Below are 209,984 nucleotides of genomic sequence, written 5' to 3'. Positions count from 1 at the left end.
TATCCTGTAAGAGTTGATAATATATTTCCAAAGCAATATCTTCTCACTATACTGTACATTCCTGTTCACCCTGACCTGATCCCCAACTAAGTAAAATTGCTGCACTGTATTTTTGATTATGTGTGGGGTTTTTGTTTGTTTGTTTGTTTGTTTTTTTATTACAGGAAAACTGTTAAAGGTGACGCAAATATTTCACTGGATTCTTACTCTGGATCACCCTCACTCTTCCTCCTCTGGCTCACAGCCCAAAGAACTGTATGATTTCTGAGAAAATTACAGTACTGTGCTTTGAATATTCTCAACTTTGAACTGATATTAATAATAATGAAGTATATTTTATTGATCCCCGTGGGGAAATTACTCTCTCTGCATTTAATCCATTCACTCAGTGAAGCGGTGGGCAGCCACTAACCAGGCGTCCGGGGAGCAGTGTGTAGGGATGGTACCTTCCTCGGGGGTACCTCAGCGTAGCTGTTCAGTGGAACCGAATCCCCGTCCTTCAGATCGTGGGGCGACCATGCTATCTACTGAGCAATCCCGGTCCCGGCTTTAAACTAAAACTGCAAAGGGTGGCACAAATATTTCACTGGATTCTTACTGTAGTTTACCCTCACTCCTACCCTTCCAGCTCACAGCCCAATGAATTGGATGGTTTCAGAGAAATTTAATAGTAAACTCTATCCCAATTACATTGGACAGAGTTTACTATCCTGAAGTGTTGTTCGTGGCTGAAAGGATGAATCAGTTAGAGGCAGAAGGAGCTCTGCTGCTTTACAAGTGTGGAATGAAGCAACTGTGATGAGTTGTCACCTTTTGTGGCATGCTCCACTCCCACTGGTAAGCAAACTGAAGAGGATCAACACTGATGCAGGGGCGGATCTAGAGAGGTGGCATGGGGTGGCATGTGCTGCCCTAAAATGATCTCTTAATACTCCTAATGCCACTTTAGCTTTGCATATGACAGTGTTCTTTATTAAAATAAGATAACATTAACACTTTGAGCCCAGCAACAATTACAGCTGAATATACATTCTAAAATTGAATATATTGCATAATTGTACCCCCCTTCCACCATTAACAAATGGTGTTATGAGTGTTGTGAGTGAGTGTTATTAACCCTCTGTGTGCTGCAACTCCAAATCACATGACCGACATGTGAAGCTGACATAGCAACAAGCTGCAGCCACCCTGAGTCTCTATTTTATCTCATGTTGAAAGTTCTTACTTCAAAGTACATCAGTTTTAAAATTTTAATGACAAGCCACTAAATCCAGAGCAATGATTAATTTTTTTTTTATAAGCGGTTAAAAAAAAGTAAAGAAAGAAAAAAAGCCACCTCTTTCCTATTGGTGGAAAAATGTACCATGTCGACCTGTTAAAAAAATGGCAACATGCGGGATTTGGTTGTTGAGGAAGAGGGGAAAGTTTGGGGAGTTTGGGCAACAAGAGCTAACGAGTGAGAGAGTTTTGAAATGATAGATAGCTGTGTTGGGAGTGTGTAGTTAGTACATTGTGTTGTCTTATGTAGTCAGTGTGTAGTCTAAGGAGCTTCTTTAAGTTGCTTGAAGACTGGATGACTGAGAACCTTCACAGACATAGTCAGTGTGTAATGTATTTGCTGTTTTGTTGTGTGCCAGTGAGGTTATTAATGAAATAAGACAATTTGCAGGTGCAAAAGACCTCAGCCCAGCAAATGATGAAAAACATTTGTTCATGACAGTGCAGATTTCTGACATTTTGTGTAAATGTAAGCAACAATTTGAATTTTTCTAACAGAAAACAGTGTGAAACCCAAGTTAGACTTGTGTTTGTAAATGAATCGCCCCATGTTGTGTAGCTTTCTGGATTTTATACTTATTGGGATACATATTTATTTATTATTTTTTGTAACTGAGATGTTTAATTATGTGGGATACAGAAAATAATTAAGTTATAGATTACATTATGTGCTTAAAAAACGCTTTGATTTTTCCACCTCATTTGATTTCCATGGCACCACAAGAAAATTTCTCTAGATCCGCCCCTGCACTGACGACACTGCATTGGTTGGGCGTATTGCAAATATTTCAAAACTGGAAGTGGATCGAGTAGCAAAATAGTGATAAATGGCAGGATACAGAAGACTCAGGTGTTTTTAAGCCAGTCAGCACCCATACCGTAATACGCGTAAGAGGTACGGCTGGCTTGACCGTTACTTCACATGTCAGTGCTGCTCACTTGACCGCAGTCTAAAGGGAGCAGAGAAGAAGAAGATACTTAGAAGTGATTTGAACCGATTTCAATAAAACTAAACTAAACTGTCGTCCTAATATTAACACGAATTAGTACTACTACTACCAATAATATATAATTTAAATTTACATATAAAAATGCTAAAACGTAATTTCCTGTCTAGAAGGAAGTTTGGTTGTTGCTATAGCAACCCCATGTAAGAAAACATGGCTGACAAATTATGAAGTCGTCGCACCAGTTTATAAATTACTTAATCTAAGCTACGAATATATCTCTTTCTTACTAACACCTCTGTAACATTTGGCATGATCCATTTAGCTACAGTAGACGTGTCAGCTATGGAAGAGGAGCCGGAGACCAGAGGAAAGCTGCGGGCTGACCCTTCTGTGAACACTCACAGACCCGCGTGTGGAAAATCCCAGGTAAGATCCACCTGACACCTTTAAATGTCTAGGGAACATCAAAACTAATGATAATAATACTAATGAAAAAGCTAACTTCTCTTTCGTTGTATCCCAGAATATTTCTCATGTACTAGCAAGCATCTTTAAGCATCTTTACACAAACGACATAATTAGAAAAGACACTGTGTCCAACCTAGTTCAAACAAAACGTGTACGAGGCAGCTATCATGACAGATACGTTGAAGAACTCCAACAGGTAATCATATACACTCATCTACAACTTGTAAAAAAAATCACTGTCAAAAGTCAGCTGAAGAATAATACAGTGTTATTTTTCCCCTATTGCCACACAGGTTCATTCGGAGTATGAACAGCGTATTAAGCAGGTTGACATGCTGGACAATCACATGATTCAGGCCAGTGCATGTGCTGCAGCCAAAGAAAACCAGGCCTATGAGAGAATGAAGGCGACAGCAGGAGATGTCTGTGATCATCAGGAACTGCTTACAGGTGAGATACTTTTAAAAACTTTAAAAACTTTTAAAAATATAACTGTGTTATATTGCTGTAATATACTAGTGTTTCTGTCCCTAAATGTATGGCTCAAAGGAACCTAACATATAAGATGTCATGACGCTGGTGGCATTCAACAAGATTTCAATCATGAAATTACAAACAAGAGGTGGGAGCTCCGGCTAAAACAAAAGAAGAAGAAGTCTGTGAACCAACCACACAGCGGGCTATTGGATTCAGGCTTCTCTCCTAGTAGTTTTTGTAAACTAGAGTAATAGAAACGCAACAGAAAACAGGTCTGCTGGTAACTCCAAACTCAACTATACTTAGTAAACAAAGCTGATAACAGAAAGATAACGTCAGTGCTCATGGAGTTGAGGGATGAGGAATGAGGGACCAAGACACTAGTTGCTGACCACCACTGCGTTGTCTAGGTTTATATGTGTGTGGTGAGCCTTCTGCAACCAATCGGCACTAAGAATAAATCAGAGAAGTGAGAGAGTAGTAATGAAGGTGAGAATAAGAACACAAAAAGATGATGAGGGTACTGATGCACTGAGATTGTATGTATCTCTGCACTCATGTACCAAAGAGCTCATCATGCTTGCTTAATCCCACCATCTACATGTGTTTATTTGTTTTCAGAATGCCTCATTTGATTCGATTTTTATACCTATTTTCAGTCAAATCAGCCTTTTCCTGGTGTGTGGATGAAGATCTTCTTGAAATGAATAATCTGATTTCCCCAAAGGATTACTTGGCTACACAAAAACCACATGTACGAGCACCAGCAGCAGGTATCTGACCCTCTTTAACATTTATCTTAAATTTATTAGTTGCCAGTGATTCGGTGCTACAAACTTTCTTTTCTTGTCAGAAAAGTGGAATCCTGCCAAACCGACCATTGCCTTCACCATGCATGTGTCCCGAAAGCCTCAGGATGATGGTTACACAGTCATTCGCCGCCCAGAAAAAACGGGCTTTGTAGACATCCAGTTAGACCACAGTGTGACCTTTGAGTCCTGCTCAGACACCCCAAGGAGGAAGGAAACTCAAAGGGAGGTGAGGAGATTGATAAGATCTTTATATATCGCTGCTGATCCCTTTTTCCTGGGCAAAGGTCGAGTAGGTATTTTAATTCAATTTTTGTGTTTCTTCTCCAAATACAATCAAAAATAATAATGATTGGATAAAAAGGTTGTTAAACAATAGCAAAAAAAGACAACCTGGGAACAACGTGCATTCAAATTCAAAATGTAATTCCATCAAAATCATCTTCCAAGCCAAACCAGACCAAGACTAAGCCAAAATGGAAGGGTGAGCCAAGTGTGAAGGATCGAGCGGATGGCTGGGAGAAACTTCTGAAGCTGAAAGATCGACAGAACTTCCTTCGCAATCCGCGCTTCCTTCCCCTAAATTCACAGCAGGGCGGCACGTCCCTCATCAGGCCCAGAACCAAAGGGAAGGCAGAGCCTGAGAGCAAAGGCGCTAAAAAGAAAAGGTAATTAAAGAGAATAAAAGGCTTTTTAATAATTTCAAGGAACATCCTTATCATTTTGTGATAAGGAAGCATGTACAGTTAAGGCACATTGCTGATAGGACATTTTTGCATGGGAAATGCAGGAAGCTCAGGCAAGACAATCCCCTTCAATATCCACAGCAAACACGAGTATCATTTACCTCAGTGGAAAACAGCTGTACCCCCTTTGTGCCATAGCAGAGATGTGTAAGTTGATACTCTGAACATGATGTAGTCTCACATAATGCAGTCAGGCTGTTTACATCAAATGCACGTCCCCACACTCTACTAGACACACACAGAATCAATATGTACTGTACATAGATAAACTCTGCTGGTACAGCCAAGCGTCTCTAAAAAAAAGACAAGCTGACTATTATGTGTGTTGTGTATTGTAGTGTGACTGAAAGCCACAACTGATTGTTTCCTATCTTTCACTTCCCGTGAGCCTGTCTTTATTGTGAATACACACAATGCTCAGGTGCGGTTGTGTTTGTACTCTTACTTTGAAAGCCCCGCCGAGGAGCCGATTCCAGTCTTCCTAGCAAAACCTTCAGTGGTGGTTTTCACCGACTATAGTGTGGGAAACATCTATGAGGTGTGTTTCAGAGCTTTTATAACCAGACAAAAACGGAATCCTCCTTTTTCTGTGAATTGGTGCACTGTAACAAGCCCTTGCCCTGCCCTTTCCTGTCTCAGACTACACTGGAGCTTAAAAACGTGACTTCTTCAAGCCGCCACATCCGAGTGATCCCTCCTACCACTCCTTACTTCTCTATTGGCTTGGGTGAGCTCCTTTTGGTTCTGATTGGATGGTGCATATTTTCTTGTTGTTGATGTGGTGAGGAAATAAGCAAGTGTGTCAAAGTGTAAGTGACTGCATTAAACAGGAATGCCACAGAGCTTTAGCCACAAAAAAAGTTTTCATTTTGGACTACAGTTTTAGCATTCCTGTGGAGACAGCAGCTCCTCTGTATGCCAATATTAACCTCACGTTTTAACTTACACTAAGCTATCTGAAGATAAGCAGTACCACACAAAATTCAGATTGTTGTCATTGTGATACGTTTTGGCAGGGAGATTCCCAGGTGAAGGGGGCGTTGTTGCCCCGGGGATGAGCTGTAAGTACACGCTGCGTTTTGCTCCAGACTCCTTGGGAGACTACAAGGACTTTATAGTGGTGGAGACCCAGGCGGAGGGCCCATTTGTGGTACCGATTGAGGCATGGAGACCTCCTCCTATTCTCACCTGTATGTTTTCACTGCAATCTGCCCCACCAATTTTGTTGTTATTCACATTAGTTACTTCATTTGCCGATGTACTGCTGATATGCTTCCCTCTTATTCTTCAGTACCAAGAGTCCTGGACTGTGGTTACTGTCTCATTGGAGGAGTCAAGTTTGTTGAGTTTCTGTGCCAAAATGTGGGCCTCAGCACTGGGACCTTTTGCATTATTCCCAAGGACGAGTGGCCAGCTTCAAATTTTAGGGTAAAAAAACTGACACATATAAATATATCAATGTTTTAATTCAGTTTTTCTGCAACCAAACAGCTCAGTCTCATTCTCATTAGCTCCAATTTTCCTTATATAGTCTTTGGCCAGAACATACTTTTCTGAGCAGCCACCCTTTGCTGTCAGTCCCTCCCTTTTTGTACTGGAGCCAGGAGAGGCCACTGTTGTTGAGGTGAGTCTGGATTTAAAATCAGGTAGAGTAATATGTTAATTCAATTCTTCTTTGTTTTTTCCTTTCAGTTCCCCCACCTCTGACTTCTAATCAGCTGACTGTATCTATGGAAACTGAGCATGTAAAAAAAAAAGTGTTAATGTGGATTTACAGGTGGTTTTCTTTCCAACCACCGCTGAGAAGAGCTGCCAGGTTTTCACTGTTGTGTGTGACAACTGCCAGGTGAAAGACATTTCCATTGAAGGTAAATCCCAACAAGAGGCATTGCTAAGAGCTATGCTCCGCAATAAATTATGCATTGTGTGTAATGTGCGTTTGCTTCTCAGGTGAGGGCCAGCTGATCGCACTGGAGCTGGTGTCTGTGTCTGGGGGGGAGGAGCCTCCTGTGGTTGGAGAGGTGCATGACCTTACTGCAGAGCACTTTATCCGTTTCAGCCCATGCAACCCTCACTCTGTGCAACAGAAGAAGCTTGTCATCAGAAACAATGTGTAAGAGTCGCACGCCTCATGTGTTTTATAAGCAAATCTCTTCCTTTTCAAATTTTTGGCCACAGGGTAACATAAGATAGGGTTCAAGCACCCGTACTAGCTGTATTAACATTGCTGAAGTTTCCCGGATGGAATAATGAAATGCTAATAAACTCTGTTTCTGACTCTGTGTTGTTGTTTTTTGCAACAGCAAAATTCCTTTCAGAGATCAGTAAATAACACATTTTATGTCTGTTTCTTTCTCCTTTCTTCATCTCGGAATAAAGCCACTTGGAGCTTCCTTTTCACTGGCAGATCATGAAGCCCAACTTGCATCCTCTGCTTCCACGGGAAAGCCCTGATGCCTCACATATCCAGTTCCACTTGGCCACAGACGAGGTTTTCCATGTCAGCCCCTCAACAGGCATCCTGGCTCCCTGCCAGGACCAAGAGTATCTGCTCATCTTTTGTCCTAAAGAGGTAAAGAGGACTCGGGATAAATAGCTGAAAAAAATAAATAAATCCAGCAATCATTGTATCATTGTGGTAAACAATGTTGCATTTCTTGAATGAAGAATGTGTTTTCTCAAGTTAAAGGATTATCACAGTGTCTGCCACTTAGTCCTGAGAGACATCCCCCAGCTGCCACCAGAGCCTTCCGACAGCAGGTTGATAAATGTTAATATAACAAAATAAAATCACAAGCTCTCACACATGATGCTTACTAAACAATGCCTGCCTTGTTCATTTTTTATTTTTTTGTATCTAACAAATTGTATAATTTGGGGAGATATAGCGTCCTTCAGCCCGTGCAGCCTGGCTCCAAGGTAACAAGCGTCATCATCATGGAGATAGAGGTCAAGGGGTCAACGGAGCCTTATCAGATCTTGCTGGAGCCTTACGCCATTGTGATCCCCGGAGAGATTTTTATTTGCACACCCACTTCAAGGCAGTTCAAGGTTAGTTTCTAATAGTGGAGTTAAATCACTTCATTCTGCTCCCACATCGCTATTATTAATGAATTTATTGTTTCTGTGTTGTACGTGTACCAGATGTGGAACCACAGCAAAACCTTCATCTGTTTTCAATGGGAGAGAATTAACAGCAGCTGTCATGTAATAGAAGTGGAGCCATCGTCTGGCAGAATAGGTGCATTACAGAGTTGATCTGCTTAATGGTGCAAAAAAGTATAATTTTTAAATGTTTATATCTTTTTTGTTTTTTGGCTTGACAATTCTTTACTGGGCCGTATCCAGAGGAGAATGAATGTTTTGACTTCAGTCTTACTGTGACGGGAGGGAAAGCAGAGAATATTGTGACTAGTTTGGTTTGCCACATACAGCACCACCATGAGCCGGTCACTCTGGCTGTAGAAGTCTCCTTCAAAGTAAGATTGAACCACACAGCATAAATGCATTACTGTAGCGTCTATTTTTGTGACATTACTATCATTTGGTGGTGTTAAACAGGGCCCCACAGTGACTCTCAATGTGCCCAGCATTGACTTTGGACCCATAAGACCCAGAGAACAGACTCAGACTACCCTGCTCCTTACCAATACCACCCAGCTGGAAGCCTCTTGGATCCTGGAGAGAAAGCATCAAGACTCACAGGTACATAGGAAACACGATAAAATGAAAGCTAGGCTGACTGTTCATTCTGTTCATGAAGTGACTCCATATAAACAATCTGTGTTGCTGCTTAGATCTCAGTTGAACCCAGCAGGGGTCTCTTGCCTCCCTTGGCCTCTTGCAATGTCGACGTGCTCTTTAAGCCACATTCCTGCCAGCTGTTTGAAACTGAGCTGGAACTGACTGTGGAAAATGGGACAGGATGGTAAGGAAGCACAGTCACATAAAACAATGTGATTCCTCCTTTTAGTCTAGAATACAATCCACAAAAACCATATTAACCATATTAATAAGATGTGAGTAAGTAACAGCACTACCTGTGTGTTCCCTACAGTCACCTGTCAGTGCGAGCAGACGTGCAGTCGTCCCACGTCTGTCTTCTGAACTGCACGCTGTCCTTCCCTGAACTTTATGTTGGAGCTTCTGCCACAGGCACCGTAACTCTTTTCAATCAGACCCTGCTGCCATCACAGTTCAGTTGGCTGGTATGCAACACAACATTCACTGTATTAAGTTGCACTAGCGTATGCAGGAAAAGGTTGTTTCAGTACATATTATTAATGGGAAATAGATCTTTCTCCATGGACATGTGGGCTATATCAAGCTTGTCTTTTAATAGTTATTGTTGCTTTGAACAGGCCGAGCTGCAGGGCAAACAAGCTTCACTGTGTTCAGCCACCTTTGACCCCTCCTCTGGTACTCTGGGACCTAAAGTCAGCATGGAGATCACAGTGACTTTTACTGCTCACACAGACGTAAGTGCTAGTTTGCAGCATTTTTTTGAACACACCTAAAGTTTGAAAGAAAAAAGTCTCACCTTTTTTCTTCTAGCTCGAGCTGACCGAGGTTGCTGCTGTCTGTGAAGTCCAGGGAATGAACTCCCCTCTTGTTGTTGGAATTGTGGCCAAACCCAAGAAACTCAGTGTGTCTTACAGTGTGCCCGGTGTCTGGTAGTGAACTTGCCTTAAAGTCTTGCATCTAAAAATCCACTGCATCAAATAACTCCGTTTCAGATACTGAAAAAACTGTTTTTTCTCGTTCTAGTCCAAATGGTCAGAGTCCTTCAACACCAGTACTTGAGTTTGGAGATGGTGTCATTTTGAAGAGTGCTGTTAGCAAGCAGTTACTGATAACCAATCAAACTGCTATCCCGGCTCCTTTTACCGTAGAGGCAGAATATTTCACCTGCCATGCCTTGAAGCCAAATAAGCAGCCAGAGAAAAGGTGAAGGGAGCTGAATTATTGATCAAAGTATAACTCTGCTTTGACAGAAAATCTGACACTGGCTGCATCTTAATCGCAGATTTGCATACGTCACGAATCCGCTCCACTCTCTTCAAGCTAAGAAAGCAGAGGAAAAAGCACACGAGGGTATGCATCATCTTCAGATTGTGCTTTTGATATAAAGAAACAAGGAACTGACTCTGTTTGTTTGCTCGTTGCCAGAGTTTGTGAGTAGCCTGCTGGCTCATGGAAAAGGCGCCGCTTTTTTTGTCACGCCACACACGGGGACACTCGGAGCGTTTGAGAGTCGGGCTGTGGACGTGACTGCCTACACTGACATGTGGGGGGAGTACACAGACCACCTCATATGCAAAGTATGTTGCCACAGTTTAAGCTAATAAATGTGATGTAACTGATGTAATAAACTGGATATAAAACATGGATGTAGCTACTAAGTCTTAAAAGGTAAAGCCATTGTAGAACTACCTTAAATCTGCATTTCTTTTAATGGCCAGCAGGTGGCGACACCTGTTTTCTGCTCTACGATCTCAGAAAACATGTTCCTGATGAGTTTATGGTGTCATTTAGTACACACTGATGTTCATTTTGTAAACTGTGGATAAAGCAGGGAGTGATTGTGCAGTGTGTCTTGAGTTCTATGGTGAATCTAAATGGCCTCTTTCTTTATTTTAATTCAGTACTTTATTTTTGATCCAGGTGGGGGATCTCAAGCCTGTGCTTATTCCCATCCATATGACAGTGAAAGGCTGCCCCCTCTACTTCCAGATGACGGGCCCACGAGCACAGGATCAGAACCAGGGACCAATCATACAGTCTGTTCCACAGTCCTTTTCCCCAGCTATTTATACCTATATTTGTGTATTTTTAATGAGCGGCTATCTCATTTAATGAGAAATACCTCTCCTCATCATTAGGTTTGGCACTCATGTATCGGGTGGTGACACCGTTTCTCGTTCTCTTCGCATCAACAATCCCACCATGTTTGGTAAGTGTTCTCAGTAAACACTGTGTGCTGGAAAAGGACTTAATGACCCTGTCGTTTCCTGTCTGAGGGACTAACTGCATTCCAGCTTATTACTGGAATAAAAAATATCAAATGGGATTTATAATAGAGCTTAATAGATCAATATATATATATAATATATGTATATAAACAGAGCTTCGGCTTTACTGGTAGCTGCTGTTTTGGCGCTTTTAGGTGTTTTCGAGTGGCTTTCGGTGCTTTTGAGAGTGCTGTCCTTGCCATTGTGAAATCCTATTATCTGCTCATCAGTCAACTGGAAAGCACTTTGAATTGCACTTGCCCGTAGGACATAAATACAGCTTGAAGAAATAAGTTCTAAATGATATAATGTAAATGTCGGCTCGGTGACAGATATTCGTTTGGACTGGGAGACTTACAACGTAGATCAGAACGACGGTAAACTGCTGGACTTTGTGGTGGTGTTTGGAGACGCTTTCCCCCTTAAAGATGCTGATGGCAACGAGGTGCTGAGCAGCGCGCTGAGGCTTTCTAGCTTCAATGAAACAGCATGGGAAAAAACACGCACCACAGTTTCTGAGGAAACAAGTGCTTCTCTCCAAAGCTTGACTGTGAGTATATATTGAACACCATGATGCAGATGCTTAAAGATTTTACCACACATCCTGTGGGAAAACCTCATAAACGCACATTTTCTTCTTTGAATGGCTCGACCTAGCTTTCCTGTATTGATTTCAGGATGTGGAAGAGGAAGAATATATGTCTGAAGATGAGCGTGGGGAAGAAGAGGAGACTTGTCTTTATCCCTCTCTTGGAAAGAAAAAACTCATATCTGTCCACATCAGGCCTCACATGGGCAACCTCTCAGATTACCCCTTCTGCATCACACCGCAACAAATAGTACGGTCGGAGGATTTTAGCCACGTGCTTGTTGTCTGTTATTTCATCTGAGTAATGATGCTTTTCTTTGTAAATCTCAAGGTGATTCCAGCAAAGAGCAGCAGAGCCATCCATGTGTCTTTTACTCCTTTGACCCTTTCTGGGGCTGCTCGTAAGTCCAGATGTGTCGGCTTGGCTCTGGGTTTTATGAACCTAGACTCCGAGGTAAGCTGTTGTGATTCGATGTTAAATCCTGGGAAATGCAAACAGTAGATAACTGTGATCCAGCCTAAATCCTTATACTTTATTGTTGTGTGTAATTCAGCTGGCTGCTTGTGTTCCCGGTAAAGTTGGGAGGGCTCAGGGTTTGGATTTAGAGCCCGTCAGAGTGGATCTACTAGCAGCCGTTCAGACTGCAGCGTAAGCAATTATATTCCTGCTATTTATCCCCACCCGGACACCTAATGCATCCTGCTCGATTTATGTTTCTTAAATTAAAATAAGCTGAGGTTAGGTAAAAGCAGCTCAGAGGTGGTCTGATTAAGTTGCATATCTTCCTCTTGACTTCCTGTCGCTGCAGGCTTTTAGTGCAGGCGGAGGAGGACGATGGGGTGCTGGAGTTTTGTGCTTCGGCCGGTGATTTACTGATGGCAAACTCAAACAACGAGGTAGGTCTGAGAAGTGTACAACACTAATCACCAGTGCTCTGACATGCAAGTGCACACATGAGATGTTTGTCCCAAGTTAATTTTGAACAGTCTATTTTTCTTTTTTTTTTGCAGATAGTAGTGCGTGAATTTGACATCACACAAAGCTTCCAGCTGAAAAACACTTCAGAGATGCCCCTGCACTTCAGCCTGGGGACTCAGCCTCCGTTTTCAGTGGTCAAACCAAAACCCAGAGGCCCGACCAGCACCTCCAGGAATCCTCCGTCTGGGGACAATCAGTCTTTAGTGCTTAAGCCACAACACAGCATGCGGGTGAGATGAGTCATGGATGCAGCAGCATCATTAGAATTTGATTTACACAATTATTTGTAAGTGTTGCCCTCTTTTGTTTAAATACTAGGTGAAAGTGGCCTTCCACTGTTCCCTGCCTCTTCTGGACCATGTGGAACAGACAGATGAGGAAATCCCTCCTGGGGTGAAGCTGATCCACGGTGCAAACGGGCAGATGAAGCTGAGGTTCGAGCAGAATCTCCTGATTCACTACAGCAACAACACCCTGCAGGTTAGGGACATCTGTTCAATGCGTGTATAACAGCTCGGTTGGGAGCTGCTATATGACCTCACATAGTCTATTTGCTCTGTGCAGACGGTGCCACTCTGCGCTCATCTGGATCTTCCAACACTGCGTTTATCTGCTGTCAGCGTCGACTTTGGGCTCTGCTATGTGGGCCAGACGCAAACCAGAGAAGTAAATCTGTACAGCTGTGGAGCCCACATGTTCTGGAAATCTATTACAAGTAATCACAAATCAATCAGTGACCTCTATGTTGCCTAGAAATCTATCTTTCTATGTGAAGCCCAAATTGCTTTGCATAGCATGTCAGCCCTACTCGTGTCATTCACCCTGTGCAGAGTCAGTTGAAGGGGACTCCCATGTGTTCGGAGTAACACCTGACTTTGGACTGCTCGGGTCCAAGGAGCACCGCGTCACCAGCAGCAGCCAGTGTCTTCAGATCAGCTTCACTCCCGGGTAATGCAGCAAACCATTGAAAGAATTTTTACTATTGAAATCGTAAACAGTAAAAAATACCCAGCTAGCTTTATGTAACGCGTTCAAAGTGTGGTTATGTGTGTTTCAGTGACGACAGAGAGTTCAGCACTCTCCTGGTTATCCGGTCTCCTCTCATAAAGACGTCTGTCACGCTGCAGCTCCGGGGAACAGGATCCTTTGATGAAATGTCCAGGTCGAGCTAAATAAGCTAAAGGTGTTGAATCTCTTTATTTATAGTTGATCTGTAAGAATATAAATAAATATAAAAGGTCATTTCTGCTCTTCTTTTATTCTTTATGTACAGCGGCATTAAAGTGCTTGCAGCAAACACTAAGTCATGATTGTTTTCATAAAGACATTTAATTACGAAAAGATACAGACAGAAAGATGCAGCATGTTAAGACTCGCAGTAGCAAACTCCAACTTCCTGTGTTTAAATATTAATTAGTGATTTATCCAGTAAAACAGCAATGTGGCTTCTGTTGGCACATAGCCTTGAGGCCACTTCATTGTGAAATAGCTATATAATAGCTACATTCACATGTATCATACAACTCCAATTTTAAAAAAAGTTAGTAAACTTCAAAATCTAAATAAAAGGAGAATTCAGTAGTTTGCAAATGTTCGAACCCATATTTTAATCACAACAGATCATAGAACAGTTATGAAATGTTTAAAACTGCAGCAATCCACAATTTTAAGAAAAATATTGGCTCATTTTGAATCTGATGTTAGCGACACACCTCCAAAAAGCTTGGACAGTGCCGACAAAAGGCTGAAGAATTAAGTGATTCTAAAAAGAAACAGCTGGAGAAACATTTTACAGTTAATTCGGTTCATTTACAGCAGGTCAGTATCGTGACTGGGTATAAAAAGAACATTTCCCAAAAACCTTTCAAGAAAAACCACTAAACAAATTGCATCTACAAATTCTGAACACATTTCAGAATAATGTTGCTCAACTTAAAATTGTGAAAATTTTGAAAATCTCATCATCTACAGTAACATAATATCATCAAAAGATTAAGAGAATCTGAAGAAATCTCTTCTGTGTTTTTTTTAGATGTCTTATGCAGTCTGGAAAATTTGAGGCAGCAGCTAACCCTCCATTTTAGTCCCAGTGGACCTAAAAACCATGCAAAATGCCCAAGAGACAGTAGCCAGAGCAGAAAACTGCCAAAGACACTAGAAAAGCTTTGAACATTGCTTTAAAAAAAGACTTTCCCAGTATTTTAAGGGTTCCCTGAGGTGCTCCTCTTACTGACAGAGAGGCCTCATTGATTCCCAACAAATCGATATCAGCCACAGTTTGCATGTGCATTTTTTCCATTTTTCTAGGAGACCACTTAGCAAAATGTAAAAGCTAGAAGGATAAGCGCCAGTATGTAAACATGTTCATTAAACATATACTCTATTCTAACTGGTTTTCCCAGCACTCGTAAAGGCAAAGGTTCAATACTCAGCAATCAGTTTAAAATTCATTCTGCATGGTTTTTTACACATGAGACACATGAATATTAGTATGATTTTAATATTTCTGCAGATGGCCAATAGACAAAGGTTATGTTATATACTATGACCTATATGTAAGCGTATATGACTCAAGTATATAATGGTATAGTATGTGGTTTGTCTCTGGGGAACCCTCCTGATCTCCAAAATTCTCTCAGGTGATGCTAGAAAAAACCCCAAAACAAATAAAAAACATGTGAACTCCCCCACACTCACAGGCTGTGAGTGTTCATAACAGCTGCATGCCGTGTTCATCTGCAGCACAGTTTAGCATCTACAAGCACTCAAATCCATAGAGAGATGCAAATGTCCAATTGATATTCATTGCACTGAAGCAGTCTTACAGAGAGCAAGGGCATGTCTGATCACAATAAAACACTGCTGTTTGGAACTAATCTGATGCTGGGCCCAAGGTCAGTTAAGCATTCGTCATTCTGATTGTCTCCCTCCGGGTTTTGTTTTTATGCCCATTGTAAATAATTTTTGGTACACAGGTAGCCTTTTTCCCCCCAAGATACAAATGAAATGCACAATGCAAATGCTCAGCAATCAAATGAGAGGCAAACATAGTCAGTGATGTGTGGTTAAGTAGAGCATTTGATCATTTAGTGAGGTGTAATACTTATAATACAGTTAGCAATGTGCTGCCATGTGTGTGTGCTCCTATTAGCTGACATGCAGGGAAAAGATACAGATTATTATTCATGCTAATGGTAAAATAGTATCACAGTGTTTGCAGATGCAAGTGTTCGTGCTCTTTATCTGACAATTTAAAATGCTCAAATGGAGCTATGATGACAGTCAACAGGCACTGTCAACCCACTGAGATCAAGTGAGGGGAGTTAGAAACACTTCAGCTGCACTGATGAAGCAGGCATGTGTGGAGAACTGATCACTGCCCCACCACCACCAAAAAAACAAAAAAAAACCAAAACCAAACCTTTGCCAGATTGATCTTGAAAATGAGCGTTTTATTCTCAGTGGGATTTTTACCTGGATATGAAATAGTTCATATCATCCCAAATATCAGTGTTTTCCAAGTCTGGATGGATAGAAAAAAAGACTTCTAACAGCTTAGTATGGATACAATGAGACAAACACTGCTGGCCTGTCTGCACACCAGATGTGGAGTCCTGACAGAGCAGCATGATATGAAAATTTGACATATATCTAATCAGACTCATGCTTGCTCATCTTGCATAACCTTTAAAGTGGCAATCCTCAACCCATCAACAGCTGTGTCACGATTTTTGTCCTTTCTACCGCATGCTATGTATCGACATACGGATACAATTAAAATCACACACTGTAGTTAATTAAAGGAAACAAACAGGAGGGAAAAAAGCATAAATACTTCCCCCAAAAAACAATGACATTTGGATTTTAGCTCGTCTTCCTTTGGTTGGGATGGTTGAAGTTTGTCCAATCTGATTATGCCTAATGCCAACTTCATAACCTGCTATGTCCACCATATTGCTCACTACATGTATGAATCAATACCAAGGCTGGTATTGGTATCTGACTCAGTAGGATTGATACTTTGTTTCTATCGTCTAAGTTCAGCATGTAGCTTTAATTATGTCACAGTTATAGCGCAACAACACACAGCAACAGAAGAGGACCCACAGTGCTTTAGAGACAGGCAAAATTTAAAAACTATGTAAAATTCAGTGTTTTAGTGGTAATTAAAAATGTCTCAATTTGCAAATCGATGATGATTAATCTCACAAGTCATAAACACTGCCCTCCCCTACACAAGCTGTTTTTATACGTTAGGTTGGTATCAGATCAATACCAAAAACTTGCAGTATCTCCCAGCATTAATGTAAGGTCAGCTGCCTTTATAAGTTAAAAGTATTGAGATTGCTATCATCACTGTAAATGTGTTTACTTGGCATTGGATCGATAGTAGTATTTGCAGTATAGCACAGCACCTCCGTCCACCTGAACTTTGCGACACAGAGCGTAGGAGCACAGGAAAATACGTATTTGCCCCTGATGTCCACGGTGTGGCGGTACTCTCTGAGGTTTGAAGCCGCTGCCGTGGAAACGCACCACCGGACAGCGTCACCACTTCCTGGAGCTCACGTTGTTGCTGACATCAGAGGCGCAGCTCCGGGGTGAAACTCGGCTCTCTCGCTCCTCTCCGTAGTGTGTGTTGAGACAAGCAAAGCGCAGGGCGAAGAAGAAGAAGAAAAAAAACTTTACTCTGAAACACATCGGCCACTGCAGGTTATTCCCCTCTGTCCACTCCACTCTGGATTTATGCACCTCTGAAAGAAGAAGAATATCTTTGCGCCTGAGTGCAGCTTGTTCTTGTTGTTATTTCTGCGCTTAGTCCAGAGCGCAGTTTCCGGATATCAGCTCACTGTTTTTGGAAGATTTTCTCCGCATCTGTTAGGATTTTTCCGCTCTTCCTGTCGCGTGTCTGTGATAACTTACAGCCCACAATCAGTTCATTTTCAAAAATCCTGCAGCCGCAACTGGATCATGGACACACACAGATAACAAGGTAAGAACCACTGTGGGGTTTTCCCTCTTATTTGGGAGCACCGCTTGTTACTATTATTTCTCATTTATAGGAAATAAAACTCCACGACAGTACAGTAAACTTGCAGATATTAATTATGTTATTATGGGTTCTTTTTAAGTGAGTGCTCGTAACACAAATCACGTGCAGTGCATTTACAGGTAGGCCTTCCTGCAAGTGGAAAGTGTTAGTTGGAGAGCTTTCAGGTGATTTCAGTGCGGCTGTTATGATGCTGAATTTGGATTTGGACAAGGAAAGAGACACGATAAAGTTTTAAAGACACAACAAACTGTTTCTGTTGCAACAAAAAGAAAATAGTGGGGAGGGGGGAAGTTTGCTTTTTGCTAAGTGGTCGTTTCCAGTGCACAGCACAGCATCTAAAGACATCTAAATTGCATGTCTTTAGATGTGACTGATTGCTGGAAAGTCAGTGCCATCATATGTGATTGTAGAGTCATTCATAGCCCGTGTCCTTCCCCTCTCTCTGCTGTCAGTTTTCCAGTCCTCTGTGATTCACTGTGGTTACTTTAGCTGGTGTTTTTCTTGAAAAGAGGAAACCTCAGTGTTTTTGTCCTGAAAAGTCCTTCGTGTGTTACTTTTTTTTGTTTCCTGTCCTTTTGTTTTCGGTTTCGAAGAGATTTTTCTGCCTTCCTGAGGCGGTGAGAAAGCGACGAGGATGCAGGTGAGCTTCATCCAGAGATGGCAGAGCTCTGAGATGATGCGCTAAATTAGATCTAATGAGGCCACCGTCTTCATCAAATCAAATCAATTGGAAGTGCACTCACGAGAAGGAGCCTGAGCGGCACCCTGATGGATGAGTTCATCATCGCTGTGGCGTGCCCTGGAGCTCAGGAATAGCCTTAAACTGAGAGTCAAACTGTCAAGTGGAAACCACCCACAGATATGGCTGGCGTGCCTCTAGCAAAACAAACCACTGTGCTGATAAGAGGACAGAATCCCACAGTGAATGGTGCCAGACACAAACGTGCTGGGTTATTAATTGCATTTTGATGGGACTAATGAGGACAAAGGTCAGGGAGGAGGAAAAAAACAGGTAGAAAGTCTGTTAAGCAGAGTTTCACAGCGTCCCATTTAATCTGAAAAACCTTTGAGAACTGCATGGGAGTATGTCATGTGCAACAGAGTTTGCTCATGCAGATTGTATTATTATTAATATTAAGACCCCCCCCCCCCCTGCAGTTTACTTATGAGAAAGTTATGTTCACTCCTTTTAACATCATGGTGTCACCTCTTAGTGTCACACGGGAGGCTTTGCCGGTCATTAGTTCAGCATCACGGCCTCCTTTACCCCACGCTGTCCGCTCCACGATGACCATAAACCCGTGCTATCATATGCTAAATTCACGGGAGCTTCACTGCTTTCCAGATGCCCACTGAGGAAAAGCTGGCCTTTCAAAGATTACTGTGAGAGAGATGACAGAGTACAGAGAGATGGGAGGATTGGTTTCTCTTGAATCCTTGTTTTTTTTAATATATTTTTTAATATTGCTTGATTACCAGCTGTGATAATATGGCTGCTGTTGTTTTCACCGAGTGTTCATGCATGTGCTATCGAGAGCAAAATGGCCTGTCAGGGATTTATTGGTATTTTCTTAGGTGTTTCTAACAAGACAACTTTTCCCTTTGCAGACCATAATGCAGAAACTGATGCTTGTCGTGACAATCACATAGTTTATCCAGCAGAGCTGCTCAGAATCCTGTGTCAGTAATACTCTACAGTAGGGCTGTTCGATATAACGATACATATCGGATCAGTTTACGCTATCGTTTGTTTCGTTGTGTCGCAAAATAAACTGTTTACAGCAACATTTTTTCATCGTTTTGATGGTCACTGTAGTGGCTATATTCATTTCTTAAAGTTATCTCTTTCTCTTATATTTAATATAACCACACTAAGGATGGACAAGCGCCTGTTTTTATGCGTAGCAACAACGACGGTAAAACCATCACGTGTCCGCTTGTTTATTTTCCACATAAACCTTTCACAATAAAGCTCAAGATCCTGTTGAGACTTTTCAAAATAAACTGAATCACGTGAAAGAGTATGTAGATTATTTATGGATGAAAAGCAAAAAAGAGCCGTCAGGTGCTAAAAAATAAACCTTAGACTCAAACGTTAGAACAGGCTTTTCCCCGCAGCACGCCGTGTAATAAATACTCACAAAGAAACGGCGGCCGTTACAACTTATGTCTAAAATGTATCGTTTCATGCATCGGTTAAAACACTTGACTCCAGGTACACGACGCCCAGCTGGAAACACTTCACACAAGTCGAGCTGCCAGAGGTTCACAGAATTTACAGAAAATGTTAAATTTTTGTGATTTATATCGTTATCGGGACAGTAGATGTCTTCTATCGGGATATGATATTTTGGTCATATCGCACAGCCCTACTGCAGTGAGTCCTGCAGCACATGTTGCAGAGTAGCGTCACAGCTGAGCAGACAGTGCAAAGTCAAACTGTCTTCATAGTGAATCGCAATCTATTTTGTGAAGTGCAGTGCTGCAAAGTTAATAGACAATAACTCCATTATTTGTTCCTATTTCTATACAACTCTTTTATACTGTATGTACAGTACTGTGCAAAAATCTTGAGCTACCCCTAATTTCTTGATATTTTGCAATGAAAGTGCGGCGGGGCAGCAATCTATTAAAATGCGCAAACATGCAAAAAAGTACTGTAAATAGTCACTGTTGTACCTGTGTCCTGGCCCCCTCTCTACATATTGACAGTTTGAACCAGAGCTTTCAAATTTGGATTCATCACTCCATCAGACCTGTTGCCACTGATTTTTCAGTCCATTTCTTGTGTAACATAGCCTCTCCTCTCCGTTTACCTTCCTTAAGAATGGGTTCTTGACAGCCAGTCTTCCACTGAGGCCATTTCTGATGAGGCTTCAGCAAACCGTAGATGGATCTGCTCAAGGTCCAGATGCATCTCTGAGGTCACGCGTCAGGTTCTTTGATGGATTTGTTAAAGACGTGACTTCCCGGTCATGTTCATCTGCTGTAGATTGTTTTTACTTCTGCCGCTTCTTGTTTTGTCCTCTTGTTGTCCAGTTTTGTCAAAAATGTTTAAGAACAAACTGCGCAACATCCTGAATTATGCCAAGTTTTCAGCAAATGACTCATTTGGAATCATTTTCTTGGTGCCAAAATACTATTTTACGCCTGTCACACTGTGTTATCTTTGGCATTTTATTGTGAATTCAGCTAAAGAAAGGGGAACAAATTATGTTTTTCCAGTGTGCTGGTAGTAACAAAGTAACAGAAGATACCATTTTAAAATGTTTTTCAGTTATCTGTTATACTGCATGTATACAGAGTGATTCATAGGTCAGCGTTAAGTGATGTAACAAACAAAAAAAAATCTTCAAGTACAAGGACTGGACTGAAAATCTGTGAAAAAGCACCAATGTCGAAAGAAAAACTTTAAAAAGGCCTCCAGAAATCCTGGAGAACTGTTGCTCAAGACCACTTAAAAATTACAAGAAAGCCTTCAAAGCAAAATATAAAGAAATAAGGGGTATTTTGTGCAGCACTGTTTAAATCTATAAACACCAGATGTAAACAGATCAGTTTCAGATGTGTTTCTCAAAAATCTGGTTTGACTACAAAAACCAACCTTTGGTTTGGCAGCTTTTTTAATATACATTTAAACTTTGAATGTATGAAGTCAGAGTTTGACGAAGGTTGTAGTCTAAGACATGGATACTGTGTGAAGACTGATGGACCAAAAGAGAAGACAAAGAAAACCTTTTTCAGTTCAGTTAATGGAAAGGTGCAGTTTAAAAATGTGGAATTGAGCTTCGGCTATAGTTTTGTCCTTTTGATTTCCATCATTCTTTAATAGACTCCCCATAAAATCTGAGCTGAGTCCATGTCTGTCAGATTCACTTGAAAGCCAAAATCCTGGCTTTGATGCGCAGAGCAGAGAGAAAGTTTTCAGGAGCACTGCAGTTTTTATTTAAGGCTCATAATAAAAATGTTTAAATACCAACACTGTGACTCTTTCTAAAGAAGTTTAAGTGAACTTGTTGGTCATGTTGGTGCTGTGAAGTGCAAGTCACCATGCTCTGCCAGGTCTTTCTAGTAGATTGGTGAAAGACATCATTCAAAAGTAAAAGACTCATAAAAGCGTTTCAGGCTTTGATGAATCAGTCTGAGGTTGAATGAAACAAAGACTGTGTCGTCTGGTGTGACTAAAAAAGGGCATTGGCCTGATTTCTATGTACTGTATTTGCAAAGTGAAATAAAAGCCACATGGATTTCGCCAACTCTACGGCAAAGCCTGATAGTGGCAGTAACATATTTCCACAGCAGGAACTCGGAAGCAGATCCAAACCAAAGCAGCATATATTCAAATATACAAAGAGATCATGCTTAAGGAAAAATATACAGCCTCAGTGGAAAGATTGACTAAAAATGCTTTAGTGGTTTTGAGACTATTTTCTGTCTTTACCCAGCCAAACCCAGACATCCATGAAAAATCTGTAAATCGACTTCAAGATAACAGTTGTTGCACAGCTCGTGTTAACACGTCATGTTTAAAGAACACAGATTGACGCTGGACAAATACAGGTGTGTAGTGCTTCCTTTGCCACACATTGCTAAGAGTAGCATTACCATTACGTGCTGCTAGTTTGCATAGATAAATTTAAGCCTCTTTTCATTCATCTCGGACACAGTTGCAACATGTTAGGACATGTTCTGTCACGATGTAGTTGCGCGGGGGGGGGGCAAAAATACGACTCTGATCGAATGTAAAGTGAGCCTACGACAAGCAGATATATGGACAAAGTGGAAGGACTTAGTCTGGGTCAGCTTACTTTATTTGTGAAAGTGCAGTAAGGTCCGGCCCCCGCTGCTCCAGAAACCAAGAGGAAGTTGTCCTGATTGAGCTTTGTCTGCACGGCTTTTTTGACCGTAAGGACGATGCCGTCAGCAGCAGCAGAGCCCGAAGCTGCAAGGACAGGCGGCCAGAGAGCAGAAAGTCTACATACTAAGTCATACATGTTGAGGCTTGTGTGTACACAGTTATATAAAATGCTACACAAGGCAGGTGTCATTCTTTTCCATGTGTAATGGTTTATCCCTATAAACAGAAGTGAGGCCAGTTTGCAGTTTGTTGCAGAGACTTTAAATAAAAATGACTCGGGAGACTCTTGGAACTTAATTATCACTTTGCTTTTGGATTCTTCACTGTCGCACTTATTTAGCCTCTGTGAGCATCAAATGCCCAGAACCGAGACGCTCTTCATGGATAAACAGCTTGCTGGCAAAGCCGAAACGCTTCCTTTAGTCTTCCTGAACCACAGCTGTTTGACATTCTGTCTCGTGAAATGGGTTTAAGTCCACGAGCTGTCTCTGCATGACTGCCTGTGGGTGGAGAAACACAATGAATCAATGTGCTTGTAACAGCATGCCACCTCGTAACGGAAAATACAGCTTACTTTACAGATCGTACAGATTTCTCTCGGGTGGTGAGTAGGGGTCTGGTGATCCAGGGAGTGGATGCATTGTGGATGGCAGGAGAAACCACTCTTTCTTTTGGCTATTTTTAGCCACTGCTGTGCGGTTGATGATAATGGAGGGCAGATCTACTTATCTCCTAGCTAACAGAGCCATCACTATCAATGAGGAAGATCATCTTACGCTGGAATCTGATTGGTAGCACTGGACTGAGTGAAGATAAAACACTGAGCTCCAGTTCATACACCTCTTTAGGTTCTGGTTACACGCCTTTCTCCCAACATTTGTACCGTCTTCTCAGATTGCCGCAAACAGAAGTGATGAAATGAAAGTTTAAACTTTCAAGCCAGCGTTCGACCCCGCAAACATGCTAAACCTTGATTGGTTCCAGATTTATAAAGCCTGACGTTTGCTGGTAATGTCTCTTTTATACCATTGGAAACTGACAGTGTTAAGAAATTTGACTTCAGGAAATTGATATAATGTTGACCTTGCATGCTGAAAATGGTATGCTAGCTTTCGGTGGTTAACCGATCATTTTAACCATGCACATCATCTGTTACCTGTTGCGTTACATCAGTTTTCCCCAAGTTGAATGTTCCAAGATGGTGTGATAAAGGGCTGCATGACTTTAGAACAGTGATATTCATTCATACAATGAAAATCTATTGGTTCTTCTGGAACAAAGTGAGCCATTGCATAACTGAAGTAGAATAAACAAAGATGACGATATCAACGTTGGCTGTTGGCCAGATTTCTATTTTTAAGCTTTGGTGTTTGCCTAGAATTTCGCAATCAGTGCATTCCTATGTAGGATGAAGGGAAAGCTGTTGGGTTTTGCAGCTTAAATGAAACTTTTAAATGGTTGTGCTGCATAAAATCTGCTTGTTTTGGACGTCCTTTTTTATAGTGTCGATGTAAACGTTTCAGTCTCCATCTTAGTTGCTTAAAATCGTGTGCAATATGAAGCAGTGGGTCTGAATGTGAGACTACAAGCTCCTTGGCTAAGCACTTAAGTTAGGCTTAAGTTAGCCACCGATCATTTGGTTTCACACCATAATAATCCTTCGTTTTATAGTCATATGGTATGACGAAGATTTATTAAAAAAAACAACTTTTTGACCCAAAATGAGCAACTGGTAAGGTTCATACTTGGTGATTTCCCCCTACATTTTCCCTCTTAATAAACCTTCTATCGCACTCATTTGTGCAAAGAGATAAGTTTAGTCATTGACCTTCTAGTGCAGCGTCTCTAACTGAACATGCATTTGACGTAGAGCTGGGCGATATGAGATTTTTTCATATCACGATATGTTTTTTTCATTTCAGGCGATAACGATATCTATCACGATATAAGCCAAATAACTATATTTGTAAGATTTAAATGTGCCGTTGCTCACAAGTAAAATGTGAAATAATCAGCAGCTTGTTTTTAAATATTTATTTCCCATAATAAGTTCAACAGGGTAGATGTACTTAAGGAACATGAGACTTTTTCAGATAAATAAAGGCAAATATTGCAAACTACACAAAAGGCAGCCGCTAAAGCGTTTAAGTTTCAAAATAGAACAAACGAAACAGACTAACTTGTCAATTCCACTTAGAAACAAAATATTAATTCTAAAAATAAATCTTAGTTTGTTTTACAGAAGAACAGACAAAACTGACTAACTTTTGTCAATATCAAATAAACTGAGAACTAAAAGGAAATTCTCAATCTCTCCTTGTTGTATAGCTGAGCTTTTCAAACAGTTTTAACAGTTACTTTAGTCTGACAAAAGCCGAATGACGAATTAGCGCTTCCAGTCAGAGACTGAGGCTACGTACACGGGTATTTTTGAAAACGGAGATTTTCCGTTTTCGTTTTAAAAAATAATCCCGTCCACACATAAAGGCAGAAATGAAGGAAAACGCTGCTATGAACATGCCAAAGCAGCAGGTGGCGCTAGATTCCTAACCGTGCAGAAATGTTGGCCAATCAGAAGTCTAGAAGCCTCGGTGGGAAAAAGTAAACAAAGCTGGGGCATAGAAGCAGAACCGAGTCGTATGTGTGGAGGGACAGTAACTGTGTGTATATGTAAGCATTTAAACACTGCAGAGAGTAGAATTAACAGTAACAGTATTGTAGAAATTCATTTCACCGAAACAATAACGTGGCGCACAGTGTGACGCATGCACCAGTTCATTGTATTTCCAGACTTGCTTTCGGCACAATTTACAGTGCACGCTACTCTGTTTTTTGTCAGACTTGAAATAGCCGAAATACCGTCACACTACGGAACTTCTATGGCTCTTCCGTTCGACAATCTCTCCGGCATTGGAACCATCATCTGTTTTCTCTTCGGTCACGCTCGGTTGATTTTTCTAGTCGGCACACTCATTTCCTCCATTATGCGCTGGCTCCATTACCCGCTGGCTGCTTTCCAAACAAACACACGTGCGGCTTGGCACTTGTGCTATACGTAACAAGTCACGCGACGTGACGCTGCGGCTGTGATTGGTTCGGCTCTGCTACTTAATTTGGATTGGCTGACCTTTTTTTTTTTTTTTTTTTTTTTTAAAAGAGGACAAGAGCGGCGAGGTCTATCGCGATAGAGAAATTAAGCTATCGAGTAAAAGTTATATCGCGATACATATCGTTCTATCGCCCAGCTCTAATTTGACGTATAAATAATGGCTTCACATCCAACGGGAAATTTCCTTTATTTGAAATACACCGTAGATTTAGTGCTGGAGGACAGGAAAAACCCTCTTCATGTGCTGTAGGACACAATCATTAAGCCTGTTGTTCCACTAAAGGGCTTAGATCTCTTCTCAGCAATAACTCTCCTGAGACAAAGAAAGGGGAACCAAGGTTATGATAAAGCGCTTAGGCCCCACACAGAATGACATTCTCCCACCCACACGTGTCTTCCACCACCCAGAGGTCCTCAACTGTGTCCCTGCATAGAAATCCCTCAGTGGGCTTATTGAGCAATAGGACATAAGGTATTGTCTTACTTCCCAGAATCAGCAAGCATAACCCTCTGACTCATGCGGGGTGCCCACAACACAATCTTGGCAAGCGTTTAGCAGACAGGACACCCCTGCTGCTGACCTTTTTTAAAAAGCGTAAGTCACCTAAATAGCCACGTCTCGCTTAATCACCCTGCACTTCCTGCGGGAGTTGTAATTCAGACAGTCCACCGGGTATTATGATGTCAGGCTTGCGATGCATTGTGCGGTTTCATTAACAGTAAAAGATGTTTGTTTTAACCTTATTTTGGATACAGCGACCTCCATTACGACCTTTGCTTTTGTTATAACAGGTAGTACTGTTGCTACACTGTAACAGGACCTTGGATGTATTTTGTCCACTGTTGCAGATCTGTTGGCTTCCAATAACTCCCACATGATTTGGAAATCATTTAGCAGACTCCTGAAACTTGAATGTGTAATTCATCACTGCCTGTAACATCTTGCCTGGATTAGCTGGTGTCACTTTGATTACTTGCACAACATAGGCGGTTTCACGTGTTTCATATCAAGCGTTGTTGGAACTGAAGGAAAAAAAACGGAAACTGTGGAGGTATTTGGGTTTAACGGTGTGTGTTATCGTTGGATGTCTCTTTCTCCCTGTTTCCATTCTTCAATCTGAACTGAGATGACCGTATGATGAGAAATATTACAGGAAGAATAAAAGGGACCAGAATAGCCTGGTGCTTTGCATATCTTCCACAGGTATACTGCCACAACATTCCTTTATCTCATCACTGATCACTTCCTCTTCTGATGTCTGTGGATCAATTTCTTGTTCTGTGATTGTTGGAGAGGGGAAACCCAGCACCCAACCCCGTCAAATAAGAAAAAAAAATATCTAGAGGTTGACCTCTGAAATGGTGATTTCTCTGGGACTCCATGTCAAGAGTGATGTCACATATGAGATCATGCTGCTTTGGCTATCAGGCAGCTGGAGGACAGACCTCCCACTTTCTCTAGTCTAAATTAGGAGGGTGTTTCCCTCAGAGATGTGGCCCACTTAGTTACTTAGTTGGAGAGTGATGTATAGACCTGTAGAAGGTTAGTGTACAGGCGTGCGGTTGAAGAGTTTAGCTCTCCTTTGTTATTTCTCTATAAAGCGCCGTTCTCTTATGTAGTGACAAAGGAGAGGTATCTAACAGTGAAACATTAGCCTGCCTGACTGCTGACTTTTCCCTCCATATCTTGACGGTGGAGTGCGTCACAGTGTTTCAGACACTTCTGGAGCATTTGCAGGCTCAATGCATGCTTTTCCTCATAGACCATCTAGCGCACAGACTTGACAGTCCCCTCTCGTAAGACACGTGGCTGCTGAGCAACAAGAGCGAGCGGCGATTAGCATTTGATCTTCAACAAGCGGGGCTGTCACATTACCCGCCTGCCAAGAAGTGTGTGGAGAACTGGGCTTGCGATCAGTGGGTACCACTAGCCTGGCATCATGCTGGGCAGAGGAGGGAAGCAGATGGCCCATCTGGTGACTTGCTGGCATAAAACAGAGGCTGTTCTGTTCCTGTGTGCGTGCGTGCATTTGTGTGTGGCATCAACAGACTGGGCGACGTGGTGTTAGGAGACCACCTGTCTCGTGGCTCATCGTCTCTTTCATGTGTGGTCAACGGAACCGTACAGGCGGAGCTTTGCTCGTATTCCCTTTCCTAATAACGTCCTGGTCTTTACACCAGATGTACCGAACACACTGAATATATTAGTTCTTTGCAATCGTATTATCCGGTGAATTCAGCCAAATTTAACGCTGGTATCACGACACATTTAGAGCACCCTTGCTCTTCCACATTTCCTTTAAGTTTCAGCTTTCCAGCTTTTTAGCTCGTGTGATGCCAGTGCACTGACAGCAGTACCCTGTCTGTTCCCTTGTTCAAACTCTGTTGGCACTCTGTGACTCTACCCCTCAGGCTGTAAATTGCTCCAGTGGCCGCTTTTTATTGCTTTTATGAAAAGTTTTCTGGCTGACACAAAGAGAAAGTGTTTGTGTCTCTGCAGGCACGCCGGAGCATTTATCTGGGCTCAGTGGGGTAACACAGACTTTGGCGTAGGTGAAAACACACAAACTGGATTTCTTTTGTGTTTTAATTTCCTTTTGTGGCTTGCGTTTGCTATTTTGTTTTCCGTATTAGCTCTTCTCTTCACTGTGGTGTTCTGACTTTGAGCTGGACCGTCCAGTTAACCATGCGATTGCGGAGTTTACGGCAAGGAATTAGAGCAGCATTACTCAGGGATTTTAGCCAAAACTGACATCAAGTGTGTCACCGGTGACTCTGCTAGTGTCAGACTGTAGCCACTGACAACAGTAGCTGTGATTTTTGTGTTGTCTGTGTGTAGCAACGAGCAGCCATTAGCAGCTAGGCCTCTGATTGCTCAGCCAAAAGAACCTTTTAACCCTCTACTGCAAGAAGAACTTGTGTAACTAAAATGTAGTTTTGCTTCATCTAAATACCCAGAGCTGCTAGGTAATATGTGGCTAACATTAGCAATCTGAGCTTCAATTAAGATTGAATTTCCCATGTAGCTAGCAATCACTCATAGCTAGAAGTGTATTTTAGCATTTACTAAAAATAATATCGCGTTACGTTTGAGCTCAATTGCTTTTCTTCAAGCTGCTTCAAGCTGTCTTTAAATGGATGTAAACATAGGTTTAAAAAGGTCTTGACCTTTTTTGGATTTCTGAAGTGTGCACAATACCTTCTATGGCTCTGTGATTGATGCTGTAATGGGGAACACACTGAAGTCCCAACCACTGCAAATATTCAAATACCACAACACCGTTTGGAGCAGCTGAGGCACTAGTTCTTGTTCCTCTTTTTTTTTGTTGTTGTTGCATAGACTGCATTCAAAGAACAAACAAATGCTTCCTGCAGTCTTTGCGTGAGAAATATGTGCACGTTGGCCTGTTTAAGGGGAACGCTTCAGTGGCCGTAAGCATGAAGTGGTGATGCACGAATACTGTGAGATGGATGTATTTGGCTTGAGATCTACCATAAGCATGCATTTTCACTCACTGTGCTGACTGCAACACAAAATACGGATGCGAGTACAGATTCTCCGCTACTTTGTTTTGGAAATTCTCATGGTCTTTACTTGCGGCAGGTGTTCGGGCAAACCCCCACGCCCGCCTTCACTGATGCCGTCTTGCGGTTTTTGTGGTGGCAGTAAACACACACCGGGGGCATTCACGGGACTATGACTAATGGCTTTCATGCTATTTTTCAGAGTAGAGGATATGTCAATCTCAGGAGACTAGTTTAAATAAAAAAAAAAATAAAAAAAAGAACAAATAAAAAACACAAGCAGTCACACCGTTGTGGAAAAATAACGCGCTGTGTTGATACTACCACCTGCGTCCTGTTTTGTCTTTGTTTTTGTGCACTCTCAGAAATAATGCTCGCCTCGCTGAAAGAAAATGGCACAGTTCTTGGATGTTGAAACCTTGTTGTTTTTTTTGCCTCACTCTCAGGGTGAAGTCTTCAGCAGCAGAGAGAAGTTGAGCTCCGTGCTCTAGTTCAACAGGGCCACTTCCTGATGATGACAGTAAACATGGGTGAGTAGCGTTTGAAAGCGAGTTGCTTTAGGCTGCACTGTGTACGTACAGAAACATGCTTGCTTACTGGGAATATACACACCTCTCGCTCTTCCTCTGGCAGGAACAGTGCAGAGAAAAACAACACATGTAAAAGCACAGTGTTAATAAAAAAAAAAAAAAAAAAAAAAAAGAGGGAAAGAAAAGACAGTTATTTTCAGATTTTGCATTGTTTTTTTTTTCTGTTGTTCCTCATTTTTAAACCTTTCCTCAGATATGAAGTCTTGATTTTGGCAACTTGAAGGTTGTAGAAGAGAAAAATAACGCCTTAAAACCTTTAACAACAGTGTGCATGTTTCCAGTGTACTGTGTTTATTTATCTCCTGCAAAATAAACTGTATAAGAATGTCTCTGAATGCACTCATGCATGCCTAAATTATGCAAAAAAAAAAAATTGCTAGCTGTGGACGCAGTGCTGTAAAAAAGTATCCGCACCCTTCCTGATTTTTTTTAGTTATTTTGCATATTTGTCACAATCGCATGTTTCAGACAAAGTAAATTTCATGTAAATAATATTAGACATGAATAAATACAACATGCAGTTAATGAAGAAATGAAATGACCATTTTATTTACTAAGGGAAATAAGTCATCCAAACCTATCTGACCCTGTGTGGAAAAAGTAATTGTCCCCACAACCTGAGGAGTGTTTGTGCCACCCTTGGCAGCAAGAACTGCAATCAAGTGTTTGCGATAACTGGAATGAAGTGTTTTACATCATAGAGGAGGAACTTTGGCCCACTATTCTTGGGTTCCTGCTTCCAGAACAAAATGCTTGGATGTGCATTAGAAGTTAGTGAGGGTGATCTCTGCCTATGCAGCTTACTAGGGCTACCCTTGGAAAAAAACCCTGATCTGGTGGTTGTCACACCACATCCTTTTTGACACACATTGAGGTCTCAAAACACATTACAGGAGGTTTTCAAATGCTATCATTATGGGGGAGAAATTAAGGTTCAGCAAAAGCATTGCAATCAAATTTGAGTCTGGACTTTGACTAGGCCACTCCAAAACCTTTATGCTGGTTTTTTATTGTTTTTTTTTTTTTATTGTTTTTTTTTGCGTCATTCAGAGGTGGACTTGCTGGTGTTTTTTGGATCATTGTCCTTCTGCATAACCCAACTTGAGCTTTAGAACACAAACTGATCGCCCGACAGTCTCGTTCAGGATTTTCTGGTAGAGAGACGAATTCATGGTTCCATCAATTACGACAAGTCGTCCAGGTCCTGACGCAGCAAAGCAGCCACAGACCATCGCACTACCATCATTATGTTTGACTGTTGGCTTGATGTTCTTTGGTCAGCAGTGTTTTTTTCCTTTGAACTCTCCCATGGAGGCCATTTTTGCCCATTGTCTTTCTTGTTGTTGAATCCTGAACTTTGACCTTAACTGATGCGAGGCTTTCAGTTCCTTAGATGTTGTTCTGAATTGTTTTATGACAACCTGGATGAGTCATTGATCTGCTCTGGGGAGTAATTTGGTAGGTTGGCCACTCACCACTGTGCCAAGTTTTCTTCATTTGTGGATAATGGCTCTCACCGTGGTTCACTGGAATCCCAAAGCCTTAGAAATGGCTTTGTAACACTTAACAGACTGACAGATGTCCATGACGTTGTTACTCAGCTGGTTCTTTAGCTCAAGATCTTTTAGCTTACTTCACTTTTGTCACACGGGTTCTTTTGGGGTTATAGGGTTTTTTTCCCCCAAAAAATGAAATCATCATTTAAAAATTTATTTTTTTTAATTTGCATTTACACATAAGTGTGACAAATATGCAAAAAATGTGGATGGGGATGAATGCTTTTCACAGCACTGCATGTTGTTGTTTCTCAACAGTAGATTCTCTGAACTCAAAGTATCAGCAGCCAGCATATGCTGTCAATTGTTTTATTTTGGACCTGCTTTCACTGTGATCCAAAATGATGATGTTTTTTTTTCCACAGATGACGGTCTCCAAAATGGATCTGGACAGCACAGAAACTCACAAGGTAAACACCCAGCCTTGATGGAGCTACAGGAATTGTATGACATACTAGGCCTGTTCTGTAAATGTATGTAATGCTTTCTGGACAAAAGAAGAAATCAGCCCCACAGTCACGTCAGTGTGTTACGTAAGGTTTTCCACCTGACATAAATGTTGCTGCATGTGGTTGTTCTTGGCATTGGGCTTGGCGTGTCCATGCATCAGTGCAACAACGCGAATGGCTGGAAGCGTTTCCTGATCCAGGTGTTATAAAGATGATTTAAGTTTTGGAAACGGGAGCAGGAATTGTGCGATGCAACCTCTACCCTCTGGCGTTATGGAATTCTCCTGTAGATTTTTTCCTGCTCTTTTAGACGGTGTGCGTCTCTTATTTTAGCGTGGCTTCGTATGAAGTCTTTCAGCTCTGTCGAGAGTTCAGTAAATAGAGCTGCAGCAAATTTCCTAGCTGATTGTGAGCTTTGAAAAAAAAAGAACTCTGAAATTCTGAATTTTGCAAAATGTACATAATGCTAAAAACTACTCCCCATATTCAACACACATTAGACTGCTATTAATAGCTCTCCTCAAATAATTGCTTAACAGATCTTTCCAGATCTGTAACAGTAGTGGTGACACGGCTAAGCCAAGCTGACGCAGGCTGAGAGAGGAATGCCACGGCCTGCAGATACTGAATGGGCATATTTGCAAACATTGTCCAGTGAAAAGCCTTTAGCACAGACCTTGTACAAACATTAATTGCACAACCACTGTTGCACACCCACCTACATTACATCAGGGTCATTATTCTTGGTGAAAGATTAACTTCTGAGGTTTAAACATTACATCCATTAGGTGTCCAATTATATCTGCCACGGTTTCGATAAACAGCGAGGTGAGAGCTGGGAAGCCCGCCTTGCTTGTTATGGCTGACTTGTGTGTGCATGTGCTTGTGTGCTTGTGTGCTTGTTGTGCGTCAGAGTGAGGACACGTTTGGCTCCAGCCGCTAATCCTGCCGGACGCCTTTGGCATGATGCGTCTCTCGGCACCAGGAAATCCCCTCAATGTCTTCATTCAGGCAGCCTGCATCTCTCACTCTCACACACACGCACACAGACGCTCTGCCTCGCTGGTCCTTAAATACTTTTGGCTTGCAGAAGTCGTATCCTCTCGTAGCTTGTTCTATTTTGTAAGCAACTTTAGGGTTTGGGGGAGTTGTCTCGCTCTACCTTCATCTCCCAGCTTCTGCTCTGCTTTCATAAAACACTCAGCTCGAGCAGCAGTTACGAGAAGACGTCTCCTTTTTATTGTCACCCATCCTGAAGCAAAGTTCTTGCTTTATTTCGTCCACTGCCACTTTCGCAGTTCCCAGAGTTAGCCCGTGACGAGACGAAAGATGCTGGGCGATGATGCAATGGGCAGCAACCGGTCGACATTGTGTAATGTTGCTCACTCTGCCCGGCTTCCTGGAATTCCCCCTTTTTCTTATGCGTGTCACATTTTGCGCAACACACAATGAGAGCAGATGGGGGGGGAGCTGAAGGTAGCCCAATTTATCAACCCTCCCCTCCTCTTCTCAAAACATTTGCAACTATTCTGGGTCACACGTTGCCATGGGGTTCCTGAAGCAGTCACTGAGGCTACTTCTGGCGGTGATGTGTGTTTGGTGTATGTGGCAGTTGCTTTCCACTGTGCTGGTGGTTAGCCTTGGCTGGCCTCAGCCTGGCAGTGGCCGTGGATCAGTTGGGAGTGATGTAATAACTTCACTTATAGGCAGCCATCAGAGCCAGCTCTGTGCACCACCACACATTTCTCACATGCTCTCACTGCCCCCACCCCTGTTCCAATGAACCCTCTCACACTCGTTTCTCCGCTATTATCCATAGGCTACAGAGAGCACAAACACACACACATATGCGCACACACACACACACACATACACATACACATGCTGGCCTCTGTTTGTTTTGTATCCTTGACTGCAAGTGCACAGGGTAGTCTGGAGCTGTAAGCCTGTAGAGGCTGGACTCAAACAGCAGATTTCACAAGAGAGAAGCAGTGCAAATGAGAAACAATGACAGAGGTAATATTTGCAAGAGTTAGATTGTGAGATTAGTATTTGGATATTTAACAGTTTACATATTTATTTATGTATTGTGACTCATTTTCTCTATTTTAACAGAATATTGTTGGATTTGAGGGATTTTGTGCAAAAATTAGCTTATTCAGCAAATTAATTGATAATGGAAAACATTATCACGAGCTGCAGCCTTGCTCTCATGTAAAATCCTGTCACTACAGAAGGAAAAATAAATATTTTTGCATGCTTAATTTATTTTTTTGTCATATTCAGAGTTTTTTCCCTTGTGAGTCAGTCAAAAAATACATGAATATCCTGATGTGGAACAACATGGTTAGCACAGCTCCGCGTTCAGAACTTAAGACAGTGATTCAGTTCCTTCCTGTTCCGAGAGGACATGCCTGGTCGAACGGTTAGTCAGCCACCGCTGCTGACAGCATACGTCATAAGTACCCGGGTCTCCTATCGTCTTCTCAGGGCAGTTTACAGCACTTTGCGTGCGTTTGTGTGATGGTGGCAGGACACATTGTGTTGTTTTACAAGGTTATTTACATAAATAGGTGTTATTTCATCTGTCTTATCTCTAGAATCTCCTTAAGGGAGAAAACTACCAGAAATGACTCAGCTGCCTCATAGTTACTGTCCTTTTCTCAAAAAATAAATAAATAAATAAATTCACCCACACAGGTATTCATAAAGTTGTTAGAACATAAAGGAATATATATTTTTGCCTGATTTCCTGTTGGATATACTGACTTTGCAGTCATTTTAGTGCTTTCAGACACTACGCGATCCAATGTGCAGTCTGGACCATGCAAGAGTACTTCTTATACTGTTGTTGTTGTTTGCTCTGTGGGCGCAGTTTTTTTTGTAGGTGGAATTTTTCTTATCAGTTGACATTATTTAGTTTCTTTTTAAGTGGAGGGACTGGACCACACAGCAAAGAAGAGAAACATGTCATTCACACTTCGCTCATGTGGCTAATTTGGAAGTGTCCGCTGAAACTTAATGCAACTAAGTGGCAGATGATGGACTAGGGGTAAACATAAGTGGATAATGAGAGAGCTGCTGGAGCAAATGAGCTCTGGTTGAAATGAAGAATACTTTAAATTCAGGTCAGTTTTGTTTACATAGCGCCTAATCACAACAACAGCTGTCTTAAGGCGCTTTAGATTATAAGGTAAAGACCCTTGACGTCCTGTGAGCAAGCAACAGTGGGAATAAAAAAAACCCCTCTCTTTTAGCGGGAAGAAACCTCTAGCAGAACCAGGCTCCGGGAGCGGCAGCCATCTTTTCAGACCAGCTAGGGCAGGGGTGTCAAACTCAAATACACAGTGGGCCAAAATTCAAAACTGGAACAAATTCGTGGACTAACTTTAATATTTATTGAAATATATTTATTCCTCCAGATATAAGAATGAATCTTTTCTTATGGACTCAAACACATTTTGCTAAAAAACTGAATATGGAACAAGCAAAGCTTAATACTAAACAATATATATATTAGCTGTATAATACCAGTAGGCCAGCTCTGATAGTAATTTGGTATGGTATGGCCCGCGGGCCAAATTTGGCCCGCAGCCTAATTACATTTGGCCCGCGGGCCAGAGTTTGACACCTATGAGCTAGGGTAAAGAGATGGAAGAAAATAGTCAAATTGAGAGAAAATAAAAAAAAAAATGAGATAAAACACACTTTTAATACATTCTTAACTCTGATATTTGGTTGATACAGACTGTGTCATCTGTTTTCACCATTAGCTTTTCCTGGCTAACATTAGCTAAAATTAGCTAGCTGCGTGTTTAGCGTCAATGAGCCCAGTTTGTGATTGAATATCTTGTCTACTTGGTTTGCATTTTAATAATATCCCACTACTGTTACCTTGTTTCATTTTAAAGGGCTGGTTGGTCGATACATCTTCCCTGTTCTCTCCCACTTGTCCAGGAGTCAGTAGGCGAGCTTCGTGCCATTGGGGTTTGTGTAGGTTTTATTGGTTAGTCTCTGTGAGCAACTACCTATGCAAATAGATACAACTGCAGCACCACAAAACCAGCATTAGTCAGTAGAGTTGGTCTGTCACGCTTCATAACTGACACTACAAGCCATAGGAGAAATAAATAGGCCCGTATATGTTGGGAAAGATAGCATGTCATTAAAGGTGCCATTAGTATTAATGGCTGTTGCTTTGTACTCATGTAATATGAACCATGAGAAAATTTACCGTACAGTAAGGTATACCAATTTGAATAAGAGTTACAGAGCGCTCGGTATGAGAGGAAAAACGAAAGGTAGTCTGACAGTGACGTGTAAACTGATGTTTATGCATGAGTGCATCCTGACCTCTGAGTGAACCTGGTGTACTGGCCTACTGTCTGAGAACAGCTGGCCACAAGAGCCGTACAGTAGGAGCAAGATCAAATGCCATCCCAGACCCCATCTGCTCCGTGTGTTACTATGACTCTAGCTTTCATTCCCTGTGGTCTTTTACACACACATATAGACATCTATTCTATTAAAGAATGCGGTTTTTCCTGCAGGTGCTGTTTGTATTGCACTGCACACACCCAGCACAGGTGTATGTGTGTGCCTGCGTGTGCATTTTTTAAAAATTATTATCATGACTAGACCTTGGATATATCTGAGAGACAGGAAGAAGCTGAGGTCAGCGACCTCTTTCTTATACTGTAATCACCCAACTCGGATTCCATTAAAGGCTTTTAATGGTAAAAGATGACCGGATGCCCTTTTTTGTGAGCACATCAAAAAAGGTGAAGTGAGGAGTAGAAAACTGAGAATTGTTGGCTTTAATACCTTAAAGGTTATTTTAATGACACAAACGGATGTGGCACTTTAGTCCCAAAATATTTCATATTGAAACGTTTTCGACTTTCTCTTTTACCGCGCAGTCGCTTTTTTATAACATTTGTAACTGAAGAAAGGCAGCCTTTATCTGAATTATGCTCCTGAAATATCTCCACTGATATATATGTATTAGACTGCTTAATAAACAAGCTGCAGGTGACCACGTCGCCCTTTTTGACAGGCGTGCATGAAGCCCATACACGTGTTCCATTATTAAAACAACTTTATCTTTTGTGGCTTTTCTATGCTTAAGTATAGCATTAAAGAATGGCCTGCATTGTTATGTTTACCCATATCATCAAAGCGAAAGACTTGAGTCACACATATCTCAGAGAAATATTAGGCAATATTTTTGTTTGTTTGTTTGTTTTATAGAGAGATAATTCTACCCTTATTAGGTATGTACCGAACATAAACTAGATTCTTCTCCATTAATGGAAACTCACACATGAAAACAGGAAGAGGCATGCCAGATGTTGCCTCACTGGCTCTTCTGAGCCGGTACAAACTAAAAACTAAGGTCATGCTAAATGTCAAAGAGCACTCGTGTGTGGCCAGTAAAGTCACCAATAAAGTGAGGTCATTTGAAACAGATAAGGTATTTCTGCTGTACTTCCTACATTTAAGCGCAGAGTGTAGCTGACACATTTCTTCTTTCTTCCTTAGACGACGAGGAGGCACTTAACTCCATCATGAAGGACTTAGCAGCCTTGGGCCGTTGTTACACCCAGCACAACAGCCACAAGCCCAAGAACCGAACCTTACTCTTCAAACAGGTACTCGTCGCATCCACATGTGCTGTTTCTCCTTTTATACATTCAAAATTGTTGAAGTGCTGATTTGAATCTATAAGAACTTTTAAAATTGGCTGTAAAATGTGTCTAAATATCAATTTTTTTGTTTTTATTTTGATTGCTCTGTTGCCTGTGTAGTATGGGAATCAGTTTGCTTAGCCATATTTTAGTTAAAGAGCTGAGCGGATTTATAATGCTGCAGTATTTCTTTGGTTTAAAGCTGCCACACATCCTGCTTAGTTACACTACTTTAACCTTATCTGTCACTCTGTTTTTACTCAATACCTCAGCCCTGCTTCCTTTTTTTATTTTATTCACTGGAGTTTGAAGGTTGTGATCTAGTTTTGGAGATGATGAAACAAAAAAGCAGCATATTCACCGCCACAGCATGGTGCAAAAGTCTCGAGCCACTCCTCATTTCTTCATATTTTGCTTCCAAGGAGCCAGTCTTTGGATATCAGCTGCTTATTAAAAAAAAACCCAAAAAAAACCACAACTCCTTTTCAGTCCAGTGCATGACACTTTTCAGAGATTTGTTGTTTGTTTGTTCAGATATTAAACGCTGACCTATGAGTCATTCAAGCATAAAAAAAACGATGCCTAAGTCGAGGGATGACATCTTAGCGAAGGACTAATTTTAAATTGTGTCTTTAAGCGCTTTGTTATTTAAAGCCTGCCACACAAACACATTATTTGTTCACATTTCTTTAGTTGAATCTATGAAAAATGTCAAAGATGATGCAGTTTGGCAGACATAAAAAAATGATATTTTTGCAGAAACAACATGATCTCTGCATGGTGTGCAGCCTGTCCTTATAATAAATAGTCTTCTCAGAACTGATGGAACATATGAAGGCAGAAGAGTAATGTCAGATCCCTTTGCAGTTGCATCAGAAAGGGCATCAAGCATAAAAACTGTCAAATCAAACATGCAAAGCTGCCTGCTGTGGTGAACCCCTGTGAATAAGTGAGCAGCTAAAAGTAGCTTCTAGATTTTGATACTCTGTGCAGTGTTATCTGGAAAGCATCTGATTCTCAACAGCCAGGGAAGTGCCTAGAGGGGGACCCGGGGAGGCCTGAGCACTGCTAATCTTACAATACCCAACACTGTTGGGTTAGAGCATGGCCAGGATCACTAGTAATGTAGTTGAGTATATTTACATGTTAGTACATGTTTAATATACGTGCACTTAATTGAAATATTTCTATTTCATGTCACTTTCTGTTTTTACTCTTTAATTCCATTAACCCTTTACAGCTGATCGGAGCGGGCACGCTCTGTTTTGCGTAACTATTTTTAAATCCCAGTAGCACTGCAACCACGTAAGCTAGCGCAAAAATTTTTTTTGCATATGAAACCGGAGGAGTTGTACTTACATCTTATGCCATCAGCTTGTCCTAGGTCACGGTTTCCTTCCACATAAAGCTTTGCAAAAACTGCATAAAAAGCGCTTGCAGGAACAAAAACATAATATTCCAGAAACACGCTGTGCCGGTCCGATCAGCTGTTCATAACACTTCCTACGTTGGAATAGACGTCAGCGCGAACTTTTGCATTTCCGCCATTACCTGCCCGAAACCGGAAGTGACGTCATTTTCCCGGAAATGTAGTCTTTTTTACTATCAGGCCCTCAGAGCCTATACTCGTCTTTTTAAAAGTTATCTTTGACTTTATGACTTTCTGTGTCGTTTTTGGGATGCTTAGGACTCATATTGCACTGCTGGAAATAGTTTATTTTGATGCATATGCTGCTTTTTTGCAAATTTGCAGTATAATATTTATTTTCGTTTTTCCTGCAGTGTATAAAAATTGGTGTATTTCAAAAATAAAACTATGAAGACACTCAAAATAAATTTCCTGTGGTGGGAAACTATTTTGTGCAACTTTTTTGTATTTACAGTTTTGAGGGATAAGCCTCTTAAATTTCTCTAACTAGAAATATATGTTAAAAAAGCAAAAACGATTTTCAATTTTTTTTGTAGTTTATTGCACTTTTTTGCAATTTATGTAATTACTATGCACTTAATGAATACATATTATTAAAATCTGGGCTATAATGGTTGTATTGATGTATAGCAACTTGAAATGCTCCCAAAAATGGCTCCACAGCAGGTAAAAATATAATATAAGCTCTGGCGGACTTGGTTCTATGGTAGGTCTTAAAGGGTTAATTTCACTGTTAATTTTTCACAGTTTTTATTATTTTTCTAGTCTGATTTCTTCTGGCCCCTCCCTTCTTTGTTCTTAGTTAAAAGCATACCTGGATAGAAAAAACACACAACAAATAAGAGTCATGGATTGGCCTCCCCAGAGCCTATACGTCAACATTATTGAAGCACTGTGGGATGATATTGAGAGAGGCAGCAAACATCCAAACAAGAGCTTTAAATGTCCTTCAAGAAGCCTGGAGAACTATTCCTGAAAACTACTTCAAGAAATTATATCAAAACTTGACTAAGAGAGTTCAGGCTGTGTTGAAGAATAAATGAGGTCGTACCAAATATTGATTTTTAAGCCCATTAGAAATGTATAAACTCTTATTTTTGCCTCATATAATATATTTCCATATATGCTGACATGTGAATAATGAAATTGCTGGACTAATCACGTTTTCCTAGCAGAACAAAAAGAAAGGAGGTTTGGCTCAAGACTTTGTCTTTGTCTTTCAAGCGTCTTACAGACACCGTCCGTCAGATTGACAAAATCCTTTCTTGATGCTTGGTGGGCTTTTTATATATCTATCTATCTCTCTATCTCTCTATCTATATATATCTATATAGAGATAGAGATAGTATTCCGTATTGGAGTATTCCATTCCAATAGTTTCCGGTATTATGTACATTTATGGCAGTTTAGAAACTAAACCAACACATTTTGGACAGCTTATCGTTCCCTTCAGTCACCTTGTGCCTCTCTGAAGTCGTTTCCTCGTGTATCTTTGCGTGTCTGTGGAATGATAATTGGCGAATCCTCTTAAAGCAGCAATGTTTATGATGAGACATAAACAAACAGCGAGGAGCAGAGAGGGTTTCCGGCCGTCACGGTGCTGCTTTCCTCTGCGAGTTGTTGGGGTAAACCCTTACGTTTTTTCTTCCGCACCGATGTGATGACAGCGTTAGTGTAACACCGTTACCTCATGCAGACATGCAGGCTCCTCCAGATTCCTGCTCCCATTGGCAATGACTACGAATAGAAAACAAAGATTTGTCGGGCCATCGTCAGTGTTGAAGGATAATGTTGTCTTTGTGCTGTAGAACAAAATCCGCAGCAAATCCAGCAACGTGGACATAAAACATGTATCATCATAATGCTTTTTGTCACCTCAATTCCTGGTCCAGCTTATCGTTTTCATTTATTAGGCAGGCCAAATCCCACAGACAACTATGAATCATTTTAACTTTCCACTTCCATAACTCCCCTCTGTTGTTATTTTTCCTCTCAACAGGATTTAAGAGTCAAGCTGGAGCATGAGAGAGAAAAACGGTATGTTTGAACCTCTGTATTGTTTTTTCTGCTCTTCTGTCCAAGCCTTTACTCTGTGCTTTGGATCTTTTTTGTGTGTTATGCTTTGCCATGCCTGGGACTTTGTGTCTAGAGGAAATCACAGTTACATGCCAGAGGAGCATAAAGAGAGGGAAAATTTCTACTTTGACATTTAGCCGAGGCCTTATGTTTCAGGCTCGGATGGGCTGTTTAAGAGGGAGGAGAGGGGGGAAAAAAGAGAAGAGGGTCAGAGAGAGAGGGAGATCAAAAAGATGCAGCGAGAGCCAAACGTTTGAGTACAATGCGCAGACTTCCAGGCACACCCCAAATTAATGCTTCATCTTGCGCGTTTTCTCCTGCTTTCCCTCCACATTTTTCAGTCACGAGACATTTGTACTCGCTCACACGGCCAGCTTTTCACTTACTCAAGAGGCAGAGCTGGTTACTCAAACTGTTTGGAGACAGTCTAGCAAGCAGTTTTTTGTTTTTTTTGCCTCATAGTTTGTTTACCCAATGGGATGTTTAAAAAAGAGAGAGAGAGAATTTCTGACACTTAACTTGGTGTTGGTCTTCATTTTGTCCGCACTGGGATCCCAGCTCTGTCATGCCACGCACGGATGCTAAGTTGGGTCTCGCAGCTCTGGAGGAGGTCCACTGGTTCCACTGGCAGACTCTGACACTCTAAAACAGGGGTCCCCAATCCCAGTCCACGAGGGCTGGTGTCCCTGCAGGTTTTAGATGTGTTCTTGATCCATCACAGCTGATTTAAATGGATAAATTACCGTCTCAACTGTCTTGAAGTTCTCCAGAAGCCTGGTAATGAACTAATCATGTGATTCAGGTGTGTTGACATCTAAAACCTGCAGGGACACCGGCCCTCGTGGACTGGGATTCTGGACCCCTGGTCTAAAACTTTACTCAGGAGCCCGCAGAGACTGAACTGAAGTGACAAACACGATATGTTCTGTTAACACTGGAGGGAAACTGACCAGAACCTACCGCAATAATTGCCTCGATTCATCAGAATATAGACGAGGGGAACGGGCATCGGTTCAGCGATACTGTGATAAGAAAGCCACAGGCTCAGAGGAGTGGGAAAGAGAAGGAAAGCGGCGTGCTCGGCCAGCAGAGCACTGCTTCACACTGGGCCTTTTCACTTTTTCACAGCCCTAATTGGCTACTGCTGAGGAAGAGACGAGTTTTTCATGTTCCTGTCTCTGTGTTTCTGCGCCCCCCCCCCCCCCTCCGCCTCGTCTCGCAGTCTTCCCTTTCTCACGAGCTCCCTTCACTCCACACTGCTCTCTCAGAAAAGACAGCCAACAGCTCACTTTAGAAGATGCCATTCATAGACTTGAAAGGAAAATCTCTTTTTTATTTAATGATTTTTTTCTTTCATCCGCTTTGTCGATTCACACCCTCGTCGACCTCTTTCCAGAACAGAAAAGGATCGAAATCACATTAAAACCTGTGTAACTTAAATATTTATTTAACGCAGCTTTAATCAATATTTCTGTATATTAACAGGGGATCGGGTAACTCGAGGTATGCGACAGTGAAAAGGGTCACTCGGAGAGACAAACCCTCTGAGAATTATTAACAGGCTACAGTCAACACCAGCTCTGCAGAGCATTGCAGGATCTTTCAGCTCACTGTTTTGGTTTTCCACATCAGGTGGTCTTAAAAGCATGACTCGATGAAAGCTAATGTTGCGTTTATGACTAATAGCTGTGGGTTTTTTATTTAAATAAAATAAAAAAGCAGTTTTGCGATTGTGAACTGATTATTTAAAGTAGGGATGTCAAAGTCATTTTACATTGTAATTCATGTACATCCTACTTTGATTTTAAGAGGGCGGGATCAATGAAACAAAGTGATAAAACTGTCTCTGGAGTCACTGTAAAAAAAAATATATAAAAGCTGTAAATATTTTTTTTTCATTTAATTGCTACTTAATTATTGTGGTGTAATATGAATTGCAGTAGGAGATTTGTATTATAAGAGTAGGTGTAAAACTGTTAAAAGTTCTTATATTCCAGAAGGACGGATTGAAGTCTCTTTTTGGAACGATTGTGGCCCTCGGGCCTCATGTTGAATACCCCTGGTTTAGAGTTAGCAAAACCTTTTTTTCCTTAGTTTAAGCCTCTAAACGGGGCTTAAACTGCAAATACTCTCAGCTAAGTAAGAAAGCAAAGCCTAAAAAAAAATATAACCCTCATAAAAAATTCAGTGAATGGAAACTGAACTGCATTTCTTCGATCTCGATCTAAAATCTCTTTCAGCACAGACCCTACGAGCCGGCTTATTAGATTAGAAGAAGAAAGAAAATAATCTGAACTTCCTTTCATACTCGAGCAGCTACTATCAAGACGATCTGACTGCACAGATCTAATCCCAGGCTGTGCGGTGAATAGCATTATATTTGAGGGTCCTCTACCTAACTCGAGGTATCAGGAGTCCCTGAGTCAGGATGATCGTGTTGTCCGTCCACAGTGGAATCGGATTCGATGGTCTCTCTCTCTCTTTTCATTGGCAAGCACTGGAGGTTTGGGGCAGGAAATAAGAGCTGTAGAGCGACTCGCTCTCCCCCCTACCTCAAGGTCTACAGCCAGAGAGAGAGAGCGGGAACAGAGCCAAACCTTTTTTTTTTCTCTTAGTGTTTATATTATTGTGATTTTTTTTTCTTTTTTTTTTCTCCACGAGACAAAAGGGAAAGAGAGTGCGCTGGGACGTGTGAAAGCATTCTTCCAACTCTGCAAACCTCTGCGACTGAGTGTGTCCGCATGCAGAGGAAGAAAAGCCATATCTTTTGGAGCCGCATCCTTGTACAAGCCCCCCAAACCCCCGTCCCCACATCCCTCCAGCTCTTTATCGCACACATCATCACCAAATCTAAACAGAGACGAGGAGTGTTTAGCTGTGCCGCCGCTTGCCTCTGATCTGCAGCCTCCCCCCTTTTCCCAGAATTTATCCAAATGAGGGAACCAATGAGCGGTCATTAAGATAGGCAAAGCTTTGGCCTCTGATGAGGAAGTGATGGGATAAAAACGACTCCCTTTTATCAGGATACTATAAAGAGATAGTAGCGCTGCAGATTCTTCAGAAGCAGAGAGTGAGGTGGGGGTAGATGGTGGTGTTGGGGGGAGGACAGGACAGGAGTCTCTCTGCTTCTCTCTCTGCTTTATTTTCTCAGGCTGCCCCCCCCTTTATTTTCTCTCACAGACGTCTGTAAATATCTCCATGTCTCTGTATCTTTCACTCTGTCACTCTTTAAAAGACGAGGGAAAGACACACATCCTGCTGCTTTTGCTGCCGCTCCAGATTTTTCCCCCCCTTTCCTCTCAGGAAGTTTCCCATCTGCCTTTGTGCTGGCTTAGCGGAGAGGCCCAATGGTGTTGAAACAGTGGCCGATGCACACACTGATTGGGAAGCACACTCATGCATGTAAAGTTTTACAAACACACATGCGTCTCATATACACACTCACAACAAGACTTTTGCTGATAAGGTCGGTCTCGGACGGGAATACACGTAAGCATACAGTAGATAAGCACAGACATGCAAGTGGAGAGTATGTCTGCACTTTCTGTTTTCACTGCACTGATTAATGCCCTCTTAGCATCTCGGTGGCTCGGCTCACTCCTCTCCTCGACCCTGCTGACCCCCCGTCCGTTTATCTTCTGTTTCCCGCTGCTGTAAAGTAAATGAAAACGGGTTCTTAGAGATTTATCAGGTGCAAGCTAATGCTACAAACCAGTAGCCAGCAGGCTGTCAGCTCAGCTGCAGCCAGACACAACATGACCGTCTTTCTCCCACCTCTGACCCGGCTGGCCTTCTCCTTTTTCCAGAATCATCCTGTTTCAGAGGCCGCTGAAGATCAAAGAGCTGCTGCAGAAAGTGACCGAGGCCTTTGGCCAGCAGATGGACATGTTCTTCATGGAGAAAGAGGTAAGAGAATGACTCGTGTAGCTGGCGTGTTACAGTTTTATCTGTTGTTTTTCGTGACAATCCTCCAGTATGCACTGCAGTACGCGTGTCCTCGAAGTGGCGTTACGTTTGTTTTCTCAAGCTGTCAAGATCCAAGAAAAGCTTTGTTTATTTACATGTTTTTTGTTTTTTATTGTGAAACCCTTGATGTCATACATGTGCTGCTGCATTCACGTGCTCTTGTTGCTGAACAATAGAGAATTGAAGCTCATGTGCTGTGTGCTTTCTTGTCCTATCAGCTGCTGCTGCCCCTGAAGACGCAGGAGGACCTGGATCAGGCGGTGCTGACGCTGGGCTGCAGTTCGGGGACCAATGGGCTGCTCAGGATACTGCTAAAGACTCCTAAAAACAACCATGTGAGTTTTTAAGATGCTCACTTTTGTGCAGTTAGTGGGAACAAAGGTGAATGAAGTAATCCTTTTTAGTTTTTTGTTTTTTTTTGCAAAATGAGGAAACAAATTGCTTCCACACACGGTGATGTAACTGAACAATGAGGTAATGCTGTCCTCCCTTCCTCTGCTGAGCCGATTCCCTTTTTTCACTCTCTCCTACTTCCTGTGTTTCCAGTACCTACAGGTGAACAGCAGGGACAAACAGAGCGAGATGAAGTCATCGAGGTCACTGGGAGATTTGAAGGGCTCCTTGCTAAAGGGCTCAGAGAGGGTGCGCAAACACTCAACAGGTGAGCTTCCATGTTTTAAAAAAAAGTGTTTTTATGCTGTTTTTATTAGTTGTTAAATGTGAGAGGAGGCAGAAAAGCACTCTGCTGATGCAAAGGTTTCTCAGTCATGTGCTAAAGCCTCAAGGATGACGTATCAGTGTCACCTGACGATGCAGACGGCCGTCAAAGTCGCAGGAATGTTAATGGAAAAGATGGGGCGCATGCTTTATCGGAGTAGAAAATGCAAACCGGAGGTGAAAGCAGCCAAGGACTTGTCATGTCAAAGCAAGGACAAACTCCTGCACTCATGCTAAGCAACTGTCTGGCCGCTGTCTTTGGCCTGTTAGCTTTTTGTCATGTTAACTGTGACCATACTTGGATGTAATATGTATAAATATATAGTAGCTTTAGTATTCAAAGCACATGCATGAGAGCAGTTTCTGTCTTCTCATCTAAAACTGTGCACAAAAAAAAAACCTTTTCTTGTCACGTCACACTTTGTAGTCCCCCCCCTCCTCGTCCCCAGGCATGTTTGGTTTATTTTAATATCAGCTCTGTCCAGAAAGGTCAGCGTCTCGGTCGTATCTCGGCCTCAGACACGCTCAGAATCAAACCGGTGCTCGCTCCTGCCATCACGTTTGCATCTTTGCATAGCAGCTGTGATCGCTCTTGCGAGCCTATCTTCGTCATGTGGCCGCAAGCGCATAAATCGTCCAGAATTATCGGCCCTCCATCAGTTTTTCTCCCTGCCAGCGAGGCACGAGTGCGAGACGAGGCGAGCGGGCCGAGATAGGAGCGCGGGGAGTAGCGGCAGATGAGAGGTGACGGGAGAACGGTCACGGTGTACGGCTGAGTGAAGACGAGATGTGAACCCGGGTACCTCGATGACGTATGGGAGCAGACTGTGGCGTCAGGGGGAAAGAGGCAGAAAAGCTGAACAGTCGAGACAAAGCGGTTGTAATTTGCAGCCTTCAGTCAAACAACAAGACTTTGATCGTATTTCCAACGCTTCTATTCGTCTTAGTGCCTTTTAGCCTCTCTGCGCTGTTTCAGTATTCCTGTCAGCCCAGTCTGCGATAGTTTCAGTAGATCTTTTTACCGTGACAAGGACGAGCGCTCAGTCTCCGCCGCAGCTCAGCCAGGAGAGCATTCGTCACAGTAATTGAGGTTAGAGGTGGCGGCAGTGTAGTTTAGTAAATCATTTCTCGCAGTCCTGGCACTGCTGAACTCGTACCCATGAATAACACTGTGACGCCGTTTTCTCCCCTCTGTCCCTCGTTCCCATCTCTTCATCTTCCCGCACTCCCTCCACTTCTCAATTTCTCCTCTCGCTCTCATTTACCTCCCCCCTTCCACCTTTTGCATTACTCATCCGCTCAACTTTAATTGTTTCATTCCCCTCTCTTTTATTGGCCGCCCCTGGTGCTTCTTTTCGTCACTTTCAGGTTCCCTCCACACAGGTCGGACGTCCCCGCCGCCAGGCAGCGTCCCTGAGGAGCAGCAGCAGATCGCCCGCCAGGGCTCCTACACCAGCATCCACAGTGAAGGGGAGTTCATCCCAGAAAACCCAGACCAAAGTGTAAGAGTCCATCAGCCGAATAAATGCTTTATGCATTGTTGCTTCTTGAAAAAGTTTGAATAGACTTCAGAAAAAAGATCTTTTTGATGTCTTTGGCAGGTTGACATTTATTCAACCAAATGTAGTTAATTTATTGTAGTTAATGCACTGAAATGGCCAATATTGGCTGTTTTCATAGATTCTTTTCCCATATAATATTTTGAGTTCTTGACTGGAAGGCTGAACTCTTGGGCAGAACTGTGTTTTTGTCGAGATTTAATCGTCTGAACAGTCTTCGGTGATTCATTGTTTACTCTGCTCGTATACTGGATTGCCCTGTATTGTTAGCAGCAGCAGAAGTACTAGCACTAATTTGATTTTACAAGGCTATATAGCCACATATAACATTTCTGTGCAGTATTTAAAGAGGATGTCAGACATTATTCAAACCCCTTCAAATTCTTAAGACGTGAGACAGTAACAAGCACAACTCCACCCGCACTGCTTGGTATGCTCTCTCCTGTATGATTGCATGCTCCGTGACCCTCGGTCTCCTTGTGTTATTGTATCTGTCAGATGTTGGATCCCTTTGGGAGTGCAGACAACTCGCTGTCGAGCAGCTGTCAGTCAATAGATCAAGCACTGGACAGGTGAGTCATCATGGAGCGGGTGATTTATAGCCCTCGTCGTTGTGGATTTATACAGTGGCTACTCAAGAACGTGCACTGTTTTCAGCCGATATAGCTGATAGCAGGCTTGAATTCTTTCTTCTTCTTTAATTTTTTTTGTTTGTTTTAAACCAGTGTGCTCAAAGTTTACTGCAGCTTTTTTTTTTCTCATGTGGTTTGTCATCCATGTGCATTACTAGAGTCATACATTTAAGAAAATGCATGACTAGTCATGCACATTGGGGAGTCTGTGTGATAAAGGTTATTTTCTGTAGCAGCACTAAACATATTGTTACGATAAACACCTCATTTGTGGGTTATGTGTTGATGTCAGAGGCTTAAAAGTGTTCCCCAGATGTCTGCAGAAAGTCGGTAGATTCTTTAAGTTCCTGCTGTTCCCTAAACGTCTTAAGTTCAGGCTATCAGTAGGAGCTGCAATTTATTGATGTTGCCTAAATGGCTCACATGCTGGTGATTGGTGTGATCAGCTGTTAAGTAGATGGGACGAGGTTGTCAGCCACACATAAACTGACAGATACGGATTCCTTCATTAATCTGTAATATATATATATGTGTACACGTCCTTGTGAGACATGGTTTGTATCACAGAGTGCTTGTGTACACACTTGGATGTGAGCGCCTGTGTTGCAACAGCTTTTAGCAAAGTTTGTAAATGTGCTAAAGACCAGCGTAGCTTCCCTGCGACCCTTCCTCCGCTTGTCTGTGTGGAAAAGGAATCGGGTCACTTTGCTGTTGCCATAGCGACAGAACTCTTATCTGGACGCCTGGATTCCTCCGTTATCACGAGAGAGAGTGCGTGAGAGACAGACAGAAACAGAGACTGAGTGGGAGATGTGAGAGAGTGAGCAAGCAACATGCTGGAAAAACTGAGCCAGAAAATGAAAAGTGGCGAAAGAGTGAGAGTAGAGTGGGAAAGGCTGAGGAGAGAAAAGAGTGAATTTGAATCAAAGGGAGAATAAAAGCGAGCAAGCGTGGAGCTGACAGAGAGAGAGCAGGACGGAAACAGTTCTACCTGCACGAGGCTTATCAGGGCTCCAGGCTGCAGAACAATGGCAGGAAACGAGTGCATGGAACTTTTCCCTGCGAACGGGCATGCGTGCCCCTTATCCAGGGGTCTCGTGGCCCCGCGCCGCCCTGCGGTCAACAGAGACGTCACTCTCTGTCGGTTCGTCGGGACGGGGCTTGTTGGAAATGTCCAGGGAGGGAGAGAGGTTGGATGCACATACAGACATTTAGTGACATATGTTATATTGCTGCTAGTTCAGTGGCGAGCAGTTTGACTTTGTGAGTCCACAAATCTTCCTAGAGCTCAACTTTTCAAATTTTGCCACTTTGTTGTTTTACATCAGCTGTGAGTGACAGGAAGATAGTTTGAATACTAAAGCCATTCCCTGCGTTTTGTGCCGCTTTGCAGTCGAGCCCCATTCTGATGTATCAGGCCAGCAGCTGTAGCCAGACTTTGTTTGAAGATAAGGGGAAATTAGCAACTAAAAGAGCAAAAAAATTTTCAACTTTCCCTTCATGCTTTCTGTCATTTCAGCCCTCCTTACTCACAGAACACCCGTGACAATAATTACCTGAACCTTAACTTCGAATACAAAGGTAAGAGGGGACAAATCTTGCAGCAGTTTCTCTCCAATTCTAAAAATGTCTTTTTCTCAGCCCCCAGCTGCCAAACAAAGAGAGGTATAAAAAGCGTGTTCGTTATTTGGAGGCTTTGTCTGTTCTTACTTTTTGCTGTGGTTCTTATAGCTCCACATTCAGTTTTACAGGAGAGGCTCTTGCTTATCTAGAGTGTTTCCCCTTGAAGAGAATGCTAATGAAAGTGGAGATTATATTATTTTAGGGCTGTATCTGTAAAATGAACAATGGGTTGTGGTGAATCTCGGCTGTGTTTCTTAAGTTTGATGAGGCGGTGAAGTAAGATAGTACTGCGTCTCTTCCTTTGCTATCTTCCATACACTCCCCCTGTACAGACCCCTTTATTCACTGCCTTTTTCTGTTTTACCTCATCCCATCTTAATAGATGTTGCTGCCCTGCCGCAGCATGATCACTTCCCCTCTCTTCTCAATGGCCCCCTGCTCATCTCGTCTCTGTCCCTGGGGTCCCGGTCTGTCCTCTTTTCCTTCAGAAGGCAGATCAAATGAAGCAGGATGAGAGATAAAGCCAAACTAGCCTCCGTGAACAGAGAAGCTGCATTGGCTCTCTCAATCTGGCCATTTCTCTTTCCCCTTTCAGCTCCCCCCATGCTGTAAATGAAAAAAAGAGAGTTCTGCACATTGTCTGTGCCGATGAGGGAACGTCATACTGTAGCTGCAGCAGAACTTGAAGACCCACTTGGGTACACAAGCACGTGCTTGCACACACACGCACCACCCTCCCAGATGTAAAGCTGTGTGGCCCTTCTGCTGAGGGCTACAGTATTTGTTTACCATTCCCTGTGAGTAGATTTTTCCTCTCCATCCCACTCTGCCAAACACAAAAAATAACTCCGGTATCCATGGGATACAGCCACAAAAACAGCATGAGGGGAGGCAGTCATCTGACAGAACAGCTGCTTTCAATTCCAAGTGGCTCCGCTCCTCTCCGTTTATTGTGTGTTTGCTGTGTGAGGGGGGAGAGTGTCAGTGCTCTCATGCGTCAGCCCCCCCACACCCCACCTTTAGTTACTGCTCCACTGTTCAGAGCTAATGCTAAGCTAGCGCACGCGAGCTGCTTTCAGTTTCCGCATTGGCTGCAGGGAGGCGGCCCCGTTCAGCGTGCAAAGAGCCGCGTTCCATTCTGCTGCTTCACAGCTGGATTTGACACATCAGGGATGAGCAAAAATGGGAATGCAGTGTCTTGAGTGCCCGTCCAAGCATTTAAACCGCCATTATTAGACTTAAAAAGTGGATAAACGCATAACTGTGAATCCAGAAGCATTGTTTCTGTCATTTGGGTGCAATGCGAGACTAATTGTTGAGGCTTTATTTTACTTGCTGACACCTCTCTCTGCCTCAATCCTCTCTTTTCAGGTCGTCATGGAAAAGGAGGGACTTTCCCACGCCAGTTCCAATTGCCAAATCGCAGCAAGGATTACGGAGATAGTAAGAAACCAGCTTTGCTTAAACAATTACAACAGCGCTGTTACACAGAAATAACAACAGAACATGTCTATAGAACAACACGGACACAGACCACTCTTTGTCCTGCAGTGTGGTCACAGTCTTCTAACTTCAGATGCATATTTCTTACTTTCAAACAAGATATTTTGAAATATTATCCTCTTTTAGAGAGTTTCTTTGCACCTCGTGGAAATTTATTACACTGCTGGCTCGCTGTTTCAGGCAGCTGCTAGTAATTGCTTACTCAGAGGCTAACCTTGGCTAGCAGTGATTTACGTTTCCCTGCGGTGAACCCAAGCTTGTATAAAAACACAGCGCCCTGCTTCCTGTCTGAAGGGAAGTGGGATGGAGTGGCGAAAGGCAGTCTGCTCTGGCTGGCCTCACGTTTCGGCCAAGAGCAGACTTTATGCACTGCACCTGTGAAGTTAACTGTGTGAAAACAGATTCACAATGCAATCAAGAGTAAAGTGTATGACAAGTCTGATTATGTTCGTTTATGTGTTTTCAGGACGTAGGACACTTCCGCGGAGCTTCATGCCGCAGGAGAATCTTTTTCAGCTGGTTCCCTCCAGCCGCACTCGAAGCTATAATGGAGACAGCACGCTGCAGTACAGCGATCTGCGCTCACTGGGCAAAAGCTCCCAGCGAGGTACAGCCAAGTGTAAGTGATTCACTTGAAATCTTTTGAAACAGGGGGAACGTGTGCTCGACACTGTAAAATAATCTGTAATAGTTGTGTGTTTGGCTCATGTGACCAATTGCTATCGATGACCTCAATATAAATACAAAAAATGGACACGGGCAATCCAACTGTTAGTGGACATGTGCTGATCATTCGCTTGATTAAATATTAGGCATTTAATCTTTGAAAACTAAGCAGCTACTTAAAAAAAAAAATACTGTACTTGCATTCTCGATCGCATAAAACAGAGAAAAGCAGAAACTCCTCACAACAGAGAGGCTGAAACTGGAGTATTTTAGTGTGAAAGTGACTGAAAAATGTGAGAAAAATAGCTTCCACATAATTATGTGTTGACTAAACTGTTGATTTGCGGTGTTGTTCACTTCCACTTTGATCAGATGGTTTCTAATTTAAACAGAGGAATGACTGATTTCAATGATTCAAGATAAAACTTTTGCAGTTCCACTATTTCAGGGTTGTATCTTCCTTCTACAGATGCATTGTAATGTATAATATATATCAATGAGGATAGATGTAATGCACAGTCGTACTGTATGTCACAGGCAGAATTCCCCCCTCATCGTCCAAATTAAGCCGTTTTACGGGCTTACTAATCACATCTGTCCTCATTTAGTCTATACATCCTGCCCAGAAACTGTCTACATCATAATACCAAAGCTTGGCTCATAAGTCTGTGGTCGATGTGTCCGTCTCTGGTGTCCGTCTCACCCACGCGCGACCAAACAGTCTAACGCAGCCACAGAGAAGCCTGCTGGTTCCAAAACAAAGTCCCGGAGTCTGAGCCTGAGAACGTGGGAGCCGCGCAGATGAGCTTTCTAGGCTTTCACAGTTTGTGTGTCTGTTGGTGGGTTGCGGTTCCACTGCTTGACTGTGATATCTGGGGTTTCCCCAGTCTAAGAAGGGTCTGCAGTGGGAGTGATTTAACAAATTGCGGTGCGCTTAACGTCTGGTCTCGGTGAAGTTGATGTGTGATCAGTGGAGTTTGACGTTTGCTTTAGTTTTTTTTTATTTTTATAAACATGCTCTCAGATCCGTATATCATAGAGAAGCTGGCTGTCATAGGAGGCTTAGCAACACAATTAATTACTGAGGGGGGGATTCATAGTCTGGCGTTTCATTTCTGCAGCACCACGGGCGCCAGTCAACTGGAGACAGGGAAAGCTGCTGGGACGAGGAGCGTTCGGGGAGGTCTACCTCTGCTACGATGCCGACACAGGCCGCGAGCTGGCCGCCAAGCAGGTGCCGTTTGATCCTGACTGTCAAGAAACCAGCAAGGTGAGGGGAAATATATCAAAACTGTTTGGATTTGCATGAAGTTGATGGCATACGATGGGCTTTTTTAATAAATTGAAGACTCTAACTTTGGTTTTTCTGCTGCAGGAAGTGAATGCTCTGGAGTGTGAGATTCAGCTGCTGAAGAATCTGCGTCACGAGAGGATTGTGCAGTACTACGGCTGCCTTCGAGACCTCGACCAGAGAAAACTCACCATTTTTGTCGAGTTCATGCCCGGGGTGTGTATTCTGCGGGACATTTTAAGTAAATTTAATCACACTCGAGCAGCCCTTAAATTTCGAAAGAACAATTAACGTCTGAGAATGTGCGCGCCGGACTTGGTTTGGCTATAAAGATAGGTACTGAGACATTTTAACACAAACATTAAAATCAAACCCTTACCAGCCACATCTGCTAGAATCTATTTAGAAATGTCACCAGCTGTCAACAAACATGTCCTCCACGCAGTTGATGTCAGCAGAACAGCTCATTTTATGAGATCATATTCTCCCTAAATGAGCAACTTTAATGAGCTACTGTCGCCTGCGGACCCTGTCCCCGAGCCTGCTTTTAATATTTCCTGAGCTATTTTTTTTTTTTAATTTCCCAGAGACGCTGAGTGTCTTAGTCACACATTGTCTGGAAATTGGAAATGTTTACGTTTCGCCAGAGTTGGCAGAAGCAAGACAGGAGGTGACAGAGCCAAGCTTTTGTGTGGCTGCGTGGCACGGCTTCACTGCTGCGCCTGACCGATAACACTTTAATGGTCCGAGGGAGGGAGGGCCGTGTGTCCCTCGGAGAGACCCCGAGAGCTCCTAAGGTGTCCCGTTGACAGCTGAAAGTGAGGAGGCAGAGGTTTTGTTTTCACCGCAAGTCCTAAAGTGCGTCACAGGTGTTACAGGATCAGGTCTTAGCTCCTGCCGTGTCCCCAGGAGGAGCGGAAAACAGGAAATTGAAGGAAATGCAGCTCACTGGTGCAGTTTGGACTCAAAGTCAGTCAACAGACTTCTGTCAGCACGTTATATGCTTACATTCTTGGTTTTTGGCCTTGAGAATTGGCTGCTTTCACAAATAAACCCCAAACAAATTAGCTGGAACACCCACGTTTTCCAGAAAAATAAGTGTATGTAGATTTTTCTCTAATTTCGCATGCGTGTCCGTCCCATCCATTCATTCGCTCACAGGCTTTCTGTTTGTCTCTGTAGGGCTCGATAAAAGACCAGCTAAAAGCCTACGGAGCCCTGACGGAGAAGGTGACGAAGAGATACACCAGGCAGATCCTCCAAGGAGTCTCCTACCTGCACAGCAACATGATTGTACACCGGGACATCAAAGGTAAATGAAGCCGCAAGCTCGAAAAAGGCCAAGGTTGGATTTTAATTGGATTTGTAACCGGCAAACACTCACACTTGGAAATGCTTTTTTCAATGGGGTCCTATAGCAGTAGCTGCTGCAATAGGCGGGGGGTCAAAACTACAGATTCATTCATTTTCATTCGGGTTGACATTTCCTCATTTGGTCATTCGTCGTCTGCAGAACGTGCCTGGAAAAATGTGCTATTTTCAACTCCCCTTTGAGATATATTAGGCTTCGTGCTGGTGAAACTGGCTGTTCTAAAAATGCTCAGCACCGGACGGAAAGGTTTTGGTTTGGCTGCCCACAGCTTTGGGAGTTACTGGGTCGTTAAGCGGCGGCCAAGAAAGAGGGGAATATACTGTCTGGTGGGGGAAAAAGATAGTCGGTCTCACAGGACCAGGCAGGGCTCTATGAAGAGCACATGTGGGTGTGATCTTTCCACTCAAAAAGGCTCTGCACGTGTAATGTACGGTGTGTTCATCTCACCACAGAACATTTCTGTTTTTGCAGTAAAAAAAAAGGGACTTAAGCTTGGCACCACACGCACTTCCACATTCACTCCGGACCAGCTGGAAGTTTCTCTGAATTTATTTGCAAAGGCTGGAATTATCAGAGAACCTGTTGTCCTACGTACAGGAAACGTGCAGGCAGTGGAAGAAGCAGCTCGGGGCTGTAAAAAGTAAAGGTTATAGTTTGAGCCTCCAAGTTTCTTCTTTTGCAGCCTGCCAGTTCTTTGGTGGGGGTGGAGGGTGAGTGGCAAGTGGTGCACATTAGTCACCGATCAAACAAGCGGCGTGGCTGAAGGAAATGGGATAGACAGAGCTACATTCGGAAAATTACTAAGATAGGAGGAGAAAGGGTGTTGAGGTTCGACGTGTCTCTTGTGGAGCAGACAGTTTATTTAGTATTTCATTTTCTGAACCCAACGAGGCTTTTTCCTCAGTGTGAGAAAAGTGAAAGAAAGATAAACTTCCCTGTTTGGCGTAGCTGACTAAGCGCAGGATTTGTATAAAGACTGCTGAAAGATATGCTTTTTAAAAATAAGTCTGCCAGTATTCAGTTACCCAAACAGTCAAGACCTTTTGCCTTCTTCCGTCAGCTTGAATTGCTGGCACCAATCACTTTTTGCCCATAACAATAATTGCAACTCCAAATTGTCAGCGTCCCTTTGCGTCTGACAGCTCTCGGGAGAGTCCTGAATACTTTCAAGCTCGTTTTGTTTCGATCCACCAGGTGCTAACATCCTGAGAGACTCCTCGGGAAACGTGAAGCTGGGAGACTTTGGAGCCAGCAAACGTATCCAGACCATCTGCATGTCTGGTACAGGCATCAAGTCTGTCACTGGCACCCCCTACTGGATGAGCCCTGAAGTCATCAACGGGGAGGGATATGGGAGGAAAGCTGATGTGTGGTAAGGAAATTATTAGATAGAACTGTATTGATTGAAGTGGCGAACAATATCAGATTGCTGCCGTCGCTGTAAAAGCAAAAGCAATAAAATGACCTTGAGCAATAAATGATATTGTTATCAGTTGCTGCGATATGCACTCTGTTTACTAATACTGTTGATATTTAACACACTGAGGCGTTGAAATTAGAAATGCAGTCGAGTAATAAATGGAATAAATGAACTTTTTTAGTTACACGCTACTTCAGAAACTCACATAAATATGAACTTTAAATAAGGGCTGTATGTGCCGATAGATTAGAGCACTTTATACAGTTTTCTAAGAGAGCGCGCTTACTTAAAGACTTGATAAGAAGCCAGATATACTAACGTATCATTGCATTGCCAAACAGTGTTAACTGTAGATTTTTGTGAGATTCAGCAGTTTTTGGGCCCATTGTTCTAGGGCGTAATTGGTTGCTCCAAGCTTTAGAGAAAGAGTACAATACTGGAATAAGTTTGTTTGGATTTGCGCTCGTGTCATAGGGTTAACTCTGGTATTTGACACAACAGTTGGAGGTGCAAGGTAGACAATAGACACAAGCCGAGCTCCATTCAAATCATTTTTCCTGTTGTGCTGTTTTCCTTCAGGAGTGTCGCCTGCACCGTTGTTGAGATGTTGACCCAGAAACCCCCGTGGGCCGAGTACGAAGCCATGGCAGCCATTTTTAAGATCGCCACCCAGCCTACAAAGCCCACGCTTCCCGAGGGTGTGTCCGACGCTTGCAGGGACTTCCTGCGGCAGGTGTTTGTGGAGGAGAAGTGGAGGCCCACTGCAGACTTTCTGCTCAGCCACCCATTCGTTCAGGGCAGCTTCTGAGCTCCTGTGGATCCCCTTCCCCTTCCCTGCCTGTGAGGCCTCCGTGGCCCCGGTGCATCCCCTCCTCTCCGGCCCGTCCCATCCCCAGGGCCCCCTCCCCTCGTCACCAAGCTCCAGGGCTCAGTACCACTCCCAACTTCCTGTTATCCACCACTAGTGTCTGCCTTGTCGAGACTCCTGCATCCTACTAGCTCCACCTGGACTATTCCCTGAGAGGGAAGGGTGACTGCTGTTAAGACCTCCAGAGTCCTCTGAGGTTTTGCATGGTGTTCCCTCAGGAGGGCACTAACAAGAAGGCAGTCTCACAAGCTCCAGACTGCTGTCCTTTTAACAAGCGCAGGAAAAGTGACCAAGGTTAGAGCAAAGTGTCGCGTCTCAACCTTTAGGTATCACTTTACACCCACTTACTGCTGCAGAACAGCGTCTCGGGATCGAGGAGACGCAATTGTGATTACATTGATCACACGTGACCGTACTGTAAGTTTCTTATCAGCCTAAAGAAAGCTGTGGGCAGAATTTAAGATGGTAAAATATTTTTCTATGATGCATATAAAGTCATCCTAGCAGATGAGATGTCTATTGTGATTTTTTAAAAACAAAATGTAAATGTATTTTTTGCCAACGCCTTACAATAAGAATTTGTAAGTAAGAATGTCTTTTATAACGTCTGCGAGGGTCACCAGTACCCTGCTTTCATAAGCACTCACAAAAACAAGCCCATTTTAGGAAGGATTGTCAATGTTGCACTTTTTGATATCATGCATTGAAACATTTCCGACGTGCAGGATAATCAGCCGAGGAGATATTTTTCTATTTGATGCATTTTTTTTTATATATTATTGAGAATTGTGTTTCAGTGTAAAAGAAGAAAAAGAAGAAGCGAACTGTTTTTGCGCATTCGTGTGCAATGTCTCTTAAGCAATACCAACACTACTGTTGTCATTCCATCCTCCCATGCAGCGAGCCTTGTTCCATTCAGAAGTGGCCAAAGAAACGTTGCAGAGACTGAAACCTTTCGATAACTTTTAGAAAACGTGCAGTATTAGTCATGTCTGACTTTTTTTGCCACCTCAGAGCCCCATATAGCCTTTCCTGTGTTATGGCAGCTTTGTGCACAGACCAAATCGGACGCATTAACGTCACTTTTTTTTTTTAATAATTTTTTTTAAAGATTGTGAAATTAGACCGAAGGAAGCGTCTTGTTTATATTTTTGCTGTAACTTCACCCCACGCCTTTATTTAGCTTTCCACGCCATCTCGAATGGGTCTCTTAATGACTTTGACGGCACACCGTGGTCTCTGTGACGTCATGTGAGGCGGAGCTTATTATTACAAGTTGCCAAAAAAAACAAAACATTGAGTTGAAAGGATGGAGTGGAATGATGTGTTCTTTAAAGTGGAGATGAAATGAAAGTTTAACTGTGGGGTGGGGGGGTCGATGTCGGAGGTGTCGTGACTTGCTGTAACACACAGGCACTTAAAAGAATGACGATCCAATCTTTTCAACCCTTAGTGCCTTACCTGAGTGTGCTTGCAAACACAAACGTTCACTGCCAAAGCAGAGAGCTTCCTTGTAAGGCGAGCGGCTGTTTAGTAGAAAGCACACGCAGGATTAGCTGAAAATCTTTTATATGGAAAAACCAACAAAAGATTATACTGTACATACATATTGTTCTGCACTTTTGTATGAAATTTCTTTTTACATTATAAACAAAATCTATTTGAAATAGCTACGTTATACAGTAGATTGTACTGTGATTTAGACAGGAGAATGAATGGTTGCCTCTTTTAAGAGAAGGTAGGCAGGATGAACAGACTGGGAGGCTTTCGAATGGGACGGAGTTTGTTTGGTCTGAATGACAAAGCCTTGAAACATGAAATGTATCAAGTCATTGAACTTTTGTACATTTAACTTAATAAATGGAAGGTCTTAAGACTATGTTTCACAATGATTTTTTTATAATTTGCAAATTGAATTAAAAGTTGACTTTTATGACACTTTTTCCCCCCCATTAATGTATGTATTTATAGTTGTGATCTCATGATTGATAGATGGATGGTTGAATGCTGAAATTGATATTTTCTTTTGGACTCTACCAACAACTTTCTTATTGGGCTTATGATTTGGCAGCTGTACCTCCATGGTGGGAATCTCCTGTTTCACCACATCCCAAAGGTGCTCTATTGGATTGTGATATGATGATTGTGGAGGCCATTTGGGTACAGTGAACTCATTGTCATGTTAGAGAAACCAGGCTGAGATGATCTGAGGTTTGTGACATGCTGTGTTATCCTGTTGGAAGCAGCCATCAGAAGATGAGTACACTGTGGTCATAAAGGCATGGACATGGTCAGCAGTAATACTCTGGTATCTAAACAATTCTTAAAAAGGCCAAAAGTGTATCAAAAAAAATCCCCCACACCATTACACCACGACTGCGCTTAACTGCTGGGCAGGTTCGATCCATGTTTTCATGCTGTTTACACCAAATTGTGACCCTGTCATCAAAATATCAACAGAAATTGAGGCACATAAGACCAAGAAATATTTTTCTAATCTGTTCTGTTTCAGTGTGCCTGTGTGAACTGCAGGTTCAATTTGCTGTTCTTTTTCGACAAGAGTAGCACTCAGCATGGTCTTCCATAACTGTAAACAGTAGGGATGGTTGTGTGGAAAAATCCCAGTAGATTAGCAGTTTCTGAAATACTCAGACCAGCTTGTCGGGCACCAACAACCATGCCACGTTCAAATAATTTAAACAGCCTTTCTTCCCCATTCTGATGCTCAGTTTGAACTCCTGCAGGTATTCTTGACCATCCTTAAATGAATAACAGCCACATAGCTGATTATATGTTTCCATTCCAAGCAGCTGGACAGGAATAAAGTGGCCATGAGTGTGCATTTTATTTCACCCACTTGCTTAATTCTTTTCTATTTAGATCACAGGTTCTCAAATTTTTCTGAATCTCTTACAGAGAAGAAAATTCTCCATGGATCCCTTCATAATCGTAACGTTAAGGGTATTACGCTTATTACTATTTGTGCTGTTTACATATGTATTCTTACTGGGCACATGTGATGTGACCTATCAAAATCAAAAGTTTCTTTTGGCACCAAGATAAAGTGGATGGGAGTAAAGGACACAGCATGATTGTTTTTGTCATAGATTATCTCCAGCTGTTGATATGTACTTTTATATATTACAGAACAGCTTTATAAATTATTTTGTGGACCTAATGGCTATGGGTGTAGACACATGGGGGTTTTGTGACGTCATTTGTAAGAGGCTCGGTTAAATGACTGAACCTTTTGTAATTGTGCCTTACGTTTTTATTACTTTGTTGTTTTTATATGTCAGTCTAACTGAATAATAGTTAATAGTTATAACAGACACATCCCTATTACATGGTAACTCTGTTTTAAAGAAAAAATGGGATGTAATTTAAAATTGTGTATGTATATTCAATTCAATTAAGACTCAATAAAATAGCTTTTCTTCAACTCTGCAAACTCATGGTTAGGACCATATTTTCATAAGACGGTATAAGAAAAGGCAACACACAAACACACTACTTAGTTATCCAAAGACAATACGAAATATGATTTATTTTTTTAAATGCCAGTATAAAGCCTAATTTGAAAATAACACAATATAAATAGTTAGATAATTTTGACTAAAAACGATTAACACCAACACTGTCGGAGCAGCTGTTAGAAAACCACCTTACAAAACCTGCCGTTTTGTAACGTCGTGTCTGAAAACGTGACTGCCAGAGAGGAGCCGCCGAAGAGACAACTGACGCTAACCCGGGAGGTACAACTCTCTGACACCGAGGTCTCTCTTCCTCAGTGCTTAAAACAAGACTATTGCTGCTGTGGTGGAAACAAAGCAAACATGTCTTCCTCCCGTACAGTAATATGTTTGCTAAGAAACGACTTGCGTCTCCACGACAACGAGGTAAGAACATGAGTTTGTAGAAAAAAGTGCGACGTTGTTAAACTTAAATGTTTTAAAAAAACACGATTACTTCGCATGTTAATTATTTGATTTGTTGACGACATTAAAGAAATTGTTTAAACATGTTAACGTCGACATTAAAATTACAATAACTCCAATATAGCCTGCAGCCACGTTACAGCGGTATTACTACCGGTACAAGACCTCCAGAATAAAAGCATGTTCCCCAAAACTAATGATTACACACTTTTAATTTTTAAACTGGACTGCTTTTTAACCCCTATCCTGTTTTAAGTATCTAACACAGTGGTTCATAACCTTTTTGGAGGTACCGAACCCCACCAGTTTCATATGCGCATTCACTGAACCCCTCTTTAGTGAAAATAAAATAAGATTTTTTTCAAATTCAAGACATACATATGTTTTTACTGGTGCACAAAATGAGCCGTGCATGTCACGGCGGAGACTCTGCCGAACCCCTGAGACCGACTCACCGAACCCCTAGAGTTCGATCGAACCCAGGTTAAGAACCACTGATCTAACACTATCGAAGGTTATTTTTGCAGCTGCAAAAATTGCATAAATAAATCAAAATTTCGAGTTAGTATCTTGACTTAATAGCTTAAAAATTCGAGTTACGTATCTCGAAACTTCGACTTACTCGAAAATAAATTCCAAATTTGGACTCTGCCCAATGACTGTAGAAAACATTGGTTCTGCCTGGCATTTCCCCCCCGGTGGTGGAAACAAGCTTCCACAAACTTGTGACATCTAGTTAGAATTTAAAAAGAGAAAAAAAAAAGAAATATATATAAAACTGAACCAACCCCCCCCCCCCCCCCCCAAAAAACAAAAGCATTGAGCATGCTTGCTAACTTTCAGGGAATTTTAAATATTAAATTCAATTTTCGTTTATTAGGTTTTCTTTTCTTTTCTTTTTTTTTTTTATAAAGTAAACCATATCTAGGGTGGTACTGAGTGGTTAAATGTACAGCAACTTAAGAAAGCAACAGCAAATAGAAAAAAAATGCAAAAGCACACAAAATGTATTTATTTAACACAATTCAGTGAGTCACATACTCTACTTGGAGGACAGAAACAAGCCCACCTCTACCATCCATATCAATAGTCAAAGGTGTTTCTATCGTAAAATCAAATGTGCTGTTTCACATAATTGCTGCAGTACGTTTATTGTATGCTCGATATGCAGCTTTTCCACTGGGCCCAAAGAAACGCTGAACACATAGTCCCGCTGTACTGCTTCGACCCCAGACACTATGTGGGCACTTACAACTACAGCTTACCAAAGACTGGGCCTTTCCGTCTGCGCTTCTTACTGGAGAGTATCAGAGACCTCAGAAACACACTGATCAGCAAAGGCAGGTAATAAAACTATCACTCACAAGATTTTTCTTTACCTAACCCCACTGTCAAGTTTCGCCTTTGCTACACTGTCGCTAACTCACAGTCTCTATGAAAGGTTTATAAGAGATCAGTTTACTTTTCTATCATGTTATTGTTAACTCAGTGAAGACACTGGCCTTGGCTTTCTAGGATTGAATTGATACGTGTAACAGGATCAGGACGCACCTGGACTTACAGCGGTTATGTTTATATTAGCATTGCTTCTGCACACACTGTTCCCATCACTTTTTCCTGTCAACTAGCACTCTACCCAGGATGCAGCTTGCCTGGCATGGAATGAGGCTTATATATGTGTCTCTGTGTTTATTTTGTGTGTGTGTTTGACAGCAATCTCGTGGTGAGACGGGGTAAGCCAGAGGAAGTAGTTGCAGACCTCGTCAGGCAACTGGGCTCTGTCAGTAGTGTGGCTTTCCATGAAGAGGTGCTCTCTCATATTACAGATAACAGCAAAAGTGCTGTCTGGCCATTGGAGCGTGGTTTTCACCATCATGTGCTTTTTCTACAGGTTACCTCAGAAGAGCTGAATGTGGAGAAAAGGGTAAAAGATGTGTGTGCACAGATGAAGGTCAAAGTTCATACCTGCTGGGGCTCTACATTGTACCACAGAGATGATCTTCCGTTCCCCCACATGTCCAGGTGTGAAAGCAGATACAGAGAGGAAGCTACCCTTTTTGTAAAAGATACACTGCAGGTTAAGAAGTGCCTTGTAATATTTCCCTCTGTTTTTAGGCTTCCTGATGTGTACACTCAGTTCAGAAAGGCAGTGGAGAGCGAGGGCAGGGTGAGGCCGGTCTTCTCAACCCCAGAGAAGCTAAATCCCCTTCCTCCAGGCCTCGAGGAAGGAGCCATTCCTACAGCAGAGGACCTGCAACAGACAGGTGAACAATCCACCAAGACACATGTCCGCACATTTATTCTATGTGTTTATGATTCAGGATGTTTATTATGTCTAAAGAAGCCTAATCATGAAACACTTTTCCCCTTCCAGAGCCTGTGATTGATCCTCGCTCAGCCTTCCCCTGCAGTGGTGGGGAGAGTCACGCCCTGGCCAGACTTAAACACTATTTCTGGGACACTGTGAGTGCAAAATGTGTTTTACATTAGCTGCTGTTTAGAGAACTATGGAGAAAAAAAAATCCCAGATGATCTATTAAAGATCCTCCATGATGTCTGTTTTAAAGGATGCAGTTGCAACGTACAAAGAGACTCGTAACGGTTTAATCGGTGTGGATTATTCCACCAAGTTTTCACCTTGGTGAGTACAAATGTATCACTGCCTCTCTGCTCCACTTTGCTACATGGAGTTTAATATTTCATTGAGGTAATTCCCGTGATTCTGTCTAATGGTGCGGCTTTGGTATCCTGCAGGCTGGCAATGGGTTGCATTTCACCCAGATATATTTATCATCAGATCAAGCAGTACGAGAAGGAGCGGACAGCTAATCAGAGCACATATTGGTGAGCACACAGGCTGGTGATATGTGAAAATCTATATTTGTCATATTTTATTTTTTCCCTATCTGATGAGCTTCCCTGCTGTCCTACAGGGTAATTTTTGAGCTTTTGTGGAGGGACTACTTCAGGTTTGTGAGTGTGAAGTACGGAAATAGGATTTTTCAGGTCAAAGGTACAGTAAGCTGATGTTTTTATGTTACTTTTATTATTATTGTTGTTGTCTGCATGAAAAGGTATATTTCATGTCACTGTGACTTCAACTCAGGACTTCAAGACAAATCTGTGCCATGGAAAAAGGACATGAAGCTATTTGATGCATGGAAAGGTTTGTGCTCTTCACTCATCCTGCATGAATTATTCTTTGAACTGAAACAGTACGTATAGTATATGAATATAAAGGTGAATTTATGTGCAACTGGAACGTACAGAGGGACGCACCGGAGTGCCTTTTGTTGACGCCAACATGAGGGAGTTGGCAGCGACCGGCTTTATGTCCAACAGGGGGCGTCAAAATGTCGCTAGCTTCCTCACAAAGGATCTGGGCCTTGACTGGAGGATGGGAGCTGAGTGGTTTGAGTCCCTTCTGGTAAGCAGTAGTTGTTTATTATCTTTATAAATTATTTCAAAGCTTAGTTGTTTAAGAATATAATATTCAGATATTAATACAAAACTCATCTTTTTAAATGTTCCTTACAAAGATCGACCACGATGTCTGCAGCAATTATGGTAACTGGCTGTACAGCGCTGGGATTGGAAATGACCCCAGAGAGAACAGGAAGTTCAACATGATCAAACAAGGCCTCGACTATGACAATAATGTACGTTTGACAAAGTAAACACCGTTTCATTTCCTTTTGACATTTGTCTAAAACTTTACCTTTTGCGCTTCAAGACAAAACTGCTGAGTCACCTGTTGTGCAGGCTTTGCTGTTTTATTATTGAGATTAAAAATAGGGCAAAATGTGAGGAAATCAGTTTTGACTCATCGGTTTGCGTTTGTCTTTCAGGGAGATTACGTCCGACAGTGGGTTCCAGAGTTGCAGAATATCAGAGGAGGTGATGTGCACACACCATGGTCACTCAGCAACGCTGCGCTGGCCCACGCTCATGTGACCCTCGGCGACACCTATCCCGCTCCCATTGTTACGGCACCTGAATGGAGCAGACACATTAACAAGAAAGCGGTGGGTGTCTGGGGGAAGGGAAGTAGTTAGTGTGATTGTGTAGTGCTGCTATATTAGTGTTTAATCCATAACTGCTGCAAATAAAAGCGCTTAGATATAAATAGACTTACTCCACTATTGTTTGTACGTTCTAGTTCTTGTACTTCTTATCTACTACAGCTCTAAGGCCTAATTGCACTTTTAACCCACTACATGTATCTGGCAGATATTACTACATGTTACTCTTCAGCTTTATCTAAACTTAAACTAAACTTTCCATAAATAATAATATACACTTATATCTCAGTAAATAGAAAAGCGTCTGCTGCTCCAGTCTATTTTGGGGCCCCTTGTCACGTTGTCACCAGTTCCGCAACAAGAGAAACACTTCCCCTTAAAGTGTTTCATTTATTAAAATCAGAAGAGGTCGACACTTTCATTGTGTTGTTTTAGAAAATAAAAAAATGTTAATATAATTTGTGACATAACATTGTTTTTGTGTCTTTTCTACCCAGTGAAATATCTTGCCATCCCTCAGATGTATTTGAAAACAAATTCTACATTTCTTTCCTTATTTTATTTTTAATTGTGTGTATTTTCTTTTATGCAGTTTTAAAAAAGTTTTTTTCTTTCTTTCTTTTCTTCAGGGTGGCACAGGACCTTCACCAAGAGGAAAGAAAGGCCCGTCTCACACCCCCAAACAGCATCGGGACAGAGGCATCGACTTCTACTTCTCCAGAAGCAAGAACCTGTGAACACGTGGACGCTCCACTGATTTAATCTTGAACTGTTTCCATGAAAATCTGTCTGGCACGTTGATGTATTGATTCAGGGAAGCTGAAGAATGAGGATTTGAGGAAGCACATGTTACGGTGCTTTAACTTCACTGATCAGGCCATCAGTTCTGTAGAAAATTGCCACATCAAGGGCCTTCTATGGATCCTTCGCTGTGTTTCCGGCTATGCAGCGACTGTGAAAAACCACAATGTGTTTTTTTTATGATTCAGAATCACCTGTAATGACCTCATATGATGTTTTGAACAGATTACTGTTACTTTGTTCTTGCAGGTTTTCTGTGCATTTATACTTTGTTTTTGCTTTATGTGTGATGGTTACAAAACGGCTATATTAAAGTTGCTATCTGATGCACTAAATCTTGACCTCCATTTATCAGAGCAAGGAAGTCAGTCCGCTCTTTCTGAGCAGCTATACAGATGAGAGTAAACGGGAACAGAAAATGTGCGTGTCTATTTATTTTCAGTGGAGCTCGCTCCTGTGAGAACTTTCATTTATCCTTGACAAGCTCTCTTCTCTTGTGGTCGCAGGAGTAATAGTAATAACAATAATGTCGGTGTTTTAAAAATAAAAAAAGAATCGCACTTTGGGTTGTTAGCTCCACTTGGTACATAACACATCTCCTCCCCCCGTCTGTGACGCACTCCGGCGCAAAGACTTCACTTCCTCAGGTAGGTTGTGTTGTAGACTTCCGACACAACACAGCATTTCAATCACGTCTATCTTTATAATGTTTAGTCTTTCTTACTTATACAAAAAACTCCGTTAACTTAACCGGAAACTTTTGGAACATGGCTTGCGCCGACTCGAAAGTTGACTTGGAGAAGATTCCTCTCGTTGCGCTAAACATGGGCGTGAGGAAAAAGCTGGGACTTTATCTGAACCCCAAGCACACGGTAGCAGCGGACTGGATGGCGCTCGCAGAGGCCATGGGCTTCAACTACCTGGAAATAAAGAACTACGAAGTGTCCAAAAACCCAACCTGTACGGTTCTGGAGGACTGGCAGGCCCGGAGCACAGACACGTCAGTGGGGAAGTTGTTGTCAATGCTCTCGGAGCTGGACAGAGAAGACATCGTGGAGGATCTGCGACCACTGATAAGTGCGTTACTGCCATTCCACTTAGATCCACTTGTCTTTAATAAATAAATGCCTGTCGTCGATTAGGATTGATTTTTTTTTTTGCATTGATTAGGACCGGTCATAACTTCTGCTTATTCTTAATGCATGCTTGCTTTTGTACCCCACCTTGCCCCTGTCGCCTGGTTCAGGAAATTATTAACAATGAATTCCAATGTTGCTTAAATAGATCTTACACTCGTGACTAAGAGAGTGTCTTTCGCAATATTTGCCCAAATGCGTAAGCGTTAGTGTAATAACCGAGTTTAAACACAGCTATATGTCCATCACATGGAGTCTGCTGCGTTTGTACCTACATTCCCAAGGCATCTCTCTGAACTGACTGCATGTTTGCGCTCATGTGTGCCGTTTTGCGCCGTTTTGTTCCCAGATGAGGATGTCCGGAAGTACTGTGAGAATCTTAAAAAGAAAGCTGAACCCCCGCTCCAGGTTCCTGAGGTCGACAGCTGTGTCCCTCGCACCCCTGAGAGGTCTGGGATCACTGTGGATGATGACCCTGAAGGTGAGCATTTGTATGAACTTACAATAATATATATGCATACACATATGCTCACATTATGTCGAAATATTTTATAAAGAACCTCCCATTAGCATTAACAATAGCGCTTCAAAGACAGCGTAAATGACTCAGCACATGTCCTCTAATCTGCTCATCTTCAGCATCGGTGCAGTATTACTGCCACTGTCACTGAAAAGCTCTCTTTGCTACATTTGGCTGATATGGTTAAGTTCTGCAGCCCTATATGCATTAGTTTTAACTGATTGCAGCTTAACCAGCTACATAACTGTGTTTGCATAATGATTTCCTTCACTTTGTAAATGTAGGCTTCCTTCGAAATTCACAATACTTATTAATATCAACTTATTATAGTTTTTTTCCTTAATAAACAGCACAGACTCATCTGTTATATATTCGAAACTTCGAGACTTTGTAGCTGTTTGTTTTTTTGGGTGTTTTCTGTGGTAAACTATCACAGGGGAAAAAACACTCCTACTTGTCACTTGTCTCTTCATCTGACCATTTATCTGAAGCACTAATCGTGCACTGCTACACGGCCTCGCTGCTCCTGTTTCCTCCGCAGCCTTGTGGTTTTCTTATTATTCTTATGTACTTCGCTCTAGGAGTTTTATGTTGTGTCAGTGATGTCAGTTTCTGATTAATGGCCCTCTGTGTGTGTGTTTGTGTGAAACTTTAACCATTGAGTTGAATCGAGATGTTTTGAATCCAGGGGTTCCCGAGATGTTTGATGCCTTCATCTGCTACTGCCAGAGAGACTTTGCGTTCGTCCACGAAATGATCCGTGAGCTGGAGCAGACGGACTACAAGCTGAAACTGTGTGTGTTCGACAGAGACGTCCTCCCGGGCTCCTGCGTGTGGACCATCACTAGTGAACTCATCGAGAAGAGGTGGGACACTGACACATTTACTAACCTGGTTTTTGTTTGGTCTTTTCAGTTTTTTTGTTTTGTTCTAATTTTAACTTGAAAAAGTGATTAAGCGAATAACGTTATGGGGCCAGGTGTGAGTCTGAAACTCCAAGTAGGTCATTATGGTCCAAAAAAAGCAGTTTACATGATACTGATTTACAGTTTGTTTGTTTTTTTTTGTTTTTTTTGCAATTCAATTTTGCATTTGTTAGTCAGATGCAACACGAATTCCAACAGGCGCAGCCATCAAGCATGCACTAGCGCAGGATGTGGTTCAGACTTGTTTGCCGTTTGGTTAATAATCTGTGTATTCGTGCCTGTGTGTGTCGATAAAATGTAGAAATGGAAAGTTCAGAGATGGTTTAGAAAGCCAGACATAACTAACGTCAGTTTCATCTGAAATTCAGATATTGAAAGTCACCTGACAGAAGAAATCCAATTCTCAGCCAGTCATGTTTCCTGAAATCTCTGTTTTCTTGCTCTCACAGTTTTTGCAACTGACTATAACATGTGACCTTGCACGCAGGTGTAAACGGATGGTGGTGGTGATTTCTGATGAATATCTCGACAGCGATGCCTGTGACTTTCAGACCAAGTTTGCTCTCAGCCTTTGTCCTGGTAATGCACACACACATATATAAATATTTTATATTAAACAACCCTGTTTTAATTTTTCTGGCTTATGCGTGCAGCTTAATCATTTATATTCTTTTTTTTTCTATTTCAGGAGCTCGAAGTAAACGCCTCATTCCAGTGATCTACAAGCCGATGACAAAGCCCTTCCCCAGCATTTTACGCTTCCTCACCATTTGTGACTACACCCGGCCTTGCACGCAGGCCTGGTTCTGGACTCGGCTTGCCAAAGCTCTGTCGCTGCCATAACTGTGGAGCAGGTGGTTAATCATATTTCAAAGTGCCTTTTTGTTATTCCATTAAAAGATTATGTTGGACAGTGGCCAAATGCAACATTGGAGGAATCTCATGATTACACTGTATGTATATATTTTACTGCTTCAAATTGCACTTCCTTTGGAGACGATACAGATTCCTGCACACTGTCATTATGAAAGTGAGACTGGACAGTAGTATCCAACGCCAGCAAAGTTCTCAGTGCACAGAGTCATTATCATATTATGAGATTTCCTCTTCTAACAGGGGTTTTGTGTGGCCCTATTTTGTGTTTTATGTGTGTTGCATTGAAAAGAAGGGTACATTATTTTGCCACTTCCTCTTTTGAGCAAACTTGTTCATGAAATTGAAGCTTAAAGAGGAAGAACTGTTTTGGCTCTGATACTTTCACAAGTTCAGTTCTACTGACAGCTGACACCTGCCTTTTTGTGCAGCAATTCTGTTACTGTGGGATCTCTACTTTTGAGTTTGTGTTTTTAAAATGCTCTTTTTAGACCAATTAAAATAATGTTGTTTTTTTAAATAAACGAATAAAGTTAACGTGGTGTATTATTCAAAGTCTTTGTTTGTTTGTTTTTTTTAAATAAAAAATTAATAATATGGAACTATAAAATTAAATATACCTTTAGTTTCCCTGCATTTGTTGCGACTGTGCAAATCCTGTATGGTATAAAATAAACCACCAGAGGTCTCTAATTTAATGCGGTAAGAAAAACTGTGGTCTACGCTTTACAGTAAACGCACGAACACCCAATCAGAAAGCAGTATACGTGGTTCTGTCCAATCAGAGGCAGGCTCTTGCTGGAGAAACATGCCTCCTCTCACAGACTGCTCTTTGAGAATGTTAATCCCTGACTTTTCCCTGTCAGGTGTTTCAGTTGCCTAGCTTGGTGGTTTGATGTTTTCACATTGTACGCCATTCAAACTATATTATATGATGAATCAGTAGAAGCATAATGTGCTAATTTTAGTGGAAAAGAAGTGGTTTATATTGAGGTAATAAGTTGAACCTAAACCTGTAAGGGCACACTCTGGGGCGATGTCGCGTGGGATCCGCCATTAAAAGTGTGGCGGAAGCACTCGGCTTGTTTCGGCAGTTTTCCGAACCGCAGCACTCAGCGTCGATAGTGTGCCACACTCAATATGTCCGCCAGGAAGGGTCACATTTTCTCAGTAGGAATGCGGTAGGCGGGGCTGCTAGGCTAGTGTCAAACTTTGGGAATGACAGGAGTGCTGCAGGATTCGCAAAGAAGGGGAAGTGTCGCTCTTGTTAGTCCTGTTTGGATTACTTTGACTAATTTTTACGCCCGCTTTTTGGATTCACCACCTTTCTACACACAGAGAGTCCTGCCCCAGCGGATCCCTCAGCCATGTCGGAGGACCTGAGCTCCCAACCCTGGTCCATCAACAAAGATGATTACGAGCTACACGAGGTGATTGGTATGTGATCCTTAGCTTGTTAGCTACGTGTAAACCGTCAGTTTGAATTTCCCCGTGAGCTCTCTCTGAACGCAGGGGTTAGGACGATGAACACAAGCTCGTACCATTCAGATGTTAACCGAACAGAAAGAAGGCATCCTCCTTCTCCTGAGCTGCGTTGAGTTCTTCGCCTTTGGTAAATTGGCCAATTCTAGCCGGGCGGTGTTGTGACTTGGGCAGTCAGAGGAATGCCTCCCCCGAGAGCGATGACCCCGTCCGCTGGGGCTATGACGAAGTCGTAAACGAACGTTAATAACGTTATAGTCTACGTTCTGGAAAATAACTGCTTTCATTGAGCAGCTCTTCATACATGTGAACAGCTAGCTTGATACTTTCATAAATGGACTTTAGCTAGAGGACGCCGTATCTGTGGATAGCAATAGTATTAATTGTGTCACATTTAACCTGCAGGATTTATTTATTTCTTTTTTAATAGAAGTGACAAAGTTATTTTTTGGAGGGGGTGGGGCAACTAAAAGTAACCCATGTAAAGATACTGTAGCTAGGCTAAAACTTAAACCCACTGTGTTATTATTCACTCCTATCTCATTTTGTAATACACTAAACACAGGAGCTAAAAGCCCCCCTCCTCAAAAAAATAAATAAAAAAAATACATAAAATAATAATAATGATGACAGGGCAGAATTTGCAGGCTGTAGTCCTCAAAGTTGGGTCAATTCACTGCAAGAGCGTTTACTGAGGACCAATCAGTATTAGAGGGCTTCACAAAACTAATCTCATGGCTAACATAAGCAATAATCTTTTAATATTTGCTCTTGTTCCTCTGATACTATTCTAAAGTTTAAAAAAAAAAAATTCCTGGAGGCTTGTTTCACCTTTCCTTGCAGCGTTAAGAGGATGACTTAATGAGGAGCTTTCACTTGTGTAGTTATGAAAAGTCCAGCCCCACAAATAGATGACCTGTCCTACCTTTGGGCTGGCTTTGTTTAAAAAAAAAAAAAAAAAATCTCAAAGGGAGAAGGTGAGGAGAAGAGTGTGAAGAATATAAGCAAAGTATTGTTCCCCCAGACTGGTTCATTTGTGCCTCTGGTTCACTTTTGCCCAGGCAGTGCATGCTTCCTCTACAGGGAATCTGTATGTTTACAGAGGGTCAATTTTACAAGCCCTAAAGCACCCTTTTGTGTATTTTTAAAAGAGCTGAAATTAACTTTGACCCAGTTGTGCCCTCTCCAGTTTCTTGGAAAATTTGTACCGGGTCACCGCGCAAGATAACGCCCTGAAATTTGGCATGCCCACAAAGATAAAGCCCTTCTTGTACAGCAATCAGCTCTGCTGTATTTTCCTATGAAGTGTTTTTAACACAAAATTGCTCACAAAAGTTTGAAACTAGTGAGACTGTTTCATTGTTGAACCGATTATTAACTTGGCCTCAGAAAGCGGTTGTACAGTGAGCCTTAGTTTTGTCCCCTCAGATTATTTTCAGGTTGTGCCCCTTAAATCTGAACATGCTGGTTTACTTTGCATGTCATCGAGTTTAAGGAGATAACCATCCGTGTGAGGCTGCATCCTCGGGCTCACACTTTAAACAAGAATATTCCTGTTCCTCCTCAGCTTCAAAATTACAGTCCCCTCTCTCTCTCTTTCTCTTTTAAAAGTTGAAGGAAAGATCTAAGATGCTGCAATTTCCTCTCTTGAGACCAACCATGAGAAGAGCTATTGGTTTCTTTTAAAAAAGCTAAATTTCCCTTTCTATTCTCAAAGCTTGTATGTTCTTCTTTAGTCCACGATTACGCTCTTAAAGACTTCTTATGTTCTTAGCACAAGTGGGAATCACATTAAAGCAAAGTCACACAGTCTTGCCCTCGGGAGTTACATATACGTTTTCATGTCATTGTGAAATAACTTGCTGAGTGTCTTCTTTATCATTTGTTTCATAAAACGTCAGGCAGGAAATACAGAAAAATCCTCATGACACCAACTTAAATCTTAAGGTTGTTTGTTTTGAGACAAAACCAAAGCGACTTGCTATTGCAATTACAAGGTTGAAAATGGAAAATCACAGGCCTTTTTCTTTAAGAACCTCATCTCACTTTCTTTTTAATTTAATAAAATAGACGCTGACTTCTTCGCTGCTGATGGACTTTCAATAGACGGACCAATTGGCTTGGCTTTTCTTTAGTTTGTAGCGCTCAGGTATTCATTAGTGGAGCTAAATTACTACTGCAGATAAGAGCAGGAGCAAGCCCGGCTCCCCTCTGAACCCTCCTCTAGTCCTCATCCTAGCAGAAAGTGTTGCATAGATACTGTATAAATGGTCTCTTTTCATGGAGATGCTGCACAGCTCTCTGCTCGGCTGAGAGGCTCCTGCGTCGAGGATGGCTCTGTATACACAGCGTGCCCATCGAAGCTATTGTTTTCTGTAACTTCCCTGGGGAAAGAGGACTTGCGATTACATGGTTCACACCCACTCTCTCCCTCTGTTAAGGATTGGATCATACTGGACATGGTCCATAGGAAAATAATACAGCTCTCTCTCCGATCCTGGATCATAATTTGGATCATTCATGTTGGCAAATCTAGACTGGAAACTTTCTGCTTCCAGTGTTTGTATCCACCAGCAACCATGTTTCCTCCCTAATGCTTGCTCTGTCCCTTAGATGGCTTTAAAAAAACCTTCAGTAGATACCACAACAGGATCCAACCTCAGGCTAAGATATCTGTAATTTAATGCCATTTTAAGGCTTTAAGATTTAGTTTTTAAAGTAGTTCAAGCTGGAAGATGAACATGGAAGAGGAATATGCACTAAAAGGCTGTAAGTGCTGGACCGGTGCAGTTTCTAGTCATGTGTGACATTTCTCGTTGTACCTTTGAATAACTTGTGGAATGTCAGCCAGGTATGCAGAAGAAATGTAATAAAAGACAACTGACGTCAGGCACTGAAATGGCCTGGTGAGAGCAGGAAAGATATGGTGAGAGAGCCGCTGTCACATTGCAGGCCACAGCTGAAAAGGGGAGACATTGACTCAGGCCTTATTTCGTGACATCATAAAGTATTCTTGCATACAAGCTGGATTATTTTGTATGTCATCGAGTTTTAGGATATATTGTATACAAGTGCTATTTTGCACTTGTATACAGAGAACGCATAGGTACAGGTGAGAATAAGAAACCACAAAAACATCATCCATCTGGAAAACATTTTGAATTGACTTTTTGCACTTTCATGGACAGAATAACATAATTGTATGTTTAAAAATTGCTTTTAATACTTGGATGAAAATCCTTTGCAGTCAATCACTGCCCAAAGGCTAAAAACCATGGACGGCATCCAATGCTGCATTTCCTCAGTTGCTGCTTGTTTTTTGGTCTTTCCACATTCAGTTGTATATTTAACAACTGAGCAGAGTGCTCTGTTGGGTTGAAATCAGGCGACTGACCTGCTCGTGCTCGTTTCTTTACCCTGAGAAACTCTCGGGTCGCTTTTGCACTGTGAAGTGCTTTCTGATCGATTTTGCAGCATTTGAGCTGAGAATGTCGCCCTGTATGCTTCGCAATTCATCCTGCTGCTTCTTGGGAGCAGTCACATCATCAATAAACACTACCGACCCGTTCCACTGCCAGCCATACGTGCCTGAGCCATAACATTGCCTCCATTATGTTTGACAGATGATGTGGTATACTTCAGATCGTGAGCTGTTTCTCTACTTCTTGATACTTTTCCCATCCAGTTATATTGTTAACCTTCATTTCATCTGTCCAAAGATTAAATTGGACTTTTTTAAGGACTGTGCAAACTCTTTAAGATGTTTTCTGGCAAAGTCTAATCTGTCCTTGACTGTAACCTGTGCTTTGCACCTTGTTGTTTAACACTCTGTATTTACATTCCATCACTTGAATTTAGACCTTGACAATGTTACTCCTACTTCCTTGAGCATGTTCTTGACTTTGTTAGACGTTATGAAGTTATTTTTCTTAACCATGGAAATAATTCTGTCATCATGCACTTTAGTTGTCTTCTGTGCTCTTTCAAGCCTTGGCCACTGGTTTTGCTGTCTGATAAGTTTATTATGATTTTTCAGTCTAATGACTGGCCTCCTTCACTTACATTGACATCTCTTTGGGCTTCATATTTAAAATTGCAGTGAAAGGCTATTAGATAAAACTCAACACTTTGCATCCACTTCAGATATTAAGGAAATGGGCCTCAGGTAATCACGAAACTAGTCGTGCCTCTGAAAATGGTGGACTGTATATATAAATGGGTGTAATTCCTAAACAGTTAAAACAAAACATTTGTAAAAACCCCTCGAATTAAAGCTGAAAGTCTGCTTTTCAATTGGCCATTGTTTGTTTAGTGGCAAAACTACAAAAATTCTGACCCCATGATCTGTATGTTGGCTCTCATTAAACCCTCATTACAGTATTTAGACTCAAATGGTAAATGCTGTTGCCCCAAAAAAAAAAAATCTATAAACTTTGATGTGTCATTCACAAATAACAGGGTTATAGTATAATGCTGCCATGCCAAACTCAACTTGTTTTGAGGAAACATGCTTACTGAAAACACTTTCTTCTTCTTCTTTTTTTTCCTTCTCCAAAGATGCTTCTCTTACACAAGTTGTTTTCACGCTGTATGCAGCTGTACTTGCTATTTGGAGGCAAGCGGGTTGTTGCACATACAGTGTTTTAAAACTAAATGTGATGAATGATCTTAAACTTCCCTCTGATGGTAATTAAGACTCAGACAGCTTCAGACAGTAAATGGACCCTTTGGTATATGCAAAATCTGTAGGGATGCTTCCTCTTGACTCAGCACTTGGGTAATTATAGATCTTAATTACTGGAAACCAGGAAGAAGTATCCCCACTCTAACTGCGTTCATACAGTCATTTCTTTAGATGTTTTGGCTACAGTTCAGACAAAAAGATAAAAACAACACCTGAAAATCTTGATTTCTATTAAATCTATATGCGTATGAAAACGCATAGAAATAACCAAGGTAGCGTAACACCATGTCAACATGTCACATTTTCAGCTGCCGGCTGGATCGTCTTCATTTGATTTCGCCTAATGAATTAACTTAATATATGAATTTAATTTTGCCATCAATTTCCAGAACAAGCAAAATGTCGTTGTTGTTGTTGTTGTTGTTGTTGTTGTGCTGCTGGAAATAGAAAAAAAAAAAAAAAATCTGAGCCAGAACTTTTGAAGTATTTGTTTTCATTTATGTGGTTTGACAGTAAATAAAGTTGATTCATTTATTTATTAATTAATGCACAAAAAGGGGGGGGGGACAGAAGAAGAAGAAAAACTACTGCTTTATATCTGCAGCCTTTGTATCTGTGCCAGACTGCTTAGTAGATTAGATGCTTCAAAGCCCTGGCACTACTGCAGTGCTTGCCTTTTGTGAGTATGGCTCTTTTGTGTGCTCTCTCTCATTCGGGGAGAAAGGTTGGTGATGATGTGCTGTCTGTAAGAATGACGGTGATGTGACTGAGGCTTATTTTGTAAGATCTGGATTTTTTCTTTTTTTGACTTGGCTGTATTCAGTGAGTCATAATAAGGTCAGACTTCTTCTCAAATTGTTATTAGCTTGCTGGCTTTTACCTAATGCATTTCCCTCTGTGTGCATCATAGTATATTTACTTAATTTATGGGGTTTTTTTTTTAGAAACTAAAAGATGAGGTATTTAAAAATCCTTTAAATGAACACGTAGCAGACACACGCCTGCTCTGTGAAACTTTGTGCTAAGGTGGGGGAGTTGCAAATAGCAGCTGATAAATTGGACTACATGTCCTGGTGGCTCTTGGTACCCTTTGACCGCGCCTGCTGTTTACCCAACAGCCTTCCCCTTTTCCATGCTCTCCACACACATGCTCTCCAGCCTGTCCAGCCACCCCTGACGACTCACTATTTGTTTGTGTGGAGGAATTTACACTCCACTGTGTACAGGGAAACTGTCTCTCTGTGGTTCTGCCAGGGGCTGAACTCCCATCACTGGCCAGCCTCCAGAGGTTTGTTTGGTATTGGTGCAGGGAGTGGAGGGGTCGGGAGGGGCTGGAGGATACATTTACAGCACTGTTCAGCCACCCCTACAGCGTTCAACGGTGGAGTGATCCATGATTACTTGGACGGTGCAGAGTTGTGCAAGGACAACCGCACATTATGAAGAGGTTACAATTAATAGATCGCACCCACCCTGTAGGAAGTAGGATTTCATATTTTGTGTATTCAAGATCAGTGAGCACTGCTGTAGAGGGATGGAGGGGTGGCAGCGAAAGAGGTGGGGAGAGGACAAGCACTTTTAGTTAGCAATATTTCCTCTGTGCCACTGTTGTTTAAAATACAGAGAAAACATATATTGTAACTTTCTAATGTTTGCAGGTAACAGATTAACATTTGATGGGAACATTTTATTGGAGTTGCAATAATTTGATAAGTAGTCATCAGCTGGAATCGCTTTTTTCTTTTGTCCTTTTCAGTCACCACATCCTTTGCTCCACCTTGCGTTGTTGGTTTGAAGAAGGCAGATACATTAATTATGACAGAAACTTGTACAGGATAAATTGGGATACACAGATTTTGCCATTTTATCCTGTACAGAGCTTGAAAATACGCAGATATCTTGAACAAAAACAGCTGGATTATGTTAACTTCATGTCTGTCATGTCATTAGGGAGAGCATTAGTTTTTAATTTGAAAAGAGTTGGGTTTTTTCCTGTAATATGCCCCCTTTTTAAACTTCTATAAACAACAGTCTCAATGAAAACTCCAAACAATGAGGACTTTGTTAATATTTGGGCATAGCTTAATATGAGGGCACTAGAGGTTAGAAAAAGCATACTGGGGGAGTGGGCCAACTCACCACTAACTCCTTCACTTACCAAAGCCTGTTGCAAGAGGAGAATGTGCTACTTGCATTGGCAGGCGTCACTTATACACGAGAGATCTTGTGGAAGCAACCTTGTTTGCGCGTGCTTGGTGCTAAATGAGAGCAGTGAGGGGGCAGTGAAATTACTGCGCACTATACAGGGGAACATTTACATGCTTTTAGTCCTAAAGTATCATGTTATTCAAGATAATGATCACCCACTTGTGTTTAATTTGCCATAAACTTTATTCAGATTGCAATCTACATTTTTTGTTTTATTGTGCATCAGATTAGTAGTAGGCTAAACAGATTTAAGGGTTTAACGTATGCATTACACTGAAAATGTTGTGTATTGCCAGCTAGAGTTTCTGCTCTGTAAGCCCTGGTTTTTCACTTCAGTAATAGAGCAATGTTAAAAAAAAAAAAGAGGGAGAGGAAAAAAAGGGACTTGTCAGGGATGAAGCTCTTAAGGATATGTAAGGTCAAGCAGTCACTGGCTCCGATCAAGCCTGCTTCATGAGAGAGGATCTGCATGAGCGGATTCATAATTGATGAAAAAAACAGTTAAGCCGTACCAAAGAGAATTTGGATGACATGTCGGAGTATAACACGGTTTAACCTTCTTGAACTCTGAAGGAATTTGAGGTAACAGATAAAAGTTATGTTTATTATCCTGCGGTAGCTGTGAATTTTGGATGTGCTGTGCAAAAGGCTTGAGCCACCGTTCTATTTCTTTTTATTTTGCTTCCAAGGAACCAGATTTTCTTGTAGTTTTCAAAGTGGTCTTCAGCAGTAGTTCATTTTCGGTCCAGTCTTTATAGCTTTATACTTTATATAAAAACAATAAATAAATGATAAAGATAATTAATACTCTACTGTGAGTAATTTAACCATTAAAAAGTCACCTAACTCAAAGGATTAACCAGTGTTTACACGTAACGGACAACTTCACCAAGAACCAATTTAAACTATCTTTAGACGCTTTGTTACTAGCAGCCTGTCACAAAAACGGCTTATTTCTTTAGTTAATCTATGAAAAAATGCCAAAGATAACAGTTTGACGAGCATAAAACAGCATTAAAAGCCTCATCAGAAATGGTCTCAGTGGATGGGTGGAAGTCAAGAAGCCATTATTAAGGAAATGTAATGGAGAAAAGGCTGAGGTTTGCCAAATTACATAAGAACTGGACTGAAAATCAAAGGCAGCGAGTCTAATGGAGTGATGGAGCCACATTTTTGGTTCGTCCTCAGGCGGTGAAGGCTCTGTCATGGATATATATATCGGTTATTTCATTACATATAAACTCTATGTGCTTAACACAGAAGATAAAGACATCAAAACCTGTGTATGACAGTGCATTGAGGAAGCAATAACAGAAAAACAAAAACAAATCAATCACAAAACCAATGAAATCCCAAATAAAAGTTACTATAGGACAGTTTCCTCCACTGAGTGGCTTGAATCACCGTTAGAGTCGGGGTAAAGAGTTCAGACATCTGGAAGGAGCTTAAAATAAAAAGGAGATGGCTGATGTGTATCAAACGGTGATTAGGATTTCTCTTTGATGTCTTCTGTTGGAAGTTTTCAGGGCACATATAACTTTTGGAAAACGCCACCATCCATCGGGAGAGGCTGAAAAACATTGCCGGGGAGATGAACTATGACCCACCTTTGAAAGAATGACCGATCAAGGTATTAATAACTTGTTTTCTTGTGCGTTTCAGGGAGTGGGGCCACAGCTGTGGTTCAAGCAGCCTACTGTATACCACGCAAGGAGAAGGTGGCTATTAAACGCATCAACCTGGAGAAGTGCCAGACCAGCATGGACGAACTCCTGGTAAGACACATGACACTGCTAATTAAATGTATGTCAGACTGAACATTTTTGTGACCTTGTTACCTTTCATGTGTGATCAAAGGCCAGCTACTCCCTTACAGCACAAGATTTCATTTAGGGCTTTGTCTCTGTGATCTGTACATGTGGATGGAGTTAGTTCCACCTCTGCTTTTCATTACTCGTTTTCTCCGAGCCCTCCTCCAATCATCCCTGTCACTTCAAACACTATTCTGATTGTTCTCTGAAGGAGGACTCCACTTATACTGCCAGGAAACTATTAGACCACCACGGGACATCTTCCTCAGGGCTGTATTGGAGCCTTCAATACAATCGTTTGCTGCCGCTCTGAACATTTGCTTTATGACTTGTGGTTCAGATTTTAACGGGAAAGGTAGAGTGATTAATGAAGTTCCTCTGCAGAGAGGGGGGAGGAAAAAAAAATAGGATTCTTGCTCGTGGCTCCTGTTCTGGCTTTGTTGATGAAAAGAAGTTTCTCACGCAGCTTATGTATTTGTCTTCTTTTTACCTTTGTTTCCCACTTCATAACAGGAAGATGGTTTGCTGACAGTTCTCCTATTTCAAAGCAGGGCTTTTTAATAGCACACTACTTGGCTTGGACACAATCTAGGCCAAACTGTGTATTAACTGTCAGTAATGTTTTTACAGAGCGTGCACACACACTCCAGATTTCAGGTCTTTCAGGTGATAAATGAGCTGATGTATAGACCAGAAGTCTGCTCTGCTACTCATCCAAGACTCTGTGGGGGGAAAAAAACCTGTGGGAAATGAATATTGTGTAAACCTATATGTGTGCATAGAAGATCACGATAAGAGATTGCTGTTAGCTCACTTGCAATACAACCTGAAAAGGATCCTATCCCCCTGCTAGCCCTCGAAATTCTGGAGGATGAATCAGGGGAGTGTTGCTCCCGGATTCTCGGAGCAGGCAGTCACATGGAATACAGCAAGATCGGATTTCCTGCCTACAGTTTCTCCCCTAGCTCCACATCCAGCTGGGTGCCCAGTTAAAGGATTTACTCTGTGAAAGAGCTGCTTTAAATTAGGATGCAACAAGCGTTTGAAATTCTTCCTTTACACTCTAGATGTAGAAGGCCCTGAAGTTTATAATTGTTACTGCTTTTAAAGAGATGAACGTCTTCCTGTTGAGGTAGTAGCTGATTTTATGCTGCGTGGATGAGTTTTCAGCTTTTAAAGATGTTTAAACTCCGTTTTGCTCATTACGACCTGTGATCGATATTTTAGAGGTGTTAAAAAATATAAATTCCAAAAATTAAAAATTGGTATTTCTGACAACAAGCAGTCTAAATTGAACCATTTCTGAGAACTAGATGACAAAGACTGATTTTTGGTATATTTTGCCTTAGATTTGCAGTAGTTGTGTGTGCACGCTGTAGTGACATCGAGTCACAGTGAATGTGCGTGTGTGTAAGGTCCAGAGTCGCTGATAATGACGTAAACATTGCTTCTATAGTGGCTTCTCTGTGTGTCTGCCATCAGTGTGTTTCTGTGGCACCAGTTTGTGAGCCACCACTGTATTCAGTTGGGGACAATAGCGCATTTATTTTTTGCTCCGTTTCAAGGCCATCGGATACTGCAGATACTGAATAGATCATTCCTTATATAGAGAAAATCTAAGTGGCGTGAAGTGGTACTCTGTTTCCTGGAAAATGTAAACTTATTTCGAAGGCACAAGCTGGTGATCAGCCTGGCGTCATTGCAAATTTTTAGACCCATCACAAGATGGAGAGACGAGGTCGGTGTCACTTCCTTTCATGTTGCATCACTTGTGTCACAAGGTCATTTTAAAGAGCATCTTTGCTTCCCTATTTTACCCACTCGTGGTTTAGAAAAATGATGTGTAATTGGCAACCGCTGCTATTATTGCTCTATATATAAACAGTATAATTTCAGTTAAGGAGAGCAGCAGTTTTATTCTTCCGTCAAAGGAAAATCACCAGTATTGAAATTAAACTGTTTTAGCCAAGTTGGACTTAATTTAATTAAGAATTAAATACATTTTTGTTTAACAAATATCAGGAAAGTACGCAGACTTGCACTCACTGGCCACTTTAAAAGATCTCTGTTCAACTGCATGTTAATGCAAATATGTAATCAGCCACTCAGAGCAATGCAACTCTGCTTTGACCTGATAGGAAGGCGGCAGCAACTTGAATAACCACTTGTAACAACCAAGGTATGCAGCAGCGCATCTCTGAACACAACACATGGCAAACCTTGGAAATGGGCTGTAGCAGGAGAAGACCACCCTGGTGATCAATAGAAGTGTTATAGCTAACTATGTCCAAGCCTTTGTGGGTATACTTTGTGTACCCACTTTCTGATGGCTGCATCAAGTGTGCTAATGTGCCACAGGATAAGCTCAAATAATCTCAAACTGTTTTCTTGAACATGGCAGTGAGTTCACTGTATTCAAATGGCCTCTGCAGTCACCAGACCTCAGTGCAGCAGAGCACCTTTGGGATGTGGTGGAACAGGAGATTCACATCATGGCTCTGTAGCCAAGAAGTCTACAGCAACAGTGTGATGCTATCATGTCAATATGGCCGAGGTAATGAAGTAGCCAGTGGGTGTAAGATAACCTTAACTACATGCAGAGCAGTTGTACCTCCCGGAGGCCCATTGTGAGTCAGGGAAAGACCCCGGGCAGTCTCTTATTGAAAGATTTTAAAAGGAAAAACAAACCTGAAATATGAGAATTTTTGTTGTTGTCATAATATAATCTTTCTGTAGTGTTGAAGAGCGCATGTCGTGTTCAAAATTAAGGACAAATGCAGGCGAATTTTCTGTTAAGTGAGTAAATCCCAACACAGTGCCACACTACCAGGTTAATGTTTGTACCAAAATAATTATGTAATAAAAACAGAGTGACTAAGTGTGTTTTGGTGTCATTTACAAGCCTGCAGCTTCTGTCCTCTGCTGCCTCTCTGGATGTTTCATACACATATATACACAAAACGCTATTTATTTTTTCCCCGCCCACATTTTACCAAGACATGCCACTGTGCTGCCCAAGCTCTGACCCTGAGCTTTTTGTTTAACTGTAATCATTTAAGCATAACGCTACCCAACCCGTGAACAGTAGCCAATCAAACAATGACAGTAAAGATGACAGTTTTTGCAGTGGCACCAGGATTCTGTCAGTAGCATTAAGCCAGGAAGTGAGGGGTCTCTGAGGAGATGAATCATTTATTACATATAAGCTAATGTACATACTCATGCAGCTTATGAATATCACACAGATGGTCATTAGTGTAGTTGATTCGACATTTTGTCCTATTTAGGATACCGAAGGTGCTTCTTCTAATTTCTTCAATGGCTTAGATATTAAAATTATAATTGTAATCTGGTCCAGGTGAACTTATTTGTTGTGCAGAGGTGTGTCAGCTGTGTGCTTTGCAGGTTAGATGCACTGAATGAAACGGCTCTATGCGCTGGCATGAAGTCATCGTAACACCCAACAAAGGCCAGGGGAAAGACTGGTTGGAGGAAGTAGTTTTGCAATTTTTATGATTTCAGCTTCAGTAATCCCTCAACAGAAAGCATATAGAACATGTGGATGACAAAAATGTCTGACAACAGTTAATGGTTAGCACAGTGACTACATTGCTCAATTTAGGTTTAATGTTTTGACCAAGTTCCTTTTATTAAGAGGATTGAAGAAGAATTTCACCTGTTGCATAAAGTACAAAGTCAAGGACATTGTAGTTTATGCAGGTAAAGTATTTGGAAGATACTTGAACTACTTTTAAGACAAAACACAACGAGTGAGCATCAAGTATTGAAGGTTGCACAGTTAAAAATATAAAAATTGTGTTTTGTGTCATGAGAGCATTTCCAGGATCATTGCTGCAGAATGGGTTTACAGCCACCTAATCCTCACAACAAAGAGTCTCCCTTTCTCACATCGTCTGCTGGAAAAGATGAGAACTGCCAACTGCCCGAGTACCATATATCTCCTGTTATCTCATTGTTTTTCTCTGCTGGGGTTACCCTGCCTGGTCCACAGAGCAAAGAAGAGGGAGGGAGAGCCTGTCTCACCCTGATGGGGAAGACGACTCGCATGGTTCACTTTCATTGACAGACTTAAATTTATTCAGCTGCTTGATGATCAAATATAACTTAGTTTAAGAAGCCAAGTGTGGGTATGTGGGCTCACCTGTTGGTTAGTAAACTCAAAACATCTGTGAGGTTTCTCAGTGTCTTTTTTCCTTGTTTATTTATTTATTTTCTGGGAAACTTGGGTACTACTACCCTTTACACTCTGTGTGCATTTAAACATAACATAATTTTTGTGGTCCAGTCACTTTGATGCACGCCTGTAGACTCCCTTATTATTATGTCACTTCACCTTCTTAACCCTCTTTTTGACTTCTAAGGACAACACGGCATCGCTCACCAACCCCAGCAATTCTTAGGCACTAACTGAAGGACCCAGAGTCAATAGTGATGACTCTGCAGCAGATGCTTGCTGCTGCTAATGCACATTGTGTAGCTAAGCATTTATGCTGATTGAATATTTGACTTTGATTGCTTACTCTTTGGCTCACAGGCATCTATTGATTGATACCTTAGCTTGAGTGTTAAGGCTTCTCCTTTAAGCACCTTACGAGGGGGGGAGCAACCTATCAACCCAATACCCTAATGTCGTAATTTTTGATAAAACCCCAAATCATCTTAAAACGTTGTTTGCACCTTTTGTATCAACAGTATATTTATACTAATAATATGTTTATACTTGTTTATACTATATGTTCAGATGAAATGGTGTCTATTCTGAATCAAAATTATTAGCCAATCACCAAGGGTTTTTTTTCCTTCAACGTGGCTATTCAGCGTTCTGCAGAAAGCATACATTATTTCTGTTTGCACACAACAACGGAATTATTTTACTTACTTACTTTATTATCAAGCTGTGTCACAAACCTCTGCTTTAATGATGGGCTTTAACTTTGTAATACTCAAAGACTATAATATTAAGTTAAAACTGAGGGTTGTCTTCCATTTTGCACACAGTACAGAAACTTTAGCAAAGGTTTGAGCTGTCGCTTGATAAACCAACCAAATTAAAAATATAATATAATATAAAATGCTTAAATTTCTTTTTATTTCTTTTTTGGACACAAACCAAACTTTTTGTAATTTTTATTATTTACTCAACACTCATACCAGGGTTGAATGGTGTTTCTCTTGCCTTTATCAGCTGTTGTGAAAGCCGATATCAACAGATGAACAACTGGCAGCTGATCATTTTGGCACTATTTAACTTAAAACTAAAAGGATTTTAAAAGTGGTTGGTGGTCTCCTGACACTCTTCTGCTCGAGTGGTTAATAAGAAATAAGTTGCGGTGGCTCTGCAGCTACAGGTTCATTCACTTGCCGAGCCTTCAAAACCTGCGTGAATCAGTGGTTCCACCCGCAAAGTCGGACAGATTTTATTCCTCTGAGGAAGCTTGTCTGTCCTCGAATGAATTTGGGACTGGTGCTGAAGTGATGGATTAGACCTCTGTGCCAGCATTACCTCAGCTCCCTTCTTTACACACACACACACACACACACACACACACACACACACACACACACACACACACACACACACACACAGCTTTAAAGCTGTATAAAAGGCTGAGTACAGACTGCGTTGTCTTTTGTTTTTAATCTTTGCAGGGATGTGCATTACACTGACTGTGCCTGTGTCTCTTGTGAATACTGACATCATTAAAATTTTAAGGATCACGCTAAATTGAAAGAATAGCAGCAGCATCAATGTATTTGTCGTGACTGTTCAAGCTTTTCTCATCCTTTTTGGATGAAGTGAAGTTATTATAATTAGCTATTAGGCTCTATTTGTTTTGGTTTTGTTTTTGAGATGAAATCACAAGTAAGATGTATTGAGTCTTATGATAGCTCATCTTAGAGCCAACAACTCTGTTAAGAGCTCTAAAAATGTTTTTCTTGCTCTTCAAATCATCGGTATAGAACCTTTTGGCTCTGAAAATTTCAAGCTATTTTAATGAAGTGTGTGTGTTAGCAGATTAACATATATTTCATTTTTCTTCCTTTAACAGAAAGAGATTCAGGCCATGAGCCAGTGCCACCACCCCAACATTGTGTCTTATTACACCTCCTTTGTGGTAAAGGATGAGCTGTGGCTGGTTATGAAGCTGCTCAGTGGCGGTAAGTGATGCTCCCCCCCTTATTTATAATCTGTCAACACCTATCAATTTAAATATTTTGATTCCCCTCGGGCAATTATATGTAATCTTGTTCTAGAAAGAAATTACTGTCTGAGAGGAAGATGCAAAGGATCCATTTGTTTGTCCTGCCCACTTAAGTTATGTTATCGGGGTCCACAATTCTTTGGCAAGAGTGTGAGTGTTAGGAAAGCTGGGCTTCTTGCTGTCGGTGATGTTAACTGTGATTGTGGGGAATGTGACAACACTGATCCTCATTGTGTCCCCTGTGAGCTGCAGTTCTTTCCGGGCTTTAATTCAGTACAGTGCTGGAGCTAATGACAGAGCAGAGGTAATAACAACCCACAGGCTGGCGTCATGGCATCCATGTGGCAGTGCTGCAATTAACTAGTGAGAGGAGCGTGAAGAGGAGGCCACCATGGAAGAAGAAAACCTCAGAATACAACTGTTACATCTGGAACTGATTATATTGTTCAGGTTTAATTTCATCAACAACATGTATTTGGGCTTTTCCATCAGGGCTGTGAGGTAGTCGAGATTTTACCTTGGACCTTGCAGAGACAGAAAAGGCATCCAGAGAAATGTTTTCTGCCAAACTTTTGTCATCTATGAGAGTAATGAGAGTGATGGTGATTTGTTTACAGTGATGCAGAGACCACTCATCTGCCTCTTCAACCTGCTTTCCATCTCAAACACTTAGCTGTTCAAGCACAAATGTACACAAACACACTAACATACTAAACATTTACACTCCCTTGGTACTCCAGTCCCCCTGTGTAAACAGCGTCCCACTGTAACGGATAGTGCCCAGGTGGCGTGCTTGGCGCACTCAGATACTCGAGTCAGGAGTCCCTTGGCAGCCGTCTTGCAGCTGTGCCCAGAGCACTGTGCCCGCCAAGCGACGCTTAAGCAAACGGCCAGCTTCACAGCAGGAGCAGACACCACTCAAGATGGGCTCTCTCGTTCCCCTTATCCCAGTTTAACAGAAGGCCTTGATGTTGGGTTTTATTGTGCAGAGTAATTAAATGATGGCCATGGCGACGTCTGCCATGGAGACGGACCTGAAATGAGGTCGAGTTTATAGACCATCACTCCACAGGCAGAGCATACCAGCCCAGAGGAAGGCAAGCTTCTGTCTGCAGCTGCTGTGGCTTGATGGAGCGTAAGAAACCCTCCACCCTACAGCTCCACCCTGATTTCTTTCTTATGCTTCTGGAAGATAAACACTGGACATGTTTTGGATATTTTTTTAAAGACATTTTAAACAGTTTTTGGCTAAAAAGTCAAGTTCGTCAGGTGTCATTGCTAGTAGAGAAAAATGTTGTTTTACATACTGCAGCACCTATTCACACTTTCAGACATAATTTATGTTTTCTGAAACTATAACATTAAGAATAAGATGATTTCTGACTATTGCTTATGTTGACTAACACAAAAGGAACTCTAAACTGAGGGTACTTTTAGCTATGGAATAACTTGGTTACTTTAACTATCTTACAGTTAGAATTATAATGGTGTGAGACTGATAATACAGACAAATGTAATCAGCCTCTCAAGTGAGTCTCTTATCCTGCTGACAAACTCCACGGTCCCCTTCTTGGACTGCAGGTGGTAATTATAGTTTTTGTTCTCTGCAGCGTCAGGCAGCAGAGCCCATGAACCAGTTCTCCACCTGTGCAGTTTCTGATTAGTGCTGCCTGGCTGTCCGTACTAGTGCCCGACCACATTAACAGACACTAAAGTTTGTCTGACTACAGGAGAGGATGCTGTCTGAACAAGCAGCTGAATAATATTGAGGACCTCTTTGATAGGAGCTTGGCCAATAAGGCAATAACTTAAACCAGAAAGAGCTGGGCCTAGCTGGTTAGCTTAACTTTATTCATGTGTGTCTCTTAGGTAGGTGAAAATGAAAATGCAGAACATCTGGGACTGAATGCCTTTGGAAAATCTGTGTATGGGAAAAGGGTACTGGAAACTATAAGAGACCTGTTGAAGTGGACACTAATCTCAGTAAGTCGTCGAGATCATAGACGGTGATTTGGAGAATGTAAAAGCCAACGAGCACAGAAGCAGAAAAAATTAGATCACTAAAAGTAGTTTGTAAATTGAAGTCAGTTCTTAGAAACCTTTAGAACCTTTTGAATGCCAAGTGTCTGACTTGGCATGTTCAAGTGCCATTTAGGGGTTTTCTACTCCTAACTGGCAACACGCCTGAGGACTAGCATGTGCTACTGGGATAAGAGTGGTACGCTGTTAGCCACCTTTTGATAAGTAGTAAGTTGGTGATGATGCTTCTTTAGTATATGTGCCACAGTGTTGTAGATTTAATGTTCCCTTTAATGTATTTGAGGTCTAACCCTAACACGGGACGGATCTCTTATCTGACTCTCCCATTCAAGGCTTAACTTGCAGAGTTGAGTTTCAAAGTAGGTGCGCTGCAGGCATAGTTTTTCAGGAAATTCCTGTTCTGAATGTGACATGTGAAGGACTGTTTCATTACAGCGTCGCTTAAGCTGTCACTGACTCAACTCTCAACGAAGATACATCTTCGGAAACCCACAGGGATGGAGTGAGTCGTGCCAAAGCAAGAAAAGGAATGCGTTTCCAGATCAAACGGCAACTTTTCCCGGCCAACTGTACCTGCGCTGCTGCTGAGCTCAATGCACTGCCACCCAAAGTAGAGCCCGGCTGACAGCAGATATGATTGAATTTAGCACATGAAAAAGCTCTGCCGAGTTCGGAGCCGGTGGATTTCTCAGATCGTAGTGTGGTCCTCAGCTGCTGCTAAAAGCTGATGGGGAGCTTTTCGAGGCGTCTCCAGGTTCACGTAGAGAAGACTATGAAATCCAACCCTCCTAAAATTTTGCATCTTATTAAAAGTTTCTGACAGGCTTCTTTCAGTCTGAACCAGTAACCATATTTTTACACCACCCTTGCCTTGCTGCAACCCCTCCCATATGCTGTCGTCACTTTCTTCCTCCAACTTTACTTGGCATTCCCCATTGGCCTTTAGCACAGTTGGCAACAGCTCTCACTTCCCCATACCCCTCCTCCCCCTTTTTTACTCTCTCATCCTCTCTAGATCTCAAAGTTCCTGCTCTGATCATAAGAATAGTCTGCAAAGGTGACGTTCATAGATAAAGCAGAGAAATGGAAAAGTGCTGCCGCTTAGTCACTAAAAATGTGCATGAATGTAATTGAAATAATTATTTTTGCAGTGTTTATATTCTCCACAGTGCACTCCACTGTGAAGGCTTAATTTATTCCATGTGATTTGTAAGAACTCGTCCTCTGGATTTCTAACCTATCAGGTGTCTTTCCCATGCAGAATGAACCTTTGGACTGTTAACCTGTCAGTCATTGTCAGTTTGCTAAAACAACCTAATGAGGCATGAAGAGTTCAATCAGATGAATCTGAAAGAGGCTGACAAGGCTGGCATTTAGTAATCCTCCAAAGCCTGCATCATGCTGTGTGTGTTTGCACTTGCGGGACCTTTTCCTCGGGCCACTTTAGTTTAAAAGAGACTTGTCAGCAGCCTTGCCAGGCAGTGGGATTCTTGCACAATTCATGAGATCACAATCACAAGAGAATCAATCTCTCCAGATTTCAAGCTATTCACTTGTAGCCAAGCAGTCAGTTACTCACCAAGCAGTGTTCCATGAGAAACTACTGGCCAACACCTGAAACATGCAGCTCTGAGCATGTTATAAGTGAGATATAATAGCTGGTTTGTCCAGTCACTTGCCAAGCAGTTCTGTGAACGTGCTTTCCTGCAAGAATCTTTTTTTAGGTGCAAGTTTTCTTTACAAAAACAGCAACAGTTGCCTAAAGAGATGCGATCAGCGCGGACAGTCGCACAGACGGTGCTCGAGGCCCTTGCGACCGATCAGTTTAAAGTTAGCCCACTGTATGGAGTGATAGAGAACTCGTACAATCATCAAACCACCTGTCAAGTATTGTTTTGAATGTATGTGGTGGTTTTTCTTTCCTCTGTAAAAAACCATCAGGTACCATAGGAGATTATTGATATTTGACATCTTTAACAAATAAATTAGATCAGCTGAAGTAAATGGACCGCTACTTATAAATTGCTTTTCTACTGTAACTGCACTCAAAGCACTTTTTTACTACAGCCCAATCAAATGCACTCATCCTCATACAAGTGCTTTTTTAAATACTTAAGTGCTTTGTCTAACATTTGCACACACATTCGCACAGGGGGTAACCAGCTTGCCCAGGAATACTTCAACAAGCAGACTGGGGAATTGATCCTTTGGATTGGTAGACCCTCCCACTCTACCTACTGAGCCTCAACAGCCCTGTTAGTGGACTTTAGAGGTTCTGGTTGGTGTGTGTTCTGAAATAAAGACTTTTAGTAATGATCTTTTGATCTACCTCTTTGGCAAGAAAGTGAAATACTACATTGCCTTATAATAAAGTGATGCTTTTATTTAATAGTATAAAGATCAAGTGGAGTCATGACTTTTCAAATTCTCTTGCGTAAAAAGCCTGTAAGGTCTGCCACATTAGCTTCATAATCATCCTATTATTCATCTGCTAGCTCATTTGGACTACATAACCCCTGATTTGGATTTGGCTCTGTTCACCTAGCCTCCTTTTCCGTAAAGCTTCCCTCATTGTCAGCTGTCACCTCTTTCCTTCTCTCCTCCATCGAGCCATTTCACATATGGAGATGGAAAACAGACTGAGCAGAAGCTCTGCAAGAGGAAGGAAACTATATACGAAGGAGGGGAGAAAAAATCAAACCGGCTGCCTTTTCTCAATGAGCTTCAAAGAGCCGTCACATCAGAGAAGCTGCACTCTTCTTTTACTCTCCCAGTTCACTCCTTCACATGCTCACGTACACACCTATTATTTCACACTCAAACACACATCTAGGATGCATTTCCTGCCGATCCTCATGTGTTTTTTTTCCTTGAATTTTCGTTGTTTCATTCCCTCAGCGCTGAATCACATTTTCTGCTTTGCACCGTCACTGCGCGATAAACCCGTTGAACTCATCGCCTCTCCCTCGCTCCCCTCTTCCTCTGCCTTTCTGTCTCTCTGTGTATGACTCTGTAATAACACTGTCTAGTCTCAGGTGGCCCATCATCCTCGGCTCCTCTGGGGTAATGCAGCGAGTGCTCAACTAAGTGCCGCAGGCGAAGACATCCTGAAATGATTGAGCAAATAAATATCTTTGCACCTCTAGTCTGGCATTGTTTGTTAAAACACAATCAATTTAACCTGGAATTGTCATGAGCCGTCGCCAGACCTTAAAGGGACCTTTTTCCAGCTTCTGTTTTAGAGTTTCAGGGACAGATGCACAGTGTGGCTGTGTGACGTTTGTGTCTCGCTGCAGCACAATAAAGGTTGTCAGGCAAGTGGCTTTCTTTTCGCTTCTCTGCTTTGTTACCACTCACCAGTGTCGCCCAATTTTCTGTCACACAGAATGCAAATAACTCGACCTCTTTTCAGAGAGGTATTTGGGTTTTTTTGTGTGTTTTTTTCTTTTTTTATTTTGTGGAAAGCTGCACAAAGGAGCTTGTATACTGACAGCAGTCAGTTATAGCACTCTTTTATGTAACAGGAGCAAAGCAGTTGGAGACACAGTGACCTGTCTTTTTTGCTCTAATCAGGGCAGGTCAGTTAACACAGCTACTCTGGTTCTCCATTCACTGAAGACAAAAACAACTGTTTGACTCGTACCCTCAAATGATGACATATCCCCCCCCCCATGTGGATTTTGATCCATTTCCAACGCATTCACGTCAGGTTGTGCTTAGTTTTGTCCCCTTTCATATAAGATCAATAATCAAGACTCAAATCACTGAGCTGTGCTGAAATTGATCTTGAAATGTTCCGTAATTACTTGCATCTCTGAAAATATTCTCTGCATATTTTCTGCACATGCTGTACATATGGTGTTTACTTATTGTGATTTGCTGGCCTTTTTTCCAGCACCAATGTGGGGCCGTATTTAGTTGTACTGTTGTACAAAGTATGACTGTGCTATGGCAATAAATAGTTAAAGTTATAATGTGATACTTTACACTTTCATCAGAAATTCAAGCGTAGCTGCTGTTTTCTTATTTGATCTTAAAAATCCTAGCACAGTAGGGATTCTTCTAAAGGTTGGGCTTACCCTTTGGTTATTAATGTTCTGGCTTGTTCCAGTCTCCCTCCATTTCCCCATCTATTGTTTGTTTTGCCATTGCCAAATTAAAAGGTCATGGAGCTGTTTATGGTTAAAGTGCTCTATTTTAACAAAGCTGAATGATTTGTTTTTTCCTTTAATTAAATCAGTTTTACTGGAGCCGGGAGAAAGATCCTTGTGTACCCCAAAATCTAATTTGTCCAAACAATGTAAGATTATACTTTGAGTTATCTTGACTGAATGTCTGCCAATCCATGAGGAAGTATGTGTTTTCATAAAAAGGATTTGGTTTGGAGTAGACTTAACAAATGGTACACGCTGGCCTGCGGTGACTCTGGATCATCATTTACAACGAGAAACGATTTTTCTGACCAGTCTGAACATTGTTGAAAACTGATTGTTAGCAGTAAAGTAAAATGAAGAGTTGCAATGTTTTTGCTTTCCAGGCTCAGTGCTGGATGTGATCAAGCATATCATCTCACGAGGGGAGCACAAGACCGGCGTCCTGGATGAGGCCAGCATAGCCACAGTGTTGAGAGATGTTCTTGAGGGCCTGGAGTACCTACACAAGAACGGACAGATCCACAGGTAACCAGGCCTGTTGTGCTTGAGGGTTTATTGAGCAGAAACGCAGCCCCTGATATTCTCTCCTCTGTCGCTAATAGTGTCATGCTAATAATATGCCTGCTTTGCTACCCTAGGACATTATGTTTTTATGCTGGGCAGTTTGTATTTGTATTGAAGCATATGTGTGAATATGTGTGTAACTGCAACATTAAATCACATCATGCTGTCTGCATAGAAGAGATTCCTGTATAAATTTATGGTAGGCCACCAAAACTTGATGTTTTTGACATGCAGATTTAATTATTAGTCCTTAATATTAATGAATACATAAATCAAGCTCAGACGTCTTTCCTTAAAAGCCATGGTAATGGCTGCTCTTACTGGGCTCATTAAAGGTTTTTATAATGGACTATATCAATCACACATGTGTAGTAGAGCTGTTCTGGTTTAAGTTTCTTAAAGAAACAGAAAAACAAACGTAATAAAAAAACAGGCCTAAACTTTGACTTAAAGTATATTAATCAAATTTTAAACAACCATAGCTGAATTTTGTGTGAGATGATTAAGGGGGTTAAAAATATTAATAAAAAAAATTAAGGTTGTGCAAATCTGGTAATTGAACTCAATGAAGTCATTTCTCATAATATAACAATATTGCTAGAGCCTGCTATCCTCGTGCTTTGTTTTTGTTTTTTAAACCACAAGTGGCACAAGTTTATGCCCCTTCTCCATCATCATGGATTTCCAAGCTAATGGGCTGTTCAGAGTCTTTGTACACTGCACTGTCTGAGGTAGCTAAGAAAACTTAAACTTGCAAATGCTAGTTCTGTTTCCATAAACACGCAGATGGTAACTGATCTCAGAGCATGCTAGTCTTCCCATCGATCTTCCATCAAAGACCAGAGGTTTATCCACAAGGGGCATGAATAAAGAACCAGAAAAAGCTGGTGACATCACAGCTTGCCCAGCTCCAGCCTTTGTAAATCGGACACTGCCATGAAAATGACACATGCTACAGATTCCAGTGGCTCATACTCAAATAGTTAAATTAATAGCCACCAACTGATATAAATACAGATATAAATATAAAAAATATATTTATATCTACATTGATTAAATAGTTTGTTAAAGGTTGCAGCCACCTGCTGGTTGAACCTTCTGTTTTGAGGGGCAGCCAATCAGGAGAAAGTTTTCTAAGTATGGCATATGAGTTGAAATGGTTTCTTTCCCACAGGATAAACAGATATGCTACAATAAGGTCCAGTGCTTTAAGATAAAGAATCATTTTGAACTTGCTTGATTTTGTTTTAAGAAAATGATATGTTAGTGGTTTGTATCAGATTAGTCATCAGATGAGGCATTTGACTGCGCACTAGTAATGGACACATTCACTTCTGAAGGTCAGGGTCATTGTTATGTATATTGTGACGTGGCAATACTTCACCAGTGGGATGCAACAAATGGGGGGGGGGGAAGCAGCAATGATTGCTTTGTGGCTTACCACTTAAGAATGATTGTGAATGAAAATCAGTCTGTTCAATTTAGATGTATCATCTTAGTTTAAAAACTGTGAAGGCGTAATCACTGTGTTTTTAATAGGTGCTGAAAAGCATCTGAAAGCAGACTCACAGCTTTCACAGGCTAATGATGATAAAGAGTTTCTCTATGAATATGCAAGTTAAATGTGTCAATGACAGATTTGCATGCCACAGGAAATACCAAAAGCTCCCCTTTAAGCCAGTTCAAGACCTAGCTAAGTCCCTGCACTCAGGCTGTTATAATGAACTCTAAGCCACCATAATATTTCCTACGTATGTAATATTCATTGCTCACTTATTCACACTCCTCTGTTCTCCCACCGGCATTCGCTTAGCCTTGGTCAGGCTACGTGCGTAAATAATGCATAGCTTTTTGCCATGGATAAGTGCTCAGCAGTAATCAGAGTAGAATGCCAATGAGAAACGGAGAGAGGCTTGTTCGACCATGAGCTCGGATGAGGAATGTATTGTCAACACCTGTGTAGCTGAACTAATAGACAATTATATCTTCAGCTCATTAAGCTGCTAATTAGAAAAATACTCTGTCATATAGAAACTACAGATGGAGGTAAAAGGACTTACAATAAACACTGTTTAAATTAATGTGTTAATTAAAAGAAAACTCCACCGCAGCGGTGCCTCTGCTGCAGGATGCAAGTGTCAACTTTCAGCATAATCTGACAGGGTTATCAGTCAGTGCCAGAGAGGGGAAAATGTTTTTGCCTTTTTTACTGGTGTCTGTTGGAAGGAGACAATATAGAATCGCGACTAGATCGTTAATCCTCCACGTCACTCCAGCCCTGGACTGCAAGGTGTGATTTGTGAGAATGAAAATGTAACGCAACTCCAGCGTTGAAAGTTCTTGACGTGAAGAGAGTAAAGGGTGACGAGTTGACGAGCGCTTGCTGATGTAAATATCCACATACGGCCCTGTTTTCACCCCGTGTAAGCTGGATCATATGAGTCGGAGCCTCGGGGCAGGGGTGAGGAAAGAGTCAAGGGGCTGAGGCTTTATGAGACAGGAGGGGAAAACAGAAAGTGTCACATGATACGTTCCATGCAGGCCAGGACTGCAGGAAAGCAATTAGAGTCTTACGACCTGAGCTGTGGGCTGAAGCGGAGACATTTATCACAAGACGGTGAATTGCTTCACCTTCTCATTCACAGCAGTCTGAAAAGTCCCTGATTCAAAGGTGACACTTGTCCTCTAATTTTAACAGCATTCAGTCACCAAACACATAAGAGAAGAATAAAACTTGTGCTTGACTTTTTTCCAAGTTGATTTGTTGGAGTTCAGTAGCTAAAGCCTCCTGGGCAGCAGCGATCTTACTGTTGTGGTGAGCTCTTGGTGTTACGCATCTCTTAAACTTCACTAATGAGGTACATGAGAGGGCTTTGCCGAGCAAATGACTCACTGCGTGGTTTGGGTATGATCAAGTCATGGTGGTCTCTGGTTTGATTTCAAATACAATGTGAAATTCAGGGATATGGAAACGGCAATTAAAGTGGATGCAGAAGAAAAATCATTTTGTTGGGATGATGGTATTCTGGAAAGAGGGGAGGATGGAAAAATCTGCAGAAGACCCACAAGGCACCTAATAAACCTTCTTTTTACTGCCCTGTTAGGGCCACTGTGTGCCTGGCACCGGGATGTAATGTCATAGGAGGTGACCTGGTGGAGATGCAAGGTGCACAGTCTGCCAGATGAGAATGATAAATCTTCTTGACAGTTTCATACCATGGCTGTTCCCACCTGACTATTGCCCGGCTATAATTTCAGCAGGTCATAAATGTGAAAACACCACATGTATCTTGTTCACCATTTAGTATCTTTTGCTCAGATAACACCTTTTAAATTCTGGAAACATTTTAGAATTTGGTTACACTGCATATAAGGGGGCGAAACACTCTACTGAACATATGTCTCGATAACTCTAAGAGTTCATTTTTTTTCTCTTTAAATTTACTCCCCCCACCCCATATCTGCTCCAGTATTTCTTTGAACTTGCATGGTGCATTGTGTCACCAGCTCCTCTCTCCTCCTCCTCCTCCTCCTTTTCCTTTCCTGTGAATCTTAATGACTGGCCACACTCTGCAGCCCCTTTTCTCAGAGCATCACAATCTACTGCAGTGAACCACAGCCTACACAGTTCCTGAATGAATGCAGGAGGTTCAATTAGATCGTCTTCATCACGCTTTGTGAATGATGGAGAGCTTCACGTGTTTTTCTTTCACAGCAGAGCGTGTTATAAGTGAAAATCCTCATACAAAATTATTTTCGAGGGATTATTTGTTTTCGGTCAATTTCAACACGCTGAACAGGAGCATGTCACGACTGCAGTGGTGATGATGATGTCATATATGGAAATGTAGATGCTGAAGTCACTCTGAGGACATGAGAGAATCATTGCTAACATTACGGTTTCTTTATAAAAGAAGCATTAAAGTTAGGACTGATGTACCTTGAAAAGAAGCTGTTTTGAGAAACAAAGAGTATTTGTCCATTGGTATCAATACATCAACAGTGTTTTTTTTGTTTCATTTTTTCCCCTGTTTGAAATACCTAAGCAGCTGTATAATATTACAGTCACACAAGGAAAAACAGTGGTTAGTGGTTGGAGAGCTAAGTTATTGCAATCATGTGTAATAAACGTGCAGTCTCCTTGCCTTTTGAAATTGTTGCTTTGAAGACAGGGACCAGGTCTGCGATCAGTAACGGTCAGTTGTTGTCTTCAAAGTGACTTTGGTGCATCAATACTGCGATAAACTGGCACTAACACTGACTCAATCTGCTCTTAATTTGCAGTTGAATGTGTTGAAATTGGGAAATTACATGCAATCTGTTTGTGATTAACTATGATAAATTGCAAATTTGTTGTTGTCTGCATGCAGAGAAATCCACATTAACTCCTTACATTCAACCAGAACCTCACAGATTTAAGACAAATTCAAAAATTCTGCAAAATGACATTGCATGGCAAGGCATGGTTGCCCTTGTTTTTATGTAATAACTGGTTGCCACCTGGTTTTATTGAGTCGAGTCCCCTGTTGTAAAGAGACACAATGCAGACGAGTTTGATTCACTGGGACATAATGACTCAGATTGCAACTTCTTGCGGCCCTCAAGTACTTCTTTAAAATTTTCCAATCCTCCAATTTTGAATCCTGATAACTTTTTTCCCTTGTTGCCTCCAGCAGGTTGAAATTTTAATGTCCAGTGAAATGTCAAAACAGTTAGGCGACGTTAATGGCTACATATAATTTAATGTCACGTGGAAAGAACCATTTAAAAAAAAAAACTGCTTAAAAACCCACCTTATTTTAATATAAGGAAGTACAAATATAGTTTTTGAACTAAACACCTCTGTTTTGCTTCTTAGGTCAGTCCTGTCTGCTTTAGCTGTAGTCTGTTTTTTAACTCAGATTAGCAAATGTAGCATGCCAATGCAACAGTCAGCATTGCTAGCACCAACATATTTGACTTGTAGCTGTGAACATGTTAGCTTACCAGTGTTTGTATTTTGCTCAGAAGACTATTGTGCCCAAACTACTGGCTGTACACTCTTAGGCTTAGACTTTAATACTAAAAAGAACCTACTAAGAGGGCTAGAATAAATGCTGAATCACAAGCATGAAAAGACACGACTGGACCTTCAGAGAAAGACGGTGACTGTGCAAATGAGGAGAGGTAATCTGAGGATACCTCCAAACCTTCCTTTTAGCTTAGTTGGTCCACTCAGCACCACCTTTCCAGTCCTGTTTTAAATAGCAACATCTAACTATCAGACGTAAAATATTCCTATCCTAATTTCTGAAGTAAAAATGGTCGTCTAAGAAAAAGTAACAAGTGCGGGGAACTATGAGATACTGTGACCTGATGTCACCGAGCTGTTATGTCAGGGCGGCGAAGTGACAGCGGGACAAGCTGGAGAACCACGAGCTCAGACACTTGTATGACAGAAGACATTTCTAACAGTCTGTCTCAAAGCCAGTAGCAAACGCTGTCATGTTCACTTCTCATCCACCCTTTCTGTTCCTCTGCATCTGTGTCCCTACAGTGACTGTTACATAATTGGGCTCCCCTAGATATAAATTCACATTAAAGTATTGAGCACAATCAGCTCTTTCTGCCTCAGCTGTAGCTTAGAGAAGACATTGGTGCAACCAGCATGCTTAGTATCCCAGCCTGCTTCTCGAGAGCTGTTTAATCCATAAAGTCATTTAGCCCTGAAGTAGGGATCCCCATCTTTAACATTCCTAATGTCCTAATATTGTCACGTTCGCTGCCTTCCTTCCCTCTGGTACTCAGCATTTACCCACTCCCTGTCACTACAACATCTTTTGGCTGTGTGGTGTTTTCAGTGAAGCACTCTCACTGAAAGTGGCCTCTACACTCAAGTATTCATCAGCATTTGAACCAAAAATCTAAAGCGTGGCCTACAAACTCTTGGCTCCCTTATGCATGCTTTCTTGGGTAAAACTGTGCACCGAGCTTGTAGCTGCAGGAGAAAAGGCCTGAAGCCAAACTGCCTTCTCTAGTTCCTTGAGTAGTTTTTGATAAACTGGAACCTCTGGACAAATCGGAAAATCTAAAGGTGTAAACGTGCTTCAGCACTCGTCTTGTCTGACTATCTTTCATCAAGAATCATAAGAATCTGTGCAAACACCACATTTCTCTCTGCAGCATTTTCCCCTCCACATATTTGGTATTTGGCTTGTTCTTTTACAGTCTTTCTGGATTGAATTATATTCCTAATTAAGTGGTGAAGAGAGCCTTTGTTTCTTGGAAGCTGTGTCATTCTCATCTCAAACACTGTGCTCTGAAGCCTATTCTATTTTTACATTCATTCAGATGCATTTTAGTTTGCAGGCTGGATCCTACAGCATTCGATTTCCAGGCTTTTTACTGCACTGCCTCCATCTGGTAGCAACATAAACTGCTCCGTGACTCAGATTCTGTCTCCTTTGAATCGTTTGTCTGCTTGCCGATGCAATTTAAAGTGCAGTCTTGGGGTGATTTCTGGAAAGCAAATCTTTCGGGTGTAGTAATCTGTACTTGGCATTCTGTGAGCTTTTAGTGTTACAGTGTTAAAATGTACATTGATTTCCTGAGAGGCTGGACAGCACAGAGCACTAGCTGTGGTCCTCAGTGACACTGCTGCTATCCTTTATTTATTTTTATTTATTTTTTTTATATCCTCGCCTTTCGCTTGACCCTTCGTCATTATCTCTGTTGCTATGACAACTCTGTGTCTGGCTGGTGAGGTGGCAGTATTCGTTCTGTGTGGCAGACAGGCAGTCAGGCAGCCGTCCCTGCTGAATCCTCTTATCGCCACCAGGGGAGGCTGAGCAGGGATGAACAAATTAACCACAGACTGTGTCTGTAATGAAGTCTCTCAACAAAAGAAATGGTGCTAAAATTATAAGAGCTAGTTGCTTGATGATGCCTCCTACAAATTGTAAGTGCTTTTGAACTGAAAGAATTCCTCAATACTCAAATTATTCAGACTTTAAATGTCTTTGCATTTTTGATGTGACAGCTGTGTGAGAAATGTTCGTTTCATATACAAATTCTTGTCTTGTCTTCGCAGAGATCTTAAGGCTGGAAACATTCTCCTCGGGGATGATGGTTCAGTGCAGATTGCAGGTATTTACCCAGAAGGCAACAGCGCCTTTCCTCTGCTGTCATTAGTGATTGGAGTTAATGTGCCGCAGCCTCATTTATTGCTCCCCCGTTCGACATCTGAATGTTTCTCGGTGTATTTATGCACATGAGCTGCAGTCTGTGGAGGGAAACGCGCTCTCTCGACAATAACATTATTGACTCGCTGCTTTGGGCTATTTGTCTGTTTGTCTCACTTTCTTTTCATTCAGACTTTGGCGTCAGTGCCTTTCTAGCCACGGGAGGTGACATCACTCGAAATAAAGTGCGCAAGACTTTCGTGGGAACGCCATGCTGGATGGCCCCAGAGGTCATGGAGCAGGTCAGTCCTCGTCTAGGAAGGAAGTAGCTGAGTTTCTTGGAGGCACAAACGGCCAATTGCAAAGCAGATATTTTTGTTTTGACCTAATTTTAGACCGTTTTAGAAATCTGCCATTCTGCTGCACCATCACCAGTAAGGCAGGAGGAATTAAACTAGCAGATTATTATTATTATTATTATTATTATTATTATTATTATTAAACAGTCTTATCTTGCATTTTATTTTATTTTTTTTATTTTTTTTTTTTTTTTCTACTGCAGTGCAGAACTAGCTGGAGCTAGTGAGGAGTCTGATGTATCTTTTGACTTGAATGAGGTGATGCGGTACAAAGTTGTAAATCACTGTGTCTTTCTTGAACAGGTGAGGGGTTATGATTTCAAAGCAGATATTTGGAGTTTTGGGATCACGGCCATTGAGCTCGCTTCAGGAGCTGCGCCTTATCACAAATACCCACCGATGAAGGTACAGTTTAATATGCCTAACAAGCTAGATTATTACTATTTTACCGTAACGATGAATAGACGTGAGTCAAAGTCTTTCTCGTGTCTTTTAGGTCTTAATGCTGACACTGCAGAATGACCCTCCAAGTCTGGAGACCGGCATCACAGATAAGGAGATGGTAAAGAAATACGGCAAATCCTTCAGGAAGATGATCTCACTGTGTCTACAGAAAGACCCTGAGAAAAGGTGCTTTTATTATAATTTACTTGTATACATTTCTTTTTTAATCAAATGCAATTTTTGCTCATCTGCGGTAATTACAAAATTGATTTACAGTCTGTCAGTTTACACTGAGTAGAGCGGATTTACATGTGAAACAAAGCAACCTGTTACTGGAGTCATACTGAGCAGACTTGTTGTTCCAGCGACATTGTTTCACTAGATAAAAAACCTAGTTGTACAACATTTACAAATTTATTATTGGCAGCCGCAAAGCCGAATCAGTCAGGTTAACAGAACTAATTCAGTGTCGCTGTTCTTTTTCAGGCCAACATCATCAGAGTTGTTGAAGCATAAATTCTTTCAGAAGGCAAAGGTAGGTGTTTGAGCTGCCTCCACAACTTAGACCGAATCTTTTGCACAGTGAGTCAGCAGCATCTCTGCTTCAGGCAGCTCTCGAGGCGGTTGACGAGTAAAGGTCTGTGTCCGCTCTAGTGTTTGTGTGTGAATGGCCTCAGCTCAGACTGTGCTGTTCATGACTGGATGGATTGTTTGTTGCTCGCAAAGTTTTCAGTTGATAGAAGCAGGGGGTGTAATTGATGAGTCACAAGATGAAAATAAACCAATAACAGTTTGTGCACTTTGTGTACTTTTTCAACTTGTCAGTGTGTCTGACCCAAGCTGAGATCATTGCAGCCTTACTCTTATTATTGTTATGTTTCTAACAAAGGCAGGGATAAGCGGTCTAACGCCAGTGTATGGCTGCTCAGTACCCAAGCAGCTGGAACAACCAGAATGCTGGCTCAGCAAGTCACACAGCCCAAATACAACCTGGTTGGTTTTCTAGCTGTGATCCCTGTTCGCTGTAATTACTACAGTACCGTGAGTGGACAGAAGAGGGCAGACTTTGTCAGTCTTTTATAGCTGGTGTGCTGTTGAGCATGCAGGAACTACTTTTAAACAGCCATTTATGAATTTCTTTTCTGTTCATCTTGTTAAATGTTATTTGTTGTTATCTTGCAAACAAGGATACTTAACAAACGTGCTGTAACTTCAGTCATCAGTAAGGCATCTTATTGATTGAGGCTTAGTATGAGATTTAAAAAGACTGACTTGACTCTCAGAGTGAGACTTTGATAACTTGGCAGCAAAACGTTGCCCAGTAGAAGTCTTGAACTCATCAATGTAAAATTAGAGGCCCTTATTTTGATGACCTCAGTGGACTCGTGTGCCATGTTACACCGCACTAGTAGGCGGTTGAATCTCCTTTTGCCACCAAAACTTACTCAGTTCTTTGCAGCGTAGATTCAATAAGACAAGAAGCAGTTTAAGAGGTGTACTTAATAAAGTGTGCATATATGATTCAAATCTAGGTCAAGCTGTCATGTTTAAAGTAAAGTAACTGCCCTTTCATGTGCAGTCTGTAACCATGTCAGAAAGACGGTGGATACTTCCCAGCTTTGAATGCACAGTTGTCTTAGTGATACTTCTGGAGTACCTAATGAATTGACCAGTGAGTGTATACAAGGTCATTGGATCCAAGTGTTGCATGTTTTTAAGACGGGTGTGAAAGATTTTGAATTCAGTCCTAAATTTGACCAGAAGTCAGACCGACCAATGATAAGCTTCCGTTTGTCCTCGTCAAACATGTTTGAATAAATACAAATGTTGATGATGGTTTCTTTCTCTCCTGGCAGACACACGAGTATTTACACGAGAAGTTGCTTCAGAGGGCGCCGACAATAACGGAGAGGTCAAAAAGGGTAAGGCAGCAAAGCTTTAAACCCGCTTCTCTACTGCTATGAAGATCAGCTCAGATGTGTTACATGTGAATGCATCAGGTACGTCGAGTGCCAGGCTCCAGCGGTCGGCTGCATAAAACAGAGGACGGCGAATGGGAATGGAGCGATGACGAGCTCGATGAAGAGAGCGAAGAAGGCAAAGCAGCTGCTGCAGCCATACGGGTAAATGGAACTTCCTCCTTTTTTTTCCCCTCACATGCACATATTAACACTTTAGCTGTAGTCCACGTGTTGTGTTGTGTCCTTTGATCACTGTGCTCTGTTTAAATTGTCATTCTGTGCAGTAGTATGTTTGTCCATGTGTCTCACCTATATGTGTGTGTGTGTGTGTGTTCTGTCTGATGGCCAAGGAGCAGCAGGTGAAGCCTGTTAGTGCCCCCAGGCGACAAGTGCGCTTCTCCTACCCTCTCGAGCTGCCTGCACCCAGGGTTGTTCACTTGCCACCCTAATACAGATGGCATTCCCCTAACAAGGAAGGACTCTCACATGTTAGCTGGGTTAAGCCTGATGAGGGGAAAAAAAGCTGGATTATAAAGTTTATCTTTAGAGCTGTGATGAAACCGATTAGCAGGTCTCGTTTGAATAGAAAAACAAATCTGCACATAAATAAGCTGTTATCCTTGAGATAATGCTTGGTTTGTTTTTAGCTTTCTGTAACTTTACACCAGTAATTAGCAGACTGCAGGAAAACTTTACTGCTTTGTTTCTGAGCTGAAATCTGGACGTGCTGTAGATCATATGTTTGTAGAATTTGACCCACAAGTCATTCTCATCAGAATCTATTAGTCAGGATTGCAGGTCTGTCTTTAAACAGGGAAAAAAGATATATATTTCACAGGGGAGGAAACCAACTGTAGCTCTCACAGAAGTGTTAGATTTTAATTGGATTCAGAATATCAGTAGCGCTTTGCTTTTGGAGAGCATTATTTAAATCAAAGGCGTGAGAGTTACTGTTCCTGGAAGCCATCTGTATTTTTAATCTGTCTTTTTAAAGTAACTTTCTTTTGTAATTTCTACTGACCAAATCACATTTAATTAAAACAAGGCAGGTAACTTATTAGCCGTGAAAACGATCATTAAGTGCACTAATAACCATCAAGGGAATAAAACAGTGTCTACTCCTTTCTCGCTGCTTTGTAATTGGCTGCTTGATGGCAAACTGAACTTTCACTGGCTCTAAAGCTCTAAAGCTCGTTATATCTACAGACTCCATGAATTGGGGGTCAGTTATTTAAACTCTGCATATTTTTAATACCAACCTGAAAAACTCCTCTCCACAGCGATGTAATTAAAGATTGTTTGTGCTGTGCAGAGTGGCTTTGTGTGAGTCCGAACACAGAGCAAATGTGATTTCTGGCATCAGTCCAGTCCTTATCATGTCCTCCCAGTGAAGTCTGTTTGTCTTCATTTGGTCTGCAAGGCTTTTGTTTATCGCCACATATTTTTTGGAGTTGGATTAAATATGAGGTTTTCCCCTTTATTATTCACAGGTATGCAGTTTGACTTTTAAAAACGTTTTTTTTAATTAACTTATTCCGCTTCTCTGCTTTGCAAACACTAAAAAATATAACTGTGAAATATGTTACCACTCGTTTATACCTCAGTCATGTTTCAGTTTAATTTCATGAGGTTTATAGTGATGATGTAATCTTTCTGGGAAATTAAGCTGAGAGGATTTCTGTGGATAACACAGGTACAAATTAATTTATTGCTGGGTGTAGCTGTAATACAAACCGAGATAGCAAAGTGTGGACAAACTTGCCCGAATCCAGACTTTAAATCACTCTGCTCCACTGAGTGGACTGAAAGTTTTTTGTTTGTCTGGTTCAGGCAAAACGGCAGTTTCTAGGTTTAATAAGGAGTGACGGGGAAAATCAAATCCACTCTTCAGTGTCAGACTTGAGGAGTCAATAGAAGTGAGACAGAATACGTGTGTGAATGAGAAGGAGTCAGTGAAGCTGCAAGGAACAGAGAGAGAATACCTGGGATCAACAAGAGACGAGTGTCACGGGTGATTTGTGACAGACAGACAGACAGCAAGAGTGAAAGGGAAGGTTTACAAGATGGTAGTGAGACCTGCTATGATATGTGATTTGGAGGCAGTAGCACTGACAAAAAGACAGGGGGCAGAGCTGGGAGCAACCGGGATGGGCAGAATTAGAAATTAGTACATCAGAGGGATGGCTCAGGTTGAGATGAGAAGTTGAGAAGTTGGAGAGGCAAGGCTGAGATGGTTTGATGTGTGCAGAGGAGGGATAGTGGATATGCTGGACATTGCATTGGTTTTCGAAAAGAGGAAGACGACATAAGATTACAGGATGTAGTGAAAGAGGACATGCAGAAGCTTGGTGTGACGGAGGAAGATGCTAGGGATAGGGTGAGATGGAGGCAGATGTGGCAACCCCTAATGGAAGTAGACGAAAGACGACAAGCGTCAAACTGAGGAAGGATACTGAGTGCAAGGAGTTAAAAATTCTGTGCGATAGGAGGGAGGTTGATGGGTTTCTGTCAGCTTACCTAGAAAACAGAAAAGGCTGTTTTCAGTATGTCTGAGATGGGATTAAAAGTCCTACAACTCCCAAAACCTTGCCTGACTAAAATTTGAACCCACCCTCTCCTTCAGTGTAGTCACTGTTGCTGTTAGAAGTTCTGCTTACTGAAACCAGATAAATCAGCCCTTTTAGCATCAGCCACAATTAGCAAGTATTGTTAGCACTGGTTATTGCTTTTCCCAGTCTAATGATATCTTAAGAAAGTTATAATTAACTGTGCGGACACAAAGGAGGAAAGTAAACGAGTGAGCCTTTTTAATGAGTTTACTTCTTTTGCTTCCAGTGTGATTATTTGCATCCATGTGTGCTTTTATTCTTTTTAATTAATTTAACTCCATCTTGATGAAGTTGTCATCCTGACTGTTGCTTTCTTTTGTCTATTTTTAACAGTCACCAAGAGTGAAGGAGGGATCACAGAATTCGGAGGTGAGTTTAACCATTTTACAGACTCTTTAAATGACCGTAACTCTGTTACCATTTGTGCCAGAGACACAATTCTAACGGTTTCAGAAAGAAGAGAAAGACAAGCTTTTTAAGGATATTCACTGTATCATGTTAGCTGTTACGTTCCCCTGAGGGGTCTAGGCAGGGAGGGGGAAGTAACAAAAGTGACCGGGTCAGAAAAAGGAGTCAAGGAGGCAAAAGGGTTAAATTAAAGAGTTTTGTTAAAATAGCTCAACTAAAAGAGACTGACAAGCCGCTATCACCATTTAAGAAAACAAACGAAACTCAAATGTTCGTCAATAAAGCACAAAGAAAGTCAAAAAGAGTGCAGCTCACAAGCTGCAAACACAGACACGCAGCTCACTAGCTGAAAACCACAAAAAACACAGCTCACTAGCTGTAACCACACTAATGGCACTCTGGCCCAGAGCTCACCTTTCCCTGGGCTTAAATCTCCTTAATTACTGACGTGAGTCAGCTGTGTAAAAGGGAAAGGTGGCACCTCAGGCAGAAGAGGTAGTGTGACACGCCCACACAGGCACCTTCAGGAGGAGAGAGGCCCTGCTAGGGCCGTAACACCCCCTCCCATAAATACAAACCCATGGTTTGTCAAATTACGATAACCAAAACAACTAATCAAGTCCGTAACCGTCGCATCAACAAATTGCAGGCTTTCCACCTACCAAACCCCATAGCAACGGTTAGGCATTTCCTGCGGCAGCTGCCAATCCCATCTCAGTGGGTTCACAACATTGCTAGAGAGTGGCCCCAGACCCTCAAAACAGTGTCCCATGTGATAGCCAGGGCTTCAAACCATCACATGTGGAGAACCCAGCAGGCAGCTAGCAGGCTTTACTGAAACACAGACATGATTGTTAGCAAGGGGTGCAGGTCTGAGTGGTGGTTTTAAACATGAACTTTCTCCCCGCAAATCATTTTGAGGACCGGAGAAATGGTCAACCAGCGGCAGCTCAGGGTTAATTGACCCCTTACACTGACCACAGGAGCCCCTTACACAACTATGCCCCAAGTGTGGTCCTTTGCTGGGCCTGACAACCTTGTTAGTTTGAGAACCATGAGTGACTGTTTTCAAATCAGGCCTTCTTCCCTTTCGATACGCTTTCCGCTTAAGTTTCACACAACCAGCAACCACATGGCCAGGCTTGTGGCAGAAGAAACACAGTTTTGCTTTGGAACTTGAAACCACCACTTTTTCAGCCTCGTTAGCTGGCTCCCTCCTAGCTCTCCAAGATGTATTGTAGTGAGAAGGGATGTCACATTCTACAGCATTTGTTTTATGAGTTGGGGTAAACTCATCGGCCAGTATGGCAGCCTGCTGTAAAGTGGAAACCCTCTGTTCACTTAAATAAAGAGCAATACACTCAGGAACAGAGTTTTTAAAATCCTCCACAAGCATGAGCTCACGTAACGACCCCAAACTGTTAACCTGGCTTGCAGAGCACCACCTACCAAAAAGCTTTGCCTTCTCCCGAGCAAAGTCAAGGTAGGACTGACCCTGTGCCAACTCCAAACCTCGAAAGTTCTGCCTATAGGCCTCAGGCACAAGTTCATAGGCTTGGAGGAAGGCACTTTTGATCTTTTCATAAACTAGGCTGTCCAGCCTAGACAGACCAGAGCAAGCTTCCTGAGCCTTACCTGTGAATTTACACAGCAACATCAACCCCCACACGTCTTCAGGCCACTGTAATGCAGTTGCTATGCTTTCAAACACACTGAAGAAGCTCTCAACACTGGATTCACAGAAAACGGGAACCAGGTGGATGTTATTGCTTACAAACGAGCTTCTAGACACCTGTGCACTGATGGCTTCATCAGCCATTTTGGGGGCCGGAGAAGGCTTAGCAAACACACCCTAATTAAGACACTACGACACCCGTCTGCCAACTCACTCAGCGACTACTGAACAATTAACAGAAAACTACACAACTTACTTTAACTGACCAACTTACCTCTTGCCACACACACATATTAACAAATACAACTTACCCAGTTCCTAAGCACAACAACCTTTACCTACCTATCTTCTGGAGCGTGCTGGGCTCGAGGCAACTTTAAAGGCAGAACTTCAGCGACCGGAGCCCTGAATTGCCTACCCCCAACAGGGAACTAATCCCCGCCCAGGATTACTCCGAAAATAAAAAAGGCAAAATAACAAAAGAGTGCCCGAAAGAAGAACTTAAAACGAAGCTCAGCTGGACACTCACCTAACTAAACTGGAAAGTTGAATCTCTAAAGGTGAAAAAAAAACCCCAGATAATCAAAAACCAATTCCAACTCAAAACTCCCTTTTCAACAATCCCGGACGAGCCCCCACTTATGTTACGACCCGGCTCAAAAGCCGCAACATAAAAAAGGAGACGAATACCAGCGTGTAGGTGAAAAGAGGCTTTATCTTAAAATGGACTATCAGGTTGTCTAAAATGGCTGGTGCCACCAAGGCAAAGACTAGTGAGCTCCCTGGGAAGCTTGCCTCAGGTATGCTTTTATCCACACCTGATTAGGTGTGGCCAATTAGCACCAGCTGAACACACTGAGCAGATTAGAGGCTGCAGAGGGACGTAACATTAGCACAAAGCATTCACAAGGTATTTGACAGATTACAACAGACGAGGTGAAGAAAATGAGTTTTCTGGGTATGTGTGAGGTGGGTTGCAAAGACTTCAATTTGGAAACCATTGCCTTCACTGTAGTCATCTTGGGAGTCCTGCTTTATTTGGATTGCTTGCAGAGTCCTGTTCAGTTGCACAGACCACAAGCTTCAACATCCAGCACATTAATCTGACTCAGTTTCCCGTCAAAGCTTATCCCTGGAGGTGAGAGTTGGGCTTTCACCTACAAATCAGATCAACCAGCAGTTTTCGGTGGGATACTCTGCAGATTCCAAGCTCAAGGGCGTTATCACACTAGGTCATACTGTCAGTGGATTTTTCTCATTATCTTCTGAGGCGTCTGAGGGACGAACATTTTGCACAAGTGATTTAAACTTTGCCCTAAGACAGCTGGGATAGGTCCCGTGATCCTGAATATGGATAAGTGGAAGGAAATGGATGGCTGGTTTTGGCCACATCAGGACAACCATTACTCACTACACTATAGACTCGCCAGATTTGGCTTCATGTAAGTTTTCTTGAAAATGAAATTCATAGGGTCGCCGTCGTGACACAGTGGATGTGGGTATGTGTAGCTGGTTAATAAGGGGCTTCCAGAGAGTGATCCAGGGGTGCACGAGAGGGCCGCCTAAAAGCGGGGTAGTGGCCGAATTTTAATCGGATAAGTTTCAAATTCCAGTATTGACCTGTATATGACACAAAGGTTTGAGATCATCAAAAGTTTTGGCATGAAATCATCCTGAGAGTGACAAATCTTTGTAGCCAGTTTGAGTATGTCTAGTGGGTGTTAACATTTTGACTTTAAACTAAAAATAAAACCTCATAATCTTCTTTTAATAATAGTCAAACATCACCAAAGTCAGCGACTATCTTAATATACAGACCAAAAAAGTCAATCAACCAATTTTCCCTTTAGGTTTTCCAGACTCCTGAGCCTTTAAGTAGTCATCTCCAGCCTATGGCCGCAGGTCTGGCTGAACTACCTCAGGCTGCAGGTCAAGTTCCGCTGCAGCCCACACCAGCCACCGCTCAATCTACTGCCCAGGCTGCATCTCCCCCACCAGGAGTACCTGCTGCTGCTGTTCCCCCTCAGGCTAGTCTCCCTAACTAATACTTCCCATCATAAGCTTTTATTTAAATGCTACATGTTTACCTATCATTTTTTTTGTAAAGAGGTAGTTTGCTCATCTTTCTTGAAGGTATCAAAATATAGTGTGAAAGTGCAATTTTAGTAAGATTTTTCCTTCTGTTTCCACAGATTTCAGCTGCCTCAGGGGATGTTCAGGCTCCCATTAGTTTGGTATTAAGGTTAAGGTATGTTTGACTCATTTCTCATTGTATTTTTACCTTTCGGTAAACTTTGCGCCTCTCATTTGCATTCTTTCTTTCCATCATCCCTTCAGAAATTCAAAGAAGGAGCTAAATGACATCCGCTTTGAGTTCATGCCAGGGAGAGGTAAGTGTGGCTGTCACAAAGCAGTATACAAAATGTCCTGAGGCAAAGAGTTGACTGTTCGGGGTGTCACATTTGTGCATAATCAGTAGGAAAACCGACAGTTTAACAAATTGCATGAGCTGTATTTGGTAAATTGGCTTTTTGTCATTGCAGCTAGTAAAGCACATGGGTGCAACAAAGCACAAACGAGCTCATTTAGAATGTAAAGTGCTGAGAACAGAAGGTGCTTTTTTTGGTTTGTTTGTTTGTTTAAGCAGGAAGAGCGTGAGTGTTTTGAAAATTATTAAGCCGCGGTCGTGTTCTGTTTAATATTTGCTTTTATTAAACTCTGTTGTGTTGGTCCACCTGTCACAGTCGTCGTCTCATGCTCTGACTTTTCAGACACAGCAGATGGTGTGTCTCAGGAGCTGGTGTCGGCAGGCCTGGTGGACGGGAGGGACTTAGTAATAGGTCAGTGATTTCAAACATTCCCCTGCCACGTTAACAAAATCGCCTTTTCTCACTCAGCATGTTTTTGCTCAAGGCTGAAAACGAGCCTTTTAAAGGGGGATATTTTTAACTCAAGCAGGTCTGCATTACTGCACATTTACTGCATTAAGCAGGCATAATAAAAGCCTTGCTGTGCAGCCACACAGGCCAGGGATTCAAGAAAACCTAAAAACAAATAAGGAATATTCTCTCATGTTGAAATGTAGTTAGTTGTATGATTAGTTAGTCTAGTTAGAAGGTTAGACACTGAAGAATATGTTTAGCTTCTGCTTCCACTACGCTAATTCATATTTATGTGAACAACTGATGTAGAGCCTCTTGTATTCCTAGAGAGATGCAGGTTACAGCGCAGGGTTACAGAAGGGTTTGAGATTACAGCATACTTGTGGTAATTGATACAGAAGTGTAAGATATTTAAGATATTTGTATTAAAACACTCCAAAAAGCAACATAACTAATTCAAATGAAGTCTAGTTGACAGCAATACTTGGCTAGTAATGTTGGCACCCATCTGTGGGTCAGATTTTCAGTGTTACAGCAGTTTGAACAGACGAGTTATTTAAAAAAAAAAAAAAAGAAAGAGACAAAATATAAACATAGCTTTAGAAATCAAAACTGTTTTTGATAATTGGGTATTTTAACACGGCAAGGTGGAGTGTGCCTCAAGTGGCTGTTCCAGGAATTGCCATTTTTGGCATTTAACTCAGTTTTAAACTCCAAAAGTTGCAAATTAGATCAAAGAAATTGAGCAGGTAACAGCATAATGTTAAATCTCACAAAGGCCTATTCTTGGTTTCCGGGTATAGACAGTGATGTTAGGATGTATTTCTTTTCATTCAACTTAAAGATTTCTTCTCTTTTTTAGTTGCTGCAAATTTGCAGAAAATAGTCGATGAACCTCAAACCCATAAAAATGTCACTTTCAAACTGGTGAGTGTAACATTTTCCATACTGGTTAGAGATCTTATAGAATTGAATCTAAATAAACTATAGAAGTTGTGTTTCGGAAATAATTTTCAGCTCTGTGGTGTAGTGGATTACACACTCGCTTGTGGGTTAGAACCTGTGAGGAGAACAAATCTCCTAGCATAGGTTTGGGCACTTAATAAGAGACTGGGACTGTTGTGGATTGCCACACTAACCGGCTTATAAAGAGATCAAATGAATTGGTTCGGCCATCCACAGCAGTCCTAGTCTCCCATTTAGACCTCTTGAAAAAATGTCAGAGATCAAACATTAGAAGCTGCCTCACTTGATATAATATAACAAATGTTTGGAAATCTGTTCAAGTTTCTCGTGCGGGAAACAAAAAAAAAAACGTCTGCTATGTCTGCATATTTTGGTATCGGTCTTAAAAATCCTGTATCGGTCGGCTTTAATTTATTAAAACAAAAAACTCTTTAAAGGAAAACAACGTTATTGCTTTTCTGCTTAAAGATGTTTCTGCTCATCATTTTAAATCCATGTATTTATCTTTTTTAGGCTTCTGGAATTGAGGGATCTGAAATACCAGACGACATCAAGTTGATGGGCTTTGCCCAGCTCAGCATTAGTTAGATGTTCTACCTGGGACCGTGACTTGCCTAAAAAATGTGAAATTAAAAAAAAAAAAAAAAATAGTTTGAATGCATTTTTTTTCTTTCCATGGCTGTAAAGAAACCACTACTGCCAAAGAGAACAGTACCATTATTTTTTTTTTCTTTTTTTTTTTTTTTCTTTTTTTGTCACGTATAGGATTATAAAATGCCACCTGTTGAATTTTAGGTGGTCAGCTGAAGTATCAGAACGTACAGTATGAGAATCACTCGAAAAAGTTTACAATGTACATGTAGAAGGATGCAATTATCCACAAGAAATGTTTTCATTTCCAATCCCGGTCTCCCCCCTTTCCTATCTCTAATGTGACGCATTTGCACAATCTGAACTAACACCCTTGAACCCTGACAAGTGTAACAATGCCTTATATATTCATCAGAACTACTGAATGCACATTTTTTTGGGGGGTGTGGACATCCCCGGTTACCGTATGGAGCATTACGTTGTCTGAAATGCACAAGTGTGCTTTCAGGTGCAGATGCCAAACTTTTTGCTGCAGCTTCACACGCCAAATAGAAATAAAAAGTTTCACATACTCTTGTTTTGACGTTGCAAAACAAATTACGTCCTACAGAAAGAGATGGACGCATCTTAGTGTCTCGGAGTCTTTTCATTTAAAGGTTTTTCATATTCTTTATATTTTCCTATCATCAACAAATCCCATGAAAGACTAGTTACTTCCTGAAACATCTGAGCAGCAGCTTTTTTTTCAACAAAGTAAATGATACAAGTCTGTGGGGACTATTCAGCACTTAACTGATAGACATTAGCTCTCTGTGTAGCATGTTTGCATTGATTTAAATTAAATACCAGAAGCAAAGTATGCGTAAAACTTTGGATGTGCAGATTACTATTATTATTATTATTATTGTTATTAGTATGATCACGTCTTGGGTTATGTTATGGGATTTAATGACAATAAATGACCCAATAAATTAAAAATTAATGCCCTTCTTTAAAAAAAAAAAAAAAAAAAAAAGCATCAGTGCTTTCCAAAACTCCAAACCGGCTTTCGTGTTGTGATTGATTGAAATACGTGTAAAGTAAAAAGTTTTGCAGCAGCTGAAACCACATGTGCTGTCTGAGCAGATGTGTCCCTCTTGGTGTTTGTTTGTCTGTTTGGAATTGGTTTTAACAAATTCTCACAAAGAAAGAGAAAAAGACTAAAGTGTGTATTTGTTTATGTGAATGGATTCTGAGTACTTGATTTAACCTTTAGTATGTAAATAATGACATTTGGCTCTGATTGGTTTGTTTTTTTTATACTGGGTGTTTCACTCTTGGCCTTCTTTCTCTTAAGACACGATTGGGGTTGTTTGGCTGCGTGAAGGATGACGACGATGACACTGCACATCAGGCTTTGAATTTGCTCGTTTCTTTGCAGGACGTATTATTGCTTAATCTGTCACGTGTGATCATTTGCGCATCAACAGTTTTCAGCTTTTAACTTTCTCGCCTTTTGAAAATATATATTTTCCTATGGCGCTGTCCCCATGCAACATTTCCCCCTTCCAAAAAAAAAAAAAAAAAAGATCTTTCGCTGGGCAACAGAAAAAGTGTCTCTTAGTAAGCACCAAGTGTGGGAGCTGTTTACAGTAGCTAGTCCTTTTAAGACGCATCTGAAGTAATACAGCTGCTTTGCCATCGTTTCTGAAAGTGTCTTTAATGAAGATTTCCGTCACTTTTGAAGATCTGAGCCGTGATTGTAAACGTGTTGAATGATCAGAACTGTTCGACCGCGCTCTGGATAATTTTGTGCATTTATGTCCACTGATGACGTGGCTCGATGATGAATGTGCATATCACAGTTATTTGGCACCGACGGCTGCAGAAGGTTCATTTACCGCTCTGCTCTGCTCTTATGTGTGGATCTGAAACGCCAGCGAGGTTTTAGTGTTTCATTTGATGATGTGACAACTTCGTAACCAGATGCCATAGTGAACCAATCTGAAGGCATTCGTTTTTCTTTGCTTGCAGATGAAATGTTACAAGGAAATATTTGAACACGTTTATAGTCAAAATACAATTTTACGCTAGCCTTAAATTGAAAATGACCAAGTGTAATTTTTTTTTTCTGTGTGTGCGTGTGAAGTTTCTCTCTGGTTTTGAGTTTGACTTTCGCTGTCTTTGAAATGTACTTCCTGTTACTTGTGAAGCTACCTTAAATAAAGATGTACAGGCGTGTCGACCCAGGTTTCCCCCCTCGGAAGGGAAGCGACGAAGTCAGCCACGCAATGTTGTGCATACGTTTTCAAACTGCAGTATTTGGTGCCATTCTCCCGTTATAGTCTGCAGACTGCAGAGAGGATTGGTCTGTATGAGCCCTGAGAGACGTGTGTGTGTTACATAGATTGAGCTCTGCTTTCGGCAGAGTTGAAGATCTAATGGCTTTCTCATCCTTTCTCCAACAGTCCCACTTACACGCAGTCTAAGAATAAACTGTAGCAAATGAACAGATGACCGGTTAAAAAAAAAAACTAAAACAACCCATAATACACTTTTGTCCAGGCAATAACTAATCAAGGCTGTAATATATTTGAAGTTTGCACCTGTTTTCAGTTTAGTTTCTTTCCATTTCATTTCCTCTGATTTTAATTGTTTTGGAGTTCAAAGCATGTTTCTCTTGATTATTTTTAATCAATAAAGAATGAGCATATCAGCCTCCTTTTAGAGGTCTGTCGCTTCTTTTAAATGCACCATTCGCTGTGATTTTTGCAGAAGATGTGGGCAAATTGCACACAATAAACAAAGGCATCAGAACTGATTCTAGATCTGTGCATTGTCATTTTCCTCACGTTGCACCTGTTTCTGTTTCAGACTGAGCTTGCTCCTTTGGTATCAGTTCCTCCAGATTTATTGTCCTTACTATCAGTTTTATTGTGTTCACTTTCTCCTCTCTCAGCATTAAAGGGCTGCATCAGCAGACATGTTTAAAGCAGGAAAGCAGGGGGAGACGGATTCTGTAAGGCTTTGAAAACTTTTTACATTTAGCATAATGAGTTGACCCTCCTGTCTGTGTCTGTAACTACGAAAATACAAATGCTATCTTTGACCTATGTAAGGGAAACACTGTTGAAACAAGGGTCTGACTGGGCAAACATCCAGGTGGACTTTGTCTCTAAATCGCCACTTTGCCAGTTTGGGATGGCACATTGTTGTGTAGGATGAAAGGCAACAGAAGTTATCAAATTCTGCATTGCTTTCTTTTGAGGAAAAAAGCAAGAAACTGAGAATAAACGTGCTTTTTGCTCACAGAATTTCATCATATGTGCATCATTATTAGCCCAGAGACAGATCTTGCCCCCCTGTGACCATTTATTGGATAATCAGAAGAAAATAAATGGATGTTAAATGTGAACTGTTAACTGTCCTGAGCTATATATTTAGATCATGACTTTTATAATAGAACTTGTTCAGTTTTTCTGTCTAATATTACAGAAGTTTAATGAGTTTTAAGAGGCTAATGCTGCCATTAGGTGACAAATAAGATGGCATTACTACTATCAAACGTACTAACTAAAAAAAGAAAAACTAATGGAGTGTTGTTATATACCTTTATCAGATGTATGCAGCCGTCATATATCTCTTAAAGGGAAAGCGACATTTTAAAAAAGATTACTACATCAGAAGAGATGGGAGATTTAATGAAGTTAAGAAGTGGATTAATCAGTCTAACCAATGGCCTGTTTTAGTGTTGAAACATAATCAAAACCTGATACTAATGGATCACATTTGGCAGTGTACAGTACATCAGCAGTCTGTTAGCGAGTTGGGAGGTCGTAAAAGCACAGTGATTATCAGTTTAAACATTAACCAGGTCACGTTGATTACTTGTGGCTGAACCAAATCTTTTCTCATTTTCACATGAAGCTCTGAGGACTTAGATGTAAATATGAGCAACTTTGGGGAGATTTTGAAGGAGATTAATTCATTTGGTTTATTTCAGAAACGTTTGGTGGTTGCATTATGCATCCCAAGCATATTTCTAGCTTTTGACGTTATTGGCCAGGTGTTTGTCGGCATGAGCTTCCCACACAACTGCAACACCGACTGGATCATGGAGCGTGGGCCCAACCTGACAGAAGAGAGGCAAAAAAATCTGACCATCCCAGTGAAGGAGGATGGAGGATTTGAGAGCTGTTTGATGTTCACGCCGGTGGATTGGGATTTGGAAATGATTGAAAAATATGGGATCAACACCACAACAGAATGTGTTAATGGAACAGATTTTGAGGCATCTGGTGGTGCCTCCAGCATTGTGACAGAGGTAAAACGTCCTTAGTGTTCGCAGGAATGTACCTAGTTGTTCCAGGGATTCTGTTGGCTTGCTCTGTATGAGCTGATGACCATCAGAAGAGTAAATCACAGCAAAGCATTTCAACATCTTTTTTTTTATATAAATGTCTCCTCTCGGGTTGGTCCTTTACAAAAGAAAGTTGGTGTTTTGCATGACAATAAAACCGACTTCTTCTCTGCTACTAGTTTGACCTGGTGTGTGACAGGAGCAACTTCATTGAAGCATCACAGTCCATCTACATGGCCGGTCTTCTGGTTGGAGCACTGGTCCTGGGCTCCATGGCTGACAGGTATGGATCATTATCCTTACGTAATGACACTGATTAAATGCAAATCAACACTGAATAGTTTTAGTGTTGATCTTTTAACCCATGTAAAAAATAAACTTGCAGTAGCTTTAATAGTAGTCAAACTGTGTAGTTGTAACTTATTGCTTTGATTGGGACGTTAATGAGGATGCACAGAAACGGCTCATCCCAATGAGTATGATTTGTTTTTCATTCTTGTCAACAGATTTAGTCCAGATTCTTTTTACACGCAGTGATTCAGACTATATCTACACCATTAGGGTTGACTGCCAAGTGCAGCATATTAAATCAGGTCACCCACTGGACATAATAAACATGATGTTGGTTTATTTTCTAAATTCTGAGGAAAGACCATACACATCATGCTTGCATATTAAAGTCCAGGATCAGTGAAACAGCTCTTTCTTGTCTCTGTAGGTTTGGTCGCCGCTTTGTTGTCCTGCTTTCACTCCTCTTGCTGATGGTTTTTGGTGTGGGAGTTGCTTTCTCACCCAACATCTACGTTTTTATAGTTCTCCGATTTTTAGGCGGAATCTCGGTCTCCGGCATTGTTGCTAATGCATTTGTAATAGGTAGGTACGATGTTTAGTCACAGCTGAATTTAATGCCACAGTGTACCCCTGCATCCTCCCTGGTACCACTGAAGAGTATCTACACAGCACTGTACATGCAAAAAAAACCCCAATAATTTCTTGTTTTTTTGTATATTTTTTGCACAAAGTTAAATGTTTCAGATCATCAAACAAATGTTAATATTAGACAAAGATAACGCAAGCAAATACAAAATGCACTTTTTAAATGGTGATATTCACTGTTTCTGCTGCAAATCATAGTACACACACACACACACACACACACACACACACACACACACACACACACACACACACACACACACACACAAACATGCCAGCAGTGAATCTAATAGATTTCAGCTTGTTAATTTAATTCTATCTAATAATCCAGGTGTATGTCGTGTACAGAAGTACAAATGAGTTTGGCATGATCTTGTCAGGGGACACACGCATGCTAAAGAAGACTGTAAACCAGAAATCATCCTTTTCCACATTTTCTGTTGGGCTGAAGGAGGAGAATGGAGTGATTCTTCCAGGTTTGCGTTGTGCACCATTATCTGCCACTCCACTTTTCCTCTTGGACTGATTCTGATGTCTGGTGCTGCCTATTTTATCCGCAATTGGAGGATCCTGCAGCTGGTGCTCTTCTGCCCACTTATCCTCGTTCTGGGTATTTTCTACTGGTCAGTTGGCACTCCTGTCACATTAAATATTATTACCAACATCGTAGAATAACTTTATAAATAAAATGACAGTTTGTGATCCTTTTAACCAGGATTCTCCCTGAATCAGCTCGCTGGCTCATTACCCAGGGCCGCAAGAAAGATGCTATAAAGGAGATCCAGAGGGCAGCCAAGGTGAACAAGCGAAATGTCTCCAAAGACCTGTTGGAGAAGGTGATCAAACTCTTTGGCTTCAACCAAAATCAAAGAAAATATAATACTGAAGCACACTCACGTAAAAATGTAATTGTTTAGCTGGAGGATGAGACTACAATCAAAAGAGGAAACATGTTGGACATCTTCAGGATATCATATCTGAGAAAACGTGCTCTCATCATGAGCTACGTCTGGTGGATATAATTTTTACCCTCTAAAAGCTGCCACATTTATTTCCTCTCCTTTTAGGGTTGACTAAAAATATCTCTCATGCTTAACAGGTTTGGAACTAGTCTGATGTACTATGGACTGAGCCTGAACGTTGGCAGTTTTGGTCTGGATATTTACCTGACACAGTTCATCTTTGGTTTGGTAGAATTTCCCGCACGTCTGGGCAGTCTGCCTGTCCTCCAGCTCATTGGGAGAAGGATTGGTCAGTCAGTAGTGTTACTTTTTGGAGGTTTAGCTTGTCTTGGGATCCTTGTCATACCAAAAGGTACTTATATGCTTTTTCATTTATAATCTTGAAGATTAATTTCCCTAAAAAAATAGTCCTATAAAAGCTAAATCTGTTAAATGCTATGTCTAGCAGGAAATGTACTCCACAGTATATGTGTAACTTGTTTTTTGTTTGTCCATCAGATCTTCCCATAGTAATAACAGTCATAGCTGTATTGGGAAAATTTTCTGCCACTGCCAGTTTTTCCATAGTCTATGTTTATACGGCAGAATTATATCCCACCAATATAAGGTAAGGCATTATAATAATGAAATGCTCAATTTTATTTATTTATTTTGATCCAGTGAGTTTGATGATTGGTTCATCGTCTGTACTTGCAGGCAGAACGGTGTGGGTCTGAACTCCATGTTGGCTCGTGTGGCAGGCATCCTTGCTCCTCTAATCAGGCTTCTGAGCACCTACCACTACACCATTCCCATGCTGATCTATGGAATCATCCCCCTTGCTGCTGGGGGTCTCTGTTTACTACTGCCCGAAACCCGTAACGTTGAACTTCAGGACCATGCCGAACTTACGTAAGTTACCAAACTCCACTTCAAAAACCAAAAAATCTAAAGGGTTTTTCATAAATATTGTATTTTTTTTTATTTCAGCAAACTTGAGGATGGGGCTGCTGAGGATGGGTCTTCGACTAAAGTGGACAAAATGGAAAAGAGCACAAAACTGTGATTTATATGGTGAATTTATATGGTTCACACCTTTTTACACTCATTTTCTAAACCAGTGCACTGATAAAAAGATTTTGTATACGGTTCGCTAAAATGAGCAACTTCAGCTGAATGTTTTTGGTAGTTACAAACTGTTAATGAATCTTGTTCTTCCAAAAGTTATATAATATTTGATAAATTAGATGTATATGTATAGTAAAAGAAGTATAAACTGTAATTGTTATAAACTACCCCCAAATAAAACTCCCAAACACCAACCCCCTGAAGACTATGCCCCCCCCCCCCCCCCATGTGTGTGTATATATATATATATATATATATGTGTATTAGGGGTGCAACGATACACAAAATTCACGGTTCGGTTCGGTTCGATACTTTGGTGTCACGGTTCGATATTTTTTCGATACAAAAAAATGTTCATGCCTTTTTAATTTGTCATTTATTAAAATTATAAATATATATTTTAACTCAAAAGTACAGTTTTTTAAATTTAACCCTAACCCTTGTGCGTGTTTTTTATTTTGACAGCGAATGCGCACCTGCGGACCACTTATGTGCAGCCCTGGTTATTTAGCTCGTCATATTGCAGCCACAGAAATTATTTTGTCCATGAAACCATAAAGCTGCACTTTCTTTTTGCCTTATAGTCTGATTTGTCATAACTTCTCCGTTTTGTGGTAAGCTTTTCTTTGGCTGTCACTTCTTCACCCTGACCTGTCTTATTTGGCTCAGCAGAACTAAAATATAAATCCTGCTGCTTTTACACACGCACTCACATAAGCTCAGCGATTCTCTGTGCGATCAACCTCTCACATGTTTAAGCTGCGGGAGATTTCACTTGTCATGTTTGCATAGTAAGCTAACGATTAATAAGACGATGTCAGAGGAATTGGTGCACAAATTATCATCACTCACAGATCAGTGCTGTCGCTCTCTATACACAGTTCGCACGATTGCAAAAAAACAAGCGCAAATTCAAACGTGTATGAATTGTCACATATTGACAGTGGCTCACCGATGCCAATGACATAATTACCCAGCTACATTTCTGAAAGAATGCAAAAGCATTGACATATATTTTTCCTTCCTACAATAGCCCGACGGGCAGGGCAGAGATAGATTTTGGTAGCCCGACTGAAAAAATCGCTAGCCCCAGGACGTCGGGCTAGCGATTTTGCGAGCCCTGTATCTGATTGAGGAATCACTCATCTTTGGAAAAGAGAGTTTATTACAGAGAAATGTCTCTTTCCAAAATAAAAGCTATACTATCCGCTTCTTCTGGGCTATATTCTCAGCAGCATAAGGAGAATCATGTGCTAACAGCTGTCTAAATGACTCGGCTAAAGTTAGTAGCATGCTTGTTGTTTTTGTCTTTGCACTAGGATGATGTCGGAGTAAATGTGCAGTCATATTCGTTGTGTTCCCACTAGTGCTTTCAGGTTAATCTCGTTGAAATGACCTTAACACCACAACACGGCAAATCTCTGTTAACGAGCTACCACCGATCGCCCCGTGCATGGGGCTAGACGGCCAACACGTTAACGAGCTAACTGCGCTAACACACTAGTTCCCACCCATGTAATTGAGCATTGCATGGCACATCCAACATACTGTTTTACTTTAGTCCATGACTCGCTTACCTTCAGGGTCATACGTCACATGAAAACCAAAATAATTCCAAACGCCAGATCTGAATGAGGGTGGGGGAGGTCCATGTTGCAAGGAGAGCTTAACTTCTGTCTTGCTAGCTTGCCCTGCACTCTTCCTTCTGACGATGCTGTCTGTGTGGAGCGCTCAGTGGATCTGCGCTCGACAGTGCAGCCTAGTAGTCAAACGCAGATTCACTGAGCGCTCAACACAGACAGCATCGTCAGAAGGAAAGTTGATAAAATAAATTACAAATGTTGTATTGTTCGATACATATGCGTACCGAACCTAAAGCACTGTATCGAACGGTTCAATATCGATACGAATATCGTTGCACCCCTAATATGTATATATATATATGTATATATATATATATCTCCAGTATGAAGAGTTGGACAGCACCAGGGCCCGACATGGTTCACGCCTACTGGCTGAAGAAGCTGACTGCACTCCACGAGCGTCTGGCAGCACAAATGAACCAGCTGCTAGTTAACAAGAGACACCCGGAATGGCTAACCGAAGGCCGGCCTGTCCTGATCCCCAAGGACCCCAAGAAGGGACCGGTCCCCTCCAACTACCGACCAATAACAATATATATATATGTATATGTATATATGTGTGTGTATGTATATATGTGTGTGTATGTATATATGTGTGTGTGTATATATATATGTATATGTGTGTGTATATATATATGTATATGTGTGTATATATATGTGTGTATATATATGTGTATATATATGTGTGTGTGTATATATATATAAATATATGTGTATATATATGTGTGTGTGTATATATATATATAAATATATGTGTATATATATATATATATAATACAAATACAAAGAGCCTGTTTCATTTGTTGTTATCTATCAGTAGTCTTCCCCTTATTGAGTTTCTATCTCATTTCTTATAGTTTTTATCTGATTTAGTGCTCAGTTTGTATAAAGGAATCAGTGAACTTTTATCTACATGTTTCAACACTGCAATTAATTTATTATTAGACTCAGCTGAGCCCACTCACAGTCCTCAATCCCCTGCGTCACTAGTGAAGGCTCTGAAAAACCTCCTAATGGCCTCTGGTAGGAAAAACATCTCTGTGCTTTTCCTGCTATCTCAATGCAGCATTCAGTATTGCTGATCATAATATTTTACTAAAGAAACTAGAGTTCATTGTTGGTATTAAAAGAGGTGCACTGCAGTGGATTGAATCGTAACTGTCTGCTTTGTGCATCTAAATGGGTCGTCTTCTTCACATGAACTTAGTCATGCAGTTCCACTGGAGTCTTTGCTAGGAGCAGTTTTATTTACATTATACATTCTTCCCTTGGGTAACACTGTTGGAAAACGTAGCATACATTTTCACTGCTATGCAGCTGATTCTTTATCTATGAAGCAAGAGGGCACAAATCATTTAATATAACTACAGGTATGTATTAAAGACCTAAGGCTTGGATGTCCTGCAACTTTCTTCTTCTAAATTCAAACAAAATTTTATTTGAACCTAAAAATCTTAGAAACATGACGTCTAAACAAATACTTACTCTGGATGGCATTACCTCAGCCTTCTGTAACACTGTGAGGAAGCTTGGAGTCTTTTTTTTTTTAATGAATATGTCCTTCAATCTGCATATTAAACAAGTATGTGGGCCTGATTTCCACCAACACTATATTATTCCAGTGGAGCACTCAGACTGTAGGCTCTCTTGTGGTTTCTAGAGTTTCTAAAAGTGGAATAGGAGGCAAAGCCTTAAGCTATTAGGCTCTTCGGCTGTGGAGCCATCTTCCACTTCAAGAGACGCACATCCTCTCCAGTTGTAATTAGACTCAAAACTTTACTTTTGATAAGCTCATAGTTAAAGCTGGATCATGTGACCCTGATCCATCCCTCAGTTATGCTGCTATAGGACCAGAATACTGTGAGACTTCATGAGCACGTCTTCTACACTCGTCTCTAGTTTTGTTGAAGGTTTTTCTTGTTAAACGGGAGTTTTTCTTTCCCACCTTTGCAAAGTGCTTGCTCATAGGGGGCCATTTAATTGCACAACAGTGAGCATGATACCTGAAAGTATTGAAATGTTAAGTTTGTTATGAGTTCTCTCTGTGGCAAAATTACACAGTACACATATTTGATGATAGTAGCTGTATTGACTAATGTGGCACACTCACACAGACTGCCCTGCCCCATCTGCACTGCAGATGTCACCGATTAGGCGATTTGATGAGAATTTCAATAGTGGATACTGTTGGCATTTTTTGAGTAGGGTTTTCATAGTAGCTTAACAAAAAAACAAAATTCAAGTAGGAATATTAATAATATAATGTATAAGGGTAGAACGGGATCTTTACTAAACTACAGTTTGTTTAGCAAAGGTCCTGCAATGCTAAAGTGAAAACTCCCTAAATTATTCGCCTTCCTGTGAGCAAGCACATGGTGACAGTGGGAAGGAAAAACACCCTTTTAACAGGAAGTAACCTCTGTCAGAACTAGACTCAGGAAAAGGATTTAAAAGCCTATGAAGATATTATTTTTACTTTTGATCCTTTCAGCAAATTTTGTATTTTTTTAATGTTACATATTGTAACGATACACTCAGTGTGTGCTGTTTTTATATCCAGTTGAATTGTTGTTATCTTTGTTGTGCCACTAATTTAACTGAACTTCTTAGTTTGGATTAAGTATGGATACTCGACAGCCTGTGATTGTCGCTGTTAAAGCGTTCTTAACAGAAACTCTGTAATGGAAACTTTCCAAAAGATACAGACATTTTATTTTATAAATAGTACTGAGAATTAATAAAGCCAGTTTTACTTTACATAATTTGCTGTTGGCTAAAAACAACACATTTTGACATAATCCCTATTCTAGGAACATATTTCCTGGTGAAGATGTTTTTTTTTTCCTTCCTGTCAGCACTTGAGGTTACCAGGAATCTTTTTCTTGCCATTAAAAATATGTACCTGATGTATGTCAAGTTATGTTTATCCATGGCAGTGATATTTATGTTGCCTCTTTAGTACTTTAGAAATATATAGGATAAAAAGTTTAGCGTGGCTTTACGATACTAACAAAACAACAACAATAAATTAAAAAAAATCATTGATGTAGCACAAAACATTGAGCTCTAAATAAAAGCTGTCTCTGATCTTTCTACTTTGAGCTTCATCTCTCAGTTGAGCCAATGACTGTACAACAAGCTGTTTTGGTTCTTATGTGCACAGTAATGAACTGTTCACATAGCATAATTTATACATTTAAGATATGTCCATAAATCAGCACAGGCTGAAATCTCACCATTTTTCACAATTACTGTATAGTTATGTGAGGGTTTGCTTGGAGCATTTAAGTGTATGTTATTTTCTTCATTTTAATTTAAGTATGTAATGGAATTCTTAGTTTACTAATCCTTACATTAAGAAACTGTTAGACTACTCTACTGCATAAAGACATCAATTGTATACAGAAAAAAAAGATTTAATTAGAAGAATGTTTGATTTGCAGAAAGAGACAAAAAAGAAGTCGCTTTCTTGAACTACAGTGTAATGATTGAAAAACATGAAGGCCGAAAAAAAAAAGATCAGAGAGCCTCCATATTGTATATACAAACAATTTAATTGTGACAGTTTTTACTTATAAAAAAATTAATAAAATCAAATCCATACTTTTCAGTCTCTCTCCTCTCTCACACACAAACACACCAAAACAGAAAAGTAATATAAATAAAGTGCAGTATATCATAAGGTTTTTACTTTTTTTTTGCATTAAATGTTAAGCAATGCTATCCATTTTTATTCAGTCTTGGTAATAATCATTTGACAGTTGACTAACAATCAGTTTAACCAACAGGCGGGACTTGTCCCGTCGATGTTCAAAGACACATGAAGTACATAAAACATCCAGAGTTGATTTCCAGTGTTGAGCTTGTGTCTGATAGCTGTTCACTCCAACTCTCAACATGACAACTAAAGACATGTTAGTATTCATTAGGATGAAAAACCACATTAAACCTATCAGAGAGATAAAAAAACAAACAACCCCAAAACCAACAGTCTGGTTCTTAAAAACACTGAATGCACAGAAGACCACTAAAGTGCATGATGCCAGAATTATTTTCATATTTAAGGAAAACCCTTGCACAACAACTAACCAAGCCAAGAACACACATGCTGTAGGTGTCAATGTGAGCATGAATGGTTGCCTGTCTATGTGTTAGGCCTACAATAGACCGGCTCCCTGTTCAGAGGGTATCCCACCTCTCGCTCTATGACAGCTGGGATAGGACAGACTACAAGGCATTTTTGGAAAAATCCCATTACAGCACATCTCTATCTACAACTATAGTAACCAGTCATTATTTAGATCAGTTACTGTTCACTGGCTGCCAACCCTAAGACCATGTACTTTGTTACAAACAAATTTGTGTCATGAAAATCTGAAATAATTTAAGGTTCACACAACCATGTTGTCTCTGTAAGCATTGAATGTTTATAGAGACAATTATCAACTGCAATCACACAACGTTATTGGGATGTGATAATAAAAGACAACTCGTACATGGACATGTGGCATGAAGGATTACAGATTAGAGGAGGTTTCCATTCAGCAAGGTCAGGTTGATGAATGGTTAATGTGTGGCATCTTCTGTCACTGTATAGCAGCTTTAGAAATATCCATAAGATTCTGGAAGGAATGGCTTGTCAAAGGCATACACAGGATAAGTGATCTTTACTCAGGGGGAGTGTTTATGTCATTTGCTGAAATAACCCCAAAATATGGTTTGATAAGAGAAAATAATTTTTGGAAATATTTACAAATAAGGGATTGTATTACCAAAGGAAAATTTACTCAAAGCTCAAATATGGTGGTGGAGTTTTTAGAATTGTCCAGTACAGCACATAGAGCAGCTGTTTTCTACAAACTGTTTAACAATCCCAAAAAAGAGATATGTGAAAACTTGAGGATTATATGGCAGAGAGATATGAGTTGTGCAATTTCTAAAGAAGACTGGTGTAGAATTTTGTCATTCTCTGATAAATATATAAGAGAGGCCAGGGGTAAATCTACTCAGTACAAATTAATACACAGATGGTACTTCACTCCGTCCAAACTTTATAGAATGGGAATCAGTCCCAGTAATATATGCTGGAAATGTAGTTCAGATCCAGGGACATTTATGCATGCTATTTGGAAATGTGGGAAAGTTTATCCCTTTTGGCAAAAAGTATTGGACAAAATAGGAAGGTGGATTGGTTTGATAATACCCTTGTCACCAAGACTGTGCTTACTAGGGGATCGGTCGGTGTTACCTGGGGTTTCAAAATATGACTTTGTGGTCATAAAGGTGGGGGTGATTGCAGCGGCTCGAGTTATTCTCAGTGGAGGAGATGGTTCCTTCCATATAATAGGTGGAAAGAAAATATGCTGAAAATGGTGTTGTATGAAAAATTCTTGGCTAGGATTAATGATGATAGGTTCCCCATGTTTTGTCAAAACAAATCAGAATCAGAATACTTTATTGATCCCTGGGGGAAATTATTTTTTGTTACAGTGCTCCATTATAAACCAACATAAACCAACATTAAGACAAGACAGACAATACGCTAACTAAGAATAGTACAATATATATATATATATATATATATATATATATATATATATATATATACATATATACATATATACATATATATATATATATATATATATATATATATATATACATATACATATATACATATATACATATATATATATATATATATATATATATATATACACATATACATATATACATATATATATATATATATATATACACATATACATATATATATATATATATATATATGTATATGTGTATATATATATATATATATATATACATATATACATATATATATACATACACATATATGTGTGTGTATATATATATATATATATATGTATATGTGTATATATATACATATATACACATATACATATATATATATATATATATATATATATGTATATATGTATATATATATATATATATATATACATATATACATATATATATACATACACATATATGTGTGTGTATATATATATATATATATATTCCCGGGATCTGCTCCAGCAGATCCCGGGAATAACATCGGAGATCTCTGACCAGAAGAGATCCTGGGAACAGCTAAGATACTGCGCAGGACCCTCAAGCTCCCAGGCCTCTGGTAGAGGACCCGAGCTTGAAGGATAAACCGCCCGCAGGGGCGTGCTGGGTGTTTTTTTTTGTTTTTTTTTATACATACATACATAAGTCACTCATAAATAAATAGCTGGAAAAGAAACATGTGTAGTTGTAGCAGTAACCAGTGTGTTAAGTGGATGCGTTGTACAGGGAGATGGCCACAGGCAGGAAAGATTTCCTGTGTCGTTCAGTGGTGCTTTTCGGTAATCTCAGTCTCTCACTGAACGAGCTCCTGTGACTGACCAGCATGTCATGGAGTGGGTGGGAGGTGTTATCCAACATTGTCTTTATCTTGGACAGCATCCGCCTCTCCGACACCACCTTGAGGGAGTCCAGCTCCCTCCCCACAACAGTACTGGCCTTATGAATCAGTTTATTGAGTCTGTTGGCATCTGCGACCCTCAGCCTGCTTGGGACTGGTGAGTGTCAGCACCACAGTCCAGGATGAGACAACGAACATCCAAGAATACATTGGGAAGATGGCCCCAACTGACCGAGTGCTCAGTGAATACCTCAGGCAGCAGAAACCCAAGAAAGAGGAGGGAGACGAGGAACCATCATGGAAGGACAGGCCCCTGCACGGTATGTACCACCGGCAGATAGAGGAGGTGGCTGATATCCAGAAATCCTACCAGTGGCTGGACAAAGCTGGACTGAAAGACAGCACAGAGGCACTAATCATGGCAGCACAAGAACAAGCTCTGAGCACAACATCCATAGAGGCTGGGGTCTATCACACCAGGCAAGACCCCAGGTGCAGGCTGTGTAAAGATGCCCCAGAGACAATCCAGCACATAACAGCAGGGTGCAAGATGCTAGCAGGCAAGGCATACATGGAACGCCATAACCAAGTGGCCGGCATAGTGTACAGGAACATCTGTGCGGAGTATAACCTGGAAGTCCCGAGGTCAAAATGGGAGATGCCCCCAAGGGTGGTGGAGAATGACCGAGCTAAGATCCTGTGGGACTTCCAGATACAGACGGACAAAATGGTGGTGGCTAACCAACCGGACATAGTGGTGGTAGACAAACAGAAGAAGACGGCCGTAGTGATCGATGTAGCGGTTCCGAATGACAGCAATATCAGGAAGAAGGAACACGAGAAGCTGGAGAAATACCAAGGGCTCAGAGAAGAGCTCGAGAGGATGTGGAGGGTGAAGGTAACGGTGGTCCCCGTGGTAATCGGAGCACTAGGTGCGGTGACTCCCAAGCTAGGCGAGTGGCTCCAGCAGATCCCGGGAACAACATCGGAGATCTCTGTCCAGAAGAGCGCAGTCCTGGGAACAGCTAAGATACTGCGCAGGACCCTCAAGCTCCCAGGCCTCTGGTAGAGGACCCGAGCTTGAAGGATAAACCGCCCGCAGGGGCGTGCTGGGTGTTTTTTTTTGTTTTTTTTTATACATACATACATAAGTCACTCATAAATAAATAGCTGGAAAAGAAACATGTGTAGTTGTAGCAGTAACCAGTGTGTTAAGTGGATGCGTTGTACAGGGAGATGGCCACAGGCAGGAAAGATTTCCTGTGTCGTTCAGTGGTGCTTTTCGGTAATCTCAGTCTCTCACTGAACGAGCTCCTGTGACTGACCAGCATGTCATGGAGTGGGTGGGAGGTGTTATCCAACATTGTCTTTATCTTGGACAGCATCCGCCTCTCCGACACCACCTTGAGGGAGTCCAGCTCCCTCCCCACAACAGTACTGGCCTTATGAATCAGTTTATTGAGTCTGTTGGCATCTGCGACCCTCAGCCTGCTCCCCCAGCATGCAACAGCATAGAGGATCGCACTGGCCACAACAGACTCATAGAAAATCCTCAGCATTTTCTGGCAGATGTTGAAGGACCTCAGTCGCCTCAAAAAATAGAGACGACTCTGGCCCTTCCTGTAAAGTGCTGTGGTGTTTTTAGCCCAGTCCAGTTTATTGTCAATGTGTACTCCAAGGTATTTATAGTCCTCCACAATGTCAACACTGACCCCCTGGATTGAAACAGGGGTCAAGTGTTTCCTGGTCTTCCTGAAGTCCACGATCAGTTCCTTGGTCTTTGCCACGTTGAGCTGCAGATGATTCTGCTCACACCACGTGACAAAGGAGTCGACCACAGCCCGGTACTCTGTCTCATCATCCCTGCTGATGCATCCAACCACCTCAGAGTCATCAGAAAACTTCTGAAGATGGCAGGTCTCTGTGCAGTGGCTGAAGTCTGTGGTGTAGAGGGTGAAGAGGAAGGGGGAGAGGACAGTCCCCTGTGGTGCCCCTGTGTTGCTGATCACCTTGTCAGACACACACTGTGGGAGACGTACATATTGTGGTCTTCCTGTCAGGTAATCAACAATCCAGGACACCAGAGAAGCATCCACCTGCATCGCTGCTAACTTATCACGTGTTTTTGGCTGAGATGGTTGGAATTTATTTGGTCAGGGCAATTATCTTTAGTTACATTTTATGCTTGCTGCGCTGTATGTTTGTGTAGGCACTCAGTAATGGAATAACTTAAGAATTTGATTTTATTGTCCTTTTTTTGTAGGTGTACCGATAATAAGTATTGAAAATAGACCCAAAATACAAAGGTGAATTAACCATGGGATTGGAAGCTGTCTTTTCTTTTTTCTTTTCTGTTGTTGTTTTGTTTGTGTTTTCATGTGGTTAAATGTTAAAAACAAATAAAGACTTCAATTACAAAAAAAGAAACATCCATAAGACCTGGTTTATGTTCAGGACACTTCACTCATGTTGCCTCACGATGATCACCTGAGCTGTAGATCTCTCCAGCTCGTCCAGAGTCACCATGGGCCTCTTGGCTGCATTTCTGATCAGCGCTCTCCTTGTTCGGCCTGTGAGTTTAGGTGGACGGCCTTGTCTTGGTAGGTTTACAGTTGCGCCATACTCCTTCCATTTCTGAATGATCGCTTGAACAGAGCTCCGTGGGATGTTCAAGGCTTGGGAAATCTTTTTGTAGCCTAAGCCTGCTTTAAATTTCTCAATAACTTTATCCCTGACCTGTCTGGTGTCTAAATCCAATCGAGAATCTGTGGCAAGATCTGAAAACTGCTGTTAACAAACGCTGTCCATCTAATCTGACTCTTCATGGCTGTCATTGCTTAACAAAGGATGTGATCTATTAACTTACTTTGTTCACATTAAAGCAGAAATAAACCATTATGCGTAATTTTTTGTTTATCTTACAGCCTTGGGATGGACTGATCCCTCAAAGTCTGCATTTAGCAGAATCTGTCCATCACAGCTTTCTTCACTGTTGGACAGATTCTGCTGGCTGGTATTGCCTATTTGATCCAAAACTGGAGAATCCTGCAGCTAGTGCTTTTTTACCCTCTGATCATTGTCCTGGTGGCTTTTTATAGGTCAGAAGCTTTTCACATCATAATGAACATATTTTTAAACATTGCTGAAAACTAAAAGCTCATACAGGTTTGAATCTGCTTTTTAACAGGCTGTTGCCAGCATCAGCCTCAATGGCTGATCATTTAGGGCAGGAAGGAGGAGGCACTAAAGGAGCTCCAGCGGGCAGCCAGAGTCAATAAGAAAAAAGTACCAGAAGATGTCCTAAACAATGTGAATAACATGTAACACAGAGAACTTTGGTTTATCCATATGATATCAATGTTTTCTAAAGATTCTTTTCCACCTTCAGATAGAGATGGAGACTACATCTGAAAGAAGAAACGTACTGGACATCTTCCGCATTTCATATCTGAGAAAACGTTTTCTGATAATGGGTTTTGACTGGTGCGTCTTCTCAAATGGAAATCACATGCATGCTGTATTCTTTAATAACTAAACAATAAATCACAAAAACAACTTGAAACTAAAAATATCACTGTGACCTCTAACTCTAGGTTTGCTCTAGTCTTCTGTTCTATGGACTGAGTCTGAATGCAGGAATGTTTATCTCACACAGTTGATCTTTGCTGTTGTTGAAATTCCTGCAAACTTGTGCGGTATGACTCTAATTCAGCACTTTGGAAGGAGGATATGTCAAGCGTGTTTCCTACTCTTTGGAGGTACCGCTTGCTTTGTGGTCCTTGCTGTGCCAAAAGGTATCTTCCCGATCTGAAATCTATTGTTATGATTTAAAGAAAAAGTCACTCGAGGGCTGAGTTTTCCATGTGATTTTTTACTGTTGCCCTATCAGATCTTTCCGTGGTGGTAACAGTCTTAGCTGTGCTCGGGAAATTTTCTGCCACTGCTTCTTTCAGCACAGCCTACGTTTATACAGCAGAATTATACCCCAGAGTTTTAAGGTAACGTCACTCACCAGCAGTGATTCTGGTAACAGCAAGATTTTCTTTTCTTTGTGTTTGTTTTAGTACATAATCTTACAGTGAATTTTACAGCAACAAGTTCTGCTAAGTGTCGGTTTGATTGATTTTTCGAGCTAATCAGTAAAATGTAAAGCATTGCAAAAATCACCCCAGTTTATGTTTGTGCAGGCATAATGGCATAGGTCTGAACTCCATGTGTGCTTGAGTGGCGGGTATAATTGCACCACTGATCAGTCAACTGGAAAGCTACCATCCCATCATCCCAATGCTAGTATATGGCATTGTCCCTGTTGTTGCTGGATGTTTCTCTTTCCTGCTGCCTGAAACCCTCAATGTTGAATTTCCAGATCACACTGAAGTAAGATAAATGCACTATCAGTAAGTGTGTTTCTTCTTTTTTTGACTTAGAAACCCAGTGAATGAAGCAAAGGGAGACGGATATTGTGCTGAAGAAGTTGAAGAACACAAGCTATAATTTTTATTGAAACCATAATGGGACTTAGTATAAATTTGTTATGTTAAAAACTGAAATGTACAGTGTATTAAGTGGCTGATTATTAGTTATTGAAAGAGAATTTCTCAGTTTTTATATTAACTTCTAAAAGTGTACAAAAAATGGATATAGCCATATATTTAGTTATGTTTTTGTGTTACAACAAACATGCTGAGATCCATACACATCATTTACAGACAGAGGAATTGGGCTAAAAGTTAACAGTGTCTGTAATCAGAGCAGTTTTCCACAGATTGCGTAACTTATCTCAGTTGTCTGCATGTACAGAAGTATTTTTTTCTATGTTTTTGTCTCTTGCACTAAGGTGAAACCTTTTTTTTTTAATGCAAAGTATTTTGTTAAATGCACTGGATAAATAAAATATTGCAAGTTACCGCCTGGTGTTTTGAGTGATGTGTCACCTACTACGATAAAGTGAAGTGGGAAGGAAGTGAGAGGACTGTTTTTACAGCCTTTGGTTGTATTGGTTTAAATATTAATTAGATGTATTTGTGGAGGTAAGAGCTGGGGATGCAACGCTTCAATGAGGAGGCTCTGCTGCCAGGTAGAAATTTAGACAAATCCCAAAACCAGAGGAGAGTCAAGATTTTGGTTTTATTTGGTTTCTTTTTGCTCTTTCCGTGCTCGTGTAAAATTTAATGCAGTTTTATTTTCATTCAAATGTTATGTCACAGAGCTAATCACAGTTATAGTGAACAGAATCATTATGGCACCTTTAAATGTAATTTATGAGCACTCAGGAAGGAGAATGGAGCACCGACAATTCAGCAGTAATGGAAAGTGAAGGAACGTGTCTTCTTTATTATGATCTGTACAGACATAATAATCCTAATGCATTTGCCTTTTCATAGTTTGTATTACCGATATAAAACAAGAACAACAAAAAAGTCCTAAGTGTTATTGCTTTTATGCAATAATAATAAAATCAAGCTAATTTCTGATTTATTTTTTTATCGCACTTTAAACAGTTTCTTAATTTAATGTTAATCTGTTTAATTCTTTGCATTTTACAACAGTATTTACAAGAATTATTTTTAAAAGCTGTAAAGTTATTTTGTAAATTCACTTTTAAGTTAAAGTGCATTTACATGTGTGAGTATGTACAGGCCCTGCCCAGTTTCTAAATTTAGTTACCTATCGTTGCAATTAAGTTGTAGGTTATGTCTCGGCACGCTATCATTCATTAACAAGAAGCACATGAACACACTGCAAAGCTTGGACAGGATGGCCTCAAACACAGATTCTGTGCCTTCACCGTCTCATCTGAGCTGAGGATAGAAAGAGAGCCCAATTTTATAATAATCAATCAATGGAATTAGTCAAACATTCATAAAATCAAAATGCCTTGTGGTACTTACATGTCTACTGACTGCTCATGCCTCAGATTCATCATGCACCAAATCAGCTGCATTCTTCAAAAGCCATCGATCCTTGTGTTGAGCGTGTCCAAATCCCTCATCGTAATTCCCCTTTCGTCTGAACAGTTGTTGGTAGTGAAATATGCAGTAGAACTCACCGTTTAAAGGCGCGTAACTGTACATGCTATAAATGAGCACAAGGTTTGTCAGTCATTGTTCAAAATAAAGAGAGTAGTGGGGACAGTTTTTGATTAACAGTCGATGTAAACATCTTTCAGCTACTTCTTAAACATATTCTGGCATATCTCCACTTTTCTAATTAATAGTGGGAAACTTACAGGTGGTCCTAATCTGTACATTGAATCAAATTAGCAATTGCTATGTTATCTGCATCACATATTGGACTAAATAAAATGTTTCAAAGATGAAATGTTTGGTGGCAAATGATAACGTTTAACTGCAAATGTCTATCTATCTATCTATCTATTCTAGTAAGTTCTTATTTTGTGTTGTTTGTAGCCTTAGCTTTGCTAGTAGTTTTATCCTGTAGCCTATATTTTAGTAGTAACCATTTGCCAAGTGGTTCAAGTTAACTCTCAGCTTTGTGAACGGGAGATGAGAGAAAAAAAGGAAAGTCTAAAAGATGCCGACTATAAGAGCACATGAACAAAGATCAGTTAATCACCATCAGTGACACAGAGCAGATTGATATATATGATGTAGCATGCAAAACAGGGCTAAAGTCTTTAAGTTTTCTAAAATTTCACAAATTCTACATTAGCACACAAAAAACAGATTTAATCTATCTTTCTTTATTTTTTTGACGACTTTTTAACCTGACAAAGTCGAACTGAACGGAGTTCATTGCTTAGTAATGATGCAAATGGAGAAAAACATCATTTGTAGCATGTTAAGCTCCACTATATTTACAAAAAATTGTTGTTTGATCACAAACCAACAGTCTTATCAGCACAGGCTAAATATGGAAAAAATTCACAGGGCCACTAAGAAGACTTTCTAACACCCCCCCCCCCCCGGCCTGTTTGTGGCTCAACTGCTGTGAGCTCGTTTTTTTTCCCTCATTCCCTAGAGGCTTGTTGAATGAGGATTTGGGGGAAAACAGTCTGTTGTATATTTACAGTTTATGCATCAGAAGACATTTAATAAAATACATTTCCCTGACATAGTTTTCAGAGATATGTGCAGACATTGCAGTTAAGATAACAAACACTGGAAATATGGGAAAGTCTTTGTGTTTGTTTCTTTTATTTTTTGCTTGCCTGGTTTGTGTGCAGTTGCATTTTGGCCAAGTTTTTACATGCTGCAGCATCACATATCTGCAGATCACAAAATACGTGAGTATCCAGTTTTAACATTCATAGTTTAGTATGTTTTTTTTTTAAATATTTCAATTTAGTAATACATATTAGATATGTTAGATATTTACATATCTAACATATCTACTTACAGTTATAAAGTTAAAGCTGGAAAGTTATATATATAAACAATATAAAGTTTTTAAAAAAGGACAAAGACACTAATCCATCAGACAAGAGGAATCACTGATTAATGTTGCAGGTTTTTTGTATAAGTCCAACATCCCACCTTAATTTTTTCTTGCAATGTTTGCAGCAGAAGCACGCTTTGTGAAAAAAGTATTTGTCTGCAGTTATTTTTTCCATCTGATAGACTGGCTTCAGACATGCTGAGCACATCTCTCGAGAAGCCGGTTGAAACTGAAGAAAAAAAAACAAGACTGACCTTAGTGGAAATGTTTTTTTGTTTTTTTTTTTTAAACCAAAAGCATTTATAGTAAACCACAGTGAAATGAGAAGTGAAAATCAAATATATATTTTGATTATAATGCAAATCAAAGACAGTTTTTAAGATCAAAATAGATACAAAAGCAAAAACACAAACTTTAAGCCTTATAATTGATCTCTTTTCATACACAGTCATATATGTGACAGCTTTCACATAACGAACAGGTAAAACGCTGCCAATGTGCTCCTATTCAGGCACCGATTTATCAGTCTGATTGATTGGCAGCTTCACTTCTGGGTCTGTGGTGACCTGAATTGTAGATGGACTGATTATGACATGCCTTGTGGACGATGTCACTGTTTCTGTCTGAGAGTTGACCACAGTGGAGGTCCTGGAAGATTAAAACTTTGTTCCGGATCCTTCGGTCTTCTCATGTTTGTCGGTGACTGGTTTTGTTCCTGTGACACAGTCTGTCTGAACCTCGAGCGTGCTGAGCTGTCGAGGACTGAGTGGGATGGAGGTGGATTGTTTCTGACCTTCTTTTCGTGGGTCATTTCTGTTTTGAGCAGGGCTGTTGCATATCAGCGTCTTTGTCGTCCGAAAAGTCTCCTCCAACTTTTGGCTCTGCTGACACGTCGGGCAGATCAAAGCTTCTGGTGGTGCCAGGTCGGTTTTATTTGTCTTTCTAGCTGCTGATTGGATAGTGATAAACGCAGGTGAAGGTGGAGGATTCGACTGAGGTTTCCCAGAGGCTTCATCAGTGCTCGCATCTTGCCTTGCTGAATTAGTTGTGTTTCCCTGCATGGTAGCACTTTTCAGTGATTTTGTTCTGCTTGACCCAATGCTAATTTTATTATCACCGCCAGAGGATGGGGATCCTTGTATAACCCCAAAGGATTCTTTGAACAGACGTGATAAGCCAGCAATATCTGAGTCAGATTTCAGTGTAGAGACGGCATAAAGTGCCTTCTTTATGGCTTCCTCTACATCGAGGATTCTTACTAAAGTCTCCTCTTTAAGAGTCGTGATTTCCACACTCGCTCGCTCAAGATCTCCAAAAACGTGTGCCATCGATGACTTGTTTTCAGCGCTTTCTCTTGATACTGGCAACCTTTCGTCTTTGTTGTCAGCTCTGACCTTGTTTTGTTTCTTTTTGTTAGAGCTGACAACCCAATCGGGGACGTTCTCAAAAACTCTCCTCAGAGACCTTACATCAACCTCACTTGTGTCTTTTTCAATTTCTTCAACTCGGCTCAGAAAGCTCTGCAGTTCCCGCTGTTTTCGTAAGTTGTCAAATATTTCCATTGCTGCTGGTATGTTCCCTCTCACGATCTCATCCATGTGAACTGACAGTCGCTGTCGGCGTTCGTCGTCAGTCTCAGTTCGCCCTTTCTTTTCCCTCATCTCGACTTTGCTTTCTTGCTTCTTGATTTCTTTCTCATGCTTGTCTCGACTGTCAGTGGTTTCTCCACAGGTGTCACATGATTGATTGCTTGTAATTTCTGCCACATCTGGATCCACATGTGCAAGAACAGACATTTCTTTATTTCCAGCCACTGGTTTCAGGTTTTTGTTGTCTGGTTGGGGGATTTTCAGTCTTTTGGGCTTTACAGGGGCAGTCTTTGTCTTTTTACCTCCAAATTTCTCAAATGCATCATGGAAATCTATGTGACTTTCATCTGCTTCACTCGTATCACTTTTGGCTGCTAAATCCTGGGTTCTTTTCTCCTCTGCCTTGATATCAGAATTATTTTGGGTTGACTCGTTATTGCTTTGTTTCTCCTTCAGATGTTCTGGTTTAGGTGGAATGGCTGGTTTTGGACCAGTAGGCTTTTTGCTTTTCTCTAAAATGAGTCTCGTTGTTGGGTTACTCTGGGTTTCGTTTTGGTGTGGAGGCTCTGGATTTGCTGCAGTTGCCTCTTGTTTCACTGATATTTGACTTGCTTCATTTTCAGTCACAGTGAAAAGCTCGTCAGCACTGGTCGTTTGAATAGACACCACATCCACGTGTTGAGCTTTTTCTCTGTGAGGCTTTGAAGAGTTTCTGTATATCATAGCTGCTTTAAAATCTCCTCTTGTGACATTAACGTTAGATCTTTCTAAAGATTGCAAAGCTGCTTTAATTTTACCATGAAAAACAACTTCCTCATCCTCCTGTTGTGCAGGACTTGTTTCCAAACTTTGTGTAGTGACCATAGGAGTTTCTAAAGGTTGTTTCTGCGCCCCCCTTGCACCTTCCTGACCTTTGTTGCGGCACGATTCAGGAGTGTGTGTTTCCTCAGGAGTAGCATCTTTGTGGGTTGTTTCTATATTTTTGTGCTGGTAATCTGTTTTCTGTGCTGAGGTGAAGTTTTCTTGAGGAAATTCTTCTTCTACTCTTGAGCGTTTCACAGTATCTGCTGTAACCGAGGGAAAGAGCTCCTCAGATGATTTCTGAATAATAGTCTTTTGTTTTTCTTGTGATGACTGATGCAGTGCAGTTTGGAGGTTAGAGATCTCTTCATTCTGATCTACCACCTTGACTAATTGAGCTTCGTGGGCACCAAGCTCGTGATCTTGTTTCTCAAACTTTTCATAGGACTCCTGCGTCGCAACTTTGGGACATGCTTGCTCTTGTGCTTCATCAGTGCATTCACTGCTTGTACTATTTTCCTGCACATGAGACAATACCCCAGAACTGCATTCTGTAGAGACATTTTGACCTGCGTATATATTTTTGTGGATCTTTTTCTTTGCTTGGTGTTGACTTGGGTCTCCAGAGAACATGCTTTTAAGCCTCTTTACATCCACGGGTACCCACTCAGTAGTTTCCTGCACTTGATCACTTTCCTTTTCATGAAGAACTTCCTGTCCAGCCATAGTTTGGTTTTCAGGGAGTTCTTGAACTGCTTCTTCAGTCTGAAGACTTTTTAAATACTCAAAATCTCCCTTTTCAATGCAGCTTTTGAATAGTTTTACACTCCCCTTTACTTTCCCTTCAGGTGTTATTGATCCTGGGCATGTTTGTTCTTGAGAGAGTTCAAGTAGATCACCTTGGACTGACTTAGTAGCAATTTTTATTTCTTTATGGCCTTTTTTACTCATGTCACCCCTTTCCAGCTCTGATTGATCACATTCAGCACATTTTGGAGGGACGAAGCTCTTCACATCCTTCTCATTATGGTATTTGTAGAGGGAGTAAACAATGACTTTGGCACAGTTGTTGTCATCCTCTTGGATTACCACTCCTTTTCTCAGAGAGTTATCTTGATTGAGAATATCCTCAACAAGCTGAACCACACTGGCAGTTCTGAACTCCGTGTCCTTATTCGCATTGAACTGATGTTGTTGAACAGGTGCCGTCACCGCCGTGGTCTCGATATCCCCTTTGCTGTCCTCCTTTAGGTAAGTGACCTGAGGTTTTAGGTTTACCCGTGGTAGCAGCTGGAGTATGAAGTTTTGGGCACCGCCTTCAGCCACCTCGTCATGTTTTATCTCAGGCCCACTCTCTGATAGTGTAAACTTAGCTTTTTTAGCAATCATTGTCTCATTGACCTCAATGATAAAGCCAAACGATTGGATGACTCTAATCTGGTAGAGGAAATTCAGCGTTTCCTTGATGTTCTCCACCATTGTCTCAATTTCATCCTCGTTCTGACGTCTAATTTTGTCAAATGGCATTGATTCAAAAAGATGGGTTCTGTTTTTAACATTGGTGGTCGTGTTGTCCTCACTTGCACCGCTACCGCTTGTGATTTGAGTTTTTGATGTATGCACAACGGAGGGCTCTCTTTGTATGTTGGTGGAGATAAAGGGGTTGTTTTGAAAAAGAGCTGCCCTTGTTTTAATAATTTCATCATTCTTTTCCAAATCGGATAAGCTTATAGACTCCTCTTCAAAGAGTGCTTCCTCAGTGGAAAACTCATCATTACATGAGAAGTCGCGTTCAGTTCTTTGACTGACATGAGGACATGGTTGTTCACGGGGCTCTGTTGCTAAATCATTGCTTGTGCTTTCATTTTTTCTGTGTATACTCTCACTGCAAGCCATTTCAAATAGCTTTTTTTGTTTTTGGACTTCCTTTGTCTCATCCCCGTTAATAGAAACCTTTCCCTGGATTTTACCCAGATTTGGCCCAGACATGTTCACAGACTGACTCTCAAATATTCTTCTGGTAGCCTGAACGTCTAGTCTGACCGCCTCTTCCTCACACTCTCTGTCAGTGTCTGGACTAATACCAAGAGATTTTTCAGCTTCCATAACCTCTTTAGCACTTTCTGCACGAGGCGTTTCTTTTGTTTCCTCCAGAACAGCCAGCGTTTTACTAAAATCACATTGTTTCTCACGTCCCCCTTCCATGTGCATCTTGGGGGTGTAGTGAGACACTTTGTTACTCGAGCCACAGTTCTCAAATATCAAGCGTTTCGAAAGGACCTCTCCCTCGTATCCAGTTACGTCAGCTGTCATCCTCTCTGAGCTCAAAACTTCAGCAAGCTCTTCATCTACAACATCATCCAGCATCTTCACCTCTGGATGGGTGTGCTTCAGGAGACGCCTCAGTTCACATTTCTGCCTCTGTTGATATAACATTTCTTTGGAAAGCTGGGGCAGATTAGGTTGCGGAGAATTTGTCCTACAGCTTTCTTCTAATTCTGGCTGATGTCTTGCTGAAGGAGGTAATGGTAAATCCTCTTTTTCTTGGACACTTGAGTCTTCTGACATCTTAGAAGAACAAAGGAATGTTTCTTACTGTTTCATCCATTCAGAGAAATTCATGCTCAAGAGCAGTCACACCTACTCACAGGAATGAGAGCCATGCCAGGTGATTTGTTTTCCTCATGCCACGTGTTAGCTGCTTAGCTGAACTCCAAAGCAACCAGCAAGTACAACCACAAATGCAACCACAAAATGAGTAAAAAATAAAAGCGTGAGGAAGTCTGTGAAGGGAATCTGTTTCTTTATTTTGCAGGTAAGCAGCATATTTTGGATTTTTGAGCCAAAGGGAACACGATACTGCTCGCTGTGCAAATCCAGTGTGCACAGAACAATGTGCATCAATCACAACATCATGCAACACCACAGTGACATTGCACTTTACCTTGATTTGGTTTACTCTTTTCCCAGACTCACGTGACACTTTTCGTTCCTGCAAAGAAATAATAATAATTAAAAGAATTACATCAGCATTATTGTTTGGCTGCTGCCAGAAATTCACTTATCAATAATTAATTTATGATATATTATGATGACATATAGATACCAAACTTCAATGTGTAGCTGAAAATCTACACTATAAAGGCTGGTGGAATAAACCTTTAACTCTTTATTTTCATTGCCAAAAAAAATTTTGATTTTTTTTTTTTTACCTTGCATAAAAATCTCTGAGATAATTCTTTCAGTGTGTAAACTTTAAACAAGTTTACTTTCTATAGTTAACGGTGAACTAAAAAGAAGGGGAGATGTGACATGTACCAATTTTACAGGACTGTTTGCTGATTCCTTGGTTCCCGCTTTGGACAGATAGAGAGCTGATATTGCTTTCACCGAGACAGAAAGTTTCTCCTTGGTTTGGACAAAAGAGCTGTCTCTGAAGTCTGCAGCTGACCTCCTCTTTTCATCTGCAGAGACATCAGACACGGGAGCTTTAATGTTAAATTTTGTTATGGCTCTGTTAAGAAGTCAAACTGATCAGGGTTGTCTCGTGACATTTTCATCATCGACACGCAGCCGGATTGGAAATAAGTCGTGGCTCGTTTAACAACATACGGCTGACATCTGTGTTATTAACAAACGGCTCGTGCTATTTGTTAATAACACAGGTCCCAATTCGGGGTCCAGCACTTTCGAAGCTGATATTAACAGCTGTCATGTGGCCGAGTTATAAATGTACCGCTTGTTGTGGAGCAGGAGAGATACCCGACTCTGCTGACACGCATACTAGTTAAAACAGGCAAGTCACTGCAACAACGGTTGACTAAGCATCGAAGTTCAAAGGTAAACAGACGTGTCTCAAAGCTGTTTATGAAAGTACAGATACTTTATGAAATCATGAGTCCACAAGCTGGAAAACACTGCAAAAAAGGCTCTGCGACCAAAGAAGAAGAAACATAAAACTCATTGCAGTATCAGTTAACTAATATTACTAATAGCTACTAATATTTCAGATTTGGGCAACTGTTAAAAATGTGAATAATAGCCATTAGTTTTCAGCTTCTACCATACATACTGTATTAAGCTTCTTTAAGTGCATGTGCCACTCGTTTCATTCAAAAATACAAATCTCTACTCACAGAAGAAGAAATATTCCCAGTTCCTTTCTCCCTATCTTCTTGGTTTCTTCCAAACTTTAGTTGTCTGTTGGTTTGTGTCGTGTCATGGAGCCTCTGCCACTCGCTCCTTCTTTCTGTCCCATTCCTCTCCCATAAACAGCTGACCCTTTCACCCTCCTGCACTTATTCTGGTCTTGTAGCACACCAGCTATTTCTGTCCGGTTGTGGAGTGGCTTACTATTCCTACACCAAGTTGAGTCATCCAAAGCTTTGACCGAACTCGCTGAAGACAGCTCTCCAAGGCACGTCTAACATCTTTGTTTATTTTTGTTATGTTTTTGTGCCCAAAGATGTTTCTTTCAGAACAAATTTTTGAAAGAGCCACATGTTTATTTGCTTTCTGATATTTTCATCTTAAGCTGAATCGTCTTCAGCATTTTTTTATTTGACCCTGAATTTATAGAACCAAACCATATTCATCATAGTTCACTGTTTACTCATTACCTAAATCAAGGCGCAGTATTTCCCGGTTTTATCAGCCGGTCTTTTACCTGGAAGCTTGCACTTTGAAGCTCACTGTAGCTGCTTTCATTATTGCAACGTGTAATTTATGACATGAACTCGCGTTGTTTGTTTATGTTGCTACTCACGTATCCCTAATCAAACTGTAAAAAGTTTAAATCCGAGCTCTGCTGATAACTACTCAATAAAGAGATAGTCCTTTAATCTTAGAAAAGTGAAACTATTGTTCTGAATGCTTTAAAAAAACATTAATTTTGTCCGTTTCTTTAACATGATAGCAGGCAGGGTAATATGATATTCAGGCTGACACAACCAAAGCTTTGCTGAGCTAGAAAGAAGATACTCACCAGCTTGAGATGCTGCAATTTTTTCTAAATCAATACCCCCTATTGTTCTTTTCCTCTCTGGCCAGTGCTGATTTACTACCTATAGAGAGAAACAATAAAACATCACTGCTGCTAAGTAAACTCATTGTGCATCATAGTTTCTATGTGTCAATACAGTTGCAGGAAAAATCTAAGCATTACTAGAAAAAATATGCTATTACATGAATGAGAAAGAAGTAAGGATTCATTAGACCTAAGGCAGGTCAAGAACCACTGAAGTGTGTGATGGATGAGCCGATCTTTTGTGAAACAAGTGCTCAAAACGATGTTCAAAATGATTTTTCTCACAAACAGCTGAAAACACCTTATTAACTATTAAGCAAACGGGAAAATGAAGTGTTTTCAGTGTGTGTGGTAGTTCTTGGCAAGGGAAACGCTGTGCAGCTAGGAGAGAGAATGGATTCCACCAAATGTTGGGAAATTCTAAATGCGTGTGTCTTTTTCTTCTTCTTCTTCTTTTGGCTGCTCCTTTTAGGGTTCTCACCGTCTCTCTAACATCTTTCTGCATCTCATCCTTCACTGTATCCATGAATCTTTGGTGGGGTCTTCTGCACATGTCCAAACCATCTCAGCCTTGTCTCCCTAACTTGTTTCCAAAATGCTTAACCTATCCACCAATGAAAGTCTTAGCATCTTCAGTTTTGCCAGCTCCAGTTTTTTCCCACTACCACTCTGTAAACCTTCTTTTCCACTCTTGCTACTATCTTTCTGTCACAAATGACCCCTGCCACTCATCTCCACACAAAAGATCACTCCAAAAGTTCCAGCTTCAGTTTCTTAAAGTATTTAGCGGCAGCATAATATTGAAAGTGAAAAGGTGGTGGTGCAAAATACTTCAAGATGACTGAAGCTGGAATTTCTGGAGCGAAATCAATGAAAGCTTTGTTTATGCATCTTTGCACTTCAAGAAAGAAGAAAGGAATATTTTCTGTATTTACAAATATATAAAAACCCTGATATTTTTCACACATGCTTTCATCGGTAAATATTTGAATTTTTTACCCTTTAAACTAACTGTGGGTCTATTAGGGAATCTTAAAGTAATAATGAGGTTGTATTTACCTTTCGAGTTACATGATCATCCTTCACATCAGTTTTATCAGCGCATGTTTCCATTCCCTGTTCCTCCACAGCGATCTGTACATCCTCAACCTCTCCGTTCATCTTTGACACGTCTGTCGTGTAACTTGATGTGAAGTCTGCAGCTCTAAGGCTGGTCTTTGCGTTGTTTTTAAGAGAGGCCTTTGACTCAAACAGAGCTCTCAAGGCCTCTATGGACCCTGTGCTGCTTTTAAGGCTGCTCATTGATTTGCTGCGGGTCAAATTGGTTTTGGCTCGAGACTTTTCCTTCTCACTGTTTTTCCTCATCAGAGACTCCAGATGAGTCTCTTTACTTTCCAGTCGAGATGGCGTTATCTGAAAAGGATACACAAGGGAGGGAAGTGTGTGTAAATCCAGCTGCAGTGATTATTCTTTTTCCTGCTATGCCATTGATGCTTTTCATTAATTGGACAAACAGCTAAAAAAATCAGAAGTTACCTCCTTTAGCACCTGGTTTGGCTTTCTGTCATCGTTATCTACTGAGGGTCCTTGAATGGATTTGTTCCCTTTCACAGCAGTTTGATATCTGTCACAAACACAAACACCACATTAATGATTTGATGTCACTAATGACCTACAAGTAGCTTAGAGGGGTGCACAGATACAGAGAGACTGATGCTTTTTTTTTTTTTACCTGGCCACCAATTGGGACACTGACGTCGTCTTGTCCCGCAGCCCCGCATCCGTCCAGACTGGCTTATCACATGACGAGCTGAGGCTCTTCAGCGATTGGGTACGCCTAATATTGCTCTTCCATTCCATGATCAGGTCACGGGTGCACACAGTTTGGATAAATCGCCTAGAATACAGACGCATAATCAATAACATTTGATTATGTTTACATTTCAAGTCCCATAACAAGCATTTATCTTCACTTCATTCAGCTCCACTAACTCACAGGTATGAAATGCCTTGACATCAATAATGCATAGCTCTCAGGGAGTGAGAGAGAAGGATTTGGACGTGTGCCTTTCAATTTAACAGCGATGCAGAGTGCAGCAACTGCTCGATGTAAAGACACGAACTCGAGTTTGATGAAAGCAAGATGACGGCGTAAGTAAAGGAAGTTTTGAGAAGAATAGTTACCTTACAGATGTCGGTCAGTGTCTGCTCTCTGGGAAAATCAAAACACTTCCGCAGCATCACAAGACCTGCACACGGTATAAAGGCTCTGCGAGCAAAGTCCTTTTTCTTCCTCATTACCTTCGACTGTAAAATGTTCGATGAGTAGCAAACAGGGTGTACTCTAAATCCACTGACGTTATAAATTAGGAAAACTTTTATCCTGCAATCCTCATTTTGCTCTGCTATTGCATTGTGTTGTGGCTCCTGTGCTCTCAGGGGAATCATTGATGTTGGATTTCAGATTAGCCCTCTGATGTAATTGTGTGATCTTTGAGCAGCAGTACTCTCTCTATTAAGTAAAAATTAGATGTACTTTATTGATCCTGAGGGCGCCTGGGCCATTACAGCAGCAATGTGGACAAAGGAGAAGCATAGAAGGCATTATTAAATCAAAGGAATTATGATGATACTCATCTTTCATGCTGACAGAGCGACCTGGTTACAGATTTACAGATTTATTGCTATGTGAGAGTAGCAGTAGTATTGTGACTGTCCAAAGTTTGCACTGTTGTGTTCAACTGAAATTTTCTTAAGCAAAATAGAGAATCAGGAAGGAAGAACAATAAGTTAGATACAAAAAACAAAAACATTAAAAAAATTCACATGTGTGCAGAATTCCTAACGTTAACACACCATTAAAGCAGTTTGGCTGTTCATGGAAACGGCTCATTATGAGGTTATGAGGCCCTTATACTTTAACTGTGAACAGTTATGCTTGTTGAAGACAGGCCAGTGTGTAGATGTGAATGTATGCAAATCAGCGTGGATCCGAAGTGGGCCAGACTAGTGAAATCCCCCCTTTCTGTCACTGCAAGCAAGTTTAATGCGTTTAATCCCCGAAGTGCATTCTCAACTTAGTTTTTCAAGAATTGCTCTTGTGGTAAAGGAAATAAGTCTTTGAGCACTACGCTTGGAAATGTAAGAAATAAATGTGTAGCTCATTGATCAGACTGACGTATATTTCTAAAACATGTTTGTGTTAATTCACCAAAATATTTTTTTTTATAGATAGTGAAGGAAAGGGAAATTTTCTGTCATTTAGTTATCGATGAATTACTGTGGTGTCGTATGAATGGCCAGGTAGAGACGTTTAAAAACTGTAAAGCTGTAAAAATACAGTAAAAATTCCAAAGTTGATCCAAAGCCATCCAGTGGGCCAGATTGGAGTCTTTGCCAGGGTCAGTTCTGCCCCCAGGCCTTATGTTTGACACCCCTGATTTAAATAATTTTAAGGAACTTTTTAAGCATTTACACCGTTGTCATTTAAAAAAAACATTATTTATAAAATTAATTTATAAAAAGTCATTAACTTTGTAAAAACCTCTTTGGAGGCCCCATTTACAAGGCTCTTATTTTAAATCAGATTCCAAGTTGCTGACTTTCCTTTGGTTTTAGGAAGCCAAGGGAGGAACAAGTGTTGAGTAAATGTGTCTCCACCCAAGAATTCCAAGAGCTCCTGACCCCAAAGTGTCAAATGAGAGAAGGAGGAATCTTGCTGACAGCATCAATACTAACGCAGGACCCCCCAACCAGAATTCACTGCCACACGCTGCATTATAATGTCTGTGAAATGTGTACGCAGACTGCCAACCTGTGAATAAAGCCCATATAAACCACTGCTGGCTTTTCCTACAGCCATAGCCACAGTGTGTATGCAGACACAGCAACTCCCCATCCCCCTCATGTTAAATAATGCGCAATTTTTGATAACTGTGCCATCTTATGGTGAGATATATTTACTGCAGTAAATCCATACGGGTTAAGTAATGTGTTTAAAGCTGCATTTAAGGTATTGATTTTTTTTGGCCACTTGGGGGCAGTGAAACAACCTGAACATTTACATATTATGGCTAATTTATTATTTGCTGTTTTTCCTGTATTTTTGTGAGTCTGCGCTGTGAAACACAGAGCAGTTTCCGTCCACCTATATAGTTAAAATATACACAAATTGCTTTGATTTTTAAGGTAATCTGACTGCAGACACGTCTTTTAAAAAATAATTTAATTGTATTGAATTAAGATCTTCTAGTGTGTAAAATTTAATTTGAATGTGGTGGTATTTAGATTCTTACCCGATCTGAGCACATTTTTCGTGTGTCTTTTTTAATTAATTAATTAAATAAATTATTGATTCATTACCTCCATTTCACCAAGTAGATGTTATAGACAATGGAAGCTTTTGTCAGAGCGCACAATTCATATTCCCCCTCTTTAGTCTTGCTTTCTGCTAATCAGTCTTCAAACAAAGAGAGAGCAACAGCAGCAGCACACACCCCTGGGGCAAAACTGTGAGAATCAGCCTGGTTGTCTCTCCCCCCCGCCCTCCCCCTCTGACTACAGCCCTCATCCCTCCCATCTAAAACCCACTCCTGTCTCTGAGGCACCAGGGAGATGAAAGGGAATATGCAATGCGCCGCCTTTGACTGCGAACTGTGCGGCGTTATTAGGGGAAGTTTACTGGCCTTGTCTGCGTTTTAAACACACTTGCTTACATCAGGCAAGTGTTTACAGGGAGGTTCCGTGGTTGATTGGTTGGTGGGAGCCTTTTAGTACATGCACATTACACTCCGTGTCTGATCCGGGGCTGCAGAGAGCACCAGCAGACGCACACTGATCTCTCTCTTACTTACTGTCCTTTCTCACTGTGCACAAGCAACTAGGAGAAGAAGCTCGGCCATATTTCAACCCGATAACATTCGTAGACCAGCAGAGGGCGCAAAAGACCACCGACAGGCACAGCTGTGTATGTTTCTCAGCCACATTCGGGTTATGTGGGAACATTACAGTGAGGCTATTCAAGGCCAAACTAGGTTATTGCAGTGCACCAAAATAACTCACAACATACAGCAGCGAGAACAGACAGCAGAGAGCTGTGGAAGATAAGGTCAGCGCTGCTCAATAAATTACGTCGTGCATGAAAGTATTTAAAATAAATAAATAAAAATCCCAGACAGTGAAATTCATTTAGATGCAGGGTAACTCTTCGTGTACCAGACAAATACTCCCCTAGTCAGGCGTTACCTCACTTAAACCTGCTGCAGTCGTGCATTTCTGATGGGCCCTGTCTGCATCACAGAGGAGCCAGACTGTGGTGTTTGCTCAGAGGCTCGTGCACGAGAGTGACACACGCGCGCGCGCGCAAAGACACATCACGCACCTCATATGGCCAGCTGTCATGAGTTTGGATAATATGCATGCATTGTGACACAGCGTGTGTGCGTGACTCAGTACTGGCCTGTGTGCGCCTGTGTGTATGTGAGTCATGCTGCCGCTACTAGTGATACTGCCCAACATGTAATTGAGGTAATCTAGCTGCTGTTCATTCAGAGTATTCATGACATATGTGGAAAAAAAAAACAGGCTTAAAAGATTAATTATTAATCATTAAAAATTAAACAAGTAATTATTGTTACCACAAGCTTCTGCTAAGCAGTGTGCTGCACCTTGGATTATTTCTTTAAACACACATTCTTTCAGATCATTTTTTGGCACATGTTGGGATATCTTATTTATTCAACAGTCATTTCTTGGCCAGATCACTTTGATGCCAGTAGGAAGCCCAATTAGTTAAAAAAAAAAAAAGTCCCATCTGTAGTTTAGATCTCAGTCTTCCTTTTAGACTCAGACCACCCTTGAAGAGGCTGAAACAGACAGCTACAAAGAGAGGTAACTTTAGTTTGCTGGTTTTTCTCTTGTGGTCAAACATTGATGCTGTGTTGTTTTGGTAGTTTTACATTTTCCGTGGCTTTCGTGTTTAACTTGTTTGTTCTGGCTTTTAGGCTAAAGGTGACTGCGTCGGGCTATATGAGTGCATTTCTTCTGTGCAGTATGCAATCAAAAGTCTCTGGATTAAATGTAGTAAATGCAACACATTCAGATCACTTTGATTTCTTTTTTCTTTCATTTTAATCTCATGCAATAACTTAGTTTGCTCAGTGTGTTACTGGCTTTCCTAACATTCAGACATTTGAGACAGAAATCCAACATTTCTAACGAGCTATACAGCACAGATTTGTCAGCATCTTTGAAACACATCTGCTCCGCCGCAATATGCATTCTTGTGCGTTCATCTGTTCTTCATGATGTGTTTTTGACGTAAGAGCAAATGTTCTGTGTGTGCATCCAAAACAGAAGTATTCACACAGAGAAAGAGAGAGCAGATGATGGTTTCCGGATCGTGCTGCCAAATGTGTAAAAGACGTGGAGGATGCACTGTGTGATGATTTGGCTAAAAAATAAGAAATGCAAGATTCATTTTCGTACTAACATGACACTTCTAATCTAATGTTTCACGTATAGTGCTGTCAACCTTTAATAAATGAGATTAGTCATTGATCCAAAATGCTGCAGAGAGAGTAGTGTCAGGGACTAGAAAGGGAGAGCACATTTCTCCCATATTGGCTTCTCTTCATTGGCACCCTGTTAAATAAGAATCACATGTAAAATCCTTCACCCCTCATACAAGGTCTTAAATAATCAGACCCCATCTTATCTTAAAGACCTTGTAGTACCATATCAACCCAATAAAGCACTTTGCTATCAGACTGCAAGCTTACTTGTGGTTCCTAGAGTATTTAAAAGTAGAATGGGCGGCAGAGTCTTCAGCTGTTAAGCCCCTCTTCTGTGGAACTGGCTCCCAGTTTGGATTCGGGGAAACAGACACCCTCTCTACTTTTAAGAATAGACTTAAAACTTTCCCTTTTGATAAAGCATATCATTACAGCTAGATTAGGTGACCCTGGACCCTCCCTAAGTTATGTTGCAATAGGTTTAGGCAGTTGGGGGCTTCCCCTTTCTTGTTCACTCACTATATGTTTACACCCTCTCTGCATTCAATCATTAGTTATTATTAATCTCCGGCTCTCTTCCACAGCATGTCTTTTGTTCTGTCTTCTTCACCTCACCCCCAACCTGTCATGGTAGATCGTTTTCCTCCCTGAGCCTGGTTCTTCTCCAGGATCCTTCCTGTTTAAAGGAAGTTTTTCCTTCCCGCTGTCGTCAAGTGCTTGCTCTTATGGGGTCCTTTGATTGTTGGGCTTTTCTCTGAATTATTTTGTCTCTGCCTTACAATATAAAACAAATATAACTGACCTTGTTCTGCCGATTCATGTACATGACTAATTGTGCACTCTGGATCGTTTTCTTGGGCCTGTGAAAGCACAGGTAGAAAAGTCACACAAGCACAAATCAAAAATGACTGTTTTTTTCCCCCCTTTTACACTGATCACATATTCATAAGCAACACCAGCACCTGACAATTAGGTTTCGTCTTTCATTTTTTGACTTGATTGATAGTGAAACTTAGCCTACTGCAGTTTGCAAAGTTGTTGCCACAGACAGGTTTACGCTGAAGAATGGACGGAGTGTTGAAAACACTACAGCGGAACTGATTTGTCAGAGTTTCGTGGAATATATACACTCAGCATATAATGAAATTTATATTGGTAATGATTACGATGCTGGAAACATATTAGAAGACAAAGCATCATGAAAAGAACTTTATAATATTAATGTCTGTGTCAGTAATAAGAAATTCCCTCTATAGATTATGTCAACTGCTTTTGTGATGTTTTGATTCCACATTTGAGCATCTTTGTCGGTTTGTCTGCCACTGACTAGTTCCTTCATTCTTCTCTCAGTAAAGAAAGTGAGGGGGAGGAAGAGAGAGGGACTGCAGGAGAAAGAATGAAAGAAGCAAGATAAAGGTGTATATATTTATTCTTCAGCTGAGTCACAAATCAAAGGGAGAGCTGGAGAGGAGCCGAGGCTTAAAAGAAATCTTATTTTAATGCAAGTGGAAACATCAATACCGATCTGCGGCTGCTGAGTTTACATTACATTTTTACAGTTTGAGTCTTAGTTATTTATGTGCTTCTTATTAGGCAAAGTGAAAAACTATTTAAAAAACAAAACAAAACATAAAGAGCTTAAAAAGCTTTTGTCCGCCATAATTGCAAGGAGCTTGTAGTAGGAGTCGATGCAGTCACTGATAATATTTCTGCTTCTGCGGAGAAACAGTACAGGATAAACACGATTTTCTTCTGTTGCCAGAGAAACTCCACACGTGTTTTTTCTTGTACATAATGGATTCTAACTATGTGTAGCAGTTTATTCAGGCAAGCATCATGTTTTGGAGAACGGTGAAGGAAACAGAACAAAAATAAAACTGAGAGTTACCAGAGTATTTCACAGATGATTTGTTTCCAGTGCCTCAGGACCTAAGTGGGAATCTATGTGTCATTAGGAAAGTCTTTCCAGTGCTGAAAAGACAAAAAAACAAAACAAAAAAAAAGTTCAGGGACAGGCTGTCAGCTTCTACCGACACATGGCTATGATTTGCAGGAGCACTCAACCCCCTCCCTCCTCCCCACCCTTTCCAAAGGAGAACATGAGCAGTGCTAAGAAGCAGCACATTGTGTTTGCGTTCCCTGCCCCTGTCCTGCATGTTTTCCTGCAGGTGTGTAAGCCAGCGTGTTGTGCTTGAGAGAAAACGTGCGTCAGTACAGCTGAGTGGGAGTGACTATAACCTTTTTTTTCCCCTGTCCCTGAACAAAACCCCGCCTATTTCAGTGTGCCCGCGCACATGGGTAGTGCCGAGCCCGCGTGCGTGTGTTTTGTGTGTCAGCAAGAGTGTATGTTTCACACGTGTGACCACTGTGGAGGAGCCTGGTGCTCTAAGCTGCTTTGCAGAGCTTAGGAGGGCAGGCGCTTGCTGGCTACTCAAAGGGCTGTGCTTGCTACATGCCTGGAGGGGGTGACGGCATAGCTGAGCACTGGAGCATGGTGCCCAGGGTTTCACATAACAATGCTGGGTCAGGGGCAGCCCACAGAGGCCCTGCACTGAACTGTACATGGCCACAAACATAGCTCTTGTTCAGCAGTCGGAGAAAGTGGCAGCAATTTATCAGTTAATGAAAGTCAAAGTACTTCCTGCTCTTTGGTGCATTGGTAGCAAAGTACTACTTTTTAATCACAAATGATGTCTTTTCACAGCGTGTGATAAATGTGATATCGTTGGTGGTATTTTGCTGCTCATATCTGATGAAGCAGGTAAAAACTGCACAGTTTGCACTGCTCTACATCTTGAGTTAGTGCAGATGTACTTTATGCACACACAAACACATAAACACAAACGGACAGCACGCATGCAAACATGTACGCATGCAGTGTACACTTTTACTGGGAGCATGGAGTCCTGCAGGACTTCATGTTCGCTGCTGTTGATAACACACACACACACACACACACTTTTTCTGCCTCTCCCTAGATTCAGTTCATGTGGGGAGCTGGAATATCAGGTTTCCTGTCTGTGTGCACAGTTTGTACTTGCAGCGTCACCTTTGCTCCTCCTCCGTCAGCACAAGGCAGCACTGCATCGGGGCACTCTATGCAACTCTCCAAGGATATGGCAACCAAACCACTGGCGGGCCCTGTCACCAGTGGGAATAAAGGGTTGCCAGGAGATAATTATCACAGGGAGTTAAAACGGGCCTTTGTATGCATTTGGATAATTGGTTGCATATGAAGAACAATGAATCCTAAAAGTGTTTAATGAGTTTTTATTGGTCAGTGCTGCTGGGCTTTTGCTGGCCAGAGTATTTTGGGGCTTTGTGTGTGGTTCATTCATGGTTTCATTCTGTAAAAATGTGCAATTGTTGTTTCTGCGCATTCCCCTCTTCTGCGGAACCCCAGACGACCCTCCGGTGGCGCCAGTCGAGGCTGGGCCCTGTGAAAGAGGATGGGAAAGAGGAGGAGGAAGACAGGAGACACGAGTATGAGGGAAATGAAATATATTAGGACAATAGAGTATATTAGGAAGCTGGAAAAAAGAAGACACATAAGTGCTTAATACTACAGCACAAAATTTCAATACTAGGAAGGAAAATCAAGATGCATCTGTTTGGTTCCCTTCTAGTTTCTGAGAAATGAATTGCTCCTGTGTGTACGCTCGCTTTTATCTAATAAGCCAGTCCCGAAGTTAGTTATTGTTAGTTAAGCAATCAGCTGCACCGGGAAAGACTTCTGTGGTTTGACTGTGGGCCCAGTGGAGCCTTGCCTTTTGAAATACGATCCTGCACGAGAGACGTCACACGGCGCAGCTCCTGGAATGTCCTGCGTAGACTGAACAAACACAAACAGAGGCCTGCTGTAATCTCTTATCTCTGCCTGTGACACTTTGTACTGCAATACCATTAAATAGGCAGATATCTCAGAGAAGCTGCATTATTGATCTTTTATAGCTGGAGAGGATCATATTATCTGCATATGCAGGGAGGTTTTGTGATGACACGTGACACTCGTCCTTTTATCAGTTCTTTTACACTTTATATACAGTCACTGGTCATGACCAGATATGTAATTTCATTCTTATATACAGTTATAAAGTCATCTGCACCAGTTTTGTCTTTGTTTATGAAGCATTTGAAAACTCTTCTTTTTTTTTTTTTAGAATTTGACAAATAATATCTCCTGTTTATGTCTCCGTTTATGTCATCAATCTTTGATTTATTTTTGGGAAAACTGTGATAATTTTAACAGAAACCTTGAGTTATATGGATTTGGAGAATGGTGACATAATGAGGACTGTTGGTCATGATGTCACAGCCTTTGCTGCAGAGATCTTTTGAAGGATTGTGTAACTGCACATGCAGAATCCTTCTGTCTCACATATGTTGCTTCTTTGTCCTATTTGCACTCGTATCACGAGCCTATGAAATTATAGGACCTCTCACGTATAACAACAAGTGGAATCGAGGTCTTTAGTAAACAGTTAACGGTCTCGGTTAAAAAAAACAAACAAATATTACAATGCTCAAAAGCTTTGATCTAAAACCCATTCTACACAATGCTATTCATGCTGTTTTGTTGTGGTTGGATTTGCTGCAGCACTTCCTTCAGGATCTGTTTTGGTCATACCAACCCTCTCCACTGGAGGCACTGTCCCACAGGCTCTCTGCACAGTCCTTGCTCATGAAGGGCAAGATGCTGTATACAAGATACTGTAAACATGATGCAATCATATTGAATGTCACCCAACTATTGCAGTGTATGCTCTCATTTTATGTGCATGTTTTAATGACTGAAAGAACAATAATGTGTAGCAAAGCTTAAGAGGTCTTATTTTTTTGCACAGGAGAATAATAGAGGAAACAAAATGTAAATTCAACAAAATGCAAAATGCTGCATATATAATCCAAAACGTGTCCACAGATTGGCAACTGGGTTGCCTTTTCTATTGTGATTAATACTGCATCTGACCTCAGGTTGTCCACTCGGACATGTGACGCTTTGAAACTGCACATGCAGAATCCTCCCCTGTTACACAAGGCAATCACCAGATCTGTGCATGTGTTTGTGTGCGAGAGTGTTTTGAGGGCTCGGGAGCACATGACCAGTACAGATATGATTAATTACTGCAGCTTGAATGGACATTCAGACAGAAAATGGACTTTATTTGCACATCTGTGTGTACTGAGATAAAACTCCTCTTTACACATTAACACACCCAGTTTATATCAAAGTTTAACATTTACACTCAGGGCAGCTTTTTTAATACTTGCCTCATCCTTATACTCACCTTTTTCTCCTGATTTATTTCTCATATTTAAATCACGCAATCTGAGGGTTTATCTCACAATCTTTTATTTCATATTAATAGTCAGCCTCCAAGGCTGATTATTAATATGCTCCTGGGATATTAGCGGGCTGCAGTGTAATTAAAGCACTGCAAAATCCAGCCTTAATTCATGACTTCTTGTGTGTTTGTGTTTTTTGTATATTTTTTGCATTAGATTGCATAGGATCGACTCCATGGTCACTACTATGCAAAACTACTAGTATTTTATGCAATCTTTTATGCAATCTCCTTTATGCAATCAGTTTGCATATTGTTTATGTTTTGAGAGTTAAAGCATAAAATAATCATGCTGAAAAGGTAATGTGACTCGGGACACGTCTTCCTTCGGTTGAAATCATGCACAAAGATGTCAGAGAGTCAGACATAAAGACGTCATTGTTGTTGCTTCAGTCAGCAGAGGGAAGTTGGAGAAAAGATGACAGACTGTTGGTTGTGTGTAGTCTTGCTGAGCTCTGGCTGTATGTCCCTCGACTGCCGCTCTCTTTTTCTCTCCCTCTCTCCACACACCTCCGCACCATACTCTCTCTCTCCTGAGGCACGACTCTGGTCACCGTGGATATTAATACACTGCTCTGCCACTGAGTGTGCTCAGCACAGAAGTGAAAATATCTGACAGGCACTATTTATAGACCCTGCAGGCGGACAGGCAAAATCCACAGCAACACGATCCAGCCTATTCTGGAGTCGTGTTCCACAGAAATCGCCTCAGCAGAAAGGAGCTGCAAAGCCTGGGGGCCGGGAGCACAACTTGGCCATGGTGGGGTTTTTTTTTTGTTATAGAACAGTGGTGGCAGTTATGGGTGGGGAAAGCTGTTGTGGAGTGTACAAATGAAAGTGACACATTTGACTGTAAAGAAAAACAAAAAAAGTGAAAATGCACGCGCATTCACAGGTGTGTACTTTTGCTTGCTTCTGTGCCGTTGCCGTGAAGTTGTGCAGACATTCATACAACCTTGGTGAGGATTTACACAATGTACAGGATGCACGTGTTAATGATGAGGACTGTGTGTGTTCCAGCTCATGCTATTTGGCTCACATTTCGATGTTACGCATTATTAAAGATGAATCACACACACCAGCAGCATGAGAGTGTAATCTGAGGCAGGTCAGCTTGGTGGACAGATCTGCTTCAGGCATCCTGTGTCATCCTGAGAATTGGGACACAAGTGGAGAGGCGAGATAGATGAATAATGAAAAGCAACTTGGGTGCATGTTGTCCTCTGTCACCTCCCTGATTATGCAAATCTGAGAAAGAAAGCGCTAATACACAGGGACTGAGGAGAGGTACAGTATCTCCTTCTCTTCTCAGATCTACTGTGGAGACCTGCGCAAGGCTGATCTAGCCTCTTTCATCACCTGTGACATTTTAATAAGAGGTTCTTATGATGAGCCTGCAGCTCTGTCCCAATAAAACTATTTTATTTTTTCTAATTGGGAATCTTTTCATTTCAAAACATCACCATGCTAATCGTGTGGCTGCTAGACAGTACCTGCACTCTATTGTACCAAGGCTCCCTGCAGCTGCCTCGGGATAGTTTGAGCGTCATACCCAAGCACAGAGTGAGGAGATTTTCTCCTCTTATCTCCCTAGAACAGGAGACAACAGAGGAGAACTCACAGAACATCTTTTTTTCTTGCAGCTGAGGTACTCTGAAATGTTAGTCATCATGAAACATGGGAATCTTTATGATGCATATATGTGATTGTGAGACACTGACTCTCTAATTGCACTCTGTCTAATGATGGGTAATTTCTGTCTTTCTGCAAGCGCTTTCAAGTCTGTCTTTACCTCAGATTTTTCCAGACTCTCTCTGCGGCTGAGGATTCAGTGCACTGTGGGCTTAACTCAAATCTCCAAAAATGTACAGATTGATTGATAACGTACAGAAATGTATTGTTTCAGAGGATGAAACCATATGACTGGCGACTGCACTGACATCGACTGCCACCGGGGGTTGGTGTTTAAGGTTCTCAGTGACACGCTTTAAACACTATTTTGCAGATATGTCAATATGCTCTGTATCTAATAGTTTTCTTACTCTCTGCATATAAAAACTTTAAAACTCATATACTGTATATAAAAGATGGAAGTGGCCCCATTCAGGTCATCCATCATGTTTGAAGCCTCCAGATGTGACCCTCACCATGTTTCTTTTTCTTTCTTTTTTTTTTTATAGCCAAACATGTCCATATGTTGAGAAGAGGCTAATGCTGCAAATTATTAGGAATATTAGCACAGGCTAGCTAGCTTGATAATTCACTATTATATTTAATAGCATAATTTTTTCCCCCACTTATCCAGTCCAGTTATTCCAGTTATCATAAGGCAGAGCTGGAAACACTCCAACAGTCAATTTAAAGTCAGTTAAGTTAACATACATGTCTTTGGACTGTGGGAGGAAGCTGGATTACTCACAGAGAAAAACTCCACACACAGAGGCCCCAGCTGGTCAGTGGGTTCAAACCATGGACCTTCTTGGTGTGAGGCTAGCCGCTGGAAAATATTCAGCAAAACAAATTAGCATGTTTTATACGGCTGAATGCTGAATAAGCTGAAATAGCAGCCAACTGGCATTCAAAGCAGCTTTGTCTTTATTAGTAGCAATCGTCAAGTCTCAATGGGTGATTTATTTAAAAATAAAAAAACTGTCCCTATTTGTTGTTAAGTTAGAAATTATTTGTCCATGATTTTTCTCATTAATAAAGGTGGGAGTTTATGGAAAATATATTACTTTTAGTGCTAGCCTGAAGACCCACTGCTTCCACATCAGCTTTGTCTTTTAGCAACGTGTTATTTTTTTTCATCAGCTCACTGTACTTTATGTCTAGCGCTAATTAGCATAAATAAGCATTTTTTATGTCTGTGATGACAGATGCTCTGACAGTAAAAAAATAGTCAGCACTATGCCTTTATACATCAGCACCAAGGTTTACCTTAAATCACCCCACAGTCTCACTGACCTACTACCATGCCTGAGACTAGCGTTGTTTGAAACTGGTGCAACATACTGTAAACGAATATACATCTGGTCACACACAGGTTTGTTTTCTCAAAGTCTATTTTTTTTTATTTGTCATCAGAGGTAATCTTCCTTCTCTTCTCCAGACATTTGTGTAGCTTTTTTATTCTCACCTCCTCCTGCTGCTTTATCATCTCTCTTGCCCTTTGTCGCTGCAGGAGAACTGAACTTGATGTTCAGAAGTTAAGACACATCTCAGTTTCCCCCCTCTCTCAAGGGCAGCGTCTTCTTCTTCTGAACTCCACAAAACGATGTGTTGCTATTTATGTGCATGCGTGTGTCTGTGTGTGTGTGTGTCACGCAGGGAGATAGACAGGGTGGCAAACAGATGGACTGGCAGACTGGTCGTCTGCTTGTCGACTTTCAAGACTCACCAAACATCGCCTTTTTGTGACTACACTGTGTACTTGCAAGTTTGAAAAAAAAGAAAGAAAGAAAAAGAAATGGGAGGGAGTGAGCCTCCTGTTATCTGAGAGCGTGTGCTGCCTGAGCATGTGGAGGGAGTCACATGTTCCTTGCCGTGCTTTCCAAGCCTGTCTGCTCACCTGGTGGTTGCCATGGGAACAGCCAGACAGCGGCAGACTTTGCACCAGCCTCCTTGGGGGGATTGTGAGAACAGAGAGGAGGTTTAAGAGCGAGGAATCTCTCCGAGTCTTTAAAAAAAAAAAAAAAGCTTCGGGGAAAAACCTCCAAACTTTTTGTTTTTTTGATGCTTAAGGCTCTTAATTCTACAGGAGTTTGGTGTTTTTGAAGATTTCAGCAAACCTGTTTTAATTCAGGTTTTAACAAGGACCTTTGTTCTATATTTTTTTTCCTTCTTTTTGTGCAAGCCATAAAGTTTTAAAACACCTTTAAACGATTGACTTTATATGAATATCCCACTGTGTGCAGTAGCTGCTGAGGAATGTGAGCTTTTGGGAATTTGTTTTAGACAAAGGGAGTAATGTGTGCACACGCTGATGCATTAGACCTCCCTAACACTATCATCTGAGGTTAAAACACACATGCTTTGTCGTCACTGCCTGATCATTTGCATTCTCAAGACGGGGGGTGAACAGAACAGCTCTGTTGTCCTTTTTTTTCATGTGTCCTAAAGACAACTCACAGATGGACTGAGGCGGTGAACGCTGCCGCAGCACTGAGCACTTGTTCTTGTGGTTTGGGGATTTTTTCCCCCCTTAATTGTGCCTCCAGTTTATTATGCTGACACTTGAATAGCAAGATGTTCCCAGCTTTATCGCACCAGTTGCACACTTCTCTCCTTTGTGTTTTGCCAGCTGCCCTGAGCGAAATATATATATATATATATATATCACCATGGTTTTGATCACTGCTGTGTCTGAATGGAAGAAGAGTCAGCACCAGCACCTTTGATCCTCTTCTCACCACTACCAACCCTCCCTCCCCTTTTTTTCTCAGCTTATTCCTCCTTCTCCCAGCTGCGAGCCCTCACAGCCAGGAGAGGACCACAAAGTAGCTGTACACGTAAAAAACCAAAAAAAAAAAAAGAGCAAAAGGAACTTGCAGAAGATGATAGAAAACCAGAAGACAGACTGGTTGGACAGACAAGCAAACCACCAAATACTCATACTTGGGGAGAGATAAATGATAAGTGGTTTGTGATAGGGCGCTCTGTGGCACGGTCCAGCTGAGCCCTTCCCGTCTGCCCATGTGGGATTACCGCAACACAAACATGTGAGGCTGTCCATCGGTCCCACAGGATGCTGGGAGACACTTACATAAAGCAGCTCCCGTTCTTGGTTGGTGCACTCTCACATGAGGGAACATGTGAGACAGGCGCTCTGTGTCGCTTCCGCTGCTTTCACCCTTTTCCCTCTCCTTTGTCTGTCGCTCTATCTGGGATGGCACTGCGAGACTACAGCACAGACATCCAGACGAGCACCAGTCATTTATCACTTAGTCTCGTCGCTCACTGAACAGCCAGTCTGCTGTCTGCAGAAGTTGTCTGACCTTCCAGCCAAAAGATTTAGCTTTTCACACCCGTCTCTTCCAACCTGTGCCTTCAACCCCTTCCCCCTGTGCCTCACAGAGGATGGCCAGAGGTCAGTGTGCGATGTGCAGCTGTAGGACAACAGAGAGGTTGAAGAGGAGCAGGGGCAAAAAGTGCTGAGTGCAAAGGAATGGCCACCCACATGACGTCACAGTCACAGTTTGAGCTCACAGCATTGTGCCGGTGCCAGACTCCCATGCTGCCTCACTGGTGTAAGCGGCACAGCCTCAGATAAACACTGGAAGCCAGCCATGCTCGGGACATAACACAAAGCTGCTGTATGTAGTACTCATAGTAAAAAAGGGATTTTAAAATATTCTGAACAGTAGTAAAATGCTTAATTATTGATTTATCTCTTATTTTACTTTTATGAAGTCACTCATATGATGGTTCACTAGTTTATCTTTTATATTATGCAACCTAATGCATTAAGGAAATTGCAAAAGCCAAGCCTTTTTCAGTTCAGTACGTTTTTGAATTTACACTCATGGCAGGCAGCGTTTTTGAGTTCTTCTGTGACATCATAGATCTAAGCTCATACCCATCTCTATATTTTGATTCGCCTTGAAGTTATACACTATCGCAGCAATCAAAATTGGCTACGTAGAAGTTCCCCCACATACTTTTTTTTATTCAGGACTGGAGCTCCTCATGACCCGCACACTCCTGCTACTTTAACTTGTCTGAAATTGTTGCTATAGCAGCCACTTCACATTTCTAACATCATGGGCAGTGAATTTTGAAAACGTATTTCACAGCTACAGAAGCTACATGCTACCCCGAGAAGCACTCTGGCAACCTGCCACGCCACGACTTGGCATCCCGGCCGAGCTTGTACCTTCACATGCAGCATCAATAGCACGTCCAGACCGAATTAATCCTCGGCTCCAAGAAAAGCGGCTGCATCGCCTCCTGTCACCTGTAGAGACACTATGCTGTCACATTCATATCCTGCTTACTTTGCAGGGGAAAGATCCCTCAGATAGTTATCTATCTGTACACATATTCTGGGCGTGCTTCCCAGTCGGCAGATCGCCCTTGGCACAGGCACAAGCAGTGATGCCTCCCTGTCCTTTATCTACTTTCCTGCAGCTTTGCTTTAGTGTGCCACCATGAACTGAAGACTGAGGCTCCCGGGCAAACAGGCACAGTACACAGTGAACTAGACAGATTATCTTTGTCGAGGGAAGAGATCGAGACAGATTATCGCATAACAGTCATCACCATCACTATTTCACTCCCTCCAGGGAACCCAGCAAAAGTCTCTGACTTATACAGATTATTATCAGCAGAAGATAGTGGTTAGCTCATTAGGAAAATGCTTTAACAAAGGGTTTATTCAAGGCATCCTTCCTATTTATATGTTGTACACCAAGTACATGCCACTGATCTGTCTCTGACAGATTCCAGACATATCACACTGATAATCTAATTTCTGGTTGTCAGACATAAATTGTTGGACTGGCACGAAACTATGAATATTTAATGAGAAAGTCTGAATTAGAGCATCAACAGTCTCTGGCTCACAAGACAATGTGTGCAGACTTTTTAATCCCAGCACTGCTGCCGTTGCTGTAGATTTCGAACACTCAGCATTTTTTGCTGATCGCTGTCACATCTGTCTCGCAGAGTAAACATGCTTTCATTGTAGCTGTGATTATTGACACGTATTTGCTTTCCAGGCTGCTGCTGCCTCAGGGCACTTAGAGGCAGAGGTGGGACCAAGTCATTGTTTTGCAAGTCTCAAGTAAGTCTCAAGTCTTTATCCTCAAGTCTCAAGTCAAGTCTCAAGTAATGTCAGGCAAGTCAGAGTCGAGTCTCAAGTCACTGGTGTAAAAGTCCGAGTCAAGTCACAAGTCTGAAACTTTGAATTTCAAGTCCTTTCGAGTCTTTAAAAAAAAAACCAACGAAAAAATAATGTTGCAGTTATATGCTAAATGTAAATATTAGACCATGTAATTTTAAAATCTGTGTTTTTCCTCAACACATACAAAATAGTGAACTTAGAAAATATACACAAATTGTGAAACTGCACCTCTTTAAAATGCAGCTCAATTAAACCTAGCTCCAAGAATAATTTTCACCAACAGTTCTGAGATAAGCTGCATGTTATTCTTGGATGCGGTTGTAGGACCAGCTTTAAAATCGCATGACAAAAATATCATACACATTAAAAAAAACTGTATCACCAACGTAGTCTGGACAACATTTGCTAGTTAGATGAAGTCAGCTATCTCATCTTAGCATATTTATATGCATATTTATAATCATACGGTTCTTGGAGTGAGTGCATACACTCATGAAGTTTAGTAACTTCAGGTCACTGCAACAAGCCCAGGTACAGTTTACCGACGGATGGGTGCAGGACCTTGAAATGCACCGTGTAGAACGAAAGACCATCGTACGTATCATAAGTTTACCAGTCTCACAAATTGTCGTCATAAATACACATTCCTTAACCGTTTATTAATAGGACCTTTGAGCTCAACGGTAATTAATTAGCAGTGGAAATAATTTCTGGTACCCATCACAGAAATGTAGCAGTGACAATAATATTGTATGCTGTAATCGTACTGGGCAATTAGTGATACAAAACAACTGTTTTATCCTGTGAATAAAAGTATATGTTTTTGTCAATGTACCATAATAACAGAAGCGAAACGCAATATTGTGTCAGGACAATTCACTATTTATGCACAATAAACAAAGGAGCATAGCGCGACAATTTCTGTTCAGCGCCAGACTTGCTTGTAACCTATATCACTAATTATGTTATGAAAATGACGTATTAACTACTAAAAAACACTGACCTTTGTGGAAATGCTTGGAGCAGACTAACCTGTGAGCTGGAGGGTTCTGGGACGTTATATTTGGTCTTAGAATGGCTGCAATCCAGTCGCGTCTTTGTTACTTCGGAAACATGGCTCGAACAATTTCTCTTCAACGACATAATCCGATAACAACCGATCTCTTTACCCGTCGGCTTCCCGTGGCTGTCATGCGACCGGCTATTGCAGTTAATGATACAACAGCTTCTTGCCATTTTTGTGTTTCTTTTTATCGCTGTGTAACTGATTTTAATTGAAAGCCTGCGTGCGCTAGTACCGCTTGCCACGAGTTCCCAGAATCCTTTGCGGTTCTACCCGTGAATGACGTCACATTTTCAATCTCTATATAATATGCATGTTAAATTTTATATTTGGGGTAAAATATCAAGTCTTTTCAAGTAAACCGGTTCAAGTCCAATTCAAGTCCCAAGTCATTGGTGTAAAAGTCCAAGTCAAGTCACAAGTCTTAGAACATTTTTTCAAGTCAAGTCTAAAGTCATAAAATTAATGACTCGAGTCTGACTCGAGTCCAAGTCATGTGACTCGAGTCCACACCTCTGCTTAGAGGTAAGAGGTTGTAACCTCTTCAGGCTGAGTGATAGGCATGGAGAGAGCTGACCGGACTTGATAATAATTTATATAACAATGCTTTCCAAAATAAGTTACAAAACTGTTCATTAAATCTATTATTTAATGTGAAATATTAAGAAGAAACTGCTGAATTAATAAAAAGCAAGTCTAAAGTAATGGGTTTAAATAAAAGAACCTAAAACATGGCAAAATGTTAGCTTTCCTGATCTCTTCTGGGAGTTCTGTAACTGATTCAGGACATTAATAGCAAAAGTGAGAAAAAAATGGGACTATTGTACAAGATCCTCTTACTATACTTTAAATGAGTGAGACCCTTTGGAGTAAAGCCTGCACTGCTCATGACCTAAATGAAATAAAGTGTTACCCTTGGCTTTGTAGCTGACTCCCCGGAGGCGATACCTTCCTGAGATTACCGCACTTCTTGAGTTTCGGCAGTTGCCATCTGCAGATTTATATCAGAGTATTAATCATTTGCCTTCTCAGAGGTGGATTGTCGTTGGATATTTGCCAGAAATTCAGAAGTGAATTTACTAGCTGCACTATAGCTGTCTGTTTTAAAGAAATCATAAGCGTTCATCTGTTTTCATGCTGTACTTTAAAACAGAAATGGAGGGGAAAGGGGGGCAAAATCGGCTTATAGATCGTTAAGGGCGGCAAAGAGTCATGATGTCTTGGTTGTATGGTTGCCGTGGCAACCGTGACATCAATGCAGACTCGACAGAGGAACTGTGGGATTATTTTCCACTTTGACGGTTTTGATGTGTGAGCAAAATCTCAACTCGTCTTGAAAGTCAGGGTGAAATGTACACTTTCAACACCGCATGTAAGATGAGCACTATAGTGCGTTTTTTTCTCTGTGAGTTACTGAAAAGTCTGAAGGAGATAAGGACCTCAGCACCGAGAATGCTTTCCTTGGTGAGCTGCATGCGTTCGCAGTTCTTGCAGTAGAACAACCTGACTTTTTACTAGATCCCAGCAATCTAAATGAGGGCCAAAGAAAATGTTTCCCTCTCCACAGTATTTAAGATTTATATATATATATTTTCTTTTACAAAAAGAAATAATAATTTAAAAGTTATGTAACATTTTACAGAGATAAAAGTAAAATAATTAATAAAATAATAATATCACAAATATCATAATATCATAAAATAATATCACACACATGAGTTTCACTTCGTGAAAGCAGTGTTTCAGTCAAATTCTCAAGTGGTGGAATTCAGACTTGTTGATCTTGAATCTTGCTGAACTCAGTGGTGAGTGAAAGCGTAGGATTTATGACTTGTGGATGAGCTCCAACATGTCAGAGCACTAATATTATGACTCGGGATGAGATCACCTTCACAATGGAAGATGGATTTTGAGGTGCTGTTCTCTCTCCCTCTCCCTCTGGTATGAGTCATACTCTACAGGAAATGTGTGCCATTACGAATGAAGGCTGTCAGAAACCTTCACCATTAGCTACCTAATTAGAAAAAAGAATCATGCACACATTACAGAGTCCCTGGTGCTTCTGTGATGATGAAAACTTTAGTCATAGCAATGACGAGACCCAGAGAACTCTGATTAAAACAGGAAAAAAGTGATGCAAACAGGTGCTTCAGCTTAGAGAGTGATTCAGTCCCTAAATTGTATAATTTTCTTTACCTTCTAAACTTTGATTTTACTGTGATACCAACATTGTAACCTTGAGTTATGATATTGGGATCTAAGCTGCTTGTATTAGGATGAAATTGGCACACAGCAGAACGTGCTTTCCCCCATATGTGGTAATGGATAAATAGAGAGAAGTTAAAAAAGGAAACAAGCTGCACCACTGTGGTAGACTGAGGTACTTATGTCATCCCAATGGCCTGGGGTGAACCTATTTATAGGAAGTGTTGCCTTTTATATCAATGCCAGCAACAGTGGCCTTTTATTTTCCACAGCACAGCATTAGTTATTGCTTGTTGATGTGGCTGGAACTTAATGACTCACATGCCCCACCACAAAAACATGGCAAAATAGATCTGAACACAAAGTTGCAGTGGGCAGTCTTTCAGCTTTTGGATATTTACTGTAAAGATTGCAGCACCTCATTTGCCTTTGTGTTGATTGTTTTCATGGTTCACAGAATGCAAAAACAGGTAGGCTTTCATCTTTCCCCCCTAAATACCAGAAGCTAAAAACCAGAATCACATTTCCGAAAATACTTTTTTCCTGGAAAAACAGGCCACCAGCTATAGAGCCTTTGCAAATGAAAGGTTTTTCAATGAGGGATTCTGTTTGCCTGAGACTCGTCTGCTTGTTTTTCCTCTGAAATGTGATAACCCCTCGGGATACGCCACTTAGTCTTCACCACCTTGGGACTTCCCGGGAACAGAGGGCTGCATCTGCAGAACAAACAGAGTGCCATCCTTGCTGTCTTACTACCATCCTGCCAGCTGCCCTATCTGAGGGTTTCCATGACAACATGGGGACATATCCTCAAACCAAAACACTGCTTCACTTCAAAAACAGTTCCTCCTTACAAAGAAAGATAATTTCCTTGCAAGTAACAGCCAAGTATTGGCAGCATTGTACTGTCATTTTACAGTGTGTCTAGTTTTATCTACTATAATGGATTTGTGAAATTAATATAAGCTTTACAGTAGAGCCTGACTGATATCTCAGCCAGTCAGCATTATCGGCCTATGCTTGCTATTAGCTCGTTAAATAAGTCTCAGCAAATATTTTTATTTACTGGCCAATAATTTTAATTATTTCAAAGATTTAAGACAGGGGCTGTCTTGTATCTGCATCACAGTACAAATGTGTAATTCAGAACCTGTGTGACAATAAAGTCGATGTCAAACTCAAATTTATTTATATAGCACATTTAAAACAACAACCATTGACCAAGGTGCTGTACAATTAAGATAATTAAACGAAATAAAAACATAGGGAGACATGATAAGAGTTAAGAAAAAGAATCATAAAATTAGAAGATTTGAGTAAGAAATAAGTTAGAAATAAGATAAATAAGTAATACAAACAAAAAAATGAATTTATTTTGATCCTGCATTGTCATATTATCTTAGTATACTTTTAAATAACTAGAAAGAAATTCTGGGGAAATCCATTTGTTTTGTGTGACTGAAAGAGAACAAAAATATTGTAGCGAGCTCAGACAAGGAGGAGACGGAGGTATCGTTTGGTCTTGCTTCCCGTGAGCTAGCCAGGGAGCACAGCCGTTTATTAACATCTGCAGAAGAACACTGCCGCTAGCTAACTGCTCAGCGCGGCAACAGCATAGCAACAACAACACACAGGGCGCCCTCTGACCCCGGAAGGACACACCGTCGCAGCCAGAGGGCGTCACCCGTCACTATGGTAACATAAACAAAACATCACAAACAGAACCCCGAACAGCCCTGACCTGCTACATAGCCCCCACCTAAGGGGTCAGTCGTCCCCGACGACCCCATTACCCCACACAAAGTCCTGCAAATGTCCAGGTGCCTTCTTTTGGCGCACCGGCCGGTCTCGACCGGCGGGGGGAAAGTCACTCGGGTCAGAACATGGGGTTCCACCATCATCCCCTGCCCCCACCGAGCCATGGACCAGCTCAAGCACCTGCGACCGCAGCGACTGAGGCACCAACAGCTGCAGGAGATCTCTGCCCTGACTGGGGGCCCGCCATCTCCGGTACAGGAGGCCGACGTGGGTCTCCAGATTGTTGTGCTGGGAGTAGTAGGTCTTCACCTCGGGCTCCTGTCCTGACACCCCCGTCCAGGCGGGGCGTTGCGCCGCCTCCAGCCAGGCCCCCACCTGAACCAACGTCGCGTCGGCCTCCTGCTCCCGCTTCAGCTGCTGCATCAATGGGAGCCACCCCCCTCCGCCGGCTGTGGCCTGAGCAGTAGCCACCCCCAGCACCTCCTGGGCCCGCTCCTCCGGTCGCAGGCAGTAGCGGCACTCGACGGCTACGCAGGGCAGCCTGGAGAGGGCATCAGCGTTGCCATGCTGTCGACCTGCCCGATGCTGGATCTCGAAGTCATAGCCCTGAAGGACCTCCAGCCACCTGCCCTTCTGGGTGTTTGAAGTTCAGGAGCCAAGTCAGAGATGCATGGTCAGTGCGCTGGAGGAACCGGCAGCCGTGCAGATATTGCTGGAAGTGCCGCACCGCTAGCACTACGGCCAGCAGCTCCCGCCGGGTCACACAGTAGTTCCGCTCATCTCGCCCCAAGGCACAACTGAAGTACGCCACCACCCATTCTCCAGCCTCGTCCTGCTGGGAAAGGACTGCCCCGACCCCTACATTGCTAGCATCAGTGTCCACAATGAAAGGTTGCCGGATGTCGGGGTAGGCCAGGACTGGGGCTCTGGTGAGGGCCTCCTTCAGCTGTGCAAAAGCCGCAGCACAGGCATCCCCCCAGCCAAACAGCTGTCCCTTGTCAGTCAGGCGGTGGAGGGGGCTGGCCATCGTCGCGAACCCTTTGATGAACCGACGGTAGTAGGAGGCTAGGCCCAGGAAGCTCTGCAGTTCTTGGACATTCGAGGGAGTCGGCCAGTCCCGGACCACAGCCACTTTTGCGGGATCAGTGGCGACACCTCGAGCGCTGATCACATGGCCCAAGAACATGGTCTCTCTCGCCAACAGCCGGCATTTCGCGGGGTTGAGCCGCAGCCCAGCTCGCCGGATGGCACTCAAGACCTCGCTCAGGTGAGACAGTGCACTGTCGAAGTCGCCACCGTGCACCAACAGGTCATCCAGGTACACAACGCAGTGGCTACGAGGGATATCCACGAGCACCCTCTCCATCAGCCTCTCAAACGTCGCTGGCGCATTGCAGAGCCCAAATGGCATGACCCTGAACTGCCACAGCCCCTGTCCAATGGTGAATGCAGTCTTAGGCCTTGCTTCGGGGGCTAGCTCCACCTGCCAGTAACCGCTGCATAGGTCGAAGGAGCTGAACCAGCTGGAGCCGTTAACGTAATCTAGGGCCTTGTCGATCCGCGGAAGCGGGTATGAGTCCTTCTTGGTGACTGCATTGAGACAGCGAAAGTCCACGCAGAACCTCGGGCTGCCATCCTTCTTCCCCACCAGAACCACGGGTGCCGCCCATGGGCTATTGGACGGCTCGATCACCCCAGCCGCACCCATCTCGCGGATCTTCTCTTCCGCTACCTGCCGTTTTGAGAGGGGCAGCCGGTGTGGGCGCAGACGGATGGGCTGAGCAGAGCCAGTGTCGATGGTGTGTTGGACCAGACCCGTCTGCCTACTGTCTTTGTCACTGGCGGCAAAGATGTCCACATTCTCGTCCAGGAGGCACCTCAACCGCTGGCGCTGGTCGACGTTGAGGCCTACGCTGCTGCGCTACCAAAGGTCATCAACAGCCTCGATGGTCTCGGTTGAGGGAGGTTTGTCGGGCTGAGAGGCTGAGGCTGAGGCGAGTGGAGATTACCCGGAGCCACCGGCATCCGAAATCTGCTGAGCGGCAGCTGCCCGACGCCTGTCTCGTCTGGTCCCCGCTCCCTGCTTTTGGCCGCGCTGGAGGGCAAAAGTCTCTGCGCCAAGAGTGATAGCCAGCTTGCGGTGTCGACGCAGGCCCCCCAGCGGCTCAGCAGATCCAGGCCAATGATGCACTGGTCTTGAATGTCGGCAAGCCAGAAGTCGTGCACCAGCATCAGCTGGGTGTCTGTGAGCAACCAACCCTTCACCAGTGGCCCGGATGTTTCAGGGAGCACGCCAGGTCGTATCAGGGAAATGGTAGACCCCGTGTCCACCAGGGCCTGGCATGGCTGGTCCTCAACACAGCAGCTCAGGTAGAGTCCCTTGAGGTACCCAACTTGGCCCACCACTGTGCATCGTCCTTGGAGGGGGGCAGGAAGCTGGAGCGGTGGTCCCCTCGCTACACTGCTCCCTCCTCGAGGCTGCGTAGTTCTGGTCTTCGGGACTGGTGCTGGGCAGTCACGTGCCACGTGGCCAGGCTCATCGCACCGGTAGCAGCGGTCGGTCGGTCGACGAGGATGCCTCCGGGGCACCGAGGGTTGCAGCTGGGACATCTCGGCGACCTCCCCCTCCCCGTCGCAGTCTGCGGCTCTGATTTGGGGGTAGTTTGGGGGGGCACCTGCTGGTTAGGTCGCGAGGTGAGCACCGGCTCGGCCCTTTCAGCCTCAAGGAGCGCCTCACGGAGGGTCTGAGGCATGGCCAGGTGGACGTGTTTGTGTAGTCGCTCTGGGAAAAGTCCTTGCAGAAAAGCATGAAGGCTAAGCTCCTCACGGGCTGCTGCTGGAAACTCCGGGTAGCCACGACGAGCATACAGCAACACGTCTGCTGCAAAGGTGCCCAGGCTCTCCCCCGGTCGATGGCTCCGGTTGGTCAGCTGCTCTCTGCTCTGATCAGTGGAGTGCCGCTGCCCGAATCGCCTCTTGAGTGCCGCGGTGAGGGCCTAGAGCTCATGCTGCTCTGCCGGGGCTAGGTCAAGGAGTATCTGCAGTGCATCTCCCTCTAATGCTAGCGCTAGGTTTGTAGCAGTCTCCTCTTCGCTCCAGCCACTATGTCTGGCGGCCAGCCACACTTGTGAGAGGTAGGGCTCTAGCGGGGTTAGCCTGTTGTATTTCGGTACCTTAACTGGCGTGGTAGGCATAACTGCTCGCGGTTGGGGGCTCGGCGTGTGGGTCGACAGCGGTAGCCCATAAAGCATTGCCCTAGCATCTGTCGCGACGGGCCGCCACCACGGTGCGCTCACGCCATCGGGACCCGTCGGGGGACTTACATGGCCGCTCACATCCTTTCTCTTCAATCGCGAGTTTCCCAAGCGGGGAATGTTCTCCTTGACAGCTTGCTCCAGCCTCTGAATGTCTCTCTCCATTACAGCGAGGGTGAGCTATCCCACTTCTGACACCAATGTGGCGAGCTCAGACAAGGAGGAGACGGAGGTATCGTTTGGTCTTGCTTCCCGTGAGCTAGCCAGGGAGCACAGCCGTTTATTAACATCTGCAGAAGAACACAGCCGCTAGCTAACTGCTCAGCGCGGCAACAGCACAGCAACAACACACAGGGCGCCCTCTGACCCCGGAAGGACACACCGTCGCAGCCAGAGGGCGTCACCCGTCACTATGGTAACATAAACAAAACATCACAAACAGAACCCCGAACAGCCCTGACCCGCTACAATATCGACTGACATATTGGATTGTAAAAATACTAGTACTGGTCTTACAAATCGTATATGATCCAGCCAGTGTTATTGGCCGATATTAGCCATTTCCTTATAAAGTGGTATCAGCAAATAATTTTAATTTAGAGAAGAGACACTCCTCAACCATGCTGTGAGTGCTAATGCTGCATAACTTGTTCACCAGAGTAATCCACAACACAAATTTGTTTTACCCTGCATTGTCATATCATCTTAGTAAAGAATCAAAAATAACCACATATAAGAAATTCTAGTGATATCTGCATGTTTTGCGAAAAAAAAACAGAAAGAAAAAAATATCGGCCCACATATCAGATTTTTATCATTAAATATTGGTATCGGTCTTAAAAATCCAATATTGGTCAGGCTCTGCTTTATGATAGCATATAGTGAGGTGATTCAGGTCCAGCTCTTATCTCCATAAATAGCTTACTAGTTAATACAAAGAAATGTATTAAAGTTGTGTACATTAGATATACTGTATCTAAATAAGCTTTGGCAAGCTTTCCTACTCCTTCAATGCAACTACAGGAAGCCAGCAGTTTTCAAGATTTTAACAACTTTAACTTCCAGACTATAAACGTTGTCCACAGGTAATTAATCCCAATGAGAGTGCTGGAACAATGGAAACTACATCCCAAAAGCAAGTTTAACATAACTACGATAAGCATCTGAAAACTACTCAGTTAATAATTTAAACACCAACATTAACATTATCAGGATTCTTTGATTCTGCTTGCTACATTACTTTTTACAATCTTCTTAATTTATTTACCTAGGCTGTGTGAAAAAGACTCGATGCAACATCATTTTGCTGACTTCAGTTACAGGTGGAGACTGAAACTGACTTAACTGAAAAAGAAAAAAGTACCGTATAATACTGCAAATTGCTTGTTATGAGTATATTGTCAAGGATATCCATGTTTGCAGTAATTATCTGTATTAAAAAAAGAATATCACGCTAATCCTCACTGCACTATATAGTATATTCACTTGGAAAAACCCAAACAAATACTGCATTGCTTTCTGTCTCTAAGGATACAGTTAGTATAACCCCTCCTTCTTTTATTCCCAAGGATGCCAGGTGGGACCATAAGGTGGAGGATTTTAACGTATAATAATACACAAAGGCTCAGCTGCTCCTGACCAATTGTTGCTAAACCCTGCTTCCTTCACCTACAGTAGCCCCCCCACCCACCCCCACGCCACAGAGAGTTGCTCAACACCGCCTGGCGAGAGTGTCAGTCACCATGGTGATAGGACATGCACCAGCAAATATTGTTGGGGGAGATTGCTCGAGGTTTTTTTCTTTGCACACCCGCTCAGACTGGGGAAAAGCCTTAACACAGATTGACCGGGGAGCCTCCAAGTCTTGCCAAATATAGGACACGGATCAACTAGGATTTTTCTTCTTACAAGTTCGCAGAATAGACTCAGGCTTGAGAAGAGCCAGTGTTTCTGTGTAGCTCGAGCTTATCCTCAGAATTTGTGTTTTAGATTGCTATCTTTGAGAAATACAGAGTAAAATACAAGGGCATAGAGAATGAGGATTGGAGGGATCTGTGCGCTTCACTACAAAGACAGTAAAACTGTGTCACTCTGCTCCTGCTCAGCTCAGGGTTTATTTCAAGTTCAGGCTGACGTCAGAGCTGCTGACAATCCGACTGTGACGACGACTGACTCTGTGGAGCTCGTGTACGACTGACCCGACACTGGTTGTGCTCTTTCTTTGTCTCTGCAGCATTTTGTGACTCTTTTTTTCTTTTCCATTGCACTCTCTGTCATGACTCATATATGCCTCAATCTGTACGCCCAAACACAGACAGATTCATGACTGGATGATTTCTAGCTATGCTGTGAGTCAGCCTCAGCACATGCCTCCTCCGTAGTGGTGTGGGCTCAGCAAGTGCTGGCGCATCTCTGCTTTTGTCATCAGTTCTGCGTGTGCCCGAATGGACTGTACTGCAAACTCGACCATTGAAAAACATTTTTCAAAAGTACCATTGCAAAAGATAGATTTTTAAAACTTAAAACTTTATATTTTTGTATGGTGTGATTATAGCCACTTGTCTTGTTGTCATCAGATTTACGCATTAAATTTTTTGTACTACACATGTAGCTGATATTTGCACTACAGCTCATATCGCACAGCATAAAGTGTATCATAATGAAAGCAGGCACTACACCCAATAATAAGGTGAGGTACTTAAGTGTTTGGCAGAGGGCAGCATGTGTTGCACAACGTGAGGACCAGTGTTGGTCAAGTTACTTGAAAAAAGTAATCAGTAATTAATTACTGATTACTTCCCCAAAAAAGTAATCCAGTTACTTTACTGATTACTTATTTTCAAAAGTAATTAATTACTTAGTTACTTTTTAAAAACACGATTTACAACCTGAATCGGTGATAAAACGATAGATCTTTCAGCCCAATTCTACTTTTTCTGCATAATCCATCATACAAAATGTAATCAAATGGAAAGGTCTCTCTGCCCATCTCTGGTGAGGACATGAGACCTTTGACCCCTAGCATAAATTGCATTAACTGAAATTAATGACACAAAACAGATGTAAAATCAAGACCACCTCTCTTCCTGACCCAAAGGCATGAACTTTACAAGGTGTAACAGTCTGGTGGTATGAGGCTCCAACACATTAAATCCTGCAAGTCCTGCAAGTTGCGTGGTGGAGCCTTTGCAGATCCACCCGGCTTTTCCACCGCATACCACGGATGCTCGGTGACACCCATTGCATATACAGGAATGTGAATGATCTACAAAGCAGCATCACATGAAAGAATCTGTCATGTACTATGTGTCACCATAAAAGGCTTCAGAAACTTGTTTGTTGGATCAGCCTTTCTTTCCCAAGCACGCCAGTCAGCTTCGGGTCCCCGAGAACCTGTCACTGGTTGTCCTTTTATTGATGGGTACTAACCGCTGCATATCTGGAACAAGCCAACGTGAAATGTGATTGTGGAAATGTTTTTACCTGCTTCTATCATATGAACTTCAAGAACCCGTGAATTCACTCGCTGCCTAGTCTGACAACCAGCATAAAAAATGTTATTCACTTAGTCTGCCAGTGGCTGTAATAGTGTAAGCTGTAATATACACACACACATGCTGTTGCGGTCTGGGTTTCTCTGTGTGAACAGACGAGAAATAGGAATGGAAAGTTTTAGACCAGTTGTTCAACCATTCAGCTTTCAGGTTTTGTTTTTTTCAGTGGGTATTTCATGTTTGAGTCAGATGTTCCTAAGACTTCGAACACTCTGTTTTCTTGCACCTTATCTTCTGTACACTGTACTGAGGATGCTCTGTTATAAATACATATCACATGCAAGCAGCCGCGAATCAGAAAGCAGTCATTTTAGCGCCGAGAGCTGCAGAGAGGAGTACGCTCCGTTTCATGCGACACTGAGGCCTGAGGCTGGCTGGCGTGCACGAAGCAGGTCAGGCTGATTGTTACGTGGCCGGAGCTCAAAGGTCAGAACTTTCGTAGTTTTCGCTGGTATCAGGCTCCAGCTGGGTGTGACGTACGGAGCGCACACACGCACGCTTTCTGTTGTTCTCTCATGTCTGCAAGTGCGTCTGCACACACGTGGTACAGGACGTGCACTCAGATCAGAGTTTTCTAGTTAATGAATGTCAAAACCTGATGCGGAACAGCTTGCTGGCAGTTTTTAGCTAGAAGTGATTCAGAGTGGTTTTTGGCCACTTTATCTTAAATGCACATGAAGTTTATCACCACGTAGTGTGTTTATGTGTGTATGATGCCAAACTCCCACTTCCCTTAGGCTGCTGTGTTTAAAACCAAAAAAGGACAGATTAAGCACAACATGTTGCTGAATATGACGCTGTAGAAGAGAAGATATATTGATTTTCCACTGAAAAGAGACTCCCCCTTCTCTCTTATCAAATATGTTTGTTTTATTCTGTCCTGTTGCAAACAGAAGAAGTAAAAAAAGCAAAGAGCGACTGTCAGAGTAAATGCAGTAACTGTGTTTGAGCCCTTATTTGTCTTTTAAGTCACTTTGTTATTGCTGCCAGTATTAAAAATGGAGGTTTGATGTTTTTCGAGTGAAATCTGATAGAAACAAAAACTCAATGTTAAACTTTCAATTGAGTGTTTTAATGCCACGTATTCATTAAAGACCAAAGAGAAAGAGGTTTTGCATAACGGTGGTTTTCACAAAGTACCAGCAGAATATGCTTGCACATAAATAGCTTCAATTATAGATTTAACATAACCCAAACTGTGCAACAGGAGCTCAAACAAGCCAAAGGGATCAAGACACAGAACTAAAGCCACTGAAAAGAGTCGGAATCAAATTAACAATGGAAGCGATTTACATTCTTCTCAATACTTTGCTTAAAAGTTGCCTCTCTTTGCTTTAGTAGCAAGGCTTCTGATTTCATAATCATCTTTCAAGTAACGCGGTGGGAGGTGAAACAATGCTTTGATTGCATAAGATTTCTCCCGGCATCGCCGCAGTAAATCAGGTCTCCCTGAGCTGATGTAAAATATTAGTGAGCCATTACCCAAATGGTGCCGTTACCTCAATGAAGCCGGAGAAGAGAAGATCCCATTTTTATGAAGCGCAGGCACTACAGACCAACCCCTGCGCTGCAAATAAAATAAGTTTATGGTCGGCTGTAGATGGGCTCATCAAAGATGGTCTCTGTGTATTATTCATAAGATAACTGCTCGTGAAAGGTATTGCGATCTCGTGGTTCATAAATCTGGGCAGACTGTCTGAATGCTGATGACTGCTCTGTTTAAAACTCGATCGGCTGCACGTGTTTTATTGACTCATCATGTAGAGTCTGCGGCAACACAGACAGACACCTGTCTTGGGAATTTTCATGTGTGTGCCTTCAAGATTGTGTGCGTGTAGTCAGTGGTATTCCCGGTGTTTTTCATTTCCCACACACATGTTGTCAGAGTGGCCTCTACACAGACATAATTCAATCTCTTCTCCTCAAGTAGCTTTCTCCCTCTTTCCCCAGTGGGCTTGGTCCCAGCCGTTGGCTCCTCATAGAGAGCTTTTAGGCTCCTCTGACTCGCTCTCCCCTAATTAGCTGATCACAGGGAGGCAGGTCAGAGGTCAGGCTCCAGGGGAAAGGTCTCCCGTCTCCGCGAGGGGCCATTCTATCTTTCAATAACCCCCATCATGTGGGAAAGGGTATGGTTTCTGCGACTGATTATTTGACAAGAGGCTGGCTACAATTAGATTTACAAACCATAAGGGTGCTAAAGTAAAAGCAAGAGCTTTGCTAGCTGTGAAGATGTCAGCTCATATCAGCTCTACAGCTGTGTGTGCTTTTTGAATTTTCATTATTTAGTAAGCAAGTCACTGCTTTGCACAGACAATCATTTTATAATGACATCAGTGCTTCACAGAAGCAACAGCTTTCCCACATTCAGAACCAGAGCCTCATGGCTATTTGTGAATTTGTTGAGATTTTGTGATGTGGTGGAGACATGCTGTGATGTACAGACAGCCCAGGAAAGCTCATTGTGTCAGTCGCTCCGTCTCCAGGGAGCACGTCTGGTATGTAAACAAAGAAGTACCGCACGATTGTAGAAATATTCTCATCATGACCTCTCCTTAAACCTGTGGCATGTGTGAATCGCACAAAGGCACACACATTCACACAGGAATGTGCAACTACACCCCTGGACACACACCCATGCACAAAACAAAGCGTCTCTGCCTAGAGACAAAACAAAAAGAATATATAATTTGTTAAAGAAAATCTCACTGTAAAGTTTACACATTGGCTTTGAGCTGAGGCGTCAAATACTGCTGCCTTGTGAAAGCGGCTCGTTCCTGAGAGACAGTCACAAGATGTCCTTTGGTGTCTGTGTCCTAGTGGGTTTATGAGAAGCATGACTGAGACAGATATTTGTAAAGGACCACTGGGTGTCACGTTTAAAGGTCTTCAGTGTACATGGTTAATGCTGGCATACCAGAATTCAAACCAGAACTTTTCCTGAACCTAACTAGGTTCAACCTCTAAACCAAATGGTTTTTGGAACCTAACCAGGACCAGCATGTAAAGACAAAACAAAAGAGCAAATGCAACGTAAAGTACTCAGAGAGAGTGAAACAAAAAAGAGCAAAACACAAGCTCCCAGTCCTGATAAGAACTGCGGTCTCCTGTCTGACACGCTTCTCTTTCGCCAACCGGTCACAGCAGATGGCCGCCCTCCCTGAGGCTGGTTCTGCAGGAGGTTTCTTCCTGTGAAACGGGAGTTTTTCCTTCTCACTGTCGCCAAAGTGCTTGCTCATATGGGTCATATGATTGTTGGGTTTTTCTCTGTATGTATTATTGTAGGGGCTATTGAGGCGACTGTTGTTGTGATTTGGCGCTGTATAAAAACAATTGAATTGAATTATAAATAAAATTGCATTGAATTGTTCTGAACTAATACTTTACAGTTTTAAGAAGAAATAATAAGTTAAATGCCTTGATGTTATAATAAATGATGTAATTATCTCACTTAGTATTAATTAAATATGTTTGAATTATGTTTAATCTTTTAAAGAACAAGCCATTTTATAATAAACATTTTAATATACAATACTGTTCACAAGTCTAGTTTTCAAACATAAAAACTCACCAAGCTCAACAAAAAAAACCCCATTTTAAATGGTATCTTTGGACACTGTTGCATGTGCACTGTCACAAAAATGCCTAATTTGTTCCCATTTCTTTAAATACCAGAGGTAACACAGTTTTACTGGCATAAAATAATATTTTTCTTGTACCAACAAGGTGATTCCCAAAAAGAGATATTAGCCAAAAATAGCATATTTCAGCTCAGTATAAAACTGTACAATGTGTGCTTTATAAAATTTGAGGAAACTGGACAACAAAAGCAGAAGTGGCTCGCCAAAAAACTATCTACAGCAGTGGAACAGTATCTCTAAGTCATGTTCTTAAGAAATAGGAAGAAAGCCAGAAAATTTGCTGAAGTATAATCAGAAATGGTCTCAGTGGAAGGATGGTTTTCAAGAAGCCATTCTTGAGGGAAGGAAACAAGAAGAAAAGGCTGAGGTATGCCAAATTACACAACTGGATTGAAAACCAGTGACAACAGCTCTGAGTGATGAATCCCGATTTAAAAATTTTGACTCAAATAGTCGTCAGTATGTGCCAAGGAGGTCTGGAGTAGATACAACAGTGAGTGTCTACAGCCATCTGTAAAACACGGTGGGAGGCTCCGTCATGGACTGGGCTGCATTTCAGCCGTTGGTGTTGGTTCTTGTCAAAACTGACAGAAATATGAATTCAAGTATATTACTGCCAGTGCAGTAAAAGCATATCCAGAAATATACATTTTATATACATTTTTTATTTGTTTGGATTTTTAATTAAATGCATCTATTAGTTTATTTCTATTCTTAAAAAACAAAAAACAAAACTGGAAGGTTGTTGTTATATCTATGATGTTTTTCCCGGAAGAGATGCTTTCTGCACCTGAGGATTCAATATTATCAGCTGAGCCCTGTGATGTACCCAGAGGACCACAAACCAGTAACCACTAATGCTGAACAGATGTTCATCAGCTGCTGAAAAGAGATGAACTCTTCCCGCGTGGTGGCTGGTTTCACCGGGGCTTTAGCTGCATTAAGGCGTCACTGCAGTTTATTCGCTTGCTGCCGTATAAAATCACACAATAACAAGGTAAATGGTCATGACCTAAATTCAGCGCCTGTCTTCACAGCCGGGGTAATATGTTTGCAACATATGAGTCAAATTCTTAAACTGGATATGTGCATGTGTGGGAGGTGTATTGACACTAGCCTGTGTGATGTCACCGATGTTGACCGAGATCTGGTAACCGATTCTCTTCTTGCTCTCAATCACAGGGCAGAATTGCTCCTTTGACCCAAAAAGAGATTGAGGTCCATTGAAAAAGACTCTCCTGTGACCAACTGGGCTACACAGACGAGCCATGTGGGAGGACAAGGACAACAGATTTCTGAAAAATAAAAATAGATAGCGAGATTGGGTTTACAAGGAGCAACCTTGTTTCATTTTTTTTATTCAGTTTGGATTAGCATATCATTGGCATTTTTCAGAGGAGGAATGATTTATCAAACTATACAGTAATCAGGGAAGGTGAGAAAGGAAACCTTAATCAGCCGGTGGATAGGAGGACATATGGATGGCTGATTAGGAGCATTCACCTGCTGACTGAGATCCACATCCTGAATTAAGATGCCTTGTGCTCAGCAGGCGAGGGATAGCATTCAGTAGTTAAATGCTTCTATAAGACATGCATCTTCTCCACAAGGTGGAAATCCAGCTTAAAGTTCAGGGTCATATGATAGGAAGGAGACAGCTCAGATCTACAGAAATGTAGGTTACAGGATGTGCGCTACTTTTACACAACAGGCTTGTTATGTTGTGTTTATGTAAGTGGCCCAGGCAGTGTCGGTCAATAGACCTAATCCTGTATGTGGAGAGTGGCTGTCTTATCCAGAGCCATTTGATTGTCTTAACGCAGGTCATTTGCTGAGGTGACCCACAAAGCAGCTCAGACCCAACTTACTTTCTCTTATGAACTTACAGATGCCATTAATAACAACTGACTTTTTTTTTCTTTTACTGTCACTTTAAAGCCGCAATACAGATTTGAAAAGACTTACACATCGTTTCTCTTAAAAATCAATAACTTTTGAGGATTAAAACAAACTGTTGCTCAGTTCATTGCAATCAGTGTTTTTGCTTTCGCAGCTTTTCTTCATATGGCCACACCGTCTGCTTGCATAGCCTCTCTGGCAGAGGTCCAGCTCACTTGCAGTTCTGCTGCCGTTTCATTGTCCCCTGGAACAGTGTTGGGAACATCTGTGCAGCAGCAGCTACATTTTTATATAGTTCAAAGCCATTTTCCTGCCATTTTGCTCTACACATTTGCAGCTCTTTTGGATGCCTTTTGGTTGTACTGGAATTTGATTTTTGTGTCTCTTATATCACTTGTAATATCTGTGTACCACGTATTTTAATACCAGACAGTTTTTGTTCATTTAAATCATCACGAACTTTAGTGATGATTGTTGGCTGACATAGTGATGCTTTTATTAGCCTCTTCGGACATCCAACAAGCAGAAAAGGAAATTATGTAAATGAGAAGTACTGTGTTTAGTGAATTCAGCTACAATAAAATGCAGTATAAATGATTATAAAAAGCAGCACAGGGAAGAACAACATCTTTGATTGTCACCAAGATGGTGCCGCGGATGGCTGCCTCGAGGTACTTTGCTCTTTTCTGCTTGTGTTTCTGTGTGTTTACTCTGTTTTTTGCTACTATCCTCACGTTACTTTTGGACAGTCCTCTCTAGGTACCCATTGACTCCGGTCACCGATCTCCGATTCTGTTTCCCACCAGTTATCTCTTTCCTATTAATTGCAAACTACTAGTACAAGCAAATGCTACTGTATGTTGGTTTTAATTTGTTTTTGCTAGGCAACATGATGATGACATAAGTTTGTGGATTTAAATTATATGTTAGTAAGTGAAATTCAAATCATACGAAGCTTTCATAAGGCGCTGTATGTGCATAAACACCACAGATGGGGAATTTAAGCCTGTCGGTAGGTTGTTGCTAGGCAGCACGATCATGTCATAAAATATCACCCATAATAAGTTTTGCAAAGATACATGAGATGTCATTGTCACAAAATTAAAATGATACAATGCTTTTATAAGGCGTCATGACCATAAATGCTTCAAACATTTACCTTTAAACCCGTTGGTAGGTGGTTGCTAGGCAACATGATGGCGATATAGATAAGAACCTTCACAGGCCAGAGATGTACTTATGTGCCAAATTTGGTTGCTCCTGGTAATGCCAAACTGACAGATATTTTATGAGGCAAGCTTTGCTGAATCTGTGTTAAACCTGGTGAATACTCACTTCCACACACCCTGGATGCCAGAGCAGGGATTAACCCAGCTCCATCATTGCAGGTTTCTTTGACTATGACCACTAATGATGGCTAATGTTAGCTAACTTTTATTTTATGATGTCACTAATGTTTCTAAGGCACATAACAGAAGTGATTTCATACCATGTGTTGTCCTCCAGCATTGTTCTATAAATGCCACTTGTGGTCAAAATAGCCACTGGTCAACAAAGTGAGGCTATGCAACTTTGCAACAGCACGGTTGCTACAGGATGATTTAAATAACACCCTGTGTTCTAACCAGAGATGGGCAGTAACGCGTTACTTGTAACGCGTTACTGTAATCTGATTACTTTTTTCAAGTAACGAGTAAAGTAAGGGATTACTATTGCAAAATCAGTAATTAGATTACCGTTACTTTCCCGTAGGAACGCTGCGTTACTGCGTTACTAAAACCGTGATTTTTTTGCGAGAATGTCTCATGACAGTGACGTAAGCAAGTGCGACGTTGGTGACAGCAGCTGTGTGCAGATCAACAATGGATAATATATCGAGTGCGGGAGAGAGTATGAGCGTGCAGCGTTTAAAGTGTGGAAGTACTGACCTTACTTTGAGTTTGATTCCATAAAAAGTGACAAAAACATTAGCGTCCATCGTGCGTGGGAAGAAAACTTCTTTTTACAGCGAAAAAAACCCCTAAACTTCCGAGCAAGCACCGAGTAGCTACGACGTGATGGGAAACTCACAGAGACACTCGTGCGGATTCTTCAACTGACCGCAGCACACCTGCACCAGGGTAACCCTCCGCCTACCCTGCTCCTGCTTTACAGGTGAAAATAGAGCAAAAGGACCGCTGAGTCTTTGACTTTATTTATTTTCTGCTGTGTTTTACTTGCATCTGTTTGAAAGAGTGAGTGAAAACACAAAAAATATTTTATTTTATGTGCTGGAATGTGTAGAAAATAGGTTTAAATGTTAAACTAATTTATTCAAGTCAGAGAATGTTGCAATTAAATGTTTTGCTTGATGCATAAAGTTAAAAGATTAAAACTGATAAAACAAGTTAAAAAAAGAGACTTTTCCATTTGATTACATTTTGTATGATGGATTATGTAGAAAAAGTAGAATTGGGCTGAAAGATCTATCACTTTATCACCTCTTCAGGTTGTAAATCGTGTTTTTAAAAAGTAACTAAGTAACTAAGTAACTAAGTAATTAATTACTTTTGAAAATAAGTAATCAGTAAAGTAACGGGATTACTTTTTTGGGGGAGTAATCAGTAATTAGTTACTGATTACTTTTTTCAAGTAACTTGACCAACACTGGTTCTAACACTAAGCAGACATGACTGGTAATTTACCAATTTTGTCTCAGTGTGGTCACACATACTGCAAATATCTAGTGAAACCTGAGTAATTTTAGCTAATATTAGCCATTATATGCTACTTGCCATACCATACCAAGTAAGGCTGGAGAAGCAGCTCTTCTTGGTAAAGGCTACTCAACTGAGCAAGAGCGATTTTTTTCAGCTTTTTGTTTTCAAGAGAATTTTTTTCCCTTTTGTTTTGAAAGCTTAGCAGTGCAATTTAATTTTTAATAGAGTCTGTGCACTTGCTTTCCTAAATAATAAAAATTCCAAATATTTTATAGTGATTGCAAAAATCTTAATTCAATATATGTGTAATTTTCTATCATGATGTATTTTGGGTTTTTGTGCATTCCTGACCAATTCAAAATACTATATTACACTGATGTAAACATTTGGGTTTTTGTAGCATTGCCCCCCAAAAAACATCATACAACCAGATATATGAAATGTGTAATATCTTAGTATAAACTGTATAGCACCTGTGCAGTCAGCTAATCTGCCTGTTACTCTGCATCTGTAGTGGGAGTTGTATCTGTCCTCCTCTCACTTTGACCCTTCCTCTACATGGCCTCCTCACACTCAGAGTTGCATTTCCTTAAGAGGACATGCCATCACAACTTATTACACACACAGAGAAAGGCAGTGGAAAATAAGTAGGCCATACTAGCATTATCTGTTTTCCATGCAATGGTTCAGAGCAAAGCTGACAAGGACTGTATGTGCAGAGGGGGATGTCAGAGGTGGTAAATAGACAGTGACTTAATTTACACAGAGCCGAAATAAAGACTCCCTACATGCAAAGTTGTCATGTACACAAACAGTGTTAGCTAGTATATTCTGGTTGCATTTATATTTACTAGTCCTTCGTGGTTTATATTTGGTTGTATTCTTTAAAATTCTGAGCAGTGTTACATCTTTATCAGCCTTTTATTTTTCCTGTTTTCAGAGTGGGTTTATTTTTGTATTAGTGCATAGGGGGATGTCTTCAGTACGCTGATGTTCAGGTACGGTGAGAGCTGTCCAGGATAACAATCAGGTAACAGATGGTCCACTGACCTCCCCATATGTGATTAGGCTTTTTAGCACAGGCTTTTCAGAAGATTTCTCATTTGCTGCTTATTATACTGTCCACGGCTCTGTGTGTATTAGAGTGATAGGCACTGGCACAGATTCGGCTGGCTGCATGAGGCAGTGCATGCATCTGTTGTTCACTGATGTCGGAGAACCTATAGTATAATAAAGGAATATTGAAAAAGATGACTGTAGTTTCTATTTCTCTTTCCATCAGCTAACAGTGGTGGTGGTGTGGGTGGGGGTGCTGTCTATATTTGTCATGCACATATCTGTAAAATATGTGGGGGAATTTCAAACAGGAAGGGACACTCTTTTGTCTCCTAATCCTGATAATCTTAGTGAAATCCCTCAGTATCGACTTTGATTAAGTATTCAACTGAATATCCAGCTGGCCGTTATTAAATGTTAAAGGGGCGTAAGCCTAATTAGGCGAAGAAGTCCACTCCTGAGGCAATCCTGGTTGAGAAGCCCTCATGCTGGCAGACTCCCGACCACCATGCACAAACGCTATGGCTCCTGTGTAACTCAGCCTCTCTTAACCTCTTCCAGGACTCTTTTCCCAGGGTTCAATTATTTAACAAGCACCAGCTTGGTTCAGGGACCGTGTGACTAAATGTTGCTTTTGTTGCAGTCTGCTGCGGCGCATACTTATGCACACACAGCTATTTTGTCAAGTCATTTAGAGTACGAGACTCAACGAGCGCTTGTCACCAATATGTAGCAGCTTCAAACTAGTTGTCGCAGGGTTAAATGAGCAATTGAATCCGCAACTGTAATGCATGAGCTTATATCTGTGCCTCGGGGTCAATCATGGTGAAAGAACAAAACCTGTTTATTTTATAGTTGAACAATCACTGTTACCGTGGTGCTGTTACCCTTCTCTGCATAATCATAAATCCTCACGCATCCCTTGTTTCCAGGGAAAACTCTCAGACAAAGACAAGAGAATGATGAAATGCAAAACAAACAAACTACAAAAAAAACTTCACTTCATGTCCTTTTTATTTATTATACCATAGATACAATGGTGCATTCTTTAGGCTATGCTCAGTTCTAATTTCCCTGTAGGCAACATGCTCCATTTCACTCTGTGTCTGCCTTTAAAAAAGGCACCCTCCCTTACACCCCACACCACTCCTCTGTAACCCCCTCTTCTTTCTCTACTTCCTCCTGTTCAGCAAAATGCTGATATGTGCGTTGGAGTGCTTATTTTTCTCATCCATTACCAGATTAATTAAAGTGTGGCTTTTGCCAATGCCCAGACGGATCCTCAATACTCCAAATGAGCTTAATCACCATGCACTCCCTAATCTCGTGCTAATTTAAAGAATTGCCTGGAACATACTGATGACTGGACTCTCCCAATTTTATACCAGAAAGCGTCATCTGGAAAATTCCCTGCGCCGACTAGTTCCGCTCTGGCACCATCAGCCGCTCTTTGGTATTTCATGTCGAGTAGAGCTATTTGATGGGGCTTTTTCGTTTGGATATGGTGCTTAAAGATTTCACTGTGTTCTGTGACATGTAATGCTCCCCGTGCATGGGGATAGGCTTGTGTTCTGGGGAGATAGTGCACTGTGCGCAGCCTTCTAAGACGCCGTGTGGTGCGTGTGCACGCTAAAGCGGGCATTCTTGTAGCTCTTTGTTGTCCACATGTCATGATGGATTTGGTCATTGCCGGCAGTGAGCAAGACTGACACGAGAGCATGCAGCATGCCTCCAGGAAAGCACAAGCTCAGCCTCTTTCAGAGCACTCATATCCCTCTGTCTAATATGCAGCAGTCACTGTAGAATAATAGAGATTAAATCATAACCTGCCATGCTTAAATCATATTACTCCTCAAGTGATGCACCACTTCCCTCCCCCTTTGTTCATTTTGATTAATTGGTAGTTTATCTCCTCATTAATTGTGTACCATTGTGTATTTTTTTTAGTATTCCCATAGATAAATAATCTGAATGTGTGCTTATTTAAATAAGTATAACGCTTCCAGGCAAATTTGTAATTCCAGAGGGGGACGTATGTGCTGAGCGGATAGCTTTAGGATAACAGAGATAGCAGTTATAATAGACAGATAATATTTTTTAAGTAAATATATGTAAAACATGAGGACATTGTTTGTATCCAGGTGTCAGGCTACTCGCAGTTTTCCCCTTGCATTCCTATCTGGAGACGGGCAGCTGATGCTCAGGGCCTTGACCCACTGTCCTCTGCTGCTGTGTTTCACTGCCTTCAGAGTGAGCCTTTAATCCTGCATACTCTCAAACCGCCTGCCTCATATTTGCATAAAGATATCAAAGAGACTGAAGGGGAGCAGCCACAGGGCTTAAGGTATATAACGCTGCAGTGTGCTTCGAGTCTAGCCTGCTTAACAGTTTCCTTTTTTTCCACCTATTTTCTCCCTTCGTTTTTTTTTTTTTTTTAATTGTTAGGGCTTCTAAACAGAGGAGGTCCCTGATTCCTGCGGGTGTGCTTGTGCTTGTGGATACATTTGTTTAAAGTGGCAAATCACCTGATTCATTAACAAGGACAAAAGCCCTATTGGTGCCATCCATCTCTGACAATTGGAAAGCCCCCCTGAATAAATCATTCATCCCTCTGTAACATGTGAACAACATGCGTGCACAAGACACCTAATGGATGTAGGATGCGGATTGACCCATTCTTGCTGCCCTTGTGTTTGTGTATATGGGGAGGGGGGAGTTGCATGTTTGTCTGCATGTGTGTGAGAGAGTGCTGAGGACGAGAAAGGCATTGGTCTTATCTTTGGTTTATGCGTGGATGACCATGTTCAGGCCTAAGGGCAGTGCGAGAGAGTGAGAGAGTGGGGTCACATTCTGCCGCTGTTGGGTGGAAGCCCCTGCCGTGCCGCAAACACCCCCAAGGCTCAGGCAGGGGGACAGGAGTATGTGTGCATGCATGCTTCTCCCCCCACCCTCCACCCCCCCGAATACACCATCTGCTAACCCACTACTGAGCCACCCAGGATGGGGCCCGAGGAGGAGCAGCTGGGGGTGCTGCAGGGGAGGAAGGACTTAAAGTAGCCTCGGCACTGGCTCTCTCCCTCTCTCTCTCTCTCTCTCTCTGCTTCACGTGTATCCTGCAGGATTTTACTCAAAAAGATGCGCTGAGATCTGTGCAGACAACCCAGAGTGTGCAGCTGCAATATTGGACATTAGATCCTGATTAACACAATGTGGAAAATGAAATGGGCTGTGTAGACTCCTGCTGAGATCAGGATAGAATTACTAAGGAAGGGCCAACGCGATGTAATCCCGCTTTCACAATATGGCCATGCGCTGGTCCTTTACAACAGCCGCTGGGGGAGTCAGTGATGATTGTTCATTAGCAAACTCAGTAGGAGCTAGCAGTAGACCAATCTCCTAAAGATCCTGAACTGTGCTCCTGCCTGCAGCCTAATCTGATGCACATTCACTGGTGAAATAAAATTAAGAGAGAAAAAAAAAAGCGACATCAGTATGAAGTTGACGTGGTTGTGAAAAGGAAACCATTCTTTCTTATGTTTGTAAACAATGTTTATTTCATGGCATTTGAGCAGCCGGTTCTGTCTTTCTTTCTTTTCTCACAGTTTCATGTGAGTGTGTCTGTGAGCACACAAAGCTCATGAGCAGAGCCTAAAGTCATTAATGTTAATGTGTGTGTGCATCCCTCACTATTCCCTGTGCGGCTCTATATATAGGGCTGTAATGATAGCCAGCTCGGGGAGATGAGAGTAGAGAATTAATAAGCCTTGGTAGAAGATCTCTACACTGTCTCTAGACAATGCCGAGGCTCTCTGTGGAAAAGCAGCAGAGATGAGATGTTAAGAGTTTTTTTTCCCTCTTATTTCTTTCTCTGCCATCCCACTGAACGAAGAAAATGAATTGATTTCTGGTGGAGGCGTGCACGGTCCTATTTTAGCTGGAAATTCATTTCTGTCTCAGATTCATCTTGAAATTCTGAAGCGAACGTCTGATTTATTGATGAGATTTGGGGAGCAGCGTAGCATGGGTCATGTTATAAAGGAAAGGGTTCCGGGGTTAAATTGAGGATTAAATCGGAGTGCCATTACACATTAAAAACGGCTTTTTCTTCTTCTTCTTCTTATTATTAAATACAGGAGAAAAAGAGGATAAGACAAATTAAATAATTAGCTTTTAGCTGACAACATTAGGGAATTATAGTGAAGTCAACAGCTCTTTAGTGGCTCAAAGCATTTCAGAGATAGAGAAAATCTTTCTTTCTGTGCCCCAGTGTTACCTTCAGTCAGTGTGATTTGGGGACAGGACCCCTCCCATGTTTCCAGTCCTGTGATCCAAAGCCAGATGAGCCAACGTCCAAGCAGCGAGAGTGAGCTGGGGATAAGATGCCCTAGTTGCTATCAGTGATTGACTGTCTCTTTCTCCCTTGGGAGGGTGTATGTGAGTGTCTGTATGAAGTGAGGATGAGGCACAGCCCTCTGGTTCCCAGGGCTATATAACACGCTGCGTATTGCTCCTCATCTTAGGGCAGCCACAGCCCCGCTTCCAGCGATCTGTCAGCTGGGTGGAAAATGTATAATCTACCCTTTGATAATAGTGTCTGTGGTGGTGCTTGGTAACTAAGCTATCACTTTGGAAATTATTAGTGAAGTTGCAGAATTGCTGCATGAGACAGTATCGATGTCAGGGCTGGGATGGGATGATTCATCCTCACAAACGTTGGTGAGCTTTAACCAGTGGTGACAGGTTTTTATTTCTTTCCTGCCAGTGACCTTTTCTAACCCAGCCCTGGACAATCATGGCATAACCACTGCAAACTCTAAAGTACGGAAGCACAGATAATGTCTTTTTCCTGTCACAACTTAGATTATGAAACAATTACACAAATTGAGCAAGTTATTTTTAAAGATTTTCCACCTTCAGTGGATAGCTACAGCAGACCTGAGATGTGAACGCTTGATGACATTTGTGTTTTGCACATGGCAATTTGAAATGCTGCATTAAAGGTGATTAAGGCATTGGGGATGTAATAAGGAACTTATAAACAGGGTTAAAAAATAGTAGCACATAATAAACAGGAGTCATATGAAGCTATTTCAACAGGAGAAAAAATATCACATCATTTAATTCATATTTAATATATGAATGAATGGATCAAACCGATATTAAACAGTAAAGTTGAAGATTTTTGGCTGCCCACCAGCACGAGCTGGGAGTTGGCTTTAGGTGTTTAAATTACACCCACGTAAAACTCCAAACCTTATCTTAAAATGAACTTTTTAGTTGTCCCTCTAATCCTTCTCTTGTTAGCAAAGAATATTCTGTCATGTTTTCTGGAGTGAGCTCAGCACTTGGTTTGATCTTTAAGGCAGCATGATCTTTTAACAATTGTACTGGGAAAGAGTCTGACCTTCTTTTTCTCTCTTGTCCAGCCTCAGTTTTAAGTGCAAACTAGACTGTCCCCTGTAGAGGACATGACCGCTTTCCTGTCCACTTCAATCAATGAATTTGCACAGGTCTTTAATCCAGACAAAACATTTTTTTTCCTTTCATTTTTGTGCCAGTGCCTCTCTCGGCATCTATTCAACCATTATCATTCAACCGAGCAAAGTCACATTCAAACGCTAATCAATTGATCAATATTTGCACCCCTGTTGGAATTACTGCGAAGCAAGTCTAACAATTTATAATGTAGCCGACTACTTTTTTTTCTTTTTTAAAAACTATAGGCAGTTTGTCCTCAAATGTCTGACACTGATGCAGAAAGTAGTGATGGCTCATTTGTTTCATGTAAAGGTTCAGCCATGTAAGGTGAAGAACTGTTTCCAGTCAGAGATAAAGTGAGCTGCACGTGCTCCTGACGACGTGAGGAGAGCGCGCCAGAACAAACAACCATCACCTGTTTGCTTTCTGTACATCGCACACTGCTAAAGAGTGTCTGAGCCTCAGGCAAACATCAATTTGAAGCAAATAACGGCACGATCGAGTATGCCTTTTGCGTGATGTTTCATTGTCGTCATTACAGAAACACTAGCTACCTGAAAGAGAGCAGAAGCAGCACCGGGAGACTAAGACCCGCCACGTTGCCCGCTCCCTGTAAGGTATTTAAGCCTCATTCTTCTCTTGCCACAAGAGCCTTTTATTCCAGGCCTCCCACCGACTACAGCCACACCAGCTCTTAGTTTTTCAAAGAGACTTTAATCATTTTAATATGAAAGCTGCTAAGTACCCCCAATAATCACTTTGATGAAATGGAGGACATTTTGAACAGCCCCCCCTCCACATTTCAGCTTTTCACCCCTGCCTTTCATCATTCTTTTCATCATACCAGCTCCATTGACTAATGCTGGATCATGATATGCTATGTAATTTACAACCTTACAGCCATTCCTAACTCCATCTCGATTCATCTCTGTCTTTGGCTTTGTCTGCCTTTTCAAAATCTATGCATATTGTTTTTTCCTGGAAATTTGTTACATGCAATACTCAACAAACGGAATTCACAGAAAGTAGATTTTAATTTGTTTACCCCCTGAAAAAAACACCCTTAAAATCCACAGAAATGTGGCTGCTGGAAATGAAAGAAGAGATTTGTTTTGCTTGATAAATTGGTGGCGTTTGAGTCTCATGCAAATTGTGCAAACTGGATCACATAATGGCAGCCTCGGGTTTGTAGTATTAACTTCTGTCCAGTTCACTGTCCTGTGAAAAAGTGACAGTCAAGAATAAATTCACCTACTTTTAAAGTCCACTTTGTACCAGCTTGAGCTCTTGCAGAATCTAGGACAAGGTTTGTCTTTATCTGCAGAGCAGAAGTGGAGCAAAAGTGGCAGTGACAGAGTTGGAATATTAGCTGTTCTGTTGCAAAATACTGCTGTTTTCTCAGAGTTCAACACTGTTGTTACAATTTCTCCTCATCTGCCAGTTGAAAAATATACTTATCAGCTGTTAGGTAAGGCAATCATTTTGACTAAAGCTGATGGTGGTTAACTATAAAGAGCATTGTTGTTCTTTTATATGCATAAATAATTTGAATGAACATCTGAAAAAAGTCTCTTGTGAGTCGCTTCTTTTTTTTAAATTAACCATTTTGTCATCATGGCATGGTTTGTGTGTCTATATTTTACACCATAGTAAATGTTAAAGAAGGGAAAATAGGAGCTTATTTAGGTTATTTATTGTGATGATTCTCCCACTGTGTTGTCAGCAGGGGATCCTCTGGGTCTGGTGGGTTGTGGGGGTCCCTGGATCTATCTTGTTTTGATACATCCCACAGATGCAAGATGTGATTGTGTTCTGGAGATTTTTGATCAGCATTTTTTTTGTTTGTTTGTTTTTTTGGTGAGAGAGGTGTGTGTCAAAGTGGAATCCACGTGAATCTCACGACTCAAGACTTTCCCAGAACTCTGCTTCCCAACAAGACAATCGGTGTTACTCACCTCACCTTTCAGTGGTTTAAATGCTGCGACTAGTCGGTAGACATGATTTGTTATATGGTTGTTGTTTCATTCACTTTGTTACCAAACAGAGTCCAAAGTCTCATATTTATTCATATCCAATTAAACTTTTAATCGTTAATACATTATTTTCAGTCTTTTTTTAAATCAGGTTTTTCTCTTACCTTGAAATAATACAATACTCAAGCTTTGTATTATTGTGATGAAATCTCATTAAAATGGAATAAAGGGGGAAAAAATAATAAAGCCACTGAGAGTAGCTGAAATTGCTATTCAGCAGAATTCTGTGAAACCATATAAATATCAAGAAGCTAAAGCTGTTCCCATTAGAGTTATATTTAGCGATCCTATAAAAGTGATGCACAACTTGGTTGCTTTTGTTCCAAAAGGAATTTATGCATAGACAGCGACATACGGTGCTTGCTACCTTTCACATATCATTTTATGTATTACTGCAATTACAGTGATAGAAACCAAGTAGTGCAAATGAGTCTTTGTTGACTTATTTATCACCTCTTGTGTGTTACCTTGGTATCTCTCTTTGCCTTTTGGCAGTTGCACTGCCTTGTGGTTTATTTATACCACATCTCATCATTTATTAAAAACTCAGTCAGTGGGGCAGGCGGAAAAGCATTAGGGAGTGAAGTCGACAGGCTGCTAGGGAATCGTCCTTCCCGTGTGCCAAGTGGGGCTCCTCTTGCCCTCGCACTGTGCGCTTGGCGCCAAAAGCCTGCAGAGCCAGAAAGACAAAGGGAGGATGGTCAGGAGTGCCAATGAGTGTAAAGACTCTTTTAAACAATGAAAAATTGTCCCTTTCAAATATGAAAAGCATGAAGGGTGTCAGGAATTTCAGGCCCCACTCTATACATTTTTTTCAAAATGTGTTTTTTTACTCTCCTCGAGGGGCTTGCAGCCACTGGCATCAGATGAGAAGCTGAACAAACACGTCTTTGCCAAACAGACAAACGACCACATCTGCTCTGCTAAGAATGTGAAAACTATAAAAGACTAAGAAAGTCCGGAAGTGTGTATCAACAACAGTAGACATTTATTGTATGCAGAAGTTCCTGCCTTTTGAGGCCCCTTTTTGAAAAAGCTGAAGTTGAGCCGGGGCTTGACATCTTATTTCTGTTTAACAGTGGAAGAAGTTTCTTAATTTTGAAACTGCCTTTTGAGTAACTCGCATTATCACAGACATTAAGACATCTACATGTATTGAACAGTCTAAATGAAACTTGATCTCAAGTTAAAATTTCCCATCTTCAGGTTGACCTTCTTTGCAAAGAAGCAACACTGAGGAGGTAACAGTAAGTCTGAAATATTTTGCACCACGTGAATGTCATTGAGTGCTCTTTAAACTTCCGCATGTCGAGCCAACTTGGGTTTTTTTATGGATCAGAAGAAAAATATGTGCTCTTTTCGTTTCTGTGAATCGACCCTTTAATGATTCATGCATTGCTTTTTATGACTCCCTGCTGTCGAAAAAGCAGAATAATAAAAATTCTCAAAATGTCCCAAACAACACTGAGAAAGGACATAACCTCAGCGAGGAATGTCGCACAAGTGTAAGACATTATATGGAGACATGGAAGGGAAAACGGGAACACCCAAAATTACCAGCCCTGCCACTGCAATGCCAAGTGCGAGCTCAGAAGTGCAGCTGTGTGAAGGAACGTGGCTGTGCTTACGTCTGCTTAAACACAGGTGTAACCTGGGATTGTGTGTGAATCTGTAACACTAGTGCAAAAACGTCACTGCTAGCAGTATTAAACCAACTTTGATTATGTAATTTAAGCTGTGTGGTTCAGTGACCTTTGGCTGCCTGTGTCCTTTGGACTCCCAGAGCACCTGCCTGCAAGCTGCCGACTCACCGTTTGAGGCACGTCTTTCCTGTGGTCTTTAACAGACTGCTTTTCCTCTGCAGGTGCAATCAGCTGTCATGACTGGCAGAGAGATAAGACCCTGACACAGATAGCGTAGAGAAAAGATTAACACGTCGCCGTGCTTTGCTCTGCTTCTTTTGTTGGCTTTGTGTCGCGTTTCAGCCAAAACCTCAGAATTTTCAAGTCAGTTGACTTGAAAGGGTGAATCGTGAGTGCGGCAGCTCAGTAGATCATAACCTCTTTTGATCGAGTGCGATATTGAAAGCAGGTGAAAGGTAATGGTACTGAAGAGTTCATTAAAATAAATAACCTGGCGATGCATTTATTTAGTCTGTAGATAAGCTTGTTTGCCCCCTGTAATGCATGAATGTTCAGGGCCCTTCTCACTTTGATCTGTGTGAATAGAAAGGCATCAAAGGAAACAGGGTGCACTGTGTCGGTGTGCATAATGACTGGGGAGAAATCTCATCACAAGGAAATTGTTTAACACGTAGTAGTGCTGCAGATTGATGGATGTGCCCTCTGCATAAATTGCCGCACTAACACTTCAATAATCACTGGCTGCTATCATAAAGGTAGTCCCTACGACTTTTCTTAAATGTCACACTATGTTATTGCCACACTGTCAGGGTGTTGGCAAAGGATATAATGGAGCAAGGCTGTCTGTTTTCATTGCACAATGTGGCTGCGAGCGAGCCAAGACATTCCCATTTGCAATTGAGAGTGCTTCCAATGTCGTATTTACATATAAAATGGCAGGTCGTGTCATCTTCCCTCGCTGTTAAGGCACTTGAAGACCTACACAAAACCTCATTTGAGGGCATTTACAGTAGAGCGTGCTGGATGTTATATCACACGAGTAAATGTGGGGAGTGCAGGAGCAAAATTGGCTACTATGATTTATAGATGCAGGGATTTTTTTTTCCCCGCAGCACTACTCACTCCCAGCTTTGCTTTTCTTTGCAATGTAAACAATTAATCCTGTTCTTAGAATATGAAAACTGCAGCTTACTGCTCATTGGGTGGAGAGAATAGTCGCTGCTTTTACAAAGGAGGTTGCTCACGAAAAAGCTACTGACTTTGTGCTATGTGTCGGAAAATAAGGATAATGTGAAGTGTGGACACGTTCTTTAAATTTGTTATAGAAATAATGATATTTTTACAAAAATGTTTTGCAGGACAAATACCAAATTAAAAACTGGTATCATATGAGTCTCACTTTAAAAAAAATATATATATATATCAAACCTCACAGTATGTGTGATGCATGGAATAAAATACGTTTTTATCCTTTTTTTATAGCTTGTGCGCAGCTGTCCGTGGCCTCCTCGCTTGGGAAAGTTGAAATTTCAACCCCTTAAAATAAAGGTATGCAAATTTACTCATCACACAGTTGTGGTTAAAAGTTTTCATACACTTATCAGGGCCATGCATGTCATAGTAATTTGAGGCTTTTAAGGATTTCTTTGAATGCTGTACATCACACATCTAGAATGACTTTAAAAGACAAGAATTGGGTGCACAGGTTTGAAATGAATTTGAATTTTCAAAAGCATTCATACAGGCTAAAATATATACATACACCCCGTTAATACTTGTTTAAAGCTCCCTTAGCAAATTGCACCTCAACCACACAATTCTGGTGTCTAGCTTCTGGCACAACTCTGGCTGGATTTTGGGACACTCTTCTGTGGTTGGTTTGCCGCTGGAATACCACGTTGTGTCTAAGTTTCAACTTTCTAGCTGTTGATTTGAGGTGAAGTGAAAGAATTTGGTGGTACTCATCCTTGTTTATTATTCTGTCAACTTTGTTTAGTGCACCAGTACCACTGGCAGCATAACAGCCCCAGAACGTAATGTTACCACCACCATGCTTGACAGCTGGTACGGTATTCTTGGGTTTAAAAGCCTCACCTTTACTCCTCCAATCAAACCTCTTGTCATTGTGGTCAAAATAGCTCAAATTTTGTCTCTGAAAGGCACTTGGCTTGTCCTTGTGGGCAGCTGCAAATTCTAGTGAACCTTGAAAGTGTCAACATTGCTTCACCATGGACAGTGATGCTGGTGTTCTATTCGTTTCCAGTTTATGGCAGGCTTGAGTCTTGTTGGTTCCTGGGTTGTTCCCGAACATCATCTGAGTGTGACAGTCAGCAAAGCTGTGACACATCAGAATAACCTGAATTTATGTACAATCCTGGAATCTGCAGTTGTTTAAAAAGGGTTCCCTAAAGCTTGTGGAGCCCAGACTTTAGCCCTATTAAACTATATGAAGAAAATATTTGTGGATTATGCTTAAAAGCTGGTTCTTTGTGAGGAAAATAACTAATTTTCATGAGCTCTACCAACTGTCTTTTCATTGCTATGAAAACTGGTCAAATATCCATCCAGAATTATGCCCAAAGCTTGTTGATGGCTACCAAAAGTGTCTGATCAAGGTGCAACTTTTTAAGGTATTTATCCCCAAATTTGCGGGGGTATTGGTATACCTTTGACCCAGTATGTACACTTTTAAGTCTCTGTGTAATCCTGCATTGACTAAAGAAAATCCTAAATGTTTTCTAAGTTATGCACCCAATTTTTTTTAAGTCATTAAAGATGTTCTGTAAAGAAAGAAATCCCGAAAAGCCCAAATTTACCAATGCATTCATGACCACGGTGAGTCTATGTAAACTTACCACAACTGTACACCAAATGACTGTTTTTCATGTGTGCGCTTGTATTTTTTAGAAACTTGCCAAGATGAAATTCCTATCATGTTGTCACACGTGGATTTAAGATGGCAAAGGTAGATAGTTCATTTACATTTTAATAAAGTGTCATTTTCTTGTGTGTAAATGAACAAAAGAAAAGTGATGAAATCACGTTTTGCTTGTGATTTACTTGATAAAAAGTCCTCCAGGATCATAAAAGGATTGAGGATACTGAGCTTTTGTTTTAATAAAATGTTACTAAATCTTTTCACTGATTCTGACATATTTTGGAATCTAAAGTGAGGAGCAGTGAGCACAAACAGTCTTCACCATACACAGACACATAATTGATGCTGTTTGTATGGTTTCACTGCTTAGACATTTGATCTATAATCCTGATTGCCTACAGCCTCGCCGCTGATGTCAGACGATATAGATCAGGACGTCAGTGGTTGTTGACGAGGTGTTGCCTCCCGCATTGCTGGCTTCCTTTCCCTGGATGTCCTCCAAGTTACCAGGTAGCAGGCAGTGGGAAAAACAAAACAGATCCCTTTTCCGTCTCCTCGGTTTCTGACTTCTTTGAAAATTCCCCGGCATCAGCAAGATTGTTTAAAAAAACATTACCGTGGGAGTGTGCGCTGGAAAACACCACCCTCCTTGTCACGTTAACTTCTCGCTAATTTTAAGGGCTTGGTCTCGTATTTTCCTGTCTATGGTTTTTACCCTCAGTTTACACACTGACGTCGTGCATTCCATTTGTAAGAATCACCTCCTGAAGCAGACGTTCTTGCTTGTGCATGTGTGTGGGTGATGTAAACCTTGCAATTATGTGCCAGTGACACACACTTTGTCAAGAAGGAGTCTCAGGTCTGGGTTGTTAGAAAGCCAGGACTCATCAGTTGTTAGATCAACATGATGTAATTGAGCTTTTTAAAGCGCTTTGCCGGGCCGCCTGTGCTGAATCTGTTACAGATTTGGTGTTTTTCCTTCATGCATTTCCATTGGACATCGTGTTCTGATGAGTCTGTTGAGTGGCTTTGATATTGCAGCTGAAATAGCCAGACTAATGCCAGTAATAACTGGGGGAAGATTGAGAGGATAACATTGGGAAAGACATTTAGTGTGTCTTCTTTGCCAAAGGGAAGGGGTCTTGGAATAACAGGCTTAAGATTAAGGAAGAAATATTTTCTCTTTCTGCTCACTCTACTGGTTGCAAGAAATATTCTGTGGGAAAAAAGTCAAAATCTTCATTATGTTTGGTGACAAAAAATAAAAAAAGCATACTGTAACCTTTCCAGATTGAAATATGTTTTTTCTTAAAATTAAAACTTCAGTTTGTATTTTTTATTTTTGCACAATTGAAAATCTCTCCCTTTTAAAATGTTTGTTTGTTTGTTTGTCTTTAAATCAGATGATAAAACTAAATCATGTTTTGTATAGACTTCCTACTCCATACTCCACTTGGATGTTGTGGACTCACTTGTTGCTTTTGAAATGGTTGCTTTGAAGTTGGGGGCCACGAATAGTGGTGACAAATAGTAATGACATTGTGCTTAATTACAAAGTGATGTAGGCACCTATCAACCTTGCTTTTATATAAGAACATAACCAGTTGGCAATCAGCTGAGTTGTTATCTAATGCAAAGAGACAAGCCGGAGATGAGGTGCAGTTATCGGTGCACCCTGCATTTAGTCTGCAGTTATTTGCAAACCTTCACCAACCTAACTGAGAGCAATTGCAGTCAGTCCGAGTGTTTTGAAGGAAGGAAGGTTCAGGGCTTAAGCAATCAGCATCATGGGCTCATCCGGTTAGAATAAGAATAAGCAGTCATCTAATTCAGAATTATTCACAGGGTTCGCCTTTTATTCTTAAATCAATAAGGCAAAGAAGGAAGGGTAGAAAGACACACATGGACTGCCAATGCTGAAAGAAAACAGAGATTTAAGTTACTCATTACCTTAAACAATACATAAAATAAAAACCCAAACAGAACCTCACCTCAGCTGCCGCCCCGTGTGGAAGTGAGGAAAGAGTGAGCCAAAAGTGAATGCAGTCCTTATATACTGTGTGACATATAATGTGTGACAGGTGAGTGCAATCAAGGACAAGCACCACACCCAATCAAAGGTGAGAGAACTAAACAAGGTGCATCTGGTGAAGTGAGTGGGTGTGCTGGGATGTGCTAAAAGGTGGGTCTCTACAACACCGAGTCAGACCACAACTGGTTGGAGACAGGTTGCCTCCCACCAGACAACCTATTTAATCACCTTGTAATCAAAAGTGGTCGCCCAGACGTTGAGCTTGCAAAAAGTTTGCATTAAATTCAATTAAATTCAATTTTATTCATACAGCGTCAAATCACAACAACAGTCGCCTCAAGGCGCTTTATATTGTTAGGTAGACCCTACAATAATGCATACAGAGAAAAACCCAACAATCATATGACCCCATATGAGCAAGCACTTTGACAACAGTGAGAAGGAAAAACTCCCTTTTAACAGGAAGAAACCTCAGACAGGTCTGAGAAACCTCAGGTTCAGGGAGTGGCAATCTGCCATGACCGTTTGGGGTTGAGTGGATGAAGACAGGACAAAAGACATGCTGTGGAAGAGAGCCAGAGATTAATAACAAGTACCAATGTACCAATTCACCAGGCAACCACCAATTTATCCTAGTTGCAAAGAGGCTGCTATCATAGTTTTGTTCTAGAGTGAGCAGTTAGCAGCACTCTACTGTCTGTGCCTTATTCAGACATGATCACAGTGAAAGGATCTCGCTGGCCTTGAGATTACTTTACACGTGTGAAGTGGTAATGTGCAGTAATTTGTAGTGTAACTTGTGTAACAGTTAGTCTTTGCACCTTACTTACAAGATGTCTTTCTAAGAGATGCTGTGATGTGAAGAAAAGAGGTCATAAAGTTCTGCAACGCACCCAAAAACCAATCAAACACCATACACGACTTAAATTTGGCTGAACACCCCTTGGAGGTCGTCTCTGTGGACAGCTCTGCGGTGCTTACAGTGGGGCTTCTATTTTTTAGTCAAAATTAATATTAGGGGTTTTTTTTCTTTTTAATTTTTAGAAACATATTGTAACTTTGTGATCAGACCTTTTATTTCATGCTCAAAGGAGGTCTTGAATATGCACAAATGTCTTGGCAATCAGCAATCAGGACAACAGTCCAGTCTAGACCAAAGGTAACCCATCAATACACCACTTATTCGATGAACAAGTCCACACTGTAATATTGTGTGAATACCACTAATACTAATAGTAAATAATGACACTGATACACTATCATTGACAGATTTTTTTTGTTGTTTTTTTAAACCAAACTGACCACAGAGCCAGCTGAGAGGAAGCTTTGTAATGTTATTAAAACCCAGGGACTTTCCTCAGTCTTGTTTTTGAAACCAGTAAATGATGTTTGAGCTTTCCACCAAAATTTTTATGTTTCTTCTCTTTAGCTTATGGAAATAGAGTCATCCCATTGAAGTGTCTCATTGTTATAGGTTGTTATCATTTTTTTTATTTACTTCTGCACATCCCCACACAGGGGATTTCTGGTAAAGGGCCTGACCCTGCAGCTGGGCCCAGTTTATGCGATGCTGACTGCCAGGTGGCAATGAAGCAACTGGAAAACCCACAATAAACCCACAAACGCTCATTCCCACAAGAAGAAGAAGTTCTTTATGAGCCGTTGTCAGCACATCTGCCTTGTGCTCATTGAAAAACGCTAGATTTTCTTTTAATACGGTATCTGTTCTTACTCTTTTTTGGCTTTTTTGGTGGGTGGATGACACTATTTTGAAGATACATTTCACCCCAAAAACAAGGATGCATGAAATTGCTTTTTGTTTTTCAGAACATATGATGTAAGTTAAGTTTTGTATTGAACCAAGAGTAACTATTTCTTCATCCAGCAGAATCCTGCCAGCAGGGTATGTGGGAGTTGAGTCAGTGTCACTTTGCCATAATCACCATAAGCTAGTTTAAAATAACATACAGAGCTGAAAACCCCCAATTAGAGTTCAAGGCCCTCTTGTCACCGTGAACTAAATCTGTCACGCTAATCACAATCTTGTAAATTAGGCACGCTTGTTTGCCTGCCTCTTTTGCTGCCTGACAACTGTCTGTCTGTATCATTTGATCTCTTCTTTGAAATAAAAAGAAGAAAAGTCTGTTTTATTCCCAGCACCTGCCTCAGTATATTTGTTGTTTTCACTACAGACTTCAGCGTATCTGCTTCAATTCTTTTGTGTATTCCAAGGATTTCAATGAGTCCTTCCATCCATCCAATCTCTTGCTGAGAGTCGCTCCCAGGGCTGGTCTGATGCAGACCACACGCAGAGCTTGTGCATGACGGCATTGACTTCTCATTCACTCTGCTTACTCTCCCAGGACTTCCCTTGGAGAGGTAAAATAGGGTCTGCAGCGTTATTTTGCCCCTTCCAAAACCTCACAGTGAGTTTCGGCATGCAGGATGGATGCATGGATATGTTTTGGGATGCGAATTTTGAAAATTGCCTACAACAAAATTACAAACAAAACCAGCCTGAGGTCTACATTGACAAGTCCGCTTTGATGTTGCATACTCTCCCAGTGATGTCAACCTGCCTCTATTAATGCCGTTGTCATCTACAAGAAAGGGCTCGGTGCTTGACAGAGAGTATTGCCAGCAGAAGACCGTCTAGGAGCCAGAGCATTAGCATAGAGGCTAGACAGGTCCACTTTCAAACCCAGTCACCCGAGCTGTCATCTATCAGCTACCGCCGCTTGTTGCTGTGAGCCCCTGTCATGGCTGGGTCTCAAAATAACTACAAAATAATATTCAAAGAAATGCCTGTATTCTGTAAAGATATTTCTTCTGCAAAGCTCATCTCTCTGCCGTGCTGTAATTGGGGTGTGACCTAAATATCTGACTGAAGCTGCACTTGAACGAGTCTGCAGCCTTATTGACCTACATTCGAGGAGAACATTGGTAAAGCTTTGCAGGAATCGATACACCCCAATGTCCTTGCACTGCACAGCGGGATTGTCTGTCTGAATGCAATTCATTTTGTTGTTGTTATTTTTGTGTGAGGCTAATAACTTTGATTAATTTACTGTGTTGCTATGACCACATGGTGTTTGTTACCAACCTGTTGGCCAGCTGAAAAAAAACAGGAAGTGTTTGATTTTAAAACCTTTTTCTCATACAGCTTTTAATTTTTTTAAAAATAAAGAAATAATTTTGATTTTAAGATTTGTTTGGGTTAACAGAGACTTTCCCTTTTGTCCTCTTTGTGTGGCTGTATCAGCTGCTATTCATGACACAGTCGATTTGATTGAAGCCTTGAGTTTTCTTTTTGGCGTGTTTATGCTTTGAAAGGAATCTTTCCCCCCCAAGTGTTTCACTCATTTTCATGTGGTCAGTTTTTGTCCCTAACTTTGTTTCGGCTTAAACCCTCTGTGATCCTCAGAGATGGTGTCTGCAAACAGCACTGATCGCAGACAAAAGGAACAGAGTGGCAAATATAGCCGTTCTGCATTCATACTGCAAATGTTTAATGCTTTTCATTATTTATTTAGATCGCAATTTAGTCTTTAAATGGCTGCTGAACTTTTGCACTGTACACTTTATTCATCTGTACAAAAAAAGGGTTCAATTACATAAGTAAAATAAATTTTATTAACACATTTACATAGTAATGAGGTGTCTAATCTGTTTGGGTAAAGGGATTTACATAAATGTAGCGTTGTACGTGTCGATATTCAGACAAGCAAAAGACTTTTGATGACATAATCACAAAATCTTAGATTTTGTGGGGGGGGAAAGGATTTATGAGGCTTTAAATGTATAATCTAACTGTTAGGAATTCATCAGTGCAGAAAAGGTCTAAAATTAAAACAGAAAGACAAAGGCTTGAATCCGAATTCATTAGGGGTATTCCCTGTGGCTTTGTAATTGATCGTGACAGATCCACCTCCTGATGATGACAGCCTCCTTCCTACTGTGAGCCCTCACTGAGTGGGATTGATTTAGGACTTCCTCCATGCTCTTCTCTGCCTTGGCAACAGCAGTAAAATCGGCTCCAGCCTGATGTTTCTGTGTTCTTAGCCCTCCAGCTTGGTTTGGTTTGCACGCGCCCTGTAATTAGGAACATCCTCCGGGTCCTGTAATGTCCATGAATTAGGAATTGTTCTTTGAGGAGATGGTCAGCAGTGGCACATGAGGTTGGAGACACTGTAGAAATGTATAAATAAACCTTTGTTCTGTGCGGATTTTAAATTACAAGGCTGTTTTCAAAAGCATTTATCATCTGGAAGATCTAAGGTTGAGACTAAATAGAAGTTTGACACCTTGAGCCTGTCTTGAATGAATGCTAGCTGTTAGAAAAAGTAAATAAATAGAAACGTCAGAAGCGCTGTTGTTTTACTCAGTCTGTATTAAAGTGTCACTTAGCAACTCTTTTAATGAAGCAATAAAAAAGCAACTATCCAAATAGGACAATGAACCCGATCCAGTTCCTCAGTGAAGTTAGCTTTTATAGTTGTGAATAAAATGTTACTTGAAGGACTGCAATCAGAGTTGTCAAGAACAGCTGGAACAACTTAATCCTCTGACTTTTCCTGCCGTGTTATCATCACGTCTGAATTTTGGGTTTTGATTTGTATGCAAAATTACTGCAAAGTGCTATTCCCCATCAGCCTCACCTGTGCTCAAGGTTTAGCGCTAATTAGCAAGCGTGAGCCGGGTAAGGTGATAAACTGAGATGGAATACATGTTAAACACGGGGGTGCCAATGGAGTGAGACTATTGGGGAGCAGGCCGGTGGTGGTGGAGTGGTGTCAAACTAATGAGCTAATAGAGAGATTACGACAGTTATGCTAGTTCAAAACAGAAACATTTCAACAAACGCTAACTGTATTTAAAGAGAAAAACACTGTGAAGTCGAAATGAAAATTATATTTCTGATGGGTGACACGGTGCACTAGTGGTTAGCACTATTGCCTCACAGCAGGGAGGTCCTGGGTTTGAATCCATTTGCTGACTGAGGCCTTTCTGACCTCCCGGGTCTGCCTAGGCTCCCTCTGGGCACTCTGGGTTTCCCCCCACTGTCCAAAGACATGCATGTTAGGTTAACTGGTTATTCTAAACTGGCTGTAGGTGTGAACGTGAGTCTGAACAGCTTTTTTTCTTTCTGACAATAGAATGACGACCTGTCAGGGTGTACCCCGTCTCTTGGCTAATGACAACTGGGAGAGGCTCCAGCCTCCCCTACGACCCTGAAGTGAAGAAACGGGTGAAGATGGAGGGATACTTTCAGCTTTGGTTAACAGACCTTTACTACCTTTTCCTACCTCCTCCTACCAGGTAGGAGGAAAAAAAGAAGACCATAGAGAGGATTCGTGGATGTAGTGAAGGAGGAATAAGATACAGAAGAAGATGCTGGTGATGGGGTGAGACGGAGGTAGATGATCCGCTGTGGTGACCCCTAAAGAGAGGAGCTGAAAGAAGAAGAAACTATAACAGAGCTCAGCACTTTCTGACTCTCTGTAACAAAAGATTTAACAGTAAAACTGAAACCCCTCACCTTTCTACAATAAAATAAAAAACCGATTGTGATCTGTGGACTCGTAAAAAAACCGTCACTTATTTATCATTTTTAAAAATGGCATGTTTGAAATCTTTTTGTGTGTGATATGTCCCTTTGAATGTTTCTTTAACTGCACTTTTCTAAAATTTGAGAAAACTCTTTCGTTCACCTTTCCTCAATGTCACTAACTGTTCTAATCAGATTTCCCTCTCACCCCCTTCCTGTGCGCTTACGTAACATCTCTCTTGAACCATTATGCATGATTATTTACACGTGATCTCAACAGTGAAACGTTGTCCGGGCTCTTCCACTGTTAGGAAGTCGCTTTTCTCTGACCAGCAGCCAGAATTACAGGCAGGAAATTGAGAGCAGAATCGGTGCCAGAGGGTGTGTGTGTTTTGTAGCAAAGGGTGTTTTGTGGAGACAGCAAGTTGGATTGTGGATCCCTTCCCCCGCACGGCGCCATGAGGCCCACGCACAGGAAGCTTCTCCTGCTAAATACAGCCACCCCCCACCCATCCCCTCCGATCTACAGGTCTGCACACACAGAGAACACGCAGTGAAAGTAGCCTCCCATTTGCCCATCCTGCTAATTTGCCATCCCCCATCTACCCAACAGCTGTAGCTTGTAATGAGCTCTCAGTTTTAGGATTTCTTGCACCTCATTGTTTTTGAGATGATGTATTTCTGCGTGTTAACGCACATGACCGCGATCTGACCCCACTCGGTAATCACACAGACACAGCTCCGGTAGAGACCCTCTGACCCTTTGTGCCAGAGACCCTGTAAAAAGGCAGACAGGGTCTATGGTTTCGGAAACAGGATTCTTTACGACCTTCCTCTTTTTTCATGGTTTGCATTAGAGTTACACCCTTTGCCTTTTTGGATTCTGTGCAGGGCCTGCTAATCAGCTTTTAACATACTGCTAAAGACATAGGCGCTGCAAAAATGAAGCCCTAAGTACATCTCTGTACCAACACCTTGGTTAATAATGTTGTCTCTGTCCACACTAGAACATTTTTCTAATCTTAAGCACCGGAACAGACTGGAAGTGCTGTCTAGCTAGCTGCATGTCAATCTCTTCAGCTCTGGGTGAATAAAAGAGAATACTGTGCATCAGCACTCTGCAGCCAGCAAGTAATTTAGAGGCATGACATTCTGGATTTAGTGTCAGACAAATGAAACTTTTTTCTGGGAGATTTCAGGCAGTCGAGGGACCTGTTAGCAATAATTATGGAGCATTCACGGCATTTACACCAAACCTACACCGTAAATTGTTTAATTTAATCCCAGGGGTATCCCTATGATTTATATCCTTTTTGGATGATTTACCTTTAACAGCAATCTTTACTGCCTCAGGAAGAAGTATGACCATCAAAGAAAGTGGTGGAAAGAAAGGGTGTGTAAATTTCATGTAGGGCACTAAATCCAGTTTAACTCCAGTTTAAACCATAACAATAACCTCTTCTGATTTTAAATCAGATCTTAAGAAAGGTTTTTGACTGCTCAATGAAAGCAGAGAAATCTAGTAATAAAACACTGAGTGGGCAATTCATTTTCCCACAGAGCCACAGGAGAAACTGGAACTGTTGTGGAGGGCCACACCAATAAGCTCAGTTCTGCTCAATATTATTTTTATTTCTCTGTAAACTGCTCCTGGTAAGGGTAAATGTTACAGTTATGCCCTAAAGATGGCCCCCTGGGAAAGTCAATTGCCTCCCCCTCCTCCAGGCTGATCTAACAAGTTGTTAGTGAGTGGCTAACAGTTTCTCATTGACACGCCCAGCAGATAATGAGCAACATTAGCATTAACTTCAACAGGTGTGATCACTAGATGAATGCATACAAACAGGTTTTCAGAAAGTTGGCTTCAAACTATGCGTTGAGGACAAAGGTATGGAAGCTTGTTTCAGATGCTGGGAAAAGAAGGAACGAAAAAGATATCCAAATTTGCTGGTTATTAGCTCGAAATTTTACTTTCCTAACTAAACCTTCAGAGAAAATAACGAAAAAAAATAAACTTGTACTACAAGCCTCATTTAACCATTCACAAGCACATAAGCTCTTTTTTCTATGAATAAGCATATTCAGATACTTTTATTGTTCAGTGTCTTTGTTAGTGGCCATTTATCCTTTATGTTTAAAATATGCTCAAAAATCGGAGAAAAATCTGATCAAGAACATAACAGCCTTTTGTTTCGTTTTGTTTTTTTGTATAATGAACCCTTGTTAGCATCTTTGCTTCTGGTATTTGTCTTTTTTTGAGTCAAGGGGAAAAAAAGATAACTTTAATCTCCAGGTACGTTCTGAGTCACTGTTCGAGCCTTTTCTTTTAGGCAGTCTTTGGGTTAACCTGTGTGTAATGTAGGCCAATGTGGCTTTACTGTTTAAAGGAAATGACTGTGCTTCTACTGTAGCCGCTGTGATGTGGACAGAGGTTTTATTCAGCGATAAAAGTGTTTCAGTACCAGTAATAAAATCTCCAGGAGAAGGCAGGTCCGTGAACGTTTGTACAGTAAAGGCTGTTTGGCTTGTTGAAACTGGCATCCTACAGAATTTGAGAGTCGGTTATAGACCAGTCACAAACATTTAACTGATTGTTGATTGTCAGATTAATCTTGTTGCTAGGATGTCTGCCTGTTGGAAATCTCACTGCGGGTTTTACATTTATGCTGTTATGTGGCCTGAATGGCCTTTTTAAATTCATTCAGCTTAATGTGCTCCTCAAAAAAACTACGCCTTTCTATGGCTAGGAAAAACCCCATGTGTTTGTATACCGTTTAGTGGTGGGCAGGTAGCATACAGTGACAATTTAGAGCCTTTTCCCTGAAAACAACTGCCTGCTGTGCCTGGAAATTATGCTGATGTGTGCAGTCAGACTCAACCAAAATAATTAAAATGCAGGGCATAAAACCTAAACAACAAGCTGAAATATACTAAAACGACACGCAGAGCAGAGAGGGGGGCCACTGAGTTAATGCTGTGTGTGTTAATATGAATGATCTCTTTAATATCACATGCAGTCATCTAAAATTAATCCCAGGTTTTGCATTATCTTATCTAGAGATACGGCGCATGTTCAGCCCAGATTATGAAGTGATAGTAGTAGCTGTTGACCTTACTACCCAACCTGTGTTTTACTATCTACCACTACTGTTTGGTGACTGCACAGTCAAAAAAATACATATATGTGGGTTTGTTCAATCCAGAGCAACAATATTTGTCCTCAGTGATCCTTCAGTCCTGTACAGTATGCCTAGCAGATGCTGGCTGAGATGTAGCTGGCAGATTGTGGGTGATCTAGGCGCTCTGCGGGAGGTTGCAAATGAAGGAGATAAGCAAAAAAACACTTTAGGATAAGATGGGACGGATGAGGTTAAAGCCTCGGAAGACTGGGATAATAGGAAATGGGAAGAAATTTCAGCTGAGTGGATGACTTGATGGCAGACCGCTTCTGAATCAGTGTGTGCAGAGCTAATGTGAGCGATGTGTTGTATGACTGCTACCATAAGGATGTGCTAGAAGTGATACCAGTGGATCAAAGTGAAGCAAAAAGACTATCTGATGAAGGAGTGCTGCAGCTGCCTTCACTGAATGGCTCGGGTGGCCTGATCTAAGCTCAGTTTGTCGTTACATTGAACTCAGCAGTAAGTGGCTTGTCTTAATGTGATTAGAGCTCTTTGAACCCTTGCAAGACCCCCCCCCCCCTCCCACACACACACACACACACACACACACACACACACACACACACACACTTGTGTAACCTTTCTCCCTTCCTCAGGTGATAGTGTGGGTGGTGAAGATTGCCACACGCAAACCAATTGACTCAAATATTAACGGTCCCACTTTTATTAAGAGCTCAACAATGATGCCTTCATGATTTTGTTATTAAATATAACAGCCTGAAGTAGCAAAGTAGATGATTTACAAAAGGATTTTATCTCACAAATGAGCTCAGTTGCCACTTATCTGTGCCATTAAATCCCTCCTTGATAACTGGGGCGTTTGGTGTATTTTCCATAGGGCATTCCTGGTTCTGAGCATTATTGACCAGTGGCACACAGGCATTGACAATCAAACATGAAGAGAGTAAGCTCAGCTGTTTAAGGTACTCATCTGTGCGGTTTCTGCTGGTGTGTATTAATGGGGCTTTGGAGTGCTCCTGAGCTCCGCAGACTCCTTATCCCCATCACTGTTGTGTAAAGAGAGGGAGCCTAATCCTATCTGGCCTGCAAATCCTCCTCTGGGGCCCAGACTGTGTGGAAACAGGCAAACCAACGCACAGGCGCCTGGCTGGCCCACTCTCTGTGTCTTTTGTACACTTAGTCACACAAGCACAGACGCTCGCGCACACATCTGGATAGCAGCCAATTGCGCCGCAGTCACAGGTGAGCGCTGTAGATTACCGAAAACAAAGAAAGGGATTGTCAGGATATCTTCCGCATCACCTATACGCTGTGGTGGAAATTGTTGCCTCTTCTCTGTGCGTGTGTAATGTTATTGATGCTATAAATAGAAACGTAAATCAGCAAATTCAGGACTCTAAGCACCTGGACTACATCTTCCAGCTTTACATCAAGGTTTTAAATGGATAACATGTACATAAATATGAGTCCTAATTTCAACTCTTTGGTGAGTGTTCTTTTACTGTAAGACACTTTGCCAGTCGATTATTACACTGCGGCCAAGCTAACCTGACCAAATGAAAACAGTGACCTCCTGTCCACAAGCCGGAGAGAACAGTTCTCTAATTGTTGCTTTGCTGCTCTGCTCGCCTTTGCCAGCCAGCTACATTATCCCTAAATGACAAACACACAGTGTTATTTCGGGCAGTCCGCAAAACTGCAGGAGTCAGTAGGACTCTCCAGTAAAACACAGACAAATGATAGTCTGCCAGGTTTGGTACACAAATCATCCAGTAGAAATAAGCAGTGTGCGTCCAAAGTATCCTTGTGTTGAGACAAAAGTGCCTTCATTTTACAAATACAACTGAAAAAAATCTATGCTTTGATTCTAAATTGTAGGCTATCATGTGTGATAGGGTTTCGCTCTGTTTATTTTAGTCCCTTCTGTGTTTGTTTTTGAGAAAAAAAAAATCAAGCTCATTTATTTTTAACCGGAGCAGTCGTGAGCATCACTCTGATCCTCTCCGATCAAATGTTTGTGAAGTTTTGTTTGCAGAAAGCTTTGCTCTCTAATACGATCAGGTGGAGCAAAAAAACAAACAAACATCCAAAACGTGTCGTTTTCAGCTGAAAAAAACGTTTCCTGGGAGAGCGGTCACTTTGTTTTTATATGACAGTAGGTTCTACTCGTTTAGGAGAATGGAAATTACAATGGGAGAAGGGGAAGTCCCTTCCTCATTTGACTGACAAACATGACAACCAAAATATCCAGTTGCTTCTGCGTCATCAGCGAAAGCTTGCACAGTTCTGAACCCCTTTCACCTGGAAGAAATTGGCATAAGTCACGCAAACAACTAGTTTCATGTTTCTGCTTTGAAATATTTTAACTGGGGTTTTTTAAAGAAATGTGTTTAGGTTAAATATTTTCATGTCAGACAGAAGACACATTAAATAAATACAATTAACTTTACTTCATTATCAAGAAATGTCAGCTTTTAGATCCATTGTTCTTATGGAGCATTAAGGCAAATCGAGCACCCTTGACTAAGTCAGTGTGCAGCAGAGGTTCAGAAGGTGAGACTTCAAATTGTTCTAGCAGATATTGTAATTGATTTACAATATTTGCATACCATATACAATTGTGTATGTTGTTACATCAGTCTATAGGCTTATTAGCTGTAAAGTATGAAAGGATTTACCTGAACAGTTACTGTTACCCGCAGCTGTTGAATGGAATGTATTGAAGTCAATGTATTTATCCAATGTTAACTTCAGCTCCACAGCAAAAACACAGGTAAAACTTTTGTAACAATTTTTATTATGGTTCTTATCAAAAGTTAATTTTATCTGTGTGTACTGAAAGCATAGAGTTTAATTTTTAAACATCTTGCCTTAAAAAATAACAGCTTAATCTTCTGTGCCATTATATCACTATGGGGTGGCTAGCATATGTTGCTAACTTCTGGAACTATAGCGAGGCTCTGTGATCTGCCATTACTGTAAACCAATGGTCCATTAGAGTGAGATGACACGAATCTTCCATTCAGCAACTCTGGGGAAAACCAAAGTTAGCCAATGGATTCTCATGACCCTCTATCACTTTATGTTTTTTGTATTTTGCTTTGCTTTGTTTTAACTAACTAGTCTGTTGTGTTGTAACTGCTTTTACTTTCCTTTTCTGCTTAGTAAGATTCAGAAAAATGTTGTGGGTTGAATTAACATTCATGCTGCATTCCTTTTAACTTTCAAGTCAAATTTCAGAGGTGGGAGTGACACTGCAACTGAGCTGTCATCTATCCGCTACCACTGCTTGTTATTTCAGTATTGGTAGCTGAAAAAACAGGCTTTGTTCGCAAGGTAGACCCATTTAAAGATCTCTACTAATACCTAGAGTACAACATTTAAAGCTGAACATTGGGAAATACCCAAGTTTCGAGTGGGATTGAACTGAACTCCAGATTTCCTTCTTGAAAAATCAGACAAGCTCCACTAACCCCTGATTTCAGCGCACATAAGCAGTGCTAAAATTGTAAGCTAGGCTACTGCTGTGTATTTGTGAGTCACTAAATTAGCCGCACACAAGGTTCTATCCATGAATGTGTTGCAGTGACACTTTCAAGTTACAGACATCGCGTTGTATTGCTAAGAGGGGATGAATGGCTACATCAGCTTGGGAGCAATGCAAAGTCTGTTTTTCCATGCATTTCCGACAAACACTCCTGGAATGCAGTCAGCTCAGGAACAACGTCACTTTCAGCTCTGACAACCAATTCCAAGGTAGCGTAAAAACACCACTGCACGGCATTTACAACTGAAGGCCGGTTGGTTTTCTGTGTGTGCCTTATATGGGAACCACAAGTTCCTACAACTGTTTTCCATCTTGGATAGCAAAATCGGAGTTGGTGTTGTGTAGTAACACAGAATTAAATGTAACGCCAAGGGTCTCGAGCTTCCACATTTGAAAAGCAGGGAGTGTCATGAAGCCACCACGTCACAGCATGGCAAACAACACTTTGTGCGTATCCCCGGATGACTGTGGCTTTGACATAATAGGAGTATTTGACAGCTTAGGAATGAAAACAGGTTGGGCCAGCTTTTTCCTCATATTTCAGAATGAACTGCTGTGACACCTGGTTGCTTTAGACCAAGCTAAGCTAATGAGGCGTCTGCCATTTTTAAAGTTCTATCCTACATGAAAAAGGTGTCATGTTTTTCTGACTGCGTTTTGCTCTTATTAAACAAGTAATGTGGCGGTGAATGACGAAACGGCAGGGGCTGTACCGCCGAACGGGACATATCTTTGTCACAAGATCGAGAGATCATCAACAGAGAAATCATTCCATCACATCTGAGTAAAATTTGCAATTTTATTAATCCCTAATCGCTGCCTTGAATTGGAATTATTCCTCGCGGATTAGCTCCCCTCTTTATTCCTCTGAGGCTTATACTCCAATAGTCAATCTATCTCAGCTCTGCAGAGCCCATAAATTGTGGCTAAAGAGGGTAGACAAACACAGTGGGCTGGCAGTGTGGGAATCAGGCGATTTAATCCTTTGTCATTATCTGGCAGGCCCTGCCAGCAGACATCTGCTTGTGAATGCATTTTAAAGGAACACTGAGAAAACTGGTGTTACTTAGGTTGGAGGGGAAGAGACACACCCTGGTCTCTTTATACCACTAATATGCACTTCATTGGGTTTGGCTGTTCTTCTCAACAATGGAGAACGGCCCCAGTCGTTGATAGTTTTATCTCCGAGTGGCAAAACAGACGCCAGAACCTGCCTGTCTCACTGCCAGCCTCAGCAGAAAAAAAATATCACTTCCTGTATCCTGCCGCGATATGGTGGGCAAAACTGATGAGTCAGGTTTGTGGAAAGGTGAAATGATTAGTCATGCTTGAAAACAAGAATCTGGAGCAGTGAAGTAAAACGCTATGCGGGAAAAGTTTATTTATTTCATTTTCTTTTTCGTTGACAGCAGCTGACTGGGCTGTTTCGCATTCAACAGCACACAGGCGAGGTCCAGAAGTCAATTTGTGAAAGTGGAACTGAAGCGTAATCTAGTTGAGAAGGTGTATTTGACAGAAAAACAACAGCAGGAAAAAAAACAATAATGTATGAGTATAAATTTAAAAAAACAAAACAGGGGAAGCTGATCCTGTTTGTTTCTTAAAAATGACCGTTGGAAAGGCAGTGTGGCAAATAGAGGGAAACAGAGTTGGTGGAAAGGATACTAATCTAGACGTAATCCCCTCAGCATCTGCCGCTGATGCATTAATCAGACAGAAAGGAAACATGTTATTCTGTAATGCCTCCTCTTATCTGAAGCCACTGTTGTTGAATTTTGCGGCATGGATAAGGGTCACGCGTTTCTTTATTCCAGAAACAACAGCAACAACAACATTTCACACTTTCCCAGCGCAGTTTACACAAGCTGATCGCATTTATAACAGCACTTTGATTGAAAACTATATGTACATACATTTATAGATATATAAATGATTTGCAAAGGATTTCCAAACAGCTTTGTTATTAGATTATAAAAGATTTAAAAGCTCGCTCCATCTTAAAGGAGTCTTATTAAATTCACTGCCTCTGCCATCCTGTCAGCAGCAGACCCTGTGCGCTGATCTGACACGTATTTGCTTGTGAAAGTTTAACAGCGCGGAGGTGATCAAAATACACGGCGCTCTCTAATCACACCTGTAAGTGGTAAGCCCTCCTTCCCTTGGTTTAATTGAAGCAACTCCCTATCCAAATCAGTTACAGACATTAATAAATGTATCTAATGATTGTTTTTTTTTCCCTCTGACTGGAATGACCCAAGAGGGTTAGAGTATCAGGGCACCATTAGCACAGCGATGTTGATCAGCTGGTTGTCAGTGTGCCTATCATTACACCTATTCTCACTGAGCAAACACTTTTCATCAGCAATATCACAATTGCTATCATAAATGGGCCCCGCACTGCTGATACCAGGGCTGATGCATTCATGGCTGATTGCCTGTGCTTATGGATCCATTGTGTGAGAGGTGGGAGCATCATATTGTTTAGATGATTAACAGTACCTGGGGTAGGATGCCTAGTCACTGGTGGGATCTTCGCTCAGTCTTTAATCATCACGAAACACACGCTGTTACTCCCCCTCCCCTTCCTGTGCTCCTGTTAGTTGGAGAGGGGCTTAAGTGGGGGGCCCGAAGGCGATACGTATGCAGAGAACGCTGGTAGTGTGTGATGTCATGTTGGGGCTGAAATGATTAAAGTAGCCGCAATAAACATCGACTCTCAAACACATCATGAGATCTGGTGCCTTAATCCTCCATCAACAAAGACCCCGGGCTCCTTCTACAAAAAAAATAAATAAAAAAACACAAAATGTGTTTACACAAGCTGAGGTCAGCTGCTCGCTGCTGATTGGATTCACTTTGTTGTGTGTTTTTCAATCTAGAGCTACAGACACGAGTGTTTACAAAATCGATGGGCAGTTAGGTCCAACGTG

The 209,984-nt window shown here is 41.5% G+C and overlaps 7 protein-coding genes, 1 long non-coding RNA gene and 1 pseudogene across 13 annotated transcripts; 7 read left to right on the top strand and 2 right to left on the bottom strand.

The window, feature by feature from the left end:
• Positions 1 to 2,423: 2,423 nt before the first annotated feature.
• On the top strand, positions 2,424 to 13,549 carry dlec1 (DLEC1 cilia and flagella associated protein). Of its 3 annotated transcripts, XM_085287085.1 has the most exons (39): positions 2,424 to 2,654; positions 2,752 to 2,892; positions 2,990 to 3,146; positions 3,833 to 3,946; positions 4,027 to 4,211; positions 4,433 to 4,650; positions 4,810 to 4,875; positions 5,182 to 5,266; positions 5,368 to 5,455; positions 5,745 to 5,918; positions 6,020 to 6,156; positions 6,260 to 6,352; positions 6,506 to 6,596; positions 6,679 to 6,841; positions 7,108 to 7,300; positions 7,412 to 7,488; positions 7,617 to 7,779; positions 7,873 to 7,969; positions 8,077 to 8,207; positions 8,290 to 8,433; positions 8,526 to 8,656; positions 8,786 to 8,936; positions 9,090 to 9,206; positions 9,283 to 9,401; positions 9,496 to 9,675; positions 9,755 to 9,822; positions 9,898 to 10,049; positions 10,393 to 10,508; positions 10,611 to 10,681; positions 11,072 to 11,289; positions 11,417 to 11,578; positions 11,660 to 11,782; positions 11,883 to 11,977; positions 12,138 to 12,225; positions 12,340 to 12,537; positions 12,626 to 12,787; positions 12,872 to 13,022; positions 13,138 to 13,255; positions 13,365 to 13,549. In XM_085287085.1, exons 1-39 carry the CDS (start codon positions 2,538 to 2,540, stop codon positions 13,477 to 13,479), a joined length of 5,169 nt encoding a protein of 1,722 aa, XP_085143211.1. In that variant the 5' UTR covers positions 2,424 to 2,537; the 3' UTR covers positions 13,480 to 13,549. The 3 variants fall into 3 exon arrangements, with proteins under 3 accessions (XP_085143211.1, XP_085143212.1, XP_085143213.1); XM_085287086.1 differs by lacking the exon at positions 4,810 to 4,875; XM_085287087.1 differs by lacking the exons at positions 2,424 to 2,654; positions 2,752 to 2,892; positions 2,990 to 3,146 and adding an exon at positions 3,269 to 3,662.
• A 3,356-nt stretch (positions 13,550 to 16,905) lies between these two features.
• map3k22 (mitogen-activated protein kinase kinase kinase 22) lies at positions 16,906 to 58,135 on the top strand. 2 transcript variants are annotated; one of them, XM_085287084.1, is made up of 18 exons: positions 16,906 to 17,300; positions 29,299 to 29,382; positions 31,364 to 31,408; positions 36,989 to 37,098; positions 40,563 to 40,600; positions 44,446 to 44,545; positions 44,824 to 44,940; positions 45,152 to 45,266; positions 46,706 to 46,824; positions 47,380 to 47,453; positions 49,033 to 49,094; positions 50,508 to 50,579; positions 51,106 to 51,258; positions 52,427 to 52,575; positions 52,681 to 52,812; positions 53,779 to 53,908; positions 55,163 to 55,340; positions 55,968 to 58,135. In XM_085287084.1, the coding sequence occupies exons 2-18, from the start codon at positions 29,364 to 29,366 to the stop codon at positions 56,194 to 56,196; spliced, it is 1,842 nt and encodes a 613-aa protein (XP_085143210.1). In that variant the 5' UTR covers positions 16,906 to 17,300; positions 29,299 to 29,363; the 3' UTR covers positions 56,197 to 58,135. The 2 variants fall into 2 exon arrangements, with proteins under 2 accessions (XP_085143210.1, XP_085143209.1); XM_085287083.1 differs by having other exon boundaries at positions 46,691 to 46,824.
• Positions 58,136 to 59,808: 1,673 nt separating this feature from the next.
• cry-dash (cryptochrome DASH) lies at positions 59,809 to 65,369 on the top strand. The gene is made up of 14 exons (XM_085287081.1): positions 59,809 to 60,155; positions 61,366 to 61,538; positions 61,908 to 62,001; positions 62,086 to 62,216; positions 62,310 to 62,458; positions 62,569 to 62,657; positions 62,762 to 62,835; positions 62,949 to 63,038; positions 63,128 to 63,207; positions 63,301 to 63,360; positions 63,464 to 63,621; positions 63,734 to 63,853; positions 64,043 to 64,219; positions 64,846 to 65,369. Exons 1-14 carry the CDS (start codon positions 60,093 to 60,095, stop codon positions 64,951 to 64,953), a joined length of 1,566 nt encoding a protein of 521 aa, XP_085143207.1. The 5' UTR covers positions 59,809 to 60,092; the 3' UTR covers positions 64,954 to 65,369.
• Positions 65,370 to 65,490: 121 nt separating this feature from the next.
• myd88 (MYD88 innate immune signal transduction adaptor) lies at positions 65,491 to 69,027 on the top strand. Its single transcript, XM_085287082.1, has 5 exons — positions 65,491 to 66,094; positions 66,503 to 66,634; positions 67,362 to 67,539; positions 68,087 to 68,178; positions 68,288 to 69,027. The coding sequence occupies exons 1-5, from the start codon at positions 65,785 to 65,787 to the stop codon at positions 68,440 to 68,442; spliced, it is 867 nt and encodes a 288-aa protein (XP_085143208.1). The 5' UTR covers positions 65,491 to 65,784; the 3' UTR covers positions 68,443 to 69,027.
• A 485-nt stretch (positions 69,028 to 69,512) lies between these two features.
• On the top strand, positions 69,513 to 113,393 carry oxsr1b (oxidative stress responsive kinase 1b). 2 transcript variants are annotated; one of them, XM_085287080.1, is made up of 19 exons: positions 69,513 to 69,909; positions 78,509 to 78,621; positions 84,729 to 84,837; positions 91,459 to 91,600; positions 98,709 to 98,764; positions 98,992 to 99,101; positions 99,462 to 99,563; positions 99,655 to 99,788; positions 100,089 to 100,137; positions 101,459 to 101,524; positions 101,603 to 101,725; positions 101,914 to 101,991; positions 104,506 to 104,541; positions 108,106 to 108,282; positions 108,448 to 108,503; positions 108,593 to 108,645; positions 109,027 to 109,095; positions 110,000 to 110,064; positions 110,617 to 113,393. In XM_085287080.1, the coding sequence occupies exons 1-19, from the start codon at positions 69,840 to 69,842 to the stop codon at positions 110,689 to 110,691; spliced, it is 1,683 nt and encodes a 560-aa protein (XP_085143206.1). In that variant the 5' UTR covers positions 69,513 to 69,839; the 3' UTR covers positions 110,692 to 113,393. The 2 variants fall into 2 exon arrangements, with proteins under 2 accessions (XP_085143206.1, XP_085143205.1); XM_085287079.1 differs by lacking the exon at positions 101,914 to 101,991 and having other exon boundaries at positions 69,516 to 69,909.
• A 150-nt stretch (positions 113,394 to 113,543) lies between these two features.
• Positions 113,544 to 120,240, top strand: LOC146567318 (solute carrier family 22 member 13-like). 2 transcript variants are annotated; one of them, XM_085287078.1, is made up of 11 exons: positions 113,544 to 114,997; positions 115,213 to 115,316; positions 115,752 to 115,906; positions 116,421 to 116,592; positions 116,685 to 116,805; positions 116,887 to 116,981; positions 117,069 to 117,283; positions 117,430 to 117,538; positions 117,628 to 117,822; positions 117,901 to 117,984; positions 120,005 to 120,240. In XM_085287078.1, the coding sequence occupies exons 1-10, from the start codon at positions 114,623 to 114,625 to the stop codon at positions 117,974 to 117,976; spliced, it is 1,617 nt and encodes a 538-aa protein (XP_085143204.1). In that variant the 5' UTR covers positions 113,544 to 114,622; the 3' UTR covers positions 117,977 to 117,984; positions 120,005 to 120,240. The 2 variants fall into 2 exon arrangements, with proteins under 2 accessions (XP_085143204.1, XP_085143203.1); XM_085287077.1 differs by lacking the exon at positions 120,005 to 120,240 and having other exon boundaries at positions 117,901 to 118,246.
• An 8,771-nt stretch (positions 120,241 to 129,011) lies between these two features.
• Positions 129,012 to 130,500, top strand: LOC146567317 (solute carrier family 22 member 13-like; annotated as a pseudogene).
• A 3,111-nt stretch (positions 130,501 to 133,611) lies between these two features.
• LOC146567316 (xin actin-binding repeat-containing protein 1) lies at positions 133,612 to 143,237 on the bottom strand. Its single transcript, XM_085287076.1, has 8 exons — positions 143,113 to 143,237; positions 142,661 to 142,825; positions 142,465 to 142,552; positions 141,988 to 142,341; positions 140,887 to 140,965; positions 139,221 to 139,366; positions 138,847 to 138,894; positions 133,612 to 138,470 (listed from the first exon to the last, which is right to left on the bottom strand). The coding sequence occupies exons 2-8, from the start codon at positions 142,786 to 142,788 to the stop codon at positions 134,169 to 134,171; spliced, it is 5,145 nt and encodes a 1,714-aa protein (XP_085143202.1). The 5' UTR covers positions 142,789 to 142,825; positions 143,113 to 143,237; the 3' UTR covers positions 133,612 to 134,168.
• A 7,492-nt stretch (positions 143,238 to 150,729) lies between these two features.
• LOC146567315 (uncharacterized) lies at positions 150,730 to 154,020 on the bottom strand. The gene is made up of 3 exons (XR_014893765.1): positions 153,865 to 154,020; positions 151,208 to 151,272; positions 150,730 to 150,877 (listed from the first exon to the last, which is right to left on the bottom strand). It is a non-coding gene; the product is annotated as an uncharacterized LOC146567315 (long non-coding RNA).
• Positions 154,021 to 209,984: the final 55,964 nt, after the last annotated feature.

This window comes from Mchenga conophoros, linkage group LG9 (genome assembly GCF_057382185.1).
Source record: "Mchenga conophoros isolate Kocher_MC1m ecotype Shallow Benthic linkage group LG9, M_conophoros_male_GT1.1, whole genome shotgun sequence".
Classification (NCBI taxonomy): domain Eukaryota; kingdom Metazoa; phylum Chordata; class Actinopteri; order Cichliformes; family Cichlidae; genus Mchenga; species Mchenga conophoros.
The sequence above is the reverse complement of the archived record's forward strand: the minus strand, read 5'-3'. Positions and strand labels throughout refer to the sequence as shown.

Excerpts from the sequence above, each read along its gene's own strand:
- dlec1 (XM_085287085.1), top strand. The coding sequence starts at position 2,538 with ATGATCCATTTAGCTACAGTAGACGTGTCAGCTATGGAAGAGGAGCCG. Across the intron at positions 4,212-4,432 it reads GGAAGGAAACTCAAAGGGAG|CCAAACCAGACCAAGACTAA; the intron begins GTGAGGAGATTG and ends TCATCTTCCAAG. Across the intron at positions 7,301-7,411 it reads TCATCTTTTGTCCTAAAGAG|TTAAAGGATTATCACAGTGT; the intron begins GTAAAGAGGACT and ends TGTTTTCTCAAG.
- map3k22 (XM_085287083.1), top strand. Across the intron at positions 46,825-47,379 it reads CAGAAAACCCAGACCAAAGT|ATGTTGGATCCCTTTGGGAG; the intron begins GTAAGAGTCCAT and ends TGTATCTGTCAG. Across the intron at positions 55,341-55,967 it reads GGGAGGAAAGCTGATGTGTG|GAGTGTCGCCTGCACCGTTG; the intron begins GTAAGGAAATTA and ends GTTTTCCTTCAG.
- cry-dash (XM_085287081.1), top strand. The coding sequence starts at position 60,093 with ATGTCTTCCTCCCGTACAGTAATATGTTTGCTAAGAAACGACTTGCGT. Across the intron at positions 62,002-62,085 it reads GTGTGGCTTTCCATGAAGAG|GTTACCTCAGAAGAGCTGAA; the intron begins GTGCTCTCTCAT and ends CTTTTTCTACAG. Across the intron at positions 63,039-63,127 it reads GCTAATCAGAGCACATATTG|GGTAATTTTTGAGCTTTTGT; the intron begins GTGAGCACACAG and ends GCTGTCCTACAG.
- myd88 (XM_085287082.1), top strand. The coding sequence starts at position 65,785 with ATGGCTTGCGCCGACTCGAAAGTTGACTTGGAGAAGATTCCTCTCGTT. Across the intron at positions 66,635-67,361 it reads TGTGGATGATGACCCTGAAG|GGGTTCCCGAGATGTTTGAT; the intron begins GTGAGCATTTGT and ends TTTTGAATCCAG. Across the intron at positions 68,179-68,287 it reads TGCTCTCAGCCTTTGTCCTG|GAGCTCGAAGTAAACGCCTC; the intron begins GTAATGCACACA and ends TTTCTATTTCAG.
- oxsr1b (XM_085287080.1), top strand. The coding sequence starts at position 69,840 with ATGTCGGAGGACCTGAGCTCCCAACCCTGGTCCATCAACAAAGATGAT. Across the intron at positions 100,138-101,458 it reads AATTCTTTCAGAAGGCAAAG|ACACACGAGTATTTACACGA; the intron begins GTAGGTGTTTGA and ends CTCTCCTGGCAG. Across the intron at positions 101,992-104,505 it reads TCGAGCTGCCTGCACCCAGG|TCACCAAGAGTGAAGGAGGG; the intron begins GTTGTTCACTTG and ends TATTTTTAACAG.
- LOC146567318 (XM_085287078.1), top strand. The coding sequence starts at position 114,623 with ATGAGCAACTTTGGGGAGATTTTGAAGGAGATTAATTCATTTGGTTTA. Across the intron at positions 115,907-116,420 it reads TGCTAATGCATTTGTAATAG|GAGGAGAATGGAGTGATTCT; the intron begins GTAGGTACGATG and ends GTTGGGCTGAAG. Across the intron at positions 117,539-117,627 it reads TTATATCCCACCAATATAAG|GCAGAACGGTGTGGGTCTGA; the intron begins GTAAGGCATTAT and ends CTGTACTTGCAG.
- LOC146567316 (XM_085287076.1), bottom strand. The coding sequence starts at position 142,788 with ATGGAATGGAAGAGCAATATTAGGCGTACCCAATCGCTGAAGAGCCTC. Across the intron at positions 139,367-140,886 it reads AATTGCAGCATCTCAAGCTG|ATGAAAAGAGGAGGTCAGCT; the intron begins GTGAGTATCTTC and ends ATGTCTCTGCAG. Across the intron at positions 138,471-138,846 it reads AAAGAGTAAACCAAATCAAG|ATGTCAGAAGACTCAAGTGT; the intron begins GTAAAGTGCAAT and ends TGTTCTTCTAAG.